General features: G+C 39.7%; 4 protein-coding genes, 2 long non-coding RNA genes and 1 pseudogene across 40 annotated transcripts; 6 read left to right on the top strand and 1 right to left on the bottom strand.

The window, feature by feature from the left end:
* The first annotated feature begins 35,614 nt into the window (after positions 1–35,614).
* On the top strand, positions 35,615–75,125 carry AP1AR (adaptor related protein complex 1 associated regulatory protein). 5 transcript variants are annotated; one of them, XM_003899100.4, is made up of 10 exons: positions 35,615–36,004; positions 58,710–58,758; positions 60,258–60,284; positions 62,991–63,016; positions 66,014–66,110; positions 68,204–68,302; positions 70,093–70,151; positions 70,821–70,894; positions 71,679–71,807; positions 73,226–75,125. In XM_003899100.4, the coding sequence occupies exons 1-10, from the start codon at positions 35,922–35,924 to the stop codon at positions 73,489–73,491; spliced, it is 909 nt and encodes a 302-aa protein (XP_003899149.1). In that variant the 5' UTR covers positions 35,615–35,921; the 3' UTR covers positions 73,492–75,125. The 5 variants fall into 5 exon arrangements, with proteins under 5 accessions (XP_003899149.1, XP_003899150.1, XP_009205640.1 ...); XM_021938713.2 differs by lacking the exon at positions 35,615–36,004 and adding an exon at positions 37,559–37,583; XM_003899101.4 differs by lacking the exon at positions 68,204–68,302.
* A 5,559-nt stretch (positions 75,126–80,684) lies between these two features.
* Positions 80,685–111,299, bottom strand: TIFA (TRAF interacting protein with forkhead associated domain). 6 transcript variants are annotated; one of them, XM_031664352.1, is made up of 3 exons: positions 111,213–111,299; positions 105,768–105,842; positions 80,685–83,501 (listed from the first exon to the last, which is right to left on the bottom strand). In XM_031664352.1, exon 3 carries the CDS (start codon positions 83,481–83,483, stop codon positions 82,926–82,928), a length of 558 nt encoding a protein of 185 aa, XP_031520212.1. In that variant the 5' UTR covers positions 83,484–83,501; positions 105,768–105,842; positions 111,213–111,299; the 3' UTR covers positions 80,685–82,925. The 6 variants fall into 6 exon arrangements, with proteins under 6 accessions (XP_031520212.1, XP_031520210.1, XP_031520211.1 ...); XM_031664350.1 differs by lacking the exon at positions 105,768–105,842 and having other exon boundaries at positions 111,213–111,295; XM_031664351.1 differs by lacking the exons at positions 105,768–105,842; positions 111,213–111,299 and adding an exon at positions 104,363–104,384.
* Positions 102,416–245,007, top strand: ALPK1 (alpha kinase 1). 26 transcript variants are annotated; one of them, XM_031664329.1, is made up of 17 exons: positions 117,772–118,651; positions 123,307–123,617; positions 133,731–133,899; positions 165,785–166,038; positions 181,175–181,343; positions 185,827–185,981; positions 214,329–214,527; positions 227,221–227,280; positions 228,938–229,024; positions 229,736–229,812; positions 230,757–230,852; positions 232,331–232,435; positions 233,620–235,753; positions 238,361–238,514; positions 241,690–241,852; positions 242,908–243,094; positions 244,272–245,007. In XM_031664329.1, exons 4-17 carry the CDS (start codon positions 165,892–165,894, stop codon positions 244,469–244,471), a joined length of 3,933 nt encoding a protein of 1,310 aa, XP_031520189.1. In that variant the 5' UTR covers positions 117,772–118,651; positions 123,307–123,617; positions 133,731–133,899; positions 165,785–165,891; the 3' UTR covers positions 244,472–245,007. The 26 variants fall into 26 exon arrangements, with proteins under 26 accessions (XP_031520208.1, XP_031520207.1, XP_031520193.1 ...); XM_031664333.1 differs by lacking the exons at positions 117,772–118,651; positions 123,307–123,617; positions 133,731–133,899; positions 165,785–166,038 and adding exons at positions 102,417–102,601; positions 115,252–115,303; positions 123,678–123,794; XM_031664325.1 differs by lacking the exons at positions 117,772–118,651; positions 133,731–133,899; positions 165,785–166,038 and adding exons at positions 102,417–102,601; positions 115,252–115,303 and having other exon boundaries at positions 123,504–123,794.
* On the top strand, positions 136,843–142,269 carry LOC116274152. Its single transcript, XR_004182704.1, has 2 exons — positions 136,843–136,985; positions 140,448–142,269. It is a non-coding gene; the product is annotated as an uncharacterized LOC116274152 (long non-coding RNA).
* LOC101005837 lies at positions 153,540–165,142 on the top strand (annotated as a pseudogene).
* Positions 197,839–201,416, top strand: LOC110743318. Its single transcript, XR_002522158.2, has 2 exons — positions 197,839–200,658; positions 201,137–201,416. It is a non-coding gene; the product is annotated as an uncharacterized LOC110743318 (long non-coding RNA).
* A 13,962-nt stretch (positions 245,008–258,969) lies between the features above and the next one.
* Positions 258,970–262,563, top strand: LOC101006177 (TOX high mobility group box family member 4-like). The gene is given in 2 exon segments (XM_021938731.2): positions 258,970–259,582; positions 259,584–262,563. Coding segments are annotated over 2 exon segments (1,821 nt in total). The 5' UTR covers positions 258,970–259,331; the 3' UTR covers positions 261,154–262,563.
* The last annotated feature ends 2,212 nt before the right edge of the window (positions 262,564–264,775 follow it).

Here is a 264,775-nt window from a genome sequence, read left to right as displayed (position 1 = left end):
GTGGCTTTCAAAGATTTTTAAATTTAGTTTACATAAAATCTTACACAAATATCACATATAGGATACCTAAATATCATTTATATGATAAAAGAGCTGCTATGATTGATTTTGCGGTAGGTCAAAATTCCCTGGGAAGCAGACTTGGAAGAAATTAGCATGCAGAAAATCTACTAGGGAGTGCTCTGGGATTGGCACCTGTAAGGAAAGTAAAAGACGCAAGACTGGACGGAGGGGGTTAGGCAATACAGTCACAACAGGGCCACAACTCTATGGAGTGGTCTGAAGCTAGGATGGTCCCTCAGAGTTGCTTCATGCTGGGAGAAGACAGCTTTCTTCTGCAAAAGCAATTCCCAGGGAGAACTGACAGCTGGGGATTATCAAGCGGCACTCCCAGCAGCTATCAAAATAAACCCTTCGGTTCTGAAGGGAGGATTTGAGCAGCACAATGTAGCATCTACTATAGAATTCATTCTTTTCTCACCTTGCCCTCCATGGTACCTGAGTCACTTCCAAAAACCTTAGTCTTCAGAGTACTGTATGAAAATCACTGATTTAAATCATAAACTCATTGACTAAGATGGCTTAAAACTTGGGGGAATACTGACCGGGAGCAGTGGCTCACGCCTGTAATCCCAACACTTTGAGAGGCCTAGGTGCTAGCGCGGATCACGAGGTGAGGAGATAGAGGCCATCCTGGCTAACACGGTGAAACCCCGTCTCTATTACAAATAGAAAAAAATTAACCGGGCGTGGTGGCGGGCGCCTGTAGTCCCAGCTACTCAGGAGGCTGAGGCAGGAGAATGGCGTGAACCCGGGAGGAGGAGCTTGCAGTGAGCCGAGATCACACCACTGCACTCCAGGCTGGGCGACAGAGCAAGACTCCGTCTCAAAACAAAAACAAAAACAAACTGGAGGAATACCTACACCTTTAGTCTGTTGTGTTGCCAAGCTTCTACCATGAGATCCAGTCTTCAGTTATGATGAAGCTTTGGTTGACTTAATAGTATGTCCAGAAGCCAAAAATGGCTTGCCTCTATTAGGAATAGGTTTAAAAAAAAAAAGTTGACAAGAAAGCCCATTACTTAAAGCTAGGAGTAGGAAGTCAATGACATTTTGTACATATAAACTGCAGAGACCAGTATTTAAGCTAATAAGTCTGCCAGATGGGGCCTCACGAGATACCAAGACAAACCATCGTTAGGACATGTCATGGGAACTGGATAGGTTCAAGCACAGACGTAGGTAAGTCTTTCCAGAACTCTGATTTGTGCTTTCTGGTCCCCTCCCCAGGTTCACAAAGCAGTTTTAATCCTCAAACTTTTGGAGCATGTTCGAAATAAGATCTTGAACGGCAGAGAAAAACTCACTTCAAAGAAATCATATGCTGTGCCCCCATCCCAACACACTATTGGAACTGATTTATGACTTGGAGATTTGGCTCTAATCTTGACTTTTTATTTTTAGAACACAGGGTCTCATAAGTCAGATTTGGTAATTCAGTAAGTACTCAAGAGCTTTCTACAGTCTTAGTCCAGAATATTTTGGGGGCTCCCTAATAGAGTCTTAGGAGTGGGCATGATCAAGCAAGACAATGACCCCAATCCAATTATGCACAAAAACTATAGTAGTGTTGAGGCATGCTTTTCCTCTTCAGTTATAGGAAAATTTTAGAATAACATCCAAACAAACTTCCAGATGAAAAGGTCCTCTTTATGTCATACTTGAATTTAAGACTTGGTTCTGCCATTTACTCGGTGTAGAACTTGTACAAGTAATACATCTTTTTAAACTTCAAGCCCCTCGTCTGTAAAATGGGGTAATTGTTATGACAGCATAATTTACTGGGTATCTTATCATAGTGCCTTGCATATAGCAAGCTTGCAATAAATGCTAGTCATTATCATTAAACATTCACACATGAGAGATGAGATGACCTTCTTCACTACCCATGGAAAGCTCATATAGTGAGAGCCACAAAAGGTTTAGTTATTTCATTGTTGACAAAAGATAAATACAAGGGAATTCTATTACACTGCTTTTCTGTTCCCAATCACTCATGATTGAAATATTTGTGAAATCTCTTATTTCAACTATGAGTGCTTCATGAGTTAAAATGATCATAAAAATAAGGAATAAGTCAACAATTTAATGAACAGAAATAAAATGTGCTTTGTGCAACCATACTTTCTTTAACAAGATGCATTGTTCTCTTTAAGCCTCTATTTACCACAATACCATGCACTTTCTGTTGCCTCTTTGCCTTGGAAAACTTAGGTGCAGAACCACACTCAACAATTCACACACGATTCTGCTGTGGGTTTGAACATTTACAAAATGATGTCAATTCTGAAACTACTTAGCTCTAAATTTTCCTCCATTTCATAAGTCAATGGTATTAGGGTATGTTTATAGAATAACATGTATCTTGCTTTGATTTTAAAATGAAATTTCATATTAATTTGTTTGTCTGTGCTATGTTGTCAATATACACTTAAAAATGTTTGGCCAAGATAAATATAATTGTACCCAGAATAACCTGTATTCAAAATGTATAGCCTATACTAGTACTCTCACACAAAATATCCAGCCCACATCAAAACATGTGGATACATTCTATATACACGTAGGTAATATAAGCCAGGAATGGTGATTAATATGTATTAATATGTATTTTTAATATGTTCATAAAGTCTTACCTTTTTAGTCTGAAAACATGCTAAACGCATATTATGATTTTGATTAGTCTTTTTCTATTTTAGCAAACCTTCAGTTACTTTGTTCCCTCCTGGACTTCCCTTTCATATTTCCTTTTCTTTCAAGTATTTCTCCCTACCTGAAAAGTGGAAGTTTCACAAATCAGATGTTTATGAAAAGTTATGGCATATCTTTAGTGCCATCTCTCAGTGCACTTCAAAACTGGTTCTCCCACATTTTCCTTAACTGTCAGTTTATGCTTTCAGATATTTTTATATGATGCTCAGATAGAGCTGATGTTGGCCCATACAGCTCTCCAGGCGTTTCTCCATTTTTCAAATTGTGAGAAACATTTCTTGAGAACTCCATTCCTAAATACCTGATCTTCACAGTCACCTCTCTGTAATGGAAATATACTGTGTTTTTCTTCCCTTACCATATCACTGACTGTCAATGAGACAGGCTTTCGTCCACTAACTTGGCTTGCAAAAGCCCTAGGCTAACAAAGAAGACATTATTTTTGCAATGGTAGAAAGACTTAGAAACAAAAAGACCTGGGCTATAAAATTCGTTTTAAATTACAGGTGCTTTACTGGCACCATTTACTGATGCTCCTTCATTTCTGCCAAATCAAGCAAGAAACTGCTATTGGGATTATTTTCTTTACCAAATGAGTCATTTCTCTTCATCAATGACTTTCAGAAATGTTCATACCAGGAAAAGTGGCACTGGTGAATTCTCAAACTGAAATGCAATTCTATGACACACCATCTGCTGCTAACTTTTTTCTTAAAATATAGAGCATGGGGCATCAGAATGAATTCATCTTTAGCTTAATATAGATACAGATGGATAAATACATAAATAATTATAGATATGTATGTATACAAGGGGTTAGTATACTGCTCGTATCTTTCCAAGTTGACAGGGCCTAGAAACACCACCATCCCACTAGCACATCAGCACCCATCTCTTTGTTTCTAATACCATTCTGTAATAAGGGTAATCAAGGTTCCCTGGAGAAATATCTGATTCCAGGACTAGACAGGGAACGTGAAAGATGAGCCTGGAAAGTAAAGAATGCTAAAACATTCTCTCTCTTTCTCTCTCTCTCTCTCTCTCCACAGACACACACAGACATACACAAACACACACACACACACGAGAGAGAGAGAGAGACAGAGAGAGCACACCAATTGAAGGAGGTTCCAAAAGACCAAAGCTGGAACAATTTAAGCAACAAAATATATAAAGTAGTATTGAATTGTAACCCGAAGTATAAATATTCACGAGTTTATCCGGATAGAAATACATGATTACATAAACAAATTAATAAGGGAGAATAGACAAATCTCTTACACAGAAGAATTTCCAAAGAATTTATATAGCTACTGCCCCTTCAGGTAGATGGAGCACAGCTCCCTAATCCATGAGAATTACTTCCCACAGAATACAGAACTGAAGGCAGTAGGGAGGGTAGCTTGGTAGGGGAGAAACCTGACAAATACTACTTCAGCCAGGTCATCAAGCTTGGTATCATCAGTGATAAGTCACGTTGATAGCATATACCTTTGAGAGGATGTTACGGGAATGCCACTTTGTATCTGTGGTCTTCCGCTCCAGAAACCATACCCCCAGGCTAATCATGAGGAAAACATCGACAAACCCAAATTGAGGATCATTTTATCAAATATCTGAACAGTACACCTCAAAACCGTCAAGGTCATCAAAAACAAGTCTGAAAAACTGTCACAAACCAGCGAAGACTAAGGAAACATTATGATTAAATGTAATGTGGTATCCTAGATAGGATTCTGAAACAGAAAAAGAACTTTAGGAAAAGGTAAGGCATTCTAAAAGAAATATGGGCTTTGATTAATAATAACGTATCAATACTGGTTTAGTTGTAGCAAATGTACTATAAGTATGTACGTAGACATAAGATATTAACAACAGGAAAAACTGTATGCTGGATAGACAGGAACCCTCTCTATAATCTTTGCAATTTTTCTGTTGCAAAAATTTAATTATCTGCATTACTAAACACTTACTTAAAAAATAATTTTAGGCCGGGTGTGGTGGCTCACGCCTGTAATCCCAGCACTTTGTGAAGCTGAGGCAGGCGGAACACTTGAGGTCAGGAGTTCGAGACCAGGTTGGCCAACATGGTGAAACCCCATATCTACTAAAAAAAAAAAATACGAACATTAGCTGGGCGTGGCAGCGCATGCCTGTAATCTCAGCTACTCAGGAGGGTGAGGTAGGAGAATTGCTTGAACCCAGGAGGTGGAGGTTGCAGTGAGCTGGGATCACACCACTACACTCCAGCCTGGGTAACAGAGCAAGACTCCATCTCAAAAAAATAATAATAATTTTAACAAATTCCACTTTAACCCTAAGTCATGTCAGTAACCACATATTATCTCCTTTTCTATATAAATATTCATTTGCGCTATGAGACAACATGAGTTCCTAATGACTTTTTCACCCTCTTCTTTTTATACATTTCAAAGCAGCAGTATAAAATTCACATTAATACTCCTTTGAAAAATTATCGCTCTATGACATATTAAACATATTAAAATAAATATCTACAAGTTTATACTGATAGATATAAATAATTGCATGAACAAATTAATAAGGGAGAATTTCATGTGAGCTTTGTATTTATGTTTAATAATTTCTCAGGTGAGGGAGAAAGAATAGGAATCTAAATGTCCTAATACAAACCAATTAGCTCACACCCAAAAGAGTCTTTGAGTTTGACATATACTCCTAGAAGTTCCTCCTGGGTGTGGGATCCTTGGTCCATCTGTGAATCCCAGGAAGACTCCCAGGATATTTCCAAAATACCCTAGAAGTTGACAAGCTGTTGCTGTGCCTGAACCCCTGTGGATACCACTGGGGATGGCACCAGGTTCTAGAGGCCGAAGAAGAGACCCAGAGCCAGCAAACAAAACATGCATTTTATTGGGGGCTTACATACAGGAGAAGGAATCCAGTAGCAGCGGGCAAGGCAGGAGAACCGCAACTGCTTGCAAAAGGCATGTGGTTTAGCATTTTCACTTAGCACTCTTCCTAACGACCTCCATCTGGCAACCTTCATTCAGCCCAAAACTTGGGACCTGGAACCCCTGTATGGCCTGTGTTCCACAAGATGGGCTGGGGGCTCAGGTGTTCCTCATAGAAAAGGAACAAATCTTCACATTGGCCACACCCAGATTGCCTAGCTCAGAACATGCATTCAGGTGCGTCTGCCATACAGAGTTATTCTCAGGGTATGCTTCAGTTGTTACTATCATATGCGTTCACCATACAGTTGTGAATGCATTAGAGTCCTCTGGCTCAGAGGTCCTGAAGAGGACCTCTTACCACAAGAGACTCACTTACCACCAGTGAGTCTTCTGATCTGCTCGGGACAGACCAGCCTGGAACACTGCCTCATTTTCCCACCAACCCCAAAACAGGCTTGGTCTCAGAAGCAGTCAATCCATAAGGGAGTTCTTAGGCTGGAAACATCTTAGAAAGTCTTTCCAGAAAGACATCTTAGGTTGGTATTAATATTGCTCTGTGGCCTTAGAGGACCCTGGAAAGGAAGCATGTAGAGATGAGTCCTGCAGCCTGGCAACCTCCATTTGTGTTCATGCCCAACCATGGAACATCTTTAATATATCTGCATATCACCAGAGGTTCTCCTCAGGGGAAAATAACACGTGCTGGGTACTCTATGGAGTGTGGGGCTTTACAAGCTTGATAACTTCTTCTCACAGCAACGCCTGTTTGCCCTCTCATGAAGAGTTCTTCTGGTTTACATGAATTTGAAAACATTTCTGCCTAAATATGTCCCATATATTCTCTATCATTTTTTGAAGGTCAGCAACTCTAACCATTCAACAGTGATTATGCAGAAGATCTGTACATTGAACAGGTGACATAACCAAGGAAAAGTGTGTCACTTGCAGTCTATACTTGACTCTTGTCCTCTAGAAATTGCATCATGCCTTGGTTTCTCTATTTGTAAATGCCAATTTAGTCTAACTCTCAAAGGGTTAAAACATTATTGGAGAGGGTTAAAAACATCTTGATTTTTATTAAATATATATATATTTATATTTATTATGCATTCTTATGTTTATATATTTTTAATGTTTACATATATTTTCTAGGAAACATAGTAAGGTGTTGACAGTGTTGATCTCTGGTAGGCATATGTTTTCATTTCATCATTTTTGCTTAATTTATCTTCTAGAATGTAGTCCCTGTACAAGGTAATAATGAAAGATTATCGTTTTGGACCCATGCTATTTTATACATTCAGTGCATTAAATTTATCTCCGTTTTACCTGTTCCCTTCCTAGCAGAAAAATGGTTTTTTAAAAGATAATCTATTTAATGAAATATAAAAGAACTGCAAAACTACATACTAAGAATGCTAATAAACTAAGTTTCTAGTAATGAATAAAACACTTCTTAAGGTTTTCCATGAAGTGCTGGCCTTCGAGATGGAAATTTCCAAACTATTTTCATTTGCTACCATAAAAACTGCATGAGTGATCAGGCCTGATCACAGATGGGGAAACCTGGTGATGCCTGGATGATGGAAAAGGTAATAAGGCCCAGATGTTGAGCTGTTTTCTTTAGATCGCACCTGGTTTATGGGGGCCTGAAGTACTCCAAATGCTGTCATAATTTGTTGTTAGGAAAATGAGCTTAATGTCATGGAAGGGTCAGTCAAAGTTTGAAAACTATTTGAAATGAGAGCTTCCTATCACTACCTATTACTTTGAATCTAATTGTATACTGTTATTTGTTCAACTGTTTGCATACCAGGGATTAGTCTAAAAAGTTTAAATTTTGAAATATCTGGAAATAGTTTTCAGAGAGTTCCCTACCCCTGCCACTCTTTCACTACCCACATAACAGAAAGCTGGGTAGGAGAGGAGCAATTCCAAACCAAGGCCAAGACAAGTTCTTCTGAAGCCCTCTTGGGGCATCTGCTGGAGCAATGCTGTTTTTTTTGTTTTGTTTTGTTTTTTCTTTCAAGCTGGCAATAATGCCTATTTTAATCTAACTAACCAAACAAACAGCAGGGCCAAATGTACCATTTCTTAAATCTTAATTCTTCCCTCTTTGAAAACCCAAAGTGCCTTGCAGTCCTGCTCAACTGGGGTTTGCCACATTCTGGACAGCCTGGGAGTTGGATATAGTAGCTGAAACTAAATAATTTGGCACAGATCCCAGTCTAAGGGCAATTGTGTATTCACCAAGCCCCATCACTGCTTTCTTCATTTCCTTTCACGTAAACTTGCATAGAATTTTTTTAAGCACTACAATTAAAAAAAAAAAAGAGTATGGATTTTTTTTAAGTTTGTATTTCTTTTTCCAATAATTTCTCCAAGTAAACATTTTCTTGAGGGGAGAGGAGAATGGAGAGATGTTCACTGACAGGTACAAAGTTGCAGGTAGGCAGGAAGAATGAGTTCTGGTGTTCTATTACACAGTAGTATGACTATAGCTAATAATGATGCATTGTATGTTTCAAGATTGCTAGAAAGAATTTTGAATGTTATCACCATGAAGAAATGATAAATGTTTAAAGTGATGGATGTGCTAATTACCCTGATTTAATCATGGTATGATGTATATATGTATTAAAACATCACACTGTACTCCATAAATATGTACAATTACTTGTCAATTATAAATAAAACTTTAAAAATTTCTCACCTATTTGTTATCCAGACACTTGCAAAGGGAACAAACAGTTTGTGATTTCATTTGGTATTTGTTTTCTGTACTGAAATTTTTGTTTTGTTTTTGCTTCATTTTTTGCTTTCTTGGCAAGGTTTGAAGATCTGCTTTTTCTGTTTAATCACTCAATCCACACACTATTAAATATCTGCTATCTTCAGAGCAGTGCTGGCATTGCATGCTCTAAGTAATACAAGGTATAAGGCCTGGTCATTACTATCACAGAGTTTATAATTTAGCTGAAATCAGAAATAAACATGAAAATCCATTATTAGCTAAAGCTCAATCAAAAAATTACTCTTTCTGCCAAAAGAAACAGAATTTAAAATAGCTCTCCATTCCATATGGAGGTACAAAACTAGAGTACTCCAAGCGAGTTTAAGGGAGCCGTGAACTTTTTTTTGTATAACTACTAGAGATGTTATAGAACATATTGTAGAAGTAAAGTTTCCTAGGAATACCATTTGTAAAAATTCAATACTTACAGAGAATTTGGGAAACATAAAAAGGGACTGAAAAATCTGCAAAATATTAGGCGGACTAGGCTCAGTAGAAGGGGAACAACCCAAAAAGACAAGGAAACCATATTGGACCAGAAGAGGGACCATTGTCTTTAACCATCCACAATGTATAATTCTCATCAATGCCTTAAAAGAGAGGAATTTAAAACGCACACGTGTGTATATGTGCCTATATCTCAAAGATTATATAAAATACGGGTAACAGAGGTTGCTTTGGGTAGGAAAACTAGGACATGATGTAAAAAGAGACTTACATTTCACTGTATGCCCTTTTGAACCTTTTAATTTTGTTTTATGTGTATGTATAAACTAGTTTGAACAATAAAGTAAATAATTTTAAAATACATGTATGTAACAACGAAGAGGACTCATACCAATATATTAATAGTAGTTATCTCTGAAAAATAACAAACTGTTTGTTTTTCTTTTCTCTTTTGTATTTTTATAGTTTTCAAATTTTCTACAATAAATGTGTATTAATTTTATAATTACAAAACTTCAAATTTTAAAATTCCTCCAATAACATGGAAAAATAGTGACTGCATGAACAAAAAATAACTAAAATTAATAATATCAATATTCTCACTGTACAGTATTAGTTGTTACATGTAATTTTACTTCTCAACAATACAGAAAATTAAATATAGTGTTTAATTCCACCTAATATTCTTTGTTTTCTTAATAATCTCACATCTTAGGAAGCCCATGTAGGAATTGTTACAAATATTTGAACTAAGCAGTCGCTACCCTTGGATATTTGGGTGTCCAGGAAGTGCAAAACTGGACAAGCAGCACTCCTAATGTGGGTTAGCATAAGTAATTTCTATATATTAACTACTCGAGACTGGCCATGGAGAAGCGGATGCTGTCAACATGAGAATAATAAACTATAATTACATACACAAAATGTCTTTAAAACTTTTATACCTACCCCTACTAATGTTTGGATTAATAAGTGACAGGAGAGAGTTTTAAAATGGTTTTATTGTTTCTCCAGAGAAAATATGCAAATAGCCAATAAGTACCTGTAACAATGCTCACAATCATTAGTCATTAAGAAATGAAAATGAAAATCACGAGATACTAGTTCACAAAAACTAGACTGACTACAATTAGTAACAGATAACAGGAGTTGTGTGGCGAAATTGGAATCCTCAATACGTTGTTGATAGGAATGTAAAATCATGCAACTGCTCTGAAAAACAGTTTGGCAGTTCCTCAAAAAGTTAAAACATAGAATTTCTATATGACCTAGCAGTTCCATATCTACATATATACTGAATAGAAATGAAAACATCCACACAAAGACTTGTGCATAAATGCTCATAGCAGTATTATTCTTAATAGCCAAAATGTGGAAAGAACCCAAATGTCCATCAGCCGATGAATGGCTAAACAAAGTGTGATATATCTTTATAATGGAATATTATTCCACCATAACAAGGAATGAAGGCCGGGGGCGGTGGCTCATGCCTGTAATCCCAGCACTTTAGGAGACAAGAGGTGTTTCTGCTGCTGCGTCGGTGAGCTCAACTATTCTGTTCAGCAGCGTCCAGGGACCATTGCGGGTTCTTGGGCAGGGGGAGAAACAAACAAACCAAAACCATGGGCGGTTTTGTCTTTCAGATGGGAAACACTCAGGCATCAACAGGCTCACCCTCAAGATGCATCCTAAGCCATTGCGACCAATTTAACCCGCAAACCCTGAAAAAGACGTGGGTCATTGTTTTTCTGCACTAAGGCCTGGCCCCAATATTCTCTCTCTGATGGGGAAAAATGGCCACCTGAGGGAAGCATAAATTACAATACTATCCTGCAGCTTGACCTTTTCTGTAAGAGGGAAGGCAAATGGGGTGAAATACCTTATGTCCAAGCTTTCTTTTCATTGAAGGAGAATACACGACTATACAAAGCTTGCAATTTACATCCCACAGGAAGACCTCTCAGTTTACCCCCATATCCTAGCCTCCCTATAGCTCCCCTTCCTATTAATGAGAAGCCTCCTCTAATCTCCCCCACCCAGAAGGAAACAAGCAAAGAAATCTCCAGAGGACCACAAAAACCCCTGGGTATCGATTATGTCCCCTTCAAGCCATAGGGGGAGGGGAATTTGGCCCAACCCGGGTACATGTCCTCTTCTCCCGCTCTGATTTAAAGCAGATCAAGGCAGACCTAGAGAAGTTTTCAGATGATTCTGATAGGTACATAGATGTCCTACAGGGTCTAGGGCAAACCTTCAATCTCACTTGGAGAGATGTCATGCTGTTGTTAGATCAAACCCTGGCCTTTAATGAAAAGAACGCGGCTTTAGCTGCAGCCCAAGAATTTGGAGATACCTGGTATCTTAGTCAAGTAAATGATAGAACAACAGCCAAAAAAAAGGACAAATTCCCTACCGATTAGCAAGCCATCCCCAGTATGGATCCCCACTGGGAGCTAGACTCAGATCATGGGGACTGGAGTCGTAAACATCTGTTGACTTGTGTTCCAGAAGGACTAAAGAGAATTAGGAAAAAGCCCATGAATTCTTCAATGATGTCCACCATAACTCAGGGAAAGGAAGAAAATCCTTCTGCCTTCCTCAAGCGTCTATGGGAGGCCCTAAGAAAATATACTCCCCTGTCACCCGACTCACTAGAGCGTCAACTGATTCTAAAAGATAAGTTTATTTCCCAATCAGTCGCAGGTATCAGGAGAAAGCTCCAAAAGCGAGCCCTGGACCCTGAACAAACTCTGGAGGCATTATTAAACCTGGCAACCTCAGTGTTCTATAATAGGAACCAACAGGAACAGGCCCAAAAGAAAAAGCGAGATCAGAGAAAGGCCTCAGCCTTAGTCATGGTTCTCATACAAACAAACCTTGATGGTTCAGAGACGACAGAAAATGGAGCAGGCCAGTCACCCGGTAAGGTTTGCTATCAGTGTGCTTTACTAGGACACTTTAAAAAAAAGATTGTCCACTGAGAAACAAGTCGCCCCCTTGTCCATGTCCGCTATGCTGAGGAAATCACTGGAAAGTGCACTGCCCCAGAGGACAAAGGTTCTCTGGATCAGAAGCCCCCAACCAGATGATCCAACAACAGGATTGAGGGTATCCGGGGCTAGCACCAGTTCATGTCATCACCCTCACTGAGCCCTAGGTATGTTTAACCATTGAGGGCTAGGAAATTGACTTCTTCCTGGACACTGGCGCGGCTTTCTCAGTGTTAATCTCCTGTCCCAGACAGCTGTCCTCAAGGTCCGTTACCATCCGAGGAATCCTAGGATGGCCTGTAACCAGGTATTTCTCCCACCTCCTCAGTTGTAATTGGGAGACTTTGATCTTTTCACATGACTTTCTTGTTATGCCTGAAAGTCCTATACCCTTATTAGGGAGGGACATATTACCCAAAGTTGGAGCTATTATCTACATGAATATGGGGAACAAGTTACCCATTTGTTGTCCCCTGCTTGAGGAGGGAATCAACCCTGAAGTCTGGGCATTGGAAGGAACAAACTCAAGCTCCAGCCTTAAGCCTTCACACAGGGCAAAACTTCTCTTTATACATCACAGAGAGGGCAGGAATAGCTCTTGGGGTTCTTACTCAGACTTGTGGGGCAATCCCACGACCAGTGGCATACCTAAGTAAGGAAATTGATGTAGTAGCAAAAGGCTGGCCTCATTTTTCGTGGGTAGTTGCGGCAGTGGCCGTTTTAGAGTCAGAGGCTATCAAAATAATATAATGAAAGGATCTCACTGTCTGGACTACTCATGATGTAAATGGCATGCTAGATGCCAAAAGAAGTTTATGGCTATCAGACAACTGCCTACTTAGATACCAGGCACTACTCCTTGAGGGACCAGTGCTTCAAATACGCATGTGTGTGGCCCTCAACCCTGCCACTTTTTTCCCAGAGGATGGGGAACCAATCGAGCTTGACTGCCAACAAATTATAGTCCAGACTCATGCTGCATGAGAGGATCTCTTAAAAGTCCCCTTAGCTAATCCCGACCTTAACCTATATACCAATGGGAGTTCATTTGTGGAGAATGGGATATGAAGGGCGGGTTATGCCATAGTTAGTGATGTAATAGTACTTGAAAGTAAGCCTCTTCCCCCAGGGACCAGCACCGAGTTAGCAGAACTAGTGGCACTTACCCGAGCCTTAGAACCGGGAAAGGGAAGAAGAATAAATGTGTATACAGATAGCAAGTATGCTTATCTAATCCTACAATCCCATGCTGCTATATGGAAAGAAAGGGAGTTCCTAACCTCTGGAGGAACCCCCATTAAATATCACAAGGATATTTTATTATTTATTATTGCACACAGTGCAAAACCCAAGGACGTGGCAGTCTTACATTGCCGAAGCCATCAAAAGGGGAAGGAGAGGGGAGAACAGCAGCATAAGCAGCTGGCAGAGGCAGCAGAAAGAAAGAAAGAGTCAGAAAGTCAGAGAAAGAGAGAGAGAGGAAGAAACAGAGAGACAAAGAGGAGACAGAGAAAGGAAGAGACAGAGACGAAGAAGGAGTCAAAGAGAGAGACAGAGAGAGGAAGAGACAGAGAGAGAAAGTCGAAGACGGAAAGAAAGGAAGAGTCAAAGGGAGAAGGAAAGAGAGAAAGAGACAAAGAAGAAGTCAAAGAGAAAGAAAGACAGATGGAAGTAGTAAAGAAAAAACAGTGTACCCCATTCCTTTAAAAGCCAGGGTAAATTTAAAACCTATAATTGATCATTGAAGGTGTTCTCTGTAACCCTATAACACTCCAATACCACCTTGTTGTTCGTGTAAACAAGGGAGTAGCCTGAAAGCACTGAGGCCACTGACAACCGGTAGCCTTCCTACCAAAAATCTTTAACCCAGCAGGTTTCCTAATAGGGGATCTAAATCTTAATTACCCTACAAAGGTCTGACCAGATCTAGGAGGAATTCCCTTCAGAACAGGATGATAGATGGTTCCTCCTGGGCGATTAAGGGAAAAAGACACAATGGGTATTCAGTAAGTGATAAGCAAACTCTTGTAGAAGCAGTGTTAGGAAAATTGTCTAATAATTGGTCTGTGTGTTGTTTGCACTCAGCCAAACCTTAAAGTACTTACCGTATCAGGAAGGAGCCATCTATACCAATTCTAATATGGACTGAACGAGGTCTTATTGATAGCAAATAATAATTGAAATCCCAAACTTACAAGATTTTCAACAAAAGTAAAATTTGCTAAAAGTTAAGAGTGTAACATGTATTATCCTACTACAACACACTCTCAAAGGATTTCTCAGACAGTTTACAAGAAATAACAAAATCTATCCTTTCTCTACAATCCCAAATAGACTCTTTGGCAGCAGTGATTCTCCAAAACCGCTGAGGCCTAGACCTCCTCACTGCTGAGAAAGGAGGCCTCTGCCCCTTCTTAGGGGAAGAGTGTAGTTTTTACACTAACCAGTCAGGGATAGTACGAGATGCTGCCCAGCATTTACAGGAAAAGGCTTTTGAAATCAGACAACCCCTTTCAAACTCTTATACCAACCTCTGGAGTTGGGCGACACGGCTTCTCCCCTTTCTAGGTCCCATGGCAGCCATCTTGTTATTACTTGCCTTCGGGCCCTGTATTTTTAAACTCCTTGTCAAATTTGTTTCCTCTGGGATCAAGGCCATCAATCTACAGATAGTCTTACAAATGAAATCCCGAATGAGCTCAATTAACAACTTCTACCAAGGACCCCTGGACTGACCCACTGGCCCTTTCACTGGCCTAAAGAGTTCCCCTCTGGAGGACACTACAACTGCAGGGCCCCTTCATCGCCCCTATCCAGCAGGAAGTAGCTAGAGCGGTCATTGCCCAATTCCCAACAGCAGTTGGGGTGCCCTGTTTAGAGGGGGCATTGAGAGGTGAAGCCAGCTGGACTTCCTGGGTCGAGTGGGGACTTGGAGAACCTTTCTGTCTAGTTAAAGGATTGTAAATGCACCAATCAGCACTCTGTGTCTAGCTAAAGGTGTGTAAACACACCAACCAGCACTCTGTAAAAACACACCAATCAGAACTCTGTGTCTAGCTAAAGGTTTGTAAACACACCAATCAGCACTCTGTAAAATGGACCAATCAACTCTCTGTAAAATGGACCAACCAGCTCTCTGTAAAATGGACCAATCAGCAGGATGTGGGCGGTACCAAATAAGAGAATAAAAGCTGGCCACCCAAGCCAGCAGCGGTAACCCTCTGGGGTCCCCTTCCACACTGTGGAAGCTTTGTGCTTTTGCTCTTCACAATAAATCTTGATGCTGCTCACTCTTTGGGTCCGCATTACCTTTGAGAGCTGTAACACTCACCACGAAGGTCTGCAGCTTCACTCCTGAAGTCAGCGAGACCATGAACCCACCAGGAGGAACAAACAATCCTGGACATGCCACCTTTAAGAGTTATAACACTCACTGTGAAGGTCTGTGACTTCACTCCTGAAGTCAGCAGCGCCACAAACCCACTGGAAGGAAGAAACTTCAGACACATCTGAACATCTGAAGGAACAAACTGCGGACACACCATCTTTAAGAACTGTAACACTCACCACGAGGGTCCGCAGCTTCATTCTTGAAGTCAGTAAGACCAAGAGCCCACCGGAAAGAACCAATTCTGGACACAGGATCATGAGGCCAGGAGATTGAGACCATCCTGGCTAACACGGTGAAACCCCATGTCTACTAAAAATACAAAAAATTAGCCAGGCGTAGTGGCGGGCACCTGTAGTGCCAGTTACTTGGGAGGCTGAGGCAGGAGAATGGCGTGAGCCCAAGAGGCGGAGCTTGCAGTGAGCCGAGATCACGCTACTGCACTCCAGCCTGGGCAACAGAGCAGGACTCCATCTCAAAAAAAAAAAAGAAATACTGATACATGCTACAATGTGGATGAACCTTGCAAACATTATGCTAAGAGTCCATATACACAAGGTCACATATTGCATAATTTCATTTATATAAAATGTCCAGAGACAGAAAATAGATTATGGGTAACCAGGGACTGAGGGGAGGGAAGAATGAGGAGTAATTGCTAGGGTACCAGATTTCTTTGGGGGATGATGATAATGTTCTAGAATTAGATTGTGGTGATGGTTGTGCAATCTTGTGAATATACTAAAAGCCACTGAACTCTACACTTTAAAGGGGTGAATTATATGGGTAATATATCAATGATCTTTTTTTTATTTCATTAGGAGCTCATGCCTAAGGTCAGGGTATCAATATGATCAAGTTTATTGCACTCATGGGTACAAGCATCCTGTGAGCTGATTCTTTGGGAGATCATGGTGTTATTATTAATATTATTTACTTGATAGCATAATAAAACTAATCGATGCAGACCATATTTAAAATCTCTTTGTGATATACTAATTCTTAAGTTTTACTTTGAAATCTATCACCAAAAGAAAGGTAATAAGACACATAAATAAAAGCAAATTTGATTATTTTACAGAGTTTCATTATAATAGGACAGTGGTTCTAGTCATTTTTAGACATCTTACCACCAAGCCTAAACTACCACACAGTAAAAACTGACAACAATATGACCCTAAATATCAAATTAGACTCATTACAGCAAGTAACTAGCAGCTGATGTATGATCAAAATCTGATTTCTCATAGCCATGAACACATTTCCTTCTTTTACACACTGAACAAGTAATCTGTATTTTAATTACTATAAATTATACCTTATATTGACTAATTTAAAATGGGAATCCTTTTTTAATGTTGGGCATATACAGTAGTTATGAAATTTCTATGTTTTATTGGTAGATTTCAATGAAAATATCTAAATTCTCTGGGGTTTTCTTTGGAATTATTTAGTTGTTAATATAGTATAATAAGAGGACAATAAAATCACTGAGGTGCTCAACCCCTCATTTCTCTTTTCCTTCCCTACACACATGGCATATTCATGTAATTTTATTTTAAAGTGTTAATTAAGGTTGGCATGGTGGCTCATGCCTATAATCCCAGCACTTTGGGAGGTTGAGGCAGGAGGATCACTTGAGTGCAGGAGTTCAAGATCAGCCTGGGCAAAATAGTGAGATTCCTACAAAAAATAAAAAATGTAAATTAGCCAGGCATGGTGATACAAGCTTGTGGTCCCAGCTACTTGGGAGGCGGAAGTGGGAGGATCACTTGAGCCTGGGAAGTTGAGGCTGCAGTGAGCCATGATTGTGCCACTGCACTCCAGCCTGGACAACACAGCAAGACCCTGTATCAAAACAAAGAAAAAAATTGTTAATTAGAATATTTTTGGTTAGCATTCAATAGGAAATTGTTACTGAAACACCAGGTATTCTGTCTAGGTCCCGCTGCTCACAGCTCAGAAAGCTAATCACTGAGACAACAATTATTGCCTTTAATCAGGTGCTACAGCTGAGGAGATGGGAGATCAGTCTCAAATCCGTCTCTGACTAACTAAAATTAGGGGTTTATATAGCAGGAAAGAAATGTAACAATGTATAAGAAAACAGCAACTAGGGAGAGGTAAGGAAGTGATCATAATGAATGAAGGGACTGGCATCTCATTGTCTGGATGCAGTGATTTTGTGAGTTTCAGTTCTTTGATACGTTTTTTAAGAGGCCTTCTGGAGGAAGAAGCTCAGATAAAATAAATGTAAGTTTCAAGCTTTAAGACCAGAACAGTTAATTTCTATGTTTATCCAAAAAACAGTCTATGGCAGCAGTCCCCAACCTTTTTGGCACCAGGCACTGGTTTCGTGGAAGACAATTTTTCCACAGACATTGGGGGCCATGGTTGTGGGATGAAACTGTTCCACCTCAGATCATCAGGCAGTAGATTCTCATAAGGAGCATGCAACCTGGATCCCTGGCATCCGCAGTCCACCATAGGTTTCACACTCCTAAAAGGATCTAATGCTGTTACTGATCTGATAGGGGATGGAGCTCAGGTGGTAATGCTCACTCATAGCTCACCTGCTTTGCAGCCCAGTTTCCAACAGGCCATGGATGGGGGTTGGGGACCCCTGGTCTATGGGACTATTGGGTCAGTTTCAAAATGTTTATGCCAATAAAATAGACTTTTCTTATAACCTTGAATTAGTTATCTGGTGCTGCATAGCAAATTACCCCAAATCATAGTGACTAAAAATTAAAATGTTTATTATCTCAGTTTCTTTGAATCTGGAATTTAAGAGCCACTTAGCTGGGTGGCTCTGGCTCAGGAGCTCTCATGAGGTTGCGAGAGCAGCAAGCATTCATAGCCTTGATTGAAACTGGAGGATCCATTTCTACAAAGGCTCACGTGCATGGCTGTTGGCAGTAGACCTCAGTTCCTCATTGCACATAGAGCTGTTTGATATATCCTCCCAACCTGTCACCTGGCTCCTGCCCCACCCCCAGGCCAGTGATCTGAAAGAGAGAGCAACGAGCAGGCGACAAAGCATTCTATGATCTCATCTGGAAGCTGCACATCATCACTTCCACCATACTCAGTTCATTAGAAGTGAGTCCCAAAGTGCAGCCCATACTCATAGAGAGAGGAATCAGTCTCCACCTTTAGAAGGGAGGAATGGCACCTCAAGGATCTAGAACTAGAAATACCATATGACCCAGCCATCGCATTACTGGGTATATACCCAAAGGATTGTAAATCATGCTGCTATAAAGACACATGCACACGTATGTTTATTGTGGCACTATTCACAATAGCGAAGACTTGGAATCAACCCAAATGTCCATCAGTGACGGACTGGATTAAGAAAATGTGGCACATATACACCATGGAATACTATGCAGCCATAAAAAAGGATGAATTTATGTCCTTTGTAGGGACATGGGTGCAGCTGGAAACCATCATTCTCAGCAAACTTTTGCAAGAACAGAGAACCAAACACCGCATGTTCTCACTCATAGGTGGGAATTGAACAATGAGATCACTTGGACATGGGGAGGGGAACATCACACACCGGGGCCTATTATGGGGAGGGGGGCGCAGGGAGGGATGGCATTGGGAGTTATAACTGATGTAAATGACGAGTTGATGGGTGCTGACGAGTTGATGGGTGCAGCACACCAACATGGCACATGTATACATATGTAACAAACCTGCACGTTGTGCACATGTACCCTAGAACTTAAAGTACAATTAAAAAAAAAAAAAAAAGACGGGAGGAATGGCAAAGAATTTGTGGATGTACTTTAAAATCTCTACAAATCCCTTTGAAATAAATTGATTAATATGAGTATACTGTATGCTTTAAAAATAAGCCTCATATATGTATTAATTTACCTCCAAATCCTACTTTACTAATTTTGAAAGTTATATGATCGAGTTCTAATCCTTTTGTTTCAAAATTTTTTCTCCATTTCATATATTATTACTTTCTGTGAGAAAAAGTCAAAGACTAACCAGAAAAGTACTGTGATAAAGACTATTAATTCTCATCACATATCCATGTGCTTGTGTATATTTCATAGCCTTCCTTTGGGGACTTATGACAATTTTTGGCCAATAAAATGTAAGTGGTAGTAATGAATGTCACATAAATGATAAAACAGTTAAGAACTAAGTAGCCTTTTTCTATCCCTCTTTTTCCTTGCAATCGCAACCTTGAACAGCACATGTTCCAGCTGGTGCAACTACAAGAAGAAAGAGGGTTTCCTAATAGTGGATTGTGTTGTGAATGAAAAGTAAATGTTTATTATTTTACGCTACTAAAATTTGGAAATCAACGTTTTCGTCAGCATACCATACCAAGGGGTGACTAATACATATTGCTTCATTTTAAATGTAGCAATACACATGTAAAACTACAGTCCTCTTAGGCCTTGAACAAATTTTTAATTGGAAATTAAGCCATTTCCACTCAAAAATAAGTAATAGAAACTAATACTAGAATATTTAAATCCAGTCAGTAGAGCCTCATGCAGGTAGCTGTGATCTAACTGTAGACTAAAAGAAAAATACCCTTGAGTACAAAAACAACTTTAAGAAAGAATTGATAGAGCTTTAATTTCAGAAAAACACAGAGATTAAGAGAAATGATAAAAGAAGCGTTTGACCTTATAGTGAAACCATTCTAAACTGATACTTCTGAAAGCTGAATGTAAGACTTTAAAAAAAAATTATGAAAACAAGAATAAAAGAATCAAATAAGCATATTCCTAATATTTGGAGGCTAAAATCTAAGAGAATGTTTTATGTATGACAAAGCCTAGGGCTATTAACATACTAAATGTGAAAACTGAAACTAAAACTAAATCCCTCAATCTAATCACTGTATTTTAGACATCTTGTCATATGTGTCTTTGGTGGAGTACAAGGTAGATTGACTGAAGGAGGTGAAGAGAATGATCTTCAAAAGAAAAAGTGAAAGAACTGGGAATTAAGAAAAGGAAAGGCAGGAAAGATTCATAAATTGGCAGGTGAAAGAGGGAGCAAGATTATTTTACACAAAGAAAAACAAGTAGTGATAATGAATTCCATTGATTAAAAAAGAAAAAAAAAAAGGCCCAGTGCATTTATTTCACTTTTTTACCTGCAGGTGGCAGCTCTTCCTAAATATGTCATGGAAATGTCCCTGAGTATTTCTGCGCTGTCTTCCTGTAGGCAATCCTCAGAACTGAATCCCAGCTCTCAAAACAAACACACAAACAAACAAAACCACCATAAAACCAAAAGACAAAAACTATATTGCCATTACTTCTCAGTATAGTACTAAAAAAGAAAATTCCTTAAACAGCTTTAATTCCCCCCAAAAAATGTAAAACAGATACCTCCAGGGAGTATAATAGAAACAAAATAACAAGTGTATGTCTATTTCTTCCAATATAGTAATTGTCAGTTACTTCCTGAACTTCTTGGGGTTGTGTCTTGTTTTACTTTGTTTTGTAAGTTTTTAATTGTCTGAACACAGTGGCCAAATTATGAAAGGCCAGAATTAAACTAATTATATAGAAAAACATTAAATACACAGGAAGACCACTGTGTATACATATATGTCCCAATAAGTATTAGGAGAGCATATTGTAAAGGCATATGTTACATGCATTAATTCTAGTGTCTGGAGGAGAAGGAATGGGATTAGAAACGGAAGATGAAAGGAGAAAAATAATGAAGTTGATTTAGAGTTATCCCAAGTTTTTCATGGTTTTTGTTGCTTTTGTAAATACTATTTTTAAGTTTTCAATTTTTAAACTGCTTATTGTTAGTATATAGAGAAATACAATGGATTTTTGTATATTTACCTTATATTCTAAAATGTTGCTACATTCCCTCTCACTGGCTTCTTTTCCTTTTTGTAATCCCAGTGTTCCTCAGCTGCAGATCCACTGTCAGCATCTACCATGTATAAGGTGCACAGCACATGCCAAGCACCATGGCAGATAATTTACATATCTTCCCTTCACACCACATGGCATCTCTTCCATTTCCACAGATTCTCTTATTGACCTCATCTGCTGCTCTTCCCTGACTTCCAACTCTAGTGTCTGTAGGCCTCACCTTTGCCCACAGTGTAGTTCCACATTTCCAATAGATTTCTGGACTTTGTCATATTGTTTCTCATTGGCCCCACATATTTGATATGTCTGAAATGGAAAGCATACTATTGTGCCATTCCGGCTTCCATCTTATAGCAAATATGTGCTAAAAAATTACAACAGAAAATATTGTAGTATATTTCAAGTCACAGTATACACTGAAAAAAAAAACTATATACCTCAAACCCTATAAAGTCATATGTTTTATGATATGACATTCCTTACCTCTGTCATTTGACCATGCTAAAGGGAAAGAAAAAAGCTGTCACCTTTGGACAAAACAGCTAAAGATTCATCACAAAATATAATAAGTACCCACAATAAGTTGAACATATAATTTCTAAAAATAATGAACTCCTCAGAATTTGGAGAGAAGGAGATTAAAAAAGTCACTTTCTGAGTTAACTTTTAAACTGGTACTGATAATATTAGGGTGTTCTCCAAATTCCATCAAAAAGGCCATGCTGCTCCTTATTAAAGAGAGTAAATATAATGATAACTTTAGGAATATTTTATTATTGTCTATAACGGTGCCGTTCTACAATAACTGAAGACTAATGATAAATATGGGGTGTAAAATGTGAGAACCAAAGAGCAATGATTTATCAATATTTATCTACTTTATCTATAGCAGAAGGTATTGTGATTAACCAATTCAGGCTCTTTGATCAGACTAATTATGTCCCTATAATAAGAAGCTATCCTAGTTTAATGACAACTGTTCACAGCCTCACTCAGCCTGTTTGATCTTCATACCCACCACACAACTCTTTGGTATACCAAGAGGCCTTTCTTATTGGGAAGAATTGTGCTCAAAAGTCAACTCCTGGGTAACTGATAAATTGAATTCCTGTGCCTCTGAATGTTGCACACACCTGAACCTTTAACCAGAAGTGACTGATCTATCTATGACACAGCTCCTCCCTATAGCTGAACAAGTGGAATCTAGTTTCTTGCTCCCCACCACACTTTATAGTCAGTTTTACTTGTATAAGCTTTTGCTTGGTATGACCTAACAAAGTTTCCACTTTTTATTATAGGCCTGGGATTTCACTCTTCAAACAGTAAATTCATTTGCGTTAGCCTAAAATACTTGAATGGATTGTTTTTTAAAAAGCTATCCATGTCTTATCAAAATACTTGAAAGAATTTGGGAAGGGAAAAATCCATCATTTTGTTACTTTAATACAGCTTTTTTTTTTTTTTTTTTTTTTTTTTTTTTGTTCTCCTTTCTGGCGAAATTGCCTTATAAAAGAATGACGACAGTTGACAACTCAGCAATGTATGTACACAGTAGTAAACATTTTCTGTAAAGGGGCAGATTGTAAATATTTTGGACTTTGCAAGTCATACAGTTTCTAAAGCAGCTTCTCAACTCTGCTCTTCTAGCATAGAAGCAGCCATAGACAATAAGAAAATGAGTAACTGTTGCTTTGGTCCAATATAATTATTTGGGAATGATAAAATTTTAATTTCTTATAATTTTCATGCAGCACAAAACATTATTTTTCTTTTGTTTTTTTTTTTCTCCAGCATTTAAAAGTGTAAAAATCAGTCTTAGCTTCTGTGCCATCCAAATGTGGACAGTAGACTTGACACTCATGAACACAGAGCTGACCAGCCCTATTTAAAAATAGACCATTTCTCTAGTTTTGACCTATGTGCTGAGCTCTATAGACAAATTTTCAACTTTTTCCTGTTTATCGTGATATGAATATTCCAACAGCATGTTAAACAAAAGGCATTTAAAACCTCAGAACTTACCTGAAATTCCCTATATCTGTTGATCCATAGCTGAAATTTAGAAATCATCATAGACAGGTTCAGCACCCTTGTGAAGTTCCATCCTGTTTCAAATATGTCTTCACTTTGAAATTCCCATACCCAGCATCTGAAATCATGCCTTCATTTTTCTCTTCTACATTGTTGCTATGGCACTGTAATTGGTTTCCTCTACTCCAATATATCCAACATACTGCTGTCAGAAAAGCCTCCTAAAATGCTGCTCTAATTATGTCACTACACTATTTTACAACTTTCTGTAAATCTATTGCTTACAAAATGTAATACAAGCTCTTCCAACTGGCAGTCAAGCCCATCCAAAATATTATGCCAAATATCTTTCTAGTCTTGCCTCCCACTAACTTTCATTCAATAAATGGATTTTGTTTGTTTAGAGACAGGCTCTTGCTCAGTTGCCCAGGCTGGAGTGCAATGACATGATCATAGCTCACTATAGCTCCGAACTCCTGGTCTCAAGTGATTCTCCTGCTTTGGTCTCCCAAAGCACAGGATTACAGGCATAAGTCACTATGCCTGGCCCTCAAGAAATGTGAATAGCACCTATTAGGCACTGTGCTGGATACTCTGGTACAATATTGAGCAAAAACAACATGATTTCTCCCTTCATGGAGTTTATAGTCTAGTTGTGGATAAAGGCATGAGTCACATAATCACATAAAAGATACAGTATATAAAATTGGCATGCAAGAATAATATGGAATAATCTTTTCAAAGAATTGAAAGAATTTTAAATCTAGAATTTTACATAAAACTACACTATTATCTCAGTGTGTGGCTGCACTAGAAACTCTGTCACACAAGGCGTCAGAACATTCATCACGTAAAGATCTTGTCTGAAACTATATTTGGAAGAAGTACTCCAACAACAAGAAAAATATTTCCAAAGGCTTTGAGCTCTACAGGAAATAAAACTTTGATAGGCTTTATTGTGGTGATATTTTCACAAATGTATACATATTACTGAAACACCAGGGGTTTGGTCTAGGTCTTGCTGCTCACTGCACAAAAAGCCAATCACTGAGACAAGTGTTGCCAAGGAAGAAGGCTGTAATTGGGTGTTGCACCCGAGGAGATGGGGGCTCAGTCTCATATCCATCTCCCTGACTGACTAAAACCAGGGGTTTATATTAGCAGGGAAGAAATGTAACAATATGTAAGAAAACAGCAACTAGGAAGGGGCAATCACGGTGAGTGAGGGGGTCCTGCATCTGCTGCCAAGATCTGGTGAGTTTCAGTTCTTTGGTGCTTTTTGAGAGGCCTGAATGTTGTTTCCTGAGGAAGAAATTCAGATAAAACAAATGTAAGCTTCAAGTTTTAAGACCAAAAAGGTCAATTTATATGTTTATCCAAACGAACAGTCTATGGGACTATTGGTTCAGTTTCACACATGTTTGAAAGCTTATAAAAGTGTCCACTTTCAATATGAACAGCTTATTGTATGTCAATTATTCCCTAGTAAAATGTGTAAAAATCTGATAAAAATTTAAAAGTATATATGTACAGGCTTAAAGTAAAAGAATACAATGAACACCTGTGTAGTCAATATCTAGGTTAAGGAAAGCAATTACATAAATCAATGTAAAATTATGACTGTGACTGGTGCTATGAGAAAAGGTGGGAAAGAGCCTAGAATAAAGGTTTTTGACTTCAGGAAGTTACAGGAGCTTTCCCTGAAAAAGTGATGCCTGATCCTAAAACTGATAATTGATTAATAATATTAAAAGTCAACACTTACATAGTAATGCTGCCTGCCAGGTACTGTTTTACATGTTTTACAAATCCTCACAACGTTGCTTCATGTTGATTCTTTTGTTATCCCCATTTTACAGATGAGGAAGTTAAAGCACTGAATAGTTAAGCAGTTTGCCTGAGGTCACATAGCCAGTAAGTAGTGGTAGCATTCCCTGGGAAATGAGACACTGAAAGAGCAACAGGCATGGGGTGTATCAGCGTATTTGGTTACAAGCAACAGAAACTGATATTAGCTATCTATATTAGTTTTGATATTAGTTAGGTTTACCTGAATGGTTTTCCATTACTGGCTGATAACTGTTTTTTCTGTTTCTCCATGGCTTTCTCAAAGTCCTCAGAAGATTACAATTCCCACAGTGGCCACTCAAAGATGAATGCAAGGAGTGTAACCTGCAGCAGTTGGCCACAGCATTGGATAGGCAGCCAGCCTGGTATTGGGCATTTGTCTACAGGGTACAAGTGCTGCTATCAGTAAGATAGATGCTCATTTTGGCCAGGAGAACACTGTGTGATGAGAGCTAGCACATCGGACAGACAGCAACTTGGCTTGCAGGCCTGTAGGCTGGCAGGCACCTGCACAAACTCCCAGTGGTGCCCAGAGCACCCATTTCCCCCAGGGCCAGGTGATAGACTCAGAGAAGAAATAGGACAGTCCTTTGCCGGCTCGCTGGGAGGCAGGATTTTGATACATGGGCAGGGCCTAGCCAATCAACGGAGACATCAACCACAGGGCTGGCGCAAGGTCCTGGAAGCCTCTTTATGTGCCAAGCATCAACATTTCAGTTGTTGGATTTTTGAAAGCTGGGAAGGAGGGTCCTATGCGAAAGGCTAATGACTGACATTATGAGAAAAGGATACACCAGAAGGCTTGGAGCAGCAGCTATCTACCAACTGGTGGGAAAGGATTTCAGTGTCTTAACCATAGTAAATGCCATAGCTGTGTGATTCTGTGGATAACAGATACCTATTTTTCTATTTTGCTGTCACTGTTGAACAATAGTTAGGTATTATTTTCTCTTTTTTTTTTTTTTTTGAGACAGGGTCTTGCTGTGTCACCAGAGCTGGAGTGTAGTGGCACTATCACAGTTCACTGCAGCCTCCATCTCCCAGGCTCAGGTGATCTTCCCACCTCAGCCTCCCTAGTAGCTAGGCATACAGACGTGCACAACCAGGCCCAGCTGATTTTTGTATTTTTTGTAAAGACGAGGTTTCACCATGTTGCCCAGGCTGGTAAGTATTATTTTCTTTCAGCTCTTTGAATGTATTACTTCATGGTGTCCTGATTTTTATTGTTGCTGTTGAAGTCTGTTGAGGGTTCATCATCCTATAAATATAACATGTCTCTTCTCTGTTTCTTTTTAAGATCTTCTGACTTGGGTGCTTTTTAGTTTTCGTATGATGTATATAGATATAGATTTCTTTTTATTTATTTTCCTCAGGAATTCTATTTTGTAATCTTAGGTTTCATATCTCTTCTCAAGTGTTAATGGTACTTGAAATATTACATCTTTGAATATTTCCATACCCCATTCTTTATTGCTCCTTCTTCTGGAATTAATTCCTCTCTTTGCTATTTTCATCTTCATGTACTAAATTCTGGGTAACTTCTTCAGGATTTTTTATTAGCACATAAGTTCTCTTTTTTGTCTTAAAAATTTTTTATTTGTATTAAGGTAATACAAGCAAATAGTTTAATGTATCAAAGAGGCAACCAATCAACCAATTTAATTTTTTGTTTTTTTGAGATGGAGTCTAGCTCTGTCATCAGGCTGGAGTGCACTGGCACGATGTTGGCTCACTGCAACCTCCCCCTCCAGGGTTCAAGTGATTCTCCTGCCTCAGCCTCCCGAGTAGCTGGGACTACAGGTGCGCACCACCATGCCCAGCTAATTTTTGTATTTTTAGTAGAGACAGGGTTTCACCACGTTGGCCAGATTGTCTCGATCTCCTGGCCTTGTGATCCACCTTCCTTGGCCTACCCAAGTGCTGGGATTACAGGCGTGAGCCACCGCGCCTGGTCCCAATTTAATTTTTTTTACTGACTCCTTTTGCTATTACTTTTGTATCATTAAATAACATATTTTTATTGCTAATTCAGATTTAAGTTTTATTTCCATTATCTATTGCCGCATAACAAACCACCCCAAAAAGTGGCTTAAAACAACAATTTTATTATTTCTCACAATCCTGTTGAGTGACAAGGTGATTCTTCTGGTTCATATGGTACCAGCTAAAATTTGGACACTAGAAGGCTTAAATGACCTCCTGTAGTTTGTCCTGGCTGCCAGCTGGGAACTCAGCCGGAGCTGTCAGCTAACCCACTTCATTCTCCTCCACGGAGTCTCTCCAGCATGGCAGATAGATTCTCATTCGAATATTAGTTACACAAACATTTAGAATTGTTATGTCTTCTTGACTGGTGCAGCTTCTTATCATAATACAACATCCCTCTTTATCACTAGTAATGCCGCTTATACTGATATTTAATTTGTGTGATATTAATAAATTATACCAGCTCTATGATTATGATTAGTGTTTATATGGTTATATATTTTTCCTTCCTTACTTTTAACATATCTGTGTCTTTGTATTAAGAGTGAATCTCTTGTGAAGAACATATAGTTGGTCTTTTTTTATCCTGTCTGGAAAAAAAAAAAATTGTTACCTTTTAACTAGTGTGCTTAGTCCATTTACATTTAAGGTAATATAATTTATATGATTGGTTTAAGTTGACTACATTGTAATTTGCTTTTCATCAGGACTTTCTTTTGTTTATTGCTCCTTCCGTACTGATATCATAGAAAAATATTATTTTAGTTTTTTTAGGGTTTTTCTTGTTGTTACCATGTGTCTTTCACACCCGTCTACATATTAGAAATTAGCAGAAATCTCTCCATTATTTATTTAATTTCAGTGTCGCTCTTTATTTTTCATTGTTATTACTTCTGTTTATTTTTTGGGGAGTGGGGGTGGGCACCGAGTCTCGCTCTGTCACCCAGGCTGGAGTGCAGTGGTGTGATCTTGGCTCACTGCAGCCTCCACTTCCCGGGTTCACACCATTCTCCTGCCTCAGCCTCCCGAGTAGCAGGGACTACAGGCACCCGCCACCATGCCCAGCTGATTTTTTGTATTTTTAGTAGAGACAAGATTTCACTGTGTTAGCCAGAATGGTCTCAATCTCCTGACCTCGTGATCCACCCGCCTTGGCCTGCCAAAGTTCTGAGATTACAGGTGCGAGTCACCATGCCCGGCCAGTTCTGTTTTATTTTAATAGCTCTTTAGTATTTCCTTGCTTTTTATGGCATCAGTCATTGTAAACATGCTTATTTTATAGTGTCCATCTGATTTCTTTACTATATTTATTTTATAAATTTAATGGGTTTATTTTTTTCTGCTATTCCTTAATGTCTGCCAATACTCAGTCATGGCATTTTGTTTGTAATATGTGATTGCAGGCTCATTTTCAGTATGGCTTTATATCTATGGGAATCCTGTACAACCTAGATAACCTAGACGAAAGGTATGTCTACCCAGAGTAATTTTGTTTTGCTTTCCAAGAAATCTCAAGGACATTGCTGCCCCAAAAACACTTTCTTTCTTTTTTCCTTTCCTTTCCTTTCCTTTCTCTTTCTCTCTCTCTTTTCCTTCCTCCCTTCCCTCCCTCCCTCCCTTCCTTTCTTTCTTTTTTGACACAGAATCTTACTCTCTCACCCAGGCTGGAGTGCAATGGCATGATCTCTGTTCTGCCTCCCAAGTTCAAGACATTCCCCTGCCTCTGCCTCTGCCTCCTGAGTAGCTGGAATTACAGGCGCCCACCACCACATTCAGCTAGTTTTTGTATTTTTAGTAGAAATGGGGTTTCATCATGTTGGCCAGGCTGGTCTTGAACTCCTGACCTCAAGTGATCCACCTGCCTTGGCCTCCCAAAGTGCTGGATTACAGGTGTGAGCCACCGTGCCTGGCCCCAAAAGACTTTTTATGTTAATTTCTGGCCTGGGGTTCCAAGACCCTAAGGTTAATGTAAATTCCAACTCTTTAACTAGAAAGAAGACAGGCCTTTTTTTCCAACTCAGATCACACCTATAGTAACAAACTTTCCCCCAAAAGCTATTGAAAAAAAAAATTAAGTAGTCCAAATTTCTGTTTTCATCTCCCAGTGGACTAGGTGGCTTTTTCCCTGAGTGAGATCTTCTAAGGGTTCTGGCTTTATGTAGACTTCTCAGGCTCCTCCCCTTAAGCGGGTCCAAGGCTTTGTCTCTTGTCCCAGGGTGGATGTTAAACCGTGTGCCAGTTATGATCTATCCTCTTTGCTATGATTTTTTATTCTAGAACTGGACTCTGCAGACACCCTTTCTCGTTCATTGACTGATTCTATGTTAGGATCTCCCAATACAGAGTGCTGCAGGGACATTGCAAGGGTGGAAGAAGTGGCATTCTTTTTCCTCTGTTCTGTTTATATCGTGGCAAGTGGATCAGCAGGAAGGAATCCTGGCAGTGTTTATCACAGTGGCTGTGGCCCTCCTACTTCAGTGGCTAGTGCTTCCTAGCCTACACAGGGGGTTCAGGGGTAGACAACTTCTGTTATGCTCTCCCTTACCATAGTGGTAGGCAGCATGTTTCTATGGCATCCAAACCTCTTCTCAGAAACTTGAATGTCTACCTTGTAAGGCCTTCCTCTAACTTTCTAAATTCCTTCCTTGTTCAGTTTTCTTCAGTTCTAGTGGTGGTTGCTGCTCCCTGCAGGAGCTACATCTGTCTGACTTAGATTTTCCCTCTAGCATTAACCACCACTGACCTACTTACTGATTCCTCATGTTCAATTTCCCTTGTTCGAATTACTAGTGTGGTTTCCAACTAGGCAAGAGAGATTTGGAACAAACTCTGCCTAGAGGGAGGACGCCATATTAATCATGTAACTGTTCTTATTTATCCCTTATCCCTCTCTTTGTGAAATGTGTATGTTGGTTGATCAAAGAAGGGAGCAAATTACTTAGTATGCATTGTACTCAGTGTTACTGACTAACTAATGAAGCTCATCTCACATACATCCAAAGGCCAGAAAAAATGAGTTGCTGGTGACTGAGCCAATAGTTGAATAACTTTCCCTTTTATCTTTAAGTCCATCTTTTTGTGCCTTTTTTCTTGGAAAATTTCTCAAATGATCTACTTAACTATTTAGTTATGCAAATACAAAGTAAAAGAGTATCATGAGAAATAAATTTGAGAGAAGTGATTTTAAAGAGCCAAAATACTCTGCATGATAGTGTAAAAAGTTGTTTGCATTATATAGAGTGTTAGTTCTCTTGGACTTTTTTTGGATGAATGTTTGTTCATTAACTGTGAATTGAAGCTGTGACGTGTCTGCAAAATGTTATTTATTCTTACGGAAATGTGCTCTTGTTGGGTGCATAGGAGCTGAAAATAGACTTAGTGCACCTAAATTCTCACTCATAATGGAAGGAAATATGTACAAATGAAATAGGCAATGCCGAGGCTGGTTCAACTTAAACCTGAACTGGCTTATTGGTCTTTCATATGGTATTATTTAAGACTGAATAAATAAGACTTTAGGAACAATAATGATACTAGCTTGTTGTATTAAGATTAAAATTATTCCATTTGGGTTCCCAGGACAATACACTCGTAATTGGTAGGGAGTGAGGTCTCCCTTTAAGTCAGAGGACATTCTCACTTATAATCATCTGGGAAAGAGGCAGATCATGGGACAGAAAAGGCCTGAGAGTTGGGGAATTTTTCCTCTACCTATGCCACATTTTCTTGGAGCCTGATTTCAAGTAGTGGTGTGGAGCGTGCCTGAAGACTGTTTAAGAGACAGAAATTTTAAAAGACTAGCATTTTGTATTGGATGACAGGAATGTAGCTACAAAGGAAAGTACAATATTGATGAAAATTTCCTTCAGTCTGTGCATAACACCTAATATTTATATTTATGGTATTTTAGATAATTATAGTATAGTCTGTTTAGTACGTTAAATACGTTATAGAAATTATAATATAACTATATTATACTAAGTACTTGATAGTGCTTAATCATTTATCCTAACAACAAAGGCAAAATTTATCTCATTATCTCCATTTTATAGTAGTCATATCTAGCACTCTGTATAAATTTTGGTAATTGAAACTATGCTCAGTGAGTTAAAAGTACAACTTTGTGTCTATATTTGGAACAAAGTTGTAATGGAGAACACAGAATTCTTCCCCTTGCAGGGACCACATAACCTCCACACCAAACATAATAGTAGCAAATGATCTCAAAATGACAAAAAGTGATTAGAGAATCACTAGAGTCAATAGAGAAGAAGTTCTGAGCAGAGAAAAGATTCATATTTGGAACCATATAATCCAGAAGACAATTGGGGGTACATGTTGCATCCTGACAGACTCCAGAGCACCTACGAGAAAAGACCTTTTCTTTCAACTTCAGAAGAAAATACTTGAGAGACGAAAATGTTGTGGACTTTTAAAAAAAACTTGTATTTTAGGTTCAAGGATACATGTGCAGGTTCATTATATAGATAAACTCACATCACAGGGATTTGTTGTGCAGATTATTTCGTCATGCAGGTATTAAGCCTAGTACCCAAGAGAAAAGAATTTTGAAAAGGATGGGGAAAAAGGTGAGATATTCTGCTACCTGTAGGCAGGTGGAATGTCTCTAGCAAGCTGACAGTAAGCAGTAATCACTGTAGATAATCTTTCTTTTTTTGAGACAAGGTCTGGCTTGTCACTCAGGCTGGAGTGCAGTGGTTAGATCTCGGCTCATTGCAGCCTTGACTTTCTGAGCTCAAGCAATTCTCCCACCTCAGCCTCCTGAGTAGCTGAGAATACAGGCACATGCCACCACACCTGACTATTTTTTGTATTTTTTGTAGAGACAGGCTCTTGCCATGTTGTCAAGGCTGGTCTCAAACTCCTGGACTCAAGCCATCTGCCCACCTCAGCCTCCGAAAATTCTGGGATTACAGGCATAAGCCACTGTGCCTGGTCCTACTGTAGAAAATCTAAGTGTTTGTGTATCTTACTGATAAGTTAAATATTCTGCCTAGCCAACTGTCACATAAATGAACTTTTTGAAATAATGGGGTCTTGCTATGTTCCCCAGGCTGAACACAAACTCCTGGGCTCAAACCATCCTCCTACCTCCACCTTCTGAGTAGCTGGGACTACAGTTACGTGCCACCACACCCAGCTCTAAATGAACTCTCTAGCAATGATGAATTAAACATACAAATCTTATCAAAATACATGTGACTATGGTCGTTGCTGATTTTATACCCATGTCCAAATTTAAGAGTTGAGAAACCAGTACTGAAGCATGGCAGAAGGCACAAGCCTGTCAGGAGGCCTGAGTTTTCTTCATATTACACTTTTAATTCATTGTATGACCTTGAGCAAATCATTTAATTCCTCAAACACTACTCTTTCTCAACCATAAAACAAAGTTTATCTGCCTCTCAAACATCCATTCCAGTTATGGGTTTTTTTCCCTGCTAATTCTGTTTAACTAAAAGCAGATCATCACTTAACTGAATGTTTAAAAAGTTTTAAAGCTTACCATGAAGATTCTTGATGTCAAATTTGGTGAAAAATTGCACAATGATAAATTCCCATAACTCCTAAGATTAGCTTGGTAATTTATTTAATACATTTGTAGAAAAAAAATTAAGTAACTCCCCTCAATTTATTATAACCTACCCATATTTGAGTTATTACTTTCGGAGACAGTCAAATGCCTAGGCAGACAAAAAGGGGTCCCCAGAAAATCTCCCACCTGCCCCACAAGTGTTTACATCAGATGCTTTTGTGCAGATGAGGGAACCTGCCCAGGGCCTCATGTGAGCATGCCCGCATGCGCACTGGGGGAATGGGGTGGAACCAGGGCAGGGGAAGGAGCCTGGCCTCTTCAGTTCCTGTGTGGTGGCCTGGGATTCAATCTGTGAGGTGCTTTTTCAGTCCCCTGTAGTAGCCTGGGATTCATCCATGAGGTGGGGGCCTGATAATAGGACTCCATCTCGCTTTGCTGAGTTTTTTCTTTTTTTCCTTTTGCCCAATAAAATCCTGCTCTACTCACCCTTCCATGTGTCCACGTGTCTAAGTTTTCCTGGTCATGTGACAAGAACCTGGTTTTAGCTGAATTGCGGGGCAAAATTCTGCATTTCTAAATGTTTGCATTTGTTATTAAACTTTAGTTGAACTGGTTATCAATCTTTTCTACTGAAGGGTCAAATTTAACCTTTTTTTCTGATTACAGAAGTATTAAATAATAATTGTCAAGACTGAGAAAATACAGAAGAGAAATAAAGCTCCCAACATTCACAATCTTGAAATAATTACTGTTAGCATTTTGATATTTACCATCCAGCCTTTATTTTCAAGAAACACGTGTAAGAAAGAACGTGAGAATGTACCTGTTTTGTTTTAAACATCATTTGGAACATACATATAATTTTCTATCCTGATTTTTCACACATTATTCAGTAAGCAGTATTCCATATTATTAACGTTTTAAAAAATATATTTATTGTGTCTATGTAACAAGAATACACCAGCAAATTTCATCATCCTTCAATTTTTGAGCATTTAGTTTGTTTCTGGCTCTTGGTATTTCCAAATGATTTCTCAGAATGAGTTTCACTATCTGCAGCAGTTTAGAATAGTATCATTTCATTGTATCCTTGCAAATACTGAATATTTCCATCTGTAAATCTTTGTTAACCTGACAAGTGGATCAATACAAATGACTAAAACATGCATTTTAATTTGCATTATTTTGCTTAGTGAAGTTTTTAAACGTCTTATTCATTTGTATTGCTTCTGAGGATCATTCATATCCTTAACTGAGATCAGATTTACTACAAAAAAAAATCTTTGAGATTTAGTTTTAATATAGGCTTATAGAATGCCTATAGGAAGTGCTCTGTCAAGTCTATAGCTATATTTTTTAATCAAACTTTTTATATTGAGACAATTGTAGTGTCACATGCAGTTTTAAGAAATAATATACAGATGACCGCGTATACCTTTAATCTAGTTTCCCCCAATGGTAACATGTTACAAAACTATTGCAATAACACAACCAGGATAACTGACATTAATATAGACAAGATGCAGGATTTCTATCCCTGACCCGTGGCAATCAATTATTCTGTTGTCCATTTATATAAATTTGTCAATTCTGAAATGTTACATAATGGAATTACGCAGTATATAAGCCTTTGAGATTGGCTTTTTCTTTAACCATAATTTCCTACAGATTCATTTCAAGGTGTGTTCATCTAGTGTGTTCCTTTTTGTTACTAAATATTCCATAGGATAGACGTGCCAGTTTCTGTAAACCTTTATAGTTGAATTCTAATGACTATTTCATTAATACATTCGTCTAATTTCAAGAGTTGGAAGGAGAAAAGAAAATGCATTCAACTATTTAGGAAGTCATTCAGTCATCCCAACATTCACTGAAAGCAGACCATTGGGACAAATGTTATCCCATGCTTCTGATTACAAAAATAACTAAAACCCAAATAAAATAAAAATTAGTTAAGTAGCAGTGCTAAGATTGAAACCAGATAGGTATTTAAAGCAGCAAGAAAATGAGTTCAGAGAACATTTTATCATCAATAAAAATTTTCTAAAATCTAACAATTTTTCTAGGTTTAATTAAACAGGCTAAAAACTTGATGTGTCCAGTCCATGAGAGCATCCTCCTATCCACTGGACTAGGTGTCTACTAAGCCACATCTTATATCTATTTGAGGCCAACTGTCTTGAGGCCAAACAAGACGCGAGTTACATGGTAGCACTTGAGACGGCTGCGGACCCATCAGAGCAGCCTTCTCTTCCCATCTACAGCAGTTCTGGGCAGCATGCTTGGAATGGCAACGCTGGCGTCCCCGAAAAACCCCAGCCCTCTTGCCAATTTCCTCTGAACCCCAACTACCCGACCCAAAATTATTTGAAGATCTGATTTTAAACAAAACGAGGCCAATAGTGCACCATTATTGTTTCCCTAAAACACTAACAGTATGGAGATTAAGACACAAACCAGAGACCGGAAAAAAATCTTGGTGCGTTCAAAGTAACCTCAGTTCCCGACTCTATTCTCCACCTATGGTGCAATATTAACAAAAACTAAGCACACCATGCAGAGAAACGCCCTTTCGCACTTATAACTTCCGGCCTGGGACTCTAGCTCCTCACACGCCTTTGATACAAAGTGCGAAGGCTGAGCCTTAACCATGCCAAGCCCAGCGTCCTCCGGACTAGGATGCCCGAAACTGCAATGAGAGAGGGAAATTTCCTAGTCAGGTCAAGGTCCAACAAAACAAACGTCCGCACGCAGAAACTGGAGCGTCTCGCAGGCAGAGGCAGCCGAACCAGCAGCGAGCGGAAGTGACGCAAAGGCCGGTCACCGGAGAAGGCGGGGCCCCGAGGCAGCGCGCCCAATTGGGGCGCGGTAGAGGCCGGAGGTGTGGCAGCGTCGGCGGCGAGCGGGGGCCTGGGGGTGCTGGGGGGCGGGGCCAGGGTGTAGGCTCGCGGGGACTGGCCTCCTTCGGCAGCTGGAGGCGGTCACTCGCGCAGGGCTGGGGGCTGAGGCAAGAAGGGCCATGCTGGCGGCGAAGGAGTCTAGAGCCTTCAGTCCGGTGCTCCTCCCTCGCGCGGCGGTGGCTCTACGGCCGCGGGAGTAAACACTGCCTTTGTTCCCTAGCGCCTCGTCTCTTTCGTCGCCCCGTCCCCTCACGCCGCCGCGCTCCGGCCGGCCCGCCCTCGGTCCGTGAACCCCATTTCGGCTCGTGCCGCGCGGATGCGGCTGCCGGGCCTGGGATTGGGCATTGAGCGGGAGGAGGAGGAGGAGCGGCGGCGCCTGGGCGGCATGCGATGGGGAACTGCTGCTGGACGCAGTGCTTCGGACTGCTCCGCAAGGAAGCGGGGCGGCTGCAGCGAGTAGGCGGCGGCGGAGGGTAAGCCCGCTGGGGGAGGGGCCCGGCCCCCGTGGCTCCTCCTATTCGGCCCCCGGCGGGGAATCCCTTTCGCTGTACCCCGGCGGCTGGAGGTGGCGGCCGAGAGCCCTGCTACACTCACTGCTTAGCAGACGTCAGACGGGTGGTCGTGTTGGAGGCCCAGTGTGGGGGCCGGTCTCTGGGCCTCCTCGGAAAGAGGTAGAAGAGGGGGCGGGGTGTCTCTCCTGCCAGGGCACCCTGTCACGCGGGGAAGGAGTCACGGGAGACATCATCTCCAGGAAACAAGGGGTAACCTCGCGCTAATGGGCTGTAGGATCGGCTCCAGGGCAACCTGGACACACCCTTCGCTGAGCTTGGGTTTAATGCCAAAGCTAGTATCCCTGTATCTGACCCTCTCTTTAGCCCAGGCAGAGCAGGTGGGATCTGGCTACGGACTTAATGCCTCAGATTGATTTTACGTAGAAGTCATTTGGATGCTGGAGTAAAAGAAGGTTTCAGATACTGATGAACTCTTTGATAGCTACAAAGACTTGCTGAATTGCAGAGTTCCCAATGGGCATTCAGATTCTTGGTGCCGGTAACACAGGGGCTATGTGTAATTTTTTCATATTAAGTTTTTGAAATTTCGAGGGGAATTCCTTGCCCTGATTGCTACTCAAACGTCCTGTAACATTAGGTAAATTGCAGTCCCGAACTTAACTTCTCTTAAGTAAACCTGGGATATGCTTAGGTTTTGTATATGCACCATCCACAGAATAGAAATTTCATAATTCCATTTTTGTGTATTTTATTTCATAGATATTGAAAAAATTAGAGCAAATTCCTTTGGGGTTGACTTTGTTGTTATTGAAAATCTGAATCAAGCCAGTTTGTGTAAGGACTATTTTGCCCTTTCTGAAACAGATTGTTAATTTTTCATAATCTGTTCCATTTAACATTATTGGGTAATAAGATGTTCAACATAAATAAATTGAACTAAATGATCATGATTTGAATCTTTGGTGATGGAGATCTTATAATAGGATTCTCATTCATTAGGCATTGTATTACCTCTCTGATACAAAGTAGCTAAGGTTTTACACTAATTATCCCTAGAATGGAAGGGCAAGGATTTGCAGTTTGTGCCTAGTTTTAATATTTCGATTTCCCTAATTTAAGAGTTCTTACTGTTGAGTGGGACATGACAGCTGTTTTATCTTGTCATCCAGGATCATCTGATTTAAGTATTTCTAATTTTTATGTGTGAATGCAATTTACAAGGTCAGGCTGCTTAAGTAGGCTTGCCCAAAAACTAGATACCATACAGTCTTTGGCTTTTACTAGTATTCGTAGTTGTGTTACAGGGCGTTAAATTCTAGCTCTAAGAAAGTTGGTTTGTGGGGAGCAGTACTTATATTCTAAATGGATAAATAAAAAACTTTGTACTTGACTTTGGGCTACATGATGTGTCTGTGGGACTTTAGTTTTGCTTTTTTCATGTGGTCTCCGTAGAGTACAGCGTTAAAATTGTATGTTCTACTCCCTCAGCTTATGAACTTGGCAGCATAGGGAGGTGGCAGGAGGAAATCCATGAATCAACGTGAGTGTTAATTGTCTGTCGATATGCCATAAAAACATAAGCAGGTTGACTATGAGTTTTCCTTTTCTTTTCTTTTTTTTTTTTTTTTGAGACAGAGTCTCGCTCTGTCGCCCAGGCTGGTGTGCACTGGCGCGATCTCGGCTCACTGCAACCTTCGCCTCCCGGGTTCAGGCCATTCTCCTGCCTCAGCCTCCCAGGTAGCTGAGACTACAGGCGCCCGTCACCTCACCTGGCTAATTTTTTTGTATTTTTAGTAGAGACCAGTTTTCACCGTGTTAGTCAGGATGGTCTCAATCTCCTGACCTCATGATCCGCCTGCCTCAGCCTCCCGAAGTGCTGGGGTACAGGCATGAGCCACCGCGCCCGGCCAGCAGGTTGAGTATTTCTTATCTGAAATACTTGCTTTGGAGTTCAGATTTTTATTCAGATTTTAGAATGTATGCATTGTATATGGTTTAGTATCTGAAAATCTGAAATCCAGAATTCTCCAATGAGCATTTCCTTTGAGTAACATGTTGGCAATCAAAAAGTTTCGGATTTTGGAACATTTCAGATTTTGGGTTTTGAGGTTAGGTATACTCAACCTGTGGTTGGATTTTTACTGTTTGTGGGCAAAACTCCTTGAACAAGTCCTGTGGAGGCAGTGAGAGTTTATAGGTTGTGGACACTGTGATCTAAAATCATATAATGGTGATATTAATCCTATTACTTTAAGTCTATAAACATAGGATTTGACAGTTCCCTTACTTGAATTTTCTGATTAACTTATTGTTTAACATCAATTTTAATACTGTTTTAGCAGCTTCGAGTAAGCATGTAGAGAGAGATGGACATAGTTACTTGTGCAGTAAGGTTAAACTGTCTCTTATTTTAATTTTTTTTTTTTAATCAACTGTGTTGATTTTCTTTCAAGTACAGGTCTGGATAGTTAGTAGTTCTTCTAAAGGTGAAAAGTTGAGGAGTAGTCACAAAAACTTGATTTGATCCTATATGTCGTTGTAGTGACCACAGAAGAAGAGAGTGTCCTCAACTTTTTTAGCTTGATTTAAGCTAGACTTCACAGGGATGCTTTCTGATCTGAGGCCTGGTTTCTGAGTCTTGCAGATCGACATACCCCTGAGAAATCTGAAACTCAGATCACTCATTTTTTACTATTCAATCTGAAAACCAGAATTACCACTTTTTCAGTTTATAAAATACTAGGGAATTCTAGTATTGTATATTCTAGGATATGTTTCATCGGTCAAAATATCAATATCAGTGTTGAGGTATGTTGGAAACCTTACTACTAATAAAATTATTTGGTGATTAAAGCAGAGAGAATTAAATGTCTTTAAGGAAAAAAACCTAGGCATCGTAACGAGTCATACTTCTTCACTGGAGTTTTGCCTGCCAACACTTTCTGCAGGGCTCCATCTGCTGGTCAGTTCTCCTGTTTCTCTGAGCAGGCCTTTGTATATTTCTTAGTTTTTTTTCTTTCTCAGATGGAAGACCGAATTAAGTTTTATTTTGTTGTATTTAATTCCTATTTCTATATTACTATATAATTCCACATAGTGATTCCACTTAAGATAAACTATAGTTTTTATAGAAAGGTATAACCATATTTTGTATCCTTATCAGTACGTAATATTTGTTCGCCTTTTTGGCTCTGGCAGCAAAGTTGCTTTCAGGCAATAGTTTACAGTGATTTGCTTTTCCATTCCTAGTAAAAATGCTTTTAATAATAACTGCTAACAGTCCATTACTTCCTATGTGACAGGCACTGTTCTAAGTAGGGCAAGTAAGCATACATATTATATATATTATAGGTTGAAAACTGAAACTTAGAAAGTTGAACTTTCCCAAGGTAGCAGAGCTGGGATTGCAACTTAGGTCCCTCTGAATTCAGAGTTCTTATCCTTAACCACCACAAATAGTTCATGGCACTTATTCTGTAGGTAAACATTTGGTTGCTATCTCTCTCATTGCAGTATCTTGAACTTTGTTACCAGAAGAATTTATGAATATACCTGAACAACTTGACTCTTTATTCTGTGTGCTAAGCTGTCTTTTTCTTGAACCTATGCACTTCACTTCTGCAACATCACCTTTATCTTGTTTTTCTGTTTCTCTCCTAGCTATTCTTACTGTCTGTTAAATGTGGGGTTTTTCCTGTCTTCTCTCTTTTGTTTAATTTCCTTCATATGTGTATTACCTGCCCCTGAAGAAAGTTACCCATTTCTATGATTTCAACCACCACTACTTCCAAATCTCATCTTCTGCTTGTAGATCTTTTCAGTTGTCTACCTAAGAGGAACTCTTGGATATATTCAGTTAAATCTCTATATATTATTTTCAGTCTCTCCTTAAACATACTGAACCTATTTTCTTCCTGTCTTCTGCCATAAACATTGCCTTTCAAACTGCTTAGTCAACAGCTTCCAGACTACTGTCTCTATTGTAGCTGTCATACTTCAGCCCACCCTCCCTTCCTGTCATGACTTAGGCTTTCTAAAACCCACATTGGATTGTTTCTTTCCTTTGTTCAGCAACTTCCATCTGCTCCCTGATTCCCATAGCTAAATTTCTAAGTCTTTTTTTTCCCAAGAAGGAGTCTCGCTCTCTTGCCCAGGCTGAAGTGCACTGGTGCGATCTTGGCTTACTACAACCTCTGCCTCCTGAGTTCAAGTGTTTCTCTTACCTCAGCTCCGCAAGTAGCTGGGATTACAGGCACCCGCCACCATGCCTGGCTAATTTTTGTATTTTTAGTAGAGACGGGATTTTACCATGTTGGACTGACTGGTCTTGAACTCCTGACCTGAAGCAATCTGCCCACCTCGGCTTCCCAAAGTGCTAGAATTACAGGCATGAGCCACCGCGCCCGGCCCTAAATGTCTAAGTCTTTTTTCCTTCTGTAACAGCATGATGAATTACATGGCATTCACATGTATGGCATAATGTCCATTTGTATGCTCAGGATTATATTTAGTTCTATATTTGGGTTTCTATAATCTCTTTGTCAAAAAATGTCAGGATACTAATCAGTGAGAAAAACATTAAAAGAATAATATTAAAGCTATTCTAATTTCAAAAAACTTGTCATTCATAAATCTTAGCATTTTAACGTTTTTGATAAATTACTATCCTCCCAGCTACTAGTTTAAACTTCTGACAAAGCAATGTAACCTTAACCTGTTTTTACCAATGTTATTCTCTCCAATCCTCTCACTTACCACTTTCAGTGTCCTATATACCAGATGGACTGTGCTTGTTCTTGTTTTCCTAAAATACAGTGTTTTCTTCCCCCTCCCCCCAAGACGGAGTCTTGCTCTGTCGCCCAAGTTGGAGTGCAGTGGTACGATCTTGCTCACTGCAACCTCCAATTCCCAGGTTCAAGCAATTCTCCTGCCTCAGCCTCCTGAGTAGTTGGGATTACAGGTGCGTGCCACCACACCTGGCTAATTTTTATATTTTTTAGTAGAGATGGGGTTTCACCATGTTGGCCAGGCTGGTCTCGAACTCCTAACCTCATGATCCCCCCACCTCGGCCTCCTAAAGTGCTGTGATTACCAAATACAGTGTTTTCTAACCCTGTGCCTTTGTGGGTGATATTTATTTTCTTTTTTATTTTTATTTTATTTTTATTTTTTGAGATGAGGTCTCACTCTGTCACCCAGGCTGGAGTGCCGTGGTGCAATCTAGGCTTATTAAAACCTCTACCTCCCAGGCCGGGCGCGGTGGCTCAAGCCTGTAATCCCAGCACTTTGGGAGGCCGAGATGGGCGGATCACGAGGTCAGGAGATCAAGACCATCCTGGCTAACATGGTGAAACCCCGTCTCTACTAAAAAATACAAAAAACTAGCCAGGTGTGGTGGCGGGCGCCTGTAGTCCCAGCTACTCAGGAGGCTGAGGCAGGAGAATGGCGTAAACCCAGGCGGTAGAGCTTGCAGTGAGCTGAGATCCAGCCACTGCACTCCAGCCTGGGTGACAGAGCAAGATCCTATCTAAAAAATAATAACAGGCCGGGCGTGGTGGCTCAAGCCTGTAATCCCAGCACTTTGGGAGGCCGAGACGGGCAGATCCCGAGGTCAGGAGATCAAGACCATCCTGGCTAACATGGTGAAACCCCGTCTCTACTAAAAAATACAAAAAACTAGCCAGGCGCGGTGGTGGGCGCCTGTAGTCCCAGCTACTCGGAAGGCTGAGGCAGGAGAATGGCGTGAACCCGGGAGGCGGAGCTTGCAGTGAGCAGAGATCCGGCCACTGTACTCCAGCCTGGGTGGCAGAGCGAGACTCCGTCTCAAAAAAAAAAAAAAAAAAAAAACCTCTACCTCCCAAGCTCAAGCAGTTCTACCTCAGCCTCTCAAGTAGCTGGGACTACAGGCGCAGGCCACCACACTTGGCTAATTTTTGTATTTTTTGTAGAAACACACAGGGTTTTGCCATGTTGCCCATGCTGGTCTCAAACTCCTGAACTCAAGTGATCTGCATACCTCAGCCTCCCAAAGTATTGGAATGACAGTCGTGAGCCACTGTGCCTGACCTCTGTGATATTTCTTCTTTTTTTAGTTTCTTTGTGAGCTTTCACTTACCTTTACCTTACTTTACTTACCTTCCCTATGAAACTCGCTCCAAGCCCCTGAAGCCAATTATCTCCCTGAGGAAATAATATTTTCTACAGGCTTATTTTTGCTGTATATCAAGGGTTGGCAAACTTTTTCTGTAATGGGCCAGATAACACATATTTTAGGGTTGGCAGGTGGTGTGGTCTGTCGCAACTACTGAACTTGGCTGTTTTAGTGGAAGAGGAGCCATAGACAGTGTTTCAACAAATGAGTGTGACTATATTTCAATGCAACTTTATTTACAAAAACAGGCAGAGGGCCAGATTTGGCCAGTGGGCCATAGTTGCCAGCTCCTGGTATCATATGTACCATGATATAGGCTGAGACCTCCTCAAGGTCAAGGACTGTGTTTTATCACTCTATCCATTCTCAGTATCTTACGTTTGTTGAATGAACAGCCAGAAGAGTTATTTGAACTTGTAGGATCTACAAAACTATAATTTCTCCTATCATCCATTTTTGTTATGGCCTAAAGATAATTCCCTAACTTTGGCAAAAACACCACATACCCAGATACTTAAACACGTACCCTACCAGTTTTATATTGACTCACCTTTTTGTTTTTAAAGAGATCATATTGAGTACCTTTGAGAATTTTAAAAATGTTTATTATAATATATATTGCTAAAATATAGAAATCAATAGTGTCATCATTAGAAGATTTATTTTGGTTCTGCATGTTTTTCAGTTTTGAAAAAAATATAAAAGTGTAAGATGTTTCTCTTGGAATTTCAGAAGATAGGAAGGAAAACAGTAGTGCATTTAAATGGATATGGATTTTTTAAACATTCTTTGTTAAACCTTAAAGACTCCCTAAGGCTCTGGTCTGAATCTCATTCTATTCTTCCCTAATACATTTTTAGCTTTTTTTTTTTTTTTTTTTGAGACGGAGTCTCGCTCTGTCACCCAGGCTGGAGTGCAGTGGCCGGATCTCAGCTCACTGCAAGCTCCGCCTCCTGGGTTTACGCCATTCTCCTGCCTCAGCCTCCCAAGTAAGTGGGACTACAGGCGCCCGCCACGTCGCCTGGCTAGTTTTTTGTATTTTTTAGTAGAGACGGGGTTTCACCATGTTAGCCAGGATGGTCTCGATCTCCTGACCTCGTGATCCACCCATCTCGGCCTCCCAAAGTGCTGGGATTACAGGCTTGAGCCACCGCGCCCGGCCTACATTTTTAGCTTTAATGTACTTTTCCTGGGTAATAGTACTTCACCTACTACCTATATGCTAATAAGTTCAGTCATCTCAGTCTGAGCTCTGAAATATCTAATTGCTACTGTGTAGTTCCACTTAGCTATCAAACATAACCGTAAATTCATTTTGTAAAGTTGAATTCATCTTTGTTTCCTTCTCATAGCCCTTTCCTCCTTTTTCCTGTTTAAATCCCAGCCTTTTCTACTGCTTTGTTCCCTACCTTGTAAGTGGTATAAGTAGTCACCTAAGCCATGAAACTAAGAACCGTATCAAGTTCCTTCCTGTTACTCACCCTTCAAACCCAGGTTATCAAGTCCCTACCTTCTGAATGGCCCCTACATGTTAGATCTTTCTGACATCTATATCCTCTCAGCCTTAGAACAGACCTTTCTGTCCTCTATATTTATAGTTCTACCCTCCTGATATGCCCTTTTGAACTTGTGTCTCCCAAATCTGAAAACCAAAAGGAAAGCAACATGAAACCTTATGTAGACTCCAACATCTCACTCTAGCTGTTACCCTAACTACCATGTCTCCCTCCAGCTATTACCCTATCTCCTATCTTTTCCCTTAAATATTTTTCTTAGGAATTGTCTGGTCTTGCCTAGTCTTGATGTCTTCTTTGAGAAGTGTTTCCTCACTTCTCACTCAGTCTTCAAAGTAACCTAATGTTCACCTTCCCTGCTGCTGCTCCCCTCTGCATATTCATTTTCTTCTCAGTTATGACATTTTGGAGTCCTTCAAAACTTCTGTTAGACTCTTCTCACACTATATTCTCCTTAAAGAATGACCTGCATATGGCTGCTAACCTAGGAGTTGTCTTTGACACTGTTCCCTATCATCCCACTTTTCCAGTCCATCCTCAAGACCAGATGATTTTTTTTTTATCTCTTAAATAACTTTTCAGTCCACCCACTTCTCTCGCTGCTGCCACATTAATCCAGGCTGTCGTCATTTGTTGCCTAGATTTCCAGTAATTCTGTGTGTATTCCTTGTTCGCCATTCTCTGACACTACTTTGTTTTCCTTCATGGCACTTACCACTCCATGACTTTGTAGACTCCGAGCATTTGTTTGTCTGTTGACTGTTCTCCCTTAATAGAGTAAAAATTTCATGTGGTCAGAGACTTTGTTTGTTTCTGTATCTCCAGTGTGCCAGCGGTGCTTGCCACATAGTAGCTGCTCAATAAGTATTTGTCAACTGAGTGAATAGACTATCAAGTGGGTCTACCCACATGTACTCCTGACCTTTTTCAATTTATCCTGCACCCTGGAATCAAAGTAGTCTTAAATGCACATCTCATACTCTGGTTTCTTTTCAGAGTCAATAGATCTTTTGCCTTTTAAATGCAAATCTGTGACACAAATACAACATAAATTCTAAAGTGGCTTACCAAACTTGTAGGATAAAGACTGAAATCTTCATGGAGCTTTCAAGGCCCTGTGTTAATCTTTTCCTTGCCTACCTCTGCTTTCTCCTTTTATTTTTTTATTTTCGCTTCATGTGTGGCACACTTTTCCTTGAATCTGTTTCTTTCCTTTTTACTTAGATAACTCCTATTCACTCATCTTATAGATGCCAGCTTAAGAATTCTTTCCTACAGAAGTCTTCCAAAACCATCTCCTACCCTCCAGAGGGTAAGTCTGCACATCATCATGGAACCATCTGCTTTTCTTCTGTGCATGTTCTTAGTTTATAGTTATACTGAAATAGTGTGATTATTTGGTTAGTGTCTGTCTGCTGCTCTCAATAAAAAGGAAGGAGTTTATGCCTTTTTTTCCATACCATTGAATGAATACCTAGCTCTCAGTTAAGTGCTTAGTATATATTACATGTTCAGTAAATACTTGTTGGCAGAATTAATGAATACAGTATCTTGAATATGTCAGGTTCTTTTCACTCCCCCTTGCCTTTGGTACCTGCTGCTCCCTGAAACATCTCTTTTATCTGCCTGGAGGCCTGGCTCATTCCTCTGCCTCAGGCTGATTTTTCATGACACCTCATCTGAACATATCCCCTCTCACAGCATAGTAGTTGTTAATTTCTGTGTGTCTACCCTGTTAAATTATACGCCTTTTGGATACATGGGTTTAAAATATTTCAAATGTATAGCTATGCATGCATGTTGCTGTATTACATAGCTATGCCTGTCGCTCAGTAACTTACAGAAATAAAAAATTGGAAGATTCAGTGGCATAGATAACTGAGTGGCAACAGTTTCCAAAAGAAGAGGGTTGTCAGTGATTTCAGATGCTGCACACAAATTGCAGAGGACAAACAGCAAAGAACTGAAAGACCTCTGAGGTCCCTTCTCATTATTAGTTTCCTTTAAATCAGGCTGTTAAAAGGCAATGACTGTTTTTTAAACCCTTGCATTATGTCTTTGACATGTTTGGAGGGAAGAATTTGTCTCTTCTCTGCCAAGGCATAAAATTAAGTTTTGAACATATTCTTCCTAAATGTGGCTTTATTAGGAAGGAGCTTATTAAACAGTAAATATGATTATTATTACTACCTGTATTAGGGTTCTCCAGAGAAATGGAAGCAGTGGGAGATATCTGTATTTCTGTGTTTACATGTGTATAGATATAGATATAGATATAAAATGAGAACTGTCATAAGGAATTGCCTCATATGATTATGGAGGTTAAGTCCCACAATCTGTTATTTGCAAGCTGGAGACCCAGGAAAGCTGGTCCTGTAAGTCTCCGTTCATGGGCAGAAGACCAGCATCTAAGCTCAAGCAGTCAGGTAGAGAGAATTCAATTCAACCTTCCTTCAACTTTTTTGTTCTGGTCAGGCCCTGAATGGATTGAATGATGGCAGCCCACCCACCTTGGAAAGGGCAATTTGCTTTACTCAGTCCACCAATTCAAATGCGAGTCTGTTCTCTAACACCCTTGCAGATGCACCAGATATAATGTTTAGCCCAATATCTGGGCATCTGGTGACCCACTCATGTTGACATATAAAATTAACCATCATATCACCTTATATCACTGCTATCCCTACCTGGAAAAATCTGTTGATTTTATCCCTTGAGATTTGAGTGGTTAAATCTCTATTGAAATATTTGATACTAATTGAAAAACAATGTTTCCATCATCTTTGTAATAGTTTTTGCCAGGCATTAGATTTATAATCTTTCCAGTCTTCTGTTCTGGAAAAAAAAAAATAGCAGTCTTGGGAAGCTTTTAATTTTTAATAGCCTTTGGAACAATTTAAGATGATTCTTCATCATTTATTTATAGTGTCAAGCAAAACACAGGGAAAGACTTTCTTGTTTTATTCTAACAGATATTAAGAGGAATATGAAGAAAAAGTACAATATCAGTGTAGAATTTGTGATAATTTTTCAGTTACCTTTTACTTAACTTTGATACGAGTATTTGCCTGCTATGCAAAATAAAATGAGAAGCATAAAATACTGCATTTTAAGCCTATTTTTAACAAGACTGGTTTTGTCTTTAATAAAAGTATCTTGAAATCTACCTTGAGAACGTCGATAAGTGAATATGTATGCAAGTATCTCCACTTTTGTACCACGTTAGTTTCAAATTCTTCCAGATTTCTGTATATGCCTCCATGGTTCAGAGTATTATGCTCCAAGAACCAGTCATAGCCTTTCTTTTCTACCCCTCTGATGTCCTTTACATGTTTGAATCTGTCTTAGGCTGTGTTGACATAAAGGAATATCTGAGGCTGGGTAATTAATAAAAAAAAAAAAAAAAAAAAAAAAGGCTTACTTGGCTCACAATTTTGATGTCTGGAAAAGTTCAGGATTTGGCGTCTGCATCTGGTAAGGTGTAGACTGCTTCCACTTAGGGGCAAAAGGTGAAGGGAAGCCAGTGTGTGCAGAAATCACACAGCAAAAGAGGAAGCAAGGAGGGAGTGCTAGGCTCTTTTTAACAACCTGCTTTCATGGGAACTCACTTGTAACCATGAGGATGAGGTTGGCACCAAGCCATTCATGAGGCATCCACCACCATTACCTAAACACTTCCCATTAGGCCCCACCCCTAACAATGGAGATCAAGTTTCAACATGAGATTGTTAGGGGACAAACATCCAAGCTGTAACACAGTCCACTTTCACATCTTCAGTAGTAGTAGAGTGGATACGCAGAAGCCTACTTTATTTCATTTAGAGACGGCTCGCAGGACCATAAGAATTACATGTAAATGAATGTCCATGGATGACTTGGAGGGGCTCTAGACTGTTAAGAGGAAAAGTACACTTCTGTTTTCTTTAAATCGTTGTTTTTGGAGCCTCTTTCAGCTCCTCAACTTTTACCCTACTTAACACTCCTGAATATAAATGTTCTTGAATGGAATAGTGGATTGTTTACTTATCAAATTACTTATCATCATCTTCTTTCCTCCAGAGCATGTGACTGGATTCATGAAAGTTAAACGCACATATTATGTGCTCCCTAATCATTTTCTTCACAGCTCAGCTTTATGTGATACTGCTGTATTGCTAGAGAATTCTTCCAGCTTCTCACATCACTTTGTCCTTTATCGTTTCACTGCTGGCATTTAAGGCTTATGTCTTGGATTTATCGCATTTATTTTTCTCTTGTACTTTCACTCTTGATACTGCTGCTTTCACATTACATCCCCATTGGGATTCTGACACTTCTCCCATCATCTCTTATTTTCCAGTCCATCTCCCAAACCAGATGATTTTTATCTTCTAAATATTTCTTGAATCCCTCCACTTTTCTCACTGATACCACCCTAGTCCAACTTATTCCTTGCTTAGCCTCAAATTTGATTGCATACGTTATTCATACGTTCATTCTATACATTTATCCCCACTCACTGTTTAGGACTTGTATTGCTCTTGGCACTTACAGGAGCAGCTTCTTATATGAACCAAGGTTTACTTCTGGTTCAAGTCGTACATTTCTATTCCTGTGCAGTGTTGTGTTACATGAGTAGGCCATAATTACTTCACCCTTCTGTTGATGGGCCTTTAGATCATTTCCAACTTCTTTTTTTTTTTTTTCTTTTTCTTTTACAAACTACCTCAATTTGTGCAAAGAGATAAATGTCTCTTTGTACACATGTGCAGAAGATTCTTTAGGTGGATATACCTGGGAATAGAATTGCTCAGTCATAGCTTATGTACCTCTTCAAATTTACTAGAAAAATAAAACTTCTTCAAAATAATTATATTATAAACTTTTACTGATAATGAATTTTCATTGTTCCATTTCCTAACTCTTGGTATTGTTAGATATTTTTTCAATCTGTTGATGTGAAATGCAATCTAATACTTGTGTCAAAACTGTATTGTACAATATTCCTATATACCAGCAACAAATACTGCATATTTTAAAATTACCTTTTAAGATAGCAATGAAAAAATATAAGAGATGTGTAATCAATAGATGTGTAAGACTAGAACAATGTTTTTAAAGACGCCATCTAAATAAATGCAGGGCAATACCATTTTCATGGGTAAAAAGACTCACTGTGCTTAAGATGTCCTCCGCCTATTTACTAGAAATTTAGTGCATTTGCAGTTAAATTCCTAATAGGAATTTTTTGGAACCTAAGCTGATTCCAGCAATTTTTATGGAAGAGCAAAGGGCCATAAAAGAGCCCACAAATTTTGAAGAAGGAAACTTGTCGTATTGGATTACAGACTCTAATAATTAAAACCCTGTTGTATTGCCACAAGGATAAACTAATTGGCGAACGGACTGGAATATAATATCCAGGCTCTCTTAGTCAACTTGAAGGTGAAACTCAGTAATGTTTATTTTTAAAAGGCAATTGTTTTATACCACAGGATAAGAATAACTGCTTTTCTAAAACAGAATTGTCAAGACTAATTACCTATATTGGAGGGTTTCTAAATGTATCATGCCTAGTTCAAGGACTTATAACCATTTTTTTTTTCTTTTGTACATCAACTTCCAAAGGTGTGCAGCAGTCTCCTGTCAGTAATAATGCAGTGTTACACTGATTTTTGCCCAAAGATGGGTGAAGGAGGCCTCCTTAGATTTACTCTTGCCATTTTCTCTTGCTTCCTATGGTACCTCCAACATTCACACCTCCCCAAATCTCTGGTCTGTATGAACTTGGGGTTTTCTTACAGAGTTGTTTTGTTGTCATTATAAACGAAATTGATTTGAGATTCAGCAGGTTTAGTCAGAAGTTACAAATGTGAAAGCAGAGAATACTGGTTTTTAGCTTCCTTATTTTTAAGCAATTATGTTTGCATAATAGAAGAATCTTAGATTGTTCTGTACCAATTTACACTATAATTTTATTTAGCAAATGTGGGAAGCTTTGTACAATATGACCTACTTATAGGCTAACAATAGGTCTAAAAAAGTAGGGTGGCTATTTTCCTTTATTTTTAGATTCTTAAGCAGTTATGATTGAAAATATTAGATCAGATTTTCTTTTAACTTTAAATGTCACCAGATTTATACACTCCTAATTTTTAGTGAAAACCTTTTTATGAATGATAGTTTATTAATAAAATGTTTTATGCATAATACAATTAAACTTATTTTTTTCTTATAAGAGTGTTCTAAAAGCATATAATGTGAACAGTGTTACATATAAAATTAGCACACTTTTAGATTCCAGCCTATACACATATTATCAGAACATGCACAGCAGTGTTTTCAACTACAGAACTGTGATGGATTGAACATGGAGGGGGAAGAATTGAGGAAGAGCTAAAAGATATTTATCTATGCTTTACCTTGGATGTATGTTGAAAAGAGCTTACTTTTTGGAGTTTAGATACTTTACATATTTTTTTGTACTAAGCCTTCAAAATCCAGTGCATATTTGACACATAATAGCCTTTAAAATTCAGACTAGCCACATTTCAGTTGCTCAATAGCCACTTATGGCTAGTGGTTATCATACTGGACAGTGCAGATCTATCCAATAGGATAACAATACTTCATAGGATGATTCTGGGAAGGAAATGAATACAAAATACATATTCTAAAAATAAGCTTTGTTGCTGACCCATCATAGGTCCTCAGTAAATGCAAGCCTCTCTTTGCTCTCCATTATATTAATAGCTTGTTATGTTTTGGGTTTTGTAGCATATGTAGTTGGAAACTTCAAGTCAATAAAATATTGACTTTTTTTCAAATTGAAGAAAATAAAATGTTCTTATTTTTTCTCTAAACTAACAGTAATTGAGAGTCAACTTTTGTAATAGATATTGCTGCTTTTGCTCGTTTTGTTTCCTGTCTTTCCTTCTAAGACTCAATTTTCACCTAAGATTATTAGAAATGTACATTAATAGTTGGCACCAAATTTCTGCTTTTAGACTGTGATCCAGTTTCCTTTTGTCTCATTTTTTTTTCTTTTTTTCCGAGACGGAGTCTTGCTCTGTGCCCAGGCTGTAATGCAGTGGCACAATCTCGGCTCACTGCAAGCTCCTCCCGGGTTCATGCCATTCTCCTGCCTCAGCCTCCTGAGTAGCTGGGACTATAGGCGCCCGTCACCGCGCCCAGCTAATTTTTTGTATTTTTAGTAGAGACAGGGTTTCACCGTGGTCTTGATCTCTTGACCTCGTGATCCGCCCGCCTTGGCCTCCCAAAGTGCTGGGATTACAGGCGTGAGCCACCGTGCCCGGCTTTGTCTCATTTTTTTAATGATGCTGCCCTATATACATCTAAAACTTCATTCTTGAAAATATTGTCAACCAGCACCTATATAATAATAAAATTACTACACAGTACTTGGGGGACCTGAATAAGATGAGTTATGTGATTTTTCCTGTGGCTACTTTTGCTGTCCCATTAATACATAATTTTAGGCTGGGTGTGGTGGCTCACACCTGTAATTCTAACACTTTGGACGGCCGAGGCAGGCAGATTGCTTGAGGCCAGGAGTTCGAGACCAGCCTGGCCAATATGGCAAAGCCACATCTCTACTAAAAATACAAAAATCAGGCCTGGTGTGGTGGCTCACACCTGTAATCCCAGCACTTTAGGAGGCCGAGGCAGGCGGATCACGAGGTCAGGAGATCGAGACCATCCTAGCTAACACGGTGAAACCACCTCTCTACTGAAAATAAAAAAAAATTAGCTGGGCATGGTGGTGGGCACCTGTAGTCCCAGCTACTTGGGAGACCAAGGCAGGAGAATGGCGTGAACCCAGGAGGCGGAGCTTGCAGTGACTGGAGATCGTGCCTGTGCACTCCAGCCTGGGAGACAGAGCAAGACTCCGTCTCAAAAAAAAAAAAAAAATACAAAAAGCAGCCGGGCATGGTGGTGCACACCTGTAGTCCCAGCTACTTGGGAGGCTGAGGCAGGAGAATCACTTGAACCCAAGAGGCAGAGGTTGCAGTGAGCTGAGATCACACCACTGCACTACAGTCTGGGCAAGAGTGAGACTGTCTCAAAACAAACAAACAAAAAATACATAATAGTTTTGTTTGGGCCACCACATTGGTGATTTCATCGTGTCCCAGGCTCTCACCTTCAACCTTTTGGGTCAGGTGAGAAAACCAAGGTAAATTTAGTAATTTAAAATGAGAAATGTAACTGTCAAGGAACTATATAGTACTTGTGTCTTTAGGTAAAGACATTATTTTACTATAAGCATAGAAAACAGGGTGGGAGGTGCTTAGTGAGTGTAGATTCAGAACAAAGAAAGTTAATTATGCAGTTCAAATAACCCATCACCTTGGAAGACTACCATCCACTGGGACTAGATAGCCCAGTTCCTTGAACCAGGGGACTTTTCTACAGAGTTTGGCTGAGCTCTACCAACATTTCTTTCTCTATTTTGTATTCTTCTGTTTCTTATATTTTGCACATCTTTTTAAAAATATGATTAGCTTCCTTCTCTTTCTTTTAAATCTTACAGGAGCCCTTCTGTTTCCTAAGTTAACATGTGAAGGTAACTGATCCATGATGTATTGTTTATAGCTTTAATTTCTATTTTCTTTGTTTCCAACTTACTGGGAGATAACTCACTCTTCCTCTGTCCCCAAGGAAGAGACTACACTTCCATTTCTCCATATTGCTTAGAAGTAAAATCCCTAGAAACAGTAGGCCTATGTATGTATTGGTAGTAACATGAAGTGTATGTATGGGAGGGGGAAAATTGCTGACATTGCATCTTTGTCTACAGACTACCTTATTGGGACAGCAAAAGCAAGCAAGATAAATTTCCTGGGTGTGAAGAAAACAAGAAAAGAAAAGTACTTTTACTGATCTGAGATTGAGAAGTAGCTCCAGGGTTAAATATAGGAATACTTTTAAGGGGGTTTTGGACTGATGTTTATGTTGACGTTGTAGGTTTTGAATTTGAATAGAGGAGTCTCACCCAGACTCTTAACTTTATATGAATGTCAAGCTCAAGGCATCTAAAAACACACACGTGCTTCTTTCCCAGGCTTCCTCATCTTGGTAAATAACAAATCCATCCTAATTGTTCAGGCCTCAGAGTTAGGAGATAGTCTTGATTTTTCCTTTTTACACATATCCTTATATCTGATACATTAGCAAATTCTGTCAGCCCTGTCTTCAGAATTACTTCTCATTACTCCCACTATTGTTACTGTGATTCAAGCCACCATCATTTCTTCGCTGTACTATTATAATAGCTTTCTAATTGGTCTCTTAAAACATATGTCAACTTGTCTTTTAAGGATCTTCCAGTGAAGTTCTTATAGCTAATACATTCTTAAGAAATGATAGAATTTAAAAATCATTATTTTTGTACTCTCTAGTGAAATAATGGAACTGAGTACTGATTATCAGTGGATGCTAAAAACCATTTGGTAAAAGCTTGATGTGAAACATTATGATGGATAGATTAGGCTGACATAAATATCCTAACTTACAGATCATCAGTAAAAGTGAGGCAGGCAAAAAAAAGTTCCTTATGGTTTAATTCAATAGCAAGTACCATAAGTGAAGCATTCTTGCCTAAAAAAATTAAGCTCAGTATAATCAGGCTTTTAAATCAAATTACTAATTTGCAGGAAATACAGGGGATAGAAGAAAAAGTTAAAGAGGAAAAATATCAGGTAAATCCAGAAAGTGAGAAATTTTGTAGGACAAGTGACACAATTTATCTAACAAATCAATGGCATGAAAACAGACACTGGTGCTGAGAAGGGGCTGATATGGACTAAAAGAGGTGCAAGAGGCCTAACAAGCAAACATACTGTGTGGCTTTTGTTTGATTCTGATCTGAACAAATCATGTGTAAAAAGATAATCGGGGAAATAGAAATATAGACTGGACTGGACGTTAGATAATAGTAAAGATTTACTTTAAATTTTGTTGGTATATTAGCTTTTCTAAAAAAAAAAAAAAAAAAAAAAACACCAGTTCTTAATACTTAATTAGAGATGCCAGTTGAGGTAAGAGTAATATAACATGTCCGAGATTTGCTGTAAAATACCAACAAAAAAATAAAACAAAAAGGAGTATAGTATAAATGAAACATGATCAGGAAGTAGTAACTTTTTAAGTGGGGTAATGGGTGCAGGGGGGCTTATGAATCTCTTCTCTCTGCTTTTGTGCATATTTGAAAAGGTTCATGATAAAAGTTTTAAAAAACAGAGTGAATGCTAAAACCAAAAATCTGTTCTGTGAGTTCTTACCTAATTAATATTAAAATCTAAAACTCCTCCCATGGTCTATAAAGGCCTGTGATCTGACCCTGGCTATCTCTCAGACCTTGTCTCCCTTCCTTCTTCATTCCAGCCATTCTGACCCTCTCACTTTCTTAGATTGTGCCAAGTAGAGTTTTGCCTCAGAGCGTTTGCATTTGCTTTTCCTCTGTTTAGAATTCTTTTCCTCCAAATATCCATCTAGCTGGCTTCCTCATTTCCTTGGGACCTTTGTTCTACTTTTGCTTTAACCGAGAGGTCTGCCTTGACCACCCTACATAAAATAACCTCCTGGTCGGGCGCAGTGGCTCACGCCTGTAATCCCAGCACTTTGGGAGGCTGAGGCGGGCAGATCACCTGAGGTCGGGAGTTCGAGACCAGCCTGACCAACATGGAGAAACCCTGTCTCTACTAAAAATACAAAAAATTAGCTGGGCGTGGTGGCGTATGCCTATAATCCTAGCTACTCCAGAGGCTGATGCAGGAGAATCGCTTGAACCCAGCGGGCGGAGGTTGTGGTGAGTCAAGATCATGCCATTGCATTCCAGCCTGGGCAACAAGAACGAAACTCCATCTCAAAAAATAAAATCAAATAAAATAACCTCCCTCCTCCAATCACTATCCTTACTTACTCTAAGGTACTTTTCTTAAAATTTAAAAAAAAAAAAAAAAGTATAGGCTTGGTGCAGTGGCTCACGCCTGTAATCCCAACACTTGCCGAGGAGGGTGGATCACCTGAGGTCAGGAGTTTGAGATCAGCCTGGCCAAAGTGAAACTCCGTCTGTACTAAAATTACAAAAATTAGCCGGGTGTGGTGGTGGGCGCCTATAATCCCAGCTACTTGGGAGGCTGAGGCAGGAGAATCGCTTGAACCCTGGAGGTGGAGGTTGCAGTGAGCCAAGATCCAGCCACTGCACTCCAGCCTGGGTGAGAGTGAGACTCTGTCTCGAAAAAGAAATATATATATATATATATAATTTTTATAGATTTAGGGGGTACAACTGCAGATTTCTTACCTATATATATTGCATAGTGAGATACCATCTTATGCCTATAATCCCGGCTATTTGGGAGGCTTAGGCAGGAGAATCGCTTGAACCCGGGAGGTGGAGGTTACAGTGAGCCGAGATCCAGCCACTGTACTCCAGCCTGGGTAAGAGTGAGACTCTGTCTCAAAAAAGATACATATAATTTTTATAGATTTATGGGGTACAACTGCAGATTTTTTACCTGTATATATTGCATAATGAGATACCATCTTGCGCCAGTCAGAATGGCCATTATTGAAAAGTTAGCAATAGATGTTGGCGAGGATGTGGGGAAAAGCGAACACTTAGCCACTGTTGGTGGGGATGTGAATTAGTACAAACTTTATGGAAAACAGCATGAGGTACTTTTCTTTCATGGCAATTACTATCATCTGATGCATTTATCTATGTGTTTATTGTCATTAATTCCCAAATTGTTAGCTCCAAGGTGGCAGGGCCTTTATCTGTTTATTGACAGTTGTATTGCCAGCACCTAGAACAGTGCCAGGCACTTGAGAAGCACTTGATAAATATTTGTGAAATAAAAATATAAAACTTGACTTAAGGTTTAATAGTTGAGTACTTCCATTCATTTCCCCAGTTCTTCCGCTTACCCTTCACTTATATTCTCATCGTTACCTAGGAGCAAGTAGTGAAAGATTGATTGCCAAGAGCCTCATCGAGAACAAAACTGAAGGAAAGAACAGAAAATGTCAGGATAGTTTATTATAGGAAACATTGTAAAAGGCATATTCCAAATTTGCTAGGCTTTTAAGCATCCAATAATAGGAAAGATTTGAGTTTTCATTTTTCATTTCTTAATAGCTCTCTGAAATCTGAAATGGTCCCTTCAGACCATTAGAAAGTTGATTTTCTAATTATTTTTAAAGTATATATTACATAGAATATAGAAAAGTATGTGAAAAGTTATGGTTTTATATGACTGGAAGTTGGCAAAATGTCAGTGACTGAATTTAATGCATCACATGTCTGAGGGTCCTATTCAGTCATCAATAATGTTTGAACAAATAAACATAATTCAAGCATACTTGAATAAGTAACTCTTAATTCATGAAATATACACATATTATGTTTCTTGGTATTTTCAGATAAGTTACAGGATAAAGCTCCCCTGATAAAAATGTTACCCCAGAGTTTGCCAAATTGAATACTTACTTTATCAGTATAATCTTAGCTTTTATTGTGGTAGGAGTCAAGATACGCATTTTGTGAGCAAAGTCTCAATCTGATCCATTTTAAAAGGAAAGTTTGAATTTTTTCCCAAATATATTTTGCTTTTCTCATTTTATTTATTGCTATTCTTAATTTGCTCCCTTGTCATATCACTTACATTCATGTTTATTAATCAGGATTTTGTGGGGACGGAAGCCCAGTTAAAACTATCTTAGGCAAAGAGTAGCATTTATAATAGGGATGTTAGGTTTCTCAACTAATAACCAAAAACCATGAGCAGGGTGGGATGCATCTGGTTCTTAGGGATGATTTTGATGCTGTCAGAGCACTCTTTCAGTTTAGTTCATTCCTCTCATTGCATGTTGTCAGAAAGCATAATCCCCAGCAACTCTCTAGAGCTCTCAGAAGGATATTGTCTCTCCCTTCTCAGTTTCTGTGTAACCCTGAACCAGTCAAATGAGGTGTGAGGGATTGACTGATTCTAGCTTAGTCAGATACTCAGGAATTCAGAGTCATGTGAGAACATGAGTGTCCTCACTATAGCTGGCTGTGGATAGAGGGGATAGAAAAAGGAGACATTTACAACAGATAACACTTTTGCCTATTACTAAAGTTAGTTTGTATTATCTATGTATAATTAGACTAGAACATGGTGTTCTGCCATCTAATATAAATGTAGTATAACAGTTACCTTGGTTTCGACAGTATTCTACTTAGCTTTGGGCTTTGCCACAGCAGTGAAGTCATACTGATAGTATTACTGAGCTTTATTTTGATAAAGCTTTATTTTAATTGATAGTATTACTGAGCTTTATTTCTAATTATTCAGCTGTACCACTCAGTAAACCTGGAGGAGGAAACAGATTAATCAGAGACAGATTCTTCATTCACGGAAGATAGTGATGGTTGCAGGGAGAGAAGCATATAGCACTATAAGCAGGAATCCTAATGCCAGAACCCAGTGCTACTACTGAAGGTTCAACTCATTTCTGTATTTGTTCGAGAAATAAAGAAGAGATTAAGAGTGGAGGCACTAGATAGAGGATTAAGGGTACTGCATTTATGTTGGATATACTCCATGACATCTGTGGATTTGTAATACCAAATTCTTTGCTTTTTACCAATGATCTTAGTGGGCAATGAGACAGATTTGCATCTATCAGCAGATAAAGATTATAGCAGGAACAATAGTTCCTATAGTTTCATTGCTACTTTTTTCCTTCAGTCATGATATGACATTCTCTTTCACTAAACCTTCATCCACACACATACACATAATACAAATAATTCTGCACTTTGGGAGTCCCAGAATTACTTGAGCCCAAGAGTTTGAAACCAGGCTGGGTAACATATTGAGACTTCGTCTCTACAAAAATAAGTGAAGCCAAGCATGGGGGTGCATGCCTGTTTTACTAGCTACTGGGGAGGCTGAGGCAGGAGGATCACTTGAGCCAAGGAGTGCAAAGCTGTGATGACTTAGGATTGCGCCACTGCACTCCAGCCTGGGCGACAGAGTAAGATCCTGTCTCCAAAAAAGAAAGAAAAGCAAACGAATTCTGACCTGTCCTAACCCCAGGATTCTTCCTGTTTCTTGAAAGTGTGCTTTCTGTCCATGAATCCTGATGCTTTAGGAACACTTAGTACATTTGGATCCCCATTGTACGGGGATGGAGTTCTCCATCAGTTTTGGCAGCTGTAACAGGAGCCACATTGACTGAAAGTCTCAATCTCTGGGCACTTCCACTTACAAAGGACTGTGAGTGGCCCTGTCCTGGGATGCCAGCTTGGATGCTGTAGTATTTAGAATGTAGACGTATGTTTGGAGAACATATAATAAAGAAGATTCCTATTTGATTACATATAAGTTTAATAGGGGCAGAAAAGAATGATTAAAGTCAATATTTGGCCCTAGTTGGAAAAAAATAATGTAATGGATTATTTGATTGACATGTATATGCATTGTTTCTCTCTTGTATTTGTGAGGGCATGGGAAGATAACAAAGTCTTGAATAAAGATACATGATTCCACCACCAAAGATAACTACTTTTAGCATATTGACATATATCCTTTTAGTTAATGTTTTAGATAGTTAATGTTTTGTGTATTTTTAACAAAACTGAGAACATATTTTTATATATTATTTAACACATCAGTATTTTTGACAAGGTACTTAATGTAGTAAAAATAATGAGATACATGTTCAAATGTATTCTACTCAATGTAGTAAATACAGTAAGTTAATTATTACAGTAAATATTAGTACCAATAGAAAGAAATATTAGTTGACTAAACAAAGCTATAATGAAGTTTAAAAATCTGGACTTTTTATATTCTTAGATAAATTTTGTTGTTCTTTTTTTATAAATATAACTATATGTTAGAGATTTGAAAGTTGCTCTTGAGGAAATAAATGCTTTTATGCTACTATATTAATTCAATCATAGAGTTAATTGTGTTTTTAAAAGTTATTCTGTTTTCCTTCCCAGATCCAAGTATTTTAGAACATGCTCAAGAGGTGAGCACTTAACAATAGAGGTAAGTAGTCGTTAATTTGATTGGATTAAAAGTGCCTGCAGAAAGGCAGAAGGGGCTTTTGGTTGTAAAGAGGGAAAGATCTGGACCCAAATTTAGAATGAACTGTTTATATTTCAATAGTATTCATGTTAGTGAAGATTGAAAGAGTTGGAGCAGTGGGGAAGGAATGAATAGGAAGAAGTTTGCAGAGGATTATGGTTCTGTTTTTCTAATAGCTTTCCCCCCACCCTACATAAGTCAGGGAGAAGGTACTCTTCTGTCAGTAATAGTGGCTCACTAGGGCAGTGGGTATAATGAGAGATGGTTGGCCTGCCCCAGCAGGGAAAGTCCAGAAACAAAGCAGGAAGTTGAGTTTCAGTAACTCCACAGCAGAATCACCGAGTCACTTTTTCTTTGAATGTAAAATATAATAATGGAAACTACCATTTATTCCTTACCTATTGTATAAACTAGCCACTCCACCATACAAATTAAGAATGTCATCACAACTCTGTTGTAAACAGGTGGTGGTCACCCTGTTTCATGGATGAAAAATGAGAGGCTTAGACAGGTGGAGAAATTGGGCCATATTACACAACCTGTAAGTGGCAAAACCTAAATTCTAGTCCACACTGCCTGGCTCCAAAGCTTGAACACTGTACTTCATGACCTTCTGTATTAATAAGGAAACGTGTAAGGCAGGAATAAGATATTTAAAAATCACAAACCAATATAAAAATAAGATAAGGATAATAACTTTAACAGTTTTATTCTCTTTTTAGAGAGATTCCTTAATTTTCTAAACCTTTTGAATTCATTGTTTCCTCTCAATCTTTAAACCAAACAGTATTAACAATAAAACACCTTTTCTTTCAGGTGGTTACTTATCAAGTTATTTATATTTAAAATGCAGACATTTTAGTGATATAATAGTAATGACTTTCATTAGGTCACTGACATAATAGTATTAATCACATTATGATCAAACTGTTTACATTCCTATCTCTAAAAAGACATTGTATTTGGGGATAGTAACTACCATTTAGTAGATTTTCAGTAAATAACTATATGAATGAATAAATGAATAAATATATACATGTTGGGAAATTCTTATTTGGGTATCTTTTAGTCCCCATTCCTTAAATAATTTTCCTTCTTATGACATTTGTTCTGAAGTCAAGTGAAGTGGAATATTCTGGTAGCATGGACTGAAAATACTTGTATGAAATACTCATTTCAGATGAAACTTTTAGTTCTGATTTATGTAGAAAATTGCTTAATTCTCCTGTTTGATTTTCATTCATAGAAAGTCATAAATAAAATAGTATATGCTTGCCTTGGCCATTTTGTAGGACTGTTGAATATATCAAATGAAATGATGTATTAAAGAGGCATTTGAATTAAATATCTTACAAATATAAAGATATATTATTTTTAAGTGAAAAAAGTAACATAATTTCTTGTGAGATGTATACCTAAGACAAATATTCCTCCTAACACTTACTTTTTTGTCCTTTCAGTTTGAGAATCTAGTAGAAAGTGATGAAGTAAGTATTTCCATAATAGTACAAAACTTGTATTTTTCTCATTGATCATCTCATTAGTTCTAACAATTATGTTTACAATTTTTATTTTTGTTTTAGAATTTTTATTTTCTAGTTTTTATTTTTACTTTTTAGTTCTTTATTATTTCCTTGTTTTACTAATTTATATTAGAAAATAATTCCAAATACTAAGATATACTATACACACACATAGGTTTAAAGCATTATACAGAAACCCGAGGAACTTCAGAAAGTTTACTTCTAATATTTCTAACCTCTTGATTAGGAAGGTAAAATACTTCACAATCCAGAGTAGACCCATTGTTTTCTTGTTGTTGCTGTTGTTTTCTTTTTAAGAGACAAGATCTCGGTATGTTGCCCAGACTGGACTAAAACTCCTGGGCTTGAGCAGTCCTCCTGCTTCAGCTGAGTAGCTGGGACCATCGGTGTGTACTACTTCACCCAGCTTTGGAGTAGGCCCATTCTTTATAGTTTTCATAGATTCTGATGTCAGATTTTATACATATTTATTCTACAGTTTCTGACTTTAGCCATCATCTCTTTTATCAGTTATTCTTTATGTTAATTTTCTACATTTCATCTCATAAAACTCAACAAGTTTTAAGATGCTTCTCAAATACAGAAGTGTTAAAAATATGAAGGGAGTGCATTTTATAATCAGCAAAATGTGGTGTATATTTCAACATTTGATCTTAGTCAAAAGGCTAAGAAGCATTTCTTATGCATTGGTATAGTTAGAACTTTAGTTTGTATGCTAATTTGCAACTTCACTAAATTAATTGTGTACGTTTCTGCAAATTACTTAACCTCCCTGGGTCTACTTTCTACATCTTGAAAATTGGTTAGTCTAGAAGAACACTGCAAGTTGACACTTTGTCATTTTTATTTTCTAGGGAAAGAAGAAAATGTGTTAATCTTTTCCTTTAAAAATGTATTATTTAGTCCAGCCTTTCTCGAGTATGTATAGAATACTAGTCTTAGAACGTAAGTTAGCATGTAAAAGGTTCTGAGATAAACTATTGTTAAACTGAATTACTTAAACTTGTTCAACTCAGCTATTCTCAAATTAATGTGGGTAAAAATCCTTTTTTAAAATAATAATACATATTTTTCATCTGATAGGACACATTTTGGAAACTATTTTAGCCGTTTGTTCTCCCAGTAAAATATCATTCCATTTCATAGAACTAACTTCTTTTCCTTTGCAAAGGTCGCTTTTGTTTTCATGTCCTTCTCTTTAAAAGTTTAAGCAAACACTGGACATGATATTTTTAAAGCATCTGACAAGTGTTAAAAGTAAGCGTTCTTTCAGCCTCCATTAGAATTCATCCCAGCATCATAACACTTTTCAAGAGAACTAGTGATTCTGTGTATTTTCCCAAGACGCTTTTTGTTTGGTTGGCTGAGGATTTTTTTGTTTACGTTTGTTTTTGCTAACCCCTCTTCTCCTCTCTCATTTACTTCATATTTTGTGTTTGGTTTAGTTGAATGTCATCCTGTTTTGTAGTGCTACTTTCTAAACTAATGTGGACCGTTTGGATTTTTATTCCTGCTATTATATTTTAACTTTCAGATATGAATAGTTTAAATGTGTAAGAAGTAGGCATAAACCTGAAAAAATCCTGAAAATAGTTATACTTTGCTTTGGAGGAAAAAACTACAGATAATTTCATAACCTTGTGAAAGAAAACAAAAAGTTGATTCTCATTATTGTAATTATGTTTGATTAAGTTGCTGTAAATGCTAAATTAGTGAATGCTGAAGCATTACTGCAGGGGAAATGCAGGGTTAGGTTCCTGCAAGCCTCTGATCACAATGTGTTCATCAACCAATCAGTATATAGCCTCATTCGATGTATGTTTCTGTGTAAGATACCGTATTAAACATATATTATTGATTCATTAACTTTAAACTCGCAGCCAGTAGCACAAACTCATGCTTGTATGAAACTTACCTAACGCACATATTTTCCCCATAATGCACATCATAGCTTTCTTGGCCTTTAGGAACACTGGAATACTTAGTATTCTACACTTGGAGGCCATTTTAGACAGAAATCATCAGCCAAAAAGCACAAAAATGCAAACAATGTGGCACTAAATAGACTGTAAAAAAGATACTTGTTTATAGCATGAGAGCTGAAACAAGAAAGCAGAGTGTCTGTTGCCCTGTTCTGCTTCATCTGGGAATGTGCATTGCTGAGCAACTCAAAATTTTTACTGCTCCATGCCTGTCCTTGAATAACCCAGAAAGCTCAAAGAGTATTGATTTTGTGGTTACAAGTAAATTTTCCAAGTAGGCAAATTTGCAAATACAGAAACTGCAAAAAAATGAGGATCAACTGTTAATATAAATGAGAACATAGAGAATATGTTGTCTAATACTATCCTGACTCCAGTTCATTTGGTATGTAACAAATATTTGTTTAAAAAAATTAAGAAATGTCCAGCAAATGATTTTATGTAATTAAGCTAGATAGTAAACTAAATTTTGCTATGGAGAAGTAGCAAACTTTTAAAAATTTTTGTTTCAAGTATTTTTAATAGTGAAATATATTTAATAGTGAAATGTATTTACTCTGATGAAAATGGGTAAGTTGAAAGTATTTAGACTGAATAAAAATTGTATTGATTACTTTAAATAGAATTTAGCTAATTTATTTTAATTGTTTAATTAATTTTTGTACAGGGGGAGAGCCCAGGAAGCAGTCATAGGTAAGGCTTTGTTTAAAAAAAAAAAAAAAACAACTATGCAAACTGTAAGAAAACTCTCTTAAGAAGTCATGCTTTATCATTTGCTTGCTTTGAGACGTTAAACAGTTTACATTTCAGAACTTTTAGTTTTTTCTTTCTATAAGATTGAGACAAATATATCTCAAAAGGACTGTTTTGAATATTAAAGAATTTAATCTAAGTGCCTAGATGCTTTCCTGTTGTACCTGTTATATGTTTTTTAGTTTTCTTAAAACCATTAGTATTGATAAGTACATTTCTTTTAAATTTTTTAACTTTATTACCCCTTTCCTTCTTTATACATTCTAAAACTTGTTCTTCTAAATTTTTTCACATCTTTTAATAGTAACTAAAACCTTGTACTATAATTATTTAAGCAGCTTTTAAATATTTTATTAAAATTGCATGTATTACTTAAGTATCTTTAAGTCAAAAGAGCGTTCTTAATTTCAAGAGAATATTTTCATATACAGTGTTACATTATGAACATATAATCCTTACTTTTTTTAGTTTAGCAAACATTTATTAAGCAACTGTCATGTGCCAAGCACCGTGCTAGACACTGGGATTTTAAAAATCAGACATAGTCTCTCCATTAGAAGAAAGAACATCCTGGTCTGGGAGATAGATTCTCGAGATGACTAATTTCAATATGAGGTAGGGAAAGCAATTAAATAGTGATTATAGAACATTCTAGGGAACCGTAGAGAAGAGGCTGTTGGTCCAAAACAGCTTCTTGACTGGAGAGATAAATCCAAGAAGACATTTTTAAGGGGATAACACCTGGTGTTGATTGTTGAAGGGTTGGTTAGTGCTAAGTATCCAGGCAGAGCAGGAGGACATTCCAGACAGAAGAAATTGCATAAGCAAAGTGAGAGAACTGATTGTAAAGGGGCACAAGAAAAGTATGTGAAGTGATGGAAATGTCACATATCTTGCTTCCAGTGGAAGTTACATGAGTGTATACAAGTATTAAAACTTTATGAACTGAACACTTAAAATCTGTATTTCATTTTATTTCAGTTATATTTCAAAGAAAAAATTTTAAAGCCCTAATATATAACTAGGGCTAGCAGAAGTTAGAGCTGGAGGGATGGAAGTAGGAGATAATACCTATAAATGGCTAGTTAACCATGATAGTTACCAAGATCACCTAACTGAGGTGGGGGTCTGGGGAGAGGTGGAGCATGGTGAGAGAGCAGTGATCTGAGGATTGACTAGGCGGACACTAGAAGAGGATTCTGAAGATAACCAAGAAGTAGTAGGCAAAAAAGAAGAATCAGGAGAGCTTGGGAAGCCAAGGGAGGGGAGACAGACAGATGGGAATGGTTAACACTGTCCCATGAAACTGAGGTAGTAAGATAAGGACTTAAAATTGTCTACTGTATTTGGCAACATAGAATCCATTGATTACCTTTGCTAGAGTTATTGGAGTGATGGGAGCAGAGGTAGACTGCAGCGAGTTGACAAGTGAATGGGAGGTAAGGACATGAAGGCAAGAGAAGAACAGTAGTTGTAGTTAAGAACAAGAGCTACACTACCTGGGGTTCAGATTCTAGCTTTGCCACATACTATAGGACTTACTTAGCCATACTCTTCATCTGTCTTCCTCTCACTTCCCTCATATGTATAATCCTTATAGCTACCTTGGAGGGTTGTTGTGAAGATTACAATTTGTTAATATATGTGAAACATTTAGAAGAGAGCCAGGCACATAGTAAGTGCTAGATGTGCTGACTATTGATATACATTTAATTTCAGGACTTGGCTGAAAGAAAGAGGGAGCAGTAGCTTGAGATAGATACAGGTCAAATGGAGGTTTTTTTCTTAGTTCCTCCCTCCCTCCCCCCTCCCTCCCTCATTTCCTCCTTTCCTTCCTTCCCATGGAAGAGAGGTGCAAAGAGACAAAAGGAATAGGTTAAAGGTGAAAGAGAGGTACTAATTGATAGAACAAGGTCCCAGATAATTCTCTGGAGTGGGTCAGGAGAGATGGGCTCAATGGTGAATGAATCAAGAATGTAAATGTAGTAGGTGATTCTGAACAAGTTAAGAACATTACTCTTTAGAGGATGGTGAGGAGAATAGGAAGGATATATGTAAGTAAGTGGGGGTTGTCACAAAGTTGGGGTGATTCATGGTTGATACTCCTCATTTCTTAAAGTGGAGTGAAATTGCCTTTTAGGAGAAAAAAAGTATGAATAAGGAACTTGAGTATGTGAAGATTTTTACTTTGGTAGTATAGGATATGTGAAGGAGTTGCCACATGTATGTAAAAGGACTACTGCTGAGGGCCGAGTGCCAAATTGATGTCAGTTTTCTCTAGCAGCCTGAAACAGAAAGGGCTGATCATGGAAATGACCCAGGGTCAGAATGTGAGTAAACTGAGTGAATATGGAATAATGATAGGAGTGCAAGAAGGTGAGTATGTTGGTAAGAAAGTAGTTCAGATCTGCCTTGGTGTCCATCTTGGTTGTAAGTAAAGCAAGGCCAGAAGATGATTGGGATAGACAGACTGGAAGAAAAGGGAAGGATGAAGGGCCTGGGGAAGCCAGAGTGATTTAGGAGGATTAAGAAGAGTTCCAGAATGGTACGAGGGCTGAGATCAGGGTGTAATAGTATACCAACGTTTATATTTTATGATGAGCATTTTGGGATATGGTTTAGGGTATATACCCATAGGTCAGATGGCTGAAGCAGAGCCAGATGAAGGTAAATAAAATCTGTATTTCTTAAAAGGTGGCTGTAATGCTTTAAAAACTATTCTGATATTGTATCAACTTACCAATTTATATACTAGAATAATAGCAAATGTTAGAATGTATACTTTTTACTCTTAACAATTGAAGTTGTAGCAAATTGCTTTAACATTTTTAACAGCAAAATTTGAGAATTTCACTGGCTTTTTGAGTGTTTTATTTGGACTCAGACTCATCAGAAGTTTTTGTTTTTTCTTTTTCTCCTCCTCCTCTTTTTCTCTAGGCCTCTTACTGAGGAAGAAATTGTTGACCTAAGAGAAAGGCATTATGATTCCATTGCCGAAAAACAAAAAGATCTTGATAAGAAAATTCAAAAAGAGGTAAATAGTCTTTTAAATTGCTTAAGTACATGTTATCATAAAGGAGAGAGTTGTCATTAGATAATATGTTGTGTAGAGTCATTGAACCTATATTTAGATATATACAGATGAATATGATTTAAAAGTTAAAAAATCATTCCAGCCTATTATAATTTCTTTTGAGTTTGGCTTAATTTATCAGAAATCATATGCTGCCAAAAAATGGAGATAGTACATTCTTTTAAAAACAACTTCTTAATTCACAAAGTAGGAACTCTGGCAAGAATATGCACCTTGGTATTTAAAACCAACTTTTAGAGCAGGCTCAGACCTGTAATCCCAGCACGTTTAGTGGCCGAGGCAGGTGCATTGCTTGAGCCCAAGAAGTGGAGACCAGCCTGAGCAACATGGCGAAGCCCCATCTCTACAAAAAATACAATATTAGCTTGGTATGGGGGTGCACGCCTGTGGTCCCAGCTACTTGGGAGGCTGAGGTAGGAGGATTGCTTGAGCCAGAGAGGTCAAGGCTGCAGTGAGCCAAGATCATGCCATTGCACTCCAGCCTGGGCAACAGAGTGAGACCCTGTCTCAAAAAGGAAACAACAACAAAAAGCAAATTTAAAAAAAATTACCCTGTTTCACAATAAGTGGTTTTTTGAAGAGTTTTTTGTCTTGGTGGGTGTATTCTCAGAGAACTAAGTGCTGATAATCATAAGTGTTAAAGTTATTTAATGTGTTTATGGAAATGGCCTATAATTATTGTTTTGTACCCACTAAACTAAATGGAATTATTCACATTCCACTGCACATTTAAAAATTTTCTGTTTAAGACCGGGCATGGTGGCCATAGTTCCAGCACTTTGGGAGACTGAGGTGGACAGATCACTTAAGGCCGGGAATTTGAGACCAGCCTGGGCAGCACGGTGAAAATCCATCTCTAAAAAAAAGTACAAAAATTAGCCGGGCATGGTAGCATGCACCTGTAATCCCAGCTACTAAGGAGGCTGAAGTGGGAAGATTGCTTGAGCCCAGGATCCTCAAGGCTATGGGAGGTCGAAGGGGAGCCACTACACTCCAGCCTGGGTGACAGAGCAAGACCCTGTCTCAGAAAAAAAATTAATACACACACACATACATACACACATATACATATATTTGTCTGTTTAAAGTGGGTATGGTGGCTCACGCCTGTAGTCCCAGCACTTTGGAGGCCAAGATGGGCAGATTACTTGAGTCTAGGAGTTAAAAACCAGCCTGAGCAACTTGGCAAGGCCTCATCTCTGCAAGAAATACAAAAATTCACCTGGGGTGGTGGTGCACACCTGTAGTCCCAGCTACACTGGAGGCTGAGGTGGGAGAATGGCTTGAGCCCAGGAGGTCAAGGCTGCAGTGTTGGTGCCATAGTACTCCCGCCTGGGTGACAGAATAACACCATCTCAAAAAGAAAAGTATGTTTAGGACCAATTAGTGATTTTCAAAGCATTAACGTAAGCTGTACAGTAGCCGTTAATAGTCTAAAGAAAAAAATTTGTGTTGAAATTTGATTTTCAAGTTAACTTTAACATGCAATAGATACTACTAAAGCAGTTTGTGTGCTCTTATGAATGGCAAGAACTTACATTTGAAAGTAATTTTTTAATAGTTTGATAGTAATAAAATTAAGGAGACATGTGCATTGATGTTAATTAGATGATAAGACATGAATTTTGTGAAAGCTGAGTTCACTTTGGTCAACAGTGATGTAATTGATCTTAAAGGTACTGGATTTATGAGGGCCAAAACTGTCAAACTAGTGAGGGTGATAGGTGTTGGAATGATTGTTTAAAATGAAGATCACTGCATATTCTAAAGAAATACTTTATGCAGAATAGATGCTACTGCTTCATGACTCAATTTCTAAAGAATCCTGTAATGTGTTTTATATCCTTTGGGTTATTTTGTAAAAGAAGAAATTTAAACAAACAATTGCAAACATTTCAATTCTGTTATGCTTTGTAGAGAGCAATTATTTTTTAATAATTTATTTTTTGTTTTATAAATAGAAGCATTTTATTTTTAGAGCAGTTAGACAGGTTCTGATTTTTGTTAATCCTTATTGTTTTGTTCATGTACAGTTAGCCTTACAAGAAGAGAAGTTAAGACTAGAAGAAGAAGCTTTATACGCTGCACAGCGTGAAGCAGCCAGGGCAGCAAAGCAGCGAAAGCTCTTGGAGGTGAGGGGAAAAGACCCCAGCATATATTAGGGTTGCTTTTCTCCTTATTTGCTCTAACAAATCTTAGTTGGGACTTTTTTTTTCCTATTCTCAAGGACTTCTTGTTTAAAAATGAATGTATTTACTCATATATTCTTAAGAATTTTCAAGGCAAATTAGTCAGTCTTTAACAGCTAGAAATAATATCAGATTACATGCTTGATACTCAGTGCTATTTAGCTTTAGATTAGCAAATGCTGATTCCTGTTTATCCTAAAGATGAATTTTAGTGCTATAAAACTCAGTATTCTTTTGGAAAAATTAAATATACTCTTAGAGGGAAAGTGTTGCCAAACTAGCCTTTAAATATAATTGGCAAAGCATTTTGTTTTGTGAGGGTTTTTTTTTTTTAACAGTTTCTTAAATTACCAGAATTTATTTTATTCCCTGGAACTGAATAAACTGTGCTGTTTTGCCCCATAAGGTTATTATTTGCTTCTCATCTTTATTCTTGTGTCCTTGGGAGATTGGGAGTTTGGGTCTTGAGAAATATTTGGTATATTATCAGGGAAGGCAGCAGATTTACCGTATCTTACCATGCTGCATTACCATAATGTCTGGCAACTATAAGTAACATTTATGGAACCCTAACTGTCAGGAGGAGCAATGTTTTACCTTATTTAATCCTCACAACAGTCTTACGAGATAGTATTTTTAATCCCTGTTTTACAAATGAGAAAACTGAGAGTAGGGTAATGTTTTGTAACTTGCTTGAGATCCTACAGTTAATAAGGGCCAGAGCCAAAGTTCAAGCACAACAGTGCTTAGCCGGTATCCTTAATATCTTCCTCCATATTTTGCCTGTTTGGATTCACCTCTGTAGTGTTAATTGAAGTAGTATAAAGATCATGGCACATTGTAAAACTTAGAGAAACTGAAATATCATGTGTATCCTATTGTTACATGATTTCTGTTTGAACTGTGTCCTTCCCCTCTCCTTCCCTTCATTTTTTTTTTCTCTCTCTGCTGTTTTAGCAGATTATATGAAGGAATATCTTTGCTTTTTAAGTCAGTTCTAAATAATGAAGAAGTTTTTAACTTTTACCTTCTACTAAGAAAAGTATAAGAAAAGACACTCTTTTTACTGTAATAGATGATCTACTGCTTCCCTTTTAAAGACAAAGCATTCCATGTACAGCATCCATATGGGTGATTTCCAGGGTTCTCTGAGTTTTTCCTACCCTGGTTTAAATATTTGATATAGGAACACATTACAGTCTATACAGTACATACTGACACACAGACATACACAGACACCCACCAATCATTTGATTTTCATGGTAACCCTGAACTTGCTAGAGCAGTAATATAGCTATCTGTATTTTATAGATGAAGGAACAGTAGGTAAAGGCCATGCCAGGGATACATAGCTAATAGCTATCAGAGCGACAACTCTGACATTTCTTCTAAATCTTAGTCAATTGCTTTTATTATTTCTGAGTCAACTCAGCCAGATCTTATAAATCTGTTGTTTTATTGCTACTTATTTCACCCAGAATAGAACTTCATGTATTGTTTTAACTATTCCTTTTCTGCTCCTCATTTTTCCAGTAGGTTGAAAGTTCTTGGGTATACTAAGAATGTTAAGAATATCAATACATATCTGTTAAAATAAGGAAAAATATGTCAACAGAATAACTTTTTTTTTTTTTAGAAACTAGAAAAAAATACTTTTTGGTATTACATGAGTGGTTTTAAAATACATAATTTTACAACAGAGTGATTTTTTTTATTACATTATGTTTCCAAAGCAAGAAAGGCAGAGAATTGTGCAGCAATATCATCCTTCCAACAATGGAGAATATCAAAGGTAAATAATGAAACATATGCCTCCTTCCCTTTGTGGTAGAACATTTTATTGCTACGTAGAGCATTGTTCACCTCGAGATGTGTATATACGTATTCATGTTTATGTGTTCCCTAAAAATTATTCCATCTAAAAGACATTGCCTTGGAAGAATACTGAGAGCATTTAAGTTGAAACATGATTATTATTCATTTAAACTGACTTTATTGCATTTTTAAGAGTGGTCTCATTTCCCATATAGATGTAATGCCATAGCTGAATGTCTTTGGGTGAGTTATTTATACCTTAGTTGTTTGTGTTTTCTTTAGTCCCTCTCTTTCTTACAATAAAGTTTATGTGTGGTCATTTTTTGGAAGAGAGATTTCAGCGTCACATTTCCACAAGTATCACTACTCGTTCAAAGAATTTTGTTCATGCTTCATTATTGTAAAGTTAGACTTATGGCTAAGCTTTGGAGATTGGATTTCAGGATTAACCAAAATCTTCTTATTTTCAGTTTCATGCTAGTATTAAGAAAATTAAGAACTCTTTTCATTAGGTTATTCTAATTGTGTAGCAGTTATGAATTTGTATGACATAGGTCTTCAAGCCAAAATGCCATCATTAGCTTAAATATTTGTTATATTGCATCTACCATGAATATATTAAAAAATTATTTCACTTTTATTACAGTTCAGGACCAGAAGATGACTTTGAATCTTGTTTGAGAAATATAAAGTCACAGTATGAAGTTTTTCGAAGTAGTAGTAAGTTTTTTAAAGTATTTTCTGTACTTTTTTTTATGCCACAGTAAACAGATAAGTAGAGATTCTGGCTGTGTTTCTGTAGAATAACTTTCTGTTCTTAAATTTGTAATTCCCAGATAGGTCAGTTTCCTAGGTAGTCATTAATTATACAACCTCATCTTTTATTTTTAAAAAGAAGTTGGAGCAAAGAAAAATCTCAGACTGTTTCTGTAGATCCATATAGGGAGTCAAGCACTCCTTTTTCCATTTCTACCGTGATCCTAACCCTTCCCTTTCCAAAAAAAAAGAAAGGAAAGATGGGAGGAAGTAATAGAAAAGTGTACTTTTTACTTATTACAAATTGACTTATAAGATTAAAATATTTCCTCAAGTTTCAAAAGCAAAAACTCATATGCTTCCCAATAGTGGAAGCATAGTATAGTAGTGGGTCTTTTTGAAAATATAGGTTGCTTTTTGTTTTATCTTTCTTGTTCATCGTTTTTTTGTGCCCCTTTGTAATTGACTGTTAAAAATATTATCTAGAGTTCACCATATTTGAAAAGTTTATAATCACTTAAATTTGCATGTTTGCTATGCTTAGATGGCAAAAAAAAAAAAGAGAGAAAAGTTTCTTTATACTGTTCCTAACAGAAACTTACCAATAAAATGATTTCCAGAATTATTTCTTATGAAGCTAAAAGTAATAATAATAATATTTAGAGAGAGATAATTGTTACAAAATAAAATGGCTGTTGTGGTAGAAGAGTAGATGAGAGTATTCAGTTGTATTTCGTGTATACTCTAGGACTCTCATCAGATGCTACAGTTTTGACACCAAATACAGAAAGCAGTTGTGATTTAATGACCAAAACTAAATCAACTAGTGGAAATGACGACAGCACATCCTTAGATCTAGAGTGGGAAGATGAAGAAGGTATTTTATAATTCACAATTTTACCTGAAAATTTTAACGTAATCTGTGTTGATTTATATAAATCTACCTTGGTCTTTATTTAAATGGAAATAAATTCAAGCCCTTGAAAAATCATATAAACACTTTTTAGACTGTTATTGGTGATTATCACTGTTGATAAAAATGTTTAGAAAATTCCTTAATTTTTAATGTTCCTTTAGATTTAGAAAATAAATGTTAATTTCTTTAAGGTTTTGTAATCCAAGCCCATGACATTACTCCGTATGAATGATTACTACCCCCTTGTGGACATTCTAAAGCCAGAAGTTAAATATAACTTCTCTTAGAAATAAATCCACAGAAACAAATTCACCAGATACAAATCTACAAAATTATATTAGTATCTAGCTCATATTCTTATCATATCTATAGAAATAACTTGTGTTACTGGGCTGAGTCCTGGTGATTTTTCAGGAGTGACAGACAACGGTGATACAGATTTAAATGTTCTTTTATGGTGGGATCTGATCTTTAAGGTCAAAAAAGAAAATCATTAAATGTGTCTAGGAATATTACAATCTCTTTGCGAATCCTAGATTTTAATTCAATTACCAACGTTGATTCTGTACTTACAGATTCAAACTTCTTTTCTGTCCTCTCTCCCTTCCTTCTGCCAGTAAAATGCCATTCTTTTTTTCTTTCAAGATTATTGACACTTTCACTTTACCAATTTCATTTTGTTTCGAATTAGATCTAGAACAGTTTCCCATAGAAACGTCTCTCCTCTGTTTGGTAGAGTCGGAAGAGCATAAGCCCACAGACTTTGGAGCCAGACTGAATGGATTAAAATTCTTGCTTCACCACTTTTTAGCTGTGTGACATTACCCAAATCACTTAGCCTTTCTGTCCCGGTTAGCTGAACTACAGAATGAGAGTAATGATAGTACTGTACTCCATAGAGTTGTTGGGGATTAAATCAGTTAATATCTGTGACATGTATATAACATTAACTGGAACCTAGTAAATGCTGGAAAAGTACATGTTATCATTAGAGTGACTGTCATTCTCTGGGAAATGAAATTATGTGGGTAGGAAAGGACTGTGGCAGACATACTAACTTGGCCATATAAGACTAATAGCAATTGAGGTCCTCCATCCATTCTGTTTTATTTATGACTCTTCAGGAATTTCATCCTATCAGATAATAAATGATACATCAAAACTGCCCTTTGGTGACTGTTAATATTTATTTTTACCTGAGGCATACTTCAGGGTTAGACCCCAACAATTTCCCTTAAGAAGACCTCCATGGGACTGGGTCTTTAATTCACACATCAAGTCTGATAGTTAAATAAAAACTATATTGCTAAACTTGGAAGTTTGTAAATATAGCTTTATTATCTGTTCTGAGATTTCTAAAAACTCTGTTCAAATCATAGGAATGAATAGAATGCTTCCAGTGAGAGAACGTTCCAAAACAGAGGAAGACATTCTACGGGCAGCACTTAAGTATAGCAACAAGAAGACTGGAAGTAATCCTACATCAGCCTCTGATGATTCCAATGGGCTGGAGTGGGAGAATGATTTTGTTAGTGCCGAAATGGATGATAATGGAAATTCCGAGTATTCTGGATTTGTAAATCCTGTATTAGAACTGTCTGATTCTGGCATAAGGCATTCTGACACAGATCAACAGACTCGATAGGGTAAATTGTGTGACCTTGTTTATCAGTTATGACCAAATGTTAAAAACCAACTAGAATGTATAAGTGATTGTGCTGAGCCTTTTTGTAAGGGAGACGTGTAAGAAACCATGTTGTAAATGCTTATTTCATTAGAAAGGAGTAGGGATGATAGGATCTGAATTGATACAGAATTAAGTGCAATTTCATCATCTGCCTTCTGCTTTTCAAGACCAATTTAATGGTCCTGTCATGTTACCAATTAAATTTACTTTAAGTCTTTTCTTTAAAGCATTTCTGTTTACTATGGTAGATTTCCACTCTCCATTTTTTTAATTAATTTTACTTTGAATGATTTATGAAGCCTATTCATTGTCTTTAACTATGTAAACATTAAGACTTTTTTTGTTAATTCTCAGCAGATGTGAAGGAAGCATGAGGAGGGATCGTCAGATTCAGATTTAGAATAGTGTTCCCTTTTCCAGCATTATTTCTATGACTTCTTTGGATTTTATTATCTAATAGTCAGTACAGTTGATTTGAGTAGATGACTCTAAGAAATGCAGAAGTATCAGCATTACATGTCCTTATTTACATGTCCTAGTATGATAATGTTGATTCAATCTGAACAAAAGATAATATAAAAATAACCCTTCAGAGTTTGGACATTTCAAGTTGGTAATAATAAAAAATAATACTTAAGAAGATATATATATATATATATTTAGTTTTTTCCACTTCATTTTACATGCCACTATATTGACTTTAATTGATATATAGTATTAAGTTTTTAGGTGCCATTATTTTTTAAAAATTCTATATTTCCAATGAATGATCTTAGATTTTACACAGAACATATTCTCTGCATGATTTAAGAAAGGAAGATCTAAAAAGGTAATACGGGTATTTCAAATAAAATCCTTTCTGGTATGAAAGGCTCCATTGATTTTATTAAGCTTTCATTTACCTTGTAGTACAAGGTGCTTTAATGGGATAGAACTAAGCATATCAATATCTATAACTGCATTTTGTTATAGACAATCAACTGTTCTTTTCTCTAAAATGTATGTGTCAATTTAAAAGGCCAGGAATAGAAAACACTCCATAATTGCTTTCCTTGATTTTGCTGAGGATTTGGTATGATTTTAGTAAGCAAACTGTTTTCTGGTTTTTCCTTAATGTTTTTAAATTTTTTTCCTCTTGCAACAATGACAGTGCATGTTCTTATAAATATAGGAAGGTCCAGATATAAATAGTAACCTGAAGTTCTTGCTGTACTTAAAAAAAAATCATGTGGCCCTTTCAATATTTGAACTGCTAAGCAATGACATCTGTAGTTTTATCTCCTTTTTTATGTCATAGAAATTAATATGATACTTTAAATATGTAAATATAATACATTAGGTAATGCCATTATTTATATCTGTCTTAATTTAAGTTGTAGCTGTGTCTTGGAAATATTTTTAAGGTAATCTATATTCACATTGCCTGTGTTAATGCTTTTTAAAGTTTGTATACATCAGATGTATATTTTTGGTTTGGCATAAGCTACTATTGTAATTTTTCTTGGCTTTTTGTTCATAAAGAATTTTTTGAAGGAATGGTAACAAATGGTAATTTACAAATGGTTGTGAATAAACACATTTTTACACTTAAAGGTAGTAAGTTATTTGACTATTATTGGTTTTACTCCATAAACATGCAGGTATTCTGATTGCTGACTTGTAATTATTTTATTAAATCTGATGTGAAGACAAAAAGAAGTAAATTAAGAAAGCAAGATGGAACTAAACTTGAAAATGTGTTTTGATTGTTAAAAAAAGTTAACGTTTTGTGTTTATAAAAAGTACTAGAAATAATTTATTCAGCAAATATTGGAATAGTATTAATATTGGAACTGTGTCTGGTGGGTGTTAGGGACATAGAAGTACAAAGACATATAAGGTCTCTGCTCTTTGCTTACCATTCTGGTGAGAGAGATAGACAATAATAAGTAAACATATATGTAAGAAAATCACAGGTCACAGTTAGAAAATGTACAAGATCATAGGAGAGAGAGTAACTGGGGGCCAATTGACTACTTCTCATAGGTCAGGAGAATCCTCTCTGAGGAGATACCTTGGCTAAAACTTAATTGTTTTAAGTTTTAATTGTCAACTTGGCTAAAACCTAATTGTTAAGCAGGAACCAGTCAAGTAAAAAAGCCTGTTGTGAAGCATGTTATCAGCAAAGGGTACAGCAAGTACAGAGTACCTGAGGTGAAAAAGAGTTTGTTATGTTCTGTGAATAAAAAGACCACTGGGAATGAAGCATCATGAGTGAGGGAGAAGAGTGGTATGAGATGATACTGGAGTGATCGTTAAGGGCTAGATGATGCAAGACCTTGTAGGCCAAGAATGAGTTTTATTTGATGTGTAATAGAAAGCTACTGACATTTTTTGTAAGCAAGGATGTACAGTCATATACACATTTTCAAAAGATTGCTTTAGTTGCTGTGTAGAGAATGGATTGTAAGAAGGCAAGAGTGGATGTATAGTATTCCCAGTGGAATATAGTGTGCCTTGGGTTTACAATGGCCTTGAAAAGGCAGAGCAGATTTTAGAGGTAGAATCATCAGGATTTTCTGGGGGGTTGGATATAAGACTAAAGAAAGGGGTAGAATCAGATACTACTGTAGGGTAACACATCTGGCATGGTGCCGTGGCTACCTTGCTCACTCCACATAGTCCACGTAGGCAGAACTCAACCACAGTCTGACACAGGTCTTGGTAGAAAAAGGTCGTGATCCTCTCTGGATCCTCCATGGCAAGATAGGCCATCATAAAGGAGCTGTCAAAGGGCCATTTATCTTGCAAAATACCTCCCTATCTTGCAAAAGGCTGCTATGAGGCAATTTCTCATCCAACTGGTTTCCAGTGACCTCACTCTCATTCAGGTACAGATACCGACTATAAAAATGTTTAGCTATAGCTCAGAGTTGGCTCCTCAACAACAGAGCTATTTCTACTTGTCATCTGTCATCTTGTCCCCTTGGTTCAGTGTCATCCAGGGACGTCCCTAAGGACCAGGCATACAGGGAGCTGACTCCATGCTGATGCTGGTTTTGCTGTCTCTGTAAATAATAAACTGTCTCAATCTATTTGGACTTATTGTCTCCCTGCTGGTCAAATCTATAGATGTCTGACAGCCAGCCTAGCAGCTGCAAGTGCCCTTTACTGTAACTTCTTGGTTCTGATTTGACTTAGTAAGTGTAATGGGAGGAACAGGTTTGGGAAAGTGGGGAAAATGAAAGAGTTCTATTCGAAAAGTTAACTTTGAGGTGTTTATAAGATATTTGGATGAAGATGTCAAGTTGGTGATGGGATATATGTCTGCAGCCCAAGAAAGAGGTCTAGGTTCAAGTTTGGGAGTCAGTAGGAAAATGGTATTTTAAGTCATTAAACCAGCTGAGTTTACCCCAGGGGAGCACATAGAGGAGAAGCCCAACTAAGTGTTGACATTTAGAAGTTGGGGGTAGTGAAACAGCCAAAAGAAACAGATACAGGAGAAATGCAGGAACCAGAGAATAGTGTCACAGGAGCCAGGAAATCAGAGGGCTCAACAATAGCAAATGCTTTGAAAAGAGGTCCGCTGCTTTAGTTGCATTTGGGGACAGTTACACAAATGAAGGGATGGAAACTGGGGAGTTGGGGATGAGGAATAAAGAACAGCTAATGCAGACAACTTGAAAAGAGCAGAGAAATGGGGTAGCTGGAAGGGGATGTGGAGTTATAGAAGGGTTTTTATTTAAGATACTAGTTTTAGAGTAGGTAGATAGGCAGATATGAACAGGGCAGGACAGGGCCACAAAGAATGTCAGGGCTGGTGACAGGGAGGGGAAAATCTAACGGGAGACATCTTGGGCTCATGGGCAACAACTTCCCAATAAGAATTTAAGATGACAGAGTTTGGCCTTCCTCTGGGGGCATGTCCAGGCATGTGCAGTAAGGGGCAAAATGACGGAGTTTGACGAATATATGACCTTCCCACGGGGCTTGGCAGGGGGACGCTAGCCCAGTAAGGGAAAATTGCCCTAAGAGAGCATGTGCATAACTTCAACCACCAAAAGGCCCTCCCAGATACTGGCAAACCACTGCACATACAGGGAGGGGAAGAGACAGGGAGAGAAAATAGGAAATAATAAACCTCTAAGAGCCTTAAGACGAAGGTCAGGCTGGGTACTCAATCTTTTGACATCCCCCTTGGTTCCATCCAAGTGTACTTTTTTTGGCTTCAATAAACTCTTGTTTCTGCCTTAAATATACTTCTGTCTCTTGGCTGAATTCTTTCCCCCAAGAAGACAAATATCAAGGACTATGGAGCCTGCCCATACTCACCACTGGTAACACTAGAACTTTTGAAATGATGTATTTTGGGATTATGCCTGCTTTTTTTTTTCAATAGAGAAATATATTTTTCTAGCAGAGGCCAGAGGTTTCATTTAACTATGTAAACATGTCCTAATCATAATTTCTTGAGAATACAGACATCTAAAAAAGATTTTTATTAAACATATAGTGTTTTCCCATCTTCATTTATTTGGTATTTCTGGCTAATTATCTGACAGTAAAGGAGTTTACAAAAGAAATCTGAGATTCCACATTGAAATCCTAAATGTAAAACAACAACAACAAAAAGGAGAGAAACAGAATCCCTGCATCTGATTCTTGAATCCTTCCGAAATATTAAAGGTGAAAATGAAATTAAATTTGGAAAATGATATTAAAATAAATTGTATGAGTATTATTATTTCAAATTTAAAGATTTTTTTTTTCCTCCTACCCAGATAATGTCCTCTGTAGTTCAGAAATCTTATATGAGACCATTAAAAATGAGGGCCTAACTCTGCCCCGTGCTACTCAGAGGAACACATACTGTGTGTAAATGCTGTGGTAAGGAGACTACATACTGTATCTCAGTTGATATTCACAGAGACCCTATGAAGGAAGCACTACTTAATCCTTGTTTTTCAAAAGAGGAATCTGAGTTATGTCAAATTACAGGAATGGTTGATAAACCCAAGCAGTATGACTCAGAGCCCACACTCAACACTGTACAATTCTTTCCGGTAGAAATTAGGTCAGTATTGTTTTGAGAGTTTTGGGGGCTTCAGGGGATTTTTTTGCTTAGCTATTAAAAAGAATGTGTCTAACCTGGGTGGGGGCAGTGGCTCATGCCTGTAATCCCAGCATTTGGGAGGCTGAGGTGGGCGGATCACCTGAGGTCGGGAGTTCAAGACCAGCCTGACCAACATGGAGAAACCCCGTCTCTACTAAAAATACAAAATTAGCTGGGCGTGGTGGAGCATGCCTGTAATCCCAGCTCCTCGGGAGGCTGAGGCAGGAGAATTGCTTGAACCTGGGAGGCGGAGGTTGCAGTGAGCCGAGATTGTACCATTGCACTCCAGCCTGGGCAACAAGAGTGAAACTCTGACTCAAAAAAAAAAAAAAAAAAAAAAAAGAATGTGTCTAACCTAACTTTGATTTAAAAACTTTCAAGATGCCGAAAGTGGTATTATTATAAAAAGGCACTCTGAACTAAGGGGAAATTTCATTGCCACACCTTATTGTGACTGTCTAACCTCAGAAGTTTTGTTTTGAAATGTCACTGTTGAGTTAGCTCAATTGATTGTTCATAGTCACAGTTACAGATTGAACTTATTGTTCTACTATTTTTCCCCCTTCTGACTACTGCACTTGAGTAGTCTGAAAAAAAAAAGAAGTTACTGTCTTGATTTGGGCCTTTCAAGCAGTTATTTCACTGATGCCACTAAGCAGGGCCAAACTGGCTCATCTCTAGTCCCTTGGTAGCCTTCCATCAGCAACAAAATTATGAAACCAGCAACAAAGCTGAAACTACTGCCATCCCAGTTTCTTCACCAGTGCTCCCAGCCCTAAGTTCATTGCTTAAGAGGTAAAGGACAAATAAGTATTTTCATGCAGGTTGAATAGGTTGGATCTGAGGACAACTCATACCAACTAGAAGCCCATTAAATTCCACCCACACTTTCCATAGGGCTCATCTTGGTCACCACCCGAAATGGAAACTCTGATAGTTTCGATCATGGTCCACATAGTAAAATAATAACAATACCTGTTATCTTAACATAATAATATAAGGAATTAAACAAGTGTTAGAGAATTGGGAACATAAAAAGAGCCAGGAGGTATATGGAACCATCTACCACATATACACACACACAAGGTTAATAATAGTTCTCTTCTGGTAGTAAGATTATGGCTAATTTTTCTACAAGGCATATATATTTATTTACATATATAAAAATGTTTTAATGTAAAAACACATACCTAATCCCACCTCCATTAAAACAAATATTGCTACTCATGTTAGAGTCTAACAGTAATACTTTTTACTTTTAAGTCAGTTACTGCATTAGATAGTAGGAACAGAATTCTCTAGAAAATGGTTATATAACCATATGACATATGAGATTTAACCACTGGAGTCGCAGGTTCAAGAAAAGACTGCCAATGATTCTAACACTGGCACCATTCATACACCTCTTTACCTAAAGAGCCCCAGAAAAATCACTTTCCAGAGACAAAGAAGTCCTTAAGGTGTATATGGAAGGTTTCACATCTTAGCTGCAGTACCTTGTGTCAAACACTAATAGTTTTGTTTGCCCCACCCCCACCCCGTGACCATTTTTTTGAGAAAAAGTTGTATCTATCCACATGATCACTGACCAGAGCAGCCATTATATAACGTGACTGCATTACCTGAGACAAGCTGATTGGTGAAGGGGTGGGCACCTGACCCAAGCTGACCCTTCCCTGGAAATGAAATCAAGAGATCAGGTCTCTTTGGGGGGATCAATAACGTGTAAACCTCGGGAGCTACAGGTGGCCATGGAGCCAGTACGCATCGAGGGTCAGAACCAGCGCATTCAATCCCACCTGAGGTCTGCTGCATTCCTTCCTCGGTTCTGCGAAATATGGCAGCTTTCCTCTAACAACCCCGCTTTGGGGTTGGGTAGCTCTGGCAGAGATGCTAACTTTGTAATCAAAACAATTCTAATACTAACCAATTGCTCTTTTATTATAAAGCATTCATTATTATTTACTACTGGAGTTGGGCTATGGCAAGTGTTTCTATTCTTTGGAGAACAACGATAAATAAACTTTTAGCAACCCATTCTCTCCTTTGCCAATCTTTTAAGAAAAAAAAATAGAAAAAAATTTTAATATTTCTCAAGTTGAACAAAACCCTTTCCAAGATTTACATTAGCAGAAATCATTATTCTGTATGAGCATGAGATTTTTCTGGCCCTAAATATTACTTAACACATTGTTTGGGTTCAATAACAATAATACATGAATCCCTTAATATTAAATTTATAGCTTAGAAACACATTCATCAGCCTCAAAGACAAGAAACAGAGGTGAAAGTCTTCTGAAATAGTCAAAATGTGACAGTATGCACACATTAAAGGATATACACTTCACTCATAGAAAGCCTTTACCATGAGACTACACACTGTAAGCAATTCAAACAAGCTGGGTGATCTGGCTGTAAATCCACATCAGACAGGAAGCTAAAATCCTAGAAGGAATCAATAGTAGGTAACCTTATATTAAGAGGAGTATATTGGTTTTCTATCTGCTGCTATAACAAATTACTGTGATTTCGTGGCTTACAACCAACACAAATTTATCATCATAAAGTTTTGTAGGTTAACAAGTCAAATATATCTCACTGGACCAAAATCAGGGTGTCCACAAGACTTTGTTCCTTTCTGGATCTTTGTCTTTTCCGGCTTCCAGATGTCCAATGCACACTTTCCAGCTTCAAGAGACTGTCCACATTCCTTGGCTCATGACCTCCTTCTTTCCAGCGACAGCAGGTCAAGTCCGTCTCACACCTCATCACTCTGACATCCTGATCTGCCTCTCTTCCACTCTTAAGGATCTGGTGATCAATTGGGCACACCCAGATAATCCAGCATAATCTATTTTAATTCCATCTGCAGCCTTCATTCCCCTTTGCCATGTAACAGCACAGTTACAAGTTCTGGAGACTAGCACATGAACATCTGGACATCTTTGGATGGGCCATTACTCTGGGCATCACAGGGAATAAGGAGGAAAACTAGACACACGAACTCAGTCATTCAGGCCACTTTGTACAGCACAAATATTTCACTCTACTGGAATAGTCCCAGGGCTGGGGAGTCGGGGTTAGGGTGCTGGACATCACACACTATTGCCCAGGAATAGACTGATGATCTGAATCAAGATGAGGTTTAAAGCCTCTTTTGGTAAGAGGCTGGAGGGTTCACAAAAGCATTTTTAAAAGGCTGTTACAAAAACATGGACCTCTCACTACAGGAAATTTCATTTATCTGGAAAATTGTACAGCGAGCCTCACTACCTGGCAATGCTATAATTTAACTTAACTGAACGGTTACCTCATCTACTTAACATTCACTAGCTACCTTAGTTAAGATAAGTTGAATAAGTATCTTAAATTTAAAAATGTTATTTAAGAACTGAAAAAGACTTTTTTGAAGTTAACACTAGGAATATTTAAGCGTTAATTACAAACATTCACATATATTTATCTATGTAAAGTGGCCCAAGAACAGTTTTTTCCCTTATTTAGAAAAAAATTCAAAGAAAATGATTAATTAAACTTTGACTTTATTATGTACATGGATACTATTAAAAAGGTGAATTCGTGAAATTTTAAAATTGTATATAACATATAAAAGTCAAACTTCTAATTTGGTAAGTAAATAATCCTAAACTTAACACAGTGGTTCTTTAAAATGTTTAAATATTTGTCTTAGATGCTGAATATAGACAAAGAGAACTGGCATCTTAGGAGTAAACACACTATAATTCTGTAAAAAGAAATCATAGAAAAGCAAGGTAGTATTTCTCAAGTAAGTCCTTCCATACTAAAACCACAGTGACGCACAGACACTAGCCTAGAACATATTCCAGTACTGCAAGTACTGACACGCTGCAAACACCAGTAACAACCTGTCTGGAGCCTTGACCTTAAAAACAAATGGCTGCTGTGAAATGATGTGACCAAACCAAGAGATGATTCCTTACAAAAACAAGGCAAAACATAAGATGAAAATCAAGCAGAAGAAGAAAATAATATAACCTTATTTTGGGAACACTACTTCATCTCAAAGGATACTTTTTGTATATTAATCCTCACAGATGAGCACTTAAAATAATTTTGTGTAGATCCAGGAATACAACAGGTGACTAAGTTAATGACTAACACAATTTACAGACTTCAAAATGATAACACTGAATTCCAAATTTCACAGCATAACAGATGACTATAATATACTACCCTAATAAACTCTTAATAAGTAGTGTCTATACAGCATCTACAGAGCTTTTCATCCTTCATATTTCTCCTCTTAGACTTTCTGTGTTCATGACTCATTTTCATCCATTTCTGTCGGAGAACTGCTTTGGGAGGAGCAGAGCGAATAAGTGCCATACTCAGGTATGGGCCTGTGTGGTGGCCAGTTGTTTTCTTCCAAGAGTGATCTTGGAGATAAAATAAATTGAGTCTCAAAAAATTCCAAAGACTCGCCATCTTCCTTCTCCATCAGAAACTGATACTCTCCGAATCTGACCATGCACCTGTACGGCAGGTCCATTTTATTTAGGTAGCCCAGCTCTCTACTGTCCACGATCAGATTGGTCTTTTTACTCATATTTTTTATTTCAAAGGAGAGAACTGAGCTGTTGAATTTTTTAAACAGCTGCAGAGAAAACTGAACTCGGGAAACCTGTTTGTCCTGAAAAGTATAACGACAGATGTTGGAATTTCGGCCAAATTTCACCACTTCGCTGGAAGGGAGTTTCTCTCTGTTAAAAAACCTTATTGACTGAAACATTCCACATTGCAACTGGCCAGGATGGTAAACCGTCATCTGGAGACAAGTTACTGTCTCTTCTGTGTCAGCGTCTTCAAAACTGCTCATGATGTGCACAAGGCCCACCTGCAATAATTAAATTACCATGTTAGTTTCTGCTTATGCTTGAGGCATTCAGAGCTTTGATTCTAACGTTTTGATGAATATCAACTGATAGGCAATTTATTTGGACTAAGAAAACGATACATAGACAATACTTTCAGTGAACTAGTAGATATGTGAAATCTTATACCAAGCCCTATAAAATTGCTACACTAGCTTTTCCTATCTTTTTCATTTCTAGTTTGACTATAAGACCACACATAAAATGCAGACAATAACAAAGAATGATTTTTGATAATAAATTGAGTTGAGGGAAGCATAAAGAAACCTCAGTTCCTCTTTCACCTAAATAGAGTCACTTGAGCCCAGAGAAAATATGACAGGTGTACTTTAAAAACAAAATCAGGAAATAAAAAATCCCTTTGGTTTGAATACCTTCAGAGGATATATACATAAAGAAAACTTACAGTTTATTAACTGGATTATAATTAAATATACTATGAATTATGAAACCTGGTTAAATAAACTTAATAGTTATAAACAAATAATTGCAACATTTATCCTTTACATCCTCACTTTGATTTCTAACAGGTAAATGATTAAAAATAGTAAATGCTTTAAATGGTTATTTTATTCTATAATTTCAAATTTCAGACATTACTTTTAAGAATATAAGTCTTGCCGGGCGCGGTGGCTCAAGCCTGTAATCCCAGCACTTTGGGAGGCCGAGACGGGCGGATCACGAGGTCAGGAGATCAAGACCATCCTGGCTAACACGGTGAAACCCCGTCTCTACTAAAAAATACAAAAAAACTAGCCGGGCGAGGTGGCAGGCGCCTGTAGTCCCAGCTACTCGGGAGGCTGAGGCAGGAGAATGGCGTAAACTCGGGCGGCGGAGCTTGCAGTGAGCTGAGATCTGGCCACTGCACTCCAGCTTGGGCGACAGAGCGAGACTCCGTCTCAAAAAAAAAAAAAAAAAGAATATAAGTCTCCATTAGTTGGTTTTAATTATCACAGCCTGCACTGGTATCAGAATTATTTATTTTTGTCAGTGGTACTCAATGACTGGATGGACAAACTGTCATTAACTACAAATAGCACAATTTAACTGTTGTTAACCACATCCCTTGAGAGCCGATGGCCCGAGGTGCCCTCCACCTACACTTCACTTCATATGTCTTTGATAATTAGTACAGTACTTAAAAGCAGTATAACGGGACGGCAGAAATAGCTACTAAAAGTTTTGTGAAGTTACTTCAACACAGAATAGCCATTTTAAAACTAATTTAATTTTTTAAAAGTACATGCACATGATTTTAAAATTCAAACACTAACAACGGATTTAAAAAACAAGTATTTCTCCCCCATCTGAATTCTTTGTCTTTCTCTCCTAGAGTACAACCACTGTAAAAGCTACTTTTTTCCTTACAGAAATTTTCTTTACACAACCAGCATAACTATGTGTGTACACTCTTACACACACACATACAAGCACATTTCTCCACAGAGAAAAAAGTTTCTTACACAAATAGAAACATGCTATATTTAGTTCTGAACCTTTCTTTGTTCTTCTTTTTTTTTTTTTTTTTTGTTTTTTTTTTTTTTGAGACAAGTCTCTGTCGCCCAGGCTGGAGTGCAATGGCATGATCTCAGCTCACTGCAAACTCCACCTCCCGGGTTCAAGCAATTCTCCTGCCTCAGCCTCCCGGGTAGCTGGGATTACAGAAATGCACCACCACACCCGGCTAATTTTTGTATTTTTAGTAGAGAGGGAGTTTCGCCATGTTGGCCAAGCTGCTCTCAAACTCCTGAGCTCAGGTGATTCACGATTCACCCACCTCACCCTCCCAAAAGTGCTGGGATTACAGGCATGAGCCACTGCGCCTGACCGATTTTTCAATTAATAATACATATGGGTGATAATTTTCCCATATCTACACGTACAAATATACCTCATTCTTTAACAGCTGCACAGAATTCTGTAACTGTAGCACAGCGATAAGTTACACTGGTACACAGAGAGATGCTGAGTGCCGCCTGCATTCCTTGGATGACTCTCAGTTGCTGCGGCTACCGGACACTGTCTGCTTATACTGATTTGGGGTTTGGAGATCATCAGTCTTAAGTAAGAATGATTTGTAGTTTTATTGTTTTTTGTTTGCCATCTATATTAGATGTTGGCATCGAAATTATGCTGGTTTGAAATATAAAAAACAAAAATCAGAATACTTTCCTTCCCTTTCTACCTTGCTGGCATTTACTTTTTTTTTTTTTTTTTTTTTTGGAGACAGCGTCTTGCTGTCCCTGGAGTGCAGTGGCGTGATCTTGGCTCACTGCAACCTCTGCCTCCCAGGTTCAAGTAATTCTCCTGCCTCAACCTCCCGAGTAGGTGGGACTACAAGCGTGCGCCACCACTCCCAGCTAATTTTTCATATTTTAGTAGAGATGGGGTTTCACCGTGATGCCCAGGCTGCTCTCGAACTCCTGAGCTTAGGCAATCCAGCCACCTCTGTCTCTCAAAGTGTTAGGATTACAGGCATGAGCCACCATTCTCAGTCCTGCTATTTACTTTTAAAATACAATCTTTCCTTCCGTTTTGCAAAGTTTTGCTGCTGGAAATCAAACTCTCAATTTATTCAGTTATCCAACAAACGACATAGGTAAGCAATATTTCTTTTCTATTGATTTGAAAATGCATCTTCAATTTTATTTTCATAATATATTTTTGAACATTATTGCATCATATTGCTCTACCCAAGCAGGCCACAGATGTCCAGCTATAAGCAGAAAAACTGAGAAAAATCCTCAAAGTCCTGTGCCGGGGTGGTAAAACTTACTATGAAACCAAAGTCAGCAAGAATTAACACACAATGGGTAGAACTGGTTAATCCATCTTACACTGTGATTTGAAGACACTGTAATTATGATAATAAAGTCTCATTATTCAGGAAGCAGACAGCATAAAAGAATAATTATAAGTCATGGAATGATGCATTAGCAGTCGACAAGAAAAGCATTTGCTATTAAGAAGAGCCTGAAAAGAAGCGTCAGAAATCTGTAAGTGATCTCCAGCTTTATTTACAATATGCTGCCATCAATCTAGTTCATTCTTGGACTTCAGGCAATAAGAATTGCAAAAGGAGAACTGGATTAACAACCATGGTGTATTCTGGATCTAAATAGTCTTTTGGTAATATCCAAATTTTGTTTTTGTATGCTCTACATAAGCTATTACTTTATAATTCAGTCTTCTGAGCAAATCCACCACAAGAAAAGCTTACCCCATATAGGTTCTCATACTCAGTCCCCAGGGCAGATATATTATCCACTGTTAGGGAGAAAAAAATGGCATTCTGGTTTATACATCAGTGGCTATGAGTGTCTTGGTATAGATCAATTCTCTGGATTTGATGAATCTCTGGGTTCACAATTGTGACTCCCTCCAACAAACACTGAGGCAGACTGCATTAGTGTCAAATATTTGCCACCCCATCCTTGCAGGCCTATCCCTACCAGTTCTGCCCCTTTAAAATGGTGATCTACTTCATTAACAACCATGTCAATGAAACATGAATGGAAGAGAAGCAGAAACTTACTTCTAATCAGAAGCTTAAAAGCCACTGTGTAGTTCCACCTTCCTGCTTTCTTTTGTCAAAACATCAGCAGTTCCCACAAGGAGCAGCTCAGTCTGGGTCCCAGAGGGAAGAGCCAAAGACAGATACATAAAGGACAGGTAATATTAGCAAAAAAATCAACCCTTCTTCCAATAAGCCACTGGAATTTTTGAGGTCATTTGTGACTGCACCATATCAGACCCTGAGCTGATGGATGCATTCACCTATCTTATGAAGGTGTAAAACCACAGCAAACTCTGACAGTGATATGGTTTGGCTGTGTCCCCACCCCAATCTCATCTTGAATTATAGCTCCCACGATTCCCACATGTTGGGGAAGGTACCTGATGGGAGGTAATTGAATCATGGGGGTGGTCTTTCCCATGCTGTTCTTGTGATAAGTCTCACGAGATCTGATGGTTTCATATGGGGGAGTTGCCCTGCACAAGCCCTCTCTTTGCCTGCTGCCATCCATGTAAGACATGACTTGCTCTTCCTTGCCTTCTGCCATGATTGTGAGGCCTCCCCAGCCATGCGGAACTGTGAGTCCATTAAATCTCTTTCCTGTATAAATTACCCAGTCTCAGGTATGTCTTTATTAGCAGTGTGAGAACAAACTAATACAGACAGGAATAAGGGCTATTACTTATTTCATGCCTTTCATATGCCAGGCAGACTGCTAAGTCCCTGACACACTGTAACCAAGTACATCCACTTTTCTAAGTCATAGTTTAATTTTTTAAATTATTTTCTCTTTTCCCCTTCCCCCTGTGCCCTGCTTCCTACATAGACCTTCAGAAATGCAAACGTAACCTTTCACTTCTCCTGACCAGACATTCCCTACAGGGCAAGTATATCTAACCATGACGACGTTGACTTTGATCTCTCCTGGATAGTTGGCAATTTGCAGACCAAAGCATGTCCCCACAGAACTCTCACTTCCAGGGGGTGCCCTCTGAACTCACACCTACTAGGAGGGCATGGTGAGAGTGTGCCTGCTTGGCCACTTATATAACTTATATTTCTGCCCAGGAAGGTGCCAACTCAACTGTCTGGTAAAACACAAGGGAAGCAGGGGACCCCCTGCTCTGGCTCACTTCCCACCCTACTTTATAAAAGTGTCCACTTTCTGCTCCAAAAGTGAAGCAGCACATTCTGGGTGTGGATAAAGGCAGGACGTTTTGTGCCCCCTTCCCCAAGCTAGCTTAGGAATTCACTTTTTTTTGTACCAGACCGCACTCTTGTTAATTGGACTCTGCATGCAGTGGGCCACTAATCTGCTTTTTGGTGACAACAGGTCATCTCATCTTCAAAATAACCCTGTGAATCACTGCTTCACTGATGAGGGAGCTGAATCTCAGAGGGTTTAAAAACTAGCCCAGATCACAAATCCAATGTCAAAGACAGAACTCAAACTCGAACGCATCCTCTCTTAACCATTACAAACACTGCCTGCCCGGTTACCAGTTACTTCACAAACCTTAGCAGTTAACATGTAGAGAAAGGGGACATAAAGGTGTGTGGGCTACAACCAGCAAGGCACCAAACAAGAATCTAATACTGGGGAGGAAAATAAGCCATTAGTGCTACCTCATAGGAGGAGCAGGCTCTGAAGCACCAGGTTACTGTGAATATCAGTTATCCTTAAGCCTGGGTGTATAATATTAACATGGACCTAGTACTCATCAGTAATTGTGGCGGGTTGTTTAGAGACCATGTTGATCTCTTACCTCAAGGAACTTAGAAATGAATCTATTTGTTTATCTCCAAAGCCACAAGGTCTCTCTACAAAGTGGCCTGAACACTCTGACATTTCAGAGTGGTCAGCAGAAAAACAGGAAAAGACAGAAGCTGACAACTAAAATAATATACTTAAAATTGTTAGATGTTTAAAAACCACGGGTGCACATTTGCTCAAAACAGCATTTTGAAATCTGTTAGTCATGTTATCAAAGAAACAGGGGAACAATGATTTTATATAGTGATAACAATGGTTACCTCTGGAGACAAAAACTGGGGGCCCGAGATAGGAAGGAGACTTACTCTCCACTGCACACTCTATACATTTGGAATTTTATACCATGTGCACTTCAATATCTATTCAAACACTTAACAAATATTTTCTTTACAACATCACCAACCCTCTGATGTTTATGGAATTGACAGTGGTTGGAGACTAGCAAAGTATCATTAAAGGGGTAAACTGTGATATCTGACATGGAAAACTTGTAAAACACTGATTAATATCTGACAAACAGTAATATCTGTGTTAACAAAGGAAATACAATAAATATAGAAATAAAAATAAGCACTGCCATTGGAAACTCTGTCTCTGAAAGCTGAATACGGAAGGCATGGAAGCTGCATTCTTGAGTGTCCAGCTCTTCTGTGCTGGACAACAGGATGTATATATACACTTACCTGGGAGGCTTAGACTTGGGAAGAGAAGGGTTAGATCGAGGGCAAGGCTTCTGACTCCTCTTTGGGGAAAGAAGAATGGATACGTGTAGAGGTGTTATGTGCAAAAACAGTACCTCCACCTCTACTACCCTCCCTGCAACACACACACACGTACACACACATACCCACACACACACACCCCCACACAAGGTCCTGCAAAGTCAGTGAAGAGATGTACTACCCTCACCTTGCCGAAGGGTGTTCGGCCTTAAAATGTCATAAACAAAAAGATATATAGAAATATTTTCGCTAAAAGGACCCAGGTGTCTAAGCGGTTTAACAGAAAGCTTGGCGCCCCTGGGTGGTCATGCATGCCAACAAGATTTCTCAGGCTTTAAGAAGTCTGTTTTTTAAAACAGGGTTGACTATGCTAATGGGGTCTGCTCTGGATGATGAAAATTTTTACTTTCATTTCCCCCCAGCCCCCTCTCCTCCCCAGTTCCCCCTGAATATATTCTCAAGAAAGAGTATGTCTTTGGGTGTTTGCAAGTAGGAAGTTTCAAGGCTTTTCTCCCTAATGAACAACGAACACTGAGCACACAGGAGGGGAACAGAAACTTGGAAGCAAAGGACCAAGTAATCCTCCTGCCTAACCCTGCTCAACAGGATCACCCTGAAGTGTGGCTCTGAAGATATTTGTGAACTCTGGCACAGCTGTTTGGCAGAATTAATACTAAAGCCACAGGTCTTGCTTGCAAAAACAAAGAATCAAAAAAAAAAAAAAAATGTGAAAACCAAACACAGCAGGAGGAAACCCTTAAGAAAGCTCGGTGTCTTTCAGACATAATATTTTCTTTATCCCACTCTACTTAATTGGCCTGACCCGGGGTACAGTCCCACTTCCCGGTGGCTGCGGACACCCGCAGTGAGGCTCAGTCTGTGGATTTTGGCTTCAGAGGATTTGAGAAATTCCACCTTTCAATCTGAAATCTGGGGAAAGTCCCAGAAAACAACGGATTACTATATTTATCTCATGAACCAGACTGAAACAAGAACTCAGGATAAGGACCAAGGACCTCGGCACTCCAGGGAGCCCAGGGCCCCTCAGAAAGGTCTCCGACAGCGTGGAGCCGACAGCGTAGGGCCGTGGCAGTTGGCAAGGGGGGCGTCGCGCACAACTGCTCTGGAGCCATACTGCATAAATGGCATTCGTTTTTGTTTTCTGATTAGAAAAACGTTGCAAAGAACACTAAAGTACAGAGAAAAAACACCCCCATCTCCAACGTTTCTTCATTTATGTAAATATTCTCATATTTTATAAAACAGGGAGGTGCCGTCTATAATTTTTGCAGGCTTTCCTTAGCATATGGTGAGCGTGTGCCAGCTGAGCCGGAGCGGCGGGGGATGACTTCCGATCCGAAACCCCGAAAATCTCCTGGACAAAGCTGCCGTCTCTGCGGGATAAACGGAAAAGGGCCAGTCCCCACCTCACCCCTAGCCCGCCGCCCCGCAAATACCTGGGGCTGGGGAGTGCGTGAACTCTCCTGAGTTGTTCGGCTCGCCTGGCTCAGAGCGAGGGGAATCGAGGAGACTGGGCGCAGGCTGGGGGAGGGCGCCCGGCCGCTGCTCCTCCGCGCGGGCAGGTGTGAGCCCCGGGATGCGGGGAACCGAGCCAGGGACCACGGACCGCGAGCCGCCGATCCTCCTGCGCGCGCGGCCTCCCCTCCCACTGGCTGGCAGAGCACGTCCTTTCGCGCGCCCGGGGCCTTTGTAAAGCCCGCAGCGAAGGCGCGGAGGTTTTCGGGCTCCGCCCTCCCCACTGGCGCTCCCGCCCCTTCCTTCCTTGGGAGGTGACCCGGCGGCTGGCGCCTTTCGCCGAAGCACCCAGCTCCCTGGCCGCCTCTCTGAGTGTGAAGAACCTAAGGGGAGTAGGTGTCAACAGAGGATATTCCTGGGCTCGGTGGCTCACATCTGTAATTCCAGCACGAGGTCAGGAGTTCGAGACCAATCTGGCCAAATGATGAAACTCCATCTCTACTAAAAATACAAAAATTAGCCAGGCTTGGTGGTGGGTGCCTGTAATCCCAACTACTTGGGAGGCTGAGGCAGGAGGATGGCTTGAATTGGGGAGGCAGAGGTTGCAGTGAGCCTGAGATGGCGCTGTTGCAGTGAGCCCAAGATGGCGCCACTGCACTCCAGTCTGGGCAACAGAGCGAGACTCTGTTTAAAAAAGAGAGAGAGAGAGAGAGGACAGACACTGTAGAGACCAGCGGTCCCCTTTGGAAACTGGTGTCACGGAAGACTTTTTCCACAGACTGGGGTGGGGACCACGGGAGATCATTTCAGGATGATTCAAGCCCATTTCATTTATTGTGCACTTTATTTCTATTATTATTGCATTGCAATATATAATGAGATAATTATACAACTCACCATAATGTAGAATCAGTGGAAGTCCTGAGCTTGTTTTCATGCAACTAGGCGCACACATTTGGGGGTGATGGGAGACAGTGACAGATCATCAGGCATTAGATTCTCATAAGAAGCCTGCAACCTAGATCCCTCCCATGTGCAGGGTTCCTGCTCCTATAAGAATCTAACGCCCCAGTGATCTGACAAGAAACAGAGCTCAGGCAGTAACACAGGTGATGGTTAACAGCTGTAAATACAGATGAAGCTTCGCTTGCTGGCCCAGAGCTCACCTCCTGCTTTGCCACTGGGTTCCTAACAGTCCATGGACCACTGCTGGTCCATGGCACAGAGGTTGGGGGCCCTTGCTGTAGAAGGAGAAAGAAGACTGAGGATAGATAGAGGAAGGAGGACAAAACTTGACCTGGCTGAGATCATAGTGGCCTACTTCTTCGCATGGGAAACCAAATTCTGATGATGGAAATGAGTGGAAGCCCCTTGTCTGTTCTGTCCTTGAGTTCAGGAGAGTTGCTTGTTTGTGGATCTGTTTCACTGGCAATAAAATGACATTGATGTCTGCCTGATGAAGAGGTTCTATGGGTGCGGTTAAGTTTTGAACTGTGTCAGGAGCTAGGTATAATTAAGTACAGTGACTGTGGAGAAAGAAGGGTGCATTTACAAGTGAGGCAGATTCCCGTAAGGGCTGCAATTTTGTTAATCATCAACATTTATTATTTCTTCTCTGGAAGAGACGGTCAGGGTACCTTCTCTCAGCTGGTGAACATGAGAGCAGATGGAAGATAAGATATACTATCTGATTATGTCAGTGAACTCATACAGTAGAACAGTATTATCAGAATTGGAGTTTCCAATCTCTAATTTGAAAACTGACAAAAGGCCCAGAAAATTTCTAAAAGCTTGAATAAAGCCAGAGCCCCAAAGAAATGTGACTATTTATTGCTGTACTTTCAATTTATTAAGTTTTCTGAAAATCACCAGGGGACATTTGCAAAAGAAGCAATTTTAAGTCACTCATATCTAAATTAGGCAAAGTAATTTGTAATATGGGCTTCATTATTGCTTCTGTTTGTATAAAACCATTAAAAATGATTATTTTTTTAATGAAGAGATTATTTTACAGTTTTACTATAGGTTTTACCTTTGTTATTTTTATTCAAGATCGAAGTTTAAACAAATAGAGCAATGATAGCTCTTCTAGAAAAACATGAACATCATTCTTTGATAATGAAAATGTCTTTACTGTTAAAGAAACACAGTAGGAATTTTAATTATGCAATGAAAGGTACTAGACGTTTCAGGAAGGGGTTTATACAAATATCCTCATCTCAGGCTATTACTTATCTTAAAACAAGCAAATTACTAAAGTCTGAAAGTACTTCAGCCAAAGTTACATCAGACTGAGGAAATGTAAGGCTTCCAGTATGTGCCACCATTACAAATATGCTGATGAGAACAGAGCAGCTGGAAATCACATTTGAGGCCCTCTTTTTGCAGTTTTTCTTTTTGAGAAGAAAAATCAAAAAACAAAAATATTTTTGTTTCAATGTGATTGGGTCATTTTGATAAATTCATTATCTGATTCTGACATAACCTTAAAGTGTGAAACTTTGTCTTGCACACAGAACTGCTCATAGGCTGCCAACATCTTTTAATTTAGACAGATGCAGTTAAACTCTCCTGTGAATTCAACAGGATTTTAAACTTGGTTAACCTCACTTGCTACAACCAAATGCCCTGAATGGTGTTGGGGTTATAGGAAGTAACATAAATGCTTTCAGGAAAAAATTACAAGAAACCCTTCAGGGAAATGACTATCCTAAAAGTTGGGCTAGGATTGTATTCAAAATAGAAGAAAACAGTAGGCATGTGTTATTGATACAGAAAGGAGGGATTTACTGTTTTAATTACCAATGACCCATCATTTAATTTGAAAATAACATAAAATGCCCATAATCCATTATGTTTCTATCCAGCTTTGAACAATTTGAAATTTCTAAATTGTATTAATGTTTAAAAAAAAAAGTAAAGATGTATCTTGGCTCTCCTATTCAACTGATGGCATGCCATCACTTCCTCTTATCATCGTCCCTCATCCCCATGACATGGGTCAATATAATTTCTAATTAAGTTACTTGGTTGTTTGGAAATACAAAGTTTTTCCGTGGCAAGAATCTTAAGAGTTTTAGATATTTTTGCTACCCCATAATTAAGATGATGTACATAAACGCCTACTGTATGTTATTTAAAATAAAAAATAAAAGCAGCTAATTTGTGGTAATACAATCACACCATGTAAAAAAAAAAAAAAAAAGAGGTGCATGTTTGTGTTACTTGCTGCTGAATGAATTATATGACCTTGCTTTCTGTCCAAGGCGTTCTAAGCACCTGAGACCCACGCTTGTCTCACTCTCCCGTCCAGCGCTGACGTTCAAATTCTGTGCAGTTCAGCTCAAGTGTGTCTCACCGGCTCATGGTGGATGCTCTCTGCTAACACGTGAAAACATTTAGAATCACCTGAGATAGCTGACCTAAATCGTTTTCCACTAGTTCCAAAATGAGGGACAGGCAGCAGCCCAAATCTCTTCCTCTTCCCTGTTCTTGAAATCAAGTAACCACAATTAAAATGAACAAGTTAAAGCCGAGCCCGGTGGCTCACGCCTGTAATCCCAGCACTTTGGGAGGCCGAGGCAGGCAGACCACTTGAGGCCAGGAGTTTCAGGCCAGTCGGGCCAACCTGGTGAAACCCTGTCTCTACTAAAATGCAAAAATCAGCCATAAGTGGTGGCATGTGCCTGTAGTCCCAGCTACTCGGAAAGCTGAGACATGAGAATTGCTTGAACATGGGAGGTGGAGGTTGCAGTGAGCAGAGATCATGCCACTGCGCTCCAGCCTGGGCAACAGAGCGAGGCTCTGTCTGGAAAAAAAAAAAAAGAATAAATAAACAAAACGAATAATTTAAATCTATGTGTAAAGGATGCACTACTAAAGAAAACACAGAGTACAGAACAAAAATGCTAGCATTTGTGGAAAAACATAAATATGTGAGCTATCCAAGGAGATAGAATGGATAATGTTGGTTAATTCTGAGGAGAACATGGCTGACACAGGACAGAAGGCTGGAGTCAGGCAGAGAGTTCTCACTGTGTCCTTTTTCCAGCAGTTTGGCTTTTTGTAATTATCTTCATGTGCTACAGTTACACACACACACAGCTTTTTAAAGAAGAGTCAAGTAAGAGAAATTCCCCAAGAGACAGGTCTCAAGGCTTTAAAGCCTCAATATTTTTCATATGATGAAGGTTTACCGCAAAATTCAGGCTCTCAAGAAAACAGCCAGATGGTGAGGAGAAAAGTGGATCCCCTAAAGACAAGGCCCCTGGAGGATGCAGGGAGAGGAATGAGTCAGCCTGTTTGGGCCATCATTTCTGTCCCACCCTGGAGGCAGTTGTGGGAAAGGTGCTGTGGGAGGCAGAATTCCAAAATGGTTCCCTAGGTCTTCACCCCCTGGTACACACAGTCTGTATAATCTCCTCTTGAAAAGAGGCAGAACCTATAAATATGTTGTAATATCACTATCGTGATTAGGTTTATAATCAGTTATCTTTGAGTTAACAAAATGGGAGATGATCCAGCTGGGCTGGGCCTAATCAGGTGAGTGAGTGGTTTTGTTTTTGTTTTTTTCTTTTTTTGAGCCAGGGTCTCATTCTGTCGTCCAGGCTAGAGTGCAATGGTGCGATCTCGGTTCACGACAACCTTCACCTCCTGGGTTCAAGCGATTCTCCCACCTCAGCTGGAACTACAGGAGCATACTACCATGCCTGGCTAATTTTTTTATTTTTTTGGTAAAGATGGGGTTTCACTATGTTGGCCAGGCTGGTCTTGAACTCCTGATCTCAGGGGATCCTCCTGCCTTGGTGTCCCAAAGTACTGGGATTACAGGCGTGAGCCACCGCACCTGGCCTAATCAGGTGAGCTATTAAAGGTAAAAGGACTGCACCCTTCATGAAGTCAAAAACACATGTTCCTGCTGGCCTGGAAGGAGCAAATATCCATGCAGGAGCTGCCTATGAAGGCCACATGGCAAGGAAATTCCAGTGGCATTTAGGAGCTGAGAGTGGCCCAGTCAATAGCTAGCAAGAAAATGGGGGCCTCAGTGCTATAACTGCAATTCTGCCAAAAACCCAAATAAACCTTGAAGGACCCCAAGCCTCAGATAAGAACTGCAGCACTCAGTTATAAGTGGGCCGACTTCTGACTGACAGAAACCTTGAAATGATAAATGAGTGCTGTTTGGTTTTTTGTATATCATAGAACTTTTATTTTTCCTCTAAATTATTTAAAAACTTATATAACATCCATGCTTTAGTTATGATACCATTTATAATGTGTAAAATGCACCTTCGTTTATAAATATTTTACAGATAGTTTAATAAGTGCTGTTTTAAGCTGCTAACTTTGTAGTAACCTGTTATGCAGCAATTTAAAAAGCTAACATAGTTGCTTTTGTTAGAGGGTCCCGGTCAATTATGCGGGTCCTCAACTTATTCTGGCCTAAACCCCCCAGTCACTCGTTATGAGGGCTTGAGGCCATGTAGGCAAGCATGGGAGGAGTTGATCTGGGGGAGTACATTATTTCTACCTGTCATATACTCCCCTCAAACCGAGTAACTTGATTTTTTCCTTGTTGAATCTAAACTTTGTCAAATAGTACTCCTTGTCAGTGTAATTTTTAGTAAAAATCAACAAACAAAAAAAAACTCTCCCCTTCTTCAATGTTACATTTAAGTATTTATATTTTTATACTTCAAGTGTTAGTACTTTTCCCTTAACTTTTATTTTAGTTTAGTTTATTTTTCAAAACAGAGTCTCTCTCTGTCGCTCAGGCTGGAGTGCAGTGGCACAATCATGGCTTGCCGCAGCCTCAGCCACCTCGACTCCTCCCACCTCAGCCTCCTAAGTAGCTGAGACTACAGCTGCCTGGCTAATTTTTGTGTTTTTTGTAGAGACGGGATTTTGCCACGTTCCCCAGGCTATTCTCAAACTCCTGGACTCAAGGGATCCACCAGCCTCAGCCTCCCAAAGTGCTAGGGTTGCAGGTGTGAACCACCATGCTATGAATTACTAGCTTCCCAACAAGGAACAACATTTTAAACCACTAATGGGGGATCATAAGATAACATTTTTAACACAATGATTTTATTTCCTCATAAAGTAAAATAGCAAAAGTTGGCTCAGAAAAGTGCCATATCTGGACTAAGTTCTTTTTTCATCCATCTCTCTGATTCTCTCTTTGTGTTTATCCTCATTGTGCTGTCAACTAGGTACGTAAATCTGAAAAGAAAGTTCCAGAATGGCATTCTAGTTCCTATCCCCATAGAAATGTCACTATTCTCTGATATCTGGGGCCTTCAAGTTTATTACATATTAAAATGGTTAAGGTGACCTTGAACTCACCTTCCTCCAACGCTGAAGGACCCTTGGAAGGATATAGCCCCTTCTCAAAGTACGTACCACCTGTATATTTTACTTAATCTAGGCTTCAGTTGGAAGATTCTCATCCGACTCTACTTATTCATCTTACTAGGTTTTGTTTTTTCGTTGTTTTGTTGTTGTTGTTGTTGTTTGTTTTTTTTTTTTTTTTGAGATGGAGTCTCACTCTTGTTGCCCAGGCTGGAGTGCAGTGGTGTGATCTTGGCTCACTGCAATCACCATCTCCTGGGTTCAAGCAATTCTCCTGCCTCAGCCTCCTGAGTAGTTGGGACTACAGGCGCCCACCACCACCCCCAGCTAATTTTGTATTTTTAGCAGAGACGGGGTTTCACTGTGTTGGTCAGGCTGTTCTCGAACTCCTGACCTCAGGTGATCCACCCACCTCAGCCTCCCAAAATGCTAGGATTATAGGCATGAGTCACTGCACAGGCCTAGGATTTTTAAAATATTCCATCATCTGCTTTCTGCCACTGCTTTACTGATTTGTTCTTTTTATACCCATCCTTGACCTACTTGCCAAGCCATAGGACACTTTTCTCATCCTACTTCACTTCTCTGCACATTTATTCTTGTTGACCAATTTCACTTCATTGACACTGTCACTTCCACCTACTGGGCTTTTAAGCAGGCTTTCATGAGTGTGTTACCTGTGCAATTCACAGGGCCCTGCACTTAGAGTTCCATGCTTGTATCGGCAATCACCAACCTGAAATGCTTAATATTTTTGAACAAGAGGCCCTGCAAATTCTCTTGTCAGTCCTGTTTTCAGGATATACTTTGTTTTGGTTTTTCTATTACTGTTCTAGGCGTTCTTTTCCCATCTCCTCTACGGATCTCTCTTTTTCTGCATCAATGCCGGTATTACCAACTTTCATCTCTGTGGCCTTCTTTCTATCCTGTACATTCCCGTTTGGTAACATCTAACTACAATTAGTTTTTTGACTGCCTCTAAGTCATTTACCCATATTTCTATGTCTCTCACCCAGGCCTGTGAATCTATTTCCTAAATATTTCTTTCCCTTCCTTTTTATTCCATTGTGACTGTCATTAATTAAGCTCAGTCATCACTTCTCTCTAGAATACTGCAGTACTCTTCTCATTTTCCTAATTCCAGTCTTGCCTCCTTACCCATCCACCACCAGGATCCCTCCTTTGCATAAACCTTGCTCCATAAGCCAACCTTCCCACACCAGTAACTATTCTTTCTAAAACAATTTTATGATTTTACATTATTTGAAATTTTCTGTTTTCTTTTTTTTTTTTTTTAGATGGAATCTTGCTCTGTCGCCCAGGCTGGAGTGCAGTGACGCAATCTCGTCTCACTGCAACCTCCACCTCCTGGGTTCAGGCAATTCTTTGCCTCAGCCTTCCGAGTTGCTATAACTGCAGGCATCTGCCACCACGCCCGGCTAATTTTTGTATTTTTAGTAGAGACGGGGTTTCACCATCTTGACCAGGCTGGTCTTGAACTCCTGACCTCGTGATCCGCCCGCCTCAGCCTCTCAAAGTGGTGGGATTACAGGCGTGAGCCACCATGCCCAGCCCAAATTTTCTATGTTTTCAATATAAATATCCAAATTCCTTAAAATGAAACACAAAGACCTCCTATTATGAGCCAACTCTTGCCAATTTTTTCTGACTAATCTCTGGCCACATCGCTACTAACCCATCGATCACTGTGATTGCCTTAAGGGCACTGCTTGTGTGCACAGTCTGAATCTGTAGCACCAGTGTAGCACTTGACACAAAAGATTCTCTAAACATGTTATTGAGATGAACGAATGATATCAGCTTGTATCAGCATTTTATACTTTAGATTCAAGATGATAAAACCTAGAAAATCAAAATGAATATGATGCTGCAGCCAGTTTTCCTGTGTGTCATAATGTATGCCTTATATAGGTGTACATCTCAATCACTTAAAATAGTTGAAATTTGTGTAATGAAACTTCCATCTTTGAAATCTTACTAAAACTCACCACTGGATTATAAATGAGACATTTTGTCTTTGTGTTTTACGTGACTCTAAGGCTCTTACCAGGAATCCCTGTTGAAGACAATCTTGACTGTTGTCCAAACTGTAAGGAAGCTAAATGTCTCGTATGAGATCCCTCCTCTTCTATCGGTGTCGTTGCCTCTCTCTCCATACTCAAGTGTGCAGTGCCCTTTTTTAGGCTCTGAAATGTACAGCCCTTTGTCCTCAACACTGTATTTCCAACATTTTTGCTCTCCTACCCCCAAATAGAATTTTGCAAAGACAGTTAACTCCTTCACATAAAGTAGATATTCATCTTTCATTATAACTTTAGATACAAAGGGTCTAAATCTGATGTTGAATAAACATAACTCATGCGTTACTCTTTTAAATGTATCCAACACAAATTTTATATCCTAGTGATTTGATGTTCCCCATCACCCACTTAAATACACATGTACAGGCTGGGCGCAGTGGCTCACTTCCATAGTCCCAGCACTTTGGGAGGCTCAGGCGGGTAGATCATTTGAGCCCAGGAGTTCGAGACTAGTCTGGGCAACATGGAGAAACACTGTCTTTACAAAAAACAAAAAACAAAAACAAAAACGAAAATTAGCCAGGTGTGATGGTGTCCACCTGTGGTCCGAGCTACTTGGGAGGCTGAAGCAGGAGGATCACTTGATCCCAGGAGGTCAAGACTGCAGTGAGCTGTGATTGTGCCACTGCATTCCAGCCCGGGTGACAGCCCTGTCTCAAAAAAGTTTAAAATAAAAAAAATTTAAAAATAAAGACACATGCACAATATCTTTTTTAACAAATGGAAATTTTATACCATTCCTGTATTTCCTTAAGCTTCTGTTTCATTTCACTTCATCCATAGAAGTTTATCCCAGTATAAAAGAGTTTATATACTTGAAAGTTTTTGTCCTATTTCTTTTTTTTTTTTTTTTTTTTTTTCTTGAGGCGGAGTCTGGCTCTGTCGCCTAGGCTGGAGTGCTGTGGCGCGATCTCGGCTCACTGCAAGCTCCGCCTCCCGGGTTCACGCCATTCTCCTGCTTCAGCCTCCCAAGTAGCTGGGACTACAGGCGCCCGCCACCATGTCCGGCTAATTTTTTGTATTTTTAGTAGAGATGGGGTTTCACCGTGTTAGCCAGGATGGTCTCGATCTCCTGACCTCGTGATCCGCCCACCTGGGCCTCCCAAAGTGCCGGGATTACAAGCGTGAGCCACGGCGCCCGGCCTGTCGTATTTCTTTACGGTAAAATATGTAGGCCGGGTGCAGTGGCTTAAGCCTGTAATCCCAGCACTTTGGGATACTAAGGCAGGCAGATCACCCAGGGTCAGAAGTTCAAGACCAGCCTGGCCAATATGGTGAAACCCTGTCTCTACTAAAATACAAAAATTAGCAGGGTGTGGTGGTGGGTGCCTGTAGTCCCAGCTACTTGGGAAGCTGAGGCAGGAGAATCACTTAAACCCAGGAGGCAGGAGGTTGCAGTGAGTGGAGATCATGCCACTGTACTCCAGCCTGGGCAACACTGCAACACTCTGTCTCTCAAAAAAAGTATATATTGAAATTAAACCTTTCTGGCCGGGTGCGGTGGCTCATGCCTGTAATCCCAGCACTTTGGGAGGCCGAGGCGGACAGATCACCTGAGGTCAGGAGTTCGAGACCAGCCTGACCAACATGGTGAAACCTTGCTTCTACTAAAACTACAAAAAATTGGCTGGGCATGCTGGCAGGCACTTGTGATACCAGCAACTTGGGAGGCTGAGGCAGGAGAATCGCTGGAACCCAGGAGGCAGAGGCTGCAGTGAGCTGAGATCGTGCCACTGCACTCCAGCCTAGGCAACAAGAGTGAAACTCCATCTCAAAAAAAAAAAGAAAAAAAGAAATTAAACATTTCTATTTTCTGTGACCATAGACTCTAAGTATTAAACGTTCTTAAAAATTGAATTGTACAAGTATTGATTCATAATTGATGAAAAAGACAAAAATAAAATGATATGTTTTGATGAATATTAAATGATAAAATTTATTCAAAAGGCATTTCTCAATAAGATTTGTGGAGTTTCAAAAAATTAGTTCATGGATGAATATTACTTGTAGTTAGAACAAAACAACATTCCACAAAAATATACACATGGAAGAGGAGAGGAACTGTGTTTACATAAATAAATAGAGATAGAATTTTGTTATAGCATTGCCATTTGGTTATTTAAACTTCTAAGGTCATATATTAAACATTACATAGTGATCTATCACAAAAAAAAAGTGTTTTAATTGATCTAGCAGCTGACTATTCAATTATTTCCTCCTATTTTGTTGTAAACCATTGACTTGCCAAAGCATTTATGACCCAGCTTTTGGAGTCCTTTACTCTGTCAGTTTCTAGGAAGTATACCAAAGGCCTTACCAAAATTTATCAAATTACTGTTAATAAAACTGATTCCTTCACTCTAGAGGAAACTTCTTTAACCCAGCAGGCTCGAAAAGGATTGAGAAAATTAAAATATTGTTCATGTCAATCGCTTTTCCAATAACATATATTTTGACGTTTAGAAATCTTATGCACTTTTGTTTTTTTGGTCAAAATTTCGAGTTGCAGATTTCAGTTGTTCCACTGAAGGACAATGTCCACTGTGTAACTCAATAAGACACTCTTCACTGTCAAACTAGTCAGCCTAATCAGATATTCTACCCAAAAAGTCCTAACTTTCTTTACCAATCCAAATAAACCTAGTAATACGTGTGTCTCTGTGATAGCAAGCTCACTTCGAAGACAGAGCACAGAATGAAGCCTTAGTGTGCGTCTGTCTTTTCATAATAGATTTCAACAATGTCACTTTCATTGTTTCTTACTGACATTCTCTCTTCTCGGCTCTAAGAGGACTCTCCATTCTTAGTCTAAATAATAAGTTTTTCTTTCACTCTCATTAGGAGAAGGAACTTTTCTGTTCCCAGAATACCTTTCGCTGAAGCAATTCCTAAAGGGGTGTGTCTTATGGTGCAAGATTGCTGAAAGTCCCGGAATTGAATTACACAACCATATTCTGAGACAGTCACAGGATTTGTTGTTTTTTTTTTTTTTTTAATTCCTACTTCCTGAAACTGATGCCATTTATGAGAAACAGTGTATTTCAAAGAGGCTGTACCAGAATTCACTCTGCTCCGAGTTAGATTTGCTGGTCTTAAAGTATTTTTCCTCTTCAAGATAAAAGTGAGTATCATCTTTTAAATGACAAAACATAGTAGATGGCATAATATATGAGGAAGTATTTTTCTTAAGTGTTGACTCGGTTTCCATCTGCTGATCTTGTCTACATTTTAATAACTTTAGAGCTCTAAGAACCTTGGCACTTCTGTAATAGAAACTTTCCAGAAAGGGGAGGGTGAGTTGGTGGGGTGAAGGGGGTGGAGTGGGGAAGAGGAGGGAGAGAAGGGAAGAGTTACCTACAATAGTAAACTGTAGTCGTTATGAAGGGGAGAAAGCAAACCAGTTTTTCATAAGGTTTTAATAACAAGGTTCTTAAATCACTAAGCTTCTGGTCTTACTTTCACTTAATTGAGATGTTTAATTAAAGGATTGTTAGGATTATTTATTTGAAAAAAAATAACTCTTATGACTTTGGCCTGGAATACATAGGTAATGATAGAAACTACCACTTTTATGACGGCATCAGTAATTTTGCTAGGAAACAGGTAGATAGGGCACGAGACTTGCTCATCAGATATGGGGAGAATTGACAGGAATTCTGAGTGCGTGGAAGCATTGTTTAGAGATAAAGCATCTAGAAAAATTAAATTCCTTTGCATGTCTATTTAGAAGAGTCCTTTCATTAAAAAATTCTAGTGTTTGAAATGAGTGCTTTAGAGTACTTTGGAAAGCCACAAATTAAAACCTTTAAGATGGTTTGGGATTTGAGGGTGGGTGAGGGTGCAAACAGAGGCAGGATCAGGAAGCAGAGGACTTTATGTCGCAATATAATGGCATCTCTGTTTGCAATATATACTTCTCGCTCTCTCGCTCTCTCTCTCTCTCTCTCCCTTTTACTTTCTTTTCACTTTGTGCTACTAATTCTCTTATAAGAAACAATATCCATTTGAATTGGGGTATAATTTATGCACTTGGGATACACTCTAGACTCCAGACCAATGTCAAGTCCAGTCTTTGTCTGGTGACCAAAATAATTTACTTCTCTCTTCCCACCTCCTTCCCACCCTATCAACCTCAAGCCTCAAGAGAAACAAAATACTTAAAATTATTTTAGAAATAACTTATTCCCCATATCAAAGATCTTTTAAATCTGAGATGAATCCCTTAAATTCTTCCCCCAAGAAGACACCAAAATTGTATAGCATCTCTATCTGCATGAGTAGGAAGCCAATAATTACTTTAAACTTTTCAAAATCTATTTTAAGCTCTAAAGAAAAGGCATGTGTAAATGATGATGGATATTAGGCATTATCATATAAAATAATACTGTGATGAGCTTGGTTGATGTGTTAAGCTGTAACAATTCCTCCCAGCAAGTGCCATGTGATCTAGGTTTGGATTTAGAGCCTGCAGTTTTCCTGTGCATTTTAAGATATTTCTGAAGTCCCATGGCACCTCCTATCCCAAACAATTTTACTGATCCCTTTACCACGAACACGAGGCATGAACTGCTTTTATTGTTCTCTAATCTATTGCAGAGAATGATGGCATTTGGGCATAAACTGTTCATTGTAAATGATTCTCTTTCTTGAAATTTTAAATGCCTGTGGATTGAAGAACTCTTAAAGGAATGAGCATTTAAACTTTTGGTGAAAATACATTCCACATTTTTGTGGTTTTTTTGTATTTCGTATTGTATTTGTCGCCTCTCTATATGGGGGAGTCTTTGTTTCTTGTTATTGATGGTGACAACTATTTTTGCAGAATGTTGTAATATGCTTTATATAGAGAGAACTGTGGGATAGACAAACTTTACAAACTTACAGGTAAGAATATTATCTGGTGCTATCATTCTTCTATGTCTGAAGAAAAGAAGAGATGATTATAACTTAAATATCAGATAAATATAAATACAACTTTTCCTAAGTATGGGATACATGCTACTGATTTTAGGCAGTACATGTCTAAACTTAAAAATTTTGAGTTATTTGCTAGCTTAATATAAGTGAAAAACATAATTTGCTTATAAAACCTAGAATTTAACGAAAACTATTGTTTAGGAAAGTGTTAAGTAAGAAGTTGAGCTAATTTACTATTGATTTTAAGGAAATGATTAAATACATAATATTACAGGTAATCTGCAGATTTGGCAAAAGTTATGAAGATGGCATGCAAATGGCTAAAGTTTCAGACATGCTACACTAATGCATTTGAGAAGTGGGTATTTTCTTAGCCAGTGCAGTATCTTTGAACTTTACTGGGCCTTGGTTACAGAACTCAGTTAATAGTGCAATCTGTTCAATTTCCTAAGTGTAGATGTACAAAATATTTGACAGAGAAATGTTTTATCGAACCTTTATCAGACCTATAGTCTAATAAACCATATTTCCTCGTAAATTATTATATAATTGAAGGGATGCAGAAGATAGCCAATATTTTTTCAAATAAGAGTGATAGAAAGGGTGAAATGTCTCAGCGTGAATACTACAGGTTCATTCTGCTTGTTTCACTGAACTTCTGAACTCAGGGGTGGGGGGGACTTTAAACGTTTTCTAGATCAAGGGCTATTAATGGACCATACTATGTGCCAATGGCTATATGCAATAATTTCATTTCTGGGAGTCCATCCTAAGGAGGAAATAATTCTAGATAAGGGAATATTTCGCAAACATGTTCACCATAAAGTTATAATAACAAATAATTGCAATCATTCTCATAAAAGGGGGAGGTTAAGCAAATGATACAGTACCCAAAAACATGATAGGATAAGAAGATAGTACCAGCACAGAAAATACTAATTGAAAAACAGATTCAGGATTGAATAACTTGTATGTACACAACTATTTATATAAAATGGTATAGACATAAATTCAGAAATAGTCTGAAAGTGATTGTTGTCTTATAGTGATAGATTGTCTTTTTCCCTTCCTTCTCTCTATTTCTTTCTACATAACATGATATTCTTACATAAGATTTTTAAATTATTATATAATATACTTACATCATTTTTTGAGAAAACAAATGTAATTTATTAAATAGAACTATATTGCTATTATTATATAGTAAATAAAACTATGCAGCTTTGGAAGATAAAAGTTTTTCCTTCTTTTTATTTGGCATACAAATAACCAGCTACGTGAAAGAAGAGAGGACTGAGTCTTAGTGCTAGGAACAAGCCGGTGCAGCAAAGTCAGTGAACAGAGAAGGAAATACCAATCGAAACACTTACTATTGGTTCATTTTTCTTGTGTTGATTGCTTCTCTGTCAACTGTAACTTTTACTTTGGTCTAATAATTCTTTTGGCTTAAAGATAAAAAAAAAAAAGGCAGGGAACGGGGAATGGAAACTTGGCCTGACCTGTGTGCAGATAACTTCTTAACCCATTTCTTGTTCTTATGGATTTCCATATTTTGGATTTAGTAATTTATATCTGCACATAATGTACTTATATTCAATTTTGTCATGTCTTTGTATATTCTCCTACTGCACCTCAAAGTGCATTGTGTCACTGGCTCACCCAGCACTACTTTGACTTTAACCCCAGCACATCTGGTTACTGTGGTGCTTTCTCCATCAGTGCATAATATGCACCCAAAATATCTGCAGAATTGCCAACAAAAGCCTTGTCCATTCATAATTACCTTTTTTTCTACAAAAAATTTTAGAACCTCATCATGTGTCCTTTTAGTTGGCATTTCTTCACAATAACTTCAGCTCTAATTAAAGTTTGGACACTGCTGGTCAACCAGTCATCATTTTCCAAGATAACTATATCATTACCAAGAAATTTTCTTCCCTGAGGTCATGCCCCGAATAATTATTGTGAAAGATAATAAACTGTAAGTGGTAACATCTCTTTTGAGATATTAATGTATTAGTTTTGACATACACTTCTAAAGATTGCAGGTTACTCAATAAGCAACATTTGAAGCCCTTTGAGCCTAGATTTCCTGTTACTCTAAACCTACCCTCTTCCTTGGGACATGAGAAACTTGGTTTAGGCTTCTGAAGGCACAGCTTGCCAGGGCAGCTCAGCAGCTGTTAGAAGCACCCTTACTCTGTTAATTCGGTGCTATACAGACTCCCGCACCATTATGTAGATAAGGTTAGGCTCTCCTTCTAGCCTTCTGCTCTTTCTAGCTCTCTGTGGGGCCTTCTTGGGGCACATCCCTTGAATATATTTTCACTCAGTAAAGTGACCTCCGATCACCTTATTCCCAAGCACGTGTTCTCACCAGAATGTTCATCAAGCACTTGTGATAGAGACTTGTAGGAAGAGAAATGCTCTGGGGCATTTGATACATGGGATATAGAAGATACCATATATTCTGCAACAGCAGTCTCACATTTTATTTATTTATTTATTAGACAGGGTCTCGCTCTGCTGCCCTGGCTGGAGTGCAGTGATGTGATTGTGTTCACGGCTCACTGCAAGTTCTACCTCTGGACTAGGCTCACATTTTAGAGCCTGAGTGAGCTATCGATTTATAGATGCATTTTCACCCCATATCCTCCAATCATCCAATTCCAGTGTCTTTGATGACAACTGAACCTTCACTCGATGACCTCTTTCACTCGAGTGAGTCAAAAAGTGACTCGAAAACCTTTCTCCTCCTTCACCGCTGACTCTCAGATTCACATTCTGGAGCTTACAGTCCCTGAGACAGGGTCTAGCTCTCAAATTTTATACTTCAGTATCCAACTCCCTAAAAAACAGCCTTCGTTCTTCATCTCTGCTTTCGTTAGCCCATCTGTCAAGACCTCTAGGTGCTGGTCCCCGCCCTCATTTCTCCCAGTCACCGTTCCTCTGAGCCATCACTAACCTGTTCCCACAGGCCCCTCAGTCCTTAAGCATAATGATTAAGCACAATCGTAAGTGCTTAATAAAGGGTAGTTAATATCACAGTGACTACCACCATGGCTACTATTTTTCCCTTGGTTTTCTGCTCAGCCTATTCAACAAAACCCCAGCTCTTACTTAATCCACCCACTGCCTTATCTGCTCCCCCATCTGGACTCCTAAAGGCTTCTGGAGAAAACGCCACACAATTAATGCCACTAAAATTCTTGGTCACACTCTCAGCTGGACCCTTGGTGCTACCTGGATGGGCAGCTTCCCGGGCCACTCCTCTCAGGGACTCTTCTGAAAGTTTTTCATTCTCCTCAAGCCTCAGTTCTGCCACCTCACTTCTTACTCTCAGCCTAAAAGCAGGTAACTCCACCAACTTCCTTCCTCCCCTTCCCCTGCCCTCTACTTAAAAACCTCACACAACCAGGGCACCTCTGCCTCTTTCCTGTCTATTTCAGTAAAAAGGGTGTCCTGCCTCCCCAAGGCAAAGCAAACCAATCCTTACAACTGGAGTCTGTTCCCTTCCTTTTTCCTCTTTCTGGAGGACGCTGCCTTCTCAGCCCTCTGCTGTGTTAGTAAGCATGCTTAAGTGTGAGTATCCTGAAAAAAGCAAACAAACAAACGAACCCCTTTTTGTGGCTGCATCCCTCTTGGGCCACTTCCCTTTCTCTCCTGTGCCTTTCAGCCACACTTCTCCATAGACAAACCTCTACTCCTTGGCTCCATTTCTTCACCTTTTACTTCTACCTCCCTGCAATCTGGCATTTGCCCTGAACTTACTTACATTCATGTATCAGAGGCTTCCCAGGAGACAAACCCAAAGGCTGATTTTTAGACTTTATTTTCTCTCTCTCTCTCTCTCTGCAATTATGACACTATTATGATACTAACTCTTTTTCTCTAAATTCCCTCCTTTGGTTTCCATATCACCTTGAGTGATCTTCCTGCCACATCTGATCTTCTGATCTTTCTCCCACGTCTCTGGCTGCTCTTACTTCTCTATTTTATTTCTCTGCCCCATTATACATGTTAGATTCTGCTCTCTACCCTCTTTCTCTCTTGCTGTATGTTCACCTTGGATGTACTTAACACTAACATATTAAAGGCCCTGCCATTCCTCTCCCTGAGTCTAGACTCCTATCCAAATACTTACTTACCATTTCTACTCTGCATTCCACAGGCATCTCACATCTAACATTTTCAAAATTGAACTCATCATTTACTGCCTCCACCAGTACTTTTCATATTACTGTCTGGCACTAAAATTCACCCTAGATTCAGCCAAGCCAAAAACTTTGAAGTCACCCTAGATGTCTTATTTTTTAAAAAATCAACAATAGCTAATCAATTTTGAAGTCACATTGATTCCATTCTCTAAATATCTTTTGAATCTACCATATCGATCCATTCTCACTTGGTTCAGGCCCTCAGCATCCTGCACCATACCCTGATCTCCTCCATCTCTAGTCTGGGTGCAGGGCTGTTTTTGAACGATTTGTATCAGATCATGCTGTTCAGAGGCCTCCTTTTCTGAGCACATATCTTTATAGCCTTCTTGCTTTCCCAGCTACATGCTTCTCCAGTCACATCTTTTATTCCTCTCCAACACCCCAGATGAAGCTAAACTTCAGTAGTGTCAAGCTACTTGTTCTTTCCCAACCATGCCATACTCTTGTCACCACTAATGCACTTTTCCACCCTTGCAAGACCATTTTCCTTTCCTTTGGCCCTGTTTTATTTCTGGGATTTGGCTCAGCAATCACTACCCTGGGAGGCTTGACTTATATGACTGCTTTCTACCAAAGTCAGTGGCCACTTTGTCCTGTTAGGTTAGCCATTTCTTAGGACCCGGAGCTTTTCTCTACTCAAGAACTTATTGAAATAAATTGTGATGATTTCTTCTTCATCTCTGTACACAACTAGCTCTTTTTGAAGATCAAGACTATATATTTTTTTATCTCTGAATTCCTAGTACCTAGCCCAAAGCATGACACATTGTAGGTGGACAATACAGATTTGCTAAATAAATAAAATTTCATGGATCTCTACTATCCTACTCAATTTTTTTCTGTATTGTCCACCTACAATGTGTCATGCAGTCAGGAATAGTCTTGATCTTCTTGTCACAAGACGAAAAATACATCTCAATAGTTCTGATGAAAAGTCTGGGTAAAAATAATGCTATCTTGGGTAAAGAAACCTTGACATGAACAACACTGTTATTAGAGCTCTGGCTCACAAGGGAGACACTACATGGGTTAAATTGAAAAATTAATTCATAAATTCATCAACATAACACTTGAAGAACGGCATCTATTTTCTCATAAGTATATAATAACACCTGCTCAACTAGAAATGGTAGAAGGTTGTAACATTTGAAAGGCTCCAGATCCTTCCAGATGCCTCCTTTGATTTGGTGTTACATAACAAAACAACACACCCTGAATATTTGCTCCATTTAAATATATTTAAAGAGTCCCAAAATGAATACTATAGATTCTGTATCAGCAGGTGTGTATTTTAAAGCAGCTTATCCATAGCATGGCCAAGTTTTTGCTCTTGTTCTTTCAGGTTATTTAAAAACAAGACTTTACTATCTATTCAAAATAACACCTAATCTAGGATACCTTTATCAAGTGTAAATGGGAACCTGTAGGACAGGATGCTTTTAATATGATACATTGACTGCCTGTGTTAGTATCAGCTTTGTCTCTTCCTTGCTTTTTGGCCATGACCAAGTTAATCACTAAGGGCCTTAATTTTCTCATCCATAACATGAGGATAACAACGTCCCTTTTCCTTAAGTTTTTTTTTTTTTAATTGAATGAGTTAATATATTAAGACCTTTATAGCAATGCTTGATAGAAACAAATTGAGTCTACGTATATCCTGCTGTAGCAGACCAGGCTGGCACTGATCCCTGGTCACCTGCTGCTGAACTTCGGGAGGGTGGAAGTAGCACTACAGAATCACAGAATCGAAAGGGACTTTAAAGACTTTAGCAAAAATCCCCAACTTTAGATAGGAGGAAACTGAGGTCTAGCGGGGAAAGTTGACTGCGCAAGTTCACACATAGCTGGTTTGTGATGGAGTCGGGATTAGAACCCAGGTTACCTAGTGTGCAATAAATGCAAAAAAGCACTCACTTGGAAGCACGAGATTTACCATGTGGTTGGGATCCACCATGAACTGGATAGATCATGGGGTGGAGGAAATCCATGAGCAGGCAGTGTTTAAAGATGTAAGGAAGCAGCCCCCTTCCCCCACCCTAAATGACACTCTCATCTGTTCACCAGTGCTGAATAATGATAGTTAATAACAATAAGTGGCATGCATTATTCTTCAATAAGTATTTGTTAAGCATGTTCCGTGTGTCAGCCTTTCTGTTACAATGCTTGTATACGTTATCTTAACACTCACTACAGTTTTATGAGTTGACCATTATTGGTAGCAGTATTTACTCAATAAATGGTAATGATTACTATTTCCACCTCCTTGCTATGCTAGGCTGTTAGCATGACTCCATCTCTCTACCTCAGGCTGCGTGCTTAATCCATTCTAACCCTGCTGGTTACCAGAACTGCCAATTGTCTGTTTAGATCTGCTTTGCCTGAGATGACACACTTGCCAGAGCACGCTCTCCCAAGAACCTGAAGCCCTGACTGTCCTTCAAGGTGCCTTCCTGACTTTCACAGCCAGCTCCAGGGGAGGTTCTAGCCTTACCCCACTCCCTCCTTCCAGCTATCAACTGCGCCATGCCTGCCCGATATCAAGATACCAGAGATCTTTTCTAGGAAAGGGTTTTGATAAAGGTTGGCACTCACCGATGATGCTTGCTATCGGGGTTAGTCATTTGTGTTAAGTAGGTCGGGGCAGGCAGAGTGGTGAGGATGTCCAGCTTTAAAGCAAGGCTGAAAGAAAAACAGAAGTTAGCACGTGTGGAAACATTACCACGTTAACTGTAACATGAGTGAGAGGAAGCACACACACCAAAACACACAGGGGGACACAGTGTTTTGCTAAATCATTTCTGAGTACACCTGGGCATCTCAATCTAGAGGCACAAAGACTGGTCAACTGTAGTCAGACAAAGAATACTTAAATTTTGAAAACTTACACTTTTTAAAATTTCATTATAAATACTATAGCTATACAAAGAAAAACTAATAAAATATTCATAGTGCTTATTTCTTAGTGGGATCATAGATAATACTTATATTCTTTTATATATTATTTTTCTCCAAATTTTTTTACAATGACACTGTTTTGCTTTCTAATGATACTATGTTTCAAAAATCTAGATTATTATTATTTTTTTTTTTTTTGAGATGGAGTCTTGCTCTGTAGCCCAGGCTGGAGTACAGTGGCGTGATCTTGGCTCACTCTAAGCTCCGCCTCCTGGGTTCACACCATTCTCCTGCCTCAGCCTCGTGTGTAACTGGGACTACAGGCTCCCGGCACCACGCCTGGCTAATTTTTTTGTATTTTTGGGAGAGACGGGGTTTCACCGTGTTAGTTAGGATGGTCTCGATCTCCTGACCTCGTGATCCGCCCACCTCGGCCTCCCAAAGTGCTGGGATTACAGGTGTGAGCCACCACGCCTGGCCTAGATTCTTAAAAATATATTAAAGACAACTACAGCACAGAGACTCTTTAAGATTTTAATGATTTAAATACTTCTTTAGCCCTTGTCAGAAATCTGGAAACATTGAGTAGGCTGGTAATACCTCTCATTTGCAAGCCAGTAGTTATTGTGTGTGAAAAAGGAAGTCACAGTGAAAGAACAGAAAAGCCTTAGTTATTATGCAGCAAACAGGTTTCAGAAGTCCCACAGTGTCTCAAGACAGTTATCCCCACAAGTCATAGTTGTCAGGAGAAAACCTTGTTAAGACTACAGCTGCCCATGCACAAATTGAAAGTGAACAGGAGGAAGCCAAGCAGTTCCTTCCAGCCAAGTTCCTTCCACAAGGCATGGCCCTTCCGGTCACCCACCTGCTCCTATTCAGCCTCTTTTGAATGCCCAGCTCATCAACAGTTGGCCTTTCATTTCACTCTGCTGACAAGGTTCAGTCATTAACAGAGGCCAACCAGGGGTTCAATGTGAACTCAAGTGCAGATACCAAGTTAACATTTGAAAATATGCATCTGAAGTTTAAGGTGAAGTTTGGGCTGGAGATAGGAATTTGATGATTACTAATACATATGTGGTATTTACAACCATGAACTGAATGAAATCACCAAGGAATAGGTTTAGATGGAGAAAGGAAGATAGTTTGAGACTGAGCCTTTGCATATTCCAACATCAAGGGATCTAGAAGAAGAGCAGGAACCAGCCAAAAAGACTAAGGAGTGATCAGTAATACAGGAGGAAAACCAAGAGAGTATGGTTTCCTGGAACACAGCAGAGGAGGGAGGTTCTATGTCACACATTTTTGGCAGGTCAACTAAAATAAGGAGTAAGAATTGACTGCTAGAGGCCAGGCATGGTGGCTCACGCCTGTAATCCCAACACTTTGGGAGGCCGGGGCAGGCGAATCACTTGATGTCAGGAGTTCGAGACCAGACTGGCCAACATGGTGAAAACCCATCTCTACTAAAAATACAAAAATTAGTCAGGTGTGGCAGCAAATGCCTGTAATCGCAGCTACTCGGGAGGCTGAGGCAGAAGAATCACTTGAACCTGGGAGGGAGGTTGTAGTGAGTCAAGATTGCCCCATTGTTCTCCAGCCTGGGTGACAGACGGTGACTCCATCTCAAAAAAAGTAATAATAATAATAATTGAGGGCTGGATTTAGCAACATGGAGTTGATCAGTGACTTTGACAAAATTAGTTTCCGTGGCATAATGGGACAAAAGTCTAATTAGAATGCGTTTAAAAGAGAATGGGAAGGGAGAGGTTGGAAGCTCAAGTAGAGACAATTCTTTCAAGGAATTTTGCTAAAAAAGACAATAACTACTGATGAAAGTGAGATGAAGAGATTTTTCTTCTAAGATGAAAGAAATAATGGCATGCTTGTAAACAGATAGGAATGAGCCAAAGGACAGCAAAAGCTTGACAATGTAAAAGATTGAGAGAGGAAGACGAGAGAAATGCTGCTGCCCTTGAATAGAAACACAGGTGGACTTAGTGCCCAAATGGAGTTCTTGGTTTTAGATAAGAGCATGAGTGGTCCCTATCTGGTAGCCAAAGGGTTGACAGAGTATGGGGTGCAGCTGCCGTTAGATTCGTAGAAGGGAGTGGTAGCCTGTGGAAGTCCTTGTCTGGTAAGGATGAGGGTGGAGGAGGAAGAGACAGAATGAAATAGTCCTAAGTGAGCAGAAGGTAAACAGATCATAAAAGAACAGTAAGAGTTCAGGAATAGGATCCATAGATTCGAAGTCCCAGTGGGATTTTAGGATTGTTGGATTTTGGAGACTAAAAGGGGACAAGATGGGTACTAGTGAATAGAGAGAGAGATTCATGAATTCAAAAATCTGGAAGAGTTGCTGTGATTGATGATAACAAAGTTTAGGCTGTATGACCATGGAAGTGAATGACTGAGGTTGTGTCAAGGACATCTTTGGAAGAAACGATTTCAAGGAACGGAGAGTCCTGGATCATCACATGATTATTGAAATATCCAAGAATAAGAGTGGTTTGTGGAGACCAAGTGATCCAGGAGCCAAAATGCCCTGAGAACTGGCAGCAGATAGCAACAATGAAGGGCAGTGGGAGAATAGAATCTGGTGACATGAATTCCAAAGTTGGGGATAGGAGTGTGTGAAAGCAAGGTTCATAAGTGGCAGTTAAGAACAGGAGACCTCTATCTAGGATGGTGGTTTAGGGGCTGTAGGAGAATAAGCTGGCCTTTGAGAGGGTTATAGGAGAGGTGAAAAAATGTAAATTACTGGGAAGAGTAATCCATTGCCTTCTTTTTTTTTTTTTTTTTTTTGAGACAGCCTTGCTCTGTTGCCCAGGCTGGAGTGCAGTGGCCTAATCTTGGCTCACTGCAACTTCTGCTTCCTGGATTCAAACGATTCTCCTGCCTCAGCCTCCTGAGTAGCTGAGATTACAGGCACACCCCACCACACCTGGCTAATTTTGTATTTTTAGTAGAGATGAGGTTTCACCATGTTTTGGCCAGACTGGTCTTGAACTCTTGACCTCACGTGATCTGCCTGCCTCAGCCTCCCGAAGTGCTGGGATTACAGGTGCAAGATACTGTGCCCGGCCACATTGTCATTTTAATATACGATAAAGTAGTAATTATTATTGCAAACTTCGTTAGCAACATTTTTGTATAAATAACTGGGGGATTCCCATTTTTCTGGCAGGCCCCAAAAGTAGTAAAGAGACTTTTTTAAAGTCAGTGGATGAAAGTTTCAGGACTCCAGGAGATAACGTATCAACCCCAAAGGTTTTTCAGCAAACTCCTTTTATTTCACGCATAATGAAATTATCAGATATGACCACCACTGATAGTTTGATCCTCTGATGGTGAGTTTTCTCTTCTTTATGGTTGAACTTCTTCAAAAGTTTAAGGAGAAATTTGAAGCCCTTTCCCCTATTTAAGGGAGGCAGGAAACCAAAAGAGGTTTGTCCCCCAGTCAAGCACTCTGGGCAGGATCTGGTCTCCCTTGATGTGACATTCTTTTTCCTTTTATATCTAAAGTGATGGACAGTGATGCTACAATTGTAACTTCTCCGCACTCATTTGCAACTCAGGAACTTGACCTTCCTGTTCCCTTATCCGATGTTTCAAATAGCAAACATGCAACAATGCTCATGACATAATGCAGGAAATAGAGTAGAGATTATTCCTTCTTCTGTTTATTCTCTAATTATAACAAAGTCCTCTGTTTTTATGTCTTTTTCTTAACTAGGAAGTTCTTCTAAATCAGGAATGGATTGAAATCCAATGAACTCAAACTTTGGGTAAGTTTTCTATGAAACTTTTGAATTAAGTTATTTTTTCCTAACTACATAGCAATACATAGTCATTGTAGAAAATAGGAAAAGAAGAGGAAAATAGTAGAAAAGTACCACTTAGAGACAAACATTCCACATTTTATTGTATTTCCTTCTGATTATTCTTCAATAATTTTAAAAAATTGTGGTAAAATACACATAATGTAAAATGTACCATCTTAACAATTTTAAGTGCACATTTCAATGGTATTAAGTACATTCATATTGTTGCACTGCAATAACTACCATCCATCCACAGAAGTCTTTTTTATCTCACAAATTTGAAACTCTGCACCCAGTAAACAATAACTCCCATTTCTGTCTTCCCCAGCCCCTGGCAAACACCATTTTCCTTTTTGTGTCTATCAATGTGACTACTCTAGGTACTTCATATAAGTGATATCATGCTGTATTTGTCCTCTTGTGCCTGGCTTCCTTCACTCAGCATAATGTCCTCAATGTTCATCCATATGTCAGAATTGCCTTCCTTTTTAAGGTGGAATAATATTTTATTGCATGTACATACCAATTTGGTTTCTCCATTCATCCATTCAGTGGACTGCTTCCATATTTTGGCTATTGCTGATCATGTAATGGACATGGGTATACAAATATCTCCTTGAGTTGCTGCTTTCAATGCTTTTAGGTGTATTTGGAGTGAAATTCCTAGATCATATGGTAATTCTATTTTTAACATTCTGAGGAACTACCATACAGTGACATCCTGTCAATAGTGCACAAGAGTTCTGATTTCTCCACAACCTTTCCAACATGTTATTTTCTGCTTTTTTTTCATAGTAGCCATCTTAATGGGTGTGAGGTAGTATCTCATTGTGCTTTTGATCTGCATTTCTGTAATGATTAGTGATGTTGGAGACTTTTTCTGTACTCATTGCCATTTGTGTATCTTCTTTGGAGAAATGTCTATTCAAACTTTGCCCATTTTTTTCAAGCTTTGTCTGCTTTATTCCACTACATAAAGTAAGGCAAAACAGTAACCTGTCATTCATAAAGATCAAGGAGTGCCTGCCATTCCCAAAAGAGACCAAAAAGGATGTTTCTTCACAAATGTGCGTGACATTTATCATTATGCTGATAAGCACTTTAAACAACAACAAAAAACTTTAATGGATAAATCAAATAACAGATCCGAATTAACTGAGCTTTAAGTTTCCAAAATTGTTCTTTCAAATGCTAATGCTCTGCCCATTTTTTAATTGGGTTGTTTTTTTGTTGTTGAGTTACAGTTGTTCTTTATATAGTCTGGATATTAACTCATTGTCAGCTACATGATTTGCAAATATTTGTTCTCATTTCTAGGTTTCCTTTTCATTCTGCTGATTGTGCCTTTGACGCCCAAAGTTTTCAATTTTGATGTAGTCTAATTTATCTATTTTTTCTTTTGTTGCCTGTGCTTTCCATGTCATATAAAAAAAAAATCACTACCAAACCCTATTTCCATGAAGCCTTCCTCCTATGTGTTCTTCTAAGAGTTTTCTAGTTTTAACTCTTACATTTGGGTCTTTGATCCATTTTGAGTTAATTTTTGTAGGTGGTGTTGTAAAGTAAAGGCCCCACTTCATTCTTCTGTATGTGGATATAGTTTTCCAAATACCATTTGTTGAAAAAAAACTATTCTTTCCTCATTGGATGGTCTTGGCACTCCTGTTGGAAATCATGTGACCCTATATATGATGATTTATTTCTGGGCTTCTTATACATCGATGGTCTATACTACTGTTTGGATTACTATAGCTTCATTGTAAGTTTTGAAATCAGGAAGTGTGAGTCTTTCAATTTTCCTTTTTTTCAAAATTGTTTTAGCTATTCAAAGTCCCTTGAGATTCTATATAAATGTTAGGATGGATTTTTCAACTTCTGGCAGAAAATGTCCATGGTTTTTGATGATTTTTTACAGAGCTGCTATTACACTGTATGAACAGTTTTATTTTTGCTTTGTCTTACTTAAAATTGTGATATACATACCATTACAAAATAAATGTTACTTACTATTCAAACACTTCACAAACATACTTTACAGTGACATAAAGGAAATGTACAAATCGAAGTGTAGTTGAAAGGTCTGAAAATATGCCTCAAACCACAAGACGTGTGTATACTTTAGATACTATAATCATTAAAATGAGAAGAATTTGATTCAAGACATTTCAGAGTATTAGGAAGTGATATTTATACTGAGTAGAAAGGAATTAATAAACAATTGTATTAGTTTAAAAGACCTTTTTAAAGTATATACTTACACTACTTTTGACTAACTACAACTCAGAATCATTTATTTACTTACCAAACATTTACTGAATTTCTGAAGTTCTGGGAACCTAGGTATAAATTAAATAGGGTCTTCACCCCAGGGGGAGGAAATGAAATTTTCATGTGTCATGAACTTTTACTTGCTTATTTAATCTTTCCCTCAGTCCTATGAGGAAGTGGCGTTAACTCCGTTTAAAGATGAGGAGACGAATATTCATTTCAGAAAAGCTGAGCTACTTATTGAAGGTGACACAAACAGTGAGTGTCAAGGCTAAGTGATTAGCCCAGGGTCATTTGCCTCCAAAGCTCATATCCTTTTCACTCCTCCAGGTTGCTTTTGTTGTTTATGACCTAACATGGAACACTGGAGTATATGCAACTACCATGACAGCAATTAATTCTGCCATATTAGAGTCAAGAAAGTCTTTAGAGAAGCACCTTTATAACCTAAGACTTGAAAACTGATGAGTTTATTAGATAAAAATGGGGAGAGGAACTTTCATTCATTCATTCATTTAGGTGTCCGTTAACAACTTCTACAGTGTGCTAGTCAAAGCATGAGACGCTGAGATGAAAAAAATGAGTGAGACACTGTGGTCATCCACAGGAGTCACAGTCTACTGGGAAACAGTTAAGTAACTGAATTATGACAAAGCATGATGTCAGAATCTGCCATAGAGTTGAAAACAGAGTCCTGGGGTCACCATTCCAGAGTCCTAAGGGCAAGTTCACAGTGGCAGAAGCTACACTGATGGCAGGTAGTGCTGAATATGGCAGCTTGGACCCTCCACGCCAAGTTCAGGAGTTTGGGTTTCATCCTATAGGCAACAATGCACCAGGAGTTTCTAAGTAGGAAAGTAACACAGTCAGTTCTGCTTTCTAAGAACCTATCTGGGCAGCACATGAAGCATAAAGAATGGGAACTGGGAAAGAGACAAGTGGCGGGAAGACCAGCCTGGAGGCTAGTGGTTCAAACTAAAGAGGGAGAAAGCCTGAAAGATGCAGAAAGAAGAGAGACTGAGAAGCAAAGACCATATTTATGAGGTGAGGTTGGCAGCTTTGTTGCCTGTGGGGTGTGTGCTGAGAGTAAGGAAGGAGACAAGAGAACATGACCAAAGACTTTGGGGTCATGTACATGTTCAGAACCAGCATTGTTTGCAAGTTATGGACCCATGGTACATTTAATAGATAAGGCTCTTTTGCATTATCAGTATTTCTCTTATATACTTAGTCACTCTAAAATGACTACATGACTATTTTTATACCAATAATACCATTCCGTTTCGTGACTATGGCCTTATAGTATAGTTTGAAATCAGGAAGTGTGATGTCTCCAGATGTGTTCTTTTTGTTTAGTCTTGCTTTGACTGTGCTGGCTCTTTTCTGGTTCCATATGAACTTTAGAATTATTTTTTTCTAATTCTGTGAAAAATGATGATGGTACTTTGATGGGAATTGCATTGAATTTGTAGATTGCTTCTGGCAGTATGCTATTTTCACAATATTGATTCTATCCATCCATGAGCATGGGATGTGTTTCCATTTGTTGGTGTCATCTATCATTTCTTTCAGCAGTGTTTTGTAGTTTTCCTTGTAGAGGTTTTTCACCTCCTTGGTTAAGTATATTCCTAAGTATTTTATTTTTTTGCATCTATTTTAAAAGGGGTTGAGTTCTTGATTTGAATCTCAGCTTGGTCACTGTTGGTATATAGCAGAGCTACTGATTTGTGTACATTAATTTTGTATCCTGAAACTTTACTTAATTAAAACTTTACTACTGTTTTGTGTATATTAATTTTGTATCCTGAAACTTTACTTTACAGTTCTAGGAGCTTTTTGGATGAGTCCTTAGGGTTTTCTAGGTATACAATCATGTCATCAGCTAACAGTGACAGTTTGACTTCCTCATTACCAATTTGGATGCCCTTTATTTCTTTCTCTTATCCAATTGCTCTGGCTAGGACTTCCAGTGCTATGCTGAATAGAAGCTGTGAAAGTGGGCATCCTTGTCTTGTTCCATTTCTCAGGGGGAATGCTTTCATCTTTTCCCCATTTGGTATAATGTTGACTATGGGTTTGTCACAAATGGCGTTTATTACCTTATGGTATGCCCCTTCTATGACAATTTTGTTGAGAGTTTTAATTATAAAGAGATGCTGGATTTTGTCAAATGCTTTTTCTGCATCTATCGAGGTGATCATGTGATTTTTATTTTTAATTCTGTTTATGTGGTGTATCACATTTATTGCCTCGCAGATGTTAAACCATCCCTGCATCCCGGTATGAAACCCACCTGATCATGGTCGATTATCTTTTTTATATGCTGTTGGATTCTGTTAGCTAGTATTTTGTTCAGGATTTTTGCATCTATGTTCATCAGGAATATTGGCGTGTAGTTTTCTTTTTTTGTTATGTCCTTTCCTGGTTTTGATATTAGGGCGATACTGACTTCATAGAATGATTTAGGAAGGATTCTCTCTTTATCTTTTGGAACAGTTTCAATAGGATTGGTACCATTCGTCTTTAAATGTCTGGTATAATTCAGCTGTGAATTCATCTGGTCCTGAACTTTTTTTGTTGCTAACTTTTTAGTTACCATTTCAATCTCACTTACTGTTATTGGTCTGTTCAGAGTTTCTATTTCTTCCTGGTTTAATCTAGGAGGGTTGTATATTTCCAGAAAGTTATTAATTTCCTCTAGATTTTCTAGTTCATGTGTGTAAAGGTGTTCAGTAGCCTTGAATGATCTTTTGTATTTCTATGATATTGGTTGTAATATCACTCACTTCTTTTTTTTTTTTTTTTTTTTTTCTTTTTTTTTTGAGGCAGAGTCTCGCTTTCATCCAGGCTGGAGTGCAGTGGCGTGATCTCGGCTCATGGCAAGCTCCACCTCCCGGGTTCACGCCATTCTCCTGCCTCAGCCTCCCAAATATCTGGGACTACAGGTGCCCACCACCACGCCCGGCTAATTTTTTTGTATTTTTAGCAGACGGAGTTTCACTGTGCTAGCCAGGATGGTCTCGATCTCCTGACCTTGTGATCCACCCGCCTTGACCTCCCAAAGTGCTGGGATTACAGGTGTGAGCCACCACGCCCGGCCAATATCACCCTTTCTTTTCTAATTGAACTTACTTGAATCTTCTCTTTTCTTTTCTTGGTTAATCTCACTAATGGTCTATCAATTTTATTTAACTTTTCAAAGAACCAGCTTTTCATTTCATTTACCTTTTGTATTTTTTGTTTCAATTTTATTTAGTTCTGCTCTGATCTTGGTTATTTCTTTTCTTCTGCTGGGTTTGGGTTTGGTTTGTTCTTGTTTCTCTAGCTCCTTGAAGTATGACCTTAGATTGTCTATTTGTGTTCTTTTAGACGTTTTGATGTAGGCATTTAATGCTATGAACTTTCCTCTTAGCACTGCCTTTGCTGTATCCCAGAGATTTTGTAGGTTATGTCACTGTTATCATTCTGTTCAAATAATTTTTAAATTTCCACCTTGATTTTATTGTTGACCCAACAATCATTCAGGAGCAGGTTATTTAATTTCCATGTATTTGCATATAACTATAATTTTAATCACTGCTATATGGAAACATCATAGATTTTGGGACAGTGGATTAGTGAGTTTTCTCATAAGACAAAATTCAAAAAGATTAATGGATCTTTACTGAAATGAAATTCAAATATGAGTATTTGTCAGTTGAATAATCTGCACTGCTATTTTAATGTTCCACAAAATTTTCCATTTTTCCAGGCCATTACTAAGTCTTCTAATTTATTTAGACCTGTTCTGTAAGTATAAACATACTAGTTAAAAGTGAAATTGCTTATACCTGTACTGATAAGTGCCACCAGTAGAGGGCGGCAGTGAGGCACTAGAAAGAAGAACCAACTTACTATCAGAAATTGCAGAAAACCGCCAAGATGGGGGTTGATGTGAATGACGGCAAACATTTGTTGGTGCTGGCATCCTCATTAACACCCAAATTGGCTTATTTTATGGGCCAGAAGCTTTGACATAAACATTGTCACAGAATTTTCAGATAATCTGATAATGTACTTATAAAGCAAATTTTGTGGAAATTTCTGGTAAGACTGATGAGAATCAACATTGAGAGATATTCTAAAAATTTTACATTATTTCAAAGAGACAAGAGTATCAGTTAAAATTAAGCATGTTGTTCTTGTCACTTATAGAGTGTAGGCAGGGAATTTAATACTTTAGAGATGACAAAAGGCATCTTACCCCCTTTGAACACTACAGATATCCCTGAAATAAAAAGGAATATTTGCAACTCATCAACAGTAAGCAATGCATAGGTTTAATCAACAAGATAGGTTACCCGAATTTAGCTTGCATCTATCTGCTTTTATAAACATTTAACGACAACAGCAATTTTTTGAGCACCTACTATGTGCTAAGAGTAATTCAAGGTACTGAGGTTATAGAAGAGAACAAAACAAACTCATTTCCTGCCTTCTTGGAGTTTAAATTATAGTGAGGAAGACAGATATTAAACAAAGCTGCATAATTAATTCATTTGTTACAGTGGAGAAAAACAAAAAAATAGAAATCAATCTACCACAGGGCCCCCAATCAATGAGTTTGGCCTCAAATCAAAAAGGGGAAATTAAGTGAAATTGAAATAGGACTGAAGAACAACTTAAATTCTTAATACCCACTTATGCCATTTATTTCCTTTAAAAATAAATAAAATAGATAAGGTAAAATTAACAAATTCATGGAAATAACATTACTAAAGAGTATTTGAGTAGTTGCTATACAGCAATAAAGTACTTTGTCAACTTAAAGTGTTGTTAAAATGCCCCATGGTTCCCTGAGCACCTAAACTTGATTAAAGTTTGTGTCAGTCATCAACCCAGCCACAGCCACCCCTGAGAACCTGGACTTCATGCTGACCCCAGTCATTCTCTGCAAGGTCCCTCTGTGTCTTTGCTCTTGCTGTGCCCCACATCTCACCACATCTGCCTGATGTGCATCTTTTCAGACCGCCATCCACCCCTGCTCCACAGACCGTACCCCTTTCACTTCCACTGGCTGGAGTCCTACCAATCTTTCAATGTCCTAGTCAGTCTTCTAAACAAAGCATAACTTAATTGAACCTCCTTTCCCTGAAAAAAAAAAAAACATTATTTTTTTCCCTCAAAATGGTAAATTAAACTACAAATCACAATCATTCTTTGCCCATTCTTTGCTTGGAATTTAACTATATCTGAGCAGATTCAGCCTTTTATTTCAGAGATATTTGTGTCTGTCATCGCTAGTAAACGCTGAGCCCTAAAGTTCTAGAACTGTGTCTAATTCATCCTCATATCGCCTTACAGATCCTGGCACATAGCAGGTATCCAGAAAACTTTGGTTAATTTGCATTATTGGAAGAAAATTGCCACAAATCTTAATCTTTAAGAATTTGGTTTTTTTTGAAGAGCATGGAATTGGTAATACGCAGGCTATACATTTTGGACAACATAGAACACACAAAAAATAAATGTATGTCAAATAAAGTTGCCATTTTTTCCTTTATCCTATTTCAGTGAAGATGAATATTTAGGAAATTACATAAAATTTTACTCTGTGAGAGGCTCATCTAGGAGTGATGCAATTCTTGGAAAATATTAAGTTTGTCAAGGTCTGTAATTTGCTTTTACTCTCCTAATAAGTTTTTACTCTCCTTATATAGCCTGTTATTTCATGGATGTTGGCAGAAGACATGAAACTCCTGGGTCAGAGACAAAGGGTTTTAGTACCCATAGTATATCAAGCAGCATGAACATCATGCTGACATCTGCTCCTCACGTCCTCCAAGTCCCACTGGAGTAGTAGTGAGTGGGCCAATGGATGCCGTGCATGCAGTCAGTGGGTTTGTCTCTATTGCAGCCAAGGAACGCTGGGCTTAGGGAGCCACTGCTTTTACGAAAAGCCTGCTCTTTGTCCCAGTGAGAGACATGACCTCATTCCTCAAAGATGCTGCAAATTCTAATAAAGTCCCAGGTAAGGAGAGGTTGGCCTGGTGGGATTTTGTTTTTTGTTGTTGTTGTTGTTTTCAAACAGGGTCTAACTCTATTGCCCTGGATGGAGTGCAGTGGCACAATCATAATTCACTGCAACTTCAAACTCTTGGACCCAAGAAATCCTCCCTCTCAGCATCCTGAGGAGCTAAGACTACAGGTATGCGCCACCACTACAGGCTAATATTTTTATTTTTATTTTATAGCAATGAGAGTCTCACTGTGTGCCCAGGCTGGTTTCAAACTCATGACTTCAAATGATCATCCTGCCTCAGCCTCCCAAAATGTTGGAATTATAGGTGTTAGCTACTGCACCAGACCTGATCTCTCATTCTTGACACACACTGCAAGAACTTGCAGAGATGCCCAGAGCTCGTGGTAGATTGTCTGTCCCAAAACTATTCTGTGAAAGTAAGAATTTTGGTTACCCTGGAACATCAGAGGGGTTCAATAAATATTTGTTGAAGCAAATTAATTAATTAATGAGAAGAAGGAGAGACACTGAGTAACCAAAAAAAAAAGGCAAATAGAGTGAATCTCTTGAGGGAATAGTTTCAAATTTCAGACCTGATAAGGAGGAAAAATCAGAAGCATAACAAAAGCTAAGACATTGTAGACTACTTGGCTTTATAATAAAATACCTAAGCACATTACTTCATGGAAGATGAATCTAGGACTCACTATACAAAGTAATCACTGATGAAGTTCAAATTACCTAAGGTAATGCACCTGTCTCCCTAAATCAGCATTACAGTAATCACAGCTCTTTATATATGCAGCCTTTTGGCATGGACCAAATTTCTTTGAAAACTTTAGACACTATTCCCATTTACCAGCCATGACTTTTTCCCCAAAATTGTAAATTGAACTACAAATCAAAGTAGATCATATGAATAAATTTGGTCAGACTTAAACACTTCCTTAGAAATGTATAGTTTAAGCAAATGAAATATTGTATCCTCCGAAGATTCCCTTGAAGGGCAGGAGTTAAGCTGAAACATTTTGTGATGGTATTAGAAATGAGGGACTTGAGGCATATTTAGGATATTCAAGTTCAAAGTCCAGACCCGTGAGTAGAGTTCACATTTACATTGATGATTGTAAATACTCCTTCTCCGGACCACAGTAGTCGTGTCTTAAGGGGCAGTCATACAGAGTTTTGTTATCGCACATCTCAACTTTTAGCCTCCCTGCCCTCTTTTTCCTGGATGCCTTCCAGTCTTCATGAGCCACTGCTGTACTATCACTGCTCTCCATCTGCTGCTCTCATAATTGGAGATTGATTGCCTCCAGGGTTCACAAATGTTTCAGGCAACCTTAAATAATTTGAGCTTTTAAGCAACTATGAGTTTTTCAGGCACTCCAGGGAAGGCCTTGTTTTTAAGATTTGTAATTCCCCTCTTCTCTCCGCTCCCTTCTACCCTCCCAAGGGATTTCACCCAGGCTTCCCTAAGGCCCTGGGTGAGAGGCTGTGTGAGCGAGCAGTGCCTTACTCAGAGTCTCCCCTCACACTCAAACTGGTGCCTCTGGATGAGCCATCAAAGCTTTTCCTACCTCAGCATGAGTGCCTGGCCTTCCTAGGGCTCTTTCCCCTTCTTTCCTCAAGTTTATGGAAACCTTCATCATCCCTTTATCTTTGAAAGTCTTTGCAGTAGAGATGATCATCATTTCTTTCACCAGTCAGTTTCTCCTTCCCAACATCCCATTTTTACATAATTTATTTTTCCCTGACTATTGAGATTGTCTATGCAAACCTCCCTGCTACCAGCCCCCTTGTTGTATACCTGATTAAACACTGGAAGGAACAAGCCATGCCTTGTGCTAAGATTTTATCCTTAAACTAAGGACGCTGCAACTGAGTTAGTTTCTGTTAAATGCTTGAGTCGAGAGGTCATGCAAAGCCATCGTAAATGGATCAGATGAAGATGGTCTACAGGGAGAGATGAAGTGGACCTTGTCTGTTTCGTTTACCTCTTTAGGTACTCTTGCCCCACCTACCTAGCAAGGTGCCTGACACATAGTAGGCATTCAAGTCTTTATGGAATGAATAAATCAGACTGTGGAGAGAGAGAGAGAAAGAGAGGCAGCCTTGCACTAACAGCTTTCCGTTTCCTTGTTCTAATTCCACATGAGGACTGTCTGCATTTCCTGTCCTCATGTCCACCAATACATTCCCCTTTATGCCAAAACTAGTTTGGGTGTCTTTAATTTCTTGATGGTCTTCTTAAAAGGCAACCTCCGAAGAAAAATATGACAGAAACTCCAACTTGAGGATGCTTTTGCAGAGCAGGCCTCAGCCCCTCTGTGTACATAAATCTAGGCATTGCTGATTGAACAGGGGTTCATTTAGAGCCCACAGGGAGGACTCCAAATGAATAGAGGTCTGATCAGGAGGCACTTGCCAAGTTAAGCTCCAGGAAGAGGAGGAGCGGGTTACGGTTTCACCTTGGACTTCTGGAACGCTGCTGGACTAACGTGGTGGTGCAAGAGGCTTCTCTGCATTTCTGCCTGTATTCTCAGTCACTGTGCAGTACATCAAGAAGGGTCACTCTTTCCTGCTCACTGAAGCAGTAGGGAGATGCCCCCTGCCCAGGAGAGTATATTTCAAAGTGAGGGGGAGAGGGTAGTTGAAAAGCCATAGGCAGTCATTCTAGGTTTGAAATATAGAAAAACAAAATATTCAGAGACAGTATGATGAATTTGTTCACAGTGCAGGTTTGAAGTGAGACAGATCTGCATTCCAACACCAACTCTGCAACTTACTAACAAGCTCTGTGATCTTTAATAAGCTGATACTTTTATGTTAACCAAAAAAGAGTGAATTTTTCTAACAAGTTAAGAAATATGGCACTAAAACATACACTTTTTTCACTATTACCTTTTTACCCTAAATCCCTGAGTGATAACGTAAAAGAAGAGTGCAGTCAATATCTAACAAGAGAATAGTGATACAGTAATAGCCATCAGTTGTGGCATCAATCAAGGATTAGTAGTATCACCTCCCTGAATAGGAGGCACACGTGAAGTCTCATATGCAATCTTCTGAAGACCTTAAAAGCAATTTGTAAATGATATGACCTGTAGATGGCGAACTTGGATAGGGGGAATGCTAAGCAATAAGTATCTAAAAAAGAAAGCTGTGGTTTTTGTTTTGTTGACGAGAGGACTAAGTAAAGTCAATACATTAATAAGTTCTGTTTATGACCACAGGCCCAAAGATTCTTTGCTGACACACCAGGTTCCTTGTGTCTGTGGACAAGAGCCCACTCGCAGTCATGCCCACTGTTGCGGGACTAGACTGCATTAGCTGCTGGTAGAAAGGTTTTGGCTCTGTTCACACTGGCTGCTAGTCATTGATACAAGAGCAAGAAGTATCAAACGGGGAAGGTAAATAGCTTTCCTGGAAGTCTCTTGGGGAGTGCAGAAATGCATACGTAACACTACTTAATTATCTGACTACATCCTACATGTCCAAAGTATCCACATCTTTTGATCTAGATAAATAATTATACCCTCCCTTGCTCGCTTGTTGCCACTGTTGAGTATTTGTTCTTCACACTCCCCAAGGCAATCCTTTAGGGACCAATTACCATCCTTTATTGACATCATTTCACTGACTGACAGAGACTTCTGGAGTGCCACACCGGGCATTCAGGACTCCTAAGAAAGCTCTTTAATACTTTTGTGTAATCTCTGTGCCTTACGTGAGAAATATGAATTTTTTTCCTTAAAATTCTACTTTGGAGTACTAGTTTTACTATCCCGGGTCACATTGCATATATGTGGATTTGTGGGAAAATTAGTGTGACTTCCAAAACTGTGCCTGCTCATGCGGTGGCCTGGGATGTTTTGTTGGTTCTTTCAGCTGTGAAAGAGCCCGGCATCTCACCCAACATGATAGATTGATGACCTTGTGCTGCATTAGAAAGCAGGGTCATTATCCCCAGAGAGCCTCGCAGCTTGTGCGTCAGGTGAAGGGACATCACTAGGCTTCCACGGTGCCTCTGCTCTGTCGTTTATCACAAGGCTGTAATCATTTTCTACAGATTGGCCTCCACACAGATGTGTGCTTCTAGAGTCCAGAGACTGTGCCGTTTTCATCCCTTTACCCTTCACATCGTGGAGCGCTGGCATATAGTAGGTGCTTAGGAAAATGTTGAATGAATGAAAGAATAAATATACATGCTTGGGAAGAACAAGAAGGCAGGAAGGAGGAAAAATCAGTTTAGGGAGAAAAAGAGGAAAATAATCCAAGCACTTATGGAGAATTGTACCCATATTAGACAAACAGTATTCCTAAACAATAGAAAAAGAGAAAAGCTGAGTAGACTGTGCCCAGTCCAATCCATTTATTTTTACCAATCAAACTCTGAAGAGCCTGACTTATAACTGAAATGCTAGTTCACTATTGCCAGTAAAGAACACATCTTTCCAGAAACTACAATGTTTGTGTTCCCTGAGAACATTACCCCTGCCCAGACCCACGTATTGTACTTTTTTATTTCAAAACAAAGAAAGCCCTTGGCTCTCAGGATGAGGCCATTTTGGTTTTGGGGTAGCTTCTAAAAGCCATAAGGTTGCAGTTAACCTAAAATAGGAAAGTATAAAAGTTATCGGAGAATTCAGAAATTATAAGATGTTATCTAAGAGTGGATTTGGATTTAAAGGCACCCATTAGTGGAAGGCAGACTTCAGGGGATGGGAGTGAGGAACAATCAGGAATAGTCTCTGGAAGACAGTCCAAATAAGAGCAGCAATATATCACCCCATGGCATTGCTCATGAGGCTGACAATGGGGCCTCTGACATGAAATCACAGCAATAGTCAAGGACATGAAGACACGCACAAGGATGGGGGGTATAGGCCTGTCATGTCTGTACATGGTAAGCACTTAATAAATACTGGTTGAATGAACAGGCTACTGTGTGACCGACCTGCTAAGGGGAAGCCACAAACTACTTCACTAAAGGCTCAGTTTATTTATTTACTTACGTATTTACGTAAGTACATGTGAAAAGGAATTGAAGTGACATGCACTACTAAAATGTACAAAAATCCAATGTAAGGAAAAGTTAAATTGAAAAACGCTGATCAGAAACCATTTAGAATAAACGAAGAAAGAAACTTGGGTCCTGGAAACCTGTGTTGAATGAATCATACAATAGAGCTTACAGAAAGTTCTCAGCCTCCAGGCAACCAAGTCAGAAGAGGAACAAGCTGGTTTCATCAGTCAGTAAAGGGGTGTGTGTAAGTTCATCCGTAAATGCAGACTTATTTTTGAAACTTAATTCCAGGAAGAATTTATTGCATGAACACTTAAATAAGAGAAAGGAGACATTTGGCAACAGTTTTATAAAAGTACCTACATGTCATTCACAGACTAAGCTATAAAGGTAATCACCACCATTGTAGCCTGTATAAATTAATAGGCAACAGGGAGAGGGGAAAAAAGAAATGGGTTTAGGTATGAACATATGCACTACCACACAAACAGGGAAATTTGAATACTGGCAACGGTCCTTGTTTTTGCAACTGGTTAAAAGGCTAGAGTTATAATCTACTAAATCTAGCACTCCCAGTGATGTGAGAGGTTCTACTTTCACTTCTTCCCTTTGATTCCTGGACCTATGTGACCTGTCCTTGGGTGAAACAACACCATATATTGGTTATTGATTCAGAGAATATACCATTTTCTCTACACCAGTATTCATGCCTCATGTCTTCCAGCTGGCTCTAAAACGGAGTATGTAATAGATTATTGCTTTGCTCTATAAGGCCAGCTGCTCCAGGGTTATGGTATGACCAATGAATCCTGTGGGAAACGCCCTGTCCTGTAGCATCCTTGGCCAGAGGCAGTGTTGTATGGACTAATGTGGGTGAATTAAGCTTTCAGTAAGTCCACAGACGGTATTGTTAAGAGAAGCATAGCAAGGGAGCCAAACCTACATCCAGAACGAATGTCCATTCCAGGGAGAAAAATTGCTACAAATCCATGATGAAAGAGGTTCACTATGAACAGCCAACAGGAGGTTAGCTGTTCCACCCTCATCCCTCGGGATTAGAGCTAAATGGAGGGCTCACTATGCTGGCGTTTCAAGCATTTGATAGTGGTGGTAGTCAGATCTGCTGTGGTGAGGGGAACTTCATGTGGTTGAGTCCATGCATAATAACCTCCATCTTTGTCACCATGGCTACTTTTTTCTTGAACTCATTGAGGAACAATAGTGAGAGTAGGGAGACAGGAAAACTGACATGTGCAGTACTGGTCTTTTGCCAGCTGATTATTGAGAGGGTGTGTTCTGTAGTGGGAGCCCTTTGGTGGACATTTACATGGGGCACAAGTATCCTGATATTGTAAACCCATTCTGTGAGGTCCATCCATATCCATACGTGTATCTCTACCCTAAACCTCCTTGTCATTATCCTTCAATCTTGTTCCTTTCAATTTCCTCATCATCTAACCCAACCTTTCAGCTCTGTCTTTGAATTGCACTGTGATTTTCTTTCCTTGTAGGCAAAGTATACAATTTGAGTTAACACTTAAAGTCTGTTTATTGGGAGGATTTATCTTCTCACTTGTTTCTCATGGCTGACAGTGAGGAGAGCTCCAATGCTGTATCAGTTTATGTATGACAGTATATTATGCATAAACATCAGTAAATCAGCCTTGGACATTTTCTGTCCTGTCCATAGAGAAATCCCCATGACACTGTATATGTGGGTCTAAGGAGATGTGGCATCAGAGCAAGACTAGTAGGAGAGTTTGAGCCACTTGCTCATGAAACTTTCTTATATCTTTAGCAGTTGCTTAAGTCTGATCTTGTATATGCCTCTTCAACTTGATTATGGAGAGCTGCTGTGCACATCCAAATTTTCAAACACGTCAATCAAGTCACATCTGATTCAGATGGGCAGCTCAGGTCTCATACATAATCAGTTGATTTCTTATGTCTAGACACTCAATCTCTAACAGTACCAAATAACAACCACTAGGTGAGGTTTCTCAAGGAAAACAGATATTTGCCAAAGAGATATGACTTTACCCTCAAGTCTGGGATCTGTGCTATGATAATCTTATTCAGGAGTTCCATAGGATCAATATGGCATCCTGATTTGCCACAGTCACTCACTCTACAGTCCCAGGGGCTAAGTGGCAAGAGAGGTTTATTCTTTAAACTGAACTGGCAAAAGAATGTTCTTTTATTTGGGACCTTCCTTAAATATAAAGCCTATGGTTTATCAATAAGGAGGAAGGAAGAATACCAGTTAATTTGCCTGTGTAATACTGAAAGTCCACCAAATATTTGTGCCTCTTTCTTCCTAGAACTGGATGCAAGAAGGTACAGCAAACTGACTTTCACAATTTGAAGGGGATATCTCAATATACTCCAGATCTCTAGACCCCCAGAAACATCAGTGAGTTAGTAGATCTCTGAACTTTTATGGAATTTTTCTCTTATCCTTAGTCACATGTAAGCCTTACCAAGGCATCTTGTGTATTCGCTAATTTATGCTCAGCAGATTCATTGACTGGTTGCCATCAATTACATGGCCATGGTCGATGTCCTATGAAATGGTGAAATGATCAAGGTCCCTGAATATTAGGTTATGACACAGTACAGTCAGGGAGCCAATGTAGGAATTCTGCCACTTGCTGAGTAAGGTCTTCTCTAATTCTACATATAGGAACTTGGAAAATAAATACAGGATGAACGCTTGGACCTAGAATGAACACACTGAGATACATTTCATCCAATATTCCATTTATCACCCAACCCTCTTAAGCTTTCCTTCTGATGGTTGGATTGTAGTGGTGTTATATGTCCCTAGGCTGTAGCTCAGAGACAATTCCAATAATCTCGAAAACGTCTATTTTGGTTTCTCCATTGTACATTTACCCTAGTGAATTACTACAGATCACTTTGGTGAATACTAAAAGGAAACCTTGAGATGCAATTTCAAAGAACTTGGCTTCAAGGGTTCCCAGCCTCCATTTCATGCAAGGGGCTTTGGGTCTATGAACCAACTCAGTTCTGGGAAGTAAGAGACTATGAGACTGTGGTCCCTCAAGCCACACTTCTATTTGCCAGGCTTAGGATTTTCAATTATAATACATAGTTGGAGTAAAACCTTAGTGTACTGCCCATGTATTAAAGCTGAAGCTAAAGGTCCTTGCAGGTCAAACCATTCTGATTACTGATCTGGCCCCGCATAATTATGCCCACCTTGCCTCTTGGTTTATGCCTCTCCAATATCCTCTCAATTCTAAAGAGAGTATATCATGGAGCACATTTCTACTTTCATCCCCAGATTACAAAGTATAGTTGCCATCTTGCTCTTTAGTGATGTGTACTTTCTCACTAATATGTTTTGTAATACCTTGGTACTAGGACTATCCCTGGAACGTAATTAGGAGTGATACGCTACAGGGTTGAGTGAGCAGATCACCCTCACAAATCTATTCTAATATTTCTATCTCTAGGTATCTGTATATCTTCATCCACAGTATACTAATTTCTAACAGCTTGACTTCCTTTAGTGTAGGCCAACACTGAGTTCAGGTACCAGCCAACCAACTGAACAAATGGTCATAACCAATCCCACCTACCAGAACTAGCACAATTACCAGAGTCTCTGGTAGAAGAACCCACATTAATGTTTGACCCAAAGGAGCTATATTCCTTTCTTCTTCCTTCATTTAGCACTTAAGAATCCATTTGCACACATATTCCATTAGTTTCTGTTGACATAAGTTAGAAAAAAGAATTCTACAACTCTATTGGTGTGTAAGCCCATTCTTGTGTAGGTATAACTTGGTCAGACTCTCCTTCTGATATTTAGACACTTCTGCCACACAGCCTAACAGAAGCACGAAGCTTCTTAATGCTTTTTCTTTTCCTTTTGTTTTTGTTTGTTTGTTTTTGGATTTTTCGTATGTGTGCGTTTTTGTTTTTTTTTTTCTTTTGTAAACAGCATAAATAGGCTTTATTTTTATTTATTTCTTAACATACAGCAACACTGATATTTTGTTTGTTCTTTATTTTATAATTTTAACAAATGTATAGAACTGTGTAACAAACACCCTGATCAGGATACAGAACAAATTTCCCTCTAAGCACTGCTTTAGATGCATATCACAAATTTCCTGAAGAAAAAGTTTTCCAGGCCGGGCTCAGTGGCTCACGCCTTTAATCCCAGAACTTTGGGAAGCCAAGGCGGGCGGATCACTTGAGGTCAAGAGTTTGAGACCAACCTGGCCAACATGGTGAAACCCCATTTCTACTAAAAATGCAAAAATTAACCAGGTGTGGTGGCATGCGCCTGTAGTCCTAGCTACTTGGGAGGCTGAGCCATAAGAATCACCTGAACCTGGGAGGTGGAGATTGCAGTGAGCCAAGATTTCACCACTGCACTCCAGCCTGGGTGACAGAGCGAGACTCTGTCTCAAAAAAAAAAAAAAAAAAGAAAAGTGGTTTTCCCTATCCATACTGCCAATAAATGAAGCTTTGTTCAGGGCCATGTTAACACGGCAAGTATCTAAATAATATTGATTAGGATAGTGTATACTATGAGGATATCAAATTTTAAGGTGGTTTTAAAGTTTTAAGGCGGTTTTAAAGCTTAGTTCTTATATAGGAATCTTGGCATATTAGTAGGGCATATATATCCCAGGGGATCTAAGGGAAAGTTGCGATAAGAAGGAATTTTACTTATTATTTTAAACTAGGTAACTCAAAAGCTCTTCCAATGTTGGACCCAAATCCTTGTGCTATAGGATTCTTTTGGATCTAATTATTCTTCTGGAAGCTGGATGAGAAAAAAATCCTGGGCTACTTTGTTTTGTATGATCATTGTTCCTCATTTACAGTTACTGCTAGAGCCAGAAAGAAAGATTGGATAACAAGGGTCTTGGATTAGCTTTTGCCAACCTACCACATTCCAGGGGTTCACAGTACCTATGTTAAGATCCTTTTTGAGTCAGGGAAATGCAATCATTTGATTTTGGGCACTTATTGTGATTCTAATCATTGAGCTGTAGTCTTTTTTAAAGAACAAGATAAGCCAGATGATCAAGGTTTTTTTCATTTTGCAAAAGGTAGACATGAATGCCTTTGCAGGAGGTTGGTTGGATTCCTGTCCTCCTGTAGTATTGGATGTTCTTAGCAGGAAGTAGAAGCTGGAGCCATCTTGGGATAGAAATGAACAAACTCACTGGAATCCTGTTTGAGAAAATGTGACAGGACAGGGACTAATATCTGTGTGAGGTGAGTTTCTGAGTACCAGCTTTGAGAGACCTGCATAATGGGTATAATATTCAAGCCACAAAATCTGGAGGCCAAAATATAACTCTTTATATTTTTCAATGACAGTATAATCTCTATCTCAAAATGCCATTTCATCTGAATGAGGGAAAGCTTGACCTAGTTAAATCTAAGCAGATTCCAGTAATAAAGGGTCTTCCTCATTAATTCTTGGCTTTCTTGGACTTCTCCTGAGGAGGACAGGTGCAGGGCTTCCACAGAAGGATCATGTTTCAACAGCTCTGATTCATCCCTTGCGTTCTTGGGATCTTTATCCAATCTGAATGGATATGGGAAGTGCTTATTTTTTTATAGCATGTAAGTCCTCGGTCATGAATTTTTCATGGGGCTTTGCATTCTGAAAAAATAAACGAATGTAAAACCAACCAACCAACCAATCCATACCCTTGGCTGGAATCTACCTCTCAAAACGATTAAATCTACTTTTGTTTACTGCTGTTTCCCTAGTGCCTAGAATAGTGTCTGGCACATAGTAGGCACTCAATAAATATTTGTTGACTATCTGAATGAATGAGTGAACAGAGGAATGAATCAAAGTGTAGGTTTTCACTTGCTCTTTTTAGACCTAGTGATCCCAGCAGAAAAGTAATCAAATGAGCAGCCACACTCAGTAGAGATAGATAAGGAAGTACCCTGGGCAATGGAAAGTAGACTCATTAAAAGAGTGGGTAAAATGAGATTCAGACAGGTATCACTTAGTGTTGAATCCAGGGAAGACAGACACACATAAACTACATTTGGAAATATTAATTTTCATGTTGGAAAAAAAGCTTTAACTCTAAGCAAGTTGCTCAATCTCTTTGGGTCATTTGCCTCTTTCATAAATTGAGATGACCAAAAATTAATGAATGAAATTTAGCTGAATATAATTTTCAACATCTTTATGGAAGTATAATTCACAAATCATAAAATTTAACCATCTTAGGCTGGGCGCGGTGGCTCAAGCCTGTAATCCCAGCACTTTGGGAGGCCGAGACGGGCGGATCACAAGGTCAGGAGATCAAGACCATCCTGGCTAACATGGCTAAACCCCGTCTTTACTAAAAAATACAAAAAAAAAAACTAGCCGGGCAAGGTGGTGGGCACCTGTAGTCCCAGCTATTCGGGAGGCTGAGGCAGGAGAATGGCGTAAACCCCGGAGGTGGAGCTTGCAGTGAGCTGAGATCCGGCCACTGCACTCCAGCCTGGGCCACAGAGCGAGACTCCGTCTCAAAAAAAAAAAAAAGAAAAAAAGAAAGAAATTTAGCTGAATATAATTTTCAACATCTTTATAGAAGTATACTTCACAAATCATAAAATTTAACCATTTTAAGTGTATAATTAAAATTTTCCTCCTGCTTAAATGCTTGAATCCATTTCTTATTAAATATGTAGTTGGCAGTGAATATTTTGGAGCTATGGATGGGCAACAACAGCATCTTCTATAGTTATCTTTTTTGTTCATGGTCTTGGTCAGGTATTAATAACAGTGTTATGCTGGCCTTATAAAATGAACTAGGAATGTCTTTTATATTTTTCTATTAACTATATAATCTAAATATCCCAGAAATTACACATTTCCAAAGAATTTGGGGGAAATAGACTACAACCACATCTGAATCTGGTACCTTTCTTGGAAATAATAGACAAATTTTTCCACTTATTCTTAACTAGAAATTGCTTTTTTCTTCAACCAGTTTTAACCATCTATTAAAAATTATTCTAGAAAATGTAGTTCATGTAAGCTTTCATGTTTTAAAATTGGATTTGTACGTCATAGTTTATTATACTTCTGAAGTCTTAATCATAACAGTGTTTTTATTCCTTTTCCCATTCTGAAAAGAGTCCTTTTTTTTCATTAGATTTTCCTGAAAGCCACTGTACTGATTTTTTAAACAACTAGCTTTTTCTATTTATCTACTTTTTATAAATTATTATTTTTTAAAAAAAAATTATGTTTATGCATTCCCCCAACTCCCTAAGTTTTAGTTTGTCTCTCTTTTTACTTATTTGAAATAAAAATCACATTTTATACTTCTTTGCTTTTATTATTAAAGATTATAAAGCTATAAATTTTCATCTAAACATAGTTTTGGTTGCATTAAGTCTGGAAATGTATTGGAAAATGACAGTAAAATGGTTTCTGAGTGCTATTGAAACTTCCAAGTGTTGGGCTGGGTGCAGTGGCTCAAACTTGTAAACTTCAGCACTTTGGGAGGCTGACACAAGAGAACTGCTTGAGGTCAGGAGTTTGAGACAGCCTGGGCAATAGTAGTGAGACTCCATCTCTAAAAAAGTTTAAAAAATAAAAATGAGCCGGGGATGGTGGCATGTGCCTGTAGTCCTAGCTACTAGGGAGGCTGAAGTGGGAGGATCATTTGAGCCAGGAGTTAGAGGCCACAGTGAGCTACAATCATGCCACTCCATTCCAGCCTAAGCAACAGAGTAAGACTGTGTTTTTAGAAAGAAAAAAAGGAAAGGAAAGGAAAGGAAAAGAAAGAAATTTCCAAGTGGCTCAATAAAAAAATTTAATTTTGAATTAATAATTTAGAGCTTTTATGAGTTGTGGTCAAATAATTTTTTTCCTTTTGAGGATTTGTGAAGTATCTCTTAAGTCTGCTATACTGTGAATTTTCAGAAATGTTCAGTAATAAATTTAAATATATATTTATTTTGGATAAAAGCTGAATGGTTTGCTAATAACTTTTTAAATAATTTTGATTAATAAACGATTTTATGTCATTTTTCTTTTGAGAGGGAGTCTCACTCTGTCACCCAGACTGGAGTGCAATAGCGTGATCTCGGCCCACTGAAACCTCTGCCTCCCAGGTTCAAGCGATTCTCCTGCCTCAGCTTCCCGAGTAGCTGGGATTACAGACGCACGCCACCACGCCCAGCTAATTTTTGTATTTTTAGTAGAGATGGGGTTTCGCCATGTTGGCCAGGCCAGTCTTGAACTCCTGACCTCAGGTGATCCATCCACTTTGGCCTCCCCAAGTGCTAGGATTCAGGCGTGAGAAACCGCGTCCGGCCGTCATTTTAATTTTTAAGTATGTTCATACTCAAATGTTTTTTCCCGTAGGAAAACTGTTTTTGAGTACAATATTTTGAATAATTGTAAATCTACCTAACTGTATACCTTTTTTCTACCTTGTTTAAATTAGAAAGTGATGCTAAACAGACAACCAGAAAAAATATATATAAGGAATAAGAGGAAAAGCCTACAGAAAAGATGCTTAATAAATTTCAAAGTGGTGCAGTCATAGAAAAATGTATACCTCTTGGGAAAGGTATTTGCTAGTGTCTGGATGGCTGCAAATAAAATCATAAGGTCTTTCAGAGTATGTTTTACCTTGGAAGTGAGTGGAATGTAAGAACAAGCAGAGAGTTACATTAACTATAAATAAATATCAGCCTGAATATAGATATTGCCAGAATTAAAGGAAGATGGCATGACAACTCGTAGCAAAGTTTTCATTTAATTTCTGAAAGTGCCAAAGTGGTTCACAGGAACAGAGAGAGAATTATAACTGGTCATCTACCTCACAGTCACCTCAGGAGAGCAGGCAAAAACTACCTGCTATGTAGTGGGCAAACCTACTTAACCCCAAACTCAGAGTTCCTTCCACCGTGCTGTAAAGCTCCTTTAGCATATGCTTGTGAAGAAAATGGCTACTTTAAATAAGAAGCACTACTGAGAAATGTTCTTTACTCTGCATGTATCTTCAAAAATATTTGAAATTACCCACAATGAGAGACACAGGTGTGTCCAGAGCTCTTAAGTCAAGGGTAAAGAAGATGGACCAAATAATGAAGGGTATGGGTTAGTTTGTACAAGGTTATCCAAATGAGGGACAACCCTGGATCTGAGCACAAATCCTGGCTCTGAGTTTCCTGGGAGTAAAAGCAAAAAAGGTTAATATGATGAGGTTCAGATGTCCATAATCAAATAAGAAGAAATATATTTCTTTGGCATGAAAATCAAAGTATCTCTTGCTTTGAAATCATAGGACAATTTACTAAAATTGGGGCTTTAAGTAAAATAACATTAGATAGTGTAACAGACATCTTCAATAGCAATTTTTACACAATAATTATTTTAAAATTACAAATAATTTAAATAAATAAAATAAATTAGTTAACTACAAGAGAAGAAAAAACAAAATCAGTCTTCTTTATAATATAGCACTTTTCTTTTAAAAAATAATTTAAGCATTATTAAGGGAATGTCATCACTAGAATATGGACTTCACTGTTTTCCTTTGTTTTAACTAAAAAAATACTTTTTCCGCAATGTTGTATAATTTTTAGTTTGCCATACTTTGTTGAATTTGGATCACCGCATCATCTATTGGTGGCTCAGTTGGATATAGCCAGCTGAGTCGTCTTTGTCTATGGAAAAGTGAGCTACCTAGAAATTATGCATCTAAATGTTTAATGTTGCCCTGCAAAGCTGTGACATCGCTGAGTCTCTTTCTCTTGATTATCCAGGATCAGATTCCCTAGACAGAAGGTGTGGTTAGCACTTGATCCTAATCAAAGAACCAAAAATACTTGGATATAGTTCATTTTAATCTTAGTTGAAAAGATTGTGGATAGATACTTAGGAAAAAGTGAAATCAGCATAATATCGTCTCTTCAAGCGCAGTCCAGCTTTCAGAATGGTAACTTGGATTTCGGCCTCCTTGTAATTCTCCTTGATGAAAACAGAAGGATTTCACAGCACAGAAAGCAAAGGTTTATGAGTCTGGATATGGACAGACACACAAGAGAACTCTGTTCATCGTCTTCAAAGTGATGCAGCGATGGCAAGACTGCTGCTGTGGCCACATGTAATATAGCCTGTAGCTCTTTAAAGAGGATTAGCTTTAGCGCGCTGGGAGCATTCAACGCTGGATTTCATGTAGAGCAGAATATGCTAATGAAATGTAAATGTCTACAGCAAACATTGCGTAATATAGAAAACCTTCAAAACTGAGCTTTGTCTCTTGCACGGTGGGAAACCAAACTTTATCATACCAGAAAAAAGTAAAAAAGAAATAACTTTATACTTTTCTGTCCTATGCATCTGCTTCTAAAAAAAAGTGAAGGTAAATGCACACACATACATATTTATACTTAAATTTCAATGCTAGTAGAAAAACTAATTTCAGTCATTCAAAAATATCTTACTAGATCTATGCCCTGGGGTGAATGTAAAATAATTTATCTTTGAAGAAAAAAAATACACATAATATGGATTTTCTTAAACAAACACTATTATTAAGATTACAAAGGGCTTACAGAGTAGATTCCCCCCCACCCTTTTCACCTTAAAATTTCTTATTTGTGATTTCCACTTTGTGCCTGCGCAATGTCCTTCTACTCAATGTTGGGAAATGCTACATCTTCATAATTTTCCACATAGTGCTTTTACTACTTCATAGGAAGTCGGTATGAGATTTGATCAGTTTCTTAAAAACTGCACATGCACTTAGTTAAGATATCAAAGTTGTTTTCATTTTAGTATTAGAATTTCAGAACACATTTGGTATTAGGAAAGTGAATTCACTATAAAATGTGTGATTTGCAATCCATGTAACGATGTGTGGCATCTTTGAATTCACGCACGTGGTTCCCAAAGATTGAAAGCCCCCTAAAGATTTTATCTCAATTGCTGGGAAAGAAAGATCCCAGCAAACACACGGAACTGGGTGCTTAGTTACTAGCATTTCACTACTCTCAACCAAGTAGCTTAGGTTCTCTTGGTTTTTGTGGGTCGGTGGTGTGTGTGTCTGTGTGCGTGTGTGTTTTATATCTCAGTTTTGAAGGGTTTGTCTCTGTAGACATAGAGGGATGGTAATACATATTCATGAAAGCGTGTTCTTTCCAGTCCCTGTTAACGCTGACAAAGCCTTAGCTGTTTCACACAGCAAGCTGACTGGGATGGTGTGTGGGGGCTGCACGGCCAGATTAGTGCAAACAGCAAGCCCACTCTGCTGCTTGTTAGGCCTTGCCTTCCTGACAATTTCCCCAATTGTCGCTTGTGACAAGGCTGTCATTAGGTGATGGCTTCTTTTGGCCATTTTCAGATAAAGATAATTTCCTTAACTTCCATTTTATTTGACAACAAGCAGTTTGGGAGAGAAAGGAAGTGCTTCAGTAGTATATAGATTAGGGTTTTGTCACTTCAAAGGCATCTTTGATCTAAAAATATGTGCTGTACCAAATTCATTATGTCTTTTTTTAAAGAGCTTTTAAATTTATTGATCTTCTCCTCAATTATTCTCCTTTTACGTCCAATAATGATGTGTGAGATGGTAGTGCTGGGCAAAGCCTAGGGAGAAGTATGGGGTGAATGCAGCCAACTGGTCACTTCTGAGGTCAGTACAAGAACGAAACAACAGGTGCTTTTGTTTAGTGTCGATTCTTTTCTGAATCCCTGTGTGTACAAAGGCTTCTCTTCTATTTATTGCTCAACATAATGATATTGGTGCCAAGAGAATAAGACAAAATTATGTTTGGTATTACAGCGTAATGAAGTCACAGCTTGTACAAAAATTATGCCTACAGTTGCTTTCACCCTCACCTTCGAGGCCACAGGTTTCTCCAGCCAGCATGGAAGTTCTGTGGAGAAAGAGCAAGAGACTTCTTTGTTGACCAACAATTTGACTTCCTCTAGAAGCAAGCTTACATTGTGCTGAAACTCAGCCTGCCTAAGTTCTTAGAATTGGATCATTTAAAAAATCATACAGAGAAGAAGAGAATAAGAATTCCTATGTGAAAATGTACTTTAAAAACAGCACTATGAGCATTTATGGCTTAGACAGTAGGCCACTTGTTTAGAAGGTCCACTTGTCCTCCTTTTGTTGTTGTTGCTGTTGTACACAATGGTTGTGTGGAATTACTATGTTTTAAACAACACCTAGGAAAAAGGGGTGTACAGTTTACATCCAAACTATCATGATTAGCCATTGTCTCCTAAAACTTCACATATGATAACCAATTTAGGACAGAACAAGCTACTCATTTCCACTCCTGCAATTAAGAAAAGGAGGTGAAAATAAACACCTTAATTTCATTGTTTTGGTCTAAATGTTATGTTACTTGCCTCTTGATAGTCTACTTTATAATTTAGAATTATCTAGATGCTTTTGATATTTACTAAGTTCATTTTAGCAAAGAATTTCAAAATCTTATACATTGAAGAAAATATGTAATTTTAAAGCATGACCTCAGGCTCCTAAAAGTAATGACAATTGCTTCTTTTGAAAAAGCACTTTTCTGAATTTTCAGAAGCTAGTATAACACAATGCCTTTCATTTTGCCAAACTAGTTTAGAGGTCTGGAACTCTAACTGTGGGCCTTCAATCCACAGTAAACTGTAGATAAAAACAGCCCTCACAGCAATATCAGAGCATTTTCTGTATGTCATATTCTTTTATCCTTACTAAGAGGTAAATACAATTGTTAGCTCATTTTTACAGATGACAAAATGAGACACAAAGGCGTTAAGTAACTTGCCCATTCTCTCATATTGCAGTAAATGTTAGAGCTAGAATTCAGACTTGGGTACTTTAGATCCAAATCTCTGCTCTTATTGCTGGGGCCCAGAATACATGGGACCTGGAATACGTACATACGCCTCTCCTGATTCCTCCTGTTACAGAATAAGTAAATGTTAGTTCTCCTCTCCACTTCCATCCTTTCAGCTCCCCAGTCCTGGTCTCCTGCCCTACACAGTCCAAGCAAGTGGGCCAAGAGATTGCAGCAAAGGAGAGGTGCCAGAGAGGAATCTTATCTTCTGTCCTGGTTCCTCCGGCTTTCCTCCTGCCTGCACATTGAACACAGGGGGACTGACATCCTGAGACCTGGTAAATTCAGACAGTGGGGTTCATGGTTCGTCGTATCCTTTGAAGGATTCCTCCACCACTTCATTCGAGATATCTGATGTGATTTCTCTTGACTTTATTTTAACTAGAAAACCCTGATTTTGACTAATTTTTAATTTTTGGTGAAATCAGTGCATGCAATTTTGAAGAAAGAAAGGAGACTTTGAAGGAGAATGTTTTGGAGACAGATCTCTGTGTCATCTTAGAGTTCACCTGCTTTGTGACTCATGAATGCACTACAGAAACTGGCAGACAGCAACACCCTCAGCCTGCCTCGGAAGAGACAAAAGTAAATACCCGTCTCAAAGAGATTGCACTGAAATATGATATCAGCTGCAAGAGAGGGCCATCTCCTCCGGTCAAATGAGAAAAATCATATTATCCTCACTGTGGTATACAAATAGCTTGTAAGCCACATTCTCCATTTGAATGATAACAATAAAGTGTTAACCTCGCTGCTGCAGGCCAGCCTGATCCCATCTCCAAACACAAACACTTCTGCCTGGGTTTTGGCTGGGGGCTGTGCTGTGGCCTCCCAACCCCCACCGCTTCCCCCGCTTCTCCCCCCACCCCCGTTAATTGGCTGAGACCACCAGAATTTGGAGGACACAGATGTCACTGATAGTTTTCCTAGGGAGCACATTCATGCCCATCTGTTGCAGCCTAGAAGGCTGTTCATATATCCACAAGGCCTTCATTTAATTCTTGTCAGAAAGTAATGTAAATCCAGTTTACCTCAGAGGTCGCAGGCGAGATTTATGCCAATGAGCCCCCTGCAATTTACACACACTGTAGTTGTATAGGATGAAAAGAAAGCCTTTCATGTTGGTGCATATTAACAAGAAAGCCTGCCTTCCGAGAGAGGCTTTTTGATTGAGGCTTCTCCTGATTTTAATACAGCCGATGCCAGTTGGTATACCCAGCTTTAGAAAAGGGGGAAAAAAATCTAATCTTTAAACTGAAGTTTCTTCTTTTATAAGACGTAAAAGAGAAAGAGTGAAATCCTAGCAAGTGGCACTGCCATGTCTTTAATTATCTGTTACTAGACAAAACTCCCTCGCACTTGGAGAAGACAGAGTGTGACAGGAGAGCACGTTCCAGCCTGAATTGCTGCGAGTGGAAGTCTAGGGAGAGCTCAGTTGTAAGCAATTATCTTTCCAATGTGAAAATAGTGGGACTGACCAGTTGAATTAGACTTCTGACTTTTTGGCTGTCTCTTTCTAGGATAGTTAGAGAAAAGTATGGAGTTTGATTAACTTGATTTGGACCAGGCTAGGTAGAAATCGATTCATCAGTAAATTGGAAGAAGATATATGTGATATATACATAGAAAATAATTCATAGAATTATCTTATTGGCAGTCTAAGAGCATTAAAAAGGACTTGGGTTACATCTTTCAATGTATTGATACATTTTGAAATATTCAGGACTGTGTCAGCAGGCTGGAAGGCAAATGGTTTTAAAAGCACTCATGGGGTCAAAGTCTTCTGGAAATTCTGAATACACACCTTATTTAGTATGTGACCTTGGGAAAGTTACTTAACCTCCATGACCCTCAACTTTCTCATCTCTAAAGTGGGGATCATAAAGCCAATATCATAAGGTTTTGTGTCTGAAGTGCACAGCATAGCACCTAAAGTACAGAAAGTATTTAACCAATAGCAATTTTCCCTCTCCAGCTTGTCTTTTGGTGGTACCTGTGACAGCAAATTACGGATTTAAAATGTTAGTTAATTTAGTTCAAAACCTCTAAGCATTCAACCCACCAGACTACTTTTTTGATATTTAAAAAATGTTTAAAGATCAATGAAATTGAAGATTTTCTTTCCCACAGTTTGGAATTTTTGTTGTCAGTTGTTTAATTTTTTAATTCTGTAGAAAGTAGAATAGAAGTGTGTTGGTTTCCGTAAAAGCAGGCATGGCTGCCATGCTCATTCACAGTTGTCGCCTCTGATTTCCCAAGACGGTGTTAATAGGGGGCGTGCTTCTTGTGTTTTTCTAGACAGTGCTCATTTACCCATACTAATGGCTTTGAAATACATGGTATGATTATTTTTGCACCACATTTAATTTTTTGTTTGTATTTTGATTAAGATAACATTAAAGTTCGGCTGTGATTTCTAATACATGCTAACAGGACGATGAGGCACAGTAACCTAGAAGTATTACATGATGTGGATGTAGGTGGAATGGGGCCCTGTTTAAAAATACAATGTGTTGTTGGCAACACATTAAGCAGGTACTCCAAATATGCATAATCTGGACTTAATTACAGAATTGGATAAAGCAGTAGCTTCATTTTGCAGAGTAGTGGTCATATTAGGGAGGCTAAAGCCCAATTTTGTTGGTTATCTTAACCAGGGAAGAGGAGATTTCAAATAATTTCAGAACGGGCTCTTGCTGCCTCTCAAAATTCATCAAGACCATTCCTTTTTGTTGGGGTCCTCAAAACAGAATTCTTAAAATTTTTTATTATTAAAAATTTCAAATATGTTGTTACAAAAGTAGAGGAGGCAATGTAGAAACTTCATGTACTCTTATGTAGCTTCAACATTTAGCAGTCCATAGCCAATCTTGACTAATTTACATCTTTAATTTCACCCCACCTCCATGCCTCAAATTATTTTGAAACAAATCTCAGACTTCATATAATTTCATTTCTAAATATTTCAGAATGTATCCCTAAACAATATGAATTCTTGGAGTTTCACTCTTGTTGCCCAGGCTGGAGTGCAATGGTGCAATCTTGGCTCACTGCAACCTTTGTCTCCCAGGTTCAAGCAATTATCCTGTCTCAGCCTCATGAGTACCTGGGATTACAGGCATGCGCCGCCATGCCTGGCTAATTTTGTATTTTTAATGGAGACGGGGTTTCTCCATGTTGGTCAGGCTGGTCTCGAACTCCAGACCTCAGGTGATCTACCCGCCTGGGCTTCCCAAAGTGCTGGGATTACAGGCGTGAGCCACCACACCCAGCCGATATGAACTCTTTTTAAATATAACCACAACTACTTTTATCTCACCTTAAAAATTAACACTAATTCCTTAATATCAGTTATTATATCATATATTATCAGTCAGAAATCATGGGACTTTGACTTTTAAAAAAGGAAGTTGATTATTTGAGTCTCATATTACAAATTAGTTGTTTTTGCTTCCATAACACAACAGTTTCATGAGGACTCTTAACGACTTTCATCATGGATTTACGTGGTTGACACATTTTGCGATATGTGATAGTAACTTTTAGAATGAGAATGTGTCACCTTGTTGAAAAATAAAAATCACACCATCATGACACTCCTACTCCATCTTCATTGATTCATTTGGATAAGTGTTTTCCAAACTTATTGGTCAATGAAATTTTATGTGGATGGCCATCATATAAAACAGATGGAAATGAAACTGCTCTGGGGCCATGCTGCCAACCAGTCATTTGGCCTACTCTTTCCTCACGTGGGGCATTGCAGGTTTTGATATGTGAAATGCTTTCTTAAGTGTATGCTATTTTCCCATTATGATTTCGGGGTAGGACAAATTGCTGTGTGAAACAGTGTTAAAAATAGAAGATTGCACACATAGCCGACATCGAAAAACAAACAACAGTACAATATTTACTTTTTAAGCTTCCTACCAGCAAAAATAATCTTTCACTTAAAGTAATTAAAATGTTTATTGTAATGGGAAAGTCCACTGTGCTTATAAATAACGACTCCACTTCTCAGTTGACTACACTGGGGCCTCCTGGGAGGAGATGTATTTGCTTCCTGTCAGGGCTAATCTATAAATGCAATCACCACTTAGACCTCATCAGTTCTTTTCTTCCCCTTCATTGGTCCCTCTGGACTTATAGTGTAGCTCGAATAAGGTGAAATTAGGATACTTTTTCCCCAGAAAAGTACAGCAGTGGCTATTTCAGTGTTTTAAAATTTGAGAATCAAGCCTAAGAGTCATGTCCTTAAATAAACTACAATATACATTTCTGTCATAGAATCAACATTCTGTTAAAATAACGATTTCTGCTTGTCAGTATGATGATCAGTTTCTTCTCTGCAAAAAGCAGGACACAGAGTGGTCTCAGGTAAAACCACAGTGGCCTTAAAAGCTTGTGTCTAACTTCTGGCACATAATCCTAGTGAGTTGCTGTTTGAACTCTGACAAATCACTGAACTTTTGACTTAATCTTCAAACGGGAGCCATATTCCTTGCTACCTTCCTCACTGTAATCTTATACAAGTGATATCATCAACCTGGTTCCATTTTCTTTGTCAAGATCTAATAATAAATACCTTTTCTTCTAAATACTATAATAGTAGGAAGGATGGAATGAATTCTCCAAATTTCCTAAATTTAAGTAAATTCATCCTGTGGGTCAGAATGTTGCTTTGGAATTTTTTACAAGTTGAATTATAAAATTATGTTTACTTCTCGAATGAAGTTGTTTCTGTGGGTTGAAAATATCTCTTCTGTTTGTCTGGTAACCTTCCAAATACCAAATATGTATACAATGGATACTCAGTAAATGCTTAAATACCATTGAGAAGTTTATAGATACAGTGCATCTTATTCGATGCATTAAACTGCTAAGTTAGCTATGAAAGCCAAGCATTAAGGAAAGAGCAGGAAACAAACAATTATTTTTTGCCAGTAATAGATTGTGTAGAAGCTAATGTGTTTCACTTGCCTATTTCGATTTACTCATTTTTTAAAAATTTCCTGTATCACACTGTTAGCTCTATACTGGCAAATATTCCTTCATTAGCTAAAAGCAAAGAATGGAATTAACACTAAGTCTCAGATCGCCATCCTCCTTATTAGAGAAAGGAGAAAATGAGAGTTCTTCCGCTTGAAGAGCTACCAAAGAAAGTAAGTAGAGTGGTTCAAAAACAATAATCATCCCCTAAGCCAGGTGATTGGCGCTCTGAGCACATTTGCTTTGCAACTGAGCCGTGTTTCACTCAGTCACATAATTCTTATAGAAAGTATAGAATCCTGAAAGTCTAAAACTGTGCTCGTTTTCCAAATTAGCCTGGTGAAATCTCGTTCTTGATTCTCAAATTCAGAATTTCAATTTTAAGTTTAAGGGCCTTAAAACTGCAAGTTATAGAGTGAATAGAAGAAGGCCTGGTTTTCTAATCAAGTCTGTTGGTCTCTGAAGGCTAGCTATGCCAAGGTCTCTGTGCTTTGCACACACCATGAGGTGCTTAGGCGCCGTGTCAAGAGGTAAGTTAACAAAAAATGAAATGTGCTATCTTTTCTTTGCAGACACGTTTTGGGTTTGTTCTCCTTAAGATCAGACAGGACTAGTAGACTTCTGCTGTCGACTGCTTGTCCTACGGAGTCCCTTGCTGCTGGGCTGTACTTAGTTGTCACTCTGTGAATAGCTTGGCGTGTGGGTGTTTGCTGCCTTTGCGCCCGCAAAGTGTGCGGACATCCAGGCGGTTCTCCATTACTGTCTCCTGGCTACTTGAGGACATGCGAGTCCTATTTGTTCCCAAGCCAGTAGGAGGCTCCCTGCCAAGACCCATCGGCTGCTGGTGACATGCACACGCTGTGTGAATCACACAGCCACATGGTGGACTTTCATTATGTCAGCCCAGGAGTGTGGTCTGCCAATCCCCAGGCCAGAGGCCCACCCCCAGGCGCCTTTGACATTTTAAGTATAAAATAAATAAAGAGCTTTGTGTGTGTCTCTGAGCGAAGGAGAAGATGAGGGGCTGTGGGTGTTTCTGTCTGATCTGTAATCCGATGGAGGCTCTTCTTTCCTCTCAGCCACTTCAGGGCGCACTTCTCTGATGCCTCAGACAGAGGCTGGCTGAGTGCTGAGAGGCAAATAGCTGATTAAACCAAGTTGGCTGGATGTGGTTTTTGTTTTTGTTTTTGTCTTGTTTTAAGCAAATGAAATTCACATCTTTTTCCCTGAAAAAGTCTAATAAGTGGTCATAACATTTCAATTATTGAATAGAATTTCTATTCATTAATTGAATATGGATCCAGATAATTATCTATGGGATAATCCCAATGGCAAAAACCGCAATTACTTTTGCATCAACCTAATATTACTTGGCTTTATATTGGAAAAATATCAGGAACCTGAAGACTTGGCATAGTTAAGCAATTTTCTTTCTCAAAAACCTAAATGGTAATGAAGCCAACAAGGAAACTAAATCCAGAGTAAACTAGAAGAAATTGGATGACCTCTTAAAAAATAAAATTTTATTGCTTGAAAACTTTATTGATAGCAATAACTGATACCTATAAAGCACTTACTACGTGCTAGGCAATTTTTTTGTGTTTTACATATGTTAATTCAGTTGATGCTTATAAAACTGTGAGATTGATCCTATTATTACCACTCTCCCCACTTTATTTTTTTTGAGACAGAGTCTTGTTCTGTCACCCAGGCTAGAGTGCAGTGGCGTGATCTCGGCTCACTGCAACTTCCGTCTCCCGGGTTCAAGCAATTCTCCTGCCTCAGCCTCCCGAGTAGCTGGGACTACAGGCGTGTACCACCACACCTGGCTAATATTCTGTGTTTTTAGTAGAGACAGGATTTCACCGTGGTAGCCAGGGTGGTCTCGATCTCCTGACCTTGTGATCCACCTGCCTCAGCCTCCCAAAGCGCTGGGATTACAGGCATGAGCCACTGTGTCCAGCCTATTATTACCCCTTTTTATAGATGAGAAAACTGAGACATGATTTGCCTAAAGCTACTCAGCTAGTAAGTAGCAGAAATTTAAACCTAGGAAGCCTCACTGCAAAGTGCGTGTGCTTAACTTGGCTGTTTATTGATAATCAAAACAGTTAAACCACAATTCTTCATTTCAACATCTTCATTTTTCTGCTCCTGTTATTTCAGGGCCCCCGCATCCCATTTCTCCAAGACAGATGCTCCTTTGTGGGCTATCTCTAACTTCAAAAGCTACATAGTTCTATGCAAAATAAATTAACTTTCCTGGCTGTGAAAATTATAAATACAGATTTTAAAATACTCTGTTGCCAAACGATCCTTAATCCGCACATTTCCTGGCCTCATCAAAATAATGCAATGTTTCACAGTTCCAACAATTTTATATTACAATATGCTTCATGCTGTTTTCATGTACATACCACACCAACATCTGGATCCTCCCTCCTCCCACTCCATCCCTGGAGAGATGCAGCAGTTTGGACATTCTGACTTTGTTGGTATAAACAGCACATTTCCGTTGCCTCACCCACTGTAGCACAGACTAAATGGTCAAGGCTACTCCATTTCTTCTTCTGAAGATAAACTATTTCTCTTCCACTAAAATTACTCTTGCTGAGTTTCTCTCCAGACCTCTGGTACCATTTAGTGGAAAGCAAAGTGACCATGCATTTTCAGAAGGAGTCAGGACTCCACTCTTATCTTGATCGTCTCTGTGTCATAGATTTTGGAAATCACTCAGCTGACTCCTCTTCACCTCCATAACTCAAGTTCTTTACCTAGAATATAGGTGGACACTATCTGCCTCTCAGAGAATACACCTCAAGTTGAAGGCTCTTTAAAGTTTAGGAAATCTTTTTTCCTACTTTATAACTGCCTCCTACTATCATGATAGTTCTGGATTTGGGGACATATGAAGTGAGTTTATGTGAGTGTTCTCTCATTTGGGGTGCAGAAATGCCGAGAAAACTTTCCTGGAAGTACCATTTTAAAGTCATCAGTGCAGGAGCCTAGAGCCAGGACCAGATGGCAGGCTTGACTCACCTTGACCTGAGATGTTGCTCTTCCAGCTATGTGGGCCAGGCTAACAGTTCGTCAGATGTCACCATGGCTGATGGAGTGGGTAACTGTAGCTGGAGAATATGAGCAGCAGCCTCTGCAGTGATGGCCTTTTCTTTTTCCTATTTTTTCTTCTTCAGGCCGGGAGGTAACCCATTCATGACCCGGAACACTCTCATTGCACTTTCTTGAGAAGTCAAGTTTGGTAAACACGTTCAGCTGCAGTGAACTGGAGAGAGGAGGGTGGGACACAAAGGCAAGAGAGACAGAGGGAAGGGACAGCTTTGGAATCCAATTTCCCATTTTAATAAATTATCCTCAGACTGTAAGTGTTGATATGAAAGTGACATAGCAAAGACCTTCATTTTCACTTACAGAATTTCCTAAAATATACTTTGCTTTAAAAAAAAATCAGACAATTCTTTTCTTTTTTTCTTCATTTGTTTTTTTACAGAGTCTTGTTCTGTCACCAGGCTGGAGTGCAGTGGCACGATCTTGGCTCACTGCAGCCTCTGCCTCCTAGGTTCAAGCAATTCTCCTGCTTCAGCCTCCCAAGTAACTGAGATTACAGGCACACACCACCATGCCTGGCTAATTTTTGTATTTTTAGTAGAGATGGGGATTTGCCATGTTGGCCAGGCTGATCTCGAACTTCTGACCTCAGGTGACCTGCCTGCCTCAACCTCCCAAACTGTTGGGATTACAGATGTGAGCCGCTGTGCCCAGTCGTTTATTTCATTTTCTATGTAAATAGAATGAAAAGATAAGTTGAATTTCTTGGCAATCTAGCGTTTCTCGAACTAATAGTTCAAACTGCTTTTATATCATCAATTATCTCAATAGACTATGCTTACCAGGGATCCCCAACATAAGATGAGGATCTCCTCCTCACAGTCTTTGTTCATGTCATTCTCCAACTGGTATTCTTTTACTCACTTCTCCATCCAGCAATTCCAAATCCTATTCCCTCTAGAATTTCCTGTGCAAGTGCCTCTCTCTACTCTGAAAGGATATATCTTTTACCACCTCTCAATGTAGCCCTTGGTTCCAACCCTAAAAGCAGTAAATGATATTCGTTACCTATCCAATACGTCCAGGCTTGGGTTTTCATTTTATTCTTTTTAATATTTTCTTCAAATGTGGAATAGATATCAATAATTTATAAAATAGATGTGATATGCATGGAACATGATGAATCCCCATAGGCCAAGCCATCGATTTAAATAGAAAAACATACCACTTGCTTTGAAGTCTCCTCCATACTTCCTTTACATCTTCTTCCTACTCCCCTCAAGAAATCCAGAATTCTGAGTTTTACTTAATCACTACTTTTCTTTGTAATTTTACTATATACAATCATCCCTTGGTATCCATGGGAGATTGCTTCCAGGATCCCTAGGATACCAAAATTCTTGGATGCTTAAGTCTCTGATATTATAGAAAATGGCAAAATATTTGTATATAACCTACACATATTCTTACCCATATACTTTAAATAATCTCTAGGTTACTTGTAATACCTAATACATGTAAGTGCTATGTAAATAGTTGTTATATTGTACTTTTTTATTTGTATCATTTTTATTGTGTTTTTAAAAAATATTTTGCTTTTTTTGTTTGTTTTTTTTTTGAGACGGAGTCTCGCTCTGTTGCCCAGGCTGGAGTGCAGCGGCGCAACCTCGGCTCACTGCAAGCTCCGCCTCCCAGGTTCACGCCATTCTCCTGCCTCAGCCTCCCGAGTAGCTGGGACTACAGGCACCCGCCACCACACCCGTCTAATCTTTTGTATTTTTAGTAGAGGCAGGGTTTCACAGTGTTAGCCAGGATGGTCTCAATCTCCTGACCTCGTGATCTGCCCGCCTTGGCCTCCCAAAGCTCTAGGATTACAGGCGTGACCCACCACACCTGGCCTTTTAAAAATATTTTGATCCACAGGTGGTTGAATTCATAAATGTGGAACCCACAGATACAAAAGGCCAACTGTATATTTGTATCCTGTAACAATATATTGTTTGGTTATGTTTGTACATTTTATGCATGCATTCCTCTGTGACTGCTTTTTATATTTCTAAGATTTACCCATGTTGTTATATGTAACTATAAGTTATTCATTTGTTTATTTTTTCCCAATGTATGAATGTACTTCAGTTTCCTTCCTTCCTTTCTCTCTCTCTTTCTTTCTTTCTCTCTCTCCCTTCCTTTATTTCTTTCTCTTTCTTTTTCTTCTTCCTTTCCTTTCCTTTTTTTTTTTTTTTTTTTTTGAGATAGGGTCTCATTCTGTCACCCAGGCTGAACTGGACTGCACTGGTGCAATCTCAGCTCATTGCAACCTCTGCCTACCAGGCTCAAGACATCCTCCTACCTCAGCCTTCTGAGTAGCTGGGACCACAGGTGCATGCCACCACACCTGGTTAATTTTTGTATTTTTTGTAAAGATGGAATTTTTCCATGTTATTCAGGCTGGTCTTGAACTACTGGGCTCAAGCGATCCGCCTGCCTCAGCCTCCCAAAATGCTGGGATTACAGGTATGAGCATCACACCTGGCCGTAATTCACTTTTCTAATCCACTCTCCCCATGAGGGACATATGGTTTGTTTCCTTTTGCTTGTTTGCTAATTACAAACTGTGTCACTATGAAAATTCTTATATATAGCCCCTAGATACAGATGCAAGAATTTCTCTAAATTAGAGTATATACTTGAGAGTGGACACTGGGTCAGTGAGTGTGCATCTTTGATTTTACTGGATAATGCCAAACTGTATGTTCCAATAATGGTGACTTGGAGTAACTAACACTGACTGTTCTTGACAATTGTAACTATCCAGTTGCTTTTTTTTTTCAATCAAGAAGTTGCGAAGGGGCCAAGCGTGGGGGCTCACACCTGTAATCTCAGCACTTTGGGAAGCTGAGGTGGGTGGATCACTTGAGGTCAGGAGTTCAAGACCAGCCTGGCCAACATGGCAAAACCCTGTCTCTACTAAAAATACAAAAAATTAGCCAGGTGTGGTGGCGCGGGCCTGTAATCCCAGCTACTCAGAAAGCTGAAGCAGGAGAATTGCTTGAACCTGAGAGGCAGAGGTTTCAGTGAGCCAAGATTGCACCATTGCACTCCAACCTGAGCTACAGAGTGAGACTCTGTCTCAAAATAAATAAATAAATAAATAAATAAGTTGTGAAGGGTTTTCCAATGTGGTTTGAGCTTGTATTTCCTGATTACTAACGAAGTCAGACACTTTTCATGTGTTTATTAGCCAGTCACATTTCTTCTCCTGTGAAGTGCCTGTTCAAGTCTTTTGTCTATTCTTTTCCTACTATGTGGTTGGTCTTTTTCTCATTGATTTACAGAAATTCTTTATGTATTCAGGGTAGAAATCTTTTGTCAGCTACCAAAGCTACAAATACTGTCTCCCAGTTTGTGATTTTTCTTTCCATTTTTTTATGGTGTCATTTTACTAATCAGAAGTTTATCCTTAATTACAATCTTTTCCCTTATGATTTGGTTGCTTTTTGCAAGCAATTAAAAAATTTTTTTCCTAATGAAAGGTATTCTCTATTAGATATTCTCTTTTACACATTGTGTAGTTTCGTCTTTCACCTTTAAGTTTTTAACTAATATTGATTTGAAATAAATAAATAACCAGTTAGCTCAATGCCATATATCAAGCTCTGTAATAAATCAAGTTCCCGTATATATGTAGGTCTCTTGCTGGACTCCCTATTTTATTTGTAAGGTCAATTTTTCTTTTACCATTTTTTGTTTTGTTTTGTTTTGTTTTTGATTTTGTTTTTTGTTTTCAGACAGAGTCTTAACTCTATCAGCCAGGGGCTGGAGTGTAATGGTATGATCTTGGCTCACTGCAGCCTCCATCTCCCAGGTTCAAGTGAGTCTCGAGCCTCAGCCTCCCAAGTAGCTCGGATTACAAGCATGAGCCACCACACCCAGCTAATTTTTGTGTTTTTAGAACATATGGGGTTTCACCATGTTGTCCAGGCTGGTCTCAAACTCCTGGCCTCAAGTGATCCGCCCACCTCGGCCTCCCAAAGTGCTGGAATTACAAGCATGAGCCACCATGCCTGGACTGTAAGGTCAATTTTTCTAAGTGCCAATAATTTTTGCATCATTTAATTATATATTTATTATTGACGTTTGGTATAACACTGTGCTCTCCTCATTATTCTTTATCAGGAATGTCTTTATTATTCTTGAACTGTTTTTCCATAGAAATTTTAAAATCACCTTTTTAGGTTACACACAAAGACACATAGACACAAACAGAACTGTTGAGATTTTGACTGCAGTTGCATTAAAGTTATAGATTAATTTGAATGTTGAGTTTTCCAGACCACAAACATGGAATATCTCCTCGTGTCTTCCCATGAGGTAAATGTTATAATTTTTTCTCTGAAAGTCTTGTGCACATATTAGAATTAATCTCAGATACTTCATATATATTACTTTTATACCTTACATATTTTGTACCATTGTAAATGATGTATTTTTATTAAATTTCATTTTCTAAGCATTTGTTGCAAATTTAAGATATTTTGCCTAAGGTTAGATTTATCGGGTTGTTGAACGATTCTAAAATTTTGTTGGTAAAATTATGTTTCAAGTCCGCCTTGCTGTCAGCCAGTGCTGGATGCTGAGGACTCAGGGAGGCCCACCCGGACCAGTGCGGGAGACAGCGACCCGAGCAGAAGCTGGACCAAGCGGCTCAGGGCTCTCATGAGCCGGGTCCTGGGCAAGGGGCAGCCGTTTTCAGATTTTCAGGAAAGCGGTCGGCTCACACTCGGGCAGTAAAAAGACGCCTCTGGGGAGGAGGCCCACGCAGCTCTCCGGGCAGTGGTGGTGGCTGGGCCTAGGGAGGTGGCAGTGGAACGGAGACCCTGGTGGGGGATGACATCAAGGGAGGAGACGGGCGGGACCCCAGATTTCTGCCTGTGGGCGATGGAAGTGAGGTTCACTGAGCAGGGAAGCTTGACACAGAACGCGCAAAGGGCAGAGTAGACAGCTGGTGGCCGAAGAGCAGGCGGACCCCCTCCGCGGGGGGGAAGTTTCCGATGGGACACAAAGCAGCTGACCGGAAGTGGGGGCGAAAGTGCAGCGCGCTCAGGGGCGACTGAGCGCCTTAGCCCGCGAAGTCTGAATTGCCTGACAGCGGGGGACGCGGTGGCAGCGCTCGACTGGAGTCGGTTGAGTTTCTGAGGGCCTCCGGTTCTGGAAGGCTCGCTGCAGAGACAAGAGAGGAACCTGTTCCATAGGGATTCTAGAAGAGAACAGCGTTGTGTCCCAGTGCGCATGCTCGCATCAATTATCCAGCGTGGTTGAGACCCTGACTTGTTTGGAGTAGTTTTTTCGCACCGACCCGAATAGCCTGCCCCTCAGCCACACTCTGTGCCCTCCTGAGAACAGGCTGATATGCCCAAGATAGTCCTGAATGGTGTGACCATAGACTTCCCTTTCCAGCCCTACAAATGCCAACAGGAGTACATGACCAAGGTCCTGGAATGTCTGCAGGAGAAGGTGAATGGCATCCTGGAGAGCCCCACCGACACAGGGAAGACACTGCCCCCTGTGCACCGCGCTGGCCTGGTGAGAACACCCAAGACACCATCTTTACCTGCAATATTGCCAAGAGGGTGCAAGGGGATCTTCTGGCAGATCGGGCCTTTGTCATCCTGGGACAGTGCTGCTGCTGCTGTTGGAGACCACATAGCTTGTAACACGGACATCCCAAAGATCATTTAGGCCTTTAGGACCCTCTTACAACTCACACAGGTAATCAACGAACTTCGGAACATCTCCTACCGGCCTAAGGTGTGTGTGCTGGGCTCCCAGGAGCAGCTGTGCATCCACTCTGAGGTGAAGAAGCAGAAGAGTAACCACATGAAGATCCACTTGTGCCGCAAGAAGGTGGCAAGTCACTCTGTAATTTCTACAACAATGTAGAAGAGAAAAGCCTGGAGCAGGAGCTGGTCAGCCCCATCCTGGACATCAAGGACTTGGTCAAGAGGGGAAACAAGCATGGGGTATGCCCTTATTACCTGTCCCGGAACCTGAAGCAGTAAGCCGACATCGTCTTCATGCCGTACAGTTACTTGTTGGATGCCAAGAGGCGCAGAGCACACAGCATTGACCAGAAGGGGACAGTCCTGATCTTTTTTTTTTTTTTTTATACTTTAAGTTCTAGGGTACATGTGCATAACGTGCACGTTTGTTACATATGTATACTTGTGCCATGTTGCTGTGCTGCACCCATCAACTCGTCATTTACATCAGGTATAAATCCTATGCAACCCCTCCCCCCTCCCCCCTCCCCATAATAGGCCCCAGTGTGTGATGTCCCCCTTCCCGAGTCCAAGTGATCTCATTGTTCAGTTCCCACCTATGAGTGAGAACATGCGGTGTTTGGTTTTCTGTTCTTGTGATAGTTTGCTAAGAATGATGGTTTCCAGCTGCATCCATGTCCCTACAAAGGACACAAACTCATCCTTTTTTATGGCTGCATAGTATTCCATGGTGTATATGTGCCACATTTTCTTAATCCAGTCTGTCACTGATGGACATTGGGTTGATTCCAAGTCTTTGCTATTGTGAATAGTGCCGCAATGAACATACGTGTGCATGTGTCTTTATAGCAGCATGATTTATAATCCTTTGGGTATATCCCCAGTAATGGCATGGCTGGGTCATATGGTACGTCTAGTTCTAGATCCTTGAGGAATCGCCATACTGTTTTCCATAATGGTTGAACTAGTTTACAATCCCACCAACAGTGTAAAAGTGTTCCTATTTCTCCACATCCTCTCCAGCACCTGTTGTTTCCTGACCTTTTAATGATCGCCATTCTAACTGGTGTGAGATGGTATCTCATTGTGGTTTTGATTTGCATTTCTCTGATGGCCAGTGATGCTGAACATTTTTTCATGTGTCTGTTGGCTGTATGAATGTCTTCTTTTGAGAAATGTCTGTTCATATCCTTTGCCCACTTTTTGATGGGGTTGTTTGTTTTTTTCTTGTAAATTTGTTGGAGTTCTTTGTAGGTTCTGGATATTAGCCCTTTGTCAGATGAGTAGATTGCAAAAATTTTCTCCCATTCTGTAGGTTGCCTGTTCACTCTGATGGTAGTTTCTTTTGCTGTGCAGAAGCTTTTTAGTTTAATTAGATCCCATTTGTCAATTTTGGCTTTTGCTGCCGTTGCTTTTGGTGTTTTAGACATGAAGTCTTTGCCCATGCCTATGTCCTGAATGGTACTACCTAGGTTTTCCTCTAGGATTTTTATGGTATTAGGTCTAACATTTAAGTCTCTAATCCATCTTGAATTAATTTTCGTATAAGGAGTAAGGAAAGGATCCAGTTTCAGCTTTCTACTTATGGCTAGCCAGTTTTCCCAGCACCATTTATTAAATAGGGAATCCTTTCCTCATTTCTTGTTTCTCTCAGGTTTGTCAAAGATCAGATGGCTATACATGTGTGGTATTATTTCTGAGGACTCTGTTCTGTTCCATTGGTCTATATCTCTGTTTTGGTACCAGTACCATGCTGTTTTGGTTACTGTAGCCTTGTAGTATATTTTGAAGTCAGGTAGTGTGATGCCTCCAGCTTTGTTCTTTTGACTTAGGATTGTCTTGGAGATGCAGGCTCTTTTTTGGTTCCATATGAACTTTAAAGCAGTTTTTTCCAATTCTGTGAAGAAACTCATTGGTAGCTTGATGGGGATGGCATTGAATCTATAGATTACCTTGGGCAGTATGGCCATTTTCACGATATTGATTCTTCCTATCCATGAGCATGGTATGTTCTTCCATTTGTTTGTGTCCTCTTTTATTTCACTGAGCAGTGGTTTGTAGTTCTCCTTGAAGAGGTCCTTTACATCCCTTGTAAGTTGGATTCCTAGGTATTTTATTCTCTTTGAAGCAATTGTGAATGGAAGTTCATTCCTGATTTGGCTCTCTGTTTGTCTGTTACTGGTGTATAAGAATGCTTGTGATTTTTGCACATTAATTTTGTATCCTGAGACTTTGCTGAAGTTGCTTATCAGCTTAAGGAGATTTTGGGCTGAGACGATGGGGTTTTCTAAATATACAATCATGTCATCTGCAAACAGGGACAATTTTACTTCTTCTTTTCCTAACTGAATACCCTTGATTTCTTTCTCTTGCCTGATTGCCCTAGCCAGAACTTCCAACACTATGTTGAATAGGAGTGGTGAGAGAGGGCATCCCTGTCTTGTGCCAGTTTTCAAAGGGAATTTTTCCAGTTTTTGCCCATTCAGTATGATATTGGCTGTGGGTTTGTCATAAATAGCTCTTATTATTTTGAGGTACGTTCCATCAATACCGAATTTATTGAGCATTTTTAGCATGAAGGGCTGTTGAATTTTGTCAAAAGCCTTTTCTGCATCTATTGAGATAATCATGTGGTTCTTGTCTTTGGTTCTGTTTATATGCTGGATTATGTTTATTGATTTGCGAATGTTGAACCAGCCTTGCATCCCAGGGATGAAGCCCACTTGATCATGGTGGATAAGCTTTTTGATGTGCTGCTGAATCTGGTTTGCCAGTATTTTATTGAGGATTTTTGCATCGATGTTCATCAGGGATATTGGTCTAAAATTCTCTTTTTTGTTGTGTCTCTGCCAGGCTTTGGTATCAGGATGATGTTGGCCTCATAAAATGAGTTAGGGAGGATTCCCTCTTTTTCTATTGATTGGAATAGTTTCAGAAGGAATGGTACCAGCTCCTTCTTGTACCTCTGGTAGAATTCAGCTGTGAATCCGTCTGGTCCTGGACTTTGGTTGGTTGGTAGGCTATTAATTATTGCCTCAATTTCAGAGCCTGTTATTGGTCTATTCAGGGATTCAACTTCTTCCTGGTTTAGTCTTGGCAGAGTGTAAGTGTCCAGGAAATTATCCATTTCTTCTAGATTTTCTAGTTTATTTGCGTAGAGGTGTTTATAGTATTCTCTGATGATAGTTTGTATTTCTGTGGGGTCGGTGGTGATATCCCCTTTATCATTTTTTATTGCATCTATTTGATTCTTCTCTCTTTTCTTCTTTATTAGTCTTGCTAGCGGTCTGTCAATTTTGTTGACCTTTTCAAAAAACCAACTCCTGGATTCATTGATTTTTTGGAGGGTTTTTTGTGTCTCTATCTCCTTCAGTTCTGCTCTGATCTTAGTTATTTCTTGCCTTCTGCTAGCTTTCGAATGTGTTTGCTCTTGCTTCTCTAGTTCTTTTAATTGCGATGTTAGAGTGTCAATTTTAGATCTTTCCTGCTTTCTCTTGTGGGCATTTAGTGCTATAAATTTCCCTCTACACACAGCTTTAAATGTGTCCCAGAGATTCTGGTATGTTGTATCTTTGTTCTCATTGGTTTCACAGAACATCTTTATTTCTTCCTTCATTTCATTATGTACCCAGTAGTCATTCAGGAGCAGGTTGTTCAGTTTCCATGTAGTTGAGCGGTTTTGATTGAGTTTCTTAGTCCTGAGTTCTAGTTTGATTGCACTGTGGTCTGAGAGACAGTTTGTTATAATTTCTGTTCTTGTACATTTGCTGAGGAGTGCTTTACTTCCAATTATGTGGTCAATTTTGGAATAAGTGCGATGTGGTGCTGAGAAGAATGTATATTCTGTTGATTTAGGGTGGAGAGTTCTATAGATGTCTATTAGGTCTGCTTGCTGCAGAGATGAGTTCAATTCCTGGATATCCTTGTTAACTTTCTGTCTCATTGATCTGTCTAATGTTGACAGTGGAGTGTTGAAGTCTCCCATTATTATTGTATGGGAGTCTAAGTCTCTTTGCAAGTCTCTAAGGACTTGCTTTATGAATCTGGGTGCTCCTATATTGGGTGCATATATATTTAGGATAGTTAGTTCTTCCTGTTGAATTGATCCCTTTACCATTATGTAATGGCCGCCTTTGTCTCTTTTGATCTTTGATGGTTTAAAGTCTATTTTATCAGAGACTAGTATTGCAACCCCTGCTTTCTTTTGTTCTCCATTTGCTTGGTAAATCTTCCTCCATCTCTTTATTTTGAGCCTATGTATGTCTCTGCGTGTGAGATGGGTCTCCTGAATACTGCAGACTGATGGGTCTTGACTCTTTATCCAGTTTGCCAGTCTATGTCTTTTAATTGGAGCATTTAGTCCATTTACATTTAAGGTTAAGATTGTTATGTGTGAACTTGATCCTGCCATTATGATATTAACTGGTTATTTTGCTCGTTAGTTGATGCAGTTTCTTCCTAGCCTAAATGGTCTTTACATTTTGGCATGTTTTTGCAATGGCTGGTACCGGTTGTTCCTTTCCATGTTTAGTGCTTCCTTCAGGGTCTCTTGTAAGGCAGGCCTAGTGGTGACAAAATCTCTAAGCATTTGCTTATCTGTAAAGGATTTTATTTCTCCTTCACTTATGAAACTTAGTTTGGCTGGATATGAAATTCTGGGTTTAAAATTCTTTTCTTTAAGAATGTTGAATATTGGCCCCCACTCTCTTCTGGCTTGTAGAGTTTCTGCCGAGAGATCTGCTGTTAGTCTGATGGGCTTCCCTTTGTGGGTAACCCGACCTTTCTCTCTGGCTGCCCTTAAGATTTTTTCCTTCATTTCAACTTTGGTGAATCTGGCAATTATGTGTCTTGGAGTTGCTCTTCTCGAGGAGTATCTTTGTGGCGTTCTCTGTATTTCCTGGATTTGAATGTTGGCCTGCCCTACTAGGTTGGGGAAGTTCTCCTGGATGATATCCTGAAGAGTGTTTTCCAACTTGGTTCCATTTTCCCCCTCACTTTCAGGCACCCCAATCAGACGTAGATTTGGTCTTTTTACATAATCCCATACTTCTTACAGGCTTTGTTCATTTCTTTTTCTTCTTTTTTCTTTTGGTTTCTCTTCTCGCTTCATTTCATTCATTTGATCCTCAATCGCTGATACTCTTTCTTCCAGTTGATCGAGTCGGTTACTGAAGCTTGTGCATTTGTCACGTATTTCTTGTGTCATGGTTTTCATCTCTTTCATTTCGTTTAGGACCTTCTCTGCATTAATTACTCTAGCCATCAATTCTTCCACTTTTTTTTTCAAGATTTTTAGTTTCTTTGCGCTGGGTACGTAATTCCTCCTTTAGCTCTGAGAAGTTTGATGGACTGAAGCCTTCTTGTCTCATCTCATCAAAGTCATTCTCCGTCCAGCTTTGATCCGTTGCTGGCGATGAGCTGCGCTCCTTTGCCGGGGGAGATGCGCTTTTATTTTTTGAATTTCCAGCTTTTCTGCCCTGCTTTTTCCCCATCTTTGTGGTTTTATCTGCCTCTGGTCTTTGATGATGGTGACATACTGATGGGGTTTTGGTGTAGGTGTCCTTCCTGTTTGATAGTTTTCCTTCTAACAGTCAGGACCCTCAGCTGTAGGTCTGTTGGAGATTGCTTGAAGTCCACTCCAGACCCTGTTTGCCTAGGTGTCAGCAGCAGAGGCTGCAGAAGATAGAATATTGCTGAACAGCGAGTGTACCTGTCTGATTCTTGCTTTGGAAGCTTCCTCTCAGGGGTGTACTCCACCCTGTGAGGTGTGGGGTGTCAGACTGCCCCTAGTGGGGGATGTCTCCCAGTTAGGCTACGCAGGGGTCAGGGACCCACTTGAGCAGGCAGTCTGTCCCTTCTCAGATCTCAACCTCCGTGTTGGGAGATCCACTGCTCTCTTCAAAGCTGTCAGACAGAGTCGTTTGCGTCTGCAGAGGTTTCTGCTGCTTTTGTTGTTATCTGTGCCCTGTCCCCAGAGGTGGAGTCTACAGAGACAGGCAGGTTTCCTTGAGCTGCTGTGAGCTCCACCCAGTTCGAGCTTCCCAGCAGCTTTGTTTACCTACTTAAGCCTCAGCAATGGCGGGCGCCCCTCCCCCAGCCTCCCTGCTGCCTTGCCACGATATGGCAGACTGCTGTGCTAGCAATGAGGGAGGCTCCGTGGGCGTGGGACCCTCCCGGCCAGGTGTGGGATATTATCTCCAGGTGTGCCTGTTTGCTTAAAACGCAGTATTGGGGTGGGAGTTACCCAATTTTCCAGGTGTTGTGTGTCTCAGTTCCCCTGGCTAGGAAAAGGGATTCCCTTTCCCTTTGCACTTCCCAGGTGAGGCGATGCCTCGCCCTGCTTCAGCTCTCGCTGGTCGGGCTGCAGCAGCTGACCAGCACCGATTGTCCGGCACTCCCTAGTGAGATGAACCCAGTACCTCAGTTGAAAATGCAGAAATCACCGGTCTTCTGTGTCACTCGCGCTGGGAGTTGGAGACTGGAGCTGTTCCTATTCGGCCATCTTGCTCCGCCCCCAGTCCTGATCTTTGATGAAACTCACAACGTGGAGCTCTGTGAAGAATTGGCATCCTTTCACCTGACACCCCATGAACTAGCTTTGGGACTGGACATCATAGACCAGGTGCTGGAGGAGCAGATCAAGGCGGCGCAGCAGGCTGAGCCCCACTCAGAGTTCAGTGGGACCCCACCAGCTCAGGGCTGAACATGGAGCTGCAAGACATTGCAAAGCTGAAGATGATCCTGCTCTGCCTGGAGTAGGCCATCAATGCCGTTGAGCTCCCTGGAGATGACAGCGGTGTCACCAAGCCTGGGAGCTACATCTTTGAGCTGTTTGCTGAAGCCCAGATCATGTTACAGACCAATGGCTGCATCCTGGACTCGCTGGACCAGATCATCCAGCACCTGGCAGGACATGCTGGAGTGTTCGCCAACAAGACCGGACTGCAGAAGCTGGCGGATATCATCCAGATCATGTTCAGTGTAGACCCCTCTGAGGGTGGCCCTGGTTCCCTGGCAAGGCTAGGGGCCTATAAAGTGCACATCCATCCTGATGCCCGTCACCAGAGGGCGGCTCAGCCATCTGATACCTGGAGCACCACTGCAGCCAGAAAGCGAGGGAAGGTGCTGAGCTACTGGTGCTTCAGTCCTGGCCACACCATGCGCAAGCTGGTCCGTCAGGGCGTCTGCTTTCTCATACTCACTGGTGGCACGCTGGCCCCGGGATCCTCCTTTGCCCTGGAGATGTAGATCCCTTTTCCAGTCTGCCTGGAGAACCCACACATCATCGACAAGCACCAGATCTCGGTGGGGATCGTCCTCAGAGGCCCTGACGGAGCCCAGTTGAGCTCAGCGTTTGACAGACGGTTTTCCGAGGAGTGCTTGTCCTCCTTGGGGACGGCTCTGGGCAACATCACCCGCATGGTGCCCTACGGGCTCCTGATCTTCTTCCCTTTATATCCCATCATAGAAAAGAGCCTGGAGTTCTGGCGGGCCCGTGTCTTGGCTAGGAGGCACTGAAGCCTCTGTTTGTGGAGCCCAGGAGCAAAGGCAGCTTCTCTGAGACCATGAGTGCTTACTAAGCGAGGATTGCCTCCCCTGGGTCTATCGGCGCCATCTTCCTGGCGGTATGCCAGGGAAAGGCCAGGGAGGGGCTGGACTTCTCAGACAATAATGGCTGTGGTGTGATCGTCACGGGCCTCCCATAGCCCCCACACATGGACCCCTGGTTGTCCTCAAGATGCAGTTCCTGGACGAGATGAAGGGCCAGGTTGGGCCTGGGAGCCAGTTCCTGTCTGGGCAGGAGTGGTACCGGCAGCAGGCATCCAGGGCTGTGAACCAGGCCATCGGGCAAGTGATCCGGCACTGCCAGAACTACGGGGCTGTCTTCCTCTGTGACCACAGGTTCGCCTTTGCCGACCCCAGAGCCCAGCTGCCCTCCTGGGTGTGTCCCCACATCAGGGTGTACAACAACTTTGGCCATGTCATCCAAGACATGGCCCAGTTCTGTGTTGCTAAGTGAACTATGCCAGCACCACGCCCCGGGCTGCAGCATCCAGTTTGTGTGAGGGAGAAGATGCTGTCAGGGTGGCTAAGTCACCTGGCCCCCTCCTTTCCACCAGGAAAGCTAAGAGTCTGGACCTGCACGTCCTCAACCTGAAGCAGAGGCTGTCAGGGTCACCAGCTGCTGGTGGTGGGCTGGGGGGCCCTGGCGAGGAGCAAACCCACAGGTGCTCCACCCTGTCCCTCCCATCTAAGAGGCTGGCAGAGGAGCCACAAGGAAGGAGGAAGAAGACCCGGCTGGTCAGCCAGTCGGAGGAGCCCATGGCTGGTGCACAGGCAGACAGAGCCAAGCTCTTCATGGTGGCCGTGAAGCAGGAGCTGAGCCAAGCCAACTTCGCCACCTTCACCCAGGTCCTACAGGACTAAAAGGGTTCCGATGACTTAGCTGCCCTGGCGGCCTGTCTTGGCCTCCTCTTTGCTGACGACCCCAAGAAGCACAGCCTGCTCCAAGGCTTCTACCAGTTTGTGTGGCCCCACCACAAGCAGCAGTTTGAGGAGGTCTGTATACAGCTAACAGGACAAGGCTGCAGCTATCAACCTGAGCACAGCATGCCCCGAAGGCAGCGGGCACAGCCAGCCCTGGACCCTGCTGGAAGGACAGCACCGGATCCCAAGCTGACCCTGTCCAAGGCTGTGGCCCAGCAGCTGGACCCCAGAGAGCACCTGAACCAGGGCAGATCCCACCTGTCCCCCAGGTCACCCCCCACAGGAGACCCTGGCAGGTACCCACAGTGGGGGTCCAGAGCGCCCAGAGCAGGGAAGCAGGGCCAGCACACCGTGAGTGCTTACCTGGCAGATGCCCGCAGGGCCCTGGGGTCCACAGGCTATAGCCAGCTCTTGGCAGCACTGACAGCCTACAAGCAGGATGACGACCTGGACAAGATGCTGGCCGCACTGGCCGCACTGACCATTGCAAAGCCTGAGGACTTCCCCCTGCTGCAGAGGTTCAGCATGTTTGTGCATCCACACCACTAGCAGCACTTCTTGCAGACATGCACAGACCTGGCCAGCCGGCACTCCTACCCAGGCATGGAGCCGCCAGTACCCCAAGAGAAGAGTCTTGCCACACTCCTGTGCTCACCCACGGGGCTTCCCAATCAGACCCCTCATGGTGTGAGAAGCCTGGGAAGACCCAGAGCAAGATCTCATCCTTCCTTAGACAGAGGCCAGCAGCGGCCTTGGGGGAGGATGGTGTGGCTGCAGGGCCAAGCCAGTCCCCCGGACCTCCCCACACGCATGCAGTGTCTGAATGGGGCCTCTAGGACGTGCCCAGCCTGCCACACTGCCTGCAGGAAGCAGAGCATCACTCAGGTCTTCTGGCCAGAGCCCTAGTGAGTGCCCATGGAGGCCCTCAGCATGCCCAATGTGGCTTGATCACCTGCCTGTCTGGCTCTTGTGGGCCAAGAACCCACCCAACAGAATAGGCCAGAGAACACTTAAAATCTACTCTTAGCAATTTGCAAGCATACAATAGAATTATTTTCAATAACTATAGTCACCAGATACAACAGACCTCTTGAGTTCATTTCTCCTCTCTAACTGAAATTTTGCATCCTTTGACCAACTTCTCCCCAGGCCCTGACCCCATCCCTACATCTCCTAGTAACCCCCATGCTGCTCTATGTTTCTATGAATTCAACATTTTTAGATTTCACAAATATGTGAGATCATATGTTATTTGTCTTTCTGTATCTGTCTTATTTCATTTAACATAACATCCTCCAGGATCATCCATGTTGTTGCAGATGACAGGATTTCCTTCTATTTTAAGGCTAAATAATATTCCATTGTGTATATATATATGACATTTTCTTTATTCGTTTATCCTTGATGGAAATTTAGGCTGGTTCCATATCTTGGCTATTGTGAATAATGCTGCAATGAATATGGGAGTGCAGAAATCTCTTCGATACATTGTTATTGTGTAGCTTTATGTTAAATATGATCAATGTTTGCTTAGATTTTGCCAATAATCTACAAGTTCTTTTGCTTATTAGTTCTGCTTGACTCTCAAGCCCTTGATCAGTGATCTTTCTTCTCTCTAAAGCACATACTTTAGAAATTTGTTTAGTGAGGATCTATTGATGTTTCTTTGAAAATACCTTTATTTTGCAAGTTTTCTCCCCCAGCATATGAAAGATATCCTTTTGCTGTCTTCTTGTTTACATTGTTGCTTTTAGGTAACCAACTATATGTAAGTCCATTGTTTTTTCTTTGGAGGTAATTTGTCTTTTCTCTCTAGTTGCTTTAAAGATCTTCTATGTCTTTTGTGTTCCATGGCTTCATTATGGTATTTTTATATATGGATATTTATTTATTATTTATCCTGCTTGGGGATCCTGAGTATTTTGGTTAGTCTTGGCCCTTCCTGTTCTCAGATTGCACATCCTCGGACTCAACCAACCATGGATTGAAAATATTTGAATAAAGAGATAAGCAGAAAATGGTGGATAGGAGGCCGGACTAACTTGCAGCTCCCACTCAGATGGACAGAACAGCATGCAGAGACCCACACTGTGAACTTTTACTCCAAGAACCACCACAGGAACATACCAAGAAAGCCCAGAGAATCCACAGACCCTTTGAAGGAGGTGGATTGCCGCTGCAGGCTCTGTGGGACAGCCGAGGAACTGTGAGTCAGCTTGCTTTCTTAGCTGGGAGGCTTGTTACCTGTGACAAGTTCTCAGCCCTGCTCACTGGCTGCCTGGAAATAAACCTGGTGCTGTTGGGGGAGGGGCACAGTAGGAATGAGACTGGCCTTTAGGGCTGTAGGCTGCCTGGAAGCTGGGTGAGGCCTGTGGCTGCTGGCATTCTCCAACTTCTCTGGCAACCTGTGTTTGTAATGCAGCAGAGACAGAATTAATCCCCCTGGGAGCATAACTCCATTGGCCTGGGAACCAGACCCCCATCCCCCACAGCAGCTGCAGCAAGCCCTGGCCAAGAAGAGTCTGAGCTTAGACATGCCTAACCCTGCCCCCATCTGATGGCCTTTTATTATTTTCCCTGGTAGGGAGGACAAAGGACATACTCTCTTGGGAGCTCTATGACTCCACCCACTGCCTGACTCTAGGGTAAGCTTGTATCCTCCCTGTACAACCACAGCTGATGCACTCTTGAAAGTGCTACCTCCTGGCTGGAGGCCAACGTACACAAAACCAGTGTACTAAACAAAAACACAAGCAAGGACCCTTACTAGTCTTCTTCATTCCACTGCTACCTCTGGAGTAGGTGCTGGTATCCATGGCTGAGAAGCCTGAAGATGGATCACATCACAGGACTCCTTGCAGACACTCCCCAGTACCAACCTGGAGCCCAGTAGCTCTGCTGGGTGGCTAAATCAAGAAGAGCAATAACAATCACTGCAGTCTGGCTCTCAGGAAGCCCCATTCCTGGGGGAAGGGGGAGAGCCTCATATCAAGGGAGCACCCGTGGGACAAAAGAACCTGAACAGCAGATCTCAGTCCTAGATCTTCCCTCTGACATAGTCTAACCAAATGAGAAGGAACCAGACAAGCAATTCTGGTAATCTTACAAAACGAGGTTTTTTATCGCCTCCAAAAGATCACACTAGCTCACCAGCAATGAATCCAAACCAAGACAAAATCTCTGAATTGCCAGAAAAAGAATTCAGAAGGTTGATTAGTAAGCCAATCAAGGAGACACCAGAGAAAGGTGAAGTCCAACTTAAAGAAATCAAAAAAAAGATACAAGATATTAATGGAAAAATCTCCAGTGAAATAGCATAAATAAAAAACAACCACAACTTCTGGAAATCAAGGACACACTCAGAAAAATGTAAAATGCACTGGAAAGTCTCAGCAACAGAATCAAACTAGTAGAAGAAAGAACTTCAGAGCTTAAAGACAAGGCTTTCAAATTAAGCCAATCTGACAGACAAAGAAAAAAGAATTAAAAAAAAAAAAAAAAAAAAGATCAGAGCCTCCAAGAAGTCTGGGATTATGTTAAAGGACTAAACCTACAAATAATTGGTGTTCCCAAGGAAGAAGAGAAATCTAAAAGTTTGGAAAACATATTTAAGGGAATAATCAAGGAAAATTCCCTGGTCTTGCTAGAGATCTAGATATTCAAATACAAGAAGCTCAAACACCTGGAACACCTGGCAAATTTATTGCAAAAAGATCATCACCTAGGCACATAGTCATCAGGTTATCTGAAGCCAAGATGAAGGAAAGAATCTTAAGAGCTGAGGCAAAAGCATCAGGTAATCTTTTAAGGAAAACTTATCAGATTGACAGCAGATTTCTCAGCAGACACCCTACAAGCTAGAAGGGATTAGAGTCCTATCTTTAGCCTCCTTAAACAAAGCCATTGCAGACAAAATTTTGTATCCAGTGAAATTAAGCTTCATAAATGAAAGAAAGATACAGTCTTTTTCAGACAAACAAATGCTGAGAGAATTTGCCACTACCGAGCCAGCACTGCAAGAACTGCTAAAAGGAGCTCTAAATCTTGAAACAAATGATTGAAATACACCAAAATAGGATCTCCTTAAATAATAAATCTCACAGGACGTATAAAACCATAACATAATGGAAAAACAGTAAGGTATTCAGGTAACAAACAGCATGATGAATAGAATAGTACCTTACATCTCAATACTAATGATGAATGTAAATAGCCTGAATGCTCCACTTAAAAGATACAGAATAGCAGAATGGATAATAACTCACCAACCACATAAGGACTCACATAAACTTAAGGTAAAGGGGCAGAAAAAGATATTCCATGCAAATGGACACCAAAAGTGAGCAGGAATAGCTATTCTTGTATTAGACAAAACAAACTTTAAAACAACAGCATTTAAAAAAGAAAAAGAGGAATATTGTATAATGATAAAAGAACTAGTCCAACAGGAAAATATCACAATCCTAAATATATATGCATCTCACACTAGAGCTCCCACATTTATCAAACAATTACTACTAGACCTAAGAAATGAGAGAGACAGCAACACAGTAATAGTGGGGGACTTCAGTACTCCACTGACAGCACTAGACAGGTCATCAAGACAGAAAGTCAACAAGGCAACAATGGATTTAAACTATACAATAAATGGACTTCACAGATATTTACAGAACATTGTTATTGTTCTACCCAATAACCCCAGAATATACATTCTATTCATCATTGCATGGAACTTTCTCCAAGATAGACTATATGATAGGCCACAAAACAAGTCTCAACAAATTTAAGAAAATAAAAATTATATCCGGTACTCTCTCAGGCTGCAGTGGAATAAAATTGGAATCAACTCCAAAAGGAACCATCAAAACCAAGCAAATACATGGAAATGAAATAACCTGCTCCTGAATGATTGTTGGGTCAAGAGTAAAATCAAGATGGAAATTAAACAATTTTTTGAACTGAGTGATAATTGTGACACAACCTATCAAAACCTCTGGGATACCGAAAAGGCGGTGCCAAGAGGAAAGTTCATAGCATTAAATGTCTACACTAAAAAGTCTGAAAGAGCACAAATAGACAATCTAAGGTCACACCTCAAGGAACTAGAGAAACAAGAACACAACAAACACAAACTCAGCATTAGAAAAGAAATAACCAAGATCAGAGCAGAACTAAATTAAATTAAATATGTATATTTATATACAAAACAAAAACAAAAACAAAATGCTGGTTCTTTGAAAAGATAAATAAAACTGGTAGACCATTAGTGAGATTAACCAAGAAAAGAAGAGAGAAGATCCAAATAAGCTCAATTAGAAAAGAAATGAAAGATATTACAACTGATACCACAGAAATACAAAAAATCATTCAATGCCTTTACATGCATAAACTAGAAAATCTAGAGGAGATGGATAATTTCCTGGAAATATACAACCCTCCTACATTAAACCAGGAAGAAATAGAAACTCTGAACAGACCAATAACAAGCAGTGAGATTGAAATGGTTAATTACCCCAAACAATAAAAGTCCAAGACTAGATGGGTTCACAGCTGAATTCTATCAGACATACAAATAATTGGTACCAGTCCTATTAACACTATTCCAAAAGACAGAGAAAGGGGGAATCTTCCTTAAATCATGCTATGAAGCCACTATTGCCCTAATACCAAAACCAGGAAAATATATCACACAAAAAAGAAAACTACAGACCAATTTCCCTGGTGAACATAGATGCAAAAATCCTCAACAAAATGCTAGCTAACAGAACCCAACAGCATACCAAAAAGATAATCCACCATGATCAAGTGGGTTTCATACCAGGGATGCATGGATGGTTTAACATACACAAGTCAATGAATGTGATACACCGCATGAACAGAACTAAAAACAAAAATCACTTGATCATCTCAATAGACGCAGTAAAAGCATTTAACAAAATCCATTATCACTTTATGATTAAAACCCTCAGCAAAATCAGTATAGAAAGTCCGTACCTTAAGGTAATAAAAGTCGTCTATGACAAACTGACAGCCAACATTACACTGAATGTGGAAAAGTTGAAAGCATTTCCCCCTGAGAGCTGGAACAAGACAAGTATGCCCACTTTCACCACTCCTATTCAACATGGTACTGGAAGTCCTAGCCAGAGCAATCAGCCAAGAGAAAGAAATAAAGGGCATCCAAGTTGGTAATGAGGAAACCAAACTGTCACTCTTTGCTGATGACATGATTGTATAACTATTATAGAAAACCCTAAAGACTCATCCAAAAAGCTTCTAGAACTGGTAATAAATTCAGCAGTTTCAGGGTACAATATTAATGTACACAAATCAGTAGCCCTGCTACATACCAATAGTGACCAAGCTGACATTCAAATCGAGAACCCAACCCCTTTTACAATAGATTCAAAAGAAATACAACACTTAGGAATATACTTAACCAAGGAGATGAAAGACCTCTACAAAGAAAACTACAAAACACTCCTGAAAGAAATCACAGACAACACAAACAGATGGAAACATCCTGTGCTCATGGACTGGTAGAATCAGTATTGTGAAAATGACCATACTGCCAAAAGCTGTCTATAAATTCAATGCAACGCCCATCAAAATACTGCCATAATTCTTCACAGAATTAGAAAAAACAACCCTAAAATTCATATGGAACCAAAAATAGCCTGCATAGTCAAAGCAAGACTAAGCAAAAAGAACAAATCTGGAAGCATCACATTACCTGATTTCAAACTATACTAAAAGGCCATAGTCACCAAAACAGCATGGTACTGGTATAAAAATAGGCATATAGACCAATGGAAAAGAATAGAGAACCTAGAAATAAAGCCAAATACTTACAGTCAACTGATCTTCGACAAAGTAAACAAAAACATATAGTGGGGAAAGGACGCCCTATTCAACAAATGGTGCTGGGATAATTGGCAAGTCACATGTAGAAGAATAAAACTGGATCCTCATCTTTATATATACAAAAATCAACTCAAGATGGATTAAATACTTAAATCTAAGACCTGAAATCATAAAAATCCTAGAAGACAACATTGGAAAAATCTTTCTAGATCTTGGCTTAGGCAAAGACTTCTTGACCAAGAACCCAAGAAAATCAAATGCAACAAAAACAAAGATAAAAAAATGAGATTAATTAAACTTAAAAGCTTCTGCACAGCAAAAGTAACAATCAGCAGAGTAAAAAGACAACCTTGAAAATCTTCTCAATCTATACATCCAACAAAGGACTGATTTCCAGAATCTACAAATAAATCAGCAAGAAAAAAAAACAAGCAATTCCATCAAAAAGTGTACTAAGGACATGAATAGACAGTTTTCAAAAAAAGATATACAAATGGCCAACAAATATATGAAAAAAAATGCTTAACATCATTAATGATCAGGAAAATGCAAATCTTAGTCATTATGTGATACTGCCTTACTCCTGCAAGAATGGACATAATCAAAAAATGTTGGCGTGGATGTAGTGGAAAGGGAATATTTTTACACTGCTGGTGGAATGTAAACTAGTACAACTACTATGGAAAATTGTGTGTAGATCCCTTAAAGAACTAAAAGTAGAACTACCATTTGATCCAGCAATCCCACTCCTGGGTATCTACCCAGAGAAAAAGAAGTCATTATATGAAAAAGATACTTGCACATGCATGTTTATAGCAGCACAGTTCACAAATGCAAAAATATGGCACCAGTCCAAATGCCCATCAATCAATGAGTGGATAAAGAAATTGTGATATATATACACCATGGACTAATATTCAGCCATAAAAAGAAATGAAATAATGGCATTTGCAGCAATCCGGATGTAATTGAAGACCATTATTCTAAGTGAAGTAACTCAGGAATGGAAAACCAAACATCGTATATTCTCACTAATAAGTGGATGCTAAGTTATGGAGACACAAAGGCATAAGAATGATACAATGGACTTTGAGGACTCAGGGGAAAGGGTGGGAGGTGGGTGAGGAATGAAAGACTACACATTGGGTACAGTGTACACTGCTCTGGTGATGGGGTACACCTAAATCTCAGAAATCACCACTAAAGAACTTATTCATGTAGCCAAACACAATCCTATTCCCCAAAAACCTATTTAAATAAAATAAATAAGTAAATAAAAAGTAGATTATGAAACAGTGTATATACTGTTGATCCCAACTGTAATTTGAAAAACATGTTTATGCATATAAAAAAGAACAATAGACTGTACATCAGAATATTAACTGGTTATTTCTAGTGTTGGGATCAAGGAGAATTTCAGTTTTCCTTTCCATCTGTATTTTTTACTAGTTTCTGTCTTACACATAATTATAATAAAAGGTTTTTTAATGTTAAAAAATTTTAAAAAATCAAAAAATAATACAAATTTAAAATACAGCATAACAACTATTTACATTAGGTGTTTTAAGTAATCTAGAGGTGATTTAAAATATAGGGGAGAATGTGTAACTACTACACCATTTTATATAAGAGACTTGAACATTCTTTGAAAGTGGTACCTGACGAGGGTCCCAGAACCATGGTCTCCTGTTTGAAAAATTTGCAATCATAATTATCTCTCCAATTGGTTCTACTGCTGCTCCCTCTTCTTCCCATCTAAGACTCTGATTAGACTTATGTTAAACCTTTTCTACCAATTATTTCCTGTTTTTTAGCCTCTCTTCATATATTCTATTTTTCTGCCTTTTTTCTGTTGAATTCTAAGTGACATATTCTGATTTATTTTCCAGTTCAAAAATTATATCTTCAGCTAGAGCTAATTATTTTTTTTCTCTTGGAGACAGAGTCTCGCTCTGTTGCCCAGGCTGGAGTGCAATGGCATGATCTTGGCTCACTCCAACCTCCAGCTCCTAGGTTCAAGTGATTCTCCTGTCTCAGCCTCCCGAGTAGTTGGCCACCTATAATTCATTGCACCACCACATGCACCACCACGCCTGGTTAATTTTTGTATTTGTAGTAGAGACAGGGTCTTGCCATGTTGGCCAGGCTGCTCTTGAACTCCTGACCTCAAGTGATCCACCCACCTCTACTTCCCAAAGTACTGGGATTATAGGCATGAGCCACTGATCCCAACCTAGAGCAAATATTTTTATTGAATCTATGCATTCATTGAATTTGAAATTTTTATTATTATATTTTTATTTCTAGAAATTATTATTCTTAGTCAATCTGCTTATGCCTTCTCCATAGCTTGTGCTGTTTATTAATATTTTCAATACATTAATTCAGTTCCTTAAACATATTAAACATACATTTTATAGTCTATATCTGTTAACTCCATTATGTAAAGTCTTTGTGGGTCTGATTTTAGTATCTGTTGTTTCTGCTTTCATTCATGATTTCTTTTTGCCTTATGTATTTTGTGAGATTTGATCAGGAGCTCATGCGTCTTAGTATTTTATAGGTGGGAATTCTTTGAAGCTTGGATTGAGGTTAATTTTTTTAAGAAAGGATTATATTTAGTCACACCAGTTGACTGGGAACACTACTAACCTAATCATTTTAAATAATTTATTTTAAATTAATCATTAGCTAGAGGTTTTATGGACTTTGTGGCTTCAAATTCTCAAGGGAAATATTTTTATTCCCCTCCACGAAGCAGCATGTTTTGCCGCAGACAATTTTCCTGGGAGGTGAGGGGAGAGGATGAGGATTTATTTTTTAGTTCACTCTTACACTGAAGGCGCAACCTTTTAGAATCTCAGTTTTATGCAGGGGGTGTGCAGTCTTCACTTAAATTCCTACCTCAGTTAAGGCCTTTGGTTTCATTTTCTCCCCTCTTACCTTACAAGACAGAGAAAACCAGTTTTAAGTTCACAGTTTGGCAAATACAATCAAGGCAATGGCTAGCTTCTCTATTGCAGTTAACTTTTTAGGTTCCAGCTTTTACTCGTTTTTTTTCTTAGTACCGCTTCCTCTCTTGCCATTTTATTGATATATTTTCGAGATTTAAAATGTTTTTGCAGCATTTTTAATTGTTTTCAGTGGGAGTGTTAGATAGTCTTGCTCACTGCTAGAAATAGAAGTCTACTTTTTTATGTTTTTGGTGACTTAGAAGTTGCCTTCTTTTCGCTTTTAATGCAGTTTTAAGATGCTGACAAATGCCTATTACCCAATAATATCTCTCTGATTCCCACACTTGCCTTACTCTCCAGTCAGCTGTCTCTCCATTTGTTTCCCCACTTCTACTGCCAATCAGTGCAAGAGGCCATATGGTGAGAGTTTATGTCTGTCGGTGCTCAGAGAAGAGTAAAACGGTGAGAATGGCTGGATTGTCATTGCTTGGTCCCTGATTAGAGAAATGTATTCTTGTTGTACATTAGAGAACAGAATACCTTTTCTCATAGAAGCAATATGAGAAATGAGTGTAAATTAAAAAGTCGTTTCAGATTAGCTGGGTGTGGTGGTACATGCCTCTAATCCCAGCTACTCAGAGGCTGAGGCACAAGAATCGCTTGAACCCAGGAGGCAGAGGGTTGCAGGGAGCCCAGATCACACCACTCCACTCCAGCCTGGGTGACAGAGCGAGACTCGATCTCATAAAGAAAAGAAAACAAAAGTTGTTTTAGAATAATTTTTCATGTACATATGAATTAAATAAGCTCTGTGGGCTTGCTTATGAATGTAACCAAGGATTAATTAAATTCCAACACAGTTAATTTAAATTGAGCTTGCAGAGTACAATTGTGTATTATATACCCTGTATATTTATCTAGTTTACTTTTTAATATATTTGCATCTTATCCTTCTAATTATATTGTAAATTCCTTGACAGTAAAAATCATCGCTAATATTTCTTTACTCTTCTCCACATCTTCTAGCTTGGGGATTCTGACTAGTTGGCTAGTGGGTTATAATAGCAGTGGCAACCAGTAGACAATGGAATATCTTTTAAGTCATTTTCCTCGACATATTCCCTAATGGGGTACTAATTGTCCAGTGAAAAAGATTCAAACACAGATGCTAAAAGAGATGGGGCTTTGAATAATCCACTGGTTTGGTTACTTTTTATAATAGCTCATTTGTCAATTATCCCATAACTCAGCCACTCAACTAAATTCTAAGTTACCAATAGAACTGAAGAATTTATATATCAATATCACACACAGAATGTATAAACACATGACCACTTAGCTGTGAGTGTGCACATGTGCCTTAAGGTGTATCATTCTAACTTTGTTGGGTATTTATTCCAAAAGTATCTGTTTGTATGTCTGATTGCATTTCCTGGACCCTTTCTATTTGATTTTTAAGAAAAAAAAGTACAGGGGAGGGATATTAAAAGAGAAAAAGTAATTCATTGATTACCAAACATATTGGGAAACTCCCATTATTTAAATGTAAAAACAATATACAGCTCACAGAATGCCACAGTTCAGGGGAGGAAAAACTGGTATGTGTTGAGATTGAAAATGATTCCTTTATAAATGAAGTTGACCAAAATTTCCAGCAGGACTGTTGCCTGAAGGAAAGTTCCTAGGCTCCAGCCTCTGTTATGCCTAACAATGAACCATACAAGTCTGGACAGATGGTTGGATTCCAAAGCGTTTCTCATGTTACAGTATTTTCTTCCTATTGTCTCCTCTGAATTCTACAGAGAAAAGGGGGAAAATGCTGCGACTTTCAAAAAGTGTAAAGAATATCTTCAGTACATTTCTGGGGAACTGCAAGTACTAAACATGAATTACCTTGGAAATCTCTTCTTCCTTTTTAGAAATGTTGTCTTGGCTAAAATATGATTTTTTTATGTGGATGATATGATTTATCTAACTTATCTTTATAGGTAGAAATACAGAATAGATGTATTTATGTCTTTTCCTAGAAGATCTCTTCTGCGCTCCTTGTCTCAAAACATGGTAACACTGTCCATTCAGTTTTGGGCTATGATGAAGGAGAAACTGGTACTCATTCTTAATAACATTCATATCTATCCAATGCCAATATTGCATTTATTCCCCAAACAGCTCTCAATTTTGTCCAGTTTTCTACATCTGTAATACTATCGCTCTGGTCTAAAGTCCTGATACTTTTCACATGGATTTTTGCAATAATACCTAACTGATCTGCCTGCAGTTACCTCCCTGCAAACCCCCACCCCAAATTACACACTACAGCTAAAACAGAGCGATTTTTTCCAAACGCAAATCTGGCCAGGGTCCTCCTGCTACCCTAAGAGTTTCCTAGCACTCTTAGGGTAAAGGTACAATTTTTTACCAGGCACACATAGGCCCGCACAGCCCCTATTTACCTCTCCAGTCTCACCTCATATCAACTTTCTCCTTTTATCTCTAGTTCAGCCAACCTGTCCATCTTTCATTCCCTCTCTAGTTCCTTCTACATTCCCCATCATTTTAACTTCATTAAGCCCTATCACTCTTTCAAAGCTTAATTCAGGCATCACATTCTCAAAGAAGCCTCCCTTGATCTGCCCTAGCTTTACTTAAGTGACTAGGTCAAGTCCTGTTGTTTGCCTTCATACAACTGCATGCCCTATCTCTCTTTCACATCACTTAGACAAAAGGAAGAGATTTATGATCTTGTACATCAGGAATTGGTGTTGCAAGTGAAGAAACCAAATCAAATAAGTAATTTAGTAATCAACTTCTAAAATTCAAGCCAATATTTCTAACCACACAAAAATATACATACATAAAAACGATATGTAAGGGTTCTCAAAAGAGCTAGGGAATTTCTTAATAAACAAATATCAAATATTCTTTGGCAATAAACAACATAGTCTATTTAGACTGCTGCTGAGTATGTAATTTATGAGCTAGACGCAGCTTAGCAATTGTTCCAACCAACTCCCTCAAAAATACAGATGAGAAAAGTCAATCTCAAAAGTGGATCCAGAAGTCTTACTAATAGTTAATGACAGAGTATAAAGTGGAATTAATCAATAAATATCTGTTGAACACTCTTGTAAGCATTAGTTTCCTATTTCTAGGTCCTCTTTTCATTACTATATGCTGTTTCCACTTAAGTCATTTACAGAAACAGAGGAATTAAAATTTACTTTAATTTGTCAATGTAAAGAAGACGACTTTCTTTTTTTTTTTTTTTTTTTTTTTGAGACAGAGTTTTGCTCTGTCGCCCAGACTGGAGTGCAGTGGCATGATCTTGGCTCACTGCAAGCTGCATCTCCCAGGTTCACACCATTCTCCTGCCTCAGCCTCCCAAGTAGCTGGGACTACAGGTGCAAGCCACCACAGCTGGCTAATTTTTTGTATTTTTAGTAGAGACTGGGTTGCACCGTAGCCAGGATGGTATCTAGCTCCTGACCTCGTGATCTGCCCGCCTCGGCCTCCCAAAGTGCTGTGATTACAGGCATGAGCCACCGCGCCTGGCCTACTTTCTTTTTTAATTTTATTTTAATTGACAGATTAACTTATATACATTTATGGCCATACATTGTAGAATGGTTAAATCAAACTAATTAACATTATCTCATATACCATTATTTGTGGTGAGAACACTTAAAATCTACTCTCTTATATAATATATTGTTTTTAACTATCATCACCATGACATCCCATAGATCTCTTGAACTTTTTCCTCCTGTCTAACTGAAATTCTGTATCCTTTGACCAACATCTCCCTAATTTCCCCATCCCACAGTCTCTGGTAACCACCACCCTACTCTCTGCTTCTATGAGTTCAACAAAAGACTACTTTCTACCTTAAGGGAATGATACAGCACTAAGAAAACATAAGCCTTTAGACAAAAGCATGATGTGCTACTAAAATTATATTATAATGCAGTTAGCTCTTCCTATTTCTTTGTTACACCTCTCTTTCTAGATGAAGTTCTACAAAAGAATGCTGGGAAAGAGAACGCCCTTCTTGCTTTAATTTTGGACTTGAAGAAAAATGAGTCTCTGACTTACCTGCAGCTCACTCCAAGCAAAATTTGTTCTTAGCCTTCTAAACCACCAAATGTATATTTTAATCTCAATGCTAACCTCCCATTTTAGCCAATATCTCCCTCTCTCAAGGAATGATGGGAATGGGATATCATTGCTTCAGGGCCTCTTGTTCACTGTAGTCCACTAATTAGCTCTTTTATTAGCTCACTGCAGTACTCAGAAGGAATGAACATATGCTCCTGTACTCTTTGCAATAGCAGTATGAGGATAAAATTCTGAGCAGCCTTTACTGCTTAGTTCTTTTCCTAAGTAGGCAGGCCAATCACCAGCTTGTGGCATAAAACATTGTGACTTATAGACATTTGAGTTAAAAGAGACATTGGAAACCTTTTAGTTCAGCACCCAATCCATGCAGAAATACTTTTTTGAAGTATCCTAAACAGAAAAGAGATTAAACTTGTACAAGTACACCTCGAAGATATTGTGGATTTAGTTCCAACCCTCTACACAGAAGCAAGTATCACAATAAAGTGAGTCAAACAAAGCCAGGTACAGTGGTGTGTACCTGTAATCCTACTTGGGAGGCTGAGGTGGGAGTATCACTTGAGCCTAGGAGTTTGAGTCTGACTTGGACAACATAGTGAGACCCATTTCTTAAAAAAATCTTTAAATTTAAAAAAAAATGAGTTACATGAATGTTTTTGTTTCCCAGTGCATATATTAATGAAAGTTATGTTTATACTGTACTATAGTCTAGTAAGTGTACAATCATATTATGTCTAAAAAAGTACCCAACTTAATTAAGAAATACTTTATTGCTAAAAAATGCTAATGATTATCTGAGCCTTCAGCAAGTCCTAATCATTCTGCTGGTAGAGGGTTTTGCCTCGATGCTGATGGCTGCTGACTGATCAGTGTGACGGTTGCTGAAGGCTAGAGTGACTGTGGCAATTTCTTAAATTAAGACAACAATGAAGTTTGCTACATGGATTGAGTCATCCTTTTCCTAAAGATTTTTCTGTAGCATGTGATGCTGTCTGATAGCATTCACCCATGGTAGAACTCCTTTCAAAATTGCAGTCGATCCTCTCAAATCCTGCTGCTGCTTTACCAACTAAGTTTATGTAATATTCTACATGCCTTGTTGCCATTTCAACAATGTTCACAGCATCTTTGCCAGGAGTAGATTTCATCTTAAGAAACCACCTTCTTTGCCCATATATAAGAAGCAACGTCCCATTCATTCAAGTTTTATCATGAGATTGCAGCAATTTAGTCATATCTTAGGCTTTGCTAATTCTAGTTCTCTTGCTATTTCCACCACATCTGCAGCTACTTCCATCACTGAAGTCTTGAACACCCCAAAGTTATCTATGAGGGTTGGACTCAGTTTCTCCTGAATTCCTGTTAATGTGTTCTCTGGAGCAGCACTTTTCCTTTCCTTCATGAAATTTTTTTTTTTTTTTTTTTTTGCATTCACAACTTGGCTATTTGTCACAAGAGGCCTATCTTTTGGCCTATCTTGACTTTCAATGTGCCTTTCTCTCTCAGTTTAACATTTCTAGCTTTTGATTTTAAGTGTGAGATGGGTGACTCTTCCTTTCACTTGAACACATAGAGGCTGCCGTAGGGTTATTAAGTGATCTAATTTAAATATTTCTGTGTCTCAGGGAATAGGGAGGCCTGAGGAGAGGGAAAGAGATGGAGCAATGAGTGGTCACTGGAGCAGTCAGAAGACACACAACATTCACGGATTAACTTTGCTGGCTCCCAGACAGTTTGTGGTGCCCCAAAATAATTACAATAGTAACATCAAAGATCACTGATCACAGATCACCATAACAGATATAATAATAATGAAAAAGTTTGAAACATTCCAAGAATTACCAAAAAGTGACACAGAGACACCAATGGTTAGACTTGCTCTTAGTGACTAATTCTTCAGTATCTCACTTAAGTGAATGCCCTTTCAAGTAACACAAATTTTGTATTTGAGCACTCTGCTTGTGTTCTTCATCGACAAATACATTAGGATTTTAAAAGAAACAAGCCTGTAATAACCTCAAGTTTTGTTTCGGCAGTTCTAGCTCTGTAACGTATGTGTGTAATGTGTGTGTGTGTGTGTGTTTAAACACAAAGTATATCAAGATAACGAAGTATACCTGCCAAGTTAGTATGAAAAACACAAAATTTAGATTACACAGTTAGCTCAGCTTTCATTTTCTGCTCCTGTTAAGTCATAGAATAGAAAATCAGAGAGAGAAAAAGGCTTTCTTGCTATTTCAAATTCAAAGCCAACTTCTTAAAGTTAGTTAAGAAACCATTGACTAGTAGAGCACATTTAATCCCAACACCAACACAATAATTCACTGCTTTAATATTTTCAGTGATTACTTCATTGCATGTATAAGCTCAGAGACAGAATAACTAGAGCCATCCATATGTCTGTTACTTTCTTCCCTTTCAGACTCTCTTACTTTTGGTAATAAAATTCTACACGCCCTCCAGAAGTGTCTAAACCTGACAGCAGCTCCAATATCTATTCTGGCAATGTCTAAGAGAGAATAACTTCCTGTCTTTTGTTTACAATATAATACTTTAACAAAAGAAAGATAGACAAAAACATTTGTTAATTGAATAATGTGTTTCTATGTATTTTTCAGGCATTGTTTTTGTCTGTTAGTAAGTTACTTCATTCTTGAAATTACCTTGACAGCAGTAGCTCATTAATCACACTAATATTTACATAAGAAATCTCTCAACTGTATATAGGTTAAATGACAATATAAGTAGATCCATATGACAGATCCATCCATTTGATAGATTTAGGAAATTGGGTTTTCTGGGATATCAGTCCTCTATTTTACTCGGTAGTGTTCTCGGCAGTGAAGAGCTTTAAATTTGGCATTTGTCATTGCCTATCTTGGTCCAAATTATATCATCTAAATATTATGAAGAATACCGCACAGGGGAAATCAGCAGTGGGTTATTACCGTGTACTAGTGCCTGATATTAAAACTGTTAGCCAGATGCTTCCTGTGGACTTTTAGAGAGCCGAGAGTGTGGTGCCACTGAGCTCCAGAGGCACTGATGTGAAGTATGCAGAAGATAAATAAATCATGCAGTATATTCATTTCATTTGGCCCATGTGATTCCACTGACATCACTGTGGATAGATAACTGGAGTCTGTACCAGGCCCCTCTCGCTTCTGCACTCTGAGGCCTTCGAGGTGCTGCCCATCTAGCCAGGCCCTGAAGTAATTTCACACACTCCTCTAATGAAGTCCTTGGGGGCTGTCATGTATTTTCCTGCATTTGCCCTATTATCCCTCCCTGCTTGAGTCTTACAGATAATTGATGATACTTCAGTTAATCATCTTTCCCTCTCTTTTGTTCACCAGGTACTTCGGCCTTCAAGGGGCTCCTTTATTGAGAATCAATGTCTTCTCCTAGGTAATTGATCACCCTAGACCCAGGGACTCCCAATTCATCGTAATCATCATGAATAATCAAAAAGCGGTATCTGCGCTACTGCAAGAGTGCAAGCAAGTGCTGGACCAGCTCTTGTTGGAAGGGCCAGATGTGTCAGAAGAGGACAAGAGTGAGGACCAGCGCTGCAGAGGTGAGGTTCTGATGGGAGGCACCAGGGGTGAGCCAGCAGGTTCACTCTCCTCTCCCCTGCCTGAACGACACGTTCTCATCTCTGCCCTATTTTTCTTCTCTTGGCAGATGACCACCGAGAGATGAGTGGATTTCTAGGGCATGAATGGGACATGGGCTGCGGGCGGACGGGCAGGGGAGGAAGCCTACTTTGTTGCAGTGAATTGCTGTCAGTTCTAATTTTAGGCTTCAGTAAACATGAGGCTACAAGAAACAGTTTAGTTCAAGAAGAACAAAGGATCCAAGTTGGCTGGTGCACGTAAATTTCAATTATTAAAAAATTGAAGCAATTTCTGAATGGTGGCACATACTTTTTTTCAAACTAGGATTTTTTGCCTCATCAGTTTCCATAGACTTCTAGGGTTTCCATAAATATGTCATCTCACCAGTCCAACCTCACTTTTTTGATCACCAATACATCCCTCATGATATATTCTCATGCCATTTGTAAAATAAATTCTCTCATCTCGATAAAACTGATTGCATCATTATCAGGGTTTGAGAATTTGGCTTTTTGCTCATTTTAGTGTTTGTGACATTCAGAGTATTAGATAAGTCATTGTTTGGGAAGTTTCCATCACAAAGTCTAGAAAGTTAAAGCAATTCTTATTTCTTCTTTAACCAATTTTTGAGGGGCAACCTTCTTCTTCTTCTTTTTATTTTTATTTTTTAGATTTCTTTTTAGCATTTGAATAAATTTCCCTCCACTTCCATAAGTACTGTCCTTTTTACATGCTGTTAATATTTTTCTCAGTATTTTTAGCACTTTGCTATTCCTCACAGAAACAAGATTCCTAAATAAAATGCACACTCCTCTTTTTTTGCTGTTGCTCATTATGTAATGGGAGAAGGTTCTGGGAGAGTCTTGTCTCCTGAGTTCTTGTACCTAGGCACATACATTTTTATGAGGGGACTATGGAAGTCTTAATTATTTGTAACCTGTCATTTGTCCTCCTTTCAAGATAAAAATCCCCTACACCCAGTCGTTTCACAGCCTCAGTTTCTGTGATACACCAACGTGTGACTTTGCTTCCTAGCTTCTTGTGCCTGTCAGCCTGAGATCACTCTCACAGATGTCAGCCTTTGTCAGGGAATGGCAGGTACTTGGCACCTATATAATATGCTCTATGGCTGGCCCTAGTTCTCCCCAGGGGCGGTGTGTTGTGTGCTGTTGTTTCCACTAAAGTTTTTTTCTCCCTTTTACTACACCACATCCTTTGTCTCCTCCGCCCAAATTCCTTTAAGCTTTGTGTTCTCTCTGGTGAAGACTCTGAGCTCCCAATTGAGTAGCATTTTCTTTTCTTTTTCTTCCCGAGTGCCACAGAATAGGAGAAGTAATCAGTTTAGTTCCAGATAAGGCAAATCACGGCTGTAAAATCACTAAATTAGACATGGCCCTTCAGGTAAGCTGCTTGGGGAAGTAAGTGATCAGAGAGGCAGAGGAAGCCACTGCTGGGTCTGGGGCTAACTGCCTGGCGCTGGTTGAATCCAATAAACCGACCGGGAAGGACGCCTCCTAAGCGGAGCCACTGGCAGCTGTAGCATCAGCCCAGCCCAAGGGCGGCGCTGCGCTTCCCACCCGAGCCCACCGTGCGGATGGAGTGCAGTCTGCACCGGATCCCTTCCCTCTGCAGGTGGCTGCGGAGCGGCTCGAGCAGGCGGGTCATACCGCCACCGATGTCGTCACCGCATGTGCTCCCAGAGAAAGGCATTAGTACAGGGTCACTTATGACAGCGGGGCGAGCCAGCAGACCCTGCAACACAAACACTAGGTTTTTCTTCTTCTCCCTCCTCCTCTCTACCCCATCATTTTCCCTCAGAAATCGTCCTTGTCAGCGTGGGTGACCATCCCAGCAACTTCCCCAGAGATGCAGAAGGAACTGAAATCCAGAGATACATTTTAAAAACATAATTTAGAGGCATATTTTATTTCAGGGTGCCCCACAGGACATTCTGACGTGAGGTGTGGGGAAAGGGTGATGTGGAGGAGGCAAAAATGAGTTCGTTGTAAAGAACAGACTTTTCCATTACCATGAAGAAATTTGAAAATATTAACACTATTCAGTCCAAAGTATGATAAAATTCTATCAACCCAGAAATCACATTCCGTTGTCATATGACTGCTCATATTGACTCAGTGTTCAAATAATTTAAATAATTTATTAGCTAAACTGGGACACTTCTGAGAGTGAAAAGGAGCACTGTTAATAAGGACCCTAGGACCACACAGGACGGTCCTAAGTAAACAGGACTAAGGGGTCCTCCTGTCTGTGACTGTTTAGAAATGTTCTTGAATAAATGTTCTCTACAACTATACGGAAAACAGTTTCAGAAGTTGAAATTATGTCAGTGGCTGTAAGAGGGTCAGAATGTGGCCACATAAGTCCCTAATCCTGTAGGTCTGCTTTCAAGGGGGAGCATCACACAGTAGATGCTCAGTAGTCCTGCACTGCTCAATGGAGATAAGGGCTGATAATTTCAGTGTGATTCCTGTAAGCCGTCCTCGGTAATCAGTGTGAATCATTCACTGGTATGGCCCATGTGATATCCCCTCAACGCCAAACAGTGCTTCCCCACCAGAAAACTTCCTTACATTTGCCCAGTTGGTGGCTAAATGGTTCATAAAAAGGGATCACAGACCAAGTTAGATTTTCTCTCTCCTTTTTTCTGTTGTTCTTTCTGTCATATCTCTTTTGCTCTATTTAAAATGTTTCACATAGCTATTAGATGAACCATGCCTTTTTTTACAGATGATATAAAAATATTTTCAAAGCACCAGCTAGAAGATGAACCTTGTCTTTTAATCATACTGGTCTTTCACCCATCATGGTGTGACTTATAAAAATGATGAGACATGATGCTTGTCTTCAGGGAGATAGCAGTCCAGTGAGAGACAGAAGCAGTTACAGAGTAGTGGGATGACGGCTGGAAAGGGCCTGCTCCCTTGGGTTTGGAAGTGCTCAGAGCGGGCACTCACTTCCACTGTGAGGTCATGGTGGATTGAGGAGAAGTGGCAATGTTTGCATTGAGTGCTGAAGCCAATGGGCCTGAATTTGGTCACAAGGCACCAAGGGAAGGCAGTCCAAACAGCCAGAACAGGATTTGCCAAACCACTGAAGATTTTTATTCAGGGCAATGGACTGGTCCATCTTGTTTTTAGAAAAATGAAGATCAACAATGTGCAATAGGAACTGGATGGAGCAAGATTCAGGTGAGAATTACTGCCAAGGAAGAGGAGGAAATGGATTTTAGGAGCCACAGCATTTGACAACTAATTAGGTTTGGGGAAGAAGAGAGAACACAAAGTCTAGACCGACTTCTGGGTTTCGGATTTGGGAACTTAATTAATGGTGGTACCAGTCATTAAAATAGAGATTTATAAGGGAAAATAGATTTAGAAAAAGGTGATGAGTTCAGTTTTGGATGTTGAGCATGAGAGGCTTGCAAGATAAGTACCTAGAGATTTATAGCTGGCAGTCATATATACAGGTCCTTTATTTATATGGCAGTCATATATACAAGTCATATATACATAATCCTTTTTTCAGAACCCTGGCATCACATGTGTACTTCAGAATTCAGAATTTTTCTAGTGTTAGAAGGGTCTTCCGGTGCATGTACCATATATTACATTCATACTTCAGTAGCAGGTGGAGTGCAGTCAAACACAAAAAATTTTGCAGCAAAACTTTTGAGCAATCTCACTGAGTCGTTAACCAGGACTATAAATAACCTCTAGTCAATTCAAGTCTGTTTCGGGTGCCAAACTTAAGAAAAATTTCCAGTTGCCAAAGCTGCTTGGGTTTCCGAAGTTTGTATCAGAGATTATGGACTGCTATAAGTAGATTTGGTGCCCATTAAGATATTTAATATATCTACTAATGTGAAACAGGGCCATTTCACAATTAATTTATACCATTTCAAATCTCATTTGTGTTTTTCGTAGTTATTGTCTGTATTTAAATGTATCCATATCGAAGGGATGAGAAAGTGAAGTCTTAGAGAAGCAAAAAGAGGTTGTACAAATTAACACTGCATCACCCACCTGCCACAAGCCCAAAATGCCATTCCATTTCAGTCCCTTTCTCATTTTACAGGGAAAATAATATTTCCTTCATTCCTTTCTCTGACTCTTCATGCAGAGATAGTCACTAAAGTGCTTTACTTCCTGCTAAAAACCTTTCTTAATGCCTGACTACCCCAATTTACCTGTAGGGCAAAGTAGGCCAGGGCCACCCCTGACAGATAGCTCCACACTGTTGTTCTTTGAGTCTGAACCAACAGCTTAGACATGCCAGCAAGAGGCAGGGAAAAGGTTTCTCTCTCTCTTTTTTTTTTTTTTTTTTTTTTTTTTTTTTGCCACTGAGGTGCTTCATCATAACATCGGTAGCTCAACAGCCTTTTCTTTGACTGCAATTTCCTTACCTGAACTCTGACCTTTTCAGCTTCACTCCCCGGCGAGTTAAGGACCCTGATCCAGGAGGCAAAGGAAATGAAGTGGCCCTTCGTGCCTGAAAAGTGGCAGTACAAACAAGCCGTGGGCCCAGAGGACAAAACAAACCTGAAGGATGTGATTGGCGCCAGGTTGCAGCAGTTACTGGTAGGAAGAGCCACACCACCTGTTCCTCTGATATCCCCAAGTGAGGCATTTAGACTCTAAGTGGTCTAATAGATTAAATTTCTTTGAAGCACAAGACAGCCCCCTACCCTTATGGTCAGCTCTGCCAGATTGACTAATGTGGGGGAAATAGCTGTTTGAAAAGCATTGCTTGCCCATAAGATCTTGTGTTGTAAAGCCAAATCCAGTAAAAGTGAAGAGTGGTCAGTGGGTCTAACATGAACCCTGTCATCTTGAAATATTTACATATCCTTGGTGGGCCAAAGAAGCAGATTTGATTTCGCCATTCCTCACAGCATTTTAATTTTGAAATACTACTTTCTAAAAGTTGGGTAGCTTAAGAAAATAAATGCGCCCTTGTTTCATCAGTGTGACTTGCTGTCTAAGCTATTGAAGTCTGGCATATTCCTTCCCTGAGCTCCACCTAGGGTCCTGTTGACTTTCTTATACCCTCAAGGTTAAGGCTGTTCAGGAAGTATCAGGTCAAAGTCATTGACATGCTTATTTTTTAACTCATTTATTGGAAATTAATTGAACTGGTACCTCTATGCCAGATAGGAGAGAGCCTGAGGAGTAGCACAGGAACTCAGATTGCAGCTCGGTATTCAGGCTGTGGTTCTGGGGATGACACAGGGAGAACCATTTTCCTCTTTGATAGCATTGCTTTTTACCCACATTCTCTCAGATGATTGTCAAGGAAGAAAGTTTGCTAGTTTATATTTTCTCAAATAAAAAATATATTTGTCTGGAGATCAGGCATTAGAAGCATGACAATATCCTAAAATTTTTACTTTATCGGTTTACATAAGATTGTATTTTTGAGTCATCCCAAAATAAATATATAGACATTGTCTTTGCCCATTCAAGCAAAAATCTAAGAAAGATCCCCTGATTTGTAGACACACTAGACACACAAGAGCATCTTTAGAGACTTAATAGAAACAGTAAAACCCCACCTCTCTCATCCTCTGAAAAAACAAACAAAACAGGTTAAGCAGACTGAGAATTGCAAGCAAAGGAAAGTCAATACTTAAGGAGAACACAATAGTGAGCCAAGGGTTTTAAATAAATGTGGTCAGTATTAGTGGAAAAGTAGAATAAAATAATAACTACAACTTAACTATCATTATAGAGTTTACAAAGTGTTTGCATATGCATCGTCTCATTTAATTCTCGATAGCCTGAGAGTGATTCAGATGCTCTTTGACTTATGATGGAGTTGCCCCCAATAAATCCATCATAAGTTGGAAATATAATAAGTCAAACATATTATACATTAAAAATGCATTTATTAAGCCTAACCTACTAAACATCATAGCTTAGCTTAGCCTACCTTAAGCAAGCTCAGAACACTTACATTACTGCACAGTTGGGAAAAATCGTCTAATATAAAGCCTATTTTATAATAAGGTATTGAATATTTTGTGTAATTTAGTGAATACTGTGCTGCAAGTGAAAAACAGAATGATTGTATTCTACTAAATGTATATTGCTTTCACACCATCGTAAAGTAACAAAATCACAAGTTGAACCATTGTAAGTTGGGGATCTCCTGTATTACCATTATCATCCCTCTTTTACAAACAAGGAAATTAAGGTGCAGAGAGATTAATTTGCCCAGGGGAACAGACCAGTAAGTGGTGAAATTGTGACTTACAGCCTTCTCCTTCATCCAGCTCCAATTCTCCATCAGGAAGCACCAAGTGAAGAGTTTGAAAACATAGGTAGAAGCCATGAGGTTTGCTTATTGTATCTGAAGTAAGCTGTAGGCCGTCCAGTAACACTTTCTGCATTGATGATGGAAATGTTCTACAACTGTGCTGTTCAATATGGTAGCCACTAGCCACAGATGACTCTCAAGCACTTAAATTTGTGGTGAACGGGACCAAAGAACTGAATTTTTATTTTAGCTATTTTTTATTCATTTCTATGTAAATAGTCACGTGTGGTCAGGGCTGCCATTTTATTGGACACTGCAGCTCTAAAGCAGTGGCTATGAATGTGAGACCTCCCGACAATGGATTAGCATCACCTGAAAACTGGTCAGAAATTCAAATTCTTGGGCTCAAATCAAAAACCCTTACTGAATCAAACACCCTGGGAGTGAGAGTCCAGCAATCAGCATTAGACAAGCCCTCCAGATGATTCTGATGCTAAAGTTTGAGAGCCACTGCTGGCAGGGAAGAGTAGAGTGGCGAGCAAGGGGGAAAGGCAGAGAGTGTGAACGAGGATATAGTGGAGAGGGGCAAGGTAAGGAGTAAGGAGAATCCAGTGAGAAGGCTGTAGGAGACCAACCCAATAAAAAAATCTCTTTTTCATCAATTCTGGGAACTGTTGTTCAGACTCCCTCCTGCAAAAGCTGATGGTCACTTTACTTGCTTGAAGATCGCTTGTGGAATTAGCTTAGTGGCATGAAAGAACTTTACAAACCTTCCAAGGAAGGCGAGAGCAAAATGGCCTCGCAAGAGGGAGTGACTCCTGCTTTGACCTTTGGGCTTAGCAGGTTTCTCTGACTTTTGAACATAGGCTGAGTGCTGGAGATGTGGCACATCACTATAACTGGGGTTTTACTCCCCTCATTCCATCCTGCAATCACCAGATCCCTGAGCCCTGCCTTCAAAGCTGGTAGTGATATTAGCTTATAAACTGAAAATGATGTTTTTAAACATCATTTAAAAACGTCAGTCCCGCTGCATTGGGGGTTTAATGTGAGTTGGGAGAGAAGCTGCTCATAGTTGGTAGACTGTTTTAAGAGCCCACTTATGATACCTCCCGCTATGCCTCTCTACACTACACAAATTTCACCACTGGAGAAATAGAAGCATAGAGTATTTAAGAAGTGTGAGCCCAGCTCACAAGGTCACTCAGTGGCAGCTCTAAGGGGCACTGTCTATTAGGCCTTCTTTAGTCTCTAATGTATTTAATCTGACAGCTTTTTGAACTCTGAGCATCATTTTCTTTAGCTTGCCCAGCAAGCTATAAATTAAACAACCACACCTCCTAATGACTTTTAGGATGTTCTCCTATTGTGCCAGACCCCAAGTGCACAATTGCTAAACCACTCTGTTTTGTAAATACGGAGAACCATAGCACCCTGTGATCAGGTGCTCCTAAAATCTATTTTTAATATCTTAGATTATTAAAAATAGTTTGAATAAATTCCATGATTTGTTTTTGTTTCACCATATCCCAATCAGGTCAATTTCAATATTAGAGTTTATCAGAGCTGGCTGGTCATATTTTAATAACTGATTAATTGTGAAATTCCATTCTCACATAAAAAATAGTTAAAGATTACTGAGTTTGTCTTTTCATGTTTTCTCTCTTATTGTAGTTTATTCATAAATATAAACTTTCTGTGATTTTTTTACCTTGAAATGAATCCTTCCCATAAAATGCTTCCCCCCGTTTTTCAAATTAGCATTGTACTCAGAGCATAAACACTGTGTCTTTAATTCCACAATTAAGAGATCGAAGTTGAGCACAGAATGCTTAAGAAAAAGGCCAGTCACAAACAACTGTTTTCCACAGTTCATGAGTTGGTAAAATGAAGAGTCATTTATAGTGTTATTCTCTTGGGCTGAATTTAACCAAGAAAAATGATACATGTTTTGTGTTTTGCTTTCTGGTCTCCACTGTGTTCCCATTTCCTCCCTCCCCACTGCTCTCCTCCCCTCCTCCCTGACTCTCCAATCCCTTTTCCTTTGGTGTGTGGCCACAGACAGAAATTTATGGCAGGGGCCAACCTCCTTTACACTCCACACAAAGCTTGCTGACTTGAGAGAGTTTGTCCGCGCTCTCCCAGAAAAAACACCTGCAGTAGGCTCCCCGAGAAACCTGAAGAGATGGGAGATTAATGTGGCTGTAATAGCTGGGCAGTGTTTTGGTATTATGCCCTCTCCCTAGGTAGATGGGTCTTTTCCGAGATGATACCAATTATTTATTGCTGAAACATCTGTTGATAACTGCAGCTGCCCTTGTAAAACAAAGCATATCACGGGGTCACAGGCTACGGGGACCTAAAATCCTACCTCATGCTAGTTTTGGTCTATTCAGCAACACCCTCAAGTCCGTGGGTTACCATCATCTTTAATGTCTCATCGTGCCATAGAAAATACTTTGTAAACACCGAGCTGCCCTGCCCTATAGTCTTTGAAGTATTATTTCATCTTCATCGGTAATTTATATTCCAGGGCCATTGTACTGTGGGAAAGAGAGGGGGAACCTTTTTTGTTTTCCATTTAATTGTATATCGCCTGACACTTTGACCTGTATTATTAGTATTAGTCAGAAAAAGGATTTTCTCCCTCTCTTATTTAAAAATAAAATTTCAAGGGAAAGTAAGCACTCCTTCAGCTCTTTTCACTCAAAACAATGTTTACACTCTGAGAGGGAAAGATGAAAAGCATGAGCAACTTTTTTCAAGTGTCGGAGAAGGGCATTTCAGTCTGTGAAAGAGAACAGTAAGGCCCTTATAAATATCATTCAGCAAAACCTTTGATGGATTTTTCAAAAAGTATTGAAGGCATTTAGCATTAGCTTCTGTTTAGCTCAGCTTTGGGCCATGGCGGTGGAGTGCTAGCTAGGAAAACCCATAGAATCCTAACTTGCTGCTAAGGTGCCGGGGAAGGACTCAACGTGGATGACACCTTGGGAATTTTTCTTTCTGTAGTTTTCACTCTTCTAAACAACAACAAAAAATGTCTGGTGAATTAAAAGAAACTATGAAAGTAAAGCTTTCAAAACGTAGAATAAAGGGTGTGTTTGGATTTGCAAGTGGGAACAGATTGGGCTGCAAGGCCAAGAGCTGTGTGATAGCCCTGAGTTTGGACATTCCCTGCACAGGTTTGGGGGTCCTGATGGTGAAGGAAGACTGGCCTATTTCTGGGGAGGGAGGGGCCTGCTGTCAGTCAGCCCTGGATTTACTGTGGTGCCCACTCATGGAGATACGAGATGATTTTTGTAGGTTGGCACTAAAAGCACAGTCTGAGGACATAAAGCAGGCTCAGAAGGAGGATATCATTTTTCCCATGTTCTTTTCAACTCTACAACCATGAAAAATGGGTAATCTGATGGCCCTGATGTTGTAAATATTTTTGGAAAGTATCTGTGGTGCCTTGGAGAGATTTGAAGAGACACCATAATAATAATAATAATAATAATAATAATAATAATAATAATAATAAGTGTTTAGTTGTTTCCTTATGCTATTTTGTGGAAAACCCCTGTGGATGAATAAAGTTCGATCAGTTTAGTCCCAAGAATTTTTTTAACTTTTATTTTAAGTTCAGGGCTACACGTGCAGGTTTGTTACATAGGTAAACTTGTGTCACAGGAGTTTGTTGTACAGAGTATTTTATCACCCAGGTACTAAGCCTAGTACCCATTAGTTATTTTTCCTGATCCTCTCTCTCCTCCCATCATCCACCTTCCGACAGACCCCAGTGTGTGTTGTTCCCTTCTAAGTGTCCATGAGTTCTCGTCATTTAGCTCCCACTTAGAGTGAGAACATGAGAACACTTGATATTTGGTTTTCTGTTCCTGTGTTACTTTGCTAAGGATAATGGCCTCCAGCTCCAACTGTGTTCCTGCAAAAGACGTGCTCTCATTCTTTTTTATGGCTGCATGGTCAGAATATTTTTTCTAATATGCCTTTTCGTATTATCTTGGTGCCTTTGACTTGTTGATATTTTTATTTCTGAACTACTTAAGATGTTAGAGGGGTGAGATTTAAAACATAAATAAACATGAATAAATATAAGAGTTGGTTATTGCAAGATTGCAGAAAATGCTTTAAAAATGCCTAGTGTGACTAACTTGTGAGCTCAGGGGATGGAGGAGAAACTTTAGCAAAAGACACCAAAGTATGAATTTATTAAGAAATGAAATATCAAGTTAAAGAAAGTTATGGAAGTAATAAAATTCCCTCCATGAATAAGCTCTTGGTTAAAAGATTTCCTTAAAATTAATTTTAAAACATTTATTCCAGGTGCCGGTTTTTATATTAGTAATAGAGGATTCAAAAGCAGTAACAGGTGCTGTTTGGATTATGATTCTTTCAGCATTTTTCATCTTACTTGCTTTGGGGCTTTCATAGCAGAAACCCTTTTCATCAGGATGCATAAAGAAAAAAGAAAAACACACCACAAAGTGAAGAAAAACTCTGCATTCATTCATTCAACAAACTTTAGTGGGTGTCAGCATGTGCCAGACATTTGATAGAACACTGAGAGAAGGGCAGAAGAAAGAGAAGACCCAGTTCATGTCCTAGAACACTACAAGAACGAAGAGAAAGGGCAACCCTTGTCAAAGTCCGGCTTATTGAAATGGTTCTTCCCATGTATTGACCTCCTAATATGCGGCAGTTGCTCAATCTATGTTCTTTCAGCTGTGTCGACAACCCTTAAAGAAAAGTGTTATAATTCCCTTTTCACAGTTAAGAAAATTAATGCTTGGAGAAGTGGTTTTTCAAAGTCACAATTTGAACTCCCCATCTCTCTATGGACAGCTCTGTTCTTTCCATTTAGGGGCACATGAGGAGGGCCATGCAGGCTTTTTTTTTGTTTTTTTTTTAAGACAGATTCTCACTCTCTTGCCCAGGCTGGAGTGCAGTGGCACGATCTCGGCTCACTGCAACCTCCACCTCCTGGATTCAAGCAATTCTCCTGCCTCAGCCTCCTGAGTAGCTGGGACTACATGCACGCACCACCACGCCCGACCATTTTTTGTATTTTTAGTAGAGACAAGGTTTCACCATTTTGGCCAAGATGGTCTCGATCTCCTGACCTCATGATCTGCCCACCTCAGCCTCCCAAAGTGCTGGGATTACAGGCGTGAGTCACCACGCCCAGCCTGTGCTGGCTTTTAAGATGTTGAGATACCAGTGGTTGGTCACAGCCGTGGCCAGGGGCCTGATTGCTCCTACTCTTGCCCTGACTAATTCAGGAACCTCTGGATCTTGCCATGATCTGAAAATGAAAGTTTGTCTCGGAAAGAACCTTGCTCCAGCCGAATGTCTGGTGTCTCTGAGGCTGCAACAATTGTATTTTGTTTAGGTCCCCTAGATAAGATAGCAGATCAGAAGAATGGAGTATGAGGAAGGGAGCTGAGCTACTTGTCAAAGACAGAGGAGCATGTGGTGACCTGTTGGACAGACGGGGTGAGTGGGCACTAAGTATAAGATTTCAGTCTCGCGACACGCAGGGCAGTGATGCCTTTGCCTGAGACAGCATGGGAGGGGAAGCTGGCATGTGCTTCTTGGATGTCTTAGAGACATCTGAAACTCATGGTCCTTCTCTTCCCTGCTTTCAAATAAGGTCCCCTTTCAGGGTCCAGTAGCATAAGCTGGGAACTTCAAGGTCGTTCTTGTCACCTTCCTCTCCCTTGACTGACATATCCACTCCATCACCAAGCTTAGTAGGTCTTATTTTCTAAATCACTCCTCAATTCCCCTCCACCCCATCACTACTCCTGTTGCAGCTGCAGCTATATCTCACCTGGGCTCCTGCCATTGCTTCCTGAAAAGCCTCCCACATCCATCCCCCTTCACTCCTCGACATCTCTTCTCCATGCACAGAGGTGTTTGTGTAAACTACACCTATCACCCCAATATGCCTAGGAATGCAAAACTCTGAAATGAAGCCCACAGGCCCAGCCAGGCACAGTCCTTCCCTCGGCTGCCCCTGCTGCAGCATCTCCATCTCATGGCCTCCTTTCAGTCCACACTCTTACCGGGATTCTTCCATGCACATAGCTGCTCTCCATTCCCAAGACATTCTTACCTCCCTCCTTTGCCTGATTAATTTCTGTTTATCTCTCCCTTCTCAGCTCATGTCTCAGTTCTTCAGGGAAGCCTGCCCTCATCTCTGCGACTAAATCAAAATTCCCCAATTCCCTTGGCTATGAGGTACCACCTTTTCAAAGTTGCAGTTTACATTTGTTTGTGGGGTTTCTTTTATTCCTGTCTCTCTCTTCTGCTAGCTACAAGCTCCATGAGGACCAGGCCTTTTCTGTGTTCACCATCATATCCCTGACACTTAAAATGCACACCTTCAATGAATGTAAGTATGTAAGCCTGTGCCTCTATAGAACAGAAGGCAAAATAAACCCCAGTCCACAGGAAAAAGCAGAATTTGTTCAATGGAATATTTCAACAAAAATGTTTCTAAAAGGAAAAGAATAGGCTCTAGTATCTACTAAGATATTTTATTCTTAAACATAACTAGAGAAAAAAGATTGGGAAAAACATATCACTCTTCCCACTTCATCAGTTTGTGGTACATAGTACAGTCAAGAGCCCACTCAATTATTCCATTTGGATGTCCTAGATATCTCAAGTTCAATAGGTCCAAAACTGGACTCATCATCTCTCAACTTCTCCCTCCACCAACCAAACTTTATCCACCCCCAGTTATCACCATATCGGTAAATGGCACTATAAACCCCCAGTTCCCCAAATCAAGACCTTGGCTTTATCTTCCCCCCAACCCTCATATCTCATTTATTACCAAATCCTAATAATTTTCCTCTGAGATGTCTCTCAAATACATCTTCCTTTCCCTAATCCTACTGTAACTATTCTGGTTCAGAGCATATCATCTCTTTCTTGGAATATTATTATTATTAGGTTAGTGAAAATGTAATTGTGGTTCTTGCAATTAAAAGTAATTTCATTTATTTGAGAGAGGGTATGTCGCTGTTGCCCAGGCTGCAGCGCAGTGCAGTGGTACAATTTTGGCTCACTGCAACCTCTGTTTCCCAGGCTCAAGCCAACCTCCCACTTCAGCCTCCCAAGTAGCTGGGACTACAAGTGCATGTCACCATGCCTGGCTAATTTTTTTTATTTTTTTGTAGAGATGGGTTTCCCAGAACCATGTTTCCCAGGCTGGTCTCAAACTCCTGAGCTCAAGTGATCCACCTGCCTAGGCCTCCCAAAGTACTGGGATTGCAGGCATGAACCACTACACCTGGCCCTCTTTCCTAAATTATATCCAACTCCTCTCCCTAACTCTAGTCACATTCCCTGTATCTGTAAGAACAGGAAGGTCATGCTGCAGACAGATTTAAAAACAAACAAAGAAACAAACACTCAGGGGCTGAAAGCAAAGAAGGTTTATTCTGTCCTCTTGCTACATGTCCATCTGAGGTCAGTGGGAGGCTCTGCTTTATGTCAGTCTCCTCAGGAGCCCAGATTGATGAGACACCTAACATCTAGGATATGGCTGGTTGCCATTGCAGGGGGAAGCAGAAATAAGGAATTGCACACTGGGTTTTAAATGCAATTAATCCAACAGATGTGACCATTGGTCAAGAGAAGCCATGTGGTCACACTTCTTTTTAAGAAGTCAGAGAAATACAATCCCACCATGTGCCCAGAAGGAGAAGACCCAGAAATATATTGGCAGAGAGTCTGCCATGGCCTGCTAGCTTCTCTCCACAATGCAACCGAAGCATCTTTCCAAAAGTAGCAGGCTGGCATTCCTTCATACTTAAATTTGGTGCAGGGGGTGGGCAGGTGGGGTGGGGGGGAGTTGGGAAAATCTCAACTAATTAAAAGAAAATAAAACAAAAACAAGACAACCATATAGATCTTACAGAAGTACCTAATACTAATCCTCAACAAGAAAATCTTCTAAATAAATTTGGGTGAACATTTTCATCAAGGTGGTGAGAATACTAGTTACTTTTGTTCTTTATACTTCTTTGATTCTTTACAACAAACATTGCTTACCATTATAATAAAGGAAGGGAAGAGAGAGAGAGAAAGAAGAAGGATTGTTAAACAGTTGTCCTTAAATCTAGATAAGGTCAAATGTTCAAAAACTTCTCACCACTTTTCTAAGAGCAAGTACAAATACTGAAGTGCACACATCTTAACAATGGGGAGGCTAAAGTCATTAATTAAGTGACTCAAGTACTATATCTTTTCACTGAGTAAAGTAAGAATTCAAAATGCAATGTTATTCTTTCCAAACCTTTTCTCTTCCCATTTGGTGGCCTGCTATAAGCTGAGTATCATTATCCTTCTGTTATATTTTTTAGATCATTTTAGCCTGGTGTACATACACACATACTGTGTATATAATTGGTATTGAGTACAAGTTATTTCTCCATCAAATGGTAGAACATCAAAGCTGGAGAGAAATTCAGAGGTCCTCTATTTCAAGCCCATTGTTGGGTAGGTGGGGAAACTGAAATCTAGAGAGAATGAGAAGAGGCTCACCAAGTCACACAGCCAGTTCATGGAAATGATGGGATCACCAGAGCCGGGTTTCCTACTCCTAAATGTGGTGTTTTCTCCCTGAATCTACATGACTGCCTGGCGAGGCAGGCTGTCGTAGGGCTGGGGCAGCCTTGTCCTTGTTGTACTTCTTTTCTCTCTGCTGCCCCATAGCCTGCCCCTCTGCCTCTTTCTGTTCGTGTGATTTGACTATTTTATTCTGAGCAGAATTAATTAAAACCGAAATTGTATAATTTTCAAGAATCAACATTTAAAACTTGAATTTCTTTTGCTGAACATTATAGTTCTTGTTTTGAAAAGAAGCCAGATAAAAGGTTTAGATGCTTCAAAAATATTTTTTATTTAATAAGTGAAAATTAGCTGCCAAGAGAATGGAGCTTTGGAGGAAAATATTAGCCCCAAGGCCTATGTATTTTCAGACTTTAAGGTAGAGTCTGATTAAAATCACCAAGGATTTAAACCCTGCTCTAAAACTCTGCCAAAAACTGCCCTTTTAATATAGTACTTTCAAGTTTCAATGGAAGATAAATTAAAATGGTGACTTGTCCTTAAAATTCTACCAAGAAACTTTGGTTGCCACAGAATCAGGCATGCAAGTTATCCCTTTGATGAGGCTAAATCTATGGCATGAATTTGATGTCTCCCTATAATGAGGCCTGAAGACTGAGCCAAGTCCTGGAGTAGTTGATTTGACTAAGACAAGTGGGCTGAGCAACCCAGCTCAAAATGCTAGCAGAAAATGAACAGGTTCAAGTGTTGGGCAGACAAAAGAAAGTGATGACCTTCAGAAAATAAATCCTAGGGACGTGTTCATTCTTTCTGGCAGCAAATAAGAAAAACATCACCTCCTAAATCTTGTATGTTAAGTAAATGAGGAGCTGAAATAATATTATCTCCATATATCTGACAGTGTTTATATGAGGTTGAACCATATGAAAGTATCATCTTTGTATGCAACAAATGTCAAACACCAGCAATTTCATACTTTTCAATGTGATATATTTATTCTTCACAGCATATAATCTTGATGACAGCCCTGCAAAGTGAAATTTATTATACTCATCTTACAGATAAGATGATTGGCTCAGAGAGCTTGAGAGATATTTCCAAGCCATGTCACCAAGTATACTTCAGCAGGGATATGCCCTGGATTTCCTTCTCCCACCCTTTCATCATGTGTAATCACCTGCCTGCTTCATGAAACAAGATTATCTCACTCACAAGGGCAAAACCCAAGCCTTTTTAAGCTCAACAAATTCATAGATTTTGAATCAGTACTTTCTTTTATTAGACATATTCACACAGCACAAAAGAAGTTTACTATTATCCCATGAATCTATTCATTTGAATCAATTGTCTTTAAAACATTTTTTTTTTTTTTTTTTTTTTTTTTTTTTGAGACTGAGTCTGGCTCTGTCGCCCAGGCTGGAGTGCGTGGCCGGATCTCAGCTCACTGCAAGCTCCGCCTCCCGGGTTCACGCCATTCTCCTGCCTCAGCCTCCCGAGTAGCTGGGACCACAGGCGCCCGCCACTTCGCCCGGCTAGTTTTTTTTTGTATTTTTTAGTAGAGACGGGGTTTCACCTTGTTAGCCAGGATGGTCTCGATCTCCTGACCTCGTGATCCGCCCGTCTCGGCCTCCCAAAGTGCTGGGATTACAGGCTTGAGCCACCGCGCCCGGCCTTTAAAACATTTTTATTGCTCATCTCATCAGTAAAAACTTTTACATAAGCACCACATTATACATTTATTTATTTAATGATATGCATGTACTGTGCATTACTATGTATATAGATTTCAGTAGAATAGAAATTTAAGAAGAATGAGACAAAGATTAAATGAATACTTTAAAATAAATTTTAAAGTGCAATATTGGCATGAGAACTTTTTTGTTCATGTTAAGATTGTAACATACGGTGTTTAGTTTTAAAAATCTTGAATTAGTCCTCTGCGTTGAAGATGTAGCTTGTACAGTTTACTTTAATACTTGGTTTTAATGACTGTCACAGTTAAAAATTTATGTGTCAAAGATGTGTAGATCCAAATAGAAATGGTCAGCTATGATTACAAATTCACATCACTCGCATTTCAATCCATCTACCAATTATGAGACATCATTTGTTGAAATGCAGCTAGCAAATTTCTGCATTCCCCAATGTCAGTTGCATGTTTCTGCAAGTTAATCAGAGGATACTTTTTTTAACAAAGGATGCCAAAAATCCATTCAAACTCTTCATTTGGAACATTTTTTTAAAAGGCTTAAAATTTTCTTAGTTGTCATGTTTCCTTAGGAAAGAAAGAAAAAAAATTCCCATTTGTGTGTTTTAAAATATATGATATTTTTAGTACCTAAATCACAATGAAGAAAATACTTCCAGCCCTCATTATTTGAAAGATATTTTTCAGAATACCTGTTGCACAGCGTACTGTTGTCAGCCACTTGTCATCACAGAACAGGCTGATAGAAAAGCCTTTCATAAAAGAAAAATGTCTAAGCTCCATATTTGGCCATTCTCTAAGGAACTTTGCCTGGAGGTTTTTGTAGTATTTCCCCCTCTCATTATGAATTTTTCCAAAGTATCTATGATTTCTGATACTAGAAACTATAAACCTACTTACCAACTATATAAACTGCAGTACAGTTTGTACAGTGAAACCGTCCAACAAGAGAGTTCCGGTCATCGGCTCCTCCAGGATGAAGCACGATCATGTGCCATCTGTGCTGAGTAACTATCGCACATAACAGAGGAAGGTGCTTATGTCAATTCACTTTTTAAAATGTTAGTGAAGCTTAATTTCTTTCTCACTGATAAATTTAAATGGAAAGTTTTAGAATTTTCTTTGTATTTTGAGATCTCAGAAACTGATTTCACAATCTCACCCTCAATCCACTGTCAAAACAATACGTTATTATTTATTGAGCATCTACTAAGTGCTAGGCACCTTACATGTACTCCTCTGTAATCTTTTCAGTCGTTATGTGGTGCTGTTATTTTTATTTATTTTTTCTTTTTTTGGAGACAGAGTCTCACTCTGTTGTCCAGGTCGGAGTGCAGTGGCATGATCTCATGATCACTGCAACCTCCATCTCCTGTGTTCAAGCAATTCTTGTACCTCAGCCTCCCAAGTAGCTGGAACCACATGCATGTGCCACCACACCCCGCTATTTTTTTGTGTTTTAAGAGAGGTAGGTCATCACCATGTTGCCCAGGCTGGTCTCGAACTCCTCAGCTCAGACAATCCTCCTTCCTTGGCTTCTCAAATTGCTAGGATTATAGGCGTAAGCCACAGTGCCAGGCCCTGTGGCATTGTTATCTTTACTTTATAGATGTAAATGTTAACGTCTAAAGGTTAAGTAACATGCAAAACCACGTAGTGCCTCGGTACAGCTGAAACCCGTTTTCTTTGCCTTTTCCCACAGCATCTCCCTCTAGTAATAGATTTCACTAGCTTCTTCATAAAAGTAGTCTCAATACTGGCTTGTTTTCCACATATGTGGGTAATCGGTCACATTTTGAAAATATTCTCAGCTCAATTCTGGAGCTTTTAATGTATATTCTCTATGTGAAGACCACAGGCGAAATATATTCCTTTCATGGCTGTTGAAAACCTCCTATTACACTAGGCATGAATTATTAGGTTGGTGCAAAAGTAATTGCAGTTTTTGCTATTGCTTTTAAATGGCAAAAAACTGCAGTTACTTTTGCACCAACCAATATTTCCATGGGCACTGTATGTGAAATTCAGACCTCTGTGTCTTCTGGAGTCACTGTCAAGTAGAGCTTTAAAAGGGCTTAGAGGCCAGACCCCTAACCTGTCTCAGTAGCTCTCCTATTATATTGCTTTGATCACAGAATTATAACAACTTCCCTTCACTCTTTGTCTAAGGCCATACTTTTGCCTAATATGCTTAAAATGCACATAATTTATATCTGTTTATGACTTAAATGACTTATGCTAGAGATTCCAAATACTGGTCAACAGGATGAATGAATTAGAATTATGCGGGACATGTATGCATTAGCTGGGGTGGAGTGGGGAGCAGCTTCTTAAAATACATATATTCCTAGGTCTTACTACTCAAGATTCTGATTTAGTGGATCTTTATTTAGATCCACGAATCTGTATTGATAAAGCATCACTGTTGATGAGATTGAGCACAGTCAGATGGTATATATATAATTTAATATTGGAGAGTAATAAAGTCTATGATGACAAAGCAGAGTCCAGAGATAGTGAGTGACTATAGATACTCTAATATGATTGCAGAGGAATGGTGAGGGAAGGCTTTTTTGAATAGGTGACTGGAGCCCAGATCTGAATGAGGGAGCCATGCGGATAGCTGAGGGCACAGCATTGCAGAGGGAAGGAGCAACATATACAAAGACTTGTTGGAGGATGAGCAAAGAGGCTGGAGAATGGTGAGAAGTGATGAAAATAAGAGTAAATAGGTCAATGAAGTATTAAGAGGCAATATCATATAGGATCTTATTGGCCATGATAACAGATTTAAATTTTAAAATTTTTTTTAAGAGACAGCCTCTTGCTCTGTTGCCCAGGCTAGAGCACAGTGGTGTGATCATAGCTCACTGTAACCTCAAATTTCTGTGTTCAAGTGATCCTCCCACCTCAGCCTCCAGAATAGCTGGGACTACAGGCAAGCACCACCAAGGGTGGCTAATTTAAAAAATATATATTTTTGTAAAGACAAGGTCTCCCTACGTTGCCCAGGCTGCTCTCAAGCTCCTGGGCTCAAGTGATCCTCCTGCCTCGGCTTCCCAAAGTGCTGGAATTATAGGCCTGAGCCATGGCGTCTGGCCTAAATTTTATTTTAAATGTGATGGGAAGCCATGTTAAAGTCAAGAGCAGGGAACTGACATGATTAAGCTTACATTTTAGGGGATCACTCTGCTGTGTAAGGGAGAAACGCCAGAGGCAAGAGCAGGGACCCTATCCAAGCAAGACTGTAACAGTGGCTTTGACTGAAGTGGGTGCCCTGGAGGAGATGACAAATGGTCAGATCTTACACGTATTTTAGAGGTAGAGCCAACATGATTTACTAATGGATTGGGTGTAGAGGACAAGGGAAAAAAAAGAGTCACAAATGTGGAGTCAAAACTCCAAGGTTTTGTCCTAAGCAAATGAGTGAATGAGACATCACTACAGAGACAGAGAACACTGAAGAAGAAGCAAGAATGGAGGAAAAATAGAGTTCTGTTTTAAACATGATGAGTTTGAGATCCTAACATCCAACTTGGGCTGTGGTGGGCAGTTCCATATACGAGTCTGCATTCGAGCAAAGAGAAACAGGATGGTATTTAAACATGGGATTCATCATCAGAGTTGCTATTTGAGGCCATAGAACAGGCTGAGTGTAGCTGAAGGAGAGAAGCAGTCTCAGAACTGATCGTTAGGGCCTTCCTTGTTCAGAAGCTGGGAAAGAAGCTTGATTCAGCAAATCAGAGCAAGGAAGGGAACCAGGAGAATGTGCAATGCCAGAAGCCACCTGAATTTTTTTCTTTTTTAAGGAGGGATGGATTTGCTCAGCTAAATCTTCTAGGAGTTTGAATAACATGAGAATAAATAAATGGTCACTGGATTTGTTAGCAACCTTGAAAAGAATAGGTACAATGAAGTGTTAGGGATGAAAATTATAGATTTAAGAAAGAGTGGCAGGTAAGGACGTGAGGACAGTGAGTTTAGACAACTCTTTTGGGATTGGCTGGAAAGGGCAGCAGAGAAATGGGATAGGAGCTGGAGACAGATGTATGGCTCAGAAAGGATTGTTTTTCTCTCTCTTTTTTTATTTTTACTTTAAGTTCTGGGATATATGTACAGTACGTGCAGTTTTGTTACACAGGTAAACATGTGCCATGGTGATTTGCTGCACCTATCAACCCATCATTTAGGTTTTAAGCCTCACATGCATCAGGTATTTGTCCTAATGCTGTCCCTCCCCTTGTCCTCTACCCACCGACAGGCCCCGGTGTGTGATGTTCCCCTCCCTGCGTCTATGTGTTCTCATTGTTCAGCTCCCACTTAATAGTGAGAACATGCAGTGTTTGGTTTTCTGTTTCTGTGTTAGTTTGCTGAGAATGATGGCTTCTAGCTTCATCCACGTCCCTGCAAAGGACATGGACTCATTCTTTTTTGTGGTTGCATAGTATTCCATGGTGTATATGTACTACATTTTCTTTATCCAGTCTATCATTGATGGGTATTTGGGTTGGTTCCAAGTCTTTGCTATTGTGAATAGTGCTGCAATAAACATATGTGTGCATGTGTCTTTATAGTAGAATGATTTATAATCCTTTGGGTATATACCCAGTAATGGGATTGCTGGGTCAAATGATATTTTTGGTTCTAGATGAAAGGATTGTTCTTAAGGTAGATGCTATTACAACATGTTTGGATGCTGATGAGAATGATCTGGAAGGAAATTAATGATGCAGAAGAGAAGGGAGATATCATGTGAAGAAGGATTAGAATTGAACCTATAAGTAAGGTATTGGTATCACACTTACCAGTAAGAGGGTAGATGGAACACATAGGTTCCAACTCAAGAGGGTTGGCAAATTTAGGTAAAAGAATAAGGACCGTCTCTTCTCATTGACTATCTTTTCTCAGTGAAATAACAATCAAGGTTAACAGCTGAGACTCAGATGAGAGGAATTTGGGTTGGGAAGAGAGAAGGAGGTAGAAATGTAGTTCCAATTGCCAGGCAGTAATGGGGGCCATCTTCAGGTTACAATCATAAATTTAAAGTATCATGGTTGTGTTTTTTTTTTCAGCCATTTTCACTTGCTTAGGTAGAAGCTCAGGTTAGGCAAAGAATTTTATATAATTTTGGAATTTGGGGTGCCAATAAATAACATTGATCTTACCCTCCTGCATTCAGAACCAGCTGAAAGGTAGATACAAAAGAGTAACTTTTATGACTATAAAACAGATAGGAGAATGTAGTTTTCAAAATTCAGGTGTGGGCTGGAAAATTCTTCACTCCAGATACATCCTGCTCCTGGCAGGCTCCTTCCTTCATGCAAAACAGGCCAGAATGTACCCTCTCCCCTGGCAGGAGGATGTGAAAAGAGGAGAGAGGAAGGTCTGAGCCAGGTATGTCACCCCCATCAGATAATTTGTTTCATCCACAGAAGGGAGGTGAGAGTGAGGACTGGGGAAAGAGCCTGGAAGATCAGCCTCACTCAGCCAGAGTGCTCAACTCTGGCTGCTCATTGGAATCACCTGGGATTGTTAAACGAAACCAATTCCCAGGTGCACTCCAGAGATTCTGATTTAACCGGTCTGGGCTGCCATCTGGGCATCTGGACTTTTGAAAGTCCTACCAGGTGACTCTAATGTGAGTCCAAGGTTTTTCTCTAACAATAAGCGTGGATGACATTTTTCAGAAAAATGTAACAGAGGCAGAAAAAGGGAGAGGAGACAAGAATGCTTTTTAAAAGTTATTACATTTACGCACTATCGAATTTAAAGAGGCAAGTGAGGGCATGAGATGACTGATGGGATAGTACAAAACAGTAGGGTCAGTGAATTGTATGGGTGTCCCAGAAAGGTTGCAGAATTGTTGGATTTGTGCTATAGAAGAAGGAAGCTGAAAGAACATGAGATAAAGACCAGAGAACGCAATGCTTAAATTGAGATTCTTAAATGCTGCCAAAATCATACATTCTAAGGTATGGCCAACCATGAGAGTAGGTGACTAAGGTGGGGTGTAGCAGAAGATAGCTGGAGAGAAGAAGGTCATGGGCAAGAGACACCAGTGCGCTGGAGGAATCATCAATGTGGATGCTGAAATCACAAAGAATGATGACTGGACTCATGCTAGCCATAGCAACCTGGGCACCAGAAGAGAGGTAAGGTGTGCAGGTCCCTAGCTCCCAGCCATGAGGTTCACAGGGATCCTGGTGAGATGGTTGCCTATTTTGATACTGGTTTCTTTTCCCTTTAACAGATGGCCAACTCCATATACAGTAGATCTGAGAAAGGGCGAGATGATCCAAAATATTATCTTTAGATATTAAGATAGAGAAAAAGCTTACAACTATTTTTCAGAAGGGTTTGAATCTGCATTTTCTATTGGTAAAAGTGAAAGAAAGGCCAGTGAAATGTTTACAGGCCCTGGGCATAAACCTTAAGAAAGGTCAGTTTTTTCTTCTCACTTCCTTGTCACATTTAGTGGGTGGACAAATATGGAGCATGCCATGTTTGGTCATCCATTGACTTGAGTCCACCAGTCCGATCTGTACCACTTGCACTCTGCTTTTACTATTGATGGATAACTATGCAGACGTCAATCACTTTTCATGTGTTCATTTTGCTAATTCCTCATCTCAGGACTTCCCCACCTCCCTTCCATCTTTCCCTACCTTTTGCCAATCTCCCAATTTGTTATGCAGCAATAATTTCCCCTTACACTGCTCCTGCCAATTGCAGTGCCAGATGGCTTCAGTTCTGAGCCCCCTCACCCAGCCCCTCCTTGAGAACAGCTGCCATTGTCACTGCTGTGAACACATCACAGCTGTGAACCCATAGCTGGGACCTAAACTTGATGCTCAGCATTGGGAGGGGCTGGCACTAATGCAAGGAACCATGAAAACAGCACATACTTTTCCTTGCTGCTGTTCAGCAAGAGCCCTTAGAAAAGGCTCTTTAGCATTTTTTCAATCATCTGTGTATCAAAATCTCATTGTAGAGTTTAATTTCTTTACCACCTGACTCAGCTTCCTGGCCATGAAGTTCCCTTTGAGCCTTAAACGCAATTAGAACCCTGTTATTTCCCATCCTGAAAACAGATGTGAAAAAACAACTGTGTGTGTGTCTACGCGTGTGTCTGTGTACATGCATTTGTGAGCCTCTCTCTTCAGAAATCCAGCACATTGTCTCATCCACATCCACGTATTTTTATTTAAACATGATCACATAACAGGAAAAATACAATTTGGTTGCTGTTTGGACAATCTTCCCCTAAGTCAGCCTCCGAGGAAAAATAAAGGATTAGAATCCCTGTTTGTTTTTGATCTGGAGCCATACTATGTTCATCCCAACACTAAAACTCTGTTACTGTGACACTACCTAAAAAGATCATATTTTTGAGTCCTCTGTGATGGCAGGTCAGTCGTGGGCCTAAAAACCCAAACAAAAAGAATCCTGAATCAAATTCCATGTAGACCAATATGCATTTCAAAGGCATTGCCCATGTAGTCAGTGGGTTAGGGTTTTTGTGTTGTTTTCTTTTTCTTTCTTTTTTAGGGGGTGGGGGAGGGAGAGGGGCTCTCTTTCATGTTAATCTAATTGTGCATAACCCAGGCACATTTTACCATGTAGGGAAACTCTTTAGCGTCCCTTCCCTACCACACACTTTGGCCCTCTTTCATTTTTCTCCTTCTGATGTCAGAGTGCCCCCCGCCCCCTCCCCGGCATACATTTTGGGAAGATTCCCAGGATGATGATGTATTCTGCTTTGCTGCTGAGGAATTTACTATCCCCTTACTTGGCAGCAAATGAAAGTGGGTATTAATTTCTCAGAGTGCTGGTAGAAACACGACAGAGGGGCTGCAAGAATGATACCCACCTAAATCTGTATGTAGTGCACAGCATGCTGCCGTTTCAAAAGGGAAAGAGAAAAGAAAATGAAAAGAAAAGATTCTCCTGAGTTGACTTCTCTGCATTTTGCATCGTTAGGTCTTGGAGAGAGATGCGAGAGGTTTGGGCCCTGAACGGAGTTAAATTATGCAGCTTCGGGGATGCCAGGTCCTCCAGAATAGGATGCTTCGTTTAGATTTTCCACAATGCTATTGAAGTGCTTATTTTCCTCCTGAAGAGACACAAACAGATGCAAACTTCTGTAAACACTTTAGAAATGAATTCAGTGAGTTTGGCCTCTCAGCAGTGCTCAATAGCTGACAGAAAAATGTCTAATTAGTGCAAGTGGAAATAATAGGGCCACTTGGATTCCTTCCATCCTCCTCCAAGTCTACTTTTCCAAGGAACTCAAAGGCCCTTTTGTCTGGCAGGTCACCCTCTCTCAGGCTTTTGTGCTCCAACTATTAAGAGTAGAAGGGGGAAAAATAGATTAGGCAATGTTCTCTGCTCAAATATATGGCGTGTTCTTGAGGGATGCAGAATGGGGTGTTTGCAGCATCAGTTTACAGGTGCTCGGGGAGGGATTCCTCCATTGGCGACAGCCAAAAGCAATTCGCACGTGTGTGCTGAGAAGGCCCCCTTTCAAGACCCAGCTTTCCCTCACCAAGTGCCACAGAGCCCGCTCATTTTCCTTTTCCTTTCTCAGTTTCCAGTAACATCAATCCTCAGAGCTGGTGAAGAGAAGAAAGAGATTGAAAAAAATGAGAGGTTTAGCCATTCTCTGAGATAAGCCTTGTAGATGTTACATGCATGACCCATTATTTCTGTTTCGCTCTATTGAAACTTCCACTGAAACTCACTTTGGGAGTCTGTCTGTGCCTGTTTATGTCTCGTCATACAAGAGAGTGGAAGTGAGTAGCTGACTTCTTTCCATTTTTTTCATAGTGTTCCATGTCATTTATTAAGCACCCACAATCTACCAAGCTCTGTGCTGAGCATTTGACCCACACTTCCTCTAATCCTGAAACAGCACCACACACGAATATTATCCACATTTCACAGATGAGGTCATTGACAACAGGGTGGTTAAGTAACTTGCCATGGCAAATAAGTGCTAGAGCTAGGAAACAAACCGAGATACCCGTGGTTTCATCTCAGACTTTATATCGCTTTAATCTATAAACGTTTGACTTGGTTCAATTTTTATATCTTCCGTGTCTCTACTGTATATACCTAATTTTTACTCTACCTTCTTGAACTGTAATCTAGGGGTCACTTTCTATTGATTTCTTTTTCTGTGCAATCTGGGCTTCTTTCATACCTGGCAATTTTCGACTGAATGCCAGATTATAAATTTTACCTTCTTGGATTGTGAACATTTTGTGTGCCTATAAATATTCTTGAGCTTTGTTCTGGGACTCAGTCAAGTTAGGAAATAATTTGATCCTTTTGAAGCTTTCTTCTAAGGTATCAGAGTTGGCCAAGAACAGTCATAGTCAAAGGCTAATTTAGTCTCCCTACCAAAGCAATACCTTTCTGAATACTCTACCCCATGCCCTGTAAATGACAAGACTCTTCTACACTGGCTGATAGAAACACAAGCTGCTTGAGGCCTAAGAATCGTTTCCTAAGAAACATAAGCTGCTTGAGGACTAAGAATTGTTTCCTATGTTCATTTCAGGTGGCTTTTTCCCCCAGCTTTGGGTGGTTCCTTTCCATGCAGAAGCTGATCAGTATTCTGCTGAAGACTCAAAGGGGACCCTCTGCAGACCTCTGAACTTGCTTTGTGCAGCTATTTTCTTCTGATACTCTGCCCTGTGAACTCTGGCTACCTTGGCCTCCCCAGACTCCAAGAAGCTCTGTCTCATAACTCAGGAAGACCATTTCATAAAAGATGCCACTGCACTTACTAAGTATCCTTGTAGCTCACTGTGAGGAGTGCCCAACTGTAGTGATCCCCAGCTACCACCAAATCATCATTTGCTCTCATAATACCAACTTTTGCTAGAGAATATCAAAGCACAAAAATTAAAAGCCATCTCCCGGGAAGTTTTCTTTCCTGTCTCTCGTTTTTAAATATGTAACAAGAATACTCTTTTCATTTGGAATTTGTTTTTATTTGTCCTTGTTTTCCTTTTCATAGAATTTTCTCATTATAATGAAGGAAGTGGGGCCCCTAAAACCACTGTTTGGAGTCAACAGTGAGTTCAGCCCCAGCTTTAAAGACCCAACTTTTTTGTTTGTTTGTTTTTTGAGACGGAGTCTTGCTCTGTCACCCAGGCGGGAGTGCAATGGCACAATCTCGGCTCACTGAAACCTCCACCTCCCAGATTCAAGCAATTCTCCTGCCTTAGCCTCCCAAGTAGCTGGGATTACAGGTGCGCCCCACCACACCTGTCTAATTTTTTGTATTTTTAGTAGAGATGGGGTTTCACTATGTTGGCCAGCCTGGCCTTGAACTCCTGGCCTCATGATCCACCCGCCTCGGCCTCCTAATGTGCTGGGATTATAGGCATGAGCCACCACGCTTGGCCAAGACCCAACTTCTTATTCTCAGATTAGGCACTGCTCCACAGAACCCTGCTCAGGCCACAGGGGAAAAGCAGAAGATGAACTGATGCTCAAGACACTTGTGTTCCTCAAGTATTGCAAAGATGTGGAGAAAATGGAACCTGTGCACTCTTGGTGGGCTTGTAAAATGGTGCAAACTCTGTGGAAAACAGCATGGATGTTCCTCAAAAAATTAAACATAAAACTCTCATGTGATCAGACAATCCCACTTCTAGGTATATATCCAAAAGAAGTAAAGCAGGGTGTTGAAGAGATATTTGCATACCTATGTCCATGGCAGCACTATTCACAACAAAAAGAGGTGAAGTCACCCAAATGTTCATTGATGGATGAATGAGCAAACAAAATGTGGTATATACATACAATGGATTATTATTCAACCTTAAAAGGGAAGGAAAGCTTGCCACATGCCACAATATGGATGGACCTTGAAGATATCATGCTAAATGAAGTAAAAAGACTAATGCTGTATGAGTTCACTAATATGAGGTGTCTAAAGTGGTCAACTTCATAGAAGCAGAAAGTAATGTTGGAGCTCAGAAAAGGACACCCCATAGTAAGACATTTTGGCATGCTGAGTACTTTGAAGTAAAGGAGATTGAAAGACCCCAGAAGCAGCCTCAGAAGCAAGTTCTCTCTGACCTTCTCCTGCCCTCCTCTCTCTCACTCCTCTTTCACCACTAAACCAAGTCATAGAAACCACAGAATTCCTCTTCCTCAAGGCAAGTCATAGAAGTTAGAACTCCTCTCCACCAAAGCAAGTCATAAAACCTAGAAATATTACTCTAACCTTTCCCTGCCTTTCTGTGTAGAGGCTGGCCATAAAAAAATTCTCTGTCCTATCTTGTCTGATAGTAGATTATAAGACCTGTACCTGGAAGGAAGGATACTACACAGACAGGCTGAGAAAAATCTCACCAGATAGGTCTTGCTGAGTCCCATCACACCTAGTCTATTATGATTAGTCATACTCCTTCTGTCCAATCACATTTCTACATGGCTGTCTATTCTTTGTCAAATTTAAGCCTTAAAAATAGGCAGTTTTTTCTGGGTCTTTGGGTCTTCATTTCTAAAGGCTCCCATGTAACATCAAACTTTGATTAAATAAATTTGTTATGGTTTTCTCTTGCTAACCTGTCTTGTATTATAGGAGTGTCAGCTGTGACCCTTATGATGGAAGAGGAAAGGTGTCACACCTCTTAACCCCTACAGTAGAATGGTGGTTGCCAGGAACTGGGGAGAGTGGAAAAAGGGGAGTTGTTGTTTAATGGGTATAAAGTTTTGGACTTGCAAAGTGAAAATTGTCTGAAGATCTGTTTTGCAACAACGTGAACATACTTAACACTACTGAAATGTACACTTAAAAATGTCAAGATGGTAAATTTTATGTTATGCATTTTTTACCACTGTGAAAGAGAGAAACCAGGACCAGTGGCTCATGCCCATAATGCCAGCTAGCTACTCAGAAACTGAGGTGGGAGGATCACTTGGGCCCAGGAGGTTGAGGCTGCAGTGAGCTATATGATCAGCCACTGCACTCCAGCCTGGGTGACAGAGTGAGACCCTGTCTCTAAAAATTAATTAAAAATAAGTAAATAAAAACAAAAGAGAGAGAGACTTGAATTTTTGCCTAGCTCTGACTCTTTTGATTTTATAACTTTGGAAAGTCACTTAATCTCGCAGCTTCAGTTTCCTTTTCTTGTTTAGACTTTAGAGTTACTATAAAATTTAAATGTCATAGAGGTGTGTGTGAACATTTTTCACAGACTAGATGGTCCTACACAAGTGGAAACCATTATTCTCAGTGAGGAAAGAGTGGGAATCACCTCTGGAGAATAGCCTGCCTCTGAACATTGCCGCCCGAATAGTTACTGCAGCTTCCCTAAAACTAAAGTGAGACACCAATAAGAATGGAGAACAAGGCTGGGCACAGTGGCTTATGCCTGTAATCCCAGCACTTTGGGAGGCCGAGGCGGGCAGATCACGAGGTCAGGAGTTCGAGACTAGCCTGGCCAACATAGTGAAACCCCATCTCTACTTAAAAATACAAAAATTAGCGGGGCGTGGTGGTGAGCACCTAGTCCCTCTTACTCAGGAGGCTGAGGCTGGAGAATCACTTGAATCCGAAAGACAGAGGTTGCAGTGAGCCGAGATCGCACCACTGCACTCCAGCTTGAGTGACAGAGACAAAAAAAAAAAAAAAAGAAAAGAAAAGAAAAAAAGATGGAGAGCAGAACTAGAAATCAAGCATGCACTGAAGTGTCACATCAAAAAGAGGGCATTCACAGGCTATCTGAGTACCCCCCCAAGGTCCACAGCCACGAGCAGGGTGGCAGGAATAGTGTTGTTCCTTCTAAGCAAAAGTAGAAGGAAGGCTGGCAGTGGCAGAAACTGCAAGTACTGAAGATAGTAGCTGAAGATACAAAACAAAGGACTATATCTACGTGTCTTTAGCACAGGAAGGACCCTTGCTGAGAGACTGGCCTTAGTAGACACAGCTGGCAACATATAAAACCATCAATTTGCTTTTCCATCTTTGATTTACATTTTATGAATGCCAATGACAGACTTTTTTTTTTTTTTTGAGACCGAGTCTTGCTCTGTTGCCCAGGCTAGAGTGCAGTGGCACAATCTTGGCTCGCTGCAACCTCCACCTCCTGGGTTTAAGTGATTCTCCTGCCTCAGCCTCCTGAGTAGCTGAAACTATAGGCATGTGCCACCACGCCCCACTAATTTTTGTATTTTTAGTAGAGATGGGGTTTCACCATGTTGACCAGGCTGGTCTTGAACTTCTGATCTCAAGTGATCCACGCACCTCAGCCTCCCAAAGTGCTGGGATTAAAGGCTTCAGCCACTGTGCCCGGCCAACAGACTTTTTCTCATTTTTGAAACTTGTAGTTTTCAGATTGATGGTTTATTTGACAAACTCAGTAGAAGTTTTGAGCATTGCAATTTTTGTTAGGTTTTTTCTGGTTGGAAGGAACAGAAGCTCAATCAAGTAAATACATAAAAGAGGGTGTGCAATATTTTGAAAATACACGTGGCATACTAAACGAGACATGTAATTCCTAGAATGGCACTCATGAAAACGTGGACTGGCATTCAGAGCCATTCTTGGATCCTCCCTTGTGTTGCCCGTAAACATGGCTTGGCCATACTCTACTTTCTTTCTATCCTTCAACAACAGGCAAATTCTATATTTTTTAGTTCAGATTGATACATTGGTTTTTTAAAGCCTGGCCACAGAGTCATGAGGGGTCAGGTTATCAGGTAGCTACTCTTGATCAGGTGGCCTTGATCTGGTTGTGGGGTGAAGAAAAAAGGGTGTCAAGGCCAAGTGGCAAAATACGTGGCTACCTCAAAGACAGGGGCTGTGGGCACAGCAGTTTCCCTAGAAAGGGTTATGGTGTGCCTTAGAAAGGCAGTTATTCATGTCAGGGTCTTTGGGAAGATCCCATCAATAGTACCTCTCTTCCTCTCCTGGATTCTGAGCAAATGGAGAAATAAAAGAAAAGAGGCAAACAAGAGATGAAATAGTACCCTTAATTCTGATAAAGGGCAAGTTAGAAGATACAGCTTTGTCTTGGACATAGGGAATCTGCTAGTGGAACCCCAAAATTATAAAGACTTCCCCATTTAGTCACAGGAACAGGGCCAAGCACAATACTCCATGCAGGGCAGCTTACTAGACAAGACTTAGGATACGGAAAAGCAACAACAAAGTGCTGTTTCCTTTGCACAGCTTGTTCCCAGGAGAAAAAAGGGAGAAATCATACACGCCCACTTTCTTCTTCTAAAATTTACCAGTCAGATTAGTCACTGCACCCCCCATGGAGCAGAGTGAGGAAAGTGATAGAAAGAGGCCGGGGATGCTAGGGTCATAGAGCTCCCGTCACGTGGAAGGAAACATCGAGAGGAGAGAAGAGATATTCTCCCCAACAGTTGGCAGCTCTATCCCAGTGAGAGCAATGATTGACTCAGACCAAAAAGTAAGTCGAGTAAAAAATTATATACTTAATAAACACATTGATAGTTTAAATATCTTAACAGGTTAAGTAAGCATCAGTTTTAAAACGGAAAGATTATTGTGCTGGTATTTGGCAGGCATTACCTGACTGATGAAAGCCTGTGAATACAAATATTCTGTAACCAATTATGTATATGGCATTTATTAACATAGTAGTAAATATCAGATAATTGACTCAAAGAGGACCCTCTGCAGATCTCTGAACTTGCTTTGTGCAGCTCTCTTCTTCTGGTACTCTGCCCTGTTAACCCACTACCTGGGCCTTTCCAGACTCCCAGCAGCTCCATCCAGCTTCCTAACATGGAGTCAGGGCAACAAGGGAGCATGTAAGATCTGAATTTGGACCTCCTGTGTTCAAACCTCAGCGCTTAGTCACAGGTCATTTGACCTCAGCATATCACTTCACCTCTCTGCATCTCAGGTTTCCCATCTTACAGATGAGAATAATAATAGAACCTGCCTCTTAGGATTGCTAGGAGGATATTGAATTAGTGCATATAAATCACCTAGCACTGTGCCTGGCACCTGGTTTTGCCCAGTAAGTGTTAGTACTTAGGATTATGTGGTGATGAAAGCAGTGCTTTGTGTAGTAACATTGTAGTAGGAAAATGGGCAATGCTTACAATGCTTTCTAGGCTTCATGTGTGAACAAACACGCCCAGAAAGCACTCAGCATGATTTAGTTTAGCATATGAAGATAATAGCATTTCGGTGATAAACTCATTTACGCTACTAGCTATGTAACCACTAAATCAAAGGTCTTTCGTACAACACCCTAGCAGAGCAAACGATGATGATGTTTTCTCATAAAAACTTGATTATTTATTTCTACTTCTCACTCTTTATGTTACACTTTCATTTCATGCCGGGTTTCTTCTTTTTCTTATTTTATTCATTAACGAAACATGATGATATAAGTCAAATATGGACTGTTATCTAAAATTCCATATTTCTTCCTAATTAAAATGTAGGCAATAAATGAAGCAGAGTGTCATGAACTAATGTGGAAGTTCTCCTAGATGATGGTGATTGAAAGAAGAAAACGGCAGAACAATATGTTTAGTGTGACGTCATTTATGTATGAAAGAGAGAGAAAGAGATAGGAAAGGTAGGAGAAGGCAAAGCAAGACAACGATCAATTAATGTCTAAATATAAATAAAAGGATAGAGGTTCTGGAAGGATCCTCTCTCCCAAACCATTGTCAAGGAGAGTTGGAACAGTAGGAGAAGAAATAAAATGAGGGGTGGGGAAACTATGGGGCGCTTTTAGTTTTTACCCTACATAGTTTTTGTTGTTGTTGCTGTTGTTGAGATGGAGTCTCACTCTGTCACCCAGGCTGGAGTGCAGTGGCTGGATCTCCGCTCACTGCAACCTCTGCCTCCTGGGTTCAAGTGATTCTCCCGCGTCAGCCTCCCGAGTAGCTGGGACTACAGGCGCCCATTACCACGTCTAGCTAATTTTTGTATTTTTAGTAGAGACAGGGTTTCACCATGCTGGCCAGGCTGGTCTCGAACTCCCGGCCTCAAGACATCTGCCTGCCTCGGCCTCCCAAAGTGCTGCGATTACAGGCATGAGCCACCATGCCCGGACCTACTTTTTACCCTATGCACTTTAGTATTGTTTGAGTTTTTAACAACAGGAAGTAAGCATGTATCGCTTCTATAATTTTATAAATGTAATGGGGGACATTGAATGAAGAAAATACTATTTTATTGCACAATTGAACTGGATTTTTCTATTTTCTTTCTTTTGGTTCAGCTGCCTAATAAAGTATTTTTCTCTTCCTAGCTGTGGGTTTTGTTGTATTAATGAAAATGCCTCCCACCCTAAGCCTGGCCCTCAGCCTGCCGGCGTTTCCGCCTGGCTCAAGATGTTCCACGCTGTTCCTCCAGGCGTCCCTGAGGGCCTCCATCCTCGCTCGGGACTGTGCGGCTGCGGCAGCTATTGTGTTCTTGGTGGACCGGTTCCTGTATGGGCTCGACGTCTCTGGAAAACTTCTGCAGGTCGCCAAAGGTCTCCACAAGTTGCAGCCAACCACGCCAATTGCCCCGCAGGTGGTTATTCGCCAAGCCCGAATCTCCATGAACTCAGGTAGGCTCCCTCCTGCTGGCCGCCCCCGCGTCCTCGGTGTCTGCAGCTCCCCTTCCCTCCCGAGCTACTTGACCTCTGTGGGACACCCGGAGCACCCGGGCCCTGCGTGCCATCTTTCCGAGCCCGGGGCTCCCCTCCCCCGCCCCTGTGCCCTTCCACCCGCCTCTTTGCCAGCACAAAGGCCCTGGCATAAAGGGTTTCAGAGCCAAAAGCAGTAGAGAAAATTGTGAAAGGGTGTGGAAAATACTAATTGGAGCTTTTGTCTTCTAACAAATCTGTCCTGCTGCTTTCAAACAGGGGTATCTGAATTGCTATACTTCTGACCAAGAGTCTTTAAAAAGCAGATTAGAATTCTACTATTTTCTCTTCGCTCTCCTGTCTCCTTTCTGTAGGGCCACTTGACTAAGCTAACAATAGAACTGACAAACCCACTGAAGTAATTTGAGGGTTTTTTTCATCATTCAGAACACCGGTACAGTACCTGATTAGGTCTTAAAGTATCTTTTTTTTTTTTCCTGTCACTTTGAATGAAATGAAAAAGGAGGCTGACATTCTAACTTAAGATGTGGTGTGGAGGAGGGCTGGAGGGGAGGGGGGCCTGCTATGCATTACTGCAAAGTCCACTTCCATAGAATTCTTGAATTATTTAAACTGCTGGTAGCCATTAGATTTAGAAACGTGTAGCCTGTTATTCCTGTTTCCAAGACTGAAAAAGTAAAGGATGAAAAGAGAAGGCAAGTTACCCCTACCAGAAATGGGACTGGTTCATTTTCTGATTGGTTTTAGCTATTGCTATTATTTTAATAACTCTGGTCTTTAAGAGGTTAAAATCTCTTTACTTGATTTCCTTTGAAAAGGAACTGTACTAACTATGCTAAATAGGACAATTGCTGAATGCAGAGAGGGACAGAGACAAAAGGACATGGGAGAAATGGGCTAGTGGAGGTTACCTTTTCAAAAGCCCAAGTTCATTTACGCTCAAGTTCTTGCAACTGTGCATAAATTGTGCATGTCTTGTTATTTACTTATCTCAAGTAACTCAGGGACAGAGTTGAACTTAGGAAAAATTTCTTCTTTCAAATGTTCCTGATGTAATTTATAATGTCTGGGACATGAAAGAAACCTAACAACTGTTGTTCCTTCTGATGGTGTCAGATGGTAATGATGTATGAGCAGGGCATTCTCTGAGGGGAACAGAGTGGCGAAGGCTGGAGGGTGCAGGCAGGGTTCTAATACTGGTTCTCATCAACAAGAGCTTGGAACAGAGAAATGTAGCTTATTTTCTGCCATACAGCATTGCTATAGTGTGACATGGAAACTGAGGTCAAATGGTAAACAGGGACATTGATAGCTTTGCTTTTACATGTCCAAACTGATCTTTCAGGTTCCCGTTTTTGTTTTTGTTTTGTTTTTGAGACAGTCTTGCTCTGTTGCCCAAGCTGGAGTGCAGTGGCCTGATCACAACCCACTGCAGCCTCGACTTCCAAGGCTCAGGTGATGTTCCCACCTCAGCCTCCTAAGTAGCTGAGACTATAGGCATGCGCCACCACACCCAGCTAATTTTTGTATTTTTTGTAAAGACTGGGTTTTGCCATGTTGCCCAGGCTGGTCTCAAACTCCTGACCTCAGGTGATCCACCCACCTCAGCCTCCCAAAATGCTGGGATTACAGGTGTCAACTGCCATGCCTGACCAGGTTTCCTTTTTTAAAATTGGTTTTGGGAGGGTTTTTAAAATTATTTCTCTCAAGGTTCTAATCAGGTGGTACAGCAGTTTTCTCCCGATGACGAGAAAGCCTTGGTATGATCACAATGATCATGATGATGCTCCTGTACTCACATTATCCTGTGTCTAACATAAAGGTCCTGGATCTCTTTCCCCAATAGTTGGGATTGTCTTTTCCTCAAAGACCCTATTAGAAGTGCCACAGAAAGACAAATATAGCCTCAGAGTTAAGTCTTCTTGTGTAAATGTCTGCCCCAAAACATCTGGAGCCTCCACCTACACTGGCTGTCTCAAAGAGAGAGAAGGACTGGGACTGCAAGCAGGGATGGTTTAGGGGTAACAGAAGAAGATTTGCTGAAAGGAGGCTCTCAGGCCAAGCACTTAGGAATCATGGGGTGGAGAAGTGAAAGAGATTATATAATATTGTAAGGGGTAAGGAAGAAAAACAAAGGTAATATGAGAGGACAGCAGTCTTGCTATTATCCTTCTGATCCAGCGCTTCCTGGTATCCACCACAGGGTTCCATCCAGCCAAACACTCAATGTAGTGGGATGTCAGAAGCAAGAGAAGACTCACAAGGCCGGGCACGGTAGCTCAGGCCTGTAATCCCAGTACTTTGGGAGGCCGAAGCGGGCGGATTACCTGAGGTCACGAGTTCGAGACCAGCCTGGCCAATATGGTGAAACCCCGTCTCTACTAAAAAATACAAAAAGTAGCCAGGCGTGGTGGCAGGCACCTGTAATCCCAGCTACTTAGGAGGCTGAGGCAGGAGAATCACTTGAACCTGGGAGGTGGAGGTTGCAGTGAGTGAGATCGCGCCATTGCACTCCAGCCTGGGGGACAAGATCGAGACTTCGTCTCAAAAAAAAGAGAAGACTCATAAGGCCTGCTCACCTCACTCTTGCCTGAAATTAGGAGACAAAACCTTTCAAACCACAGTTACAGATAAAGACTCAGATTTCCAATTCCATCAACATGGAGGACAGAGCAAGTGCAGTCTTCTCCCATTACAAATACATAAATATAGTGAATTAAAGATTTGTAGGTACCTGAAACATAAAAGGTATTTAAAATCACAGCAGTAGACTACTGCTTACGACACATAGCCAAAGGAACTTACACTTGAGCAAAGACCTCAAGGGAAGGGGCTGTCATTTTAATCCCTGGGCAGAGATGAGAGACAGTTGCCTTGTGCCCATGTGAGAAGTAAAATATTTGCATCAAGCTGGAATTCTTAAAGGTTTGCACAGGCTATAAAAGGAGACTGAACAATCCCACCAGCCTGCGCAGAGAAGTTACAAGGACGCTTGCTGTCTGCCCAAGCTCTGGGATGGAGGGGAAAAAAAACTCCCCTCTAAAATAAAAATCTCAACTCTGTGCCAAATTTGAGTGTGGAGTCTGAATTTACTCTGCCCACAAAGCAGGAAACCTGCCATCAAATAATTAAGAAAAAAAAATTGTTCAAGACTGAAATTTCTGGACCCCAGGAGATCAAATGCAAAACTGTGCTCTAGAGAAGTATCCACATCCCGGGACCTTGGGAATCTCACAGGAAAATATTGTTGGCTAAAGATGACCTCACCTTAAAATTTATAAGCAACAGGCTGGGTGGTGGCTCACGCCTGCAATCCCAGCATTTTGGGAGATCAAGGCGAGTGGATTACCTGAAGTCAGGAGTTCGAGACCAGCCTGGCTAACATGGCGAAACCCCGTCTCTATTAAAAACACAAAAAATTAGCCTGGTGTGGTGGCAGGTGCCTGTAATCCTAGCTACTTGGGAGACTGAGGCAGGAGAATTGCTTGAACCCAGGAGGCAGAGGTTGCAGTTAACCCAGATCATGCCATTGCACTCCAGCCTGGGTAACAGTGAGACTCTGTCTCAAAAAAAAAAAAAGAAAAGAAAAGAAAAGAAAAAAGAAAAAATGAGAAAGTAATAGTAATTGATGAATTGATGGGGAATTCCCCACAAAACAGGCAGAGCATACAAGTTCATTTTTATATAGACAAGATACAAGAATTCAACCACAAAACCGTGACTGAAGAGCGCAGAACCCCCTCCCAGTTGGTGAGATAAGCTTTTGGCATTTCATCTGCTAATAAGGGTGTCCAACTGCCAACCAGACTGCTTCAATGGGGTGAATGAGATAAAATAAATCCTTAGAAAAATGAAGTAAAAAACAAAGATACAAAAATGCAAGCTTAATGTATTTATTATTATCAGCTTCAAGAGTTATACAATTATTTTGGCAAATGATAATAAAAATTTCTAAATGCTCACTCTCAGTGTTTCACTTAATCTCCTCGATTCAGGCCAGCAACAAAAAGACACAAATAGTAGTGCTCCAGAGTAGTGCTCCCCAAACTTCCGTGTGCTCTGAATCCCCTAAAGATCTTATTAAAATGCAGATTCCGATTTAGTAGATCTCTGGTACAGCCTGAGATGCTGCTGTTCTATGAACCTTGCTTGACTAGCAAGGGATGATCTAAAGATTCTAACCATGTGCTTGGCTGCCCACCTGGGACAAATGACCACTAACAACCTTAAAATCAAGGTACATTTTCTACAGCCGGTTTCTTAGATATTCCAACCCCATAACTGACCTACCAGAAATGTACTCCTGCAATACCAGGAACAGTGGGGGAAAAAATTGTGGAACTGGAAACTGTATTTAAAGAAAATGTTGAAAATGAAGCACAGAGAGCTAAGTAGATGAAAATATAAAAGAGAAGTTTAAAAAACTCAAAGAGATTGAAAAAAATACAGAAGCATAGAAGACTTCTAGCAGGACTAACTAGACTCAGAATTGGAGAAAATTATGTCTTTACACTGAAGAAGTATATCTAGCCTTGGGCAAAAAAGTTTTAGGCCTGGCATGGTGACTCATACCTGTAATCCCAGGACTTCAGGAGGCCAAGGCAGGAGGGATCGCATGAGCCCAGGAGTTCAAGACCAACCTGGGCAACATAGGGCGATCTCGTCTCATCAAAAAAATAAACAAAATTAGTCAGGTGTGGTGACATGTAGCTGTAGTCTCAGCTACTCCAGTGGCTACGGTGGGAGGATCTCTTGAGCCCAGGAGACTGAGGCTGCAGTAAGCCATGATTGCACCACTGCACTCCAGCCTGAGTGACAGAGCAAGACCCTGTCTCAAAAAAAAAAAAAAAAAACTTTTAAAATAAATTCACATCTAGACCATACCTAGTGTGGTAAACTATAGAAAATCAAACAATAAGAAAGTCAATGAGAGAGAGAAAAGACAGATTAATATAGGAAGTATATTTAGACTAACAAAAAGTATCATCAATAATAAGAGTCCAGAAAGCAAGAGAATTTCCAAAAAATTGAGAGGACATAGGTTTCAACCTAGGATTTTATACCTAGCAAAATTGTCATTCAAAAGTGAGGATGAAATAAACATTTTCAGACCTGATTGACTAAAAATGAATTATTCTTAAGACAGCTCTTTCTCATTCACACACACACTCACATACACACTAAAGGATGCATTTTTCTAAGGAGAAAATTGAACTTAGAATGAAGAAGTGGAGAGTAAAAAAAGATGATGACTAAAGAATGTGGTACTGGGGCCTATTATGGGGAGGGGGGAGGGGGGAGGGGTGGCATTGGGAGTTATACCTGATGTAAAGGACGAGTTGATGGGTGCTGACGAGTTGATGGATGCAGCACACCAACATGGCACAAGTATACATATGTAACAAACCTGCAGGTTGTGCACATGTACCCTACAACTTAAAGTATAATAATAAAAAAAAGAATAAATATGACACCATTAGTCATTCGAAAAATGTAAATCAAAACCACAATGAGATATCATCTTACAGTCACTATAATCAAAAAGACAGTAAGTATCAGTGAGGATGTAGGGAAATTAGAACCCTCATACACTGCTAGTGGAATGTAAAATGGTGCAGCCACTTTGGAAAACAATTTGGCAGTTCTTCAAAAAGTGAAACGTTGTGTTATTACATGACAGTAATTCTACACCTAGGTTGATAGGGTTGGGCTGTGTCCCCAGTCAAATGTCATCTTGAATTATAGTTCCCATAATCCCAATGTGTCACAGCAGGAACCCGGTGGAAGGTGATTGAATTATGGGGGCAGGATTTTCCCATGCTGTTCTCATGATAGTGAATGAGTTTTCATGAGATTTGATGGTTTTATAAAGGGCAGTTCCCCTGCACATGCTCTCTTGCCTCCCACCATGTAAAACATGCCATTGCTCCTCCTTCTCCTTCTGCCATGATTGTGAGGCTTTCCCAGCCATGTGGAACTGTGAGTCCATTAAATCTCTTTTTCTTTATAAAGTAAAAAAAAAAAATGTAAATACATTAGCCATGTAAGATTAAAATAAAAGGAAATTATATGGCAATATCACTTATATAATTAATAAGGTGCAAAAAATCTTAAAATATTACCAAATTGACCAACATTATATTAAATTAATAATGCATTACAATCAAGGAAGGTTTATTCCAGATATATAAGGATAGTGGGTTTTATTTTGTTGTGTTTTTTTTTGGAGGGGTGGGGGACACGATCTCACTCTGTTACCCAGGCCAGAGTGCAGTGGTGCAATCATGGGTCACTGCAGCCTCAACCTTCCAAGCCCAAGCAGTCCTCCCACTTTAGCCTCCCAAGCAGCTGGGACTACAGGCATGTGCCACCATGCCCAGCTAACTTTTTTATTTTCTGTAGAGATGAGGTCTCTCTATGTTGCCCAGGTTGGTCTTGAATTCCTGGGCTCAAGCTATCTTCCTGCCTCAGCTTCCAAAAGTCCTGGGATTATAGGCATGAGTCACCATGCCTGGCTGATAGTTAAATATTTTTTAATCTATTCATTTAGTGCACCACATGCACAGAATAAAGAAGAAAAAGTATGCATTCACCTAAATAGATTTTTTAAAGTTAATAAAATTTTCAACCAACTTAGGTTAAAAATGCAAACTAGGGATAGAAATGTAATCAGGTAACAGAAACCACACAGTAATTTAAACAAGGAAAATTTGATACAAAGAATTACTATTTCAGGGGATTAGAGTAATGAGAGCTTGGCTAGTGAAAAGTAAAGAGAACTCTAAAGAACTCTAAAGAGTGCAAGATAGCAGTTACAAGGTATAGCCACTATTCCTTGGACTCAGATAGAACACCTAAAAAAGAGCTCCTGGCCCTCATACACACACCATGGCTGAGATCAAGACCTTGTTGGAGAAGGTACAGACATGGCTCGCTGCATGGCAGAGAAGTCACCAAGGTTCCATGCTGGCAGAACTCACTAGAAACCCACCTTCTGAGTGTTGGGGGAAACCGTCCACAGGGAGGCGCTGTGCCTTAGAACTCACCACAAAGCTGCCTTTTTACAGAGTGCCGGGGAAACTGGTGACCACAGGAGCCTAACTGACAGCACTTCACTGTAAAGTCAGCTGGGAGGACTGACTGCTGGGTTCGACTGACCACTGCACACTGAGGAGACATGCTACAGAAATCACCTGTGTTGCAGGAGTCAGGCACAGGGAAAGCTATGAAAGCCTGTGCTGTAGGAGTCGGGCATTGAGGAAGTGGTACCCACAGTGGCCTGGCCAGAGAAGCACATCAAGTCAGGATGAGAAGCACCCTTGCCATGCAGCATCCTTCCACACCCACGATGACAAGGCTTACCATCCTTACCATCTTGCTAGCTGGCAAAGGAGAAATGCTTACCAGATCCATCCGCATGATCACAAAGCAGGTATTGAAGGGTGAATTGGAACTGAAAGATGATAAGTTGGAGCTGAAAAATGGTAAGTTCCTCCCTGCATAGGAGGGAATTTTCTTAAACTGATCAACGGAAGTAACTGAAAGCCTCCAGCAAAACCAATGATGAAAAATTATAAGAATTCCTTTTAAAGTCAGGTTGAGAAAAAAAAGTACCTCATTACTGCCTCTATTTGACACTTTCCTGGAAGTTCTCTCAAGGCAGTAAGAAAATGAAAGGAAATAAAAAGTATAAAGGCTAGAAATGAAAAAACAAAAACGGTATTATCTGTAGACGATTATGGCTGCACACAGAATACTCCAAGAAATCCACAGATTAATTGTTAGAATTAAGAAATTAAGCAAGGTTGGTAAATACAAAGTCAGTATTTTTTAAATGCCCATTCTTAGTTAGCAACAAAACCTAATTAGAAATATATCTTTTAAGAATAGAGATTGCTTTGATAAAATTTATTCATTTAGGTATTTCATTTGATATCTCTCTTTTTAAACATATTGATGTGAATAAATTTAATTCGACTGTAAACCATGATTTCAGATACTAATTTTCTTTTATTCTCTCTTTCTCTGTCTTTCTTTTTTTGGCCAAATATATGTGGAAAGCCTGCTATGTGCCAACAATTGCATTAGACCTTTAGGATAGTTATAAAGATGATCAAGATATGGTTCATTGTCTTCAAGTGGTTCAAGTTGGGGGAGAAGATAGAACTATAAAGAACAAAACAATGGCGTTTTAAAACAGAGAGGAAATTAGAAAGGGAGGGAGGGAAGAAAAGAGAAAGAAAGGCAGAAGGGAAAGAAGGAGGAAAGGAAGGATGAAAGGAAAGAAGTAGAGCGAAAGGGAGGGAGGACAGTAACTTTAAAAATTGGTAAGGGAAGGAGAGAAGATGAGAAACTCTAAAACCTGCAGATATTATTTCATGCTGTATATTCCCTCCTCTGATGACAGAAAGAGAATGTGAAGAAAGAAAATTATATCCTGCATGGCTGAAAATGGTCCCCTACAAAAATATCATGTTGGACAACTCATCTGAAATAGTGGTATCTCTGGGAAGCAGTTTAGCACTGGAGAGTTTGGACTTTCATGGCAGGCTGCCTTGGTTCATATCTTTTGGTGATGATACTTATCTTCTGTAAGGCCCATTTCTTTATTTGTGAAATGAAGACAATAGAGTGCTTATATATAATTTAGAACAATGTCCATCACATAGTAAACAATAAATGGTAGCTGTTATTGTTGTTATTATTACTATTATTACCTTGAAGACAGGGGCTCTGTCTTGTTCATCATTCCGTCTCCAGCTCTTAGCACAATCCCTGGCACAATTCAAACATGTATTTGGATGAATGACAAATATCTATTGAGTATTTGCCCTGTTCCAAGCATTGTTAGAGGTACATGGGACAGGACAGTGAACAAAACAGACAAAACCTCCTACTGTCTTAGAATTCACTCTCTACTGGGGAGACCTAGGCAATGAGGAAACAATTAAAATATACAGTATGTCTTATGGCAATAAATGACAAAGAAAAATAAAGCAGAGAAGGTGAGAAGCGGTGACAGTGTTTTGTGATCATTTGCTTTGCAACAAGCCACTCCCCAAATTTACTGGCCTAAAATAATTTCATCATAGTTCATGCTCTGGCTACAACAATACACATCTCTCTCATGTGCAAAATACACTCACTCCTCCCTCAAAGCCTCGTGCCATTAAGGGTTCAGGTTCAAAGCTTAAGATCTTATCCTCTGAAGTACATTTAGGGACAAACAAAGCTTCTCAGGTATTTCTGGGGATGCAGAGACTTGTGAACTAAAAGACGAGTTATCTATCTTCCAACACAACTGACATGCAACGGGGATTCAGGAAAAGATAATTTCAATAGGCGCTTCTGTGCAAAAGCGGGGAAAATGAGTCATGCAGCAGTCACAGTTCATATTAATCTAAAATCTAGCCAGGCATATATCCCAAGTCTTCCTGATGTGGGGACAAGAATTATTTCTGGATTAGGGCTCACTTTTTCTCTTTGAGAATGGTTCTCCTCAGCTCTTGGATTTGTCCTCTGAATCATCCTTCCTTGTCCACATACATATACACATATACACATACATACGTAGAGAGACTGTCATGTAGGCTGGAGTACAATGGTGAGATCTCAGCCCACAGCAACCTACACCTCCTGGATTCAAGCAATTCTCCTGTCTCAGCCTCCCCAGTAGCTGAGACTACAGGTGCACGCCACCATGTCTGGCTACTTTTTGTATTTTTAGTAGAGATGGGGTTTCACCATATTGGTCAGGCTGGTCTCGAACTCCTGACCTCAGGTGATCCACCCACCTTGATCTCCCAAAGTGCTGGGATTAAAGGCATGAACCACCGTGCCTGGCCCATAAAATATTTTTTGTGAAAACATCTCAGCCTGCTCCATGCCTATAGAAAGTTTGACTCCCAGATGTGTCTCTTTTCATTTTGAACTATCTCTGCCCTTCTTAAATCAAGCTGATATAATTCCTTTAAATGCTTTCTAACTTTTTAACATATTAAATTAGGGGGGAAAATGCCTACATTTATCTTTGAATGTTACTTTGGGCTGCAAACCAAAGGGATACAGGACAGCACCCTTAAGATTCTTAGAAGCTCTTTTGCTCGGTCAGAGGGTCTGAGGTCTTAACAAAGTGTTTTACAGCCATGCCCTTGGTTTGATCTTGACCCTAAGGTCACATTTTACTGCCAGTGCCCTGAATTTGACCTTTTCCCCAGGTTTTAATATTTTAAATTTATCTTCACAATGTCTTGCTGTCTGGAAAGACTACTCCGGGCCGTGTCTACTTTCTCTAAATCTTGCTTAAAAATGGAATACAGTAGTCCCCCCTTATTCATGAGGGATACGTTCCAAGACCCCAGTAGATGCCCAAGCCCGATTGCCATTAATCAAGACACATTTCTGTTTATGTCTTCTACCCACCAATTTAATGCCTTTTCCATCTTAACTAAGCACCTATCACACACTGTAGCCATACTTTCACAGTTTGAGATGTGACAGCAAAACTAGCACAAATCTCTTTTTCCTTCTTCACCATTTTTGGATAGAGGATGCATCCTTACCATAGACCTTAGCAACCTTGGCATATGAATTTTTTCCTTCCTTATTACACTGAGAATTTTCACCTTCTCACTTAAAGAAAGCACTTTACAGCTTCTCTTTGGCATATCCAAATTGCCAGCATCACTACTCCTGCCCTTTGGGGCCACTGTTAAGTAAAATAAGGGTGACTTGGACACAAGCACTGCATTACCCAACAGACAGTTCATCTGATAATGGAGAGGGCTGCTAAGTGACTAATGAGTGGTCATCGTAGATAGCACGGATCTGCTGGAAAAAGGGATGGTTTATGTCCCAGGCAGGATGAGATTTCATCATGCTACTCAGAACGGCACGCAATTTAAAACTTATGAATTGTTTATTCCTGGAATTTTCTGTTTAATATTTTTGGACTGCTGTTGACTGCTGGTAACTGAAACTGCAGAAAAGGAAACAGGGGACAGAGGCGACTACTGTAGTTTCTTCTTTAGGTTATCGCTTTCTTCCTGTACTTTATCTTGGGTAACTAAAAGATACACACTTTGCCACTTTCAATATCCTTCCTGGGTATCTCCTTAGCTAGACACCAAGTCCACTGGTTACATTTTGCTACAGTCCACATTACTCCTGGAGACCATGTTGCCAAACTTTACAGCAGGTATAATGTCTGTTCCCTTTCTCAAACTTCCAGGAACCATTTTTTCACTGCCTTTTGTCTCGACACCCTTCAAGTCTCCAAAATTTTTGTTATAGTAGTACTCCACTTTTAAGTGTGTGATTTCTCTATTGCTATGTTACAAGCCACTCCATGGCTTAGTGGCTTAAAACAGTAATAATTTATTCAGTCTCATAATTTGTAGTTTGGGTGATTGTTATAACTACTGTCAGCTGGAAGCTGAGATAGCTAGAAGGTCTGTCATGGTCTCATCCACACAGTAGGCATTTGGTACTGGCTGCCAGCTAAGGGCCCAGCGGAGGCTTCGGGGGAGGTCCTCAGCTCTCCTCTGCTTGGGCCTCTCCATGTGGCAGCCTCAGCTTCCTCAGAGCATTGGGCTAAGTTCCAAGAAGGGAAGGTAAAATTTATAGATCCCTTAACGCCCAGATTTCTGCCACATTCCATTGGTTAAAACAGGTCACAGGGCCAGTTGTGTTCTTTATGAGGGGAAATAAACTCTAGATTCCACTTCTTGATGGAAAAATGACCAGGTCATCATTGCAAATAAGCGTGAAGAATGGAATATATTGGTGTGGTCTTTTTGGAAATACAGTCTACCACAGCCAGAGCATATGTCTATGTATGTAATTTAAAATAAGATGGTCAGGGGAGGCCTTCAGAGACAGTGACATTTGAGCAAAGACCTGAAAAAGAAGAGAGGAAGCCTTGCAGACATTTGGGATGAAAGCATTACACACTGAAAGAATTGTAAATACAAAAACTCTGATGTGGTAATGAGCCTGGTCTACTCAAGGGATGATAAGGAAGCCACTGTGACTGAAGTAGAGGGCTGAGAAGGAAGGAACAAGAAGTTAGAGGTGAGGTCAAAGAAGTCATGGAAGCCAGATCATGCAGGGCTTAGAGGTGCCTGGAAAAAGAAATGTTTGGTTAAAAGGATAAACAATTGTGCTTCCAACAGGTGTCCATAGAATAGGCCCTTCCTATGTGGTAGTAACAAAATAAGTAAACCCTTGAGAAAGAATCTCCTCACTCCCCACCTCCAAATTCCTTCCTGATAATTCCATAACTAGTTCCTGTCCATGGGTAACTCCATTGCACTTCTTGAAGTATAACTTTCACAGGGAGGTGGCACAGCCTGTTAGAAAAGTTTGCCTCTACTCCACAAGCCTTGCTCTATGTGAAGAATTATCACATACGTATGAATCTAATAGCCATTTTAGATACTGTCCAACTTCCCACCTTACCAGCTTCTGAAAACTTCATCTTTCTTTCTCAGTTTTATAGATGGTGTCATTATTGATTTTAAATTATAAAATGGAATGTTTCCAGGGGAGGTTACAGTTCCTGCTGCAATATATCCATCTTAGAGCATGAACGACTTGTAATTGTTAAGTGCCTTTTCAAAGCTAATCATGTGGCATTTGGTTGCTGCTTTTCAGGAAAACTTTTAAAAGCAGAGTATATTCTGAGCAGTCTAATAAGCAACAATGGAGCAACGGGTGAGTACTTTCATATCTTCACAATGACCTTTACCTCAGCCCCAAACAGAGCACTCATTTAATAACAACTTAGTGACTTAATAGTTACTATACATTAGATGTTTTCAGAGCTATCTGGGACTGGCTCTGCCACTGATGAATGAAGAAGCTTTGATCAAGCAGCTTACATCTCTGTGTGTCTGTTTTCTCTAAGTTAACAACAACAACAACAAAAAACAAAGACAAGGAATCTACTATTGGCCTGCTTCCTTACAGAGTATGTTATTTAATGGACGGTCACGGTCAAGGCAGGTACCTCTGTGGGCCTTATAAAGGTTCGATAGCAGCTTTTAAACAAAATTGTGATTGGAAATAAAAGCCTGTAAGTTCAGAAGAGTCTGCTTTGGCTTTATCGATTTAAATGGTTCAGAAAATAGATTTGATTTTTGGTACATGAGAACTTTAATAAAACTTGTTTCCAAATGGATTTTCTTTCAATATTTAATTATACATGAAAGGAAGCAAGTCCTAATAATTGGGTAACAAATAACTTAAGCCTTCGGATATCGTGTCTGAATTTCTGGGCATTTAAGTTAGCAAGTTTATCAACAAGTTGAGAAGTTTCCACTGGACTTTTAAACTCAGCATGCTTGGATGTGAGGCCTCAAACTCCTTGACACTTGTGGACATTTCTAATGGGGAGATAGTTTGGAATCCAAATATTAACCATGCACCCCTCACTTGTGGCCACCATCACTAAACTACAATATACACTCTTGCCATCATGTGCACACACCACACACGCACACACACACACACGGATTCAAAGCTAGGAAGAAAATAAATATTATCTGATGTGACAGAGAATAGTGAGGGGGCAGTAAAGAGTCTGCCTCTATTTTTGATGTTTGACCACTGACAGTTTTCAAGCCACAGCCTTTTTTACTTTTGTCTCACACTGGACAGGCTGATTAAAACAAACAAACAACAAAAAGCCCTTTCATCCACACACCCAAACCCAGCTTCCAGGAACCTTTACCCGGCCCCACACCCCAGTCACAGTGACAAGCAAAGCCACTCACCACTCCCTGCCTGAGTCAAAGGAGCAGCTTGGGTGCCAGCCTGACTTACCCTAGAAAGCCTCATTATGTGAGCAATAAATCTTCTCATACCCTCTTGGTACACGTGTGGAGTCATCAGTTTTGACATCCAAACAAATTTTCCTCAGATGGGATCCACCTCACCCTCTGCAAAGCAACCATAAGACAGTGGGGGTAACGGTGTAGAAAAATTAATCTGTGGAGGCCTTTGAGGAAAAGCACTGAAGCTGAGACCTGAAGAAGGATCTGGCCTCTTAAGAAGCCAGAGGAAAGAGGATCCCAAGCAGGGCTAGTGGTAAGTGCAGCTGCCATGAAGCAAGAGGCCAGTCCTATTACAAGGAGGCAAAATAAAGCTAGAGTGGACAGAGAGTAAGTGAGGGAACTGGAGACCAGACAGGAGTCAGTTCCTGCAGAGCCTGAGGCTACAGCAAGAAGTTTGGACCTGATTCTAAATGTAGAGACGAGATTGTCTCTCAAAATGATGTCACATGTGCTCATGAAGACTTCTGTGAAAATTCTTTTAATTTATAAGGCAAGATCTCTGATAATTCAAGGGAAGTTTTCCTCTTTACTTTTAGGTACCTGGCTGTACAGAAATGAAAGTGACAAGGTCCTGGTGCAGTCGGTCTGTATACAGATCAGAGGGCAGATTCTGCAAAAGCTAGGTACCATCATCTAACACTTGGGTTTCTCAAAGCTCATTTACGAAGCCTGGCTGCATGGTTTCACTGTGGAATTTTCTTCTTTTATCTGGCTAAAATTGTTAATTTCCACTTGCCTTAGTTTCCTCATCGAAAAGAGAATGGCATTTAAGATCCTAGGAGTGTCACAAATATTAATAAATTTTTTTTCTAGTAAGCTTTGTTAGAGAGGTTCACGGTTGTATATTGTGATGTTAACTGTAGGGTTCCCAGTGTTATTTCTCACACCTGACTCAGTTCAGCAGGACTCCGTGTAATATGGTGACACCTTATACTATACCCACCGTGACACTGTATTCGTTCATTCCTTAAGGTATTCATGAATTTTTCAAGTTTATAGAATGCTAATATACTTTAGAATGCAAAATAAGGGTTTGAGAAATTTTAACAGGAGGTGGCAATTATTATTTTTGTAAAAATACTGAGAAAACTACATATATTATACATATTATATATACAAATATATAATAATTCTATTTCCCAGTGAAATGGAAAAATTGTCTCTATTACAGTTGGAAAAACATTACTGTGTCAATCTAATCTAAGCCTGAGTTTTCCTAACAGGATCTAATGAGTCTTGTTTCTGTATTAGTTTTCAAAGGTATTGTCTCATACAAGAACACAGATACCAGCTGTTCCTCCCCTGTCCCTCTCCCTGCCCCTCTTTTTTTTCAGGGATGTGGTATGAAGCAGCAGAGTTAATATGGGCCTCCATCGTAGGATATTTGTCACTTCCTCAGCTGGATAAAAAGGTGGTTTGTCTAGTGCTTATTTTTCTCCTTTCCTGTATTTGTCTTTAGATGATTATCTCTTTATGATACAATTCCATTTCTCATGTATCAATTTCATCTCTCCTATTTTTATTTATTTTTCATGAGCATAGGACCAGGTACAGTTAGTAACTTCCTTCTGTGTCTTACTTCATACTCACTCACAGCTAAACTCTTGGGGCATAGACGGTGTTTTTATAATCATTTGTAACTGTCCATTTATATATTTATCTCTACTGGTCCATTCATTTATCTGTTTTATTATATATTTAGCCTTTACTTGATTGCATAGCAAAGTTGAGATGGCCAAGTTGCTTATATGTAAAATCATTTTTCTTGAGTTGAGTGGGCGAAGACTTCAATTGTTTATGTAGCATCAAGTAGTATATGTCAATCCTACTTGACATTTTCATTTTCTAGAATTCTGTGGGAATAGTCTGATCATCTGAAGCGTCCGGTTATTACATTTCCCTGAGCTGTGTAAGCAATTGCTGTCTACGATTCTTTTACAATACAGACTGTGATGTGAACTCTTCCTTGGGCCAGTTATTCAGGCCTAGCAGTAGGGACAAGTTAGTACTGATCACCCAGTGAAACCCAACTGAGAAGTAGCTGTGTTTACATTAGGCCCACCTGCCCTAGGATGTGTTGATCTTTCAAGCTCTGTGGCAGCCAATTTAAAAGTATCTCCAAGTCAGGGTATTATTACACAATGTATGCATATGTCAAAATGTCACACTGTATCCCATAAACATGTACAATTATTATATGTTGACTTTTAAAAATAGCATCTCCAGTGTCAGTAATAAAATAATAATAGGCAAATCATTCATATGGAGGGATAACCATTGCCTTTAGGCCATGAAGTGAGAGCAGTAATCCACTGTGAATTCCCAATCTGTGTCTTGTTTGTGTTTTTCTTACAGGGCCTCTCCACGTCATTAGGTATACTGGCAGACATCTTTGTTTCCATGAGCAAGAATGATTATGAAAAGTTTAAAACCAATCCACAAATTAATTTGGTAATTATCATAACACTGAGTGGCATCATCTGTAAAACTGTCAATGGTGTCGTTGGTGGGTGATTAGTGGGTGTCTTTCTCAGGAGATTGGGAGGCCGGGAGCTCAGTGCTGCCCCTGCTACACAGATGGGAGGAATCCTGGGGAGGAGTCCTGGGGGGTCGTGTTTGGCTTTATTATACCAGCACTCAGCACTGTACCAGACACTCAGAGGGTGCTCAGAAAGTTACTGCTGAATGAATGAATGAATGAATGAATGAATGAATGAATATCAACAAAATTATTTTGAGCCTCACTTCTTTCCGAGTATCATAAAATTCAGTTTCCAAACTTGGGCCATCTTGATGATAAAGGGGTAATAATTTTTAAACTTTATCATCATCATCTGTTTAAATCAGAGCATCAGTCCCTTGTTCCAGGCTCTCGTCCTTGATGATAATGACTGCTAATTTTTATATATCACTTTACAACTCAAAAAAGTGTATATATCTCTACATAAAACCCTCTGAGGAGGGTACAGCAAATTATGTCACTCCATTTTAGAGGAAAATAAAATGCAGTGCAGAGAAACTAACTAACCTCTGCAGTTTACACAACCAGTAAGAGAGAGAACTGGGAGCTGAGTGCAGGTCTCTGACCAGCCCAGAGAAGTGGCAAGGATGTTCTGCTGCTCTTCACACTGTGCTGAAATGGAGTGTTTATTATCATCTATATTGCCATTTTTATTAAAGACCCCAATCACAATGGTAACCATGCTCAGTACTAATTAGTGTAGCACAAGAACACATACAGCTTGCTGATGGTAATCTGAATCTAAGATGTTGCTTTTTCTGTTTGACCAAAACAGGAGGATCATGTCCCTTGTTCACTGAAGTTATCCTTGATGACTGTTTAAAATTGCACACTTCCCTCCCATCCTGGACCTCCCTAACCCCTTCTCCATTTATTTTCTCTCCAGAACATTTGTCATCATCTCAAATACTATACACTTCACTTGTTTTGTATAGTGACTGATCCCTCCCCCACAATAGAAAGTAAGCTCCTTGCAGGCTCACTGCCTGCTGTCTCCTGTGTCTAGAACAGGCCCTGGCATGGGGAGGTACTCTGTACATATTTATAGAATTAATAAATGAATCCTAATTGCTGTGAAATCATCAATTAAAGGACTCTTGGCCAAGAGCAGTGCAGAAATCAATTAATCTGGCTGCAAAATTTGCAGGTTCCTTTGAACAAAGAACTGCCACCATCTTCCAAAGAAGCTCACCCAAATTATTGCACAGGTGTGTGGCTGCTGGGAAAAAGCAAAGTCAATACCTTGTGGTCTTTAGACCCACTTACTCTTTATTGACACTGTTCTGAATGGGTTGTGGTGAGGAGTCCCTTGAAATCATGAAAGAAAAGCAAAACTATTTCATAGCCTGTTTTTTGCTCATTGATAATTAATTATCACCATTCCACTTAGCCTCCTGTTTTCTCACAGAGCCTGCTGAAGGAGTTTGACCACCATGTGCTGTCCGCCGCAGAAGCCTGCAAGCTGGCAGCTGCCTTCAGTGCCTACACGCCACTCTTCGTGCTCACAGCTGTGGTAAACAGAGTGCGGCCCTTCCTCAAACCCCCACAGGACCTCTCCCCAGGGTGCTTTCCGATGTAATCAGTGAGAAGGGAAAGGTTTAACCTTCAAATAGGCTTTGTGTCTCATCAGTGGCAATTGTGATAAGACTCCACACCACATGTGGAAAAATTTTATCTGTCGGAGTTTTCACAGCCTGCTAGGAGCTAAGTTAATTCAGCCCAAGGATAGAATGTTGTCTGTTGTGAAGCAATGGTTCCCAAGCCTGAGCGCACATCAAAATCACCTGAGGAACCTTCTCAAACTATGTATTCCAGCCAGGCATGGTGGCTCACACCTGTAATCCCAACACTTTGGGAGGCCAAGGTAGGAGGATGACTTGAGCCCAAGATTTCAAGACTAGCCTGAGCAACATGGTGAGATTTTGTCTCTACAAAAAATTAAAACATAAAAATTGCCCAAGTATGGTGGTTCACGCCTGTAGTCCCAGGTACCAGGGAGGCTGAGGTGGGAGGATCATGTGAGCCTGGCAGGTTGAGTTTGCAGTGAGCTGAGATTGCACCACTGCACTCCAACCTGGGTAACAGAGCAAGACCCTATCTCAAAAAAAAAAAAAATGGAAAAAAGGAAAGAAAGAAAAAATAAGAAACAAAGGCTACACATTTCTGAGCTCTGCCCTAGATCCACTAAATGCAAATCTCTGGGGTTGGTATCCAAAAATCTTTAATTTTAGAATATTGCCCAGGTGATTCAAATGCACAGATGCATTTGGATACCAATGCCCTATTGTTTCGACTATTAAATGAATGATGTATTCATATATAGCATCCTTATTTGCATAGAGAAACTTATATCCATTTCCATGGATGGACTCTGTTAAAACTAACAACAGCAACAAACACAAGTCTATTGTCTTTAATCAAAATGTATCAGAAATACATTAGGATGGTAATTGAAGCTAATTTCTTACCCCTTCATGTCAGCCAATCACTTACATCCCCATCCCTTCTTCTGATTCACCAAAAAAACCTCGGGTCCTTAACTCAATGTTTGCTGTACGTTTTCCTTAGAATGTTTGTGGCATGTGTTCATTTTTCTATAATATTTCAAATGACTGTCTTCCAGAAATGAAAAGTTTGTCCTGATTCACTTCCAGTTTTTAATTCAATATCTGATTTGGTATTCGGTATTTTTCCCAGAATATCCGTGGCACGTGCTTATTGTCATATAGTAGTTCAAATGACTGTCCTCCAGAAATGAAAAACTTTTATCTGTGTGAAGCCAAAGAGGCCTTTGAGATTGGCCTTCTCACCAAGAGAGATGATGAGCCTGTTACTGGAAAACAGGAGCTTCACAGCTTCGTCAAAGCTGCTTTTGGTCTCACCACAGTGCACAGAAGGCTCCATGGGGAAACAGGGACAGTCCATGCAGCAATTCAGCTCTGTAAGGAAGCGATGGGGAAGCTGTACAATTTCAGCACTTCCTCCAGAAGTCAGGACAGAGAAGCCCTGTCTCAAGAAATTATGTCTGTGATTGCCCAGGTGAAGGAACATTTACAAGTTCAAAGCTTCTCAAATTTAGATGACAGATCTTATGTTCCAGAGAGTTTCAAGTGCAGGTTGGATAAACTTATCTTGCATAGGCAAGTGGATTTCCAAAAAATCCTTGACACCTATTCACAGCACCATACTTCGGTGTGTGAAGTATTTGAAAGTGATTGTGGAAACAACAAAAATGAACAAAAAGGTGCAAAAACAGGAGTCTGTATCACTGCTCTAAAAACAGAAACAAAAAACATAGATACTGTGAGTACTACTCAAGAAAAGCCACATTGTCAAAGAGACACAGGAATATCTTCCTCTCTAATGGCTAAGAATGTTCAGAGGGAACTCAGAAGGGGAGGAAGGAGAAACTGGACCCATTCTGACGTATTTCGAGTCTCCTTGGATCAAGATGTAGAGACTGAGACTGAGCCATCGGACTACAGCAATGGTGGGGGAGCTGTTTTCAACAAGCCTCTGAGTGGCAGCCAGAGCTCCAGTGCTTGGAGCAACTTATCAGGGTTTAGTTCCTCTGCAAGCTGGGAGGAAGTGAATTATCATGTTGATGACAGGTCAGCCAGAAAAGAGCCTGGCAAAGAACATCGGGTGGACACTCAGTGTTCCACTGCCTTGTCTGAGGAGCTAGAGAATGACAGGGAAGGCAGAGCTGTGCATTCATTGTGTTCAGAGCTTCAGGATGTCTCTCTTCAGGAACCCAAAGATGACAATGCAGAGCCTTCTCAAAATCAGCTGCATGAACAGTTGCCCTTGACACCCTTCCCTCCTCATAATATCCCAGGTACTTTCTTGGCCCCTGGTGCAGGGCTTCTAGAAGGAGCTCCAGAAGGTATCCAGGAAGTCAGAAATATGGCACCCAGAAATACTTCTGCTCACTCTAGACCCTCATATGGTTCTCCTTCTTGGTCTTCTGATTCTGGTAGGCCCAAGAATATGGGCACACATCCTTCAGTCCAAGATGAAGAAGCCTTTGAAATAATTGATGAGTTTCCAGAAACCAACTGTGATGCGAAAGACAGACAGGAGAAAGAGCAGGGAGAAGAAATCGGTGAAAGAGGCACAGGCCCTACATTTAAAGCTAGTCCCTCCTGGGTTGACCCAGAAGGAGAAACAGCAGAAAGCACTGAAGATGTACCCTTAGACTTTCACAGGGTCATGCACAATTCTCTGGGAAACATTTCCATGCTGCCATATAGCTCCTTCACCCCTAATCAGCCTGTTCAAAATTCTGACTCCAGTAAAAGTGGTGGTTCAGTCGCAGAGCAGGGCATCGACCCTGATGCCTCCACGGTGGATGAGAAGGGGCAACTGCTCGACAGCACGGATGTTCCCTGTACAAATGGGCTTGGCTCTCATAGACTGTGCACTCTGAGAGAGCTGCCTGGTCAGAGGGCTGAGACCCCCAATTCCTCTGTAAGCAGTAACATCCTCTTCCCTGTCCTCAGCGAGGACTGCACTACCACAGAGGAAGGAAATGAGCCTGGAAACGTGCCAAATTGCAGCCAGAACTCCAGTTCATCCTCATCGTGGTGGCTGAAATCACCTGTGTTTTCCAGCGGTTCTTCTGAGGGGGACAGTCCTTTGTCCTATCTGAATTCCAGTGGGAGTTCTTGGGTTTCATTGCCGGGAAAGACAAGGCAAGAGATCCTTGAGGCTCGCACCTTGCAACCTGATGACTTTGAAAAGCTCTTGGCAGGAGTGAGGCATGATTGGCTGTTTCAGAGACTAGAGAATACGGGGATTTTTAAGCCCAGCCAACTCCACCGAGCACATAGTAAGTACAAACTTTTCAGTAGGTCCCCCCTCAGGAAGCAGCTATGTTGGGGCGCTCTGAAAAGCTTGGTATGTAGATCACTTAAAGCTCATGAAAGGAATAGACCCCTGGTGTGCTTTGTGAGTTCACAGAGAAATGTATGCTTCAGGGGTCTCCCTCACTCTCTGTGATGGACCTTAATGGTTGTAAAGAGGCTTGCTCAGGCTACCTTGCATACTGGAGGTTTGCTCTAAGGACACACAAGGCAGTGAGGGAGACAAGAAACTCAGAGGACTCCAGCACAACCATCACTAAGGGTTGAAAACAGCTCTGGAGGCCGTCTCATCCACTCAGCATCTATCTTCTTCACTGATTCTCATTACCAATCAGGTGATTTTAACAGGCTGGATGCCATATTATCTGCTCAGCATCTATCTTCTCCTTTGACTCTTTTTACAACCAACTGATTTTTCTCTATCCCCATTAGAATTCTGTGGGGACATGGTTTGACCTAGTTAAATATCATCTTTCTATTGGGCAGGGACTTTTTACACCTGTCTACCTAAGCGGTTTCTTGCCAGCCAATTGGTTGGTCAAGTGTGTCCTTGTCTCCCATTCATGTTGCTATAACAAAATGCCATCAACTGGGTATCATATGAACAACAGAAATTTATTCCTCATAATTCTGGAGCCTGGAAGTCCAGGATGAAGGTACTGCTTTCTGGTTCACTGACAGCGCTTTTTCTCTGTATCCTCACATAGTGGAAGGGGGAAGGGTTTCTCTGAGGTCTCTATTATGAGGGCACTCATCCCATCTATGAGGAATCTACCCCTCAGCACCTAATCACCTCCCAAAGGCTCCAACACCCAACACCATCACCTTGTGGGTTAGAACTTCAACATGTGAATTTAGGGGCGATAAAAACTTCCAGACTACAGTACCCCTACTGTTACAATCAGCAGCTACTTCTTGCTTAAGGAACAGCCCAGTGTCACTGCCCAAAGCAGGAAGCCTGGGCTGGAGCCACCTAGTAGTCAATGTCTAACACAGCTTAAAAGTGGTAGACAAGCTGGGAGGAAGACAGAAGGAGATTCTTCTCTTAGCTCAGGAATCACATCAAAATGCCCTCCTACGATACAGAAAAATGATTTGAATGATTAAAAAAAGATTGTAAAGCACATCCCAGAAGAAACAAACTACATGGATTGCTAAGCACTGGCTACTAAATAGTAGTTCTCAACCCTGGCGCCACATGAGAATCTTCTGGGGAGCTTTTAAAAACTTCCAATGCATCACCCCAGAGATTTCCATCTAATGGGTCTGGAGTGTGGACCCAGGATCATTATTTCTTATGAGCTCTCCGGTGATTCTGCTTAAAGCCACTGTTGAGAGCTTCTGCTTCAAAGTATTCCAATGTTTTGCCTGCCACCTTGAAGTCCGACTAAAATACACATCACATTGTCACCAAAAAAAAGCAAAAATTTCCAGCAATAGGGTTTTCTTATTTACTGTGAGATTCTGCAATTTTGGAATCACATTTCTTACAATGAGGTAACTGCTTTCTTGTTATTTGTTATTGTTTGCTAATTTGTGGATGAAATACATTCGAGGAAGCAAGGCCCAAAATGGCAGAAACAAAACAATGATTCCCTTCCTCTTTTCTTCTCTCAATTCGTCACCCGTCCTGTGTGTGGACAGACAACTCACCTTCCATTTCCATCCACCTTCTCTAACTGAGTCACCCAACCCTAGTCACCATCTCACCCAGTCTGTAGGTAACCCCTTCCCAGAACTGTCAGTTTATCTTGCTTTAAGTATTTTTCTCTCCCACATGTCCCATTCATTTATCTATTTTCACAATCTAGACACAGGTCTTTTGTTTACTTCATTTTAATTGCAACCAAAGTGTTGTACTCCTTCCTTAGGATTCATGTGGGTCTTTCTCCTCAAAGAGATGCTTTCTTACTTAGCACTGTTCTTCCTTTCTTTAAGGTGGAGACTGCCCCTCCTTTTTCCTCTGTCTTTTCCTTTTTTCAGTTGAGTTCACATGTTTTTACAGTAGCTACATTTTCTCAAATAATTTCCAAACTTTCTCAACCTAAAACAATGAAAAGAAAATTAGGGTGCACTTGAATATATAATGCTAGGTTTCCCAGAGCTGCCAGGAGCCTATTAGGTAAAATTATCTAGTTTATTTCTATTCATGTGATCTGCCATCAGTAGTAGCTTCTATTATTTGAGATCCCCAGGTAATAATAGTAAGTTGCAAACATGTGTCACTTGTCCTAAAATGGTCTCTGAGACTTTCTGATTTTAAAATTTCTTTATTTTCCACTACTTTCATATAGAATCTTCATGCTTATCTTCATCCCTTTTCATCACAAATAAGGGATTTTGTGACTCAAAGGCTATTCCTCATTGTAATTTATAAAGTGTTACCTTTTTATTATTTCTCACTAACTTTTTAATACTGGAGTTGTCATAGAAGAGATGAAAATTAGAGAAAAATGTATAAAACAGTGAAGATTTCAGGTGAGCTGGTGTAAGACCTGTGTCGCATCAGCTTTATTCATGAATTGTAACATCCTTTTGAAAATAAGATTCATTTTCTTCTTTTTTTTTTCCAGCTGCTCTTTTGTTAAAATATTCAAAAAAGTCTGAACTGTGGACAGCCCAGGAAACTGCTGTCTATTTGGGGGACTACTTGACTGTGAAGAAAAAAGGCAGACAAAGAAATGCTTTTTGGGTTCATCATCTTCATCAAGAAGAAATTCTGGGGAGGTATTACTTAAAAACATTTGTATACTAATGTAAGATGAGCTAACCTTGCCCTTCTGTTAAGTAATCACTCATGAGACTTTGTAGGGGCTGAAAAACTTAGCCAAAATATATTTTCAGATTTCTACACGTCTTTCTTTTCATTATTAATTAATTAACAACAGTTACCATATATTGAGGACCCACGTTATATCAGCTGTTTTGCTGGATGTTTTAGCTACAGGACCTCAAATCCATCAGGGAAACATTATTGGTCATATTGTACTGATAAGAAAAATAAAGTTCCTGGTCACATGGCAGGCCAGAGAGCCTTCAATACTCACTAAAAATGCTGGCAAAAAGGGTAAATTATGAAAAGCACACTTTTAAGTAAACAGGTGAGCCTGAAAAAAGGCAGGAAAATCCTGAGGCCAGAGATGAAGCCTGTTCAGGGATCTAAGTGATTGCTGAACCCTTTATGGATCCCGCATAGGAATGAGGGTGCAGCCAGTGACAAAAGCTATACGCAGAAGGAAATGAGTTCAGATACCACTCATACAAAGCAGGGAATCAGGAATGGCTACATCCCCAGGATAAATAGTATATTCATTAACCCTGCCCCAGTGAAGTAAATGCCTGGAAAGTTTTTGATTTGGCCTTAGTTCTTAATAAAATTTTTAAACAAAAACTCACCTGGAAAATTAGTAGCCACAGGTGGTCTTCACTGGGTTTAGGACATAATTTTATATCATTTGTATATTTTAAAAGACCTATAAGCCATGACTTTTCATTTAAAGTTGGCCTTATTATTTGCTCAAATCCAAATAGTGTAAGAAATAAATAGAAATAGAGAAATCAAGTGACTCTGTAAGCAGTGGAAGTACATTTCTTGAAAAGATTATTGATTATTATCATTATTATGGTAAACATGTGCCAGGCCCTGTTTTAAGTGATTTATATGCTAATTCAATTAATCTTTACAAAACCCTCTGAAGGTAGATACTGTTATTATTCTTACTTTACAGATGAGGGAACTGAGTCACAGAGATGTTAAGGAATTGCCCAAAATCACATGTCTAAGCAGTAGGGGCAGGTGCTGAGGCTTAAATTGTGTCTCCCAAAACTCAATATTGAAGTTCTGAGTACTTCAGACTGCAATCTTATTTGGAAATAGAGGGATTGCAGATGTAATTGGTGAAGTGAAGATGAAGTCATACTGGAGTAGGGTGGGCCCCTGATCCAATATGACTGATATCCTTATAAAAAGAGGAAATTTGGAGATAGACACAGACACAGAGAGAATGCCATGTGAAGATTGTAGTTATGTTGCCTCATAGTAAAGAACTGCCAGAAGCTGGGAGAGAGCCTGAAACGGATTCTTCCTTAGAGCCTTCAGCAGGATGCTGGCCCCGCTGGAACTTTGATCTTAGACCACTATAGGCTTCAGAACTGTGAGAAAATCAATTTCTGTTATTTAAGCCACCCAGTTGGTGGCATGTTGTGACAGCAGCCCTGATACACCAGAGTACACCATAGGAGGACCTGAGATAAGAAATAAGTTGAGGATAAGAGACGTAAAGAATGGAGTGAGAGAGTTCAATGTATTTCTGGTCAGAAGAAAATAATAGAAAGAGAGCAAAAGCAATATTTGAACAGATACTTTCTGGTAATTTTTCAGAATTGCCAAAATACACTAATCTTGAAATACAGAAAGCACAATGAATCATAAGAACGGAAGGGAAAGGAGGAAAGAAGCTGGAAGAAAGCAGGAAGGGAAGAAGGTGGGCAGTCAGACATCCACTTCTAGGTACACAGTAGTCAAACTCCAAGCACTAAGGACAAAGAAACCATTTTAAAATCAGTCAAAGAAAAAAGACATATTACCTACACAGAAATATTAATTTGACCTGCAGCTGGTTTCTTCGTAGCAACAATGGAAGTCAGAGACAATGGAAGTCATATACTTAGAGCAACTCTCTTTTACGGAGGAAGGCAAAATAAAGACATTTGCAGCTTAAAAGAAAAAATGACCATGGCAGTTTACCATGAACAAATCCTTACTGAAGAAAAATGATCCCAGAAAAAAAATGGTACAAGATGAGAGAAGATACGGGCCTCTGTTCTCAGATTGATGATCCCATAACTAGGACTGGAGGTCTTCCGGCAGAATGTTCAGGAAATGCTCCAGTAGCCAGTACTCACAGGGTTCACTCTCTTGTGCACACCTCTGGCATCAGTCAACAGAATTCTGAATTAGTTCAAACCCTCTGTAGGTCTTGGGGTCTCTCCATAGCAGAACTGCCTAAAGCACTGATATAGCATCTCTATTACAACAACTGCTCCTCTGCAGACTGCCTTCTGAGGCCATACTGCAGCCTGCTCTATCAGATTTCCTTTCTGGTCTTCAGGAGTCTGAATGGCCAAAACCCCAGCCTCCTTAAGTTCCATTATTATATAGGATTCAGAAATTTCTGAAGAGAGTTTACCCTGGTTGAAGTCTATGACTCAAGCAATTCCCCTTGATTTTTGGTGGTCACTCTGGGCACATGTGAAATTACTCACAAATTCACACCAGTTTACAGCAAGTATAAACTACAGTAAAGTGCAGCAGTGTTTTGCTTCTTTCCGCATGTAATCATTTACTGCCTTGTATCTTCCCACACCAACTGTCTATTAGCTCTTGAAATATACAAATCATGTCTCACACTTTCTTCGAGTCACTCAAGACTAGCACAGTGTTATGCACATAAGAGGTGTTGATGGATAATAAGTATTTATAGAAATGAAGTAATCATAAAAGGAAGGGATAGAGGAAGGCTTCAGATTGATGAACTGACTATATAAGACCACACTGCAGGGAGTGGAAGATCTTGACTCCAGAATCCATGTGCATTCCAGTATACTTTGCTACTCCCTTGTCTTACCAGAGGTCTGGAGAACTTCTACATTAAGCGACACTTTCCCTTTATAACCAATATCTCTCTGGGTCAGCTAGAATGAGTGAGTTCCATTGTTCAAGTAGCTCTTACAAAATTATTTGAATCTTGAGATAAGTCAAAATAATTAATATTCACTGTCTAAGGCAGAAAAAGAGATGTTTCGAGCATTCTTGCATATGTCTTTGATCTCCTCTCTCTCACTCCATAGTAAGTAAGAGAGCACTTTCGCGTTTTGTTGTGTGGATTTTCTTCATTCCTAGGTATGTTGGGAAAGACTATAAGGAGCAGAAGGGGCTCTGGCACCACTTTACTGATGTAGAGCGGCAGATGACCGCACAGCACTATGTGACAGAATTTAACAAGAGACTCTACGAACAAAACATTCCCACACAGATATTCTACATCCCATCCACAATATTACTGGTAAGATTATCCTGAACACATCATTTGGATCTTCCAAATCACACTTGAATATCAATTAATCTGAGTATCTGGTTCCACATAGTCAGGCTAGCATTTTTAGCAAACTATCCTTGTGTGTTGTCCCTGTACCTTCCAAGAGAGAAAGAACCCTAAAGATTGTATCTAGTACAAACTATCTCCTCAACATGATGCATAAATCCCATTTTATGCCTGTTGGCCTCACCCCTTGCAACCAAGTGGTTACTAAGACAAAGCTTACATATCTTCAGCAAGAAAAAATAATTGTTCCCCTTTCACTTTCAAATAATCCTAATTGTTAGAAAGTTCTTAGACTTGGCCCAAATCTATCTTTCTCTAACTTCTGTCCATGGATTACAGCTCTCCCTCCTGGGACCATGAAGACCAGTCTCTCTTCACTAACATACCCCTTTCAATAGATAAAGGCAAATATTCCCATTGAGTTTTCTCTTCTTTGGATCAAGAATGCCTTGCTACCCTGAATATATTAGATCCTTAGTGCATTCATACTTGCAATAATTTTTTCATTGGCCAGAGACATTTTTAGACCCATCTTTTCCTAATCGTAATAATTATCATCCATTTCATACCTTCTTTATGTCACTCACTGTGCCAGGCAGTTTGCAAACCTTAACTCTAACCTTTGAAACAACTCCACAAAGTAGCATAGAAACACTTAAACTGATGTTTCAACCTAGAGTCCCAGAGCATGATCTAACTTCATGTCCTGGTAACCTAGCCTCCAGGAAAGGTCACCTCATGGCCTAAATCTTAAGTGAGCAGTTTAATATGTGAATAATAATAAATTTAAGTTCTATGACATACCACATGCCATGTTAAGCATTTTACATGCGTTTCCTTGCATAGTCCCTTTAACAAGCCTAAAAGGTAGTTATAATTATACCACTTTACCCATGATGAAATTGAAGCTCAGAGAAGCAAAGTGGCAGAGCCTAGGTTCAAACCAAGATTTACCCAAGTCCAAAGACAATGGCCTTTACCATTATGCTGTAATGTTTCCCATTGCTATTTTTCAGATTTTAGAGGACAAGACAATAAAGGGATGTATCAGTGTGGAACCTTACATACTGGGAGAATTTGTAAAATTGTCAAATAATACGAAAGTGGTGAAAACAGAATACAAAGCCACAGAATATGGCTTGGCCTATGGCCATTTTTCTTATGAGTTTTCTAATCATAGAGATGTTGTGGTCGATTTACAAGGTATGTGAAACTGGGAATTATTTTTATTTTTGATATTATATGTAAAGTGAAGTTTTGTAACTAGCTTCCCTAATTTTAATTTAATAGATTGTTCTCTGTATAGGCTACTATTTGGAGTTAACTTAATTGATCTTACTATATATAGCAAATAATTCCTGAAAGAAAAAAATGCCCAAAACTTCTACAAATGTCTACAGTATCACATAATCAGTGAGAGGGTCTGGTTTATGTTCTGTTGGGCTTCATACCAGAGCATATCTATAACAGCTTTTTTTGTTTCACTCAAGTAGATTTGAGTGATGTATATTTCTTATCATTGCATTTTCTTCACATGTCGAAATCTTCTTTCCACTTTTCCTTTTCTCCAGTCCCTTACCCTTATTAAAAGTGTGATGTTGGGTTTCATAATGGGGGTCATTATAGAACAGAAATCTGTATCCTTAAGCTATGTACTTAAATAAGACTACTTTTCAATTCTACCTTAATATTTTAATTTTGTTTTAGTTTGTCTGGTATTTTATTCATTAGAATTTTTATTAGAAAATACCCTATACTTCATGTAAATTATAAGTAAGATTTATTATAATTATTTATAGTTATGGTTCCATGGACATCCCAGGACCTTCCCTATTCCACTCTCAGAGCATTTATCACTCTGTTATATATTTAACTTTTGATCTGTTCCCCTTCACAAGAATGTTAGCTCAATGAGTACAAAGATTTTTGACTACCTTGTTCAATCGGTACCACCAGTGCCTAAAATAGTGTTTTATAGAGTGTCTGCACTCAATAAATATTTGTTGAATGAACAGATGAGTATATGAATTAATAAGTCACTAAAGAAATTTCTGAATCATGAAAGAAATATTCCATATTATGATATTGATAATTATTCAAAGTGTATTTTATTGCTTTCTAATACCTTGAAAATTGGTGATCTGGGGATGTCATATTTGACAAATATAATTACCCAATATTTAATTATTCTTAAACCAATAACTGGAATATGCAATCCAAATTCTTTACCAGGAATTTACTAACTATAAACCACAGGATGGCCAAGTGTTTGAAGTATCTCTTTAAGTGTGTGTGTGTGTGTATGTGTGTGTATTTTTGTAAACATTTGATGGACATTTACAAGGAATTTAATACTCAGGTGTGCTCATTTCTCTTTCAGGTTGGGTAACCGGTAATGGAAAAGGACTCATCTACCTCACAGATCCCCAGATTCACTCTGTTGATCAGAAAGATGTCACTACCAATTTTGGAAAAAGAGGAATTTTTTACTTCTTTAATAACCAGCATGTGGAATGTAATGAAATCTGCCATCGTCTTTCTTTGACTAGACCTTCAATGGAGAAACCATATAAGTCATAGGCTGTATGGATTGGTAATGTGACAGACCTTAGTGATGCTCTCAAATATCTGGTTCTCTCCTTCCAGGCACACAGAATATGGCACAGTCTGGTCCTTTGGGGCTTGGGCAGGGCCGTGACACAGGTTCTGGCCAATGATTTGTGAGAGGAATTGATCAGTATCACTTTAAGTCCTGCATTTAATCAGCAGTACGAGATCCTGCAGAGCCTCTTTCCCTCTGCCACAGTTACCAAGAATGTGTCAGGAGACTGCTGCTTCTGGGCATAAGTCCTGCAAGGAAAGCAACATGGAAAACAGCCCCAACTCACCCATAAGGGATGCAAAGCACTGCTGAGAAAGGCATGTGTTGTTTAAGCCATTGAGATGTTAGAGCTTTTTGTCACTATCTATCAAGACTGATGCTACTGGGGCTTTTCCTATTGATTTGGAAGTTCTTCACATATTAAAAAAATGTGAGCCTTTGTGATACAAATTCAATTTGTTTTTCTCTCTTTTGACATTTGACTTGCATAAAATGTTTATCTGTGCATAATTTTTTATATAGTTGAATTCATCAATCTTTTATTTTATATGGCTTTTTGGTTATGTATAATATTTAGATCTTCCTCATACTCTGAGTTTCTTTCTTTTTAATTCTCCCATATTTCCTTCTAGTATAATTAAATCTGTAAAAAGTAAGATGGAAGAGTGGTACAATTTTCCTTATCCAGTCTGTCCTTGATGGGCATTTAGGTAGACTGGATAAAGAAAATGTGGTACATATACACCATGGAACACTATGTGTATTAGTCCACTCTCATACTGCTCTGAAGAAATACCTGAGACTGGGTAATTTAGAAAGGAAAGAGGTTAAAGTAACTCACAGTTCCACATGACTGGGGAGACCTCAGGAAACTTACAATCATGGCAGAAGGCACCTCTTCATAGGGTAGCAGGATAGAGAATGAGTGCCAGCAGGGGAAATGCCATATACTTATAAAACCATCAGATCTTGTGAGAATTCATTCACAATCATGAGAACAGCATGGGAGAAACTGCCTCAATTACCTCCTACCAGGTCCCTCCCATGACACATGGGAATTATGGGATTACAATTCAAGATGAGATCTGGGTGGGGACACAAAGCCAAACCATATCACCATGTAACCATAAAAAAGAATGAGATCATGTCATTTGCAGGGACATGGATAGAGCTGAAGGCCATTATTTTTAGCAAACTAATGCAAGAACAGAAAACTAAATATCACTTGTTCTCACTTACAGGTGGGAGCTAAGTGATGAGAGCAGGTGGACACATAGAGGGAACAACACACACCAGGGCTTATCAGAGGGTGGAGGGTGGGAGGAGGGAGAGGATCAGGAAAAATAACTAATGCGTACTAGGCTTAATACTTGGGTGATGAAGTAATTCGCACAACAAACCCCCATGACACAAACCTGCACATGTACCGCTGAACTTAAAATAAAAGTAAAAAAGAAAACAACAATATCATTGAATGTTGTGAACTTTATGAATATACCAAAACCATTGGACTAGACACACAAAGGGTGAATTTTATGGTAGGTAAGTTATATCTCAATAAAGCTTTTTTTAAAAAAAGAATATTCTTTAAAAAAAAAAAAAAAAAAAAAGATACGTTTTCCTGGCTACCACAGTCCATCCCTTTCCCGACACAGATCTACTTCTTCACACAGGTTTAGGAAAAAGCTCCTCCGTGATCTTACTGAAAGAAACAAAAGGGCAACCAGTGAGATAAAACAATTCTTTTCTGCAGTTACTCTTGGGGGCTGCAACTGATGCTCACTCTCCCTGTCCTCCACTGTTCATTCTAAGTTTCCCTCAGCCTTAACTATTAGCTCGGGAGGTCTGGGCGGCTTACCTGGTTGGTGAGACTCAAACTTGCATACATGATCTTCATGTATCAAGTCTGAACACTTGATAGTTTATACTCTTCTCAATTTGAGGTTGCTGCACATGTCTCTTCACAGTTGCAATTGAGGCAAGGAAGACCCATTCCAGTCTCCTGTTGTGGGGATCACAGTTGATTGACACTCCCAGCTTCCACTCCTTTGAAACCATCACTGTGTTTATGCTGAAACCATGTTGCCCTCAATGTGCTTGCTGTCAGCCAGTGACTAAGCATGACAAGGACACTAGTCTCAGAATATTTCTAACTGCTGACTGTGACTGTGGAAGAAAGTCTTGCCACTGGCCTAACCAAAACTTTCTTAAGGCCGGGTGTGGTGGCTCAGGCCTGTAATCCCAGCACTTTGGGAGGCGGAGGCAGGTGGATCACGTGAGGTCAAGAGTTCAAGACCAGCTTGGCCAACATGGTGTAACCCCACCTCTACTAAAAATACAAAAAAAAAAAAAAAAAAAAAAAAAGGCTGGTCATGGCTAATTTTCCAGGAGGCAGAGCTTGCAGTGAGCTGAGATCGCATCACTACACTCCAGCCTGGGTGACAGAGCAAGACTCCATCTCAAAAAACAAAAACAAACAAACAAAAAACCCTTTGCTCTCTCCTTTTATAGGTGTCAGGACCACAGCATAGTCCCCTGCCTACTCTTGTTCCCTCCAACTGATCCTTTACAGTCATTTCTCCCAATAGAGGTCTTTCATGTTTAATCCTTTCCTGGTATCTGCTTCTTGGAAAACCAAAGTTAACACATGCTTATTAAGGAAATGAAAAAAAATGCAATCTATCCTACTAACAAAGTAAAGGGAGAAAATCATGTAATTTCACAAGATGCAGAAAATTATTTCATAAAATTCAAAATCAACTCACGGTAAAAGAAAAAAACAAGCTCTTTGAAAACTAGAAATAAAGAAAAGTTTTCTAAATCTGACAAAGGTTTTTTCTTTTAAACTTAAATCAGCAATACCATAATTAATAGCGAAGCAATTAAAACTTTTAAGTTGAGAAAAGGAACAAGACAAATTTGCCTACTATCCCAATTCTATTCAATGTCATAGAAGTCCAACAAATAAACGTAGAAAGACTAAAACTAGAAAATCATGATTTTGCATCCATTAATGAAATAATGGATCTGGACAGAAAGCATTGATGGCTGCTAAAACTATTAGGGGAAAATTAGATGGGGAACTTTATAACGGAAGAATCAGGCTGATGCTACTCACACTTCAATCAATCTGATCACTAAAAGTGGGATAACAAATCAGTGATAAAATGACATTTTTGAGTCAATTGGGGATTTTGAATATGGACTGAGTGTTAGGCAAAACGATGAAGTGATATCTTAAGAACATTCAACCAAAAGAAAAATTTGGAAAAAGATATGAAAGCAGCTTGACTCTTTGGGGTTAATGTTGAAGGGAGATGGTTACATAGCAATTCACTGTACCAGTCTTTCTACTTTTCTATATATTTTTAAATCTCCAAAAAAAAAAAAATTCTTAAATGTAATGTCATAGAAAGGAAGAAATACCAAGAAAAGTTTGAAGAATCAATAGACAAAGAAGATGAAAACCAAGATTGGTATCAAACAAACTAATCAGGAAAGAATATAAGGAGGAGCATTCAGCAGTGTGAAATCCAGCAGAAAAAAATCAAGAAAAAAAAAACAATTTTGGGGGTGAAAGACAGAACAGTGAAAAAAGATTGCTGACAGCAAAAAGAGGCTGTTAATTGACAGAGTGACCTTTGAGATGTTGTAGAAGGGGGTCAACAAACTATGATACATGAGGTCAAAGCTGCCGACATCTGTTTTTGTAAATAAAATTTTATTGGAACACAGTCACTTATTCAATTATGTTCTACCTACAGCTGCTTTTGTGTTACAATAGCAGAACTGAGTAACATTGTGACATAGACAGGATTTTGCAAAGTTAAAAATATTTACTATATGGACCTTTACAGAAAAAGTTTGTGAATCCCTGTTTGTGGAAGACGAAATTGGGAATAAAGTTCAGGATATTTACATTTAGAAAGAAATATGGTTATTTCTACCGACACAGAAGAAAAGGAAGAGCAACAATGGGTGAAAAAACTGGAAATTGGAGGTGATAAAGAAGTAAATTGATGGAAAGCACCTCAGAGCCCACTTTTCTTTGTTAAGTCAAAAAGCTAGGATATCTGCTAAGTGAGATGGCATTGGCATAACTAGGAATTTTAGAGAAATAAAGATTTTGTAGCAATGTATATCTCTGAGTTATAAAAAGCAGAAATAGTACTATTGAGAGGAATTTGCAAGAAATTACATTTTTTAAATATCTTTAAATTTTTATTTATGTCATCACCCATATACCCAACACCCGATTGAAGAAATTAAATGTAATACTGTTTTTGAAGCCTCCATCTCTGATCTCTACTTCCTCCTCTATCCAAGAGAAAATTACTGTCCAGAAATTGTTGGTTATCATTCCCCTTACTATTGTTGCACATTCACTTTTATTTAATGTTGTTATACATTCATATATTGCATAAAAGTAACAATAAATATCCAGTATTCTTTTAAAATGTTCAAAGCTTTGTATAAACATTTTTAAAGGCCAGATTAGTTTTTAAAAAGTCAAATTGATTTTCTAGAAAATGAAAAATACAGTAATTGACTATATAACTTACTAGAAAGGTTAAACAGCAGATTAGACATAGTTCAAGAAAGAACTATTAAAATGGAAAGAGAGATGAAGGAATTAGCTAAAATGCAGCAGAAAGATAAAAGGACAGAAAATACAAATGAGTGATTAAGAGATGAAGAGAAAAGAAGGTCCAACATCATCTAGTGGGGGTTTTAGAGGGAGAAAGAGTACAAAGAAGATGGAATCCTCTGAGTCAAGCAAAGAATATGAATCAAGGAGGGAATGATCAACTATGTCAGATGCCACTGACAGATAAGTCAGATGAAAACTGTGAACTAAATTTTTGAATTTAGCAATGTGGCGTTCACTGGTGACCTTAATATTAGCAGATAAGTTGAGTGCTGCAGCTGAAAGCCTGAATAGAAAAGAGTATTAGTTTTCTATTGCTGCATATCTCAAACTTAGCAGCTTCAACCAACATACATTTTATTATCTCACAGTTTCTGTGCATCAGGAGTCCGGGCACAGCTTAGCTGATCCTCAGCTCAGAGTCTCACAGGCTGCAATCAAGGTGTTGGTTAAACTATGTTCTCATCTGGAGGCTTGACAAGAGAAGACTAAACTTTCAAGTTCATCAGGTTGTTGGAGAGTTCATCTAAATAGAAAAAATATATAGAGAGAGAGCATATTGAAATACTGATAGTGTTTTTCCCTAGTAAACTTATTATAGTGGATTTCATTTTCTTCTTTATCATTTGTTTCCAAAATTTTCTGCAATAAGCTTGTATTACTTATCTCAAAAAGTAATATTTAACAAGAAATTCAAATGATTCTCTTTTCCAATAAAAGTCCACATTATTAGATGAGCATGTACAGCCTTCTTCCTTAGCCCATCAATACTCCTAGTCTTGCAATTTACACTCTAGAAACACTGAACTACTTCTAGTTTCAGTTTATAGTTCATCCTGCCACCTCCCACACCACAATACGATGCTTTGTCACTTATTAACTGTTTTCATGCTGTTTTTATACCTACCAGAACAATCACACCCCATGTCTTCTTATCCTTGAAGACTCACCTCATCCAACACCTCCTTCAAGAAATCTTCTCTGACATCCTTTATTCCCTTTCCCTCCCCACCACAACCCAGGTAAGGTACCCCTCTTTTGATGTCTTAAAATAACTGCAACTCTCATTTCACAATTATTATAGAAGCTAATACACAATTATATCACATTATCTACTGTAGTTCAATTATAATTATCTTGTGTATTATTTATCTATTGCTGCATGACAACCCCAAAACATAGAGGATTAAAACAACATTTATTAATTCTTACAGTTTCTATAGATCAGAAAGGGTGGGGAGGAGTGGCTTCACTGGGTAGTTCTGACTCAGTCTCTCTCAAGCTGGCAATCAGGATGTCAGCTGCAGCTCCAGTCCTCTGAAGGTTTCCCCAGGACTGAGAAATCTGCTCCCAAGCTCTCTCATACAGCTTTTGGCAAGGAGACCTCTTCCTTGCTGGCTGTGGGTCAGAGGCTCACCATGTGGGCCTGTCCATAGAACAACATGGCAGCGGGAAAAATTGAAGGGAGAGAGAGGCGGAAGCCACAGTGTCTTTTATAACCTAATCTTGCCTCTGAAGTAACATATCACCACATTTGTACTCTTTTGGTCACTGGTCACACAGACCAACCCTTGTACAGTGTGGGAGGGGACCAAAAGGGCATGGATACCAGCAGGTGGGGATCACCGAGGGCACCTTGGAGATGGCTGTATCTCACCAGCCTGAATGAACTAGGCCTTGTGCCTCTTGGTACTCCCTAGCCCTGGCTTATTATAGTTCTGCATAATAATATGAAATACCAATAAGAATTATTTGCATCTTAGATGATCAGTAAGTGCTGATTAGCTTACTAACTCCTGCTACATAGGATGAGAGGCAATAAGAAAAGAACGTCTGAGCTCTCCAGGCTTCAGAAAACCATTTTACAACAATGTAGGGTGTGGGCAGATGAGTGGATGGATGGAAGGATGAAAAGTTGGAAAGAAAAAGAAATAGCATTTTCTCAGTCCTTCCTCTAACTTATCAAGAAACTTATTTTGCTTCCTTGTGTTTAAACTTTTCTGATTTTTCTCCCTCCATTCTTTACTATTTGTCTCATAGCAAACAAGATATTGAAAAATTTTCAAGTAATTCTTAGGAAAACTTCAGTATTTTTCTAAGTTGAACTAAGAAATTGACTTTTATTTTAATCTTTTGCTTGTGGAGTGAGTTGAGTTTCAAAATAACAATATTTGAAAAGCAAAGTTTGAGGAGTTGATTTCAACTTAAGGAGAGACAATCTTTGTTTCTTCAGATATCAGAAATGTCAGGCTTTTGTTACTGTCTTTTAGCAGTGCTATTATTTTGAAGATGATATTTGTCCTGTGTAGTTTGAATATACAGATATCCTCTGCCTGAACAGTTCAGTAGAAACTAGGTGTAAAGTACAAGAAGCAAGCAAGAGAGGGTGAGAGAAAAAAAAATAAATCTCTTTATTATGGTGCATAAACCTTCAGTGTGAGGGAGCTTTGCAGCTGCACAAGGAGAAAAATGCATTCAAAAATATAATGCAAGTGTGAATAATCCTTTCTCGAATGCTGCTTGCAAACTGCTCCAGCTTTGTCAGGTGAACTTGAACCGGGCCATCAGATTTGCCCCCATTCCCATTGCACACTCTGTCTATCACCCCAGGGCATTCACCATCTTGACTGTTGTTTAAAGAGAACAAGCAATCCATCATTGAGCCAGGGAGTCACTTTCTCATAGAAAAGTAAAATCAGCATGTGACAGTACTCAGCCCTAGTGTTTTGCAGATTAAAATGATACATGGCGACTCACGTGTTACTAGGAGGATTAAGTCGGTTATCTTGTTCCATTGCCCAGACAAAAGAATTCCCCTCAAGCAGTAAGTGGGAGCTTTACAGAAGCTAAAATCATTGGGCTCAACTATACAGTGGTAAGACAGAGAATTTAACAAGAGAACAGAAAAAAAAATGTTATTTTACATCTAAGCACATTTTTTTCCCCTGCAGGAGATAGTACAAAGAAGAATCCATCCCAAAAGGGGAGCTGTAAAATCTTTGTACAAGTCTCTGCTGTTTGAGATGCCAATTTTATTACTAGAGATGGACACACAATTTATTGTCTGACTGCCTCTACAATTGATTTAAATATGGTGAAATAAATGAGCAGCCGTTGGCCCTAGGGCTGTTAGCTTCAGAAGAGTAGGTTACAAATCCTGCAGCTACAGTATCAAGTTATTAACACTGTTATTCCATTGTGTGATCTACATAGTAATAAAATTTTAAATGAATCTCATATAGAAATGAGCTCACAACGAAAGGCTAGGATACAGCCTTTAATTTACGATGCTGAGGCACATATTTATCATATTACAGAAAATATTTTTTATATAATTGAATCTGTAACTGTGTTATATTCACTTTCAAAAGTAATGTTCAAAAAGAAAAAGATAAGTATAAATATCAAAGTATTTAATTTTAGATTAAATAAATGCATAAAGTTTTGCCATTCAGACCTTACACTGGAAATGGTACAGGTTAAAGAGAAAGAATTGTTTCTGAGTTGGTTTTTTTTGTTGTTGTTTGTTTGTTTGTTTTTTAGGTTCCCATGCATTTCAGGCAACACTGTTGTTAGAAAATTCTTCACTATTTATTTTTCACTCATACTTTGCCACACCAAGTTCTTTCTTAAAGTACAAACCATTTTTCTAGCCAAAAGGATTTCAAATCAAAGAATGCCCGATCTCTTTACTTTTAACTTAATTTTCAAACTTTACATATCTTAATCAACTGTACATTCTCCAAGTATGCTGTAAAAATAAGAGACAGCACTGGAGTATCTGTTTTCTCTGCTAAGGACAGACACCAGATTTAACCTTCTTTTTCTACACAAATCACAAAAAGGAGAGAGACTGCTGAAACACTTTTGTTAAACATTTGACATGGTCTCTCCCAATAACAGAAGGACCCACAGCGACTGGCTTTGAAGGGCTATGTTCCCAACATGATTTCAATAGGGAACATTCTCTCTGGACCGAGCACCTGGATCATGGGCAATGTTCCCTCGCGCAGGACAGCAGTCACTGAGCCACCTGCATCAGAGAGGACAGGAGATGAGGGACAGGAGCCTCTGGCCAGCTGTATCCTTCTCCAGCCTCTGGGGCACGCTCGTGCAGAGGAGCCAGACCAGGCCAGGCCAGGCCAGCACACAAGCATTCTCTGAGTGGCTGGCCTCTTTGCCCCACTATACACAAGTTGGCAGGATCCTTCCATGAGTATAAATAAAGATTAAGAGCAATGGACCCCAGAAGTCTTTGAAATATGCCATGTGCCAAGACTCAAAACTATAAATTGTTCTGCCAGAGGCACCTGAAAATGTCTAGGTCCTAGGACGTTGAGCCAAGTATTAAGGAAGATGATCTGAGATGGAGCTGGATATTAGAGAGGGCTCCACCATTCAGCATGATCTTGATAACCTGCCACAGAATCGACCTGATGTCGTCCCCTCCTGCCTTGTTTCCTCCCTCCATCCCTGTGGCACAGTCTGCACTGTCTAAGCTGACCTGGAACACACACTCAACAAAAAGCTATCCCTAAGCATCTTTAGACAACCTGTAACAGTGAATTAAACTTGGCATCTCTAAAACTCTGCATTGCCAAGTATCAGCTTTTATTACACTCAACTCTTGATTATGAGAGGGGAGCGGGGAAATGCAAAGAATCACAAGTAAGACTATTGCTTAAGATGCATCCTACTTAGGCCAATAACAAATTTTTGTTACTAGCTAGTGGCTATGTAGTAGCTGATGATTGGGAAACAGACAGCTCCAAATTGTTCCAGATGCTGAGAGAAGGCCAAACTTTGGCATCAATAACTTAAAAATTAGATTGAGACACAGCTCCAGATGCATTAAGCACATTGGTCCTTTGGCATTTGTCAACTGCTTTACCTCCTTGTGCTAAAAATGCCATGCGCAGAACATCCACCAACAACAGTGCAGCTCAAATGCTAAAAAGATGACTAAAAAATATACTTTAGGAAAGTTAATGTTTTATAACAATCATTCCAGTTATCAATAAAATATTGTTTTCAGGAAGCATTTTATAAGTTGGCACAACTGACCCATGGAATGGCCAGGAGGGAGTAGAAACCTTTCTAAGTGATTTATTGATTTACTATAATGTTTTCCATTGGAAAGATTAATGATATATTCCACTTTGCTGAAAATTACTTCTCTTTGCTCCTGCAAAATCATCCTAGAGTTATTTTCTCTTTCAGACCCTGACAAAATTATATTTCTTACAAAAAGACTGAGAGAGCTACAGGCATCTAACTCTAAACTCAAAGTGTGATCTTTAAAGAAATACACTCACTTTTTTTTTTTTTGAGAAAACTGTTTAAAATCCAGACTGTGAAAGGCTGTTTCTCAGTGAGAAAGGTCACTCTGAGTGCAGTGTCCACAACATTAACGAGAAATGACCCTTGTCATCACTCTCAGCATGGGAGACAGAAGAAACAAATGAGAAGACACACCCAAAAGATGGTTTCTAGAACAGGCCACTTGGATAATAGATGAGACACTGTGCTCGTGGATCACAGGGGCCTCCAGAGGCTTTGTTCCCACTGTGTATTATGGTGTGCTGGGTGGCTTCGCGATGACAAAACTACGGGAACTTCAGAGTCTCAACCGGCCCGCCATCCCAAAGTGATGAAAATGTTGTCTAACTTCAAAGGTTAAGAATACTTCCTTAGTAACATGTTTCCAGTTTTAACGTTGTATTTTCTTGATCACACATTCTTTCCCATGCAATCTTTTAGGGGAATAAATCAAGTGAAATATTTTTGTCCTAGAATGGCCACACAGTATTCCTCCCTGTTATGTAGCTGTTGGTGAGAAGGACTTTGCTAAGCAGAATGAGCTTTGTTCTTGCCACAGCAAAGAAAGAGTTAAATTCTAGACCCAACTGATCCCCTGCCAGCACGGATGTAGAGGATAAGAGTGGGTGCTCACTTTTCTCCCCATATTACCCAAATGCCTCTTTTGTGCCTCATCCCCATCTTCTACACTCTCCTCTTTCTCGCTTTCTAAGGAGAAAAAACTGAAATTTAGAAACAAAGATTTCTGACACTCTGAAGTAATTCACAGGGCTTCACTCACTTTCAGGTCTTTCCTTCTCAGGGCAATCGTCTTTAAACTCAGCTGGTGATTAGGTCCTCTCTAGTTCCACTGCAGTCACTCTCACTAGGCCTCCTTGAAGGGGAGTGTCTGGTGAAATTAGACAGGAATAGTCCCAGCTCTGCTGCTCACTAGCAGAGTGGCACTGAGCAAGTTGCCTGGCCTCTTTAGAGCCTTGGAGTGTCCATGTGTAAAACGGGTATAAAAATCTCTACCTGGGTTTTGCTGTGAGGAATAGAGGTAATGCCTATGAGGGACTTAGCACAGTGGCTGGCACTCTTTGGTGTTCAACTATAGGGTTTTTGTCTCTACTAAAAATGCAAAAATTAGCCAGGTATGGTGGCACATGCCTGTAATCCCAGCTACTTGGGGGGCTGAGGCAGGAAAATCGCTTGAACCCGGGAGACAGAGGTTACAGTGAGCCAAGATCACACCACTGCACTCCAGCCTGGACAACAGAGCGAGACTCCACCTCAAACAAAACAAAATAAATACAGGGTTTTATTGTCATTATTACTCCAACTGTTTTTCCAGTGTAGTCCGATAAATTCATTTACTCAGTCCCACTCTCACCAACCGTGGCAACCAAGATTAGTTCACTGCATGTGAACCCAGAACCTCCCCCAGACAGACGGAACAGCCTTGGACCTAGGGAGAAGCCATTTCTGATCAGGGTAGGGAGTGAGAAGTGCAAATAATAACAGTAACAATAACAATTATAATAAATTATGTTTGTGTGGTTATTTACTGGTGCTTGTACATCATTATTATATCATCCTGAAATATTCTCTAAATTGCTGTTTTTGTAAGTCAAAATAGTCTAATATTGGTAAATTCATCTGGCTTGACCTAAATAATACTCAAACGTAATTCTCTCATTCCATATCTCTCCAATCTCATCTCCAGGTAGTTCCATATCCTCCCAGCCATATGTGACTGCAATTCCCCAGATATGATGTGACTTCCCACAAATGTCTTCCAAAGCCCTTCCCTGTATCTGGTATATTCACTCCTACATTCCCCAGAACATTCTATCCTCCCTCCCCTGGGAAACTATTACTTGTCCTTCAAGGGTCATCTCTCCAGGAAGACCTTCTCTGACTCTTCCACTACTCCCCTCTAGTAACACTAACACACACACACACACACACACACAGGCTCCATTACACCATCACAGACCTTTACAGTAGGACCTCAATTGCACAGTAATTACTTGTTTATGTCTCTGCCTCCCCCCATTAGATTATGAGCACGTGAGAGCAGAGATTGTGAGTTCATTTTGGCAGCCCCAGTGCCTAGCCTGGCACTTGGTTGTTAATAAGGCCTTGCTGAATGAAAGAATTAAATCATTAAAAATCGCAAGATTAATTAAGAGTGTGGTTTTATGATTGACCCATTGTGGCATAACTCTTAGTGTAATACAGTATTTAACATTGTGCCTTGAATATAGCACGTGTTCCATAAATGTTTGTGAACTGAATGAATGAATGATGGCAGGTGAAAAATCTCTTAATTAGATCCAGAGGGTCCTCTTTATTTGTACAATCCAAATAAGAAAGGCGTTCTCAGACACTGAAAGAAGCTATGCTGACATCTTTGTCTTACAAAAGACTCATCTGAATGATAATGAGTGTGGAAAATGGATTAGCTCCTGGGCAGACAGGGTTTTTTTTGTTGTTGTTTGTTTATTTGCTTTTGTTTTTTGTCTCAGTGAAAAAGTAAAAATGCTTGAGTGCTCTATCGCTTAGGGAGATTCAGCCCGTCTTCTTTTCTATGATTTTTATTTTAGTGCTGATTTAATTAAGAAAATTAAACCATTTGTGGTACATGAATAAAACTGGTGAAAAATAATGGCTACCAGTATTTTATTATTGTTGATTTTTATCACTATTATATATCTGTAAACCAGATAATGCTGGAGAAATTAATTGCCATCTGTTCTTAGACTGAAGGAATAGGGCATCATTATCTCCAGGAGTACTCTACTACCATGTGACCCAAATGTACTGATAATCCAATTTTTTAAGATCAGTAAATGTTTTTAACCTATATTATATGTATTATTACATGATATGCTTCAGATAAAGCATGAATTACTTTTAAAACAAGTGATAAAGAGGGCCTAATTTAGTGATTCTGGCTCAGAAACCAGGTGTTTTAAGTGCATTGAGAAGGGTGTTCTTCAAGTTTCATGAATTAAAGAGTGTGGTTCCTCCTTTATCCAGAGCAGCTAACGATTATTGAGACTCCAAGATTAAAGGCACATCATGAAACTAAAACAGGCATTTAAACTTCCTGTGCCAAAATGCTGCCTTTGTTTCCCGTTTCTTTCCTGATTAATCTCAGGATCATTCTTCATTACCACTACCCAAAGGTTAAAAGATGATTAATAGTATCAACTTCAAAAGTTTTGTGAGAGTTAGAAAGAGCACATGTAACATTGCTAGGATGGTACCTGGCACAGAGTAAATGTTTCATCAATGGTTGTTGTTGCTATTGTTTTTTATCATTATTTATCCACCATACTATCATCCTTTAAACCAAAGCAGAGTTAGAGTTAGCAGTATTAGTTGTGCTTTCCACTTGAGCTAAGATTAGTTCTTAGATGAATGCCAGTTGCTTTAATTCTCACTTACTGATAGAATCTGCTTTCTGTGTCATTAACCTCCACACTTAAGTATTCAAGTTTTGTTTCATAGTGTTGCCTCCGTGCTTTCTGTGATTGGTCTCTGCTGTAAGTCCACTCAACATCATTAATCTTTCATCTTGATTATGAAAATGTGGTTTTCCAAAAGTATTTGTTCTGATAACACATGGTCACAAAATTATTTACATTAAGGGTTGCAGCCTCACACATCTCCAGAGAGTCCCATTCACTTGAAATCAACATGCATTAGTCATCTATTGCTGCCTAACAAATTACCAGACATTTAGGAGCTTAAAACAATACCTGTTCATTATCTCACAGTTCTATAGGTCAGAAATCCCGGATGGTATGACTGGGACCTCAGCTCAGGGTATCACAGGGCTAAAACCAATCTGTCAGCTGGTTGTGTTCTCTTCTGGAGCTTGGGATCATCTTCCAATCTCATTCCTGTTGTTGGTAAAATTCAGTTCCTTGTGGTTGTAGAACAGAGGTGGCTGTTTCCTTGTTGGCTATTAGCTAGGTTTGCTCTCAGCTACTTGTAGCCACTCTGTGGTCCTTGTACGGAACCTGTCCAGCATCAAGGCCAACAACAGCACACTAAATCCTTCTCATGCTTCAGATTTCTCTGACTTCTCTGGCTTCCAGTCATAGAAAACTTTCTGCTTTAAAAGGGGTCAACTAATTGAGTCAGGCCCACCTGGACAATACCCACATTTTAAAGTTAACTGACTTTCGACCAGGCGTGTTGGCTCACACATGTAATCCTAGCACTTTGGGAGACTGAGACAGGCAGATCACTTGAGGTCAGGAGTTCAAGCCCAGCCTTGGCAACATGGTGAAACCTTGTCTCTACTAGAAATACAAAAATTAGCCAGGCGTGGTGGCTCGCGCCTGTAATCCCAGCTACTCAAGAGGCTGAGGCATAAGAATCACTTGAACCCAGTACGCAGAGGTTGCAGTGAGCTGAGATCACACTACTACACTTCAGCCTGGGCTACAAAGAGAGACTCTGTCTTAATTAATTAATACTTATTAACTAATAAGTATTAATTATTTATTAATTAATTAAGTTAACTGACTTGGGACTTTATTTGTTCAAAATTCCTTTACAGCAGTACCTGCATTACTGTTTGAACAACCAAGAGGTAAGAATCTGGGAGGAGGGCATCTTTAGAGTGTTGCCTACCACATAATGTGAGTTCGATGTGCTCCTGGTTCTGAGATGCTGGATTTCAAACACGTTTTAAGGTTTTTAGATGCAAGGAACACAGGCTTGTTTAAGGAAAGTTAAATAGGACACACATGATACAAGAAGTGGTCTCACAGTTCCGAGTCCAGTGGGGACGGTGGGAGCGATGACGGTCTGAGACGGTAGGAGCGGTTGTGTGAAGATGGGAGTTTCCCAGAGGAAATGACATTAACCTGATGATCACAGGGCCTTCACACCCCTTCCTGTCAGGGGCTGAGATATTCCATACACCAAGCTTGGGTGATGAGGAATTTGAAATCCCACCTATCTCCTTGGATTCTGATCCCTCATTGGCTGTTTCCGATGTGGTTGACCACTTTGATGACCTGGCAGACCCTTCCTCTTCACAGAATGGCAGTTTTTCAGCCCAGTATGGGGTCCAGACATTGAACATACCTGTGGGTATGACCCATGGCTTGATGGAGCAGTGCGGGGATCCTCGGTGAAGGCTTGATCATGGACTTGGACTACTCTATAGGAACTCAGTATAGTGCCAACTCACCTGTTACAATTGATGTACCAATGACAGACATGACATCTGACTTGATAGGGCATAGCCAGTTGACCACCATTGATCAGTCAGAACTGAGTTTCCAACTGGGTTTGAACTCAGGGGGTGGCACCATCCTGCCACCTGCCCAGTCACCTGAAGATCGTCTTTCAACCACCCCTTCACCTACTAGTTCACTTCACGAGGATGGTGTTGAGGATTTCCGGAGGCAACTTCACAGCCAGAAGACAGTGGTGGTGGAAGCAGGGAAAAAGCAGAAGGTCCCAAAGAAGAGAAAAAAGAAAGATCCTAATAAACCTCAGAAACCAGTTTCAGCATATGCTTTATTCTTTCGTGATACACAGGCTGCCATCAAGGGACAGAATCCTAATGCCACTTTTGGTGAGGTTTCAAAAATTGTGGCCTCCATGTGGGATAGTCTTGGAGAGAAGCAAAAACAGGTATATAAGAGGAAAACTGAGGCTGCCAAGAAAGAGTATCTGAAGGCATTGACTGCTTACATAGACAACCAAGAGTGTCAGGCCACTGTGGAAACAGTTGAATTGGATCCAGCACCACCATCACAAACTCCTTCTCCATCTCCTATGGCTACTGTTGACCCAGCATCTCCAGCACCAGCTTCAATAGAGCCCCCTGCCCTGTTCCCAACCACTGTTAACTCCACCCTTTCATCCTATGTGGCAAACCAGGCATCTTCAGGAGTTGGGAGTCAGCCCAATATCACCAAGTTGATTATTACCAAACAAACGTTGCCCTCTTCCATTACTATGTCTCAAGGAGGGATGGTTACTGTTATCCCAGCCACAGTGGTGACCTCCCAGGGGCTCCAACTAGGCCAAACCAGTACAGCTACTATCCAGCCCAGTCAACAAGCCCAGATTGTCACTTGGTCAGTGTCGCAGGCAACAGCAGCTGCTGCTGCTTCTATGCAACTGCCTCCACCCCGACTACAGCCCCCTCCATTACAACAGATGCCACAGCCTCCGACTCAGCAGCAAGTTACTATTTCACAGCAGCCTCCTCCACTCCAGGCCATAAAACAGCCTCCACCTCAGAAAGTTTGAATCAATTTACAGCAACAGCTATCTCCTCTGCAGATCAAGAGTGTGTCTCTACCCACTTTGAAAGTGCAGACTACTTTAGTCCCACCAACTGTGGAAAGTAGTCCTGAGCAGCCTATGAACAATAGCCCTGAGGCCCATACGGTGGAGGCAACTTCTCCTGAGACTATCTGTGAGATGATCACAGATGTAGTTCCTGAGGTTTAGTCCCCTTCTCAGATAGATGTTGAATTGGTGAGTGGGTCTCCTGTGGCACTCTCACCCCAGCTTCGATGTTTGAGTTCTGGTTGTGAGAACACTTCCACTGTGAGTAAGGACTGGAACAATGAATACTGCAGCAATGAGTGTGTGGTGAAACACTGCAGGGATGTATTCTTGATCTGGGTAGCCTCTAGAAATTCAAACACAGTGGTGTTTGTGAAATAGTCCTCCTGTTCTCCAAGCCAGTGAAGAGTTATCTGCTGGGAACATGTCCAAGAGCCTGTTTTTGAAACACAAGCTGGGCTTCTGGTAGTGCCTGATCACAACCCATGATGGTTGTTCATGTTTCCCCCCATTTTCTCCCTTCAGCAGAGGCCAGGTTATGGAGCAGGGTCACTGAACTTGCTGTAATCTGGAGATGCTTTTTACTTTCAACCACAAGTAGAAATAACAGTGGTAATAGCAGATGAAAGGGTGAAGGGAGTATGGGCAAGCAAAGCATAGAGATGGTAGGGGTGGTGGTGGGGTTGAAGAAACTTGTTAGTATAATTGTCATAGGGCTTACCTAAAATATTATTAAAATGATGGGAGTGTACTCAGCTTTGAGCCTAGGGGGAAAAAAAAGAAAAAGAAATGGTCTCACATGAAAATCCAAGACCAGAAACAAATGGAACCTCACAGCAGGAGCTAGTGAATCCTTGCCCTGGTGATTTGCCGTTAACAAAATTTATGAAGTCTTCTTGATTGTATTCTTTCTATATTTCAAGTTTAAATTTCTAGAGTTCTGCTTTCATTTAGGATGTAAAACATCATAAGAGAAATGACTCTCACCCTAGCAATTGGAAAAAGACAGGAAATCCACAAACTTTTCATGAGCCCACTGAAGAGCTAAGGTTACTGGCCAACCAAATAAATTAAATTCCAAAAAAATTACAAGCCCCTTCAATGAGAGAGAGGACATGCAAACTTTTTTGCCATTGGCAGAGCATAGAAAAAAGAGACAACCACCATATAAGCCAGTTAGAAGAAATCAGCTGAAAGTTTAGTAGATTCTTAAAAGCCAGTTGTGGACTAAAGTATCAGTTTAAAATAACTGAGAGTCCAAGACACAAGATGATTTTGCCCTAATTTACTAGCTCGTTTTCACTGCCCTCCACTGGAGGCTCATGAGAAAATCTAGAGATGAATAGGCATGCAGGAGGTCATCAGTGGTACAGGCACAGAGAAAATTTTCAGTTGCCCCTGCGGAAGAGATATGAACTCCATCCAGCTACGTGGATCCTTCTGTCATAGAAAGAAAAAACCTGAAATGACTGGAGGTAAGGCAAGAATTCTGTTGCTTCTAGTCGATGACTAGAAGCAAAGGTCCTCTGGCCCTAGGAAAAAGCAGGGAAAACTCTTGGACTCAGGATCCTGCACTGGTATAAGGAGAAGTGTGCTACTTCTGGGAACAGGCAGAAAACTGTTTTCTATCCATGGCCCAATGACCCACAGATCGGAGTTCAACAGGCACTATGAGAAAGGGTAGGCAAGAAACACTGATGAGGCTTCATTTCTGAGACACAGGCATGCAAGTCTGCCTAAAATTGAAACTATGTTAGGAAAATAAAAATTCCCTCTTCCCACGATAAACCTAGTCCACAATAACAAGCAATAGTATTTTACCACTGAAGAAGGATAAAGAACAGGGAAACAGATTCCCCCCCCACCCACCCACCCACCACCACCATGGTACGGATATGGAAGGAGCACAGAAAGCTGAGGATAGAGCAGAAACAATGAGAAAAAACAAAACAAAGATGAAAACCTCCACTATCCAAGGCCTGCCCCACTCTAAGCACAAAGAAGCATCAGCCCACCACTGAAGAAATTCAGAGCTAGCACTGCAATGAAGATAATGAGAGCAACAATAAAACCCAAACCCAGTGTATGTCTGCCTAGACTAACTCAATGCCCAACAAAACAGCCAAGCAAAAGAAAATGCATGTCCATTTCCAGGTGTAAATATTATTTATCTCAGCTTCTATCATTCTTCCACAAAGGATGTCCAGCATTCACTCAAATAATAGGAGAATTTAAGAGCATGCCAAAACAATCCATTGTCAAGAGATAAAGCAATTGACAGAACCAGACTCAGAGATGACCCAGATGTTGAGAGTATTGTACAGAGATTTTAAAATCACACTGATTAATTCTGAAATTTAATAGAAAATGTGGACAGCATGCATGAACAGACAGGGAGTTCAGTAAAGACACAAACTATTTTTAAAAGAGTCAAATGGGAATGCTTGAAATAAATGAACACACATACACATATAATACCAACAGTGAAGATTTCACTCTATGTGCTTACCAGTAGGCTGAACACAGCTCAGAAAAGGTTTGGTGAATTTGAAAATAGATCAGTACAAGGCAGAAAACTAACAAAGATATTCGGGGCCTGAACTCTACATTTGACCTAATGGGCCTAACAGACATCTATAGAACTCTCCAACTAAAAACAACAGAATATACATTCTTCTCATCTGCATATGGCACATAATCTAAAATTGACCACATAATTGCCATAAAACAACCCTCAGAAAACTAAAACAACAAACCAAAATCATGCCAAACACACTCTTAGAACATGGTACAATAAAAAATAGAAATTAATTCTAAGAAAATAACTCAAAACTATACAATTACATTGAAATTAACTGATCTTCTACTGAATGACCTTTGGGTGAACAATGAAATTAAGGCAGAAATCATTAAATTCTTTGAAACTAATTAGAACAAAGATACAACATACCAGACTCTCTGGGACACAGCCAAAGCAGTGTTAAGAGGGAAGTTAATAGCACTAAACACCCACATCAAAAAGTTAGGAAGATATGAAATTAACAATCTAACATCATACCTAGAGAAACTAGAGAAACAAGAGCAAACCAACTCCAAAACTAGCAGAAGGCAAGAAGTAACCAAAATGAGAGCTGAACTGAAGGAAATTGAGATGTGAAAAATCATACAAAAGACCAATGAATCTGGGGGTTTCATATTTGAAAGGATAAATAAGATTCACAGACCACTAGCTAGAGTAATAAAGAAAAAAGAGATGAGATCTAAATAAACACAATCAGAAATGAAAAAGGGGACATTACCACTGACCCCACAGAAATACAAAAAAAAAAAAAAAAAAGTTCACAAACTACTATAAACACCTCTGTGCACACAAACTAGAAAAACCTAGAAGAAATGGATAAATTCCTGGAAATATACAACCTCCCAAGATTAAACCAGGAAAAAATTGAATCCCTGGACAGACCAATAATAAGTTCCAAAATTGAATCAGTAATAAAAGGCCTACCAACCAGAAAAAGCTCAGGACTACATGAATTCATACCACATTTTTCCAGATGTATAAAGAAGAGCAGATACCATTCCTACTGAAACTATTTCAAAAAATTAAGGATGAGGGATTCCTTCCTAACTCATTCTCTGAAACTAGCATCATCCTGATACCAAAACCTGGCAGAGACACAACAGCAAAAAAGAAAACCTCAGGCCACTACCCTTGATGAATATACATGCAAAAATCCTCAACAAAATATCAGCAAATGGAATGCAGCACCATATCAAAACCTAAGCCGACACAATCAAGGGGGGTTTATCCCTGGGATGCAAGCTTGGTTTAATGTATGTAAATCAATAAATATGATTCTTTTCATAAACAGAACTAAAAACAAAAATCACATGATTATCTCAATCGATGCAGAAAAGACTTTCAATAAAATTCAACATCCCTTCAAGTTAAAAACCCTCAACAAACTAAGCATTGAAGATAGTAAATAGTAAAAGTAGTAAA

This window comes from Papio anubis, chromosome 3 (genome assembly GCF_008728515.1).
Source record: "Papio anubis isolate 15944 chromosome 3, Panubis1.0, whole genome shotgun sequence".
Classification (NCBI taxonomy): domain Eukaryota; kingdom Metazoa; phylum Chordata; class Mammalia; order Primates; family Cercopithecidae; genus Papio; species Papio anubis.
Note: the sequence above shows the minus strand (reverse complement) of the source record. Positions and strands in the feature narration are given on the sequence as shown.

What these genes read in the sequence shown, in the direction of transcription:
- AP1AR (XM_003899100.4), top strand. Translation starts at nt 35,922, where the DNA reads ATGGGGAACTGCTGCTGGACGCAGTGCTTCGGACTGCTCCGCAAGGAA. An exon ending in AGCAGCGAAAGCTCTTGGAG is followed by an intron (nt 68,303 to 70,092) that starts GTGAGGGGAAAA and finishes ATGTTTCCAAAG; the next exon opens with CAAGAAAGGCAGAGAATTGT. An exon ending in AACAATGGAGAATATCAAAG is followed by an intron (nt 70,152 to 70,820) that starts GTAAATAATGAA and finishes CTTTTATTACAG; the next exon opens with TTCAGGACCAGAAGATGACT.
- TIFA (XM_031664352.1), bottom strand. Translation starts at nt 83,483, where the DNA reads ATGAGCAGTTTTGAAGACGCTGACACAGAAGAGACAGTAACTTGTCTC.
- ALPK1 (XM_031664325.1), top strand. Translation starts at nt 123,591, where the DNA reads ATGCTGCAAATTCTAATAAAGTCCCAGGTAAGGAGAGGTTGGCCTGGT. An exon ending in CCGAATCTCCATGAACTCAG is followed by an intron (nt 214,528 to 227,220) that starts GTAGGCTCCCTC and finishes GCTGCTTTTCAG; the next exon opens with GAAAACTTTTAAAAGCAGAG. An exon ending in TCCCATCCACAATATTACTG is followed by an intron (nt 241,853 to 242,907) that starts GTAAGATTATCC and finishes GCTATTTTTCAG; the next exon opens with ATTTTAGAGGACAAGACAAT.